Source organism: Toxotes jaculatrix, chromosome 14 (assembly GCF_017976425.1).
Source record: "Toxotes jaculatrix isolate fToxJac2 chromosome 14, fToxJac2.pri, whole genome shotgun sequence".
In the NCBI taxonomy this organism is placed as follows: Eukaryota; Metazoa; Chordata; class Actinopteri; family Toxotidae; genus Toxotes; species Toxotes jaculatrix.
Genome location: NC_054407.1, coordinates 13067442 through 13328468, shown reverse-complemented (window position 1 = coordinate 13328468; position 261027 = coordinate 13067442). Strand labels below are relative to the sequence as shown.

Genomic DNA, 261027 nt, shown 5'->3' with positions numbered 1-261027 from the left:
TTCAACAAAGGTTATACAAGACATAACACAACAGATGCACTTGTGGAGATCAACAGTCCCTCATCATTACTGTATTATTGCACCAGCAAAGAGATTTAAATCATTCATCATTACCAAAAGATGAACCCTGTCCATTTTGGGCGCACTACTTGGGTTGTGTCATATGAAAAATTTGTTTCATAGACATGAAGATTGCTCAAGACACATTCATTATAGATAATTTAGATAGACAACTCATTGTCTTTTATTATTTCTTTTTGCCTGAGGTGAGTGTTTTCATATTGTGCAAGCACAATATTAGATTGCGCTCTGCTTCCTGTCAGTCACCTGACACCCACTGAGAGACCCACAAGCCTGGGTTAGGAAATAATCCTTCAAAAAGTGTTGCCCTACAAACTTAACTATCACATCAATGCCTGTTAGCACTCTTTTTTTTTTATATCAGTGCACATGTGGTTGCATGTGTTTTCCTACTGTATGGGGCTATTTAAAACATCTCCACTTCAGGAACAATGACTCAGCATTGAGAAGCACTGAACTGGAGCAGTGAACCACCTGGAGAGTGTCTGGGATCAGTGGCTTCCTGGATCATTGTTGTGACTCATCTGTCTAAATCTCTGCCATTGCACACACACACACACACACACACACACACACACACACACACACACACACACACACACACACACACACACACACACACACACACACACACACACACACACACACACACACACACACACACACACACACACGCACGCACGCACGCACGCACGCACGCAAATATCATCATATGCTTATGAGCACTGCACATTCTTAGGAACCCAAACACAAAACAGACTACATACTCACACATATATATACACCCGCTTGCCTCCTCATACACAAATACACAAACATGCACACACACACCACACACACACCACACACACACACAGGCCCACCTGTGTAGATGAAAGGTAGATGCTGTAAATTCCTTCGCTTCCCACACAACAGCTCCTCGTTTGTCAGCCCAAGCAAAGCAGTCCATGTCTGAATCTGATACCTCAGTCTTTTGAAGTTACTGTCATGCTAGTCCACCTCTAAACCAAACCTTGTACACACTCGCACACACGCATGTAGCAGCAGACAGTACGACACAATGGCTATGTAGTTCAACACAAGCTATGCTTAATTTTCATTTATTTAATGTGTAGTCTCTCTGTCTCACACAAGCACACCCACACCCACACACACGCACACACACACGCAAAAGCAGTAAACAATGCTGACCAGATTGACTTTGTTTAAAAGTTGTAGGTCAATGAGATCAAGTCTGCCCCCAAAATGATACCATCCTGGGAGCACATGTTGTATTTAATGTTACAGCTCAGTGACAAGATAATGAAAACATGCTGTCCACTTATGGGTCATTGCAGGGATAGAGCCTATCCCAGCATGCACCAGCATGGTGGAAATCAGGTAAACAACTGTTCAGGCTAATATTTGCAGCTATGAGCACAGTAGTGTTTCAGAAGTTACTGAGGAGCAGATTTTTGCCATATTAGAAACCCAGGGGAAGAAAAGCTGAGCTCAAAAAAGTCAGCTTTGCTAAGGACTCTCTAAGGCAGAGGTGTCGAAACTGTTCCACAAAGGACCGTGTGGCTGCAGGTTTTTGTTCCAACCAAGCAGCAGCACACCAGACTTGACTCATTTAATCAACTGATCCCAGTCTTCAGACAGCTGCTTGGTCAAACTGTGTGCTCTTGATTGGTTGGAACAAAAACCTGCAGCCACCTGCAGGTTTGGACACTTCTGCTCTAAGGTGTGTCTTGCTAATCACCAAACCACTGTACCGCATCTTTATAGTCAAAATACTCATTGTATTTTATGTGTTTTGTAATACAAAACATTTTAATTGAAGAGTACACTGAGGTTAGGCCATAAAAAACTCTGAAGCACCCATTCATTTTCTTCTAAGTGTCCCAGAAAGAAATTAATGAAATAATCAAGTTCAAATGTGATGACACAGGCTGGTTTCAATAGACTTAACCCACACTAACGCACACACGCAACTTTGGGATCGCTGAGTTTCCCACCAGCACAAGACATTGTGCAGGGGTATATCAGCTGAGAAGAGAGATAACTTTGCAGTTTCATGGGCCTAAACCTTTTTCTGTGTTTTGGGTTAGGAAGAGGATTTTTAGGTTTTAGACAGGTTTGCCACTTTAACCAAAAAACACTGCCGCCGAGCATCTTTGTGTACTCCTACTAACTGACACACTAGGAAATGAAAATATTCTGCCATTACATGGTTCCTGGTGTATGTGTGTGTGTGTCTTATGAGTGTTTGGTCATGTTGGGAAGCTGTCAAGATGTGTGTAATGCAGATGTAATACCCCATCTGCATTCTCACACTTAATCAGTTGTGTGTGAAACAGTTTTGATCCCATCATTACTGAAATCTTTCTTGTCTATTTCATGTTGTGACTGAGCAGCACAAAAACAATCTGATGTCAGAGAGAAGGGGTCCAAAGGGTGAACAAAGGACACTGTAAACTCTTTCAAATTGCAGTAAATCTGTCAACTTTATCACTGGCACAATAGTTGCGAAAACACTTCAGCCCTTAAATACAAGTGACGCGGTTTGATTTTGACACTTTATGATTGTGATGATTGTCTTTTGACAACTGGTCAAAAGATACATGCCACTGTTGAGAGGTGGAGTTGCTTAGTCTGTTTGACCGTGTTGTTGCACAGTCTCAGTCCCAAGCACATCTTTTTTATGCTGCTTTTCCTCTGTGCTGAAAGCAAAGTTTTATATTTGCACATTTTTGTGAAGATGTAGGGACATGAGCAATGATGAGGTGACAGGAACGTTGATGTCAGGTGCTGAAATGGTGGTTAAAAGAGCTGCCTTCCTCCTCTCCTGTGTGGGAGTGCAGTGTGTGGCTGATAGTCCAGATAGCACAATCTCCTAGTGCCAACTCCTGACCTGTGTGTGAAGGTGAGATCAATGGAGGAAAAGAAAACAGAATGAAGGAACAAAAGACTGAACTCGTGATATGGTGACGCTGGTGTTAGTGTGTATGAATGTGTGTGTGTGTGTGTGTGACTGTGTGCACTGCTTGGGTGGCCTGAGGATGAGCTCCCATTGTTGCTGGAATTCAATAGGGCTGATTAGTAAAGAAAAGTGTGTGTGTATGTGTGTGTGTGCGTGCGTGTGTGTGTGTGCACGCTCACGCAAAAACATGCACTGGCATGCATGTCTGCGTGAAGCAGGGGGTGGTGGTGTATGTGTTTGTACTTTTGCACTAAGCGCAGCAGAGAAGAATGGGGGAATTAGTTTTAAAGCCAGCGAGAAAGCAGACTTCAGGGTGACATACCACACAGATCTGGGGAATAGGGATTGTTTCTGTTCACATCCACATTAATGCTTTCTTCCTTCTAGAATAACTCTCTTGCAGCCACAAATACAGAGCTAGATATTTTTTAAAAAAGTATAGATATGTTTATTAAGAGGCAACACAACTCGTTCAGATATTACAATGATTCAGATATCTGTTGAAGAGTTCTTGTTAGTTCTTGTTGGATTTGAAAAGTAAACCGGCAATAATCCAGAAGTCGGTCCCTAGATTGAAACTCAAACCATTACTGGAATTTTAATTAACTCTTAAAAATATCATGTGATCCCATTTCCTAGTTTCATGGCACTAAGTTGATTTTTGTCTCCTAACTTACCCTCAGTAGGGGACGGCTCAGATATAAGACCATACTTTTCTTTCTTCTATCAATATTCAACAAAACATGGGACAGTTACCCTTTACACGTTTGAATATTCCAATCAAAGAACTTATCCAAAAGCAGGGACTGGGAGGTGCCATAAAAAAAAAAACTGAACCTGTCAAAGCCCCTGAAAAACTCTGAATTTGAAAAATTGATGAATTGCACATGAGAGTGGTATCAATCAGCTTATCTGCCTCTTAGAAAGAAAGGAGAGTATCACAAAATATGAAACTATTCCAACTCATGGCCATCTCTCACTTTAACCCATCTTTTTTTTATCGTTGTTGCCAAAATCTTTCCATCAAATCTTCTTTAACCAATCCATGAACATATCAATTTACTTATTCACTCACTTAATCATACAATCATTTGGTTTTCTCATCATTCTGAGTCTGTTTTCTAAAATAGGAAGTTCCGTCGAGAGTTGAGTCTCTCTGCTGCTGCATGTATTTATATGTGTTCCTGCACTGTGATTGCACACTGCAGCAGATTATTGCTCCGACTCCGAGTTTGTCTAATCATCTCTCGGAGAAACAGAGGAAGAACGAGATCAATATTTACTGAAAACGCTTCTCAACCTAACAAATGTGTTTGTAATCTATGCCCCGAGTGTGTGTGTGTGTGTGTTTGATATACCTTGGCCGTGACCGGGTCCATTGAGGGATGGCAGGAGAAGGAGGAGGAATACGAAGTTCCAGGCAATCATGCAGACAGGCGGGAGGGCCTGTATAGTGTAAACATGTTTTAAATAAACAGGAACCAGCGTAATGCCCTTTTAATTGATTCATTCTGTGCTTTGCTGTTTACAGAAGGGCCTAAATATGAGCTCGTAAGGCAGAGGCCTTGTGTTTATAAGTGGTTTGTTTAGTTCAAACAATAACAGTTTGAACACCAGACGTAGCTATGGATCAGCCGTGATGCGCTGCGCTGTAGTGCTCTGTGGTATTGAATTTTTTTGTTGTGTTTTTTGTGTTTCATGCATGTCTCTCTTTCTCTACATCACTCTCTTTGTGTACATGTGTGTTTCCATCCGAGAGCCCCATTTTAGCAGAGAATAAATGAGCTAAAGCAGCTCTCTACAGTACCCCGCTGTCTCCTCTTTACAATTTGCAGGCCAGCCAGGGTATGTTGGTGTGTGTATGTGTGACTGAAGTTTAAATTGCAGCCACAGTGTAATGATATGGTGGCATGGCATTGAGGGGTGCTCCAAAGGGAGGGCGGGGGTTGGTAATTAAACATATGCAGACACAGACACTTACAGAGCTTGACACACACACACACAGTCAGACACACAGAGAGCGAGAGAAAGAGAGCAAAGCTAAACACATCCAAGTGGGGTAGTAAAAGCTAATGAAGGTTCAGCACTAGGCTGGCACAGACAGCCATTTCATGTGGTGAAGAGGAGAGAAGGAGGAGGACTGGGGCAGGCTGGGGAGCAATATGCCAGAGCCTTACTCCACTGCAAGTTAGGCAAACCAGAGGATAAACTATAATTGACACCATCCATGAGTGTGGTTTTTCAATATCGTTTGTCTCGGGGTCTGTCAAATCATTGTCTATGCAATGGAAAATGCAAACAATGGCATTAACACATTTGGGGAGCACTGACAATAAAACTAACACTACAGTGTTGTTAGTTTATTACAGTACTGTGAGATTTAAGTACAAAATCGGACCAGCACAGGTCCATCTGAAAAAATCAGGCACTCACAAGAGTATTTGACAGTGTTAATGTTTGGATAAACTGTAAATTTGGGAATAACATAGGGAAGTTAGTCACTAGGTCAGTCTATAGAGCATGTGGCTTTACATACAAGCAATACAAATATATGTCAATAGATGCACAGTGTCTTACACCAAAATAACTGTGGCAATCTTTTGTTTTTAATGGTGGTGACATATTTGATGATAAACCAAAGTTTGCTGTGGTGTTTCTTAACCACACTTCAGAACTCACAGTGTGGCCAGTGCTGTGGTTTCTTTATAAAATTTGAATTTATAAGTCTTTTTTTTCTTTTTTCTTTTCAAGCTATCTTGGTCATTCTAACTACTAATTTTCTATTTGTCTCACACAGAGGCTGTTGCCGCTTTTCTTAACAAACAACACATTACTTATCATGAGCCAAAGAAATGTTGCCAGAAAATATGTAACTAAAATTTGCTGTTCTGTTCTAATCATCGATGCTGGGCAAAAGTAATCCAAGCTGAGTGAGTCAGAGGTTCACAACCTTTTATAGAGAGGTGAGTCTAAGTTTTAATTCCACAACATTAAAATATTATCGTGATGTGTCAGCTCATTTCTTAGCACTGAAAAGAAAGTCTTTATCCTATTACATAACTGTTGCATTTTGATGAATCTTCTTCTCTGCAGTCTGCTGTTACAGTAAGATTACTGCATCCTCTCTGCTTCTTTCAAGACTTTTGTTGAAATTTGAGTAGAATAATATAGAATATTCCTTATAGAATAAGGAAAAATGATACACAAGAGTAAAGGTAAATTACATTAACTCTAAAAAAAAAGTTGATTTGTGATGAAAACATTTTGCAATTATTGCACAGCACTGCCAGGTTTTTTTTCTCTTAACATAAGAAAATAACTGAGAAAAATAATAACTTTGAGACTCAATAACAGACAAATAACAGACAAAAATGACTTGATAAGATGGAACTTTCTGCAGTGCATCCCATCGCTGTGGTTTCAGGGAAGGCTGTAAAACTCTGGGTGTAGGTGTAGTTGTTCTTTGAGCTCTTGGGGTCCACATGTTGTACCCTGCACTATGCAAGCAAACATATGACTTCTCTGGTGAGTCCCATAAAAAAGAAAAAAAGAAACACTGGTGGGTTTAAAGGATTAATTTCAAAAGCACACTGACACATTTCTGTGCTATTCATGGTTTGTGGTTTCGACTGGTGTTCCCTTAAAGAGGCTGTATGCAGGCCTGCTGTATCTCAATCTTTATGGTTCATGAAAAGAAACTGATTGAATTCAAGAATAGAATTTACGGGCTAATTTTACACTCGTGGACTGAACTTTGTTTCAGATGCATTTTGTGCCGTCAGTTAACTTTCAATGGAAAAATTTAAATTAAGTTTTAAGATGAAAACCTTATTTTGCTGTCTTAATTTTTGCAGTTTGGTAGCTTTCTCTGCTCTCTGTAGCATGAAGTGGAAAACTAATGAGGACCAACAGGGAAATTATGAGTGACAGAGTGGCCCAGTGGACTAGTTACTGACCGAATGGAGAAACAGAGAAACCAAGTGCTACACTCTGTTGCTGAACATGCATGTGTGGCTGTGGGTGTAAAGCTATAACACTAATGGTAATCTGACACTGTAGCAGACAAGACCATAATGTCTTAAAATGTCTTAAAAGTGACCTAGAAATGTCCTATGCGTCTTTTATTTCTTGCATCAAAAGTGCTGTACTTGTTATTTAAGCAAAGTTTGAAAATGCTGCTTTACTCTAGATAATGAATTACAGTCCGTGTGCAAAAAAAGTAAGTAAAGCATGAACATATTTTATGGTGACTGAAGCACCAGCATTGGACATACACAGTGCTGAATGAATGTAACCACTGTGTCCTTCAACATCTGCAACTTGCTCTGACCAACAGAGGGCGTGGTGACAACAAAACTAAAATTAAATATGATTAGTGTTGTTAAAAAAGAACATGTTCAATTACAAAACAGATTACATATTAATGGTCACTCAAGAATGCATTCTTGCATCAGATGAACACGGAGGCCAAAGACAGAAGAACTGATCATATTGAAATGGGCCATAACCTCACCAGCCTTGATTCATCCAACCAGAGTCAGTTACAGGAACTTATCAGTGGGTCTGAGTGAGATCTCCACAGAGTCAAGGAACAGTCACCCTAACTATGCGACCACTGACATTCATGTGTTTTGAGTCATTCGGTGTGATGTTCACAGATTTCTCGTTACTTTGTTACACACACACACACACACACACACACACACATAATTTGTGCACAAAGGACCACACACAGGCATCTGAATATTCACAGACACCATCATGAGTTCAACACCCTACTGAGTCGATGAAGTAGAAACACAAAAGGTCTTACACACACATGACTGTATAGTATTTCATGACAACCAGCATGTTTAAGCAGCAAGAAGAAGATTCTTTCATATCTGTCACTCCTGACACAGAACAAATTGCTGAGAGTGTGAGCTAGCAGGCCAACTCCTGGTAGCAAAATATAGGTTACTGAAACCCCAATCCACTACACTGTGATATTTAACATGGCAGTAACAGCGTAGTGTCTCTAAAATGCAGATGAGGTGAGTGGAGAAAGGGCTTGTTGCAGGATGGATCTATTTATTCTGCATAAAGCCTCACTTTTGTTCAAATCCAAATTAAACATTTAACTCATTGAATGTGCTGAGCAGTTTCTGTCTCATACTGTAACGTTGCCTGATTTGTGAGATGTGTTGCTAGCAAACCACTTACTAAGCAAAGTAAGGTGATTCTGTTAATCTATATTAATTACATATTGGTGCAAAACTGTTCCAGTGAACTGCTATCAGTGGAGGGATGTTGTGGTACTGTAGATGTAACCAGCCTGTGGACAGACAAGCCGTTCCCGTAGTGTAACTGCAGCTGTGTGTACCTCTCTGACCGCTCTTTACTGCAGAGGCCAAATAAATAAACAAAATTATAGCTGAAGAAACAAATAAAATTTGCCAGCTGGGCAAACTTAGGTGGCTGTTGGCACAGGGCTGGGTCAGTGTGGCAGAGCTCAAAGGTGAATAAACTGCTTACTGAACTATTTCACTTGCTTGTGTTTGAAAAGTAAGCTTAGTCTATATGGAAGCTTTTCTTAAATGATGGGCCGGGAACCAAAATGGGTCACTGGCATGTTTCAGTGGATCCCCACATGCCAAGAATACTAATATGCATTAATGAGTGAATGTTCCAGGCGCATTGAGAATTTGCTCAGTTTGGCTCCTTGGCTGGAGAAGTTTTAAATCCCTGCTGTAGCTTTGCTGGACACACACTAAGTTCAGTATTGAAATGATAAATCAAACCAGACCGTTGGTTGGTTGACACTACAGAAAAATACACTTTGAGGAGAAAAGTTTTATTCTCATTTTGGCTCACTTGACAAGTTGTCTTGTTAGTGCTTTTATTTCCAAGTCCACAGTTTGCTGTAACTGGCTGGTTTCTGTTTGCAGCCATATTGCTCTCTGCTGGTCATATCGTATAATGCAACACAACCATCACACATTGGGGTAAGCCTAAAAGCCCTCCTAATCTCACAGCACTAAGAGGTTTTCCTTTAAATAAGAGCTGAAAATTAATGATTAATTTTTATTTTTTTAATTAAAACTCTACAACATGTGTTGCTTTAATCTCTCTTTATGATCTTATTGATCTCTATTTCCTTATCACTGAGAGTTGTGGCAATCAAAAATCAAAAGTCTATTGCATTTAAGAGTTGCTCCTTGAGGCACAATGATTAATTTTGACCTAATAATAACATATTTCTTCCCTTTTTGAGACCCCAAATATTAAAGTCTTCTAACGACTTAAAGTGTGGACAGCAAATTCAGTGTTTGTCAAGGCATTACATAATTAAAACTGTTAATTCTAATGAAAACCACAAGAATGTCGAAGGAGAGAAGATGAACCAATAGTTCAATACTCTTCTTCAATCTCCCGTTTTCTTCTTCTTTGTTCTTCTCTCTGCTCCTCTCCGAGTCTGTCAACCTTCCTGGGTGGTTTGTAAGTGTGCTCAGCTCACGCACTGTATGCATGTGTGTTTATTTAGTCTGTATAGGGGAACAGAGCCATGGCCTCTGCCAATTTTCTTTACACTGAGAAAATATGCTTTTGGACAGATGGAAAAGGGGGGAGCTGTTAAACAGACTCAGGGCCAACAGATACAAGACCCCTCCTTTCTCAAATCAACCACCACCATAACAAAATCTCCAGACTGAGAAACCAGCACATCAAGATGCTGCTGCTTCATTAACATGACTGCAATATCCACACAGACAAATGGTGACTGGGGAGACCACTGTTTAAAAGGGAATGTCTCGACTCAAAATAACAAACTTCAAATCTGCTCAAGGGTTTTTCTGTGGACTATTAAACCCTTGTTATCAGCATGAACAAACAAATGAATAACAGAGCTGTCTGCATGTTGACATGCCCAGAGTTTGTGTCAGAGAAAGAGCCTCAGCAACATGCAAGTAACATTCTCCAATAATTCCCTCTGCCTCAGTAATGATCGCAAACTCCTAAGAAATAATCAGTGAATGAACGCAAGAAATGAAACAAAACAGACAAAACACTCACTGCTATATAAGTTAGATTATACTACGGCACAATATGTTGCACAATGTGCACACGAGATGAACTGAATAATCGATTGAACATTCATTAGCAAGATGAAATAAAAATATTCTGCGCCCTTCTGACCTACTCTTCATATAAGAGGCTCTAATAAGATAAAGAAAACCAGAACACAGACAGACATACACATAGAAACACTTCAGGGATTTTCTTGAAACCAATAAAGCTATCGTGATTGATTAAAAATTTCAAATTCCATAGAGGTTCAAAGTGTCTTAACAGCATCTAAGGATGCACATTCATTGACAGCTGCTTCACCCCTCGCTTTGTAGTCTGTAATTTAAAACAGGAAATTTAATTAAAGTCTCAGATTTCACTAGATGATGTTTCAAAGAGAGATATAAAAGTGAAGAAAAACATATATTAAAAGCTTTGGTAAGTACAGTACATAAGGTATTTTGACGACACCTCAGTGACTTACATGTGTTGTTTGTAGTAATCACAAGTTTTCTGTGAATGTAATCAGGCGAAGGTCAGTCTTTCATTACAGTCTTTAATAACTAAGGTAAATGATGAGAGTATACTGAACTCTGAAAAATGTGATGACAGCTGATGGCACCAGAGAGCAGACACACATGCACAAAAACATACAGCCAAGTAAACGCATGAACAAGAAACATTTCTTTTTAAAATACAGCACATGGAAGTTTAAAGATTTGTTTAGGCTATTCTGTCCACTCAAGGCCACTGGTAAAGGCTGTGAGAATGGATGAACTGACTGACTGGAGGGGAGGAAAAGGGTGGGGGTGCTTGAAGTAGAGAGCATTGAAGGGAAGAGGAGGGTTTGAGGGTGAGACGAGAGTGTAGGAGTTTGGGGGATGAGAGGAAAAGAAGGAGGAGGGGAATACCACCCACTAAGCCAGTTGTGGAGAGGTTCTGGGGGTTGGGCTGCTCACAGGAAACAGTTGTGGCTCCATCCCAGGCCTCACACCGAGCAGCCCTGGGCCACCCAGTCATCGACAGACAGACCTACCAAATGGCCTGGCTGGGCCAACCGACAGGGATTTGTTTATTTTTCATCCTTTGGTGATGGGGGGAAAATTGTTCAGCACAAGCTGTTTATTAGACCTTTGATTTGTCATGTGTCAGCGTTCACTTGTGGGGAATGTGTATACATAAGTCCAGCTTGTGTGTAGTTAGGAGGTTTGGATACTGAGAGGGTGTGGGCATGCAGGAGTGGGGAGGCTGGGGGGCAAAAAAAGAAAAGAGGGAAAATGGGAAGCCTCCCACGCTGAAGGCAAGGCTGAACTGCATTATGGGTCATTCTCCAGCTGTCCCTGATTGTTGATGTCATGGGGGACTGAACTGCTGTGCCTGGTTTGCAGTGGGTGCGGGGAAAGAGGGAGCATGTGGACAAACACGGGATTCCTGCGGTCACATGGATGAAATGCAGTAGGCTAAACGGATCAGCATTTAGCAGAATTTCGGCCCAACTGTAGACTGAACAGGATACAGCGCTCCCATTGTTTGGAGTTAGAAGTGTCAAGTCATGGACACACATGTGTGTGATGTTGTGCAAATACTCTTAAACAGCTAATTTAAAAGTGAACACAATAGTACAAGAATACACAATATGAAGAACAATGTTAGAGAAATGATGTAATACATTAGGAAAAGCCCTTGTGATGCAGGACACAAACCGACAAACTTCATGTTATAAATATTTGATTTGACAACTTATTCATCATGACTTAGAACAGACTACTGTACAACTTTAGAGATTTTCCGTTACTTTGTCAACTTTCATCTTCAGTCTGCATGCCAGCTTTTCCTGCTGGACTGACAGCAAGACAAAGGTCAGCTTTCTTACAAGTTAGTCAGACTCATTTGCAAACTCTAGCTTTAGCTAAAGTTATTTATTTTAACTCGTCCCCTATCTAAAACATCATCAATTCGTGACTGGGAGTGGAAAGAGGGAAAAAGTCAAGAGGAGATGGTTAGTGTTTAACCAGACAAAATCCTTTGGCAGGCTAAATTCATAGCTGATACCATGCCTGCTACATCCATGGTCCGGACACACATTTGAGTACCAAGGCACCTTGTTTGAAGCGGGGCGGAGCCATTTTGAAGCAAATGAGCCACTGGAAACACATGCCACTATACTTATCCATATGATCATTGTATAATCATATGATTACTGCATATTTTATTTTATTTTATTTTATTTTATTTTATTTTATTTTATTTTATTTTATTTTATTTTTTTAGGTGTTCCAAATCTCGCATTTTGCTTTCTTTTAACACTACGAATAAAACCAGGTAGGTTACATTTAGCTGTTTTTACCTGAGGGTTCATTTTCATTGCAGGGGCAGTTCCTAAGTAATCCAGGCAGCGGCGGTATAACGCCAGTGTGAATTTTCCCTGATAAAGCCATAGAAGAAGAAGGGCGCACACGATGCTTGACGACGACCAATCAGGTTCTTAAACACCCGGAAATAACACCAGTTTAAATCTTGGGCGGCGTTTGAGTTGGTTTTGGTAGGTAAGTTTGATTGTGTCGTTAGTCATTCAGAGATAAATAAATACAATAAAAAAAAGAATAGCTTTCTTATATGTTAGATTTAAATTTATTGATGAGAGTAAGATTTAGTTTAATAGCGACTGCAGCGCACGAGCTGGAGCGAGAGTTAGCTCGTTAAGCTTAACTGAATTCCCATTTCTCCGTGACAGCAGCGAGAAGAAGCCAAAATGGAGACCAGCCTGTCCAGGCTTCTTGTTGGGCTCTCTGTACAAATCAGCCGCAGTGATGGTGAGCTGAAAATTTTTAATGGTGACATAATGGAGGCGGACTAATAACTGTCTGTTGTTAACAAATTATGACTTGCCTTTTGTTTGTATGTGTGTGAACCAGGTCGAGTGCATCTGGCAACCGTGAAATCCGTTGACACCGTCAAGTCCACGGTTATGGTAGAGTGGCAAGAGAGGAACATTTGCCGAGGGAAGGAGGTCAGTAAGTCCATAAACACAGAAAATAGTTATTATATAACATGAGTGAGAATATGAACCAGTCACCTCTTAAAACTTCCATTGTGAAAGCCAGTTGAAATATCGCGTATATTTCGGGTTTTAATCAAGTTGACGTCTAAGTTACTGCATTTCTCCTGTTGACTGTGTGTGCTTATGCTTTAGGTTGAAGTAAGCGAGTTGTGTACGCTCAATCCAGAGCTTCTGAACCACATAAACGCTCTCACCAACAAAGCTGCTGAGGCACCACCTCCTGCCCCTGACAAGGTACCTTACCTCTGCACATAACAAGGACAGAGAGCAGCTTGTTGTCAATGTTAACAGGTTGAGCCATATTTTATTTGGAGAAAAAAAAAAAAAACATAAACAGTTTTTTAAAATTTACCTCAGTTATAATCAGATAATCCTATCTGAGCTGCTCTCTTAGTTTGTGTCTCCTGTAACACTGTTAACTGTCCCCTTTTCTCAATAAATGTCAATTAAAGATGAATGTTATAGGTAATTTGATTTTGATGAGGATTAGTACAACCTGGGCTATATCAAGCATGCATGAAAATTTTAAATTTACTTTACATTTTGGTTGAGAGATAGGGGTTGATCATGAATGAATGGAAAAGGTTTAAAGGTGTATACTGGTTTGCTTTAAATGACGGATATATGCAGCATGAGGCTGTTATAACATGATGCACTGAGCAACTTCTCCTTCTGTTTCTCTTTAACAGAAGTATGAGGGTCGACTGCGTTCATCCAGGATTCCTGCCCCTTCATCCTGTACGTAAATTAATTGGACTGTTTTGTGTGTTAGGCCCAGGTCACACTGCTTACCTCGCCTGTGTGTGATGGATATAGGAGCGTCTTGGTTTTCATTTTTGAGTGGGACGCGCAGCTCGAGCCTTGCTGCAGAGGCAAATCATGGAGTTTTGGTGTCTCGTCTATACAAGATCTGTTTCACTGTAGTTTCAGTGTTTAGGCTATATCTGAATTTATTTTTTTTTTTGTTATTGAAGGAGAAGGTGGAGGCTATATGTGTACTAAATAGTCATAACAGAGAACCAGTGTAGTCTATAATTGCATATATTATGTCAGTAAGTAAACAGAACATTAGTTGCAGTAGTTTTCTGATGTGCTTTCTGTCTCTCTCTCTCTCCTTCTGTTTCTCTTGCTCTGAACAAGGGTAAACAAAAATCACGACTGTTTTCTGGATACAGCTCTTCACATTTCGGACCACTCATCAACAATGGATGATTATTATTGATGGCCATAATTATTGGAAAACTTTAGAAAGGAAAGTTTAGAAATATAGGGCCAGTGGCAGCAGTTCAACAAGTTAGCTGTCACGCACAGGTGAGATTGGCGGTGTGGCCCAGGTGTTAGGCTATCATGTTCAGTATTCTGTCACTTAACGGCTTGTTTCCTTCCAAAAGCCTCTGCTCCAGCTGTCACCAAGGCTGAAGAGTCAGGTCGGAAAGGCATGCATGCTCCTCTCTAAAGCAAATGAATCATATTTTCTAGTCATTCCTTTGTTAAAGGGATCAGGGTGTAAGTACAAAACCCCACAATCCTGGGACAGCTGAACTCTGCACAGACCACTGGTTATAAATGATCTTTATATTCGTGATTGGTGGCACAGGGATGCAGACTAATTCTGACTAATTTTGGACACGTGGCACAATCTGCTTTTATTTATGATTTTGCTCTAAATTTCGGGCGGGGGTGCTCTGTATCATGACTGAAAACAAGGGCACTACATTTGTAATCATGGGCTGTGATGATACGATGCACTATTTTTTTTTTTTTTTTTTTAACAAAACTGACTGACAGGCATTTTCACATATGAACTCCGGAAAACGTCCGGAGAATCAGGTCTGGACATTGTCCAAAGCTGCCCTTTCACACATGCATTACACAACCAGAGAAAGTCCGTGTGAGATACGTTCGCACCCCCTGGAACTATTCCACTTGGGTTTAGGTGAAGGGTGGCACATGAGTAAAGCATCACCTCATCATCAACACACCCACTCCCTTCCTGTAAATTCTCGGCTGCCTGCTCTATTCTCTCACATTCTCACATCGGCTCAATCCAACATTACACGGACTTTGTACTGGCAAGTTAGAGCCTAGAGATCAGCCTCTGGTTCAGCTGATCCGGACATTTGCGTTCACACATACAGCTCCTCTGGGTAAAGTCTAGAAAAGCTCAAGGTCTCAGTGCATGTGTGAAAGTAGCTTAACAATATTAAACTTCAGTCAGTAATCTTTTTATGTGCAAATGAGCTTGAAACTTAGAAGCTGTTATTATTTAATCACCTGCACTGATTTAGCTTCCACTTTCCTGTTGCTGTTTTTATCACGCTCGCTTCACTTGCCACTCTGGGTCTTTGAAGAATCTTGTTTCTTTTAGAATGACAAACTTGTTGCTGTGGTCACTTGTGATTTCGTAGGCTACAGCAATGTACAGTTTATCTTTCTACTGTGCTGGGGTTTGGGGTGAAACCCCAGTGCTAGTAAAACTTAATGACACTGACACTTGTATTGCAGCTGTTTGACTTGGATTTGTCTTACTTTCAGTTGCCAGTCGGACTCAGGCCAGGCAAACGTGCATGTTCCAAGCCCCGGCCCCTGTTCCAGCACCAGTAACAACCTCTGAGTCTTCGCAGGGAAGACCAGAGACAGTCCATCCTGATCTCACCCCATCATCAGTCCTCACAAATTCTGGTTGGTTGTAATCATCAAAAAACATAATTGAAAAATAAATTCACAAGTTAGATCTTTTATGTGTAAACTATATATTTGTTATATTTAACATTTGAGTATTGTTGTTGTAGATGTGTATATTTTGGACATCTGCAGTGTAGAAGGTCTCATCACACTCTGTTAATCACATGTCACAAGATGTGAAGCATGTTGTTGAATGCATTACTGTAGATTTTCGGGTATTGTGCAACTTAATGTGCTTTCTAGTTCTTTCTTTGTTAGTTAGTAATTAAGTCAAGTGCATTCTTCTGCCTTATTTAGTGATTCCTAATCAGCAGCGTAGAAAGAATGAGACCAAGCCAGGGCAGTCACTGCCTCTTTCCCGAGAGGCCATAAAGGAAAACGATGAACCTGAGAGAATGCCTCCTCCACCTGCAGCCAAAGGTCAGTAACAAACTTTACACCAACATGACATCATGTGCATCCACTGGATTACATAGATATGTATAGATTACATAGATATGTATAGACCAATCTTACACACAGGGAGAGAGCTTTACACATTAATGTCACAAGTTCAATCCTTCTGTAAAGGATTGGGTTTTTGTTTTATTTCAGACAAAATCATTTGGAGATTATGCACACACTGGTCATATCAACAAGGGCTGCATGAAATGAGGCACATTCTTTGTCCTGCTCTTAAATTTGTTGGTTGTTATAATGGTGTCAATGAAACGTGAGGTCATTAAAACAAAACAAACAGAAAAAGAGGAAAGGTGGTCATTATGTTTATCCACTCCAGGCAGGAGAAAATCTGTGGCTCCCCAAGAGTTAAACAAAGGCAGCAAAAGGCTGTCTTGTGTTATAAAGCCCCCTGAAATGCAGACCAAGAGGGGAAAGGTGAGATTTTTTTCTTGCTCATTCTGCTATTTATATCTTGTTTTAATTGGAAAAGTGACTCTGTTGTGACTATTATACACAAGAGAAGCTCCTTCTTAGCTTTTATTCATATTCCTTTTATTCATTTTGATTTAAGTTTGGTGAAGTTTCTCGACCCAACCAAAAGTTCTACGAGATGATTCAAGACTTCAGAGAAACCTTGGAGATAACCCCCATGTCAGCTGCAGACCTGGTAAGTTTGGACTCATCAGCTGTGTGCCAAGTATGAAGCTGTATGCTAGCACTGTACTAGCTCATACTTCACGCACATCTTGTGTTTTTACAGATTGAATCTCACAGGATTTGTGTGTGTGTTCGCAAGCGGCCTCTTAACAAGCAAGGTACGTTGGGAGTGACGTATAATAGTGTGTCTACACAGAATGCATATCAGCCATATTTTTCATTTGTCCCTCTCACCTGCATATGGCAGAACACATACAGTTCAGTTTCAGTCAATCCAGCTGTCTACACAGGCCTTCCAAAATGCAGGTGATCTACAACTCCGTATTGTGCCTGAAAGTATCCTGTGTAGATGCACACAGAGAACTGAAGCTGCTGCTTGGCTAACATACTGCTCATGCTACGCCTTCTGTGTAGACACGATGTAACCTCCTGTATGCACGATCATCGGGAGATAAAGGATTAATCAATGGCACGGTCTTTGGCCTCCTATGGTTATTTTTTAATATTGACTTGATACTCCTGTGTATTCCAGAGATCAATAAGAAGGAGATTGATGTGGTGTCTGTACCTGGGAAAGGTGCACTGCTGGTCCATGAGCCAAAACAGAAGGTGGACCTCACCAAGTACTTGGACAACCAGATCTTTCAGTTTGACTACTCCTTTGATGAGACCTCCACCAACGACCTGGTCTACAAGTAATGACCTTGTCTGTCTTTTTATATTTTGGATTTGCAATAATTAGGATCTGAATCAGTTTGGAGGTTTAGTGAGATGCCAAATGTTTTCAGCAGCTAGTTTTCTTACTAGGAATTTCCTCCTGGGGGATGTTATTTAAGGCTCACATTGTGCCATCAGTCTAGTGTTTAGCCTTAACGGAAAATTGTAAATATCTGTATTTTTAAGTCAACGCAGCTGAATTTATCTAATACATTGTACATTGTTTAATACATTGTTGGTCAGCAGTATTTCTTTCAGCACATTTTTTTAACTTCAAGACTTCAGCTTCTGATAGATTTTGACTTTTTTTTTTTTTTTTTTTTTCCCAGATTCACAGCCAAACCTTTGGTACAGTCCATTTTTGAAGGCTGCATGGCGACATGTTTTGCGTATGGCCAGACAGGAAGTGGAAAGACTCATGTAAGTCTCTGTGTGCTTTGTGGGCTTGAGTTTTCTGGAATAAGTGTTTAAAATACCTTTGTTTAGATTAGTTTTTCTATGTAAGTTTCCCACTATGCACACTGTTTCATTTGTTCCTCCTGATCTGTTATCTTCTTTCTAGACTATGGGAGGTGATTTTGCAGGGAGGCAGCAGAACAGTGCTAAAGGGATCTACGCCTTGGCAGGTAGGATCCCACAGAACTGGTATTAAACTTGTTTGGGGACTCTTGTTTCGTGACTATTTTGTCCATCCAATTGTCAGAGGTTAAAAAAAAAATTGGTCATCTGGGTTTTCACATTTGGGACACATAAAAGGATGTAATTACAAACAATTTTCCACCTTGTTTCATCTACATAATATTTTTCTTTAAGTGCCCCTTAGATGAGAACTTAGGTTTGAATAATTGTTTGCTCTCTCTTTTTAGCCCAGGATGTTTTCACCTATCTCAACCACAGGAGATATGCTAACCTGGATCTCTCTGCCTACGTCAGCTTCTTTGAGATTTACAATGGCAAAGTAAGAAAACCCTCTTCTCCTACTTCCATGAGCACATTCACTGAGAATATTTAACTGAAAAATTAGCTTGTTCAAGTTATTCTTGAAGCTAAATAGACGTTTTGACTTAGGTGTATGACCTGCTGAACAAGAAGTCCAAGCTCCGCGTTCTGGAGGATGACCGACAGCAGGTTCAAGTGGTGGGCCTCGAGGAGGTCTATGTGACCACGGCAGAAGAGGTCATCAAGATGATACAGATGGGCAGTGCTTGCAGGTACTAATGTGAGAAGAGCATTTATGTGTTTGCGTTCAAAAAAATGTATGGCACTAATGTGACTGCCTTCGCTTTCCTTCTGTTCTGCTTTCTTTCCAGAACATCGGGCCAGACCTCGGCCAACGCCAACTCCTCCCGCTCTCACGCGGTCCTCCAGATTGTGCTACGACGCAATGACCGTGCTACCACGCTGCATGGCAAATTCTCATTGGTCGATTTGGCCGGCAACGAGCGTGGCACAGACGTCAGCAGCAATGACCGCAGCACTTTGGTTGAGACTGCAGAGATCAACCGCAGCCTGTTGGCTCTTAAGGTAGACTATGGCTAATGTGGAGGCATGCACACACCAGAAAACAAAGTAGCTGTGAAGAGTGTGTTTTCTTTCTCGCACCTCAGCTACGATGCAGACAAAGCAACCCCGGCTCTCTGAAATTGAGACTGTAAAGAGGAATAAAAAAATACTCCTAATGTTTAATTCTACCTAGCACCTAAAAGGATGTCTGTGTGTCCACCTATGTGTCTTGTAGGAATGCATTCGCTCACTGGGAAAAAACAGTGATCACATTCCTTTCCGGATGAGCACTTTGACCAAGGTCCTCAGGGATTCCTTCATTGGAGAGAAGTCCAGGACCTGCATGGTATGTTAAAACACCAAACTCTGTTAACTTACAGGTCGGCATATAGTGTATTGTTCTTTAATTATGTTATAGTGGATGTCACCAAACAAGCACAAACTCTGATGTGACTATGTATGTGTGCATGAATGTATGTAGACATATCTTCCCTTCTCTTATTCTGTAGATTGCTATGGTGTCTCCAGGAATGGCTTCATGTGAATACACAATGAACACACTACGTTATGCTGACAGGTACATATTTGGCTAATGAAGTTTAACTTGACTTGATTCCATATAGTTATAGTATCTAAATATATTTATTTTGAAATGGATATCATGCCTGGGAAGATAAAGCTTGAAACATTTTCTCCTCTTCTGCAGAGTGAAGGAACTGAATGGCAATTCCAAAGCCAGCGAAGCAGCTAAGGTTGAAGAGCCTATAAATAGCTCGTCAGATGAGGTCAGCTTACACAAGATGAGTCAAAAAATCATAATTACTATTGATTATATTGTATATATGTTTTGCAAAACATTTTCTTTATTTGTATGTTGTAGGAATCTGTTGTGCATCCTGGCGTCTATGATGCCATATCCCAGGTGGCAGATCTGGAGGAGAAAGTCTATGTGGAGCTCCAGGTAGTTTTCTTAAATCTGCCTTGCAGCATACAAGCCATAAAGCCACTTTAAAAATGTCTTTGTAAGTTCTCACATTTTTATCACTTTTATTTCATAGAGGGCAAATGAACTCGTCAGGGCAATGGAGCAAACCTCGTACAACATCGAGGCAGGACTTCCCGACCTGCTGGATCATTCACAGAAGTTACTGGGTTCGTGCAAATTGCAGCTTAATTTTTGGTTCAATTTTGGAGTTGTTAAACACTAAACTGAAACTGTTGTTGAATATTACACATCCAATGCCACTGTTATTCTCACTGACATTCCAGATTTAGTTTAAATCATCCTTACCAGAAGATGGAGCTTTTGCATTTGTGAAAAACCTGGAAGTTTACCAAAAAATATGCTGACCACATCAAACCACAGTCTTACCTGATATTTACTTACTGTAGTAGTGTGGAGGGCAATGAAACAGCCTGCATGACATTTTCAAATAGTTCATTTAGCAAACCTGTGAACTGCATGCTCACTCAGGGCAAATGAAAATGACAAAACTGCATTTTTTTAACCAAAATCAGGGTGAATTCATGTGTTTTCACTTTTATTTGCTGAGTCTTCTCTGTCATTCACAGACACGGTGCTTGCTTTGCAGTCTGCTGTGGATCAGGAGAGAATGGCGAGGTTGAACCACTGAGATCACCCCAAAAACTCATCAGTTTGTTTATTGTCTGTTTTGAAGCAGTTCTTTTTGATTTTATTGTTGTAATGACTGTATTAAATAAAATGTATCCAAACACTAATTCATTAAATATGTTAAGTCTTGTAAGAAGCACCTTTGGGAATTAATGGTGTATATTGTTGTATGCACTTATCAATGCGGATGCTTTCATTTGTATTACCGTGACTGCTTCCAGTTTTAGATACTTGATTGTTTGAGCTTATCCAAATGCTCAAAAGCATAAGCACAGTGAGATGCTAATGTGATAGCAGCAACAGAAATTCTTTTAAAAATAATAAACTGTTAATGTGTTTTTTGAATTATAAAAAAATTACTTAAGGCTTGTATCAGTGGCATTTATTTGATCAGACATTTGATATGACAGTAGACAGCATACACCACCCATAACCCCCTATGAAAGTGATACATGTGTGTAGTTAGGCATAGTCTTAGTGGAAAGTGCTCATTAGTGCTGAATATAGAGTTGATGGATTTGTACCTGTACCACAGCAGAAAATGCAAGATGATCTCCTGTGTGTACTAAAGGTGGAAGTAGGACACGGCTGTTAACGAAGTATTCAGTTAACAAACATACAAACATCAGGTGGAAAATCAAATCAGATTAATCCAAAATTGTTCTAAACATGATGGTCCAAAAAATTCTGATTTAAACCGGCTGCAGGACACATTTGCAACAGACAGGTCCAGTAATATAATGCATGACTGTACCAAAGGTTAACGTGTGCTTGATGGAACTGATAAGAAAATAGTTTTGATTTGTGGTTTATTAGGGTTGAGACTTAGGAAATAAAACAATCAAACTATTGTTGTGCTTAGATTTTAAATGTCTGTTGATGAGTTCAACGTTTTTCAAGACAAAATTATTCTTGTTGCTATCGTTTTTCTACCACTTTAACTTTTCAATACTGGTCTTGAGAGATCAGTATTGAAAATTGCTACTAAAATGCAGTTGAGCAGCCAGAGCAGTAGGTGGTGCTAAACGTGGGTCCCAGTTGTGTTTAAAATCCACGGTTGGAGCAAGAGGAAAACGAGGGGCCAACCAGAAGCAACATGTACAGATTAACCTGCCTCTCTCCATCTGACCGAGTGTGAGGAAACAAACCCCGGAACGGATGGCGATGAAGTGGTTGCGTTTTTCGCTCCTCGTCTTGGGGGTTTTCTCGCTGTGCTGCGCCACGTCTGGTGACAGCAGCGGCGTGAAGAAGATGAAGATGCAATTTGCAACGGGACCCCTCCTCAAGTTTCAGATTTGGTAAGGCAAATGAGCGAAAATCTGGCGAGTCATTGCAAGCTAGCTAAATTCCCCGGCTAACAACACCGTAGGCCGAAAATCGATGGGAGCTAGCTAACAGGAGGTTAGCTTATGTTAACGTGTTAGAAACAGGCGAAGGAGCCTTTCCCAGTTATTTATTATCGAAATGACTGTACCGCTGTTGTAACACACGGGGATAATATATTTCCGGGAAGTCCCTCGTTTTAACCTGTTCTTGTGAACATTTCGTCGAGAACATCGACCCGCTTCCGCTGTCAAACCCGCGAGACATCCAGTTACAGTCGTCTCTCGTCCGCAGGTTGGATAAACGTGTTTTTTGTACTGCATGGACTTTGGGAATATTTCAGATCCCGGTCCAGTGCTCGGTGTGTCTAGGGTTGTTTCCTATAGCTAACTTAAACATTTTGTTTATGGTTTTCTAGATAGTTCCTGGAAGTTACAGCTCATTTAAACCACCCTAAATCCCTATAACGCAAGGTGACTGCTTAACTCTGCGTGCAGGAAGCTGAACCCAAATCTACTGAAGCAAACACAAACATTAAAAAAATGATTAACAATGATACGTATTCATCGTAAAAGTTATGGTAATAATGTCACATGATTTTAAGGCATTTATCTGCAAGGAAGTAGGTTATGGCTAAAGCAAACTAGACCAGACAGAAAGAAATTTGCATTGTACATTTGTGGTTTACCCTGAAGTAGACGGGCCACAAACAGGTGCAGAAGCGTTGAATTTAAAGAAAGCTAACATGCTGCTAAATGGAATTTCACAACAACTTTACAAGAGAAATAAATGCCAACAAAAGGTCCACAGATAACGTTGGAATTAAGATCTCAATGCTAAGTTCACAATCTAGCCTTTAGATCACTGTGCTGTTGTTGCTGCCTTTGTCTCTGTTTGTTCTTGCAACTGCACACTGTGTATGCCTTCCTTAACAGTGTGTTTGTCTTCACGCAGCATTTCCTGAGGGTACAAGCGGGTGTTTGAGGAGTACACGCAGGCCTTGTACCAGCGGTACCCAGACATCCGCATTGAAGGGGAGAACTATCTTCCTATGCCCATCTATCGGTAAGCGAGCAAGAGAGAGATTGTCTACCTTGTTACAAGTGGATTATATCCGGCTTTATTAAAGCAGGCTGAAAGCCGCTCGGGATTAGCTGTGATTTGACTGAGGAAATGGAATTCTCATGCAGCCAGGCTAATCTGACCGTGCATTTGTCTTTGATGGTTTTATGGATGTAGACAAAACTATGTCTTAAACAAAGTTGGGGTCAAAGGTGCATGTAGTGTGGCCATCTAGTGTGGGTTATTAGAGATCACACACCGTATTAGTTGAGCTACCGCCTTGTTAAAATGAATGCAGTCTAATACAACAGCCATGGAATAAATTTTACCTTCAGGCAAAAATGCCCAAAACGCTACAACTTTCATGAATTGCATCTATTGCAGGACTGTTGTATTAGACTGCAGTAGTTTTAGGTAGGTGTAACTAAATAATAAATAATAAAAAACGAAAATGTATCAAATTTGCTCCTTTCATATCCTCTGATGTAAAGATTGTCCACTTTTTGTTTGTCTATAAACTGATGTTTTGGTTTCACACTGTTAGTTGAACAAAATAATTTTACTAAAGATATCACATGTTGTAAATTTCTCAGCTGTCTGACATGAACTGATGAAATTTTAATCATCTAGTCTTAATGTGTTGAAGTCAGAGGGTTTGGGAAGTATCTGGCTGGGAAGCAGGCCATATTTGGATCAGAGGCTAAGTCTCGATGCGAGACTGGTTTGTACAGCAGTCCCATGTGTTGTAGTTAAAGGTGTGGTGCCACTGAGACCCTCAGGTCCTCATCAGTTGAACTCTTAATAAACACTCCAGAGATTAGCTCCCTCAAAGAAAGGAGACAGTATCACACCTTGCGCATTCCAGTTCTCCAGCCAGTGTTTTTCCTGAATTTTTGTCATGTCATGTTTCTGTCTCAGCCTGGAAGAATACGCCTGTGTTCACTGTCAGGTTGTAGTTCAACCAGTAACACGTGTTAAAGTTTAAAGGTAGAAAAACTGGAATGAACAGGCTGCAGGCTCTGTTCTTCAGGTTGATAAACATGATAGAGTTAAAGCTGTATCCTAGTTCATTATTTTACATTTCCCTGTGCAGAATTGGAATTACCGTTAAAACATAACCTCTGTTACATATAAAGCCAGTGTTATGTGCTGACTCCCTGTCCTTTTTGTTTATTCTACACATTGAAGCTTAATTTGTGCAAATTGAGGCCACGCCTTTCTCTCCTGGCACAGTGCTCAACTAATGCGGTTACGATCGCCTCTGAAGTGAAACCATATTTTTTTAAATAATTAGTTTGACGTTAAGATGACTTATTGGATATGCTACTCTGTCCATCATAATTTCTTTTGGCCAATGTTAAATGCGCCTGTATTTTTTTTTAACTTAAGATGAATATGCCTATGTCCTTCCTTAAGACAGACTATTTAAAGGCTCACTCCTATCTGGATAACCGAAATATATCCTGAACGATTTGGGTCTCTAACAAACCCTGCCTGCTTTAGGTTGCCATGTCTAATGTCTCATGTATTAAAAGCCAGTTTCTTGTTTTATTTCCTCAGACACATTGCTTCCTTCCTGTCTATGTTCAAACTGCTGGTGATTGGGCTGATTATTATCGGCAGGGACCCTTTTGCCCTCTTTGGTATGCAAGCCCCAGGCATCTGGGAGTGGGGCCAGGGAAATAAGGTAAGGTTTCTATGTGAGTTATTATATGAGTTATTACTATATGACTATATGAGTTATTAAAGCTCTGAAGCTATAGAGCAGCACTGTAATTTTCATGTGTAATGGTGTGGTAGAGGGTGGAGTCAGTGTGATGCAGCTGAGCACTTTGTTTTGCAGGCAGTCCCCACGGGTATCACTCAGGAGCATGGCTTGGATATAGAAATAAAGGGCAGTGGGCTTTGATTTGGCTGCGTTTCTGATGCAGTTGTGTACATACACACTGTCAAGTACATCTCAGCCCATGGGATTTCATTAACTGTTCATTCAGGGTCTTCAGGCTGTGTTGTTAAGTATTGTTTGACTTGGATCTGTTATCCCCAGAGTTGCAGACATGCCAAAGGCTTGTGAATGGCCATTGACTGACATATATTTGCAAATAAAACAGTCTCTATCAGCACTTAATGTGTTTTAACAGAACACTGGGGCTGATACAGTGTTGTTGTTTAGGGAGCTAACCAGATAACTGCCAGAAAAACTTGTAATATAAAATATATAAGCATTTGTCCTGGACTTGATTTGCCAATAATTTTTTTTTTGATAAGAGTTAGTCTGAGGATCTCCAGGTTTGTGTACGTATTTAAAGCTGCTGTAGATTTATTTTCAGTATATTTTTAATAATGCTTGGTAAAACTTTATTTATATCCTGACTTGAGAAAAGAAATCCGGTCTCATTGACTGTTCCAGGCCCTGTAATTTGCTTCTTCGTAATCTCACTGCGCCCTAATCTCATCAGCCAATAAGTAGAGCTCTGTGTGCGAAGGTTTGCCTAAACGGTGTATAAAGAAACAAATCACCTGCTGATCTATCACCAGAGCTCCAGTAATCGCTAAATTGTGGTAGCTGTGCCTTGCATAAAAAACATGATATTTATAAAGTTCGCCTAATGCCAACATATTGCAAGGTGTTTGTTGTTGTGTAACTGAATGCAATTACCTGATTTATGTTTTTACAAAAAGAAAAAAAGCCTAAGCCTAAACCTCAAATGGAGTTAGCAGCTTCACGTTTACCTGTCAGATGAGCACCGTGTTCACCCTGTGGGTCTTCGTCCTCATGTCTTTTCAGTGCACTGTTCTTGTGTGACAAACATAACAGCCAGTAACAAAAAAAAAATGTGGAAAACTATTTTTTGTGTGGGACTTTCTAGCTCAGATTTCTTTCATGCTTCTTTCAGATATATGCCTGCATGATGGTGTTCTTCTTCAGCAATATGATTGAAAACCAGTTAATGTCTACAGGCGCTTTTGAAATCACATTAAATGGTGAGTGTGATTCACAGCATGTGGCTTATTGACTGAATCCAGAGCTTTCTGCTGTTTGAATAAAATGCAGTGCTGTGTTATATAATTATTGTTCAGATGGCTGGAAACAAGTTTAAAGAAAAAATTCTTTGTAATATTATAATATTAATACAGTTGTGGGGTAATGGGATAAAAATGCAGTGAATTACAGTGAAGTGAGTGCTGCCTTTCCACAGATGTGCCAGTATGGTCAAAACTGGAGTCAGGTCACCTGCCCTCCATGCAGCAGCTTGTGCAAATCCTGGACAACGAGATGAAGATGAACGTTCACATGAACACAAGACCACATCACCACTCCTAACCCTACTCTTCCGTTCCTGGCTGGAGCTAAAAGCCCCTCCATGTAAGTACGGTAGTGTTCATATAACTGTTTTCACCAAAGTTTTTTTTTTTTTTTTTAAACAATTGCCCTTTCTCTCTGCCCGTAAAGGTTTGAGGTGGGTTTCTCACTGGGCTGTGAAGTGATGTTTATGAAGGTCTGCGCTGAAGGCAGGAAGACTGCTAGCACAGACTGGATGCCCCCATCACTCTTCACTATGCCCCTTCGAGACATCCCGCCCCTGACGCCAGAGTGGGATCCATGGCAACAGTGCCGGCCATTCTGTCATTTTCTTGTACGATTCATATGACTGCAGATTTCATCCAGATGACACCAGTGGTCCCATAAGGAGAGATTTAACCTTGATTCTTATAGTCTTTAACTTGTTGCATATAATTGATCTATGTGAATTAAAAAAAAATGTGTTATTTGTAACACTGAGCCATATGTAGAATTTTAAGTTTATTGTTCTAAAGGTAGCTTAGCCATGTAGAAAATGCAACACTTAAAATCTGTCATTGCTGTTGTGAAAATAACATTGGGGAATTGTGTCTTGGTATGATTTCTGAATAATTTTTATATTTACATAACTTGGAGGAAGCTAAGAAGATTAATAAAACATATTGTAACTATTTAAGTGTGAAGTTGTGGTGTGGTGTTTGGTTTTGCTGATTGATGTGGTAGGAAAAAAAGGTGTTAATAAATGATAACCTCCGTGAGACAAAATCATTTTACTGTTGGAATACAGTGCATTGAAGTGGATAATATGACAGCTCCCATCAGTTGTCTCATCAAGATTTAAGTCAGTTTAGAAAAAGTCAAGAAGAAGAAGAAGAAAATCTGCTGAAACACACACAACCCGCTTGTTCAAGTCAGTTCATGAGTGCACATCTTTTAGCCATCTGCTCAACCTAATGTTATTAGGAAGACCTTAGGCTCTACACTGATTTGATTAAATGAGACCAAATAGACTTGACATGAGTACAATGTAAGACCAAAAGATACAGTGAGGTTACAGTGGCACAGTGTAGCCAAGCTGTTGAGTTTTAGGATTTTCCTGATGCTGAATAAGGTTGAATCCTTTTGTGAGCTCTAGCTGTAATTAAATTTGGCAGTTTAAATTAAGCATTTAATTGTCATTATGCGCCAAAGAAAACAGATTATCTTTGAGAGCAGTCCCTGTGGGCTCAAAGGAAATGTAAATCACTTCTTCATCACTAGTAATACTGTAAGTGCAGAAAGAGCAAACGGTGATCCAGACACTTTACGGGAAAAGATTTCATGGAAAGATTGAATCTCACAACTTTTGCGCTTTCACATGTAGCTATGAAGAGGTGAGGTTTCTGTATTTTCTATGAAATCTATTCCATGGAACCATCTGAAATGCATTGCTACTAAGTTGTATAGAGGGACCCAATAGCATATCAACACATAGCATATGTTAACACAAGCACTAGTGTATTGATATCATTTTGTTCCAATTCCCTTTAGTTACTGTGAAACTAAAGGAAAATTCTGAACTTCCATTTGTGAAGAACAACTCTGATTCCTCTGTGACTTCATTATGAGAACAGAGCTGCTGTTGCTGTGCCGTGCCATACCATACTATTAGCAGGAAGATATCAGATACAGTCCTGAAGACACTTAAGGATGAAGGCTCTCTCACTGTCACTCATCATCGTATGAGCACTGACTTCCAGAATCCTTTGAGCAGCACCATGGAGGTGAGGGGCTTGTGCGGTCTTGGGCAGCAGGGGACGGGAGGGCGTCATCAAGTACTGGTGAAGATGCCGAATGGCCACATGGATCCGAAGCCTGGCTGCCAACACTAAGAGCTCCTCCTTTATTACTGATGGTCCAGAAGCAGGCCCATCAGCTTTAGATCCACCCTAAAAATTGCCATATGCCATTGTTTAAAAAGCTACAAAATGAATCAATGCAAATGCTCTGAGCATAGCTTGTATTGCAGAACTGGAGGTTCAAGATCAATATGTGGTCAGAAAAAAAAAACCACAATTGTCTGCACCACCACAAACATTTGTGCTTTATTTTTCTGTTTGCAGAAAAAAAAATGGTTAAAAATAGGTAACAATGCTTCACCTCTACCTGAGAAGAGCAGGCGCCCACGCTGAACTTTGCTTGTTGGCCTTGTGCAAGGAAGGAAACAAACACTTGTTCCTTCCCAAGGACTCGGACGCCAACGGTTTTGTTGAGGGACAAAAAGACAGGGTGCAGGGGTGTGGGAGTGAGGCTCAGGCCCCAGTTCCACCGACGAACTCTGGCACCTGCCTCGTCCAAGCGCTGACCGCCGGATCTGTTTAAGGACAGCCTGCAACATGAGTGCAGACAAAAAGCTAATTATATTTACACCTTGATCATTTTATTCTATATAATCGTCACCAATACAATTTAAAATCATTTAATGATAAATATAAACACTTTGTGCTGTACCATATGTTTCCATTGCTGTGGTAACATGTCGCCCTGCCATCAGACTGGAACACGGCTCTAATCGGTTGACTGGGGGCATTGCTGTCATCGTACACAACACAGACCCTTCCATTTTCTTCAGTGACCACAACAATGAGAGCCAAGAGGCCTGAGGGATAACTGTTACCATGACGATAAGGATGAGAATGCCCACTGTCGAGTGCTTGTTGCATTGCATTTACAATCTAACACACGTGATTTGCTCTAGCTTAAATTTCCACATTGCTCTTTTTTATTTTTTATTTTTATTATTTATTGAAATCTGAATTTTGCATTGTTTTCTGGTCTTTGTTTCAAAACCAGCTGAAAATCTCACCACATGATAAAATCTTCAAACTTTAAATCTTGGAGTGGATACAAGACCTGAGCAGAGCCATCAGGGAACAAGGTAAGAAATTTCATGCCACTGGAATAATATTTGTGTAGAAATTCTGCCACATCCTGCAAATACATAGTAAGATTAAACAAGGTTAAAAGATATGAATAAAACAAAAAATGGGCCATAAAAGAAAACAAGATAGTAATTTGTAGGTACCTGATGATGACATATGCCAAACTGAAGGGCCTTGTGGTCACAAAAAGGGACCTCTTCTCCTTCAGTTTTAAAACACTTCTCAGTTGCACTACTAGGACGCACTATCCAGCATCCTTTTCCTTCCGTGCAAGAGAGCCGGAAGCTGAGGACCTTTGATGTTGGGGCAACTAAACAATAGCACAGAACAAGCTGCTATTTTAAGTCACAGTTGTTTAGTTTCTCACCAATGGTCTGAACAAATTACAAAAACACACTTTTTGTGTGCACACTTTTTGCCAGCTCATGTTTGTATATCATGACTGGATGGACAGATTTTAAGCTGCCGTTGTGGATGTTGCTCACTGAGAAGTTACTCACAGGTTTCTGCCACAGGTAGCTGCATTGAGTAATCCTCATGGACTCTCAGTTCTGACTGCGTTCTATGAAAAGGACCAAATACATTATTCCTGACATTAACGTGAAGCATTATAATCAAGAGCACTATTGATTGTGGGTCTATGTGACATTTTAAAATACAAATTCGTACCCAAGTCCACTCGGTAAATCTACAATAAACTTGTTGTAATCCTCCATCTCCCTGCCCTGGAAAAGCAGCTCCTCGGCCTCTGTGGCTGGTTTGTCTTCCAGTGATGTTGGAGAACCAGTTTTCAGGTCAAGTCTACCCTCAAACAAACATCTCTGCTTCACCAGCATCTCACACAGCCGCTGCCGCTGGGCACAGCAGAAGAGAGGAGCTGTCTAGGATGGACACAAAAGAGGATGCGAGGGGGGGTTAGTAGTGCATCAGGTAAATTTGGTGAACATGGTTTTGTACATTTATTGTCTGTCTCACCTCAGATTCCTGTAGCCATGTTAGATCAAGTGAAGGTCTGGCCTTTTCTCCACAGTACTCACATTTCACTGCATTTTCTGACAGAGGTGGGGGCTAGAAGAAATAGTTTTAAAGTGGGCTGATCAGTAACATAAAGCCGTGTTGCTCTTAAAGGTAATTTACAACAGTAGGTAGAAATCTGATCTTAGTACCACTGGAAGAATGGTTGTTAAGTTTATTCCGTGGTTGTCAGACTCCCGATTGTACCTCAGAACTCCTGCGGTTCGGATACAATAGGTGGGTGGATCGCTAACTGACTGTGGACGGCCCTCTCGTGTCTTCTTACCAAACAACAAGAAAAATAGAAATTAAATAAAGTAAACAACTCATTAATAAGTGATATGGTTCCTGATTAAAAACATGTGTGGAAAGGAAAGAAGATTGCTTATGATTTGTCTTACTTGGTCATTCAGGACCCAAGGCGGCTCATGCTCTAATATAGCAGTAGTAGCATCTAAAGGCAAAACAAAGGTCACTGTGGCACCACTGAAGTAGGTCCCAGAGAAATAAAAATAAACCTGAATACAGCTACTTAATGATTCTCCTTTTCACCAGATGATCTGATGATCCTATATTACTTTGATAATTTTATTTTAATCATCATTGGAACAGACTTACGGGAAAGGCTGGACCTCATCTTTGTCTCTGTTTGTCTGACTGTAGTGAAGTTACTGATTTAAGTGTCTTTTTCCCAGGATGAAATAACAGCATTCACTACATGTGGAAAGTTGCTCTTCTGTTGAAGGAAAAGACACAATAGAAAGAAAATGAAGATGAAAAGGTAACTAAAACATCACATAAAATCAAATTATATATAAGATCAATTATCATATCGACAAGAAAACAGATAAAGACAAGGCAGTACACCCATTAAATGTATCTGCTTGAGAGTTAAACTTGAGCAGAATATATCATTAAAATAACACACCTGGAAAAAAAAAAAGCAAACACAGGGTAATGCACTCACCTCAGTGGCTGTCAAATATTCTTCAATGCTTCCCACTTGTTGATGTTGTCAGTAGCCTTGGAGATGAAATAGCTGTCTATAGCAATGCATAAACGTAATAGCAGACCTAATTTTGGCTGCCTGCTGACTGGTTTTAATACCAACAAATAGTATGAAACACAGTGTACAATACTGAAACAAAACAAAACAAGTGTCCAGTGTTTGTTTAAGTGAATGAATGTTTGCAATGATCTAAAAGCCAGAAAGGTTGTGAGACATAAAATGCAAAATAATCTCACTTCAAGGTCTATAGCTGTTCTGGAGCTTCATCAGCAGATGAAGTGTGCCTAGTTGTCATGGAGCTGTTGATTTTCAAATTTAGTGCATTATTGTTACTATTATTATTATTATTATTATTATTATTATTATTATTATTTTTAATTATTTTATTCCTGAGCTCGTGTCCATTGTACATTCATTTACACAATAATTTAACCTCAAGGTCAATCATTTTGCAGCTGTCTTTGAGTTTACTTTCCAATGACAATACCATAAAACATCACAGGTCAAGTATAAACCCCGAAACTCCACCAGCTAATTATTATTTAATCTGCTTTTTCACTCCCTGTTTCAAACCCTCCACTCCCCCTCCACTTTTTCCACCCGGTGAACATGTTTTAACACAATTTCTCCAAAAGATGGCAGGGCTCTTGTGCTTATGGAGACACTTAAATCTTACCCAGGTGTGACCAATTCCATATGATTAGACAGCAAGTGATCAGCCTACCATCCCCAGAACTCCGATTGGCTGTTGCAGCACCAGCAGTACCTGCTGGGAAGGAAACATTACAACACAAATACCCGCGGGGAGGCAGCACCTCCTAGCTCTTAAAATTTCCAGGAGTCACGCACGACAGAATGATGCGTAAAGGAAAAAGGAAAAGTGCTACTACTTACTTGGCTGCGGGTGTCCTTCTGACATGTTTTTTAGCGCAAACGATAGACTGTTATCGACTGAAGAAATCAGAAAGACAAAGAGAAGGGCGAAACGACGCCGATACAGCCAAAACGATAGGTCTCCAAGAGGGGAAAATTGTGTTCGGGAGAGTTTTTGAGAAAGATTCAGGCCTAGAGTCACAAGGGACCAGAAAAAGTTCTGCAAACGCTTCTGCGGAGGATGAAACGGCTTATCAAGCGGACTTCGCGGGTAGAAATCTGATATATTTGTGTTTAATTGCAGGTGTTGCTCAGTTAGGCATCTGCTGAATGGAAAAAAGTCAAAAAAAAAAAAAAAAGAAGCTGTGATTATATGCTTACGTTTTGAATATATCCTGTCAGGCTGGTCAAAAGGACAAGCACATGATACCGGTTCCAGAGAAGCATCATGGAAGCGCATGGCACCTTCCCTGCAGTGTGGTTGGGACCAGATGAAGTTCAGAGCGGTGGGACCTGGAGCTTCACAGTTTGCAGTGGAACAAGGTAAAGTGATGAGGTTCATTAATCTCTAAATTTCTGGGTATTTGCACCTATTTGCTTAGTTACATTTTATTTATTTATTTTTTTTTTTACCCTCTCCCCCCTCAGGAAATGTGTCTCCAATGCCTCTGTCCCAGGTCCCTGCCACCTGTGGCTACAGCATGCAGAGGAACTCCCTTGCACTAGTTATGTTGGTTCCATATGATGGCTGCAGTGTTTTTCAGGAGGTGATTTTTATTTCATGAAACAAAATGAGAGATGTTCTTGCTTCAGAATGGTGGAAAGTTACGTTTGAAGATAGATGGAGATTAAATTCTTATGGCATTGCTAAAATGATCAGAATTGATTTTGATATATTTTGATTGTTTTAATTAATGCATACAAAAATGACAAACAGATGGGTTTAGCTTCTCAAATGTGAGCATTCAAATTACTGTAAACTGTTTATTTTGGGTTTTGGAGTCTTTGGCCGATGACACTTAAATGTAACTTGAGTGAAATTTTGAGTGTTTTGTAATATGCTACATGATGCTGTGGATTAATCTACAGAAACAGTTTAAGCCTCAGTGTAATATTTAACTGGATTGTGTAACAGTTCTGTTTTCTTCTTCCAAGGGCGGAAGTTATGTTCTGCCAATGCGTTGGCAGGGTATCCCAGTTTCACTCTGGTGCCCTAAACCTGCAGCACCTGCTCCTACGACTGCTGACCCACATCCTGTACCTCAGACACCCAGCTACCTTCCATCATACCCCCAGATGCAAGAACCCAAGAACCCAGGCATTTCAAATCCCAAAATCCCCCCATCCTATTTCTTTCCACCTTATCTGCCTTATCCTCAGTACCCTTCAGTGGTTGTACCAACAACTACGACAACCACAACCACAAAGAAACCAGAAATGCCTAAGCTTCCGCAATACCCCTCTTTCCCCTTCCCTCCTTTTTATCCCTACTTTCCTCCCCCTCTTCCTGTCACAACAGCAGCGCCAACCACAACGGCTGCTACCACTACAACCACCACTGCAAAGCCTGCTGCCACAGCTCCTCCCCCAGTATTTCCTCCACCTTTCTACCCACCTTTCTTTCCTCCCTTTCCTTGGCCCTTCCCTGGACCTCTGCCAACAACTGCATCGACCACAACTACTCAAACAACCACAACTAAACCAACTACTCAACCACAGTTTCCGCCATATGTCTTTCCACCTTTCTTTCCTCCATATCCTCCTTTTTTCCCTCCAATTATCCCTCCCTATCCTCAATATACAACCTCTAAGCCTGAGACGACGACGACAACCACTAGCACGACAACAGAGAAAACGGACTCCATAGTGACCCCAGCACCGTCACACCATCACCCACATTTTCATCCACATGTCCACCTTCCATTTCCTTATCCCCCTCCTTATCCCCCTCCTTATCCCCCCCCTTATCCCCCTCCTTCACCCTAGCCTGCTGAAAAATGTACAATAAATGGTTTGAATAACTTAAGTGGCTGTGTCAGTCTCCAGTATTTAGTATTTATTGAAAGTCTCTGGTGCAGTTTATGTGGAAAGGTTGGTGCTCTTGATTTCAGGGGTTTCTAGGGAGTGTCAGAGGTAACTAGGCCATATTGAAAATGGTCTTTACTCCTAACAAAACCAATAGTCTCCTCAAATGTCAAAGAGGGCTCTATTGAAAATCCAGAAACTCAGTGTGGAGGAAAAAAACTGAAGCAATTTGTACAGCAACATTGTCTATACAACTATTCCCTTTGACTGGCATGCTTCCAAAATGTTTCATCCATTATAAGGTAATGGAGGATATGAAATGGTGACCACTAAATTAGGATTTATGAAACTTCATGTATAAATTGTGCTGTATGTGTCAATATATAAAATAATAGATCTATCTATCTCTATCTCTCTATATATACTTAGTCTCCTAAATTTAATTTTATAACTTTAAACTGAAGTAGTTTTGATTGAGCTTTTTTTATACTAATCATCAGAGAAAATCTTTTAATTAAAAAAAAAAAAAACAATCTCCGTAACTAACACACATCAAAGCAGCTCCCTAGCATGGCATCTGTAGGCTTGTGACTTGTAAACAGGATGTAAACAGTTTAAAAACAAAGTGACTTTCAGTGGGTACATGGGTTATGTCTATGATTTCTTCATTGTGAGAATATAGGTACAATCTCAGGGCGACATTTAAGAGAGTGAAATCATTTTCAAAGGTGACCTGTTTTAGCATTGGCAGATTTGTACACACTCTGGGGACTTTCAAGTTGTATGTATCCACTGATTTTATGTTAAATACATTTTCAAATAAGCCATTAAATTCTCTCATAAAACACCTCATAAAAACACTGGACAAGGGATATCACTACAAATTTCAAGTATCACAAAAAGTATGTACTATCTTTATGAAATACACTGCCAAAGATAAATATTCGCATAACTAAAAAATTAAATAGCGTGTCTCCTATTTCATGCCATATGATAAAGAGGTGACTTTTGACTTGACGCAACACTGAAATTAGTCATCAAGAGTCTAAGGCCCACCTGTTGTGACCTAAATCAACACAGGTGCAAGCAGCTGCAGTCGAATCTGATTGGTTGATTACCTGCTGCCAGTATGTACCTGTATAAAAAGCTGTCATTTGTTTGTTCTGTTTCTTAATGAAGTGCTTTCCATGTGATCCAGGCGTGCAGCTCCAGTATGGCAGGAGAAGATGGAAGGAGATCACGTCAAACTGTAGCAGTCATATTGGTGCTGTGCTCTTTGGCCTCGAGTTTAACTTGCTTTATCTTGCGGGGGCCGAGAAATAAAGTTCAGCAGGACAAGGTAGTTAGTGAGGCTGCAGTGATGGAAGAAAAGACAGGAAGCATAATCTTTGATGAGAAAGTGCTTAACTCTGAGTCAGGATCTGCCTCTGCTGCAGGTAACGATGGATTCCCACATGTTGATTTGGATCAATCAGGAGACACAGGTAAGATTTTGCTATCCAGTTATTTGTTATTTTGATGGAGGCATGCAAATGTCCATGGAAAATAAATTGCATGCTAGTCAAAAACCAAAGGACATAGCCAATATTAATATTGTATCTGAACTTCTAAAGAGATGTTTGAGCAGGCATTACAGCTGAAAGATGTCATGGCCAAAGAAGCAGCATGGAGGCGCTTGAACCCTACTCTGCACTGTGGTCAAACTAAGATGAAGTTGAAAGTCATGGGACCCGAGGCTGCTGCTTTACAGTTAGACATGGGTATTGTAACAACTAAGCTTATGTGGAGATGTTAAAGCTGTAAATGTTGGCATAGAATAATGACTCTTTCCTCCCTCTTAGGCAACACACATCCCCTTCCTCTGAGCCAGGTGCCTGAAACCTGTGGATACTCAGTGCAGCAGAATGCACTGGGACTTGTTTTGGTTGTTCCCTATGATGGCTGCAATGTGATGCAAGAGGTATACCTCTGCCCCTAATGACTTGACAAGCTAAAGATTTATATGGTGGTAAAAGGGAACACCAATGCTGAAGATATTTAAGTAAAAGTTTTGGTATCATTCAACAAATGTTATACATGCAGCTTCAATTTATTGTTACTTGTATTGATTTTTTTTTTTATAGTCAAAAGTAGAAATGAATTGTGGGGTTTAACAGGATGAATCTGGCAGAGCTAGTTGAAACTAACTCTTACAAATGTTAAACTATGTATCAAGTGCATTATCAGCTAAGTTGCTTGTATATCCCTGTTTTCAGAATGGAAACTATGTGGTGCCAATGAGTTGGCTGGAGACTCCAATTAAAGTCACCTGCCCCATGTTGCCAGGTCCTAATGCAACAGCTGCTTCAACTGCCCCCAAGCCTGCTCCTCATCCCTGGAAACGGCCTTTCCCTCACAGGCCCTGGAGCCTGTATCGTCACAAACGTCAGGCGCCTCAGCCCCCATTCATCTACCATCCTAGCAGTCTATATTATCCCTATTTGTACCAGTACTATTACATGTATATGAGACCAGCCCCAACCACTGCTCCTCCTACAACTACTGTGAAGCCTGACACCACCACAACTACCAAGCCAACAACAGAGAAACCACCTCAAATGAAGCCTCCTGCATATCCTTATCTGTACTACCCATTTTACCCTTATTATCCTTACTACTACCCTTTCCCAAATTTCCCAGTGAGGACCACTGTGCCACCAGCTACTACCACTGGACCTAGCACTACTTTGACTACTACAGCCAAGACAACTACTCCTGCCTCAACTACCCCTCCCGCAACTACCAAGACTCCTCAAAAGCCGTCATACCCCTACTTTCCATATTTTCCTTACTATCCCTACTACCCACCACCAGGACAACAGTTGCCAGAAAACCCTGATAACTCAGATATTTATTACTACCCAATCATCCAGCATTTCTATGGAAAACCTCCATACCAAGTGACTCCAAGTCAACCAACGCAAACAACTACTCAGCCTCCTATTACCACAGCTAAGCCAGGAGACACAGCTAAACCGACTGACTCGAGCCCTACGACGAAGCCAACAACTGCCTCTGCTCCCACAACAACTTCTGCTCCCACTGCACAAACAACGCCCAGCAGTAGCAACTATCCAGGCCCAATGAGTCCATATGTTTCTTACTACAATCTCCCCTTCACTCCGTACGTTTCATACAAATACAGTAAGGATGGCAAACTCCCAGATTACCAGAAACACATGCCTCAAGCTGGTTACAAATCTGGACTCCAGGCTCGAGCATACCCACATCCAGGCTTCCACTACTGGCAACCTGTGCCATGGTTTTCCAACTCAGCAGAGGAGGGCATTCCTCAATTTGACAGGAAAAAATCCACAGCCTAAACACATCTGAACTCCAAATGGTGAGGCTCACTTGTAAGTGTTTGCAATAATAAGAATTTAAGTTAAGAGTTAAGTCTCTCAACCACAACTGTCTGTCTTTCAGGGGCTGGTGTCCTGCAACACTGAGCATTCAATAAACATGTTTTACTTAGAACTTGGTCTCATTCAGGCTTCATCTGTTGTTTTTCCCTCTTGTGCCATGGTGGTGAACTTCTTGGCATGCCCCAGGGATGGGTGTGTCTGTATGTATACAATGGAAGGATAAGTATTTCCGCATTAGGACTCTGTAAATCAAATACTACTCAAGCTGATGGGAATTCTTAAACTCTAGTAACATCTTACATTTATTTTCCGAGCAGGTGACTGTTCCAGTGATGTTCTGCATAGATTGTGGTTGTGGTCCTTGACAAAGGGCTAAATATTTAAATCAGTTATCTTAATTAAGTTGTTTCTGTGATCAGGACATTAAAAACCTGATAATATACATGTACTTGTGCCTCACCTTATTGCTCCAGTGAGGCTGCCAGAGAGACCAGGCTATACCTGACGAAAGCAAATTTATGAATATGAGTGTAGAAAACATCTTAATTTTTTTTTTTTTTTTTTTTTTTTTTAATGCCATAAAATTGTCTTTTTCAAGTCTTTGCAGTCCCTAAAATTTTGTTTCTAATGATATTGTGAGACCTACTGCTCCCATAAATGCTCATGCAGTGCACACACACCCCATTCTGTCTGTTCCTATATATTTCCACATGGCGGTATCTCCTCTGGCCACCCCGTGACCACACACGCACACAGATCTACACACAGATCTACACACATCACTGAAACTAATCCACACGTGACAACAGAGAGATGTGAAACGGTGGATGATCGACTGTATCTTTTCCTTTTCATTTACTACAGCTCTTGAGTGTTAGTTGGCTAGAAATACGGAACACTGACCACGGGAACAAGAACTGTTCTGCGGAGGAGCAAGAAATTCTGAAATCTGTCCTCGATTGGTCATCATATAGTCTCTGTCCAGCATGGGCAAAGCAGTTGTCCTTTTTTTTTCAACACTGACCATCTCGGTAATTGCTGCTTCTTCATTTAAACTTGGAGCATCCAAAGGAGTGGTTGCATGTCTATGATGTCGGTGAGTGCTATGATTTTTACCTTTTTGATTTTAAAGGGGAAAAGAATTTAGGATGGTAAAGAATGTCATTTATAAATTTGTGGTTGTAATTTTTGTTAGTTTGTGACTTCTACTTAAATAGAAAAAAGTAAAAAGTACAGTGATGGAAAGAATAAGAACATAGTGCCTGTTTAAGAAATGCTCTAACAGTTTGATGTTTAAGCCCATGTTGCAATTTTATTAATCACTTTATCTGCACTATCACAGGAAAATTAAAGACACCATGGAAATGAGAAAAAGACAGTGATATTGCCAGCATCCAGGTGGTTGATTTCAGTCAGAGACCTGTCAGTCTATCTCTGGACATAGACATGTTCGCAGCCAGTGCACTTAGCCCCTCCCCCAAACGTGACATTTGCCCCACCCGCTCCGAACAGTTTGTCTTCATGGAGGATTATGATGTGGACTTGGATGAGGAAGAGGAGGGAGAGGTATTCATGAGAAAGGCCACAACAGGCCACTGGTGGGAGGACTGTGGAGATAATGGAAACTGTGACATACCAGACCAGAGAGGAGGAAGAGGCCGCATGGTAAACAGCCGTAGCTGGGCTGAGGAGCTCCAGGAAATCTTTGCACCACAGGCAGAAGACTGTTTCACCGGAGGCCGGGCCAGACTCTCCAGCATCTCTGTGAGTGATTGGTTTCATGTCTCCCTGTTTGAAATTCCACTACATCTGTTCACCAGAAGAAAACAGAGCGAGACAAGATCAAGAAAGGGATTTAGTCCAGGTTTCTCCAAATGACAGACTTAAGATTAAGTAATAAGACTAAGTGTTATAAAAACACAAATTATCTCAGGTAAAAACTCAACATTAAATGGAAATTAAATGTGCAAAAGTGGATGATTTTCAATATACAACACTGTGTACACAACAGCATTTACAGTCCCAGTATCTGGTTTTTGTATATATGCAGATACAGTGTATGATTATAATGGCCTGAGAGAAAAGTGTTGCATGGAGAGCCTGAGGATATTTGGCCCCTGATGCTGATGAGGGATGAAAGATGATTCAAAATGTTGTGTTACTTAATCATCCCACTGCCGCATTGTGACACAGCACTGTGGGAATTAACTGCGAGTATGTGTGCGTGTATTTAAATGTATGTGTATTTGTGTTTCTGTATGCATGTGCGGGCTTCCTTGTTTCTCTCACGGCTCATCAAGCTTGAATCTGTGATGTGGAATGGGGCTGGAGGAGATTCCTTCAGGAGACAAAACAAACAGATAATGTTTAATTAACAATCCACCATTCTGCTTTGGGCCAAGAGGCAGACGCCATGTCAGTGTGGCTAAAAAAAAGTGCTGACATTTATCAGAGGAGCATTCATTGATCAGCTGTGGCCTCTTTAAATGTTTTGTTTTCCAGTGGTGCAGTCTCATTTATCAGACTATGTTTAGCCTGGCCTTTTAGCCCACCATATCACTCTGCCCTTATATCTGTAAATCTATAATATCTGTCTCTTCTTATCAGGACAAATATTTCTAGCATCTGCTGTTTATCCCTTTCATTCCAATAAAGAAATATATAGATTAGTCAACCAAGAGAGAGAAAGCATGTAAGAAAGATGGAGGAACAGATAACAGATCAGGAGAACCGTGGCAGCACTGAGCAGCTCTGTCTCTCCCCTCCCTCCTCCATTTCTCTCTCCTCCTCCGCTTCCGTCTCTTCCCACTCTTTCCTCTCCTGCTCCCCCTCCTCTCTCTCTCTCTCTCTCTCCCCTGCCCCCCCCCCCCCGCTCCCTCCCTCCCTCCCTTTCCTCTCCTCTCCTGCACGGAGCTGCAGTATATGAGAGGGTCTCCTGGGTCTAGCTTCACTGCAGTGTAGAGAAGGGCACGGCGGCTGTTTTAGTACGATGCGCTGAAAGGATGGTGCACCAGGAGAAACACATTTACCAGGTGTGTGGATTTGTGTTTGTGTGTGGTGGCGTGTAATTCAGAGAGTGTAGCATATGTGGCATAATATTTACAGGTATACATGATAGGTATCCATCATGGGCGTGCTGCTGTGGATGAATCAGCCATACTGGAAGAGTGGATGTGTGATTGTGAAGCGAGTGGGTGTGTTCATCCGTGATATTTACCTGCTTATCTCTGTTTTTTTTTTACATATCTTCTGTAAAATTACAAATAATTCCATCTTAATGTGATTGATGTCTCTATAAATCATATAACATGATTTGTTCAGTTTTTCATAAATGAAATCCTTCTACATCATTTACAACGACCACAAGGTGCTTTTGCCATGCCACATACTTCTCCTGGAAGGGTAAAATAGGTTGTGTGTGAATCTGTGAGTGTGTGTGTGTGTAACTGTGTGTAGACAGTCTGCTGGTTAGGAGAGCATCCGGTTGTCTGAAGTGGATGAGCAGGAGGCAGAGCGTTGGCCGGGAGAGTGAAGGCGATCATCTGTGATTTATGCTCTTACACCACATCCTTCATTTAATGATGCGTCACAAAAAAAGAGGGCGTGTGTGTGTGTGCGTTAGGCCAGCTTTCCAGGTTATTTTTGAGAGAGAAACCTGACACATAAGAGGAAACAGCTCTAATTTTGGCAGTGTTATTCAATGGCAGTTGGTGATGAGAGTCTATGTGTCACAGGCACACACACACACACACAAGAAGGCAGCCTTAGGACATGTGGGCATTTGGCACAGTCCCATAATATAAAAATACTTTCTCCATGGTGCCAGAACAGAAAATTATGCTGTGATGAAGCATCTCATTTGGTATTTCTCTGCATCAAATATGAAAACTATGAGACTTTGAATCCTATGCGGCTCAGATGACCTAAAAATGTTTGTAGGTGACAAAAGGAAATGAGATCTTAGGGAAGCTACAGAGTGGAAGCTGAGATGAAATTTCAGAAAAGAGGAAAGATGTAAACCGAAGAAATGAAAGAAGAGGAGGAGGAGGAAAGGTGTTAAAATTAAACCAGGACAGTAAAACTTCTGGGTGCTGTGAGACACAATTCCTGGAAATAAATAGGAGGAGGAGAGGAAAAATGTCAGTCTAGTCACATATGAGAAGTTGTGAAATGCCAGTTTTTGCTTTTCTACCTTTTACATGTACTCCTATGGGGGCTGTAGTCTGTGCTGGTGTGCGTTGGGTGAGGGGCAAGATACTTCCTGGACAGGTTCTCAGCAGGTTGTCAGCCCATAACTAACACATGGAAAGAATAAACACATTCAAATCTGCAAGTAAACACAGAGTTCCCACTTCACCTGACCTGTATGTCTTTGAACTGTGTCTCAGAGCACATGGATCTGCCAGAAGTGCTTTTCAATCAGCATACAAATGCAGTCCAGTGTTCTTTGCAATGCCTGTATGACAATAACAGCCTGGGAACGGTATATTCCTGTTTTCTGTCTATGGTTGGCTGTAAATTTTTACACAAATGTGATATTTTGGGTTAAAATGATTATTTAGAGACAGAATAGGAAAAGGGAGGAAGAGTGTTATGTAAGTAGTGATGTCTGCATCTATTATTTAAGCTTTAGTAGAGTAGAAGAGAAGGCACAGAACCAGTTTTTATAAATATATTAGCTATGATGTGATAGAGTATTTAACGTATTTGTGTAGTCATAATGACTGTTATATGTGAGCCCACTGCTGGATTAACTTCATGTGTGAAAGGCAGGAAATTGGATTGCATGACTTTGCTCCATTCTTTCCATCTACACCTTTACCTGCATAATCCATATTTTTCCCTCCTCCATGGCTTCTTTTCCTCATTTTTTTCCCCTTTTATCTTCCTTTCAACCAGAAAGTGCTTTGGTCCCATGCAAGTATTTATAGCTCAAATTTAAATAGTAATTTACACAATCAGCTTAATAATTCTTCCCACAAGTATGTCCCACTTGATCAGTCAAGCAGAGATATATGTACAGCCACTGCATTTTTATTGATATTCTTTGTATTTGTGTATTTTTATGGGTTTCTGGCAGGCCCAGAGGAATGAAAGAGAGTCCATCAGGCAGAAACTTGCCCTTGGCAGTTTCTATGACGACGAGCCAGTCATCTACACCAGCTGCAGCAAGAACGGCCCGTCCTCCCGGTGGGTTTGAATCAAGTGTGTGTGTACAAGTGTGTTACGGTTTGATCAATGTAGCTTTTTGAAGGTTGGCACCAGTATTTTTATGTTTCAGCTGCTGTCAGCTGACACTTTAACTCCATAGATCTTTTGCATATTTAATTCTGAGAGTAATGGCATGAAAACAGTGGTATATTCCCTTGATTCAATTAATTATTGAATAGCAGAAAACATTATTAATCTATTTTAAAGCCCAAATATAAAATGTAATTGTAAGTTTTGTAGACTGTATATGAGTCCTTATTTAGACCACAACTGGCCTATGCATTTAATTAAATTCTTGCTCAGTGACAAACCAATATATCAGTATCAGTCTAACCGTGCTCGTAGCAACTTTGCTGTCCAATGAAAACCATGTGTCTCCAAATTTGGTGGTGATAAATTCTTCTGATAAAGTGAAAGATTATGTGTTCATTTGTTCATTTATGTGTTCAGTGAATAGAGCAAATTCTCTTATTTCTTAAATGGATTGTCACAAAGCAAAAAAAAAAAACCAACCAAACAAAAAAGGACAATTCTTCTCAGATATTAAAAAGCTTGCATTCTTGACATAAATGTTTTTTACAGGACAGAGACATAACATTCTCCATTTACCTCAGTGGCCTGTTTTGTAGCATCTGTTATAGCTTGGTCTGCATGACACATATCAGCAGTCATTTAACAACCAGGAGGGGGAGCTGTTCAGTAGCTCACTACATCTATTAACTAAGAACCATACCCTAAAAACCCACAAATCCAAAAGATAAAGCTGACTGGAATGCTTTTTTGGCTCATATGTGTAAAGATCAAATGACAGTAAATGACAGAGGGTCCTTTGTGGAATCAGTGAATCATAGTGTAAAGTGCATTGCAGCGGGCGGGGCTGAGCAAATGAGACAGATTATCATGTGCTTGTGTCTGTTATATTTGGTAACTAACAGGGGAAGAGAGTGAGTGATTTACTTAACTGATCTTGCAAAAGAAAATGAAAGGTTTCCCGGACAGCCACCGTCTTGTTTACAGTCAGTCCAAGGGAAGTGATATTTGACTGAACAATAATTAATTTAAACTCAGCAGCAGAACAAAGAAGAATGAGAATGGAAAGAGTAGGCACAAAGGAGGTAGCACAGTGGTTAACGTGTTTTGTTTTTTAAGTTGCTGAGACAGAAACTTAGCGATGCCCCAGCTTCATAAGTCAGATTTGGAAGAAATTGTCACAGTGGGATGTAGACATTAAATGTCTGATGCCAAAATTAGATGTGTCCCACAGAAAAATACATCATCAAGTGCTACAAAAAATATCGACTGTAAAACAGATTATAACATATATATATATATATATATATATATATATATATATATATATATATATATATATATATATATTTTTTTTTTTTTTTTTTTCTCACTTGTAAGTCATAGTGACACAGACTAACCTATATGAAAATACAATAGAGATAATGATTAATTAACAGATTATTTTTAAAAGAATATTTTGTGTCTAAAAGTTCATTCCAAAAATGATTATAAATACAGATGGAATGTGATGTACGGATTTGACATATGAAATAAAATAAAAGCAAATCATTTTCCCATGAGATTGATATTTCAGTTTGTAACTGAGGTTTCAGACGTTCACAAACACATGTACACCAACACACACAGTGAGAGAAGTTGCATTACATCAGACACAAGTTTGTTAACCAGAGTGACTACATCTATGACGTGGCTGCTTTCTTTTCATGACAAGTTCGACCTATAGTACACTTTCTGCCACTTTGACTTTTTCATTTGAGGGGGTGTTTATATTAAGCGATGGGGATCACCCCCTCCCAACCACAGTACTGGCTACTGTTTGAGGAAGTGCAATTGTGTCTGTGGTCCAAATGCTCCTGAAAGAAGAAGTGATGCCTGATATGAGTCCAGGGCTGTGATTAGTCTGTAAGGAGTCATGTGACCTCCAGTGGAGGTAAAAGTGCACCCTCTGGGATTTAGTTTGGGGTGGAAATTCCAACACTACCCTGTCCCTGTCCAGTTTGTGAGATGTTGTGTATGTTATTGTTCTCATCCTAGTATGGGGGGGAGGTTGCTTTGGGTTTTAGGTTCTTTCGGTCAGAGTATGATGAGCTGGAATTTAGTGGATTGTGTTTCGAGCTCTTGTTAAAGCTGAGGTTTTAGTGGCTTCTGTGTAACTGCTGTGGAGGACCCGATATTATGTTTGTGACTTTAATTCTGTCATTGAAGTTTTCAGTTGCTATTCTTCCCACCTGATTAGGTCATACTTTGTGATGTTACTGACATCAGTGCACTTAATGTCCAAAAGTATCTGGACACTTGAACATATAATTGTTGTATGTAGCATGTCATTCCAGATCTATGGGCATTAATCTGCTACTATAACAGCCTCCACTCCTCTTGGATCGCTTTCCATAAGATTTTGGAACCTGGCTGCAGAGACGAAGCGCATTAGTGAGGGCACTTACGTCCAGGGTACCAGTTGATGTTCAAATTTATCCTAAAGATGTGTGTGCAGGACAGTCAAATTCTTCCATAACAACTCTTAGTCCGATGATAATTTCTTAATGGACCTCACTTATGTTGAAACAGGAAAGGGTCTTCCAAAAACCACAAAGATGAAAGCGCAGCATTGTATCATAACATATAATCATATACAGCAGGATTAAGATTTCCCTTATACCTGACCCAAACCATGAAAAACAGATTTAGACCCAGTGTTTTACCAAAACACAAGAGTAAGTTTTGCCACTGGTCAGCAATCTTTGCCATTATTCCCATGAGCATCTTCAAAAAAAAAAAAAAAGGCCATTCTTTTTAGGAATATTTAAAATTCTTAGAGTGAGTATATGTCACTGTTTACCATTTCCAAAAATAAAAACAAATGCTTCTGCCTATTGCAGTGCAAAACAGCAGTGCTCTTCCTGTCTGACACTGGCCCAAAAAAATCCAGCCGAGTTCCCATGGAATCGTGCATAATGTACAGTGCAGTACAGAGAGATACAAAACTTTTTGATACTCTTTTTGCTTTTCTTTGTGGAAATTACAAAAATCAACTAAATTAAATCTGTTTCAGGATTCTACAAATGCGTAAACATTTTCTTCAAATATTTCCTGGCCTTCCCCTTTCCACTCTTCTTCTTCTTGAATATGCACAATTTTGTATAATATCTTTTAGGATCATCTTGTTGAGGATAAATATAAAGACCTAAATTTCTGCCAAGTCCTATGTGCTGTGGCTTCTTTTGTTGGAATGTTTGTTTTGTGTGTGTAAACAAACTCAGTAAAATCAATCAGTAATTTCCCATTTCTCCCTCTAGGTTTCATTATGACTAGAAGACATTTGGAGTGTGTCTGACTGAACACCACCATTTCCCCTCTCATGTTCTTCACCCTTTGTGTTTTTCTTCTCAGGCTGCAGAGTGGGGTGAACCTGCAGGTGTGTTTTGTTAATGACAGCAGCAGTGACAAGGACAGTGATGCTGAGGACAGCAGGACAGAGACCAGTCTGGACACACCGCTGTCACCTGTGGTATGCACAGCTTAGACATCATCTCTGTGGTTTTGTGTGTGAGACGTATGTGTGTTTCTGTCTCATCCCTCTACTCTTGTTTCTCTTTGTAATAACCTCTGAGAACCGCATAAGCAGCTACATCATGACATCACTTACACTGCTTCCTCTCCAGAGCAAGCAGAGCTCTTCGTTGTCGGATCGGGACACGGCAGAGGAGGACTCAGACCCGCTAGATGACTGCAGCGGGTTCTGGCGGGTGCAGCGGAGACTGCAGGAAGAGGCCCGGGTAGCGTTGGCTCTAGCTCGACCCATGGCTCGCATGCAGGTGGAGGTGGAGAGGCAAATCCAACTGCACAGACGTTCACCTGTGGCTGACTTGGTTAGTCAGTGAGAGAGACATAGATCAGGGATTTGTGTGTGTGTGTGTGTTTGTGGAGCTCTTTACTCCTGCCATGACAAAATGCATTTTAGGAGATGATTCAGGGCAATAAAATATCCAAAAGTAAAAGCAGAATGACTGACTGTAAGTTGCTATTACAGTAAACACAACCCAATAAATATTACACAAGGGACTTTGCATGGCCTGACTAGAAGGTCAGTCAGGGTTTAAAAGTGGATGTGTGTGCATGACCAAGAGAAAAACCCCTGATACTGGTAAACAAAGTAGCAGAAAATTTGTCCTACTGTTGATGGATAAAGGACATTTGTAAACCCAGATCGACAATTAGATCCAGTAGACCAATGCTGAATAACACAGTTTCAGTCCTAATTCATATTCTGGGCTGTTTGGCACATTTTAGTACGTGGTAACTTCCTGTCTCTGTGTGTGTTTTTACACATGCAGCTTCCCCATTTGCCTCACATCAGCGAGGGCTTGATGAAGAGGAATTTGAGGCGAGGGGACATGAGGGACATGAGTCTTGGACAGCTGCAAGTCATCACAAACGACTTACACTCACAGATTCAGAGTGAGTAGAACAGACACACATACATGATAGAGATACACATACATGTGACGTGTGAGGTCATCAGATACTGCTAGACATATCTGATGACCTCACACATGTCACATGTATGTGTATCTCTCAACAACTCAACAAATCCCCCGTTCTTGTCTTCCCATTTTGGTGGCATTTTATTGTTCAACATTTATCTTTACCTGGTCAGATTTTAAGAACTAAGAAACACGGCACTAGTTTTAAATTATCCAGAGAAGTTTTGAAGCATTGCTACTAAAAAGTCATTCTATTATGTGTCCTCATAATATCAAACTGAGTCAAGGGACTAAATGAATCAGCCTTAAAAAAAAAGAGAAACTTAAAATCTATAGTTCACCATTTTCACAAATCAAGTGAAATTCTCCTCCTCCTCCTCCTACCCTGCATTAGTCTTACGTGAATTGTATCTATAATCTGACACAGGTTTAAATGAGGAGCTGGTGCAGCTGCTGCTGATGAGGGATGAGCTGCATGTGGAGCAGGACGCTATGTTGGTGGACATAGAGGACCTCACCAGGTGAATCTCACCTCACTGTCTTTTCAATGTCTTTTTAACATCTGTCAAATTCTCCCTCTCGATTTCAAATATATTCAGAGATGAGTGGTCCGTTATAAGCTGTATTTGGATAATTACTGGACGTCCTGTGCTCACTCTACTGTACTTCTTGTCTTTGGTGTGACAGGCACGCTCACAGCCATCACCGGCACCAGGCAGAGAAAGCTCTCTCTAAATAAAACACCCCGTCTTCACGGGTGTACGTCTGTACGTCATCCAACCTACCGCTTCATGGACTGTCACCAGTGTTACTAGTGAAACTCCATCTGTGCTGACTGTTTCTGGAGAGTTGAATACAGTGTATAGTACACATAGTATGTTGCACCACAGGGTGTCCGACGAAGGACAGAGGCGATCGCTGCTTTCAGTGAGGACACAGCTGAGTTTGTGCAGGCTTTTCACTTCCACTCAGCATGATTAATCATAGCATATTTCACCGAGTTAGAGGAATCCTCTTTGACTTAATTCCCACCCTAATACTGAGTTCCCTCTTCATGATTTTGCACAGTTACACTCACGTATGTTAATGCTGGCTGGGAGCACCTGCACACCTTGTTTCTCACTTGTCTCAAGAAGAATGATGACTTTCAGGGGCCGTACCTGACTGAAATGAAGATCAGCTAACTTAGTCTTTTGGTTTGTCTCTATAGTGTTCAAGAAGATTTATCCATTCTTCTGTAGATATGCCAAATTCACACGGTTTAATTCCTTTCTTTTACTGACGGCACTTGTGTCATCACTGACGCTGGAATTCACTGTTAAACATCTACTGTCTGAGCTGTTGCAACCGAAAATGATAAACACTTTGCATCTGTGCTGATTTGTAGCTTAGTCTCACAGGTTGTCTTATTGCTTCACAGAGCTCCTGGAAAAGATCATTCAGACACAAAATTGGATTTAACAGCTTCCACCTGCTTTAAATATGTATTAAGAGCTACACAGGACGCTGAGCTTTATTTAGACAAATTTGTATTTGTCAAAATGTGGTGATACTTGATACAATAGACGACAATAAACGACAAGATGAGGATTTAAAAATTATTTTGTTTAAGATAGAGGAAGCAAAAATGGAGGCATGTTGTCTAGTGGGCCTCTTACTAAAAATATGCAATGTGATTTTTGTTAAGCTCAATTCACCAATGGTAAAAAAAAAAAAAAAAAGTTTAACATAAAAAAATGTAAAACAGATCTATAAATAAATCACAGCCTAAACATATATCTATTTTATCTGTTTAAAATGTTTATGGACATACTGTATGTAAATGTTAAAAGACACTTTATTAAAAGGATGAAGGACATGCCTTGTTGTCTGGCTGTGTTTAGGTGTTGTCAATCTCAGCTTTTTCAGAATGTCATTTAACAGAAAGTTAAACTTTCTTTTTCTATTGTTTGCGTCGTTGATTAATGTACTGTATAATGATTGTAAAAAAAAAAAAAAAAAAAAAAAAAGCCAGTAATAAATGTTTCAGTGGTGTGAACTTTGTTTATATTTGGCTGGTGGTTTTCATGACATTTCATTTGCATTACGTGTTCCAACGAAATCTGCACGGGCAAATATATGTAAAACTTGTTTCATCGAGTGCAGTGTGGGAAAGTGAGCATGTTCTCATTCACATATTCCGTTTTCGAGTTGTACAAACGAGTACAGTTGGGCTTCTCTGTTCATTCACACATTCGCACTGAAGTTAACACATATGTAACTGAGTTTTGTGAAGGATAACCTAAAAAAGGTCTGAGCGTGGGGACAAAAGAATGATTCTCAGTTACATTCATCGGTTGATTTAAATAAACTGCTATTATATTATCATTTTTTGTATCATTAAAAAAAAGTAAATGAGCCAAAGGAAAGCAAAGGTAATGATTCGTACATTTTACACATATTGTAACTTCAATATGTGAACATATGAAAATTAATAAATAATCTCCACCTCTGAATGCTGATCAGTTTTAAAATGAATTATAAATTATTTGGCTCTGAAAAGTATAAATGACATTTGTTTCACTGATTTAAAAATTGTTATGTAAGAAATTTATGATGAAAATCCTCATTATCTAATATAAAGTCAACTTCTACCAGATTTTTCAGATCCTTTACAAGCTGTTGCAAATAACCCCGTCTTGTTTTTGTTTTTTTTCCTAACTGGTATATCCTCTAAATAAAATTCATTTTGGGTTAGTGCTAACTGATACATTGGACATGTGCTGGACCAATTTTAGACATGACTATAGACAGTTAAAAAATAATATACAACAGAATGCTTTCACTCTGCTTTTCCCCTCTTTGGAAATGACAACAATGAACAGTCATCACTGTGAAGCTCCATGGTAAGTGTAGGCCTTTTTACTCATCATTGTGTGTGTTAATTCCAGTTTCACCAAAGCATTTAGTGACTATAGGGTGGGAAAAGGAAATTACACTGCCTTGACTCTGCACTTTCAATTTACAGTTAGGTGTCAACACACGCTCTTACATGAGGGAAATCCCTGCATCACTTAGGGTATAAAACACTTAAGAATGTCTGAGTTCAGCCAGACATCTGAATCAACCGTCTTATCCAAGATGCCACTCATCAAGCTCTGTGAGTATAATACACACTCACTGACAAATTTCTCCTCTCTGCAGAAAAATAGTTGAAATTCAAGATTTACTGATGGAACTCTATTTTTTTTTTCACAGGCATCACTCCTGCACTCCTGCTCTTAGTGCTCAGCTGTCCTCTGTGGCAGGTCAGCCAATCTCTGCCGGTGATTAAAGGACCCATGACAGACTCCTGTGTCATATATGCAGGAACACTTCTGAGGAACATCTCTGACGCTCTCAAACAGGTACGCCAAGAAAACTGAATGAAGAGGAATTTCTACACTGTCATCTTTAATCTTAGTCTTTCATTAACAGATTTTTAAAAAAAAATCTCTTTTCTTGTCATAGGATCAACTGTTCATGGGAATCAACTGCACAAAGCAAAGCATGGAGCTGAACATGGAGACTAACACACCATCTGCGTGTGCACCAAAGGTACATGATGGCAGCTCACATTTTTCATATAGATGTGTATTCTTTTGTAAGTGTGCTTCTTTGTTATTATACAATACTAAATAAATAAATATAATAACTGTGTTTGTCCCACAGGAAGCAACATGCACTGGAACTGCTAAATCAGAATTCGATCAGGTGTGTTAAGTTCTGACTTTGTGAAGAAATGGGGCTACTCTGAGAATACCTTTTTTTCTATTGTTTTTGTTTATCTTCATCTTATAAATTTTAGATTTTTGACAGAAATGTCAAGTCAAATAAGGTGTACACATCAAGTATAACTAACTAACTAGCTTTTTTTCTGTCTAGGAGTCATGTCTGACAAACATTGGGGAGGATCTGCATCACTACTACAAATTTCTCACAGCTCAGCCAGATCCTGACAATTTACTTGGAACTGTTCTGTCCAGCCTCAGAGAATTCATGGAGGTAACTCATTTTATACAATATGTGGTATTTTAGCACAATTTGAACCAACACTGATAAAATTAACAGCAGTTGTCTAATGAATTGCTTTATCTGTTTTAGATATAATATACTCGAATGATAAAAGTTAAATTCTAAAAGCAAAAAAAAAACAAAAAACAAAAGCAGGATTTTGTAAGAGACACTACAAAAGAAAAGTCTCTTGTGAAAGCCCCAAGCTGTTAATGTTTACATCAGAAGCTCTTGTAGAAGTGAACAGTTAATTTAACACACAGTTATGTGTTAAACATCAACCCTTTGCTTTCAACAGAACTGCTTCACATCTGCGTCCACAGACTTGGCCTCAGAGCAGGTAAGTGATGTATGTCACAATGACAAATTAAAAATACATGATATATTTATTTATTATTATTATTATTCTTATTATTATTATTTCTTGAACACTGTGTGCTTTCAAACTAAGAAATATTATGCTAAAAAGAAAAAGAAAAAAAAGCCTGAACAAAGTATGCTTCTTTTGGAAGACTGGTTGTTGTATTAATGCATTAAAATCCTTAATCGTGACTGTCTCTCGTCCTTAAGGATGCTGCAGACCGTCAAAGCACCTTCAATGACAGACTGAGCCTGTGCAAAGTGCTGAAGGGCTTCCAGGTCCGCACCATCACAATCAACAGAGTTCTTGCATACATGAACTCTGGTGAACACACTAAATAACTGAATGAAGATTAATTTCAGAAAGCTATACAGAACCACTTTACATGGAAATTACATAAACTACAGTTGGTGTTTCAATCAAATAATGTTGTAACAGAAAACACTTAAGTCAACTTTATAAGTTTTTATAAGTACATATTTATTATTTTGTGTAGTCATGTAATTCTCAATTAACATCAAGATGATGTGTCAAAGTACTTTTTTATAAAGTGTGTTTACAAACTATATGCTATTTATTTATTTTATTTTTTTTTTCATTCAATTCTGGACTATTTATTTTGACCTATTTATTGTTGTTGTTCACTTGTTTGTCAGAATCATCAAATAAATATCTTTCCTGCATAAATCCTGCTGATGTATCATTCATTTATTCACTGTTGTTTACACTTTTCGCTTTAATTTCAGAAAATATGTTACAGTAAATGATATAGTCCCTGATTAAAAGAATGTACAGTAACACAACATAATCACAGCATGTCCATATATATGAAATTTAGTCATCGGACTTTCCTTCTGCCAAAAAAGAGCTCGACAACAGTAGGTGGCAGCTACTAAACAACAACATATGTTATTTACAGGAAAAACTGCATCTGCAAAAAAATTCTCACCTAATGGTCTTGAATTCCTAAAAAAGTGGTGATTTTTCTCATTTTGCCACTGGACTATTAACACAACTGACTGTATTTTCCTGTAACCAGCTCAGTTAATTTGAGAATTAACAAGTACTAACTGAACGGTGTAGAATGTGTTGTCACACTTCATTTGGAAAGTCCAGTGTTAATAATCAACGTACTATCAGGTGACCCTTATAATGTCAGTAAAAAGTCTTTTGATATTCACAAGGATGTGAAAGTCAGTCAACAGATATTTAGCTTCTGGAGTAGCTTTTATATTAAAGTAATATTCAAAATGTAGTCTGAATTAGGATTTGGCCTGTACAGGAAGATCAAATTTAGGGTTAGAGTCAATAGAAATACAGTAGATAGTCAAGTGTCACTCTGTTTAGCACCTACTATATTATAAGGATACAAATTGCAAAGAATTAACAGCGGAATATCCAGATAAAGTTTCCTTAGTCAGATGAAGACTCTGTGATGTTTTCATAATCTCTCTCACGGAACTCATTTGTGTTAACTTATTCAGCTCAGTGCCCAACTACGCCAACTGAAAGTGACACATTTTCCTCGTGGGAGTAACATTCTGAAAGTGCAGGTAAGCTGTGTTTGTTATTCATAAAACCATACTGAAAGTGACATACGGCTTTTTGTTTCAGTTTTTATTTTCATCCTTTCCGTGTTCAGTGGAAATAGCACAACTGAGATTTGTGGCGAGATTTGTGAGAGAGACCTATGACGTTCTTACCGCCGAAAAACATGTGAGGCAATTTACTGAAGAGGTGGATCAGAGTCAGACACAGGAGAGACAGAATGAGCAGGTTATCGGAATATATGTGATAAAAATAACTGAGAAATACCACCATACTGGATGTCTCTGGGCAAAATTAAAAAAAAAAAAAAAAGATGTCACACTGCTATTCCTGTTTCAGATATCCTACCACACATAAGCAGAAACTGTGTTAAAATAATCAATACCTTGTTAATTTATTTAACTAATACTTAATGACAGATGCTGTGTTACATTCTTTCTACAAAGAGCAAGCTCTGTTATTAATTGCCCCATCCCTTTCTGGTGCGCATTCCTCTTCTTTCTTTTTTTTAATCCTCACAAAAAAAATTGCAGAGGAAGAGGAAGTACTCAGGCTGCATGTGGTCCACTTACTTCCATATACACTCAGCTGCCAGTTTATTAGGCACACCTAGATGATCTGAATTGTACAGCATGATATTGACATCACGCTGTACAATTCACACAGGTGTATTTATTATTTTGTCCAGTCTATTTATTTCTGTGAGAGTAGGATGAATAACAGAAACATATCTATTTAATGCAGTTCAACAGCAGAACAAACTACATCCTCCAGAATGAGGTGCATTCATCAAGGCAAGGATGTGTGACGGCCTCTTTGTCACTGCACAAGGTTGGCACATGAAAGCTGACCTCTGCAAGCAGAAAGCATAGCAGTGGCTACACAGAGGCCAGACTTAGTCATGATGTCCGAAACATCATGGCAACTGTTCCTCCTGGAGCTGCCTGTTCCCTGGGAACACTGAATGGAGGAGGCCCAGGACAGGAAGAGGGCCAAGCATGAAGACCTGGTTGGTGAGTGCTAGAAGCAGGGATGGTAGGCACAATGTGCCCCTATCAAGGTGGGCTGCACATGCTTTCGTGGCCAGTCTTTCTACAAGGCCCTTAAGCTCCTTGGTATCACAGGACTGCAAAGTTGGAAAAAAAAAAAAAAGCCATCAAAAACACAACTGAGGCAGCAGAGAAGGCATCCAGATGGCTATGGATCAAGAGGGGAGTCCGTGGACTACAAAGGCCACCTGGACACAAGCTAGGGCCTTATCAACCCCAGCTGGGTTGCCCGGGCAAGGGTGTATGATTGCTGAAAGACCCGATCGGTTACAAATCTGATGATGTGTCCAAGTTTATCACAAGGTGTTAGGTATATGTAATAATCAAAACCTCTCTATAACTGAACATTACAACCTTCACAAAGGTAAGATTTATTGCAAAGTTGTAGTATTAGACTGCATGAGTTTTAGTTAAAGTGTGCAAGGATTTCTCTGCTGTTTTTGTAACTTCAGACTGTTGAATTAGAAAATTAGTATGATTGCCCTGTCATGTTGCACTTTTCTGTACCCTCTTTGCAAGAATGGTAGCCTACATTTGCCACACATCTTTTTTAAAATGTTATTAGCCTAAACCAAAGTCTGATACAGAGTCCTGTCTCAGTTTAATGATTACAGAGATACTAAAACGGTGATTCTGCCAAGGTCACGACAAACCTCAAAGTAACAACAGACATATAGTCTGAATACGTTGGAATACATTCTCAACGAGCGGGGGAATTATTTACTTCCTTGAATTCAGTTACATGAGGTCAGTGTGGATGGAAGGCAGTCTGCAGCTGAGACCGAACCTTTATGCGGTTGTAGTGCCACCTGTTGGAAAAGTTAGCTCATAGCACATGTAGCTTGGTTAAAGAACCACACTACCAATGTACACATTGGTGATGCATATAAGTTGTTTTTAATTAACAATACAGACTACAAATGCTAAATAACATTTTAAATGCTGACACGCTCGAGGTTGTGTGTGCCTCGTGAAAAAGGGCAACAATCAGGCAAACCAGGTGTGTCTGAGTTCAGTTCAAATCAACGAAAATGACTTACACCTGTGGCGATATTTTCAGCCGCTGTAGGACCCCGGCACTCCTTCCAAACCTGGATGTTCGAGCCCAAGAATGGACCGTAACCTGCAAAGAACCGTTTCTTGGTGGATTGTCGTCCTCATGTCAGTTTCTACCCTCGCAGACAGCCGGTTAGTGTACAAGCGAGGCTCCAGCGTGGTCCCGACCAGAACCCACGGTAACATCCAACCCAAAGTGTCAGCGGTCAAACAGCAGCAAAACGCCGTGCGGCCTCGGCCTGTCGTGGTTAAGTGCCACTCGGACTCGATGGAGGTTGTGGTGCAGGCAGACATGTTTGATATAGGTCTTCAAGTGGATGGCAAACATCTCCGCCTGGGCTCAGATCCAGTGCTTGAGGAGAGTGCATGCAGAGCATTTCCGTCAGGACAGGCCGAATTCACCATCCGGGCCCACCTGACGGATTGTGGCACAAAACTCTCAGTAAGTTTTGTGTTACTATCTGCAGCTCCCGTGTAGTTGCAGACATTTGTCTCTGAGGTTTCAGCTGTTGGTTCAGCGGGTGGTGCTGATTTCTCATAAGCTGTTAAAATGACTACCTCATTTAGTGTTCGGTAAATGAAACCGTGTTTTAGTGCAGTGTGGAATATGCTGAAAAACTGACAATATTCTTTTCCAGTCGACAAAAGAGAAGATTATCTATTCTAACGTTCTGGTCTACTCACCTGAAAGTTCATCTGATGGTTTGCTTAGATTGGATGGAGCAACAATTTCAGTTGAATGCCATTATGAAAAGTAAGTTGTGCACATTTTGACACAGCAGTTTGTGAGTGTACTGGAGGGTGCAGCATCTTTTACTTCTATGTATAAGCTTCTCTTATACAGTCAAACAGAGCTAAGAATTAAGATAAGAAAATCCTTTATTAGTAAAATCCTTTATTAACCTTGAAAATATTGCTTTGGCTAACTATTTTCAGGAAGTATGCTGTGGATAGTATTTCTCTACATCCCACCTGGGTTCCTTTTGTCTCCAGGACCTCAGCTGAAGACCAAATAGATTTCAAACTACAACTCATGACTGGTATTAAGAAGATGGCTTTGATGAAGCATCTTTTTTTTTTTCTTCTCTCATGCATCCTCAAAAGAGTTTTATGCAGCATTTGTTTGAGTAATACTTGTGTTTTTATTTTTTTTTATATCAGATGACTGGAAGTTTGAGAAAGGATCTTATTCATATTTCCTGGGTGACCCCATTAATTTTGAGGTCTCAGCCATCATTGGTAACCACATGCCCCTGCGCGTCTATGTTGACCACTGTGTTGCCACGGCAACTCCTGATGCAGATGCAACCTTAAGATATGACTTTATTGAGCATTATGGGTGAGCGGAACAAACCAAACGGTTCCATCTTGCTAATAAATTGAACATACATCATTCTGCTTTTTGTCATTTTTTTGAACTGCAGTCCTAACAGTTTGTCTCCCTTTGCTGCTATAACAGATGTCTCACTGATGCTTACCTGACAAACTCTAGTTCCCATTTCTTACCAAGAGCTGAGGAGCACAAGCTGAGATTTCGGCTAGATGCCTTCAGATTTTACCAGGAGTCCAGCAACGAGGTTGGTTGCCTTCAGTGTTTGTATTTTTCGATCAAAGGTTTACTGTAAAAAGTGCAAGCTAGTGTAAGACTTTTTGTTGTGTTGACTTTAAAGAGGAGTTTGATTGTATTTCACACAGATTTTTCTACCATAGGTCTACATAACCTGCTACGTGAAGGCTGTTCCAGTCATGTTAACTGTCAGCTCACAAAACAGGGCATGCTCTTTAATTGAGAACAGGTATTATACTAATGATGGAGCAGTTTTATAATCAGAATGGTCCGTTTTGCGTCACAGTGTTATGAATAAATGACTAAGATTGTCCCTCTTTGAATGCCACTTAATCTTAAAATGTTCTCCTCTCTTTAAAACATACTTTTTAAGGTACAATACAACTTTTTTGTTCCATTAATTAAAAAAAATTCCCTCCTTGTCCAGATGGCGGTCAGTTGATGGGAATGATCAGGCATGTAGAAGCTGCGATTTCTCCCATCGGGCTGAGGAGCCTCCATCCACAGAACCCCCCACAACTACCATTAGCACCAAAGCGTGGTCCGCCATTATTTCAAAGGAGAGTTCAGTCCAGAACAAACCCAAACAACATCCAACCAGTTATATCCGTTTCCGTCCAGACCAGAGCCTACACGACAAACCTCATCAATCCTCTGCTAGATTAATGAAGAGAAGAACAGACAGCAAAGCAGGTGAGTGAAACATATTACATTTACTGAATTCTTTTTTTTTCCCCCACACAAGATAGATCTACTGTGTGTGTGTGAAATGGGCATTACCTTTACAGACATATCTTACATTTTAGCAAGGTTAAAGGCACAATCTGTTTTCCTAAGCACCAAAAATTCTGATTTCCCAGATTTACTGAAGGGATCTTAATGCAGACAAAATAGTGAAATCTAAGTGATTCAGCACTAATTTTTGGTAACAATAGAGTGCATTCTATTTCAAGTTTATCATTAGTGGATAAACATAATAGATTGTTTGATTTGAAGGTTGAATTCCTGAATTATATTATTATATCCTGAATGTACCATTTTTCTTATGTGGTTCAATTATTTATTGAAACCTCACTGCTACTGAAAGAGGCCCTTGTAGGTTTTAATAAGACCCCATGTGATTTGTTTGTTTGTTTGTTTGTTTTTTACCAGAGAAAACTATGCAGCTGGGACCCCTTATTATTCTCCCATCCAGCAAAATTCTAACAAGGCCAAAAGATTCCAAAACGGTGGTTTCACCACAGAACAAGACCACCTGAGACTCAGGATAGCACACTGGAGACTGCTGACTGGGGGGAAAAAAACAAACAAACAATGATTTCACCGCTGTCATGAACAGGAGAAAGATTTTTGAAACAAATGACAAACCCTGCAAATGCTGAGATTAATCTCGTCATTCAATTGTCCTCCTGCTTGAAATAAATTTTTCCTGTGAACTTTACTGTCAACCATTTTCAGAGAAACAGTACTTATTTTCCATCTACTGTAAAGGGTGTTTTTGTTACAGTTCTTGTCTCTTCTGTTCAAATCTCAAACCTAGTTCCCAATAAATATTTTACCATATTAACTTGGTGCTTGTTGCATCTGCCTTATGCAAGAAGACATGAACATTACAATTTTCTCCATTATTCGATATCTGATCTTCACAAAATCCAACATCCTGTAGTTCTTGGCCAAGAACTCGATATGGCTTTAGCAAACAATTTAATTAGTATTGATTCTGAGTGCTTAAAGCCCATTAGGCCCAAGCAACAGAAGTGAATGTCAAAAGGATGCATTGTGTGTTGTATTTCAACACACAATGCATCCTTTTGACATCCACCATAAAGATTCATCAGACGTAATACTGGCTGTTTTCTACCAAGGAGAAAAGTAGACATGCTATTAGTGAGCACTTCCCTCCATTACTACCCACAACCTACTCATCTTGTAGTCAGATAATTGATTAATCACTGTGAGGGTATATAATGGAATATGAAATGCTAGCTTTGCCTGGCACATCCAGTAAAATGATTAGTCACTGTTCTCTGTAGTAAAGGCTATCTTTTGAAATCAAACTTGTATCCTCGGAAAGCATGTTTTGGTAATTTAACACAGTTGTAAGTTGTATATGTTTTGGAATAATTTCAAGCAAAAATGCTTATTGCTAGCTATTGCGAGTAAAGAAAGTTGCCCTGCTGTGTGTTGTTGTTGCAGTCTACCCAAGCCAATCATTGAGAGTTCTAGCAAAAGTCCTTGTTGACAGGGGCAGCACTTTGCACTTATAGCATCATACTAATCAACCGAATGGACTTAGGACAAGCCATTGCAACCTTTTAAGAGATGACCTGCCTTGACCCTTGAGTGTTCACGAAGCAGTATTAATATTGCAAATGGAAACAGATCGTTCTTGCCAGCTAGACCATTTAAGTTACTTGCGCTTAGTTGTGTCAGCACCTCGGACAGCGCCCCTCATTGTTTTCCCCAGAGAGGGCGTGTTGATCGCTGTCCATGGTCTTGACTCCCCCCCCCCAAAAAAAATCCCTGGCTTTGCGCTTAATTCCCCCTCCCGCCGTTATTATTAATCAGAGGTAATTTCTCAGTGCTTCCGACACAACTGGTCGATTTCCTGGGCGCCTGGTTACTTTCATATCAAATGAAAGAGCCAATGTATGCAAGGCTGTGTTTACGATTTGCTTGACTTGGCTGATGACGGCTCTACGTCAGCCTTTCAACCAACGCATCTTTCAGCGTATTATCCACAAGTGATTCGTCTCGCGTGCGTCTTGCTTTCCAAGCGTTTCCACCGAGGCACAGTGGATCATTTCTCACCTTCGAACAAAACAGCGATGCTTTTCTTCAAATGCCAAATGCTGGCAGTGATCACCGTTTTCTTTCTTGATCGCACAGTTGTTTATTCCATCCCAAAATGCGAACAGGACCTCTGTCGGGATGGCAGAGTCTGCTGCATACAGGGAAATAACACCACTTGTTGCAAGAAATTCCAGGACAAGACTTACTACAACATTGCCATGGTCACCCGGAAACTTTCTGGGGTTCTTATTATGCTTCTTCTCTTCGCTTTGGGATATTTTGTCCAAAGAGTCTTGTGTTCTAGATCCAGGCAGCTCACCTCGCCACACAACGGACAACCAACTGTTACCACATCACAGGAACCGCTCGTGGAGAACTACACACCGGACAACCTGATGGATCCGGTGCCAACTGCCCAGCTGCCCACATACGATGAGTGCAAACGTCTGCCGACATATGAGGAGACGGTGCGGGATGGGAGGAGAGGACGGCCGGAGTCTTCTATGGGACAAGCTACATGACAAGGGCGTCAGCTGGATAAAGTGGGGCTTTACCATAGAGCACTCTAGATTCGACATCTGAGATTGTATTTTATATCGTCATAGTGGATATTTCAGGGGGAAAAACCCCAAATACCAAGCGCCCAGGACCTTGTCAAGTATTTTCCTGAACTGGATGCATTGGTGCAAGAATATTTTTGACCCAGTGTTTTATCGTTAATTTCGTCATTTGTTCCAAGAACATGTGTCCAAGCCAGCGTCCAAGTTTAGTTGCATTTTCTAAGAAGGCGCGCTTTACTAATGCCTATGTTTGTGTCAATAGATCATCTATAACGTTTCTTAGGACAGTAGTAAACCATAAAAAAGACCAAACTTAAGAAGGGCTCTTTGGGTGGTGGGCATTGTGTTGCAGCACTTGTTCCCTCTTTCTGGGCTCCTGAATTCATTGACTTGAAATAAAAGCCATTTATTAACAACCTCTTAACATTTCCTGTAGCAGAGTGGATAGATGATTGTAAAACGCTTAATGGTTCACAAATATTTATAACTGCAGGCTTAATGGCTTGTTGGAAAGTAAAAAAAAAATAAAATAAAAGGAATGAAAAATGATGAATGTCAGCAAGAGAGATTTTTCACAACCAAAACCAAACCTGAAAATGTATCTTTATTTCTTATTTCTCCGATACTGATGCTGTATCAGTGAGATGCTCCTCTAAAGAGTTTAATGTACATGCCTATGCCTGCGTGAGATAATCGAATTCTGTTTAATAATTGAAGGACGATATGCATATACCAATGAAAATATCTCTACTGTTACTTATTGTGTGTCTGTGGTACTCTGCAATGGTTTTAATACACCATATACACTTCATGCTTGTAAGATTCAGGCAGCTATCCCAGCATTACTGTAAGTAATATGGGCTCTTGAAAGAAAGAGCGGAGGGATGGTTTGGGATGAGTTGGACCGCAGAGTGAAGGCAAAAAAAAAAAAGCCAACAAGTGCTCAGGACCTCTGGGAACTCCTTCAAGACTGTTGGAAAACCATTCCAGGTGACTACCTCATGAAACTGATTGAGAGAATGCCGAGAGTGTGCAAAGCTGTCATCAAAGCAAAAGGTGGCTACTTTGAAGAATCTCAATATAAAACATATTCTGGTTGGTTTAACACTTTTTTGTAAACTACATAATTCCATATGTGTTCCTTCAAAGTTTTGATGTCTTCAGTATGAATCTCCAATGTAGAAAGTAATAAAAATAAAGAAAAACCACTGAATGAGAAGGTGTGTCAAACTTTTGACTGGTACTGTATATCGACACATCCACATTTTCTTTTACATACCCATCTACGTACAGAGATACAGGTTCATAATTCACACATTTGCTGCAGCTGATACTACGATATAGTCTAGATGCTGACAAATACATAATCTGTCATTTAAAGTTAAACAGGAGATGGGGCTCCAGGATGTTCAGTGCTCAGGGTTGGCTCAAGGTATTGATGTGTGTCCCAATCAAAGAACACGCAGATGGACTTTCCCAGTTGCGTTGATTTATTTGTCACTGTGCGTATGTGGGTTTGTGTGTGCTACCTTCAGCCTCATGTGGAACCGTTTGGACACCTCTGACTTAGTGTGTGTGTCTCTGGACCTGTGGGAGGTGGAGAGATTGGCTCAGACACACTGTGCTCCCGCAGCGTGCATGAACACGAGACTCAACCTCTTGAGGTTGTCCTCCTCGAGAGGTTGGGGCCCTACTCACAGTTCGTGTTTGCGTATAGGGGGTGTTCAGCTCATTGTAATTCCTGAGGACATCATGCCCTTCTTTGTGACGTCATACCCGTGTGTGTGATGGTAAATTTACTTGCATTTAGCCAGGCTAGTAGTATCGTCAAACGCTAGTAGAATCGTGACCACAGTCAAAACCACAATCAAGGTCACAATGTCCAAACCAACGGGATCCCCACTTAACAGGCCGATTATCACTCAAGAGGATATTCGGCCTGTGGTAGAGAAATATATCAGCAAATTTTCTGAAATACAGTGCCACATGTTTGCTGAAGGACTAAAAGAACCAGGCACAATAGCTCTCGTGGGTGACTTTGTCACCGAATTAGTACAGATTGTTACCACAGCTGTTCTGAGACGACTCCAGGCATCAGCTGAAAAATGCTTTGCCAGAGTTTCTAAAGCAGATGTCACGAGGGCTCTGGAGGACTCGCATCTGGCAGACTCTCTCTCCATGAGTTTTGCAGATGATCTTCAGCTATCACATAAAGAATGTGAGAGTCCTGAAGAGCTCGTAGAGCTTATTTTTTTATAAGCTCTACGAGCTTATAAAAAAATAGCAGGAAGTGAGGAAGTGTCGCAGGAAGTGAGTTCTCTTATTGACGATTTTTCTAAAGCCGAGGAATTACCACCAGACGCTGCATGTTTTGGGGGGTACAGCGTGCCCATATCAACCCACTGTAAAATGGTAACGCAGTCTTTCAAATATCTGAAAAGATATTTTGGTAGGTTGAAATACCGTTGATTATGGACAAGGTGAAAGACTATTTCTCTGCACATGACAGGCCTACAAAAGACACTACCAACCAGAAAACACGCTTTAACGGATTTGTAAAAGAACACCTTCACAAAATGATGGCAGATCTGAGGAGCACATTTGCAAAAAAAGAATCTCTGAAAAAGGATTCAGGGTCCTGTCATGTTGAGACTGCTGCAGACTTGAAACTGGAATGTACATCAGTGGAAAATGTAGAAATCAGCCCAGATACTTCTGACAGCATTGTATCTATGGTTGGTGACTTGTTTGACAAAATGAAACAGAATCCTGAAGCACATCCCAGCAAATTTGTAGTACAAATCAAATCAAAGTTTTGTATGCTATCACAGAGAATGCAGTGGCAAAGTTCCTGATGCAGGTGGTCCTCTGGATGTTAGAAGAGCCATCAGTAACAGCAAGTCGTGGTGTGGAGGTGCTGCACAAACAGACATGCTGACCATGGCAGAGGAAAACACCCTCAGACCAGTCTCCTGAAGTCAGCCACATTCAGACTTCAGTACGTTCCATTGGTTCATCACATTCTGATGAAGATTCACAAAGTAAAAGCAGTCTTGTGATCACGATAGTGGGTGCTTCAGACGACAATATTCCTGAAACATCCTATGAGCCTAAACCAGTCCCCTACCAAAGTCAAGTGTCAATAGGTCAACAGCAAAATAAGGGATCAGTGCCAGTTAGTCGGTCCTCTTCTCCATCAGAGGAGGTGACCCACAGCCTCATCAGTGCTCTTCTCCTGAGGATGCTCGTCAAATCCCCGGGAAAGAGCAAAATGTTTGTTGATACAGTAAATATAAATAACATTATCAAGCGACTGTCAACTGAGACACTGGATGAGTCTGAGGTGTGAACATAATGTCAAAAAAAAACCCATGAAGAACATGAAGAAAATTAACAAAGCTGTTGAAAAGGAGTTTGGCTCTCCAGAGGGAATACTAGAGGCTGCAATGGCATCAAATGACACATCTTTTGAAGATGCTGTTGTTAAGCATCTAAAAATTCATCTGAGTGCCCTCCTTTGCTCACCCAAAAAAAAGAAGAGCTTAGCTTAGCTGGGTTTTGTTAAAGCTTAGCAGCTTTAACAAAACCCTTCAGCAGGTGCATCACAAGCTGCTATGAATCGGTCTTTCTAGTCCGGGTCAGACTAGTGCGGACTAGAAAGACCGATGCATACGAACTGTTGAAGCCCCTTGGATAAGAGGCGAAACGTCTTCCCAGACAAATACAAGTCCAGTTGCCTTCGATTCAATTTGAGAGAGATTGATTCCTTTCTAACAATTATTTATTTTATCTCTCCTCTCTCAGATCTAAGCACGATTGTACTTAGTGGTTGTGTGTGTGTGTGTGTGTGTGTGTGTGTGTGTGTGTGTGTGTGTGTGTGTGTGAAACACAAGCAGTTTTAATAATTTTCTCCAGAAGATAGCTTGTAAAAGAACATAATTTGACCCGGCTTTGAAGCAGTTAAGCTGAAATAAAAAATAAATTAAATAAAATCTGCACTCTTTTCCTGCTTTGTTTGGTATTCAGTGTCCTCAAAGGCTCTCTGAGGATGGTGTGTGGTGTCTATGGACTTTTCCTTCACACTGAGGTGTGGAAGCCTGCAGGGAGCACTGCGGTGTAGGGAGTTGGGACAGAAGAGAAGAAAACAAGTTCTTTGCCGCATGTGGGTCTTTCATCCCTCTGCTGTGGCTCCCTGTGACTTTGGAAAATAAATAATGAGTATTTAATTTAAATGTGTTTTGATTTTAGTTTGTTTGTTTTTTAAATACAATTCTAAATTTGAGGATTACAGTGATCTTGTAACATTAAAATAAAATTACATTTTTTATCGCTTAAAATATGTGTCACAAACGCCACTGTGAGACACCCGGTGGCAACATTTTCAGGTTGACAGCTGACTGCACGCTCAGGTACACGCGACAAAGTGGTGACAGAACACAGAAGGGTCATTCCAGAATTGGAGGACATTTTACATCCCACCCATCAAATTTTAAATAATCCACATATAAAATACTAAAACATGCAGTTTCTGAGTAAATTTACTTGTCCTGAGACCAAATCTAAAAAAAAACTAAGAGAAAAGAATGCTTGAAAATAGTTTTAAAAATACCAAATAAGTCTGGAGTACCCCCTAAAATGCCATTTTTCTCTTGTCCCACACCCCTAATTACCAAATTGAATCTCAAATAAAGCAGTTAAAATTAAATTTAAATTTCTTTTTTTTTTTGTATTATTTGTTTCATTGCTGTCTCCTGTAACTGTGGGAACATTTGTTTTAATAAACATAATATTTCAAATAATAATTATTATTCATGGAACGTGTGTCCCACAACATGCACGCAACCCTGTTACCATAACCTTTTTAACATGGTAGAAGAAGAAAGCAGTGAATCAAATGATACGTTGGACTTGACATCATCAAACGGTTTTCCAAAAGAATGGGTAGAGCAAAAGTATGTACTTCTATTTTTGATATTTTTATAATATAGTTAGCCTTGATTGAATGTCTCACTCTACCTCATGCAACCCTGTTACGCACATGATCAGAATAAGACAATTATTTTTTTTATTTTTTCTTTACTTATTTACATAAGTAAGTTTGTCCTCTTGGTCAGCAGTAACAGCTAGCTAAACAGCTAGCTTCTACTCCTGAGAAAAAGCTAACATTAGTACGGATTTGCAACCCTGTTACCCTGATTAGAGTATTGTATTGTAAACACCAAATAAATAATGTAATAAAAATTGTACCATTGATCTGTAAGCTGAGCTAATCAAGCCTTTAATAGTTTATTACCTATTATTGATGAATATGTAGCAGAAAATCAGAAAAGTGAAGGTTTATTTTTCAAGAATTTTGAAGCCAAAATGTCCTCCAATTCTAGAATGACCCAGAAGCAGACGGCATTTTTGGTTCGCTGCAGGTGGATAATTTAAGTTTGGGTTTTTACTTCATAAATACGAGGAGGACTCAACATGTTTAATGTTCCACTCTGCTACAGATACATTTTGGATTACTATTCTATGCAGACTGTAATGTAAATAATTACCAATCATGACAGCTTTTTGCTTCTGTGCTCTTTTTCCTATCATAACTGTAATCTGCTGAGCACACATTATCCACTAACTGTTCACTAACTGTAATCTAACCCCTAAGCCCTCTAACATTGTCCATTGCCAACCCTGTTTGTATCATGTTTTATATGCTGCATGTCCTTCTTCTCCTCTCCTCCATTCCTAGCTGTTCTATCTTCCTCCTTTTCCTCCTTTCACCCAGCCCGGCCATCGGCAGGAGGGTCCCCCATATAAGCCAGGTTCTGCTCAAGGTTTCTTCCTGTTAAAAGGGAGTTTTTCCTTGCCACTGTCGCCTTAAGTGCTTGCTCTGGGGTCAGGCCCTGGGTCTCTGTAAAGCGCTTTGAGAAAATTTGGATTGTGGAAGGCGCTGTATAAATAAAATTGAATTGAATTGAACTGAATTGAATTCAAATAGACTGAGTATTTTATTTGAAAGTAAGCATTAACCAAGCGTCTTTTTCCGGAGTTCAAAATGTTTTTGTTACATGCAGAAATAAAATTTCGTGTTCTCTGTAGCAGTTCACTGATTTCATAACTGCAACACACTATAGTTTTTATACATAGCATACAGGTAAAAAAAAACAAAAAACAAAAACCAAAAAAATGATATATGCAGCGTTATCCTCATTTTAGATTTCAAAAGGATTTTGTGGCTCCACGTGTTTTCTTTTCCGTGGGAGACGTTCCAAATGGCTCTTTAAGGTTGCCGATCCCTGGTTTAGGTACATTATTAGCTGCATTGCTTATTACTGTGCCCACGAACATTCTTATTCTCCACGTGTTATGTCCAAAAGATAAAGTCGAGGCAAGTATTTGTGTCAGTGCATGCATTGTTTTGGTCTGGCAGCACAGCCGTTAGCTTAGCCTGGCGTAGTCAGTGTGTGTGCCTGTCGGGCGCCATGCCAGACAGAGAGCAGAGAATTGTAAACGCGCGACCATGTACGGACAGAAATTGCATGCTATCGTGTGAATAAGATAAATAACATATGGGTGTTTAATTTGTTGAATAAAAGAACAAAGTATAGACCTATTCTATAAGAAAGGTAACCTTGAATGACTTCTCTTGTGTTCTGGCACTATGTACACTGTATTCCCCAACAGTTGTACTAGCTCATAATTAATAAGGTTGTCGCACTCGAATGTCGTTACGCAGTTGACCAAACTATAAAATATTGAGCTCTGTTAAGATTTATGCCACTTTAATTGAACGGGGCTCAATATTTTTTTTGTTCGTTTGTGTGGAAAGCTCAAAAAGTTTAGGAACCATGGACGTTAGACGTTCTGGTGAGTGGGTCTTATCTCTCCCTCAGGAAAGCTGAGTCAGCCATCTTCAATTTGCCTCGATGCGGAATTGCGAATTTGAAGTTTACACCAGCCGCTGTGGATGTGGAACACAGTTTAATTTTTTTATTTGTTTGCAATGCGCAGTGTTATCTCCCCGCTTCAAACCACCACCACCTCAGTTTTTTATCAGTCTTATTGCCCTCGTTTTCTTAAGCGCCGTCTTATCGCCAGTCCTGATTAGGTAAGTAATGTAACGGTAACGGTAACGTTTTGTTTTGAATTGACTTTCGATAAATAGTCTAATTTTGGAACTGGGAATGAACAATGTGCACAGTGAATATTTGTTGTAAACAGTTCCATGTAATGGTAACTTTAGAAGTTGTTGAATGTGACAAATGTACGTTACTTCGTCTTACAATGGCGTAACGTCGGTTAGTTACATTTCCTGGGTGAACTACATTTCCCATAATGCATGTTTGCCCGGGACATTGGCTGTTAGATCCATGAGTCAGGTCTCTCTGGTGGAGGCCGAAAGCATAACGTTATCCCGGCTTTCCGGTTTCTGCCGGTTATACACGTGCGTACTGTGAGTATACTTTGTTCGCGGTACACAGTCGATATTTTACGTTGTGTACTCGAGTAACCAATATGGCTAGCCTGCTGTGTGTATGTGTGTGCTAGCGTGAAAAAACAATGCTAAACAACATAATGTACCATGATTCTAACCAGACTTGTATTTCTTCTTAGGCTCAAGTGTGTGGTTGTGAGATCATCTCTAGGTCCTTTGAAATGAAATGGTATTATTAATAATTGGTTTTATTTTATGTGTTTCCACAGTCATTCTTTTGCAAATGACCATTTATTTAAATAAGATAAGAGAGAATCCTTTATTAGTCCCTCAGTGGGGAAATTGCATTTAGCAACAGCAGGGGTACAGTACAGTAAGTGACAGTAAAATATAAGTAAGAGACCAATATGGCCAGAACAAGATTAAATAAGCACTATTCCAACAGTAGAATAACTAAGAGACTAAACTAAGAAAATAGAAAATAGCTGCTGTAAAAAATAAAATATACATACATAAATAAATAAATATGAGATGGAGATTGTTGAGTTGAGTGACTATACTACACAATAAATATTGCACACTAATAATTGAGTTATTGCACATTGATATTACACCGATAGTTGCATGGAATTGTAATCAGTATGTGTGTTAACAGTTCTCATTATAGAGTCTGATAGCAGCAGGAAGGAAAGATCTTCTAAATCTCTCCTTCACGCACCGAGGGTGGAGCGGTCTGTCACTGAAGCTGCTCTGCAGAGCTGACAGGACACCCTGCAGGGGGTGGGACTCATGGTCCAGCATAGATGACAGTTTTGCTAGGACCCTTCTGTCTCCGACCTCTCGCACTGAGTCCAGAGGACAGCCCAGGACAGAGCTGGACTTCCTGATGACTTTGTCCAGCTTCTTCCTCTCCTTCTCAGTTATGCCAGCAGACTACACCATACAGGATGGCTGAAGCCACCACAGAGTCATAAAAGGTCTTTAGGAGTGTCCCCTGCACACCAAAAGTAAAGCTTAATTAGCATGTAGCACTTAATTAGCATGATTTGTATCCTTGTGGGGCTTAACTCATTGTATTATTTGTGTTTTTTAGTCAGCAGATGGTCCAGACCTCACAGACACTCCGGTGGCTCTCCTGACAGTCGTCTCGGATGACACCGCTGATGCAGCCCTCTTCAGACCTGAGAGAATCTGTATTGTCGTGGAGGGTGAAATACCTGTGAGTGGTCCCACAAACCTGGCTGACTCATTTCTCCTGCTCTTTGGGTACATCTATGCACTAGACCTACAGTACCCAAAGAATCTCGAGCTTACATTCACATTTATCCAAAAAGTTGTGATGTGTCTTGAGGACAGCAAACCATTGAAAGGGCATCTACTGACGCTGAAGAATGATTTGTTCAATGAGTGACTCACTTTGTGACTCTGTTTGTTCCACAAGGCACAACTTACCTTGATGAACTGAAAAAAGCAGCAGTAGCATTAAATCCTGGATGTCACTGGAAATGTGCCACGTGTTGTGGTGGCTTGTCTTTAACACCTCAGTGTTGCATCAGCGTCACACTCAACTGGTTGTTGCCGCACAGAATAAATGATGCATAATGAAAGAAAATGTGAAGAAGTCATCTCAGAATTGTAGTTTATCCTTGAATTTTGTTATCATTATTTGCACTTAATGGCATCCTATGTTCATGGTAACATTTTTTTTTTTCCACTTTGCTGTTATGAGTAAATCATAACACTGTTAGTTACTGGCCTTATCCAGCCTTCCTTTTATGCCGTTGGATGCAATAATTGTTTCACTGTCTAACATCTGAGTAAGAATACTGAACAGTTATTCTAAGTATGCTTCTTCACTTGGTAGAGTTGAGCATAATTTAATCTATAGAATGGTTTATATTGTACAATAATGTTAAATAAAATAATCTGTAGATACTTGGATATGTTTTTATTTTAAAATTTCCATCATAAACAGGAAGTTTGTTAGAAGTTTCTATAATGGATTGTATGCTGAGTTTGTTAACAACCTACTCTCACATCATGACTGAAAATGTTGTGAAAATGGAAACAGACTTTCTATTTGACTTGTTTAGTCACTTCACATCAAAGAATGAGTTGCACACTGAAACTTAAAGTATACATTGCTGATATATACTTCTGCAAAGTACCTGGAGAAGTGGCCTACTGCTTACAAGCAGAAAGTCCTGGAACAAAGCCGTGGTCATCATCCTCGGCCCCTCATCCCACTTCTATCAGAGACTGAAGATGAACACTTCTCGTCGTGAGGCGGAAAGATGATCACCATCTTAATGTCATGTGAAGTTTGCTGATGACAAGAGATGAACAGAGGAAGAAAGGTGAGACAGGGAAAGAGACGTATTTTGAGAAGCTGAGCCAGAGGGTGAAATGAGTCACCCCACCCTCCCAAATGCACTGGGCTCAATGGGGTCTTGCACAGCCTGCAGACACACATGCTACGTGGGAGAGGTCACCCTCTCCCACACACTGTCCATATGCACAGACACTCAACCTGTCAACTGCACAAAGTCTGTGTGTGCACTCATTGTACTCAGTCTCTTAATGACTCTGACTTAGCGTGTCTCTGGACCCGTGGGAGGTGGAGAGATTGGCTCAGACACTGTGCGTCCCGCAGCGTTTGCAGCTGAACATTCCTCCGTCAATCAGTTTGTAGAGCACAAGATTCAACCTCTCGAGGTCGTCCTCCGCACGCACAGTGCGTGTTCGCGTACACGCGCACAGTGCGTGTTCGCGTATAAGGGAGGGGCGGGGGCTGATAGCTCATTGTAATTCCTGAGGACATCATGCCCGTGTGTGTCTTTGATCTTTGTGACGCACTTATACAACGTGACGTCATGCCCGTGTGTGTCTTTGATGGTCCTTCTTTGTGACGCATACAACGTGGCGTCATACCCGTGTGTGTGTCTATATATAGATGGTAAAACCTGCATTTGGCATTTAGCCAGGCTAGTAGAATCGTAAACGCTAGTAGAATCGCCAATACCAGTAGAATCTTCAAAAGCTAGTAGAATCGTGACCACAGTCAAAACCACAATCAAGGTCACAATGTCCAAACCAACGGGATCCCCACTTAACAGGTCGATTATCACTCAAGAGGATATTCGGCCTGTGGTAGAGAAATATATCAGCAAATTTTCTGATATACAGTGCCACATGTTTGCTGAAGGACTAAAAGAACCAGGCACAATAGCTCTCGTGGGTGACTTTGTCACCGAATTAGTACAGATTGTTGCCACAACTGTACTGAGACGACTCCAGGCATCGGCTGAAGAAGGCTTTGCCGGACTTTCTCAAGCAGATGTCACAAGGGCACTGGAGGACTCACATCTGGCAGACTCTCTCTCCATGAGTTTTGCTGATGCTCTTCAGCTATCACATAAAGAATGTGAGAGTCCTGAAGAGCTCGTAGAGCTTATAAAAAAGGGAGTGTCGCAGAAAGTGAATTCTCTCATTGGTGATTTTTCTAAAGCCGAGGAATTACCACCCGACGCTGCGTGTTTTGTGGGGTACAGTGTGCCCATATCAACCCACTGTAAAATGGTAACGCAGTCTTTCAAATATCTGAAAAGATGTTTTGGTAGGTTGAAATACCGTTGTCTGGGACTGTGGCAAGCAACACGTATGGACTCACATCAAGAATCAGAGATATCTGTTGCCACTGATATCTGTTCAGTGGGAACAGAGATATCTGTTCCCAGTGAAGCTGTGGTAGATATTCTTGTCAAATGGTCCAATGGGGCATTAGACTTAGCAGACGAGGGTGGAACTACCAGCCTACCCCCCCAACCATCTTACCCACACCCCACACCCTACCGTCCCCTATCTCTCCCAAGTTACCCAACCTCCCAACCCAACCCATCTGTCCGACGTTCCCTACCTACCTCATTTTATCGAAATGTCGTTGATACTGCGTTGGACATCAAAAGCTCCATTGAGTGTGAGCTACGTCGTTCTTCCTCTGGCGGTAAGGAAAATGTTACACCACCAAGACCTCGTTTTTACATGTTGATTATGGACATGGTGAAAGAATATTTTTCTGCACATGACAGGCCTACAAAAGACACTACCAACCAGAAAACACGCTTTAACAGATTTGTAAAAGAACAACTTCACAAAATGATGGCAGATCTGAGGAGCACATTTGCAAAAAAACAATCAAAGTTTCTGGTGACTCTGAAAAAGGATTCAGGGTCCTGTCATGTTGAGACTGCTGCAGACTTGAAACTGGAATGTACATCAGTGGAAAATGTAGAAATCAGCCCAGATACTTCTGACAGCATCGTATCTATGGTTGGTGACTTGTTTGACAAAATGAAACAGAATCCTGAAGCACATCCCAGCAAATTTGTAGCACAAATCAGATCAAATGGCGAGCTCAAAAAGTTTTCTGAGAGACTCGCCAATGACATATACAGTCTGATGGTTACTCAGATGTGTCAGAGGCCCCTGGCTCCAGCGGACAGATGTCTCTCAGACTCTGTAATCTCAGCATACACGAGTAAGGTGGATGCCACTGAGCGACACCTTTCTCATGACGTTTTGTATGCTATCACAGAGAATGCAGTGGCAAAGTTCCTGATGCAGGTGGTCCTCTGGATGTTAGAAGAGCCATCAGTAACAGCAAGTCGTGGTGTGGAGGTATATGGTGCGCTAGTTGAAATCAAACACCTGATCACAGACTTGGTGACCACGGCAGAGGAAAACACCCTCAGGACAGAGTCCACTGAAGCCAGCGACAGTCAGACTTCAGCACGCTCAGTTTGTGCATCACTTGATGCTGCACAAACAGACATGCTGACCATGGAAGAGGAAAACACCCTCAGGCCAGAGTCTACTGAAGCCAGCGACAGTCAGACTTCAGCACGCTCAGTTTGTGCTTCACTTGATGCTGCACAAACAGACATGCTGACCGTGGCAGAAGAAAACACCCTCAGGCCAGAGCCTACTGAAGCCAGCGACAGTCAGACGTCAGCACGCTCAGTTTGTGCATCACTTGATGCTGCACAAACAGACATGCTGACCGTGGAAGAGGAAAACACCCTCAGGCCAGAGCCTACTGAAGCCAGCGACAGTCAGACTTCAGCATGCTCAGTTTGTGCATCACTTGATGCTGCACAAACAGACATGCTGACCGTGGAAGAGGAAAACACCCTCAGGCCAGAGTCTACTGAAGCCAGCGACAGTCAGACTTCAGCACGCTCAGTTTGTGCTTCACTTGATGCTGCACAAACAGACATGCTGACCATGGCAGAGGAAAACACCCTCAGGCCAGAGTCTACTGAAGCCAGCCCCAGTCAGACGTCAGCATGCTCAGTTTGTGCATCACTTGATGCTGCACAAACAGACATGCTGACCATGGAAGAGGAAAAGCCTAGACCAGTCCCCTACCAAAGTCAAGAGTCAATAGGTCAACAGCAAAATGAGGGATCAGTGCCAGTTAGTCGGTCCTCTTCTCCATCAGAGGAGGTTACTCACAGCCTCATCAGTGCTCTTCTCCTGAGGATGCTCGTCAAATCCCCGGGAAAGAACAAAATGTTTGTTGACATAGTAAATATAAATAACATTATCATGCGACTGTCAACCGAGACTGAGATTGACATGTGTCAAGATAATGTCAAAAAAACCACGAAGAGCATGACGAAAATTAACAAAGCTGTTTTCAAGGACCTTCAAAAGGAGTTTGGCTCTCCAGAGGGAATACTAGAGGCTGCAATGGCATCAAATGACACATCTTTTGAAGATGCTGTTGTTAAGCATCTAAAAATTCATCTGAGTGCCCTCCTTTGCTCACCCAAAAAAAAGAAGAGTTTAGCTGCCAGGTTCTTCTCAGCTTTAACAAAACCCTTCAGGATGTGCATCACAAGCTGCTATGAAGAATAATCACCCCTCCATTAACCCTAGCATTTAAATTACACCCCCCCATTACTGTGGGTTTACTCCGGGTGCTCCGGTTTCCCCACACCACCCCCCCAAAAAAAGAAACACAACCCATACCCTATACCCCGCCCCACCATTCCCTTCCCCTTTTCTGTGGGTTTACTCCGGGTGCTCCGGTTTCCCCACATTTCCCCTTCAATTAAAATCTCTAAATAAAAGCAAAAAAAAAAAACATTTTTATTTTAGTTGTTTTTTTCTCTCTGGACTCAGGTTGATTGTGATTAAAAGTTGTCATGTATTAAGTGCATGTTTAATTTTCAGCATAGTACAAGAAGATGGACAACGTATACTGTGTTCCAATAAAGTTTCTGAAAAATATTGAGAAAGTGTTAATGGATAAAATCACCAGGCAAATATATGTTTTTTTAGCTAATCTTGTGAGTTACACATGACAATGATAAATGACATAATTAGAACTTAGAGACAGGCTGTGAACTGCAGCACAGAGGCCTAATTGTCATGACATGAGCTCCCACCACATAGGCAGTGTGGAGTGGAGACCACCTTCTACTCTGAGTCTCTATCAATTAGCAGAAAATGCCACTAAATGAACACAGTCAGGTTTACAATACAAGCAATCACACCTGCCCTTGTCAGTGAGTTCATCCAAACTTCATAATCTGATTAAATTGAGGTTGAAAAAACAAGGTTGATGCTTTATCTCCCCTGATAGGATTAATGTACTGATTCCTTTCTAACAATTATTTATTTTATCTCTCCTCTCTCAGATCTAAGCACGATTGTACTTAGTGGTTTTGTGTGTGTGTGTGTGTGTGTGTGTGTGTGTGTGTGTGTGTGTGTGTGTGTGTGTGTGTGTGTGTGTGTGTGAAACACAAGCATTTTTAATAATTTCCTCCAGAAGATAGCTTGTAAAAGAACATAATTTGACCCGGCTTTGAAGCAGTTAAGCTGAAATAAAAAATAAATTAAATAAAATCTGCACTCTTTTCCTGCTTTGTTTGGTATTTAGTGTCCTCAAAGGCTCTCTGAGGATGGTGTGTGGTGTCTATGGACTTTTCCTTCACACTGAGGTGTGGAAGTGGCCTGCAGGGAGCACTGCTGTGTAGGGAGCTGAAGAAGAACACAAGAGAAGAAAACAAGTTCTTTGCCGCATGTGGCTCTTTCATTCATCTGTTATGGCTCCCTGTGACTTTGGAAAATAAAAAATGAGTATTTAATTTAAATGTATTTTTATTTTAGTTCATTCGCTTTTTAAATGCAATTCTAAATTTGAGGATTACGGTGATCTTGTAACATTAAAATAAAATTATTGTTTTTGTCGCTTAAAATATGCGTCACAAACGCCGCTGTGAGACACCCGGTGGCAACATTTTCAGGTTGACAGCTGACTGCACGCTCAGGTACACGCGACAAAGTGGTGACGGAACACAGAAGCAGGCGGCATTTTTGGTTCGCTGCAGGTGGATAATTTAAGTTGGGGTTTTTATTTCATAAATACGAGGAGGACTCAAATAGACAGTGAGTATTTTATTTGAAAGTAAGCATTAACCAAGCGTCTTTTTTCGGAGTTCAAAATGTTTTTGTTACATGCAGAAATAAAATTTCGTGTTCTCTGTAGCAGTTCACTGATTTCATAACTGCAACACACTATAGTTTTTATACATAGCATACAGGTACAAACAAACAAACAGAAAAAAAACATAAGTGTTATCCTCATGTCAAAAGGATTTTGTGGCTCCAGGTGTTTTCTTTTCCGTGGGAGACGATCCAAATGGCTCTTTAAGGTTGCCGACCCCTGGTTTAGGTACATTATCAGCTGCATTGCTTATTACTGTGCCCACGAACATTCTTATTCTCCACGTGTTATGTCCAAAAGATAAAGTCGAGGCAAGTATTTGTGTCAGTGCATGCATTGGTTTGGTCTGGCAGCACAGCCGTTAGCTTAGCCTGGCGTAGTCAGTGTGTGTGCCTGTCGGGCGCCATGCCAGACAGAGAGCAGAGAATTGTAAACGCGCGACCATGTACGGACAGAAATTGCATGCTGTCGTGTGAATAAGATAAATAACATATGGGTGTTTAATTTGTTGACTAAAAGAACAAGGTATAGACCTGTTCTATAAGAAAGGTAACCTTAAATGACTTCTGTTGTGATCTGGCACCTTGTAGAACATTAACTCGACCTCTAAGGGGGCGGGCGCCCCCCTAATTTTATAATGGTAGGGGTATTTTTGTCCAGGTGCAGTGGATGGTAAAATGTACTATTCTTGCATAAATTTAATAGGGTTTTAATTATATAATTTTAATATGTTTTCTTTTGTTTTTAGGTTCCTGGGTTGGGTTGCAGCCCCTAATATGACTTGGCACTGTAAGTTGTGTTCTGCTTCTTTCACCACTAGAGCACATTTATTGAAACATTGTAGACTGCAGCACAGCCACTTTTCTAGAGTTAGCCCTCTACCATGCCTCCATGATGATTGCATGTGTACATTTCAGACATTTAGTGCACTGGGAACAAGATCAAGATACCATACCATACTCCAAAACATGGCAGCAGTGCAAAAAAGAGCCAGGCACCTGTGGCATTTAAGTGCCCTTTATGCTCACTTCAGGAACCCTTTTCTGAACATCTAGTCCTGTCACTTAAGGACATATTTAAAAAAACATGAGACTGTGCTGTGCCCATACAAAGATTGCGATTGCAGCATAAATGTGTACTCTTCATTTAATTCCCATTAAAGCACCAGGCGAGTCTCACGTCTGACTTTTGCAATGACATTGTCTCTGAGGATACTGGGAAAATCCAGGCTACCAGCTCTGAGAGCACCAGTGATTTGTCTGAAGAGTGTCCTGGTCAGAGCACTGAAACTGAGGATGAAAAGCAATGCGATACTGTACAGCTAAAACACCAGCTCAAGCTGAATATGGCATCTTTGGTTAAGGAAACAGTTGCTGATGTATTGCAGAGACATGGCCACAGTGTCTCAGATTTCACTCTTACAGATATTGTCAGTGCTGTAATGGACTCTAACATGGTATTGACAGATGGTGTGACTAGTTGTTATGTGTCATATCGCGATGGCTCTCATCTCTGTTAAAATGAGTTGCTCTCTACAGACAATCTAAACCTAGCAATCCAGCTATAAATTGATGAGCTTGAAATTGCTAACTCTCTTGGCACATCATGCAAAGTTTACAAACTTTGTTCAGTGTATTGGGTCATTGCAAATCTGCCCCCAAATTCAGATCAGCAGTGCACACTATTCAACTAGTTGTGCTAGCCAAGGTGACAGACCTCCAGAAATATGTATATCCAGCTGTACTTGAGCCATTTATCCATGATATCCATACTCTTGAACAGGATGGAGTGTTCATTGAATTTGTTGGTCAGAATGTAAAAGGCACAATCTTGTGTTAAATGAAAGTTCAAGCAGCTGTTTTGGTGTTAAAGGTGACTGTGTCTTTCATGTGAAGTACTTCAGTTTGGAGCATTTCAACCAAAAGATCACATCATTCCCATATCAGCACACTGATAAAGTAAACAAACCTAAACCAATTACCAAAAAATTCATGATAGAATACGATCGATGGCAATGGACATGAAAATGCCACTCTCCTCAGACTACTTCCATTACTTGTTGGGAGTAATGTACCAGAGGGTGAAGTTGTCTGGGAAGTTTTCATGGAATTAAAAGAGGTGGTGGACTTAACATTGTGTCCATTGTTTACTGAAGAAACCATGGACTGTTTTTGGTGTAAAATCAGTGACCACAGACAGATACTGAAAAACACTTTCCCTGACTTTAGGCTTCGTCGAAACATAATTTTGTGGTGCATTATCCCAACTTGATCAAGTGTTTTGGGCCCCTGGTACATGTTTGGACCATGCGATTTGAGGCCAAACATCGCTTTTTCAAAAGAGTAGCTCACAACGCTCAAAGCTTCAAGAATATTTTAAAGGCACTGGCAATCAGACATCAACACATGTCTGCCTGCATTTTGCAAAGTAGCAAATATCTACCTTGTGAATCACAATGTCTCTTTTCTCTGTTGTGATTATGATTCCTGGTATGTGGAGCATCTTCGGTCCTACAAGCGGTCAGTCATACAAGGAAGCCTGTCTATCCACCAAGTAGCTTTTTCGCATGCTGACAGCAATCTTCCTTATGTAACACATTTAATAACGACCCATACTACATACAAGCCACTATAGGAAATATGAACTATTACTGACTACAAATTTGACATATTTGTATTATTTGTATATTGTAGTATTTCTATTTTATGCAATACTTCACTTCATGTACTTTTTACTCCACATTTGTCTGACTTTGTTTGTTGTCCTGCTCACTAGCATAGAGTTCACCCCCCAGGTGGTGGAAACAATACACTAAATTGCAGCGTCTCTATCAGTTTAACAGATGAGCGTACATATTAAGGGCTGTATCGAAAGTCATACTCAAGATTTTTTCAATTACCCAATTTTTCAATTATTAAGTGTCATTGTGGATCTGGTGGTGTGTTTTAGCCAGTGAACAACACCAGTGTCAGTGTGGAGCGTTAGGCTAAACTGCCTTTGCACTCGTTTATGCATTGTTAATTATATGTAACAATTGTTGCTGCTCTATGGTACAGATTTTATGCTTCACTGACTGTAAAAGTTATGTTGCAAGTCATAAAACACTTTACACTGCTGAGGTGCTGAAGGCACAGTTTTAAAGATGCCCAGTGTAATTCTTATTATTTTGATATATTACTATTTCAAATAATAATTCAAAATAATTGTTAGAAACAGTAAGAAAGGGACTGTGCGGGTACAACAATTTAATATTTTCAAATGTTAAATAAAAAATAAAAATGAACATTGACATGTCTTGTTTTTTTAAGTCAGTACTACTTAATGTAAGTAAGGCAATCATTTTTTAAGTTTTGAGGAAATCCTTTTGAGTTTTATTAAGTCAACATTTTTGAGTTGTTAAAGATCCTTAATTTTAGAGTTTACTGAACATGAAATGATGGTATTTTTTATACTTAAGATAATTAAGTTCACTCTACTTATTATAAACAAAGACATGAATCATTATTTTTGAGTTGCATTTACTATAAATATTTGAGTTGACTTAATCAGTTATTTCAATTTAGGTGTAATTGTTGACTACATATAACACAAACTATACATGTTTAGGCTTTGCTCACAGTAATTTTTGAGTTAATTAACTCAAAAAAAATTGTGGCAAATGATTGCCTACGTTTTTTTGAGAATTGCTAACTTATTCGGGTTTACAGTGTGGTATCTTATGTTTTCTGTGGTGTCCATAATGGTATCATAAGAACTTGCCTGATATTTTAACTCACTCAGAGCCACTGCATAATGATTCTTAAGACTCCGAAAGGTCAGACCTCTTTAAATATGATTCATTGTTGGTATAAAGAAGTTTAGATGTGGAGCAGCTTATTTCAAAATCCATCTGTAATATTGTCAATAGCCTGGAAATGACACATAAAACTTAATGTCTGCTACTCCCTCTTAGGTAATTCACTGTTTCCTTGATATTGTCTTTCATCGCCCCAGAGTCTGATGTAAGTTTGACCATTTGGACCACTCGTCTGAAGGCCTCTTCAATTCCAAATCCTGTCGATGCGGAGCAAGGCTGAACGAACCAATCACGACCAGAGCAGCTCTTTCTCAGGATAAACCTGTCCTTGATTTCAGTGGCAGTCAGGGCGCCGTTCACGTCCTGTTTGTTGGCAAGAAGAATCAACGGACGACCCTGCAGCTGATCGCTCCTCAGTGTGTCTTCCAGCTCCCTCCGCGCCTCCTCCAGACGCTCCAAGTCAGAGCTGTCCACAACAAACACAACGGCTGCCGTGTCCTGGTGGAAACTCTTCCAGTACTCTCGCATCTTCCTCTGACCACCGATATCCCACATGGTTAAGGTAATGTTCTTCCCATTCTTTCTTGCCTCGAGCATTTCTACGTTGAAGCCGATGGTAGGAACTGTGCTGACACACGCGTTGTGTTTCATTTTGTAGAGGAGAGTAGATTTTCCTGCGTTGTCCAGGCCCAGAAGGAGAACTCGGGCTTCTGGTTGTTTAGATCCTCGAAGGCCCATGGCGAATGTGGAGAGATAATCTAACTCAAGTGGGACTGTCACATCTTCCCTTTACAGTTCTCCTTTGACGCAATATTTGCTTAGTGCGTTGCCCAGAGTTTAATAGATAAGCCATTAGCTCCATGCTGACTAAAGTTTAGGGCTCACCGATAAGGTGCTATACACCAGGGTGCAAAGTTTGCACCTTAGGATATCCCTTGTTTATATGCGCTGTGTAAGTAGAGTTATGCTCTGTTATTGCCACTGTAAAACCAACATTATTCATCTGTGTTTTATGCAGTGTGATCATCTTGTCATGCAGGGGTTGTAAAATGTTATCCTAGGACATTAAACTGAAATAACCTATATTTTGTTGCTTATGTTATGGCTGTAAATCTCAAAGGCACATTGAAAGGATAATAATGTACTTACTCAAAACACTGATGGGATTTTGACAGACGGGATATGAAAAGGTAGCATTATTTGCTGTAAACCAGTTATTAGTCTGAAAATCAAAAATACTTATGAGTTCAAATAGTTTTTTCACATACAGGACCATGGTGCACAGTGCCTTGGTAACATAAAATGAGACACAGAGATCAGTTCTGCAGTTTTAATATTCACTTAAAAGGATCACACTCCTTCCACAACACAATTGTTGTAACAGTGTAAGTGACAATCAATAGGTAAAAATTATTCACAGTAATAAATATGAAAGAACAATATCCAGACTTCGCCAGGCAAAAGAAAGGCAGTTACTCATCGAGTTAGCGTTTGTCTAAAAATCTAATAATGTGAGGTTTAAAGTGCCCCCCATCCCCCGAGAGAAATATTAAATGCCAGGTGAATGTTGCAATCTCCAGATGCACCAAACTTCCATAAAGTTTCTAGAGCTTCTCAAAAAGGAGCTCGGAATAACTTATGATGCTGTGACAAACTAGCGTTATCTTCTGGGCAAACAATAAGTGTTAATTGCCTGGGTGGGTCTTCACTGACCTCCAGTCTATCATATTCAAACTACCATCATTATTTTAAAAGATCTGTTTCATTTAAAAACGTTTAGTATGCTGCCATTGATCAAAAAAGTAATTCTAAAAAGGAAGATAGATGTAAATAAAAAGTAAGGAAAAATAAATCAAGGTTGGTCAGCCATTGGAAGGGTGCAGTTTCCACTTTGACCTAGTCGGCCCAAGTCCACTGTGTTTACAAGCCACACAGGGTTCATTTAAATAGAATGCTTGATGTTAGCGATTCTTAAAATGCATCTAGACCAATGTGATGACTAATACCAAGCTCCTGTCTTTTATTTGATCTACTCCACATTATTTTGAAACTATGTATTATGAAAAAAAAGGTGTTCTCATTCTTATTATTCACCAGTATCTCACAATCGAATTGGATACATGACCTGCGCATGACGCATGTTACTGTTTAGCTCCTCTCTTCATTTCCCAGTCCCACAATGTCTTATATAGACTAAATAAATAAATGTCAGTGATCAGTCCAGCCAGCTCTTCCACGTCGCCGAGACGACTTAAATGCACCTTGACTCGTGGAGGCGCAACTCAGCGCTGGTACTCAAGTCACCGGTATCCTCGGAAGACGCCGAAGCTGGATGACACACAAAGTGCATCCAATCACGAGGCGCTCGACTTAATTCCATCGATGAATTCGTTTGCGTTTCACTTCGAGATCTTTGTCTTTCTATCAAGACCTAGTCCAGTTCTCTCCTGGCTTCACCCACACGCCGCCGGTTGGATTATCCATCACGTACACCAGCCCCCCAGTGGAACAGCGGCTTTGGGGCCAAGAATGGGTTGTTGACTTCTCCATTGGCCGGGCAGAGGAGCGAAGACTTGGGGACTGGCTGGCCACCTTCTTCTGAATGTGGACCACGGGGGCTGGAGTAGAACATGCGTCGGTTCTCTGATACATGTCCACTGCGCCAACGCGATGGAAAACCACCCTCGCTTCTATGGAGGATTTGGAGCCCTGCTGTCCCATATTGAAACTTAACTTGAAATTTTTCCTTTAAAGGACGTAAGGGAATTCTAAAAGCAGATTTCTTTTTTTTTTTTTTTTTTTTGCTTATTTCTGAGTTGGCTAACTGACAAGCTTCTTCCACTGCTTTCTGCGCGCATTCGCCTCACTTATAAAGTGCCAAATCCGTATGAAATGGGGTAAAGTGTTCCCGTAAAGCTGTAGTGTGACGCACTTGACTTTATGGTTATTAGACGCACGAATGTTTCACGGGTCTTGAGGACTGGATCACTGGATCATTTCATGTCCGGGCTATTCTGAGAAGCTCCACCTGGTTCAGACCGTCACTAAACTTGGCATCATCGAGCGTTTCCGATCTGTCTGCGCCCCTCCTGAAGGCTCCAGTGGGGTTGAGTTGCCCTGCAGACGCAGCGCGGAGTTGTGGCATAGCAGAGCTATTTGTGGTCCAGCACAGGCATCCCAGAAACACTCGGAAGACGTCACGTGTTTTTCCCCCAACCTCATTCTGATCTCACCACCTCATTTTGTGTGTGTGGGGGATTGTTGATCGCTCCATGATTTACAACAAGCAGGTTCTTGAGACCGATGGTTGGTGACAAGAACATAGTGGGTTCAAATTCCTGGAGAGGCGTTAAAAAGCGGAAGAAGATCAGCAGTCATTCCTTACCCCAGTCCTCCGTATCTATTCTTCAGACTCAACCACTCCAGGGGAGATGTCCAATAATAGGACCAGCAGCAGGTGTGAGTGTGTGAAACTGCACCCTGAAACTACCTTTCAGATGAAAGAGTTTGTTTAATACTGATTTACACTTTTTTTTATTACACTGAGCATCTGCTCAACGTGTGAATCACGGACTGCATCTCCAATTAAAGTGATGGGTATTTATTTTATTGTAAACTCCTGCTCATGTACAGAAGAATAAAAAAAAAAGAATGAATATACAGAATACTGGTTTGGCAATCTGCCAGACACATCCAAAAACTCTACAATAAATAAGGCATTAGGTAAACTTATAAATAAAAAAGGCTTCTTTCAACTGATGTAAAGGTTATGGTACACAGTGGCAAAAAAAAAAAATAATAATAATAAAATAACTGTAATAAATCAAGTATGGTTTACTGTAACTGTCCTTGACAGGTTGTGGCTGTCGATGACACCGGTTGTATTGCTTCAGGAGTATATCATATTTCTAGCTACTAGCATTCCAGCTGTGGCTGCACAGTTCGTGATGTGTCATCTTTTAGTCAGTTTCTCATGGCGGCAGAGGCGTGGAAGTCTGTTGTGCCTCCTGTTTCGTGTGCTTCCCAGGCCAAAGGCACCCACCAAATGTCCATAGATGCATACTCTATGTACTTTGTTCATGATCATGGATACGCCAAAGCACATGCCCTGATACAGATGGTGTAAAATCACTTTGATGCAACATTAGCTCCATAAAATTGCGTTACCAAGAGGTGAAGGTCAGGAACTAAATCAGGCTCTACACACATTAAAACCGTCTCGTATTACTGAGGATATACAGTGTTTACATTTTTTGATATGTAATAAGAATTCACCATTCCAAAAAAATAAACATCTGAAAAGTGCATTTTTTTTCAGAATTCTGTGTGTCTGTGTGCATGTGTGTGTGTTGCATGTGTAAGTGGCCTTCCACCCAAAATGTTTTGCTTTTAAGTGCCAGTCATTTCCCGCAGACTTGAAAGGTGATGTAAAAATGAGAACCGAAGCATTCAAAGACAAGAGTGGCTGTGTCACTTTGGTTGACGGTGACAAGCATTTCAATGGCAATCAATTCTCCAGAGTGGAGAAAAAAGTAGACAATATCCACAGAAACGCCTCAGATCACTCTGTTGCAGCTCGTTCACTGAAAAACCAACCTAATGCTCACTCACACACTGGTTTAAATTCCATATATAGTTTACTGGTTGGCAGCCAGGAACATAAAACCAAAGTTACTTTTGAGGCTGTTAAATGTAACTTTTTGTTTTTCTAGTTATTTATGTCAGTCTTTCATATTTCATCTCACAATTCCTTAGACCTCTGTGTCAGTGTTTACAGTTTCCATTTCATGATTCCCTCAATTTAAAAGGTATCTTTAATTAAAACATGCATAAGCAGTGTGGTGCATGAAACCCAACCCACAGAGCAGTAGTAGGAGCTGTAATTGCTTAGACTCCTGCCACACATTACAGCTGACCAATCAGAGCTCCTGCTGTTACACTAACTACATATTTATGCTACTTTTTTCCACTGTGTTGACTTGCTGGCTTTTAGAGTCCATTGTAACCAGCATGAATTGAGTCTGAATGTAGCACGAGGACGACACTACAAATAATAAACAGCCACCCCTCACTTCTACGGGGGATGAGTGTCTGATACTCAAAATTTAGATTTTGGGTGTTGGATCACTTCTAGTTAAATAAAGGTATGGATCCACTGGAGTCTTTTATGATTTTGACTAATTTTTCCAGGTCAACAATGTGATGCATTACATACATTATTATTCATCAAAATGCAGCAAGCAGGGTGATTCTTCGCAAATGCATTTTCAGTAGCTTCCTGTAGTTGCACAGTAACTCTTGAATAGGCACTAGTTGAAGCTTCCTCTGAAGAAGCCTCCAGTGGAGCTGTACCATTCATGTGCATGTACAGTAAACAGTAGTAAATCAATCACAGTCTAAAGTGTGCTGGTTAAGAGAAATCCCCTGTTTGGTGTCTGTTTGTCCCCCTTTTTATGCATCTCCACTGTTGAACTGAGAACTAATGTCTTTTAATGCATTTGTTATTAAGTTGGCAGATGGTCATTGGGTCTACATTGTGTTTACATGCTCTTAATCAGTACCGTACAAACAAATCAAAACCTCATTTTTAAATGTTTGCATGTATGTGTTTGTCTGTATATGTGTGTACACTTGTCAAAAGTACAGTTCTCAGTGTCTGCACTTTATATTCTCTCAGTTCCAGACCTACTCCCCTGCCGCCTTGCTGCTACCCCCAACTCCACTTTTGAACTTTACCACCATTACAGTAATGTTGTCGGGGCAGCCGCGGTAGAAGGACTGGAGGACGATGCTCTTGGCACCGAAATGAGGCTCGTCCAGACGCTCGCGGACAAACCGGACGGCTTCCTCGTTACTGAAGGCATCCCACAGGCCGTCAGAAGCCAGGATCATGAACTCCGGCTGCAGTTTGTCCAGGTCAAAGGTCATGATATCAGGGTCGGGGATGACTACGTTGAGGTTTTTCAGTGGGTAGTCTCCCAGAGAGCGGGACATCGCCAGGATTCCCTGCACTCTCCAGGAGCCATTGAAACTGATGAAACCTCCTAGAAATTAAGATAAAAATTCAAAATTTATTTATTAATTTGAGCTTAAGTAGAATCTGATGATCTGATAATGAGAAAGAAAATGCATCATGGCTCCTGGTGAGTTTACTGTGCATCAGTCCAAATCACAGGCTACTTTGAGTCTTTGTTTAACCCACAAATGTACTTATATTTGTCTATTGTGTGAGTGTGACAAAAAACAAAACAAGCTAAGCCTGAAGGAGCTACTCTCAATTAATTTGAGATAATGTGATGATGTGATAAATGCTAACCTGGGAAAATCCTTTAATCACACTGCTTAGGTATTTATTTATGACTCTGCAGTCTGTTTAACACAATGCTGTTCCTTAACAGGCCAACCGGTGGCAGCCAAGGACCTGAAATTCAACCACAGGGAAGTGTAGTGCAGGTAAGCTGTATATTCTAGTGTTGTTGCTCTCTCATGTACCTGCCCTCTTGATCCTCTTGCGTTCTTTGAGCTGATATGGTTTGTGATCATGTGACAGTGCAACAGCATTCCCGTCTTTGTCACAGAGCACGCCACGGGAGTCTCCTACGTTGGCCACAGTGAGTTCTCTGTCTGAGAGCAGCGCTACGAGACATGTTGTCCCTGCAAGGCAGACAGAGAGACAAAAATGAATGGGAACAGTTGAGGATGCTGACTTATTTAAAAGTTTAGTAAATGTCCCAAAAAAAAATCTGACCCAAATCTGGTTGTGAGTTTATTTTAAACAGATGGGAGTAACAGAAGCTTGAGGTTTACCACAGTGTGACATTTCAGTAGCCTGTGATGATTCACAAAACACTGTGATAAATTGTTTTCCTGTGCACAAACATTTTTTTGCTATCACATTATCACATCAATGTCTGACACTATTATATAAGTATTGACGTTCCACACTATAATAAATAAATTAGACTTTACCGGATTCTCAGGGCTCAGAGTATCAGTACAGTAATCTGTCATGATATATAGAAATGTGTGACCTTTAAAATGCAATCTACAGATCTGTGGAAGACAAAGGTCTTAATGTAATGGTAGAAAGTGCACATGAGGCAAAGAGGCCAGTTTTCCTTAATAATATGACTGACCCATGGGTCAGTAGTAGGTCAAACACAATGAATACTAAATGATAAAAAAAAATCAGTCCTATGTAGGGAGAGTCTTACAGTAAGTACATCTCAGCTGCCAATTTTCTTTTCCCAAAACCAACTTTCCCACAAAAGTTTAAAGTCTGATTTTCCAACTTATCCTCTCTCTGTCATATATATATATATATATGTATATATGTATATGTTGTATATTCACTTTCCACCGCTCTCCTCCACCCTCCTGACCTGCTTCATCGTGGTTGGCAGAGAGCTTGTCCAGCATCTCACGATCCACAGCCAGGATGCGCTGCTCGAGGATGCTGGTGTACGAGAGAGAGCTCTCTCTCTTCTCTCTCTCAAAGGCCTGCAGCTGCTGCTTCAGGGACTCTGGCAGGTGAGCCTTCACATAGTCAGCTGCAGCCTGGGTAAACGAGGAGGTCAGGAGGTTAGGAAAGACAGAGGGAGGACACAGAATGTGTACAGGTGGAGCACAGAGCTGTGTTTGCTGTCAATGGCAGATACAAGTTCAGAAATATCAAGCTAGACTCTATGTCAGTAATACATACTTAGACAACATCAAGAGGACTGACTGTTTGCATGTGGTCAGATTATTATGCCATATTTAAAGGAGTTTAAAGGTGCACTGATAAATATTTTTTTTATTAAATAATTAAATGACTGTAATTTGAAAGGCATTGCTCATATAGATGAAGCCACAGCTCTGCAATTCCACTTGGCTCTAAATATACAACACCTTTACCAACATGTTCGTCATAGCAACTTTGTAAGGAGTATATATGTGTATGTATATGTATATGTATATATGTACAGTATATGTTACAATGTTGTGTTTACCTACTTGTTCTGCTGCTGCTTTACAGAAACAAAATCATTTTTCCAATTATATTTTTTACTAAACAAGTTGAGGGAAAACCTTATTCATAAAATCAGCTGTGCCGTATTACGCATGTACATTTCATCACGTTTATATTAATTATCCTCAGCTTGATGGGTCACCATAATTGTGAATATGGTAAACCATGGTAAACCATATTGTGAATTTGTTACTTATTAGATCTTTCCCCCTGTGCTTGCCAGGTAACGTGGTCCAATACAACTCTAATTTAGAGGAGTGCTTTTTTTCATTACATAAAGTAGGTGCTCTGTGCTGAATTATTGAACAACCTCCTCATCCTCCAGCCCACTTGCCCTCCTCCTCCTGCCCTTACTTATCTGCTTCTTCTCTCATTTTCTCTGCCAAGATTTTCATTATGCTAATGCTATCGAATGAAATGCAAAATTTTATACCATCTTAATGTCTTGGTAGATACAGCGTACATATTTCATATTCACACTTCCAATGGAAATTAGGACATTCAATCTACATGCTTCACTGTATCCCTGTAGTGATGTGATTTAGCTGTTCTACAGCACAAGTATGTGCTTATGCGAATTTTCAATCAGTTTTCAAGTTTTATTACCCTTCAGTGCTTTTTTTCTGTACTTCACTTTTCATGTATATGATCATGCATTTCAGTTTCAATTTATATCTGAGCAAAGATAAACTAAAACTCCCTGTGGTCCATCGATGCAGAAATGAAGGTTATCAACTGTCTCAAATGATATCTGAATCAATTTTCCTCAAAATGTTTATCATGAATTAAATGGAACTGGAAGTAAATTACAACAAAGAAACCTGGGCATGAAATATTATGAGATATTAAAGCATTCCTAATGATCACTGGAATAAAATCATCTGTTCCTGCTCCACCCCCATCTCTCATTCGCTTTTGTTCGACGAGTGTGCTCATTCATTTATTTAATGAATGAGCACACAGAGAGCCGTCAGGAAGAAGGCATCAAGTATAAATTTCCATTTGCAGCAAACAGCATAAAATACCAGGATCTGTGCAGTTACAGACTTTAAATAATATTCAGTCTGAGGATTTAATGAGTGGATGTCATATATTGGGCCAACTTTGTAAAAGGTCAATCAATTAGTATTCTGGATCTCTTATTGAATCTGCTGCTTTATTAAATCCTATTTCCCCCTTGAGTCAGTGTGTAACTATAAATTCAGTTTTATACTGAAAATCAGTGTGAAAGACTATTTAAGTTGTAAACTACTCACAGTTCCACAGTTCCTCAAAAATAGTGTCGGTAAATCAAGTTAAAAGAAGAGCAGCAGCTTTTGCTGACTTTTAGAATTCAGGGCCATAACTCACTGCTTGACTCGATAAAATAACGAAACAAACAAAAAAAACACGCAGACGTGTTTGAGAAATTTCCTGCATGTTTTCAGTGCCAGAACACACTGCACTACCAGACACAGCCTGTTTTATCTACCCATATATTTGGCTTGGCGACATTGCTTCATTTAATAAAGTCAATGCGTGTGTGTGTGTGCATGCTTACAGTTGCGCACTATCAAATAAATGTTGAGGGATATTCACATATGCAGTAATTTTTCCCATCAACATCATTAGCATTAAGAGTCCCGGAGGGTAAACACAACTTTCTCAAATGAACCTTAACATTAGACTCATCTCCAATTTATTTACTTTGCATTTAGTGTTAGTGCTTAGTTTTTAGACTGGGATCTGTGTTTATGGTCGAGTGTGTTTCCATATATCAGGATGAGGTCTGTGTATTGATGCTAATGATCCTATAATAGCTGAGGTCAATGTCAAAGTGACCCGTTCTTTTCCAAAAATCCTATTTGACTGTGACTACTGAAAGATAAAAGGATAATAATAAAGCATAAAAAAGATAAAGGAATAGACCAAACAAGAAAACATGTTCGAATCTAGACAATGCACAGAGATAGAGAAAGGGAAGAAAGGGACAAAAACAGACAGCAGAAGAGAAAGAGTGAAGAAGGGGCAGAAAGAGTCAGAGACGTGACAGGAAGGACAAATATTTGTTTATGGGACAGGAATAGACATAGCGGCCCACTCTCTGTCCCTCGCTCCTTCATTGAATACAAGCCAATGGCAATTCTTGCAACTAATCTTTTTTAAAAAACGAATGGGCAGCGGTTCCTGGAGTAATTTTCTGTGTAAAAATCAACGAATATTACTAATTGGTTATACAACACTTTATCCACCGAGCTTTCGAGGTGCTTTTTCCTAAAAATAAAAACAGCTTTCCTTCTTATAGTTTAACTACAGCAACTGCAACTCTAAGTAACAATAAATAAATCTCCTGTAATCAATGAAATAAAGACTTTTGTTTGACCCTCCTTAGGTCTGCATGAAATCAAATATTGGTTAAATACAAATAAGAATTAAAACAAGAAGACTGAAGACAACTTAATCATTTGGTGACATGTGTCCTATACAGGAACCTCTGGGGGACAGGGGTGATGGTGTGACAGATGGCGTCCATGGACACGTGGTCTGAAGGCAACCATGAGAAACCACTGACCCTTGACAAAACAGGGAGTGGAGGAGAGATAGACAAAACCCACACTAACCCTAGTGTGTGCACACACACACACACACAAAAGCTCTTTGTGGTGAATCCCAAGTCAAACTCCCTGACTGGCAGAGGGTTGGAGGAGGTTTTCACACAATAGAACACAATGCTGGAGTGGGGAGGGGAACTGCTGTATTTAAACATGGGGGGAGTGTGAAGTAACACATGTTATGTATGCCTGTGCCTCAATTCAAATAATTGTGTTCCTATAGAAACCTGCATCTCTATGGAAAGAGAAAGAGATGATATTGTCTTATCACACTAATTAATGTTCCTAGAATATTTTTTATAATGTTATGTAGTGTATAATTTAGTCATGTTGAAAGGGGGCTCTTATCCCACATGAGTAACAGGAATGCTCATATAATCTCTCCACTAAACTACCTGTCTGTCTGTCTGTCTGTCTGTCTCTACCTGTGATGCTGGAAGTGATGCTGAGAACTCGTGCAGCAGCAGGTCTCTGGGTCTGACGAGTCTAAACAAATGCAGTGTGCTGTGATGGGCCTGTGTAACCTCTCCCCCCCCAGCCTACCTCTCCACCGTGACCGTCAAATATCCCGAAAATGGACGGGTGACTCTTGTTAGTGATGTCGGTGAGCACCTCGAAGCGATCCTCCATGTGATCTCTCCTCCCCTGTATGGAGTATACGGCTACGTTGTTATTCTTGAACTCCCAGGTTTTGGAGAACTCTGCGTCCAGGACACTGAGGCCTCCCAGCCGGTCATTCTGCATCATCTCCGCCACTTTCCCCTTCACCATCTTCACGGCATCCCGGCTGGACTTGACGATGGTTTTCACCTCGTCCGTGTGGAAGAAATAACTCCACAGCGCCAGGCTTATGCACAACAGAAACAATGTCTCCGGCCTGAGGAGAAAATAGCGCATGATCCGACCCAGAAGAGACAAGAGCGTCATTGTGTCTCCTATCATCACACGCAACCAAACTGTGGTCTGTCTCTCTCCCCTTTTGCACAATTCACTCCATCCGCTCAGCGGAACAATGAAGAAATAGACTCACTAACACGATGTCCGACAAGGTTTGAATCTCAACATTTAAAGTGTTCCTCGGAGGCCTGTCTTCACTACTCCGAGCGCATTTACGCACTGTGCGCGGCTGTCTGTCAGACTCCGGGGCCGAGAAGAGCAGGACGAAAGCGGACGAGAAACCCTCATTGACTTGGTGTGATGTCTTGGTCCTATCCTCGGCTCTGTGAACAGCTACAAGAGGAATCTCCGAGTTGAGCCGATCTCCCACAGCCCATTGTAGGATGACGGATTTTTTGGGGTTAGACCCACCCCGGAGAGAGACATGGGAGTCACCGAGGGGTAATAATCGACGATGGGACTTGGAGGTGTCCTCCTTTTCCGCCGCTGACCCCGTTTCTTCTCTCGGTTATGTGTCTGCTCTGTCTCCGCATCAACATAACATTTTTTTCACACACACCTCCATTCTTCAGCTGTGTCAAACCACCGAGATAGCGGCGGAATTAAACGGGAAGTCCAGCTGAGGCTGTCTTAATAAAGCGCCGCAAAAGCAAGCGCCTTACACGGGTGCACAATGGCAGTTAAAAACACAAGGGCTTTATTTTGAAAGTGCCTAAAGGAAGTGGATTATTGTCATAGTGGCGAACTTGACACTGGCCATTCGTGAAATGTAGTCGGCGCTGACAGGAGTGCGCAGCTGCAAACCCATACGACGCACAGGCAAAACACTGGAGCCAATGGCGTTGGCTGCGGAACCAAATGATGATGTCATCTTGTATAACATTACATATCATGGTCGTATTAAATTCAGACACATTTTTACTCCACAGCTCACTTCTGTGTGACAGGTGAACACACTGCTGCACTACAATCTGCAATAGTATATCAGACTGTTGCTGCAGTTATTGGACATTGCCATATTACACAGTTCTTAATGAACTCCAGCCTTTCTGAAACTGCCCACAATTAATACTGTTCCTGATGTATATATTGTATATTTTATAGGTTTGATTGATTGTTTTTGTCTGCTTGTTAGTTTGTTTTTTATCCCCAGTCTGCTGTAACATCATCATTTCCTTCACAAGGTCAATAAAGTCTCTCAATAATTTTAGATGAACAACTGAATGTTAATCAATACAATATCAAAAATACGTATACAGCAAACTCTGAATAAAAAGGTACAATAATAACTAATCATTGATTATACTATGGGGCTAGTATTGCAATAATTAATGAGAGACCAGGCCTTAGATGTTGGTTAGTGGTGATTGCACTTAACAAACACTGCCTCCTCCTGACTCTCTGGAGTAATACACCTCTGGTAGTCCTCATCATTCACAGAAAGCTGTTCTCATTAAGCTTTATTTTCATTCAGGAAGTTTCACTGGGATCAAATCTCTTTTCAAGAGAGACCAGAGAACAAATTACACACGACAAGACAATTCAGTTACACAAAGCAGTCAGCACACTCACACAGTTATATAATCAGTCAACAATAATAAAAATATCAGGCCCAAACAAGTGTGAGGAACGATGATCTGGTGTCATGGCTGTTCACTTTGAATTCAGTTAAAGATGTTAAATGTTCTGGCAACTTAGACAGCAAGTCCATAAAAACAAAAACACAAGGATGTTGGTGCCTTCTGGATTTGTGTCGTTCATCTTCGATTTTCCCATAGCTGCATATTTTGTGTGAAATCTTGGCAACAAACCAGAATCATTCAGAGTTAATGTCAGAGGTCGAAAGAACACCCAACACATACTCACATGAGACATGTGAAGCTTGGTTCAGTGGGGCAGGTTTCCATGAGGTTTACTGGGTTTACTGGGCTTATTGGGTTTGTTAGATCAAGGGGGTGAAGGTTTGGATCAATGCTGCCACGCCACCTGTTTTGGGACATTGATCCCTCTCCCACCGGATGCATGGTGATCCGTTTTCTGCTTTGAGGTACTGCCAAATGGTGTGATCACTACAAGGTGCAGCACTTCGGTAATTCTCATATGTGATGTTATTCATTACCAACAATGTGTGTGTTTGTGCGTATAAACAATATGTGTATGCACATGTGTTCTGTGAATGTGTGTCTGTGTTTGTAACTTTATAGTTTCTCCTGTTTGTGTACAAAGCAAGCATGTGTGTGAACACCACCTTAGCAGTGTATGTACTCTTGGGCCCTTGAATCATATCCCATATCACAAAGAATAAAGTCGTTGTATACAACCTGCTTTATTTCATATCCCTCAGGAGTCACGTAATCTGTTCTTGCCAGCCCACCGACCTCCTAATAATCCCCAGTGTTTTCTGTCCTTGTTCTCTCATTGGCTTGATGGTGCAGGAGTTGAGGTACTGAGGGCAATATAAGGAAGGAGCTGCATCAATCATTAGTCGTGGGGGATGGAGTGAAAAGCCAGCACCATCAACATCAGCAGGTAAGGTGCACTTGTTGTTTTAATATACATTGTAAATGCACCCTGTTGAAATGGAGTAGACCTTTTCCAAAGTTCTGCACCTGTTTTGTCTGTAGGCTTCTAACTTCCAGTTCACTTTCCTTTGTTCGCGTCATTGTGGCAATCCCTCAGTATGCCATCCATTCGCCTTATCTTTCTCACCACTCTCCTTGTGGTTCTGATGGCCATGCTGACCTCCGCTGCCAGAACCACACGCTGGCCCAAACCTCAGACCACCAAGAAGCCCCCTCGAGCTGGGAGCGGTGGCGGAGGTGCTGGTGGAGGATTTGGAAGAACCACCACCACGACCGCGCCCCCTTCCAGCAGCCTGCACACAGATGAGACAACTGAGGTTATGATGGATGCTTACTCCTTGTCCCCAACAGACAGCACTACCTACTCCAGCGACACTTACCCCACTGAGTTCCACACCGATGCCATTGCGGCCCCTGGGAACACCCATGGAAACTATACCCTTGACTACAATGAATGCTTCTTTAACTTTTGTGAATGCTGTCCGCCAGAAAGAGGCCCCATTGGGCCCAAGGGAGAGAGAGGGCCACAGGGGCCGCAAGGAGAGAGGGGCCCTCCAGGTAAGGATTTTTATTTTCAAGAAAATCACCTTTTTGATATCAAAACTTGCCATTCTTCCTAGTCTTCTCTTTTCCAGGGTTGCCAGGAGAGAAGGGAGAAACAGGGCCTAGAGGACCTCCAGGACCAGCAGGACTACCTGGAGCCAATGGACTCAATGGCGACATAGGTACAACGGGGCTTAAGAGCAAGAGAGTTCTTGAATGTCTCTCTGTTTCTCTCTCTCTGTCTCTCTCTCCTTTTTTGCAAAACGCTTTTTTGTACAAGTACTTTGTGGATGTCATTTTCTACGCTTTATTTATCAAAACTACCACAGGTGAAAAAGGTGATCAAGGACCTGTGGGTCTTCCTGGTATCCCTGGGACCCCAGGAAAACCAGGAGAAAAAGGTGTGTAGTTTTCGCTGAGAACTTCAGTAGAAATTATATGGTGTATTTTGGTATATTTTACCAAATCTGTTTTAGCCATACTGTTAGATGAGATTAAAATAGGTATAAATACACCCTTTGCAAATTTACATCACAATTTGAAAATTAAAGCATTTAAATTAAAACATGCCTTCTCATGTGAATATAACCTTTACATAACATAGGTGACCCAGGTCCCAAAGGAGAAAAGGGTGAACGTGGCTTCAGTGGTTTGAAAGGGGACCCGGGAGAAAGAGGAGAGCCTGGCCTGAATGGGACTAAGGGCAGCACTGGGCGAGAGGGGCCTATGGGTCCCCCAGGGATAACTGGGACAAAGGGTCAGAAAGGTGAACAAGGGCTTACAGGCGAGTGTTTACCAGGTGAGAAAGGAGAGAAAGGAGATGTGGGTGAACGTGGGCCCCTTGGTCTAAGAGGTGAGGTGGGCCCCCCAGGAGTGAATGGAACTGACGGCGCAAAGGGAGAGAGAGGGGAGCCAGGGCCTCCAGGAGGGAAGGGGGATACTGGGGCGAGAGGGCCCCCAGGATCTCCAGGTGGGAGGGGAATGACAGGGCTGAGGGGAGAGAGGGGGCTTAAAGGTGGGCGTGGGCCTCGGGGCCCTAAAGGCCCACCTGGTGAGAGTGTGGAGCAGGTTCGCTCTGCCTTCAGTGTGGGCTTGTTCCCCAGTAGATCCTTCCCTCCGCCCGGTGTACCTGTGAAGTTCGATAAAGTATTTTACAACGGGGAAGGGCACTGGGATCCAGCACTCAACAAGTTCAATGTCACACACCCAGGCGTCTACTTATTCACTTACCATATCACTGTGCGCAACCGGCCTGTGCGGGCTGCCCTGGTGGTTAACGGGATACGGAAGCTGCGGACTCGGGATTCTCTCTACGGCCAAGACATCGATCAGGCATCCAACCTTGCACTGCTGCAGCTGAGTGAAGGTGACCAGGTCTGGCTGGAGACGTTGAGAGACTGGAATGGAATTTACTCCAGCAGTGAGGATGACAGCACTTTCTCCGGCTTCTTGTTGTACCCAGACTCAAAGACCAAACCTACTGCTGTAGAAAACCTGTAACTGCACCCTTTTACCTTGAATGAGCTCTGATTTTAACTTCTTGTAGACTCTGCACAACCTTCAGCCTATTGCACCACTCTGTCAAATTAATGCAATTCAGCTGAACACTGCTGCTTCAGTATCTTCTCACTGCTGTAATCAAACCAAATGCTTTGCTTGTCTTGCTGTATTTGGAGATGGATGATGCTTGATTATACTGCTGTATGCAACACTTCAGTTCTTTTTTTTTTTTTAATGCATTAAAAATGACTGCTTGAAATGAATGGCCCTTGAGTTTTATTTACTGAGAAACAGAACTGGAAGCTAATTTATAAGTCATTATTCACTGCAGTAAGAATAGATAAGCTCTGTGTCAATGAGGCCAATACAAATTTAGGAATAATTGAAGTTAATGATATATAGTTGCACTTGTTTCCCACTAGAGGGTGTAAGGTGCCCAAGTTCTGCAAATAAACACTGGAGAAAATGTTGTATGCAGGCATTAGACTGAATATTGGTAATAAAAAGGTGGCAAACAAAGAATAAGAAAGCTTATGTTTTCATCATCAAGCTAGTGAACAAATGGGATATCTATATTTTTGTTGTGTGTTTGGTGTTGGTAAATTGTAAGGATGAGAAACTGCACAAGAAGGTAGTTACACTTCACTTAGCCTTTATTATGACATTTTGCTCTGATGTTTGATGTTGTGCATTTTACCTCTGAAATCAATAATGTTTCCATCACTGTATCTCTTCAGCTGTGTAGCAGGGTCTCTAAGGTTTGGACTATTATATCAAAATGCTTTCAGTTCAACAATATCTTTCGAAATATTTACCAATACACTATACTAAAGAGTTATCATAACGTGTGGATGTCTCATTGTTTTTATACAAATTTATAGATGACTTGCAGCTTTCAATTTGATCTACTGAACTTATACTTCCTCTGTGGAAGACTTCCCCTGAGGGAGACATATTGTTAGTGGCTGAGTTAGTGGTTGAGTATAAACTCAACCACGATTGTTGCCTGTGGCAGATGAGAGGACAAACAGTTACTATAACATGAAATATTGTGACAAAACAAACATTAAATTAACATCATCATCAAAAGACAGCCTGTAATTTTCTTCCTTTGTGTCTTTTATGAGAGAATCATTAAAGAACAGGTGATGCTTTTTTCCTCTGAATCCAACATCTGGGCCCAAGTCAAAAGAAGAGAAATTAACCATGACCAAGAATGTATTTAAATATATTTGGAAACAAATATATAGTGACTAAATGTGACTTGTTGCACTGAATTTATCATTTTGTATGACTTATAACAAGACAAGAAAAATTACTATTTTTTTCAGCTGGGTATTTTAAAGATGCGTCTTAGTTGCCATTCTGCTTAAATTGAAAGTTACTTTAATTAAGGGCATGTGTCATTTTATGAAGAATACTGAGACAGAACACTGAAACCTGTTAAAGAAGAAAACCTAGAATGACATCTCCATCTACTGGCAAAGGACATAAATTTACCACAGATTTCCACCTTATTTATGCTGCTGTTGGTGGTGATGGTGGTGTGTGTGTGTGTGTATGTTCAAATGTTGTTTTGCTTGTTTGTTTATAGGCCTATCTGTGGATGTGTGTGCGTGTGTGTGTGTGTGCATTTCTGTATTTTCTACTACTCTGTGTGAAAATATAAATAACTACCTTGGCCGTGTGTGCAGTGTAATCTGCTCCCAGCAGGCTGGATTCCCACTGTGAGAAAGACAGTATATTGTTCCTGCAGCACCACAGATAACAACTCATTAGCATACTGAATCATTTGGCTGCAAGAGCCACTCTGCCACCCATCTGCACTGAGCTGATAAACACACACACACACGCCAGCTCTCTCTCTCTCATTCACACACACACATACAGATCTATGCAGAGCACATACATACGCACAAGCCTAGTCTCACAAATACACAAACATGCACACTCATTCACACACACACACACACACACACACACACACACACACACACACACACACACACACACACACATACACACACACATACACACACACACACACACACAGGCACACACAGGCACAGGCACAAGCCTCCTCTCATTCCCTCCCTTTCAATCCCTCATATACACTCTCTGTATCCTTCTCTTTTTGTGAGTCTGTGTCTTTTTGAGAGTCAGGAACACTGAAGCAGGTAAATGTTTGGCAGGCATTAACCTAGAGAGGCCCTCAGAGGAGTCCCAGCACAGCCAGAGCAGAGCACAAGAGAGGTCTCCAAACACCTGGATGTCTCTGATGCACTCTGGAAGCAATTATAGTTTTTAGAAACGTCCAAGAGCTGATGCTGCTGTAGCAGTGTGTACTGGTGGAAAAGTCTGCTGTGTAAACTTTTTGAATAGGAAGCAGACTCCAGAAAATATAGCATATGTGTGGCAAAACTACAAACACTCCGCTAATTTCTTAATAAGGATCACAGGATGGCGAACATAACTTTTCGATTGCGTAAGGGGAGGACTTGAGGGGCGGTGGGAGTCTTGATCAGTATGGCGGTCTCACAGTGTGTAGAGACACAACACACACACACAACACGAGTGCAGCGGAGGCTGTCAAAACCACTTTCACAATGGCAGGATATCCTGCAGGTCACAGAGCCACGTTAACCTCCAAGGGAAGTTGTCATTTTTTGGTAGGAAGTGAGGATTCCAGCGCCTACTGGGGGAGTTTCATGAGGAGGTTGTGGTTTTAACTATACACTCTATACAGATAAGTTGGGAAACAGCTGCGTGGTATGCCTTTATCTTCCTCTTGGGATTAGTCAGTTAGGTTTTGAAATTATGGATAAGTGTGTAAAAGGGGGAAAGTTTGTTGTGTGTGATGCAATGTGGGACAGAAGTACATGTTCAGTTTGTAGTAAGAGAAATGAATTAAATTGATTTGAACTGAATTACACCACAGCAAACAGATCTGAAATATATTTAATTGAACTAAACTAAACTTTTATGAGCTGAATTGAATCAATAAGGCCCACAACATGCTTGAGTGAGATCAAATACAAGGCTTTTCCTCTGCGTGTTTTATTCAGGGGTTTTGTATAAAATTCATTGATTTAACATTGGATATATTTATAGATACAACTATCTTACAACAAATATGTCATTACCAAACGTACAATGTCCCTTTACTGCAATTCATAAAATACCATAGTTACCAAAGGTACCAATAGAGGCTACTAAGTCCTGCTGAAAAAGCAGAATAACCAACAACAGTGAGCAATACTTTAATGTCTTTTTCAGAAAACTGCTGGTGTTGTTATGATATTAACACTGTGCATGGTGTGTGTGTGTTTGCCTGTATGCCTCTGTCTGTGTGTCTGTATACGTATATGTGAAATGCGGCAATGAAGGGATTTATTTGTGTACCTTACTAAACTACAACTGCATTACAGTTAAAAAAAAAAATACACTGAAAGAGACATTCATATCAAAAGGACTCCATGGGTCATGTCATGATTTCATATGACCCATATTTTGTACACTTAAAGAAACACACTGCATGTCTTGTACCTCCACAGCAATTTCAAATAGATATATTCATTCCAGGCAGTGAGATTTGTTGTTGTCTGTTGCCATATTTGGTGTAATTTTCTCATCACCAAGGTGTAAAAGAAGCAAATGGTACCACATTTGATGTACTAGGTTCAGTTGTTTGATTTACATTTTGAATTTTTCTCATATCCTCTCATTTATCCTCAATTTCCTGTCTCCTAAAAGACCATTTTGCTAGTAAATCCATTGACAAACACACTACGGTACATCTTGAACCACATGACTTGAACTCGAGTCACTGTTATTACATTGTGCAGTGGAAATATAATGCTATTTACAATACATACGCGACTGCATGGGTACAGTTAGAGTCCAGTCCATTCATTTATGGCCTCCAACTGAGGCAAACTTACTTTTGTGTCATTATTGTAACACATTAAAGTTGTTGGGCAGAAATCTCTGGGTTTATTCAGTAACACTTTGGAACAATTTACTTGCAGCACTCTGCAAGCAAGTTTGCTCTGTTCTGGCTGCACCATAATGTAATCGATAATATCATTAGTGAATATCAAAAAGCTTTGCTAATGTCTCTTTGATTCTTTTGTTTGGTTTTGTCCTGTTTTATTTTGTTTTCTTGTTGTTTCTTTCTTTGTATGTTTTTTGTTTTTAGAATATTCGGTCTTTGGACTTTCAAAACATGGAAAGTTATAAGCCGCAGGTCAGTCAAAGACATGAGACATGCAGAATTTACAAGTCTTTTGTTGAATTAATTCAATCGATTACCAATCAAACCAAGCTATTCATCAGTGCTGCCTCAGGTACACTGTGAAGACAGGAATGTACTCATGATCCATTTTGGACACCACTATCTCATCACATGGTGCTTGATTCTCCTTCCTACTCTGACAACTCAAAGCTAACAGGTCCTGAGCATATCCATCTCTCATTTAGTCTCTCATTGTTCTCTTTCAGACTCAGGTTTTGTGTCCGTGGTCTGTTGGCATGAGCATCATCGGCGACTGGAGCCATCCAACGGGCGTCCATTACGCCTCAGATCCCTAGAAGCTAGATGCAGCGCTGTCCCACGAGAAGCCGTTAGAGTCCTTGGAGCTGGAGGTGAGTCCTGGTCCTCCATAAAGCTCTCAGGACTTCCTTCGGCATCTCCATCTGGCAGGCTTCCACAGCTGGAGCCTGGTGACATTGTCTCCAGAAGGTCATCCCTGGCCAAGCCCACCACTGTGTCTTGATGTGGTCCACCCTGAGGGCCCCCATCATGGGCCCCAACCCCAACCAGCAGCTGCGTTTCCCCATCAGTTGTGCTGCCAACATTCCTCCCTCCGTCCTGGTCCTCCAGGAGGTTTGAGAGGAAGCTGATGTACTTCATAGCAAGCCGAAGGATTTCGTTTTTGCTCAGCTTCTTGTCTGGAGGGTGAGTGGGGATGAGTTTGCGAAGCTCCGCAAATGCTCCGTTTACATTCTGCTGCCGCCAACGTTCACGACTATTGGTGAAGATACGACGAACAATCTTTGGCTGGCCAGCTAGCAGAGGAACAGGGAGAGAAAGAGACAGACATCGAGACAGTAAGGAGATGGGGCATCAGTAGATGCTATAACACAAACAACATGAAATGCTGAGCTGAAACAGATAATGCAGTCGGTAAAAGGGTAAAGCAAGTCAAGTGCAAAAATAAGAATGTAACAGCGGAAAAACAAATGCACACCGGTTTTGAGAAAAAAAACTTGCTTGTAGGAAAAGCTGGTTAAGTTTAATAATAATAAAGAATTATGTTACAAAATTGTCCTCCGTACAACCTTGGATTTTTAGATGATGGTACAGAAGCTTGCAAAAATATGTTGTGTGCCAAGGACGATGGAAATGCGATACAAGAGAAATTGGTTTAGCATGCCAAACCCCAGGAAAGGGTGTTAGAGAGACTGTGCGCTCCCTCTTTCATGTTTTATTCATTTTTTTATTTATTGAGGTGTGATTTTTTTAAAAATGCCCAACTGCAGGTAGTCACATCCTCCCACCTCCAACAATGGTGTCTTCCAGGCTATTGTCGCCCTTGGAACACACCCAGTCTATCTTAATCCTTCAGCCCACTCTGCAGTAAAACCTTGGCATGGAGGCAGCAGCACCCCCATCCTCCACCCCTGCATATGGCAGTGAGTGGGCCGCGGTGGAAAGATGTTTCAAATGAAATAAACCCCCAATCCGCTTGAAAAGACATTACGTTAATGGCATGCAGGTATACTTATTTGACATCCAGATTCTCTGCAGTAATTTATGCCGTGAGTTATGATGCATTTACTCCTCTTGGGTTTAACACTTAAGCTGAATGTTCTTTTTGCAAGGCATCTTCTGCAGCACTCAGATTAGGTACAGTATAGATCCATGTCAGTGGATGAATGACAATGGAGATGAGGAGGGGACGTTTAAAGGACTATATTGGCAGAAGGAGGACACAGCAGAAGCGCGTCTTACCATACTTATAAAGATCTAAAATGCGCCTACCCTCGTCGAGTTCAACCTCATAAGGCGCCGGGCGGCGCTTTACCCTGTTGCTGGGGTACATGCTGTACTGCTCTGACTCCCCTCCGAGACTATAGCAACAGAAAGCAGACAAAAGGTACACAGGTGTATGAGAAAATATCATTTCATGTATTGCATTTAAACCCAGAGCACCCTCCACTCCTTGCACCAGGAACACACACACTCAGAAACACACACACACACACACACACACATACACACAAGGCTAAACAGCTCTCTGTCACACATGCACATTCATGCTTGTCAACATAATGTAAACTCCTAAATAACATTTCAAGCATCTTTTCACACTACTGTGGCCTATTCCTACATAGAGCAACATCTATCAGCCATAAAACTTATAACTTTCTATAGTGAACAGTTACATTGATCAAATGAAACGTGCATTCATGAAAACTCTTTAATTTTTCTTTTCCTGTCTCCACCTTTACCTGTTGATGGCGGCGAGAGGCTGCGCCAGGTTGTAGAGCATCGCCCGGGCCGGGACAGGAAACGCGTTTGGGCTCAGTTGGACCATTCGAGCGTCGTCTCGGTGCGGCGGCGGCAGCGGCAGCGGTGGAGGTCTGCGAAGTTCCGTGATCGGCACCAAATGGCTTTCAGTCCTCTGCTCCACCGCTTTTATAGCGTCCCTCCTGGAGAGCTCGATCACCGGCACTTCCCTTTTCAGGTCAAGGGCGTTGTGAGAGGCAGTTTCCTTGGCAACGCCGTTGATGATGATGCTGATGCTGGTCCCGTTGCTCGAGTTCTGCAGAGGAACGTCATCCGTCTCTTCAACCCCCTTGAAGCTCCCTCCCCTCACCTCCCCCCCCTCCTCTCTCCCCGGCTCCTCGTCCTCCTTGCATCCGTTCTGTCTGGAGATGATGGAGGAGTCCTCCCGCTTTCCAGGACTGGATTCTGCATCGGGACTTCCATGACACAGCTCCGGCTGCCGTTTTTCCATCATTTTTATACCGTCACCACTCGCTCGAGCCCACTACTCCTAAATCAGATTTCTTTCTATTAATTTACAGCTCAGAACATTATTTGTTACAGTCTCAATACACCACATAACCACATAACAGTTGCTTTCCATGCAAGAATACGGGGAATTAACAAACTATTACTGTACTATATTACTGTAATCAAACTTAACATCAAATCACAAATCTTTCTTTTTCTAATTATCATTATCATGATTAGAATTATTATTGCCAATTGCAGACTTTATATTTACAAAACAAAGAGTATAAAAATACAATTGGCAAGCTATTAATTACTGGCTTGGTAAATTCTTTAAACAAATTAATGCATTTTATTCGATATTTTAAAATGATAAATTAAAAAAAACCTTCAGTACAGATATTTTCCCATAAAAGATTACACTTATGCTATAGGCTATGACAACCAAATTTAAAAACGAAAAAGGTTTAATTGTAAGTTATTCTATTATTATTGAGCTGCTGAAGGTTTGAGAGCTTTTTTAAAGCTGGGATGTGAAAGCTAAATGTGCAATTATGAATTTGCCTCAACCGAACATTTTTATAATAAATTTAGAGCTGGGGACATTTTTCAATCGTTAACTTGTCCTTCACAAAGACTTTTATCTTATGGTTTCTGCATACATGTGTTTTGGGGTTTTTTTTTCTATGAATCTCTTATCTACATTTGGCCTTCAGCACGGTGTACGCCGTTAAGCTAACATCTTATGTTAAACTATGTTTTAGCTTTGTATTAATTTACATTCATTTTTAAAAAGAAGACTATTTCGGTTGCTTAAGAGTAAAATTGTCGTGTTGTAGGGAGATTGTGCCAGGACCACGAAGAGAGCTTGGTAATATCCATTCCTCGTCGGAATAAAATCCCTCCTTTTTTTCTGTCCTCAGCCAAGCCATAAATAACCCGGTGAAGCTTCAAAAACATTGGGACCAGGTCAGTTTCATAACCACAGATGTCTGAGTGGGTCGTGTAATTTTTGTTTTATCGCTATGAAGGCCATAGTGCTGCTGTTGTTGAAGCCGAACATCAAAGGCTTGACACACTGAATGCACCACATACCACTGTTAAGTATTTTAGTCCGTAATGAATTCGATAAAAAAAATATCCTCAGAATATTATTATAAACCAACAACAGACCGCCAATTATATAATATAAAAAAGCGCACTTTTATTTCTGGGAATTCTCCAATAGGCCTCGCATCCGTTATTACATCCCGTACAGTCTCAACCACCCGATCGGACAATAGCAGAAAATATAGGCTAAATATTTCGCACGTAACACCAATAAAATGTAGACGATAGCAATCCAATTACAGCCTTTTGGAAGAACGAATATGGCGGTTTAAACAAAGAGATGTATTTTTTATTTTTTTATTTTTTGCACTTACCGTTCCAGCCGTGTTGATGTTACTGTGTAAGTGGAGCCATTTTGTGAGTGGGTCATCCATGTCTGAGGTTTTTCTTTTTTTCCCCTGCCAGTTGTGGAGCAGTGTGTGTGTGTGTGTGTGTGTGTGTGGTGTGTATGTGTGTGTGTGTGTGTGTGTGTGTGTGTGTAGCTGAGTTATTTCTCGCCGCATCCAGTGCGCTCCCTCAGTATGGGGAGCGGAACACAGGCCGCAATGTGGCCGAGTGAGATAAGCGCACGGTAGCGGCCTCTTCATTCCCGATAAGCCCCTAAACCCATTATTTATGAAATGATTCATTATTATTTGGCTGTCGTGGGTTATATAGACTTGTGGAGGGCAAAGCATTAAAAAAAGCAAACAGGCACAGCGCAAAGGCCTGTAACAACGTGTGGTGGTATACTGTAGCCTGAGCTCTAGTTGAGGTGTTTTAATTTTTTTTTTTTTTTTTTTTTTGATGAAAGAAACAAAAGCTCAGGTTAAGCTTTTGACCTATTTCTATTTTCAACAAAAGGTTTTTTTCCCCGCTAAGCCCATTTAAAATAAGATAACTGATTGTAGCAGAGGGTCGTCTACCTGTTTCAAAATGATTTATTTAATTATTATTTTATTCTATTAAAAAAAATAAAAAAAATAAAATCCATATCTATTTCTGCGCCTTGAGGCTTGATGTGCCACTGATACAATAGATTACAAAGGACGGGGGTCTAATTATGATAACGTTACCTTAATTGGATGTGACACAATTCTTCATAGATGGATAAATAAATAAATAAATAAATAAACAAATGGGCTTTTTCTTGTCATTATTTGTGTCGGGGGGGGCTTTGGACGGCGGTTCCCCGGGGTCCATGGGGAGTCATGGCTGGAGGAGATAAAAGCGCATCGGCTTCTGGTCCATCAGATAAAACAGCAGCAACATCAACGGTGACGCGCTATCAGAGCACATCCAGGACAGCCTAAATGGTAGCAGGTACATCCTAATAACGGATTTCCCACACAGTTTTTCCCCTTTTGTAGTTAAATGAATGCATACATTTAAACAATTAAAAATGCTCTAATTCAGCCAAACAAACCCGTGATATATCAAATTAAAGAACGCATGCGTTATTACATAAAGCGATAGATAGATTGATATCCAGATAGATGTAAAGTGTGGAAGATCCTACACGTTACACATTTTAAACATCGATCCCAACAATCAGTCACGATCTTTAAACAGCAGTCACGACCATCATCCTACATCCTGTGCTTATAACATCATCGTCTGACCTTACTTTTTTTTTTAAACATCTTCCAATGACACCACGAAGATTTTTGTTAGTGGGAAGCACTAAGATGAAATGCTTTAAAATTTCCACATTCAATAAGCCTAATTGTCCATAGCCACGAGGAACCCTTGACTGACTGGATATTTCATTTTCATGAGTTATACTGTCAGATCATGGCAGAAACTTTATAAATTCAGGGTTGGGAATCATACTCCAAGTTTAAATATTAATAACGTGCTTCTGCATCCAAAGACTGGATACCATGTGACAAAATTCTGTTGTTGTTGTGTCCATTTTTGTGACATGAATGCGCATAATTAATTAATGCCTTGCATTCAAGAATAAAACGTTTGACAAAATAGAACATTTTATTTAGAAGCAAATCAGCATCAGTTTCATGAAGCAATAGGTGATACAGCACAAGTAAAATTAAATGACCATGCAGTGCCACTGGGGAAATGTGATCTATTGAAAAAAGTAATTATTAACTACTCTTTTAGAGGTATGCAGTTGCATTACAGTGGAGCGGACTAATGCATTCCAATGTATGAGACAGCTCTTTAGTTTGAGGGTCTCATGGGCTAAGATCAATCAGTATAAAATAATCAACAAGATTAATGGGAACAGAACTGTACAAAATCTTAAACGTCACAAAATGTGGTTCTGCTCTCTCAGTATTTAGGGTGTCATATTCTGTCTGCTGTAAAGGAAAAAAAATCACATGAGAAAAAGTCTAACCATATCTATCCAAACCTATGCACAGAAACAAGTTGTGCTGGGTTTTAGTTAGTAATTCTAGTTTGGATTAGAATCACAATAAATATACTCTAAAATCAGTTTCTAAGTAGCATAGTCCTCTCCACTATTGGATTTGTTTGGTTTTAGATGTATTATTTGGTTATTTTATTGATTTTGCCATGTTAATCCAAGTCCGTTGCAAAATCACATTGAACATGTGTTTGCACTAATAGGAGATTAACCTCTAACCCTGTTATCCCATGTAGTCATTCTGCTATGTGAAACTGCACTGAGACATACACTGACTATCTTACGTCTACCAACAGGACACGGTCCATTGGCAGTCTTCGCAGTGTTGAATTATAAACCATGGCTCCGGGAGAAATGGCTCTGTGCCATGTCTATCTTTCCAGTCAGCGCTGGTTGCGTCGCGCTGGCATGATCCGGAGAGACGTGGTGCTTTCCCGGGTCATGAGCCGCGTCACTTGGTCCAGACTGAGTCCAGCCACTGCTTCTCCATTCACCTGCAGAATTTCATCACCGATACTGAGGAGACCCGTATAGGGGCCTTCACCACTACCGTCGCCCACTTTCTCTATGTATACACCTGGAGGAGGAAGACAACAAAAGGGGAAGAGCAAGACAAATGAAAACAACACACACACACACACACAAAACTCTCTATCTCTCTATCACTATGATTCATACAAAACAGGTATATCATAGCAATTATTGTAAAGATTATTATTATTGTAAAAGCAATATTCTAATTTCAATTCTTTTCTTTTTTTTCAGGGTAGAATACTATAACTGTTGACTAAGACAATAAAGTTACCCCCCAAATTAATAAATAACTGCAAAACCAAACTCCAGACTACTGGAAATATTGATTTGAAAATATGAAAAGTTACCTGTGTCTGGTCGACCTTTGCCTCTCGAGATGACAAAACCAAAAGGGCCATTTGAAGGTCTGATGAGCTCCAGGAGGAGGGTCCCATCAGGGAAAGCTTGGGTGACCCGGCCCACCGGACGCACTATTCTAGAGGCAAGTACGTCTTCAACGCTCAGGGCCCTGTGAAGCTCGAGCTGTGGGCTATCAGGGCTGTAGAAGTAGAATTACTTTAGTGAACTAATGAAGTAAAACAATGTAGAATGTGCTTTAATGCCACATATTTTTTTCTTCTTCTCTATCTTTCTCTCCATTTTATTTTTCTTTGACACCTACCTGGGCGCCAGGCCATATGGTATCTGCACCTCTCCCAGTATTGTTGAACGCTCTGTTCTTCTCTCTAAACTCTGCACTGAGGAGGCTTTGCGGAGTTGGGCCAGTGGCAGCACCTAGTGGCAAATAAATGGAACTGAAACAAATTGTGTGTTCTAATTGGCAAAATGCACCAGATCAGCTTTTGGAACTTTTTGGCTCCAACATCGCTCTAAAACTAACAAAACACAAACACACATTATGCTAATAGAGGCTGTGATTGGCTGGAGCAGAAAGTTGTTTACATCCATTTAGTATACTCCTGTAGCTGCCAAGAGGACAGCAAGGATGGTTACTGCAAACAGTGGAAGGAAGCATGAATGCATTATTTGTGCTGCCAGTGTCAGGCAGTGATACTTCAAAGCCTTGGTTGGTCCACTGTGGCAAATAAGTAGTGAAATATACTTCAAAGCGGAACTGGAAGTTTTAAAGACATGCAAATAAAATGTTTTCTCCCTACGGCTTAGCTTTTTGAGGTAAAAAAATCACATCTATTTTGATGTGGTGAAATAAAACAAAAATTAAGAGAATACGTAGACAATCACAGAGCAACACAGCAGTCCAGAATGAAAAATAACATGGTATAAAAAATGTACTCACTGTGTGCAGGGTCTGCAGTGAGGGTGTCCTCTGTATGCGGATAGTAGGCTGTGGTCTGCGTGTGGGGCTCGGGGAAGCAGAGCTGGCGCGGGGGGCAGTGGGAATACTGAGCTGTTCCATGCTGCTGGAGCGGCCTCCTTTAACAAGTCTACCAACACTATTCAGACCAATGGAGGAAAAGAAGCGACGCAGGAAGAGCTTTGGCCGTCCATCCAGCTTTCTGTAAAATAAAGGTTGAGAGTATTTTTTTAGTTGGTGGTAATGTAGAGTCAGATATTGTTTGTAATATCAGCACAACTACATGACCTAAACTGTCAATAACATCACTGGGATGGAGATTTTTTAAGAACTGTTAAAATGATTATTGTGCTAATAGTTTCATACAAACTGCAGGTGCTTTTAATTTCCAGAAGAGGGCGGTATTGCCTTGATGGCCACACAGTTGTTTTAACAGTAATATCCCAGGGACTGTAGGTCAGAGTTTTAAGCACCTAGCTGTTACCACTGGCACGGTCAAGTCATTTTGGGAACGGCATGAGTAGGGCGAGGGATTTATTGTCTAAGCTATGACAAGAGCATTGTTATCTTGGCTCACCTGGACCCGTCAGAGTTTTCCTCCCATATGGCCTCAGCTTTCAGATGTTCAGCTCTCAGCAGCTCTGCTCTGAGGTCCTCGGCCCGAGACATACCCAGGCCTCGCAGAGCTGGGCGACACTCAGGACCAGAACCAGGGTCTCCACTTAAACCTGCTGGTAGAAAAGGATGTAATTAGTTGATGTCCAAAAAAAAATCTTTTATTCTATTCTATTATGTTTTGTTGGGTTTTATTCTGCAAGTTTTTAAATATGATGATAGAAATTCAACAGAACAGATTTCAGCTATGATATTCTGTTTTCTCTCTTTCTTTTTTTTTTTTTTTGCATAAAGTTCTACCTCCACTGTTCCACAATGTAATTAAGTCATTTTACCCAAATACTGTATTGTATTGATGTAGAGTTAGAGGTGCTAATAAAGTCACATAAAGTGGTACTTAATACTTGCACTTCACTACATTTCATAGTGAAATATTGTTCTTTTTACGCAATATTAATACAATACAATATTTACTACTACCACAGTACTTTTACTGTTGATACATTTGCTGATGGCGTTTCAGTACTTTTACTTACAAGTACAAATGTGGAGCTTACTTGGAGCAGAATATTTTTACACTGTGGAATTACTACATTTACATAAGCAAAGAATCTAAGTCGTTTTTCCACCATTACTTTTCCAGAATAGTTAATCCTCTCATAATAAAATACATTATCAATCCATGATTCCTCCCATAAAATGACAAACGTTACAGGTCCTCTACTCTCTACTTTATCTGCTGGAACTGTAATCTATTTATGGCTCTGCTCATCCCTAGTAACCCCTCACCTGTTCCATCTGGAGTGACATCCCAGAATTCAGCAACTGGCAGGTCTGTGGTGAGTCGGGCTGGGGAGTACCGCAGAGTGGAGGGCCTGATACAGGGAGCTGGGTTGTTAGTTGCAGGTGTCCCTTGGGTTAAAGACACTGGGGACTCTCTTCTTGATTCTGGAGAGTCCAGGAGGCCTGAATGCTGAGGCCCGCCCTCTCCTCCCTGATTTGAGGTAATCTGGAACTGAACTGTGGACTGACCGGCTGCAGTGCGATTCCTTGAGCTTGACTTTAGGGCTGACTTTATAGGAAGTGATGGAGGTGGTGATTCCCTGAGTCCACCGGATGCCTCCAGCAAACATGGCTCAGGGGTGACTGGGCTGCCAGAGGCAAACATAACAGCTCTGCTCAAGTTGACCCTGTTCCTGGGATTTGAGTTACGGCGTTGAGCCCATGATGGACCATAGGGGCCATGGCCAGACTCCAGTCGACTTTCTCCTTTCCTGCTCCTTCTCCTAAGCTTCCCAAACCCTGATGACTTCCACCCTGTGCTACTCTCTTTATTTTCCCCCAGCACATATGCTCCAGCAAAAGTGACAGTTAGAGGAGCTTTAGGACGAGTACTTGCTTCTGGCTTGTTCGGAGGCACCCAGCGAGGAACGGGTTTTCCCCTTGGGTCCTCTGGGTTGCCAGGCTGCTGTGGCTCAGTGTTCTGTGGATCTGATGGTGATAAGACTGGCTGCTGTTCCCTGACTACAGAACCACATGACTCACATTTCTTCACCAGCACTATTATCTCTTTGATCACTGTTGTGGTTTCACCAATGACACCTACATCTTCTTGCTTCTGTAAAGGAGGCATGGAGACACTTCTATGGCTTCTGCTTCTCTCTGAACCACTACTGCTAGAATCTGTATTACTTTCCTTATTCTTGGACTTAGGTACAGCAGGCCTGCCACGCTGTCTGACTCTGTCCAAGTAGCGAGATTCTGCTTCTTTCTCAGATTCATCCTCAAAGCGTACCCGCGTGGGTGAACAACCATACCGTCTAGATCGACCTCCCTGGTCACCAGGGGAAGTGTCTCTTTGAGTGGGGACAAGGAGGGGACCAGATACAGTCTGAGTTGTAAGATCTTCTTTGGTTTGAACAGCTTTCTGCTCAGGTGTTGGGCTGGGAGATTCGGCTTGCTGCCTCTTCCTGCAAGAAATAACAGAGCAGTGCGTATTACAGACATTTTAAAGCAACAAACATTTGATCTGTAAGAGAGTTTAATTCAACCTGTATCTTACAACCAGTAGCTTATGAAAATGGGGCAAAACAAAAGCAAAAATGAACATCAAATAAAAATTTAATATCAGTCATCTCTCTGCAACAGACTGAGTTGATGAAAGACTCTTCTGAGCATGTCCAGCATGTGGTACCCATTTTCAAAACAATGGGTGATAAAATAATCAAATGACATGATAATTTGTAATAAGAAATACTATACATAGTGGTGAAAGGTATGTCTCAGCCACCACAGAACAGGTTTGCTGTCTAGTTACAAATGTAGGATCATTTCAACTTCTGCTAATTGTAAATTAAGTGAATGCTTCCTGCTGATATGAGGGGGTTTCAGGAACAAATCTGCACAATATACACACTATTACATAAACATAATGATAACCAACATTACACAACAATTACAAAGCACACGCAGGTTCCAAAGCTTTAACCTATTTTCAAATGTACAACATTATCTTTGCCAAAACAGGACAAGGGCAAGAGAAGGACAAACAGGACACTTAAGGATTGAGCTAAGGAAACACAGGAAACATGAAAACAGTCAAAATAACAAAGCAATTTGCAGAAAGACTGATAACTGATCAGCAAATGGAGCTTTTTTATTAAACCACTGATTCATACCAATGCACCCAAATGCACAACTGCATGAATGCAGGCGAGGCATTCACGGTCTCATTTAACTTAACATCTAACTTGTGAAAGAAGTTACTGCCCGCTCAGGCATTCGTAGCCAGCTTACACAGTGGGTCTCTGATCAGAATAGGAGCGTCTGCAGGGGCGATCGCCTTTGATGTGACTGGAGCGAGCCTTGAGTCGTGCTCGCTCCAGGAGACGCTTGGCTTGCTCATGTCTTGGGCTCAGAGGAAGCTCATCACTGATTACAAGAAGTGACCTGGTGATTAAGAGACAGGCAGAGAAAGATGCCTCAGTACAGAAATGAATCATTTAGGTGACGAAAATAGCTGGGGAAAGGGGGGAGTTGGATGCATGATGAGACTAGGTTATACCACCATCTGTCTGAATGAAACTGAATATTTGTATTCAAGTCTTCAAGTGTACAAAGCTCATTGTATGTTGTGACATATCCAGCGACATCATATTCCCCACAGACTGACTTAACCTACAGTGAATGAAGCTGTGTCTTCCTAAGCTTTCTTATGTAATATCAGATAGATAGACTGGGGCGTGGCGCTGGTGGTGAGCAGCAGAGAGAAACGTCATCCATCCATCTATCCTTATACCCAGCAGCTAAGCTGCTCTGCATTGTGCTTCATCGTCTGTACTTGTCTTTATCCCCTGGCCCAGTGATAAAGATAGCATGATACACCAGCCATGTGGATTATCCTTGCAATGGACTGAGTGTGATTCATTCTCTCCTGTGTTTCAAGAGGAGAACATGTTGTCTTTCAATAGATTACAGTTTGTCGTGTCAATTTTTTATCCTAACACTGACAAACATGGTATAATTAGCAGCCTGTTTTGGTATCTTATGCAGCCGTTTTATTTTGCAGTTTATAATGGCGATGATCACAGTGCACTCTGTAATAATAATGACCTCTAAAATTTTGTCACCATTGCTGAAGCTGAAAACTGAAAAGGGTGGATCAGCTGAATAATTTAAGAAATGAGCCAAACTCTATGTTGAAAAAATGAGAAACTGTTGTTGTTGTTGCTGGGCTGCATAAATCATGTTCAGTTCATTTATCTATTTATCTACCGTTTCACTTACTATGACACCTTCAAGTATGACTTGCAGTTTTTGTCCAGTAACTTATCAGCGATAATTACAAGGTTTGACGACAAATCTCTTGCAAATAAGGACTCTGTCATAATTTAATTTGGGTAAAAATATAACCTTCATCAATATATAATTATTTGATATTTATATTTCTTTATGCATTTCTTGTATTTCATGCCTGTATCTCCTCTTTAAAATGATTAAACCCTGTAGTCACAATGTTTGTTTTGATTGTGCAGGAGGCAGCTTGTTTGGTGCCCTATTTTCTTAAACACAGGAAAAAAAGTAGACTCTAAATTCCCACAAGTGAAGCTGTAAGAGTGTAATTTATGAGGACAGGATATAAATAGTGTATAGGAGTTGTGTGTCACCACTGCTGCCAAGTGAATGAAGAAGCACAGCATTGCTCACCTCAAATAGGGTTCAAGTTCCTGAGCAAGAATGACTGAGTCTGAGCTGTCCAAAACCCCATGGGCACCTGCGGCTGGCATCAAACAGAGAGGAAAAGTACAAATCTTAGCAGATGTGCGGATGCAGTGGACTGGAATTAAACCGTCAGCTGGTGTTATTGTGACAGTGTTGAGGTTAAATTCTGTGATTGAACAATGTTCAGACATAAAAGCTTTAAAAGTTCCAGTTTCTGTTTTCCCTGTACTTTTTTTTCTAATCTGTAGTTTAGTCTATTCAGTTTTTATTCAGTGTCTTGATGTTTGCCTGGTGCAAAGACCACTGCCTAAAGAGCCATCAGCCATAATGTGACCTACACGGACATGTGGGTATTAAAAAAATTGGATCTTTGTATGATCATAAGGATTTTCATAAACCTTCATACCATTAGTTTCAGTGACAGGTTATCCCTGACTGATCCTTAATGTCAGTCACAAAAACATAGGTTACGCAATCACTGAGAAAGAGATAACGGCAGATTTCCAAGAGACAAGAGGGGGAGAAAAAAAATCACCTGATCATTATGGATTTACCGTTATGTTTTGCGCTGACCCTCTGTCTGGTATTAATACACTTAAACACACACACAACCAGCAGACATAAACAATATTACGAATACAAAGAATGGGAAAATACATATCTTGTCACCCTGGATGCATACAAAGACATCTATTTGCACACAGAGATACAAAAGCAGGGACACTTCCCCCACGGCTCCAGCTGCTAATAATAGCAACACCCTCATGCACATCTGCACATCTGACATCTGTTCAACACTGGGAATCAGCCAGGTTACATACTTCATTTCTATACAACATCATACGTAGATAAACAAAGGCTTGTACACGGCACTCGGAATGACCGCAACAGCTGGAACGCATTCAAAACAGACAATGTTGACAAAGTGCTAACATTTTTTAAAAGCTTTACAAAGTTACTGGGGAAATTATGCAACTGCCAAAGCACTACTCTGAATTTTCTGTCTCCACACAAAATGCCCTGTAAGCTTTTGAATTGTTCATAATACTGTAGTATGGAACAGCTTACTGCACAGCATGTTAAAGGAGTTTCTGCTTGTTTCTTGATAATTTTTCGACAGACACAGAACTGTATTATTTAATATATACATAATAGAATCAGCGATTGTGAAAAACCAAAGTTAGGAGTTTCATTTCATGGTCAGATGCTCTGACACCTTCTATGTAATACAATTAATTCATCAACAAACTAAAAATAAAACCAACTCAAGATGGTTTAAGATCAAGATCTTGTCTTTTCCTTGGCTCCAAGCTGATTTCCCAAAACCCTTAAGACAACTTTTGCCTTTTTGACATTACATGAAATTACATTTGACATTAAATACATACTTTTTCTCTCAGAAGACCTACCTTTATCATCTACTTTGTATGGTGTCTCTCCATAACAGCTGTCACTCTCTCCTCCACTCTGTTCTCTCTCCTCCCTGCAGTTTTGTTTTCTTTCCCTTAACTTTGCATAAGCCCTCTGCTTCGCCTTCTGCTTCTCATCAGCCAAGGGTACTCCACTTTGTGAAGACATGCTCTCCCAGCTGTCTGAACTGCACAGTCCTTTGGCAGGGTCACCAGCCTCTGTCTCCCTCTGCTCACACCTGTCCAAGTAGCGCTCCATACTGTCGGAGTTCTTGAATTCTAAGGATGCATCGCTGTCATCCACCACACCTCCTACATTGCTCCTGGTGCCTATTTCAGCTGGTTTAGACTTCCTCTGAGGCTCTGCCAGCGCAGCTGTCTCAGTATAGTCCTTCAGAGGTAATGTGGTGGGTATGTTGTGAGGCCCAACACCATTTAGAAGCAATGTTTCTGGACGTGCCACTCTCCAGAAGCCCTTCGGTGGTGCCCAGTGTCTAGTTGACGTGGAAGGTGTGGAAGAAGAAGAGGAAGATGTCGCAGTGAAGGTGGCGGCAGAACGGGAAGAGAGCACAGGTGGTGGAGGAGGAGGGGAGGGATCATCCTTACTACTGCTTGAGTTATCAGACAAAAGACTCTCCAGACTGGTACCCTCCCCGAGCCCACAAGACTGGTCTGTCAGAAAACTGACCTGGCCTTCATTTCTTTCTGACCTCTCTTCTTCAGTTTCCTCTCCCCCTTGGAGCACCTGCTCCACCTGTGCTTCAGCTGGAGGGCTGTGGATCTCCAACTTGACTTGCACCTCTACCTCCTCTTCCTCATCGCTACTGCTCAAGTTCTTTGCAGCGCCTGATCTCCAGGAGGGAGCAGGCAGAGATACCTGACCCTTTCCTCTGGGTCTTTGCCTGAGAAAGACTTCGGATGAAATCTGTCCTGCAGGACTGCTCACCAGTACCTCTGTGTCCAGCCTTTCTCTTTCTTTCTCTCTGTCTCTCCCTCTTGTCCTTCTCTGTGTGAGTGACTTCACCTTGGTCTGTAGTGCATGCACAGCTGAACTCTGAGGAGGAGGAAGTTGGGTGTTTAAAGAGGGTGCAGGGAAAACAGGCTCAGGGACAGGGACAGGGCCAGTGATGAGCCCCCAGTTAATGGGAAGCCCAGGGGGTAAAGGGGAACTGGATTTTGCTTGGTTATTATCAACCACCTTCTCTTCCTCCATTGGTTGGTCATGGACAGAAAGGTCCAGGAAGCTCCTATAGATAAAAAGAACAACAACAAACAACATATGTTCTTTTTTTACATACAGGACAGATAAAAACATGTCTCTCACATTTGTTCTACATCTCTGTTACCGGCTACTTTCCATCTGATCTGCCGAGTGCAGAGATATGTAATGTGGTTTCAGTCACGTTGCCTTATCCACTGATTACTTTGCAGTGCACAGGATAATCCTTTAGAATGAGAATAAGCAACTGCTGCCTGCAACTGAGCCCCTACTTGAATAAACAATATTATACAAGCAAAATCAACAATATACAATGAAACAAGACTTTCTCTGCTAATCAGTCACCTATTACTATTCAACTTCGAGAAATCGAAATATTTTAGTCACATGCTGAAGATATGCACAGCACCTTGCTAAAGACCAGTTAACAAATATAATTGACATTATGAACTCTGTAAGCTTCACGGCGCATTTTATTTAATCTAAGAAAATTAGGCAAACACACGCAATGAATAGTGTACCTGGACAGGCTGTTTGGTGAAGATTGTGTCCTTTAAAACACAATTCCAGCGATGACCATCATGAGAAAGTTACCACAAATTCTAGTGCAACTGCACAAGTTACCATCCACTCTAAACCCAACCGTGCAGATATTTCAGCGTGCATCCCCAGGTTGGTTGTCAGCATAAGCGGAATGCAAAAAAAAAAAAAATGTTGTCACTGTTCTCCAGGTCCTAATGTTGTGCTTCCACTTCCACTCACTGTCTACACAGATCCCGGCTCCCTCGGAGGCAGTGTCAGGCGAGCCAGCGGTCTCTCAATCATGATTGGTCCTGTAATCCCTTCAGAAATCAGTGGGATTAGACAAAAATGGAATACAAAAAATGCCTGCTTTAATTTCGTCCTTGCCTCGCGAACCCGCTGCCGAGCGAAGCTCCCTGTTGCGTAAGTACAGAGCACACACACACCGACTCCCCGCGCACAGTAATGGGCCAATGAAAAAGAGGGGGAAAAAAATAAAATTGAAATATATTAATTGGACTTCAATTAGTTATCCAAAATTTCTGGTCCATCCTGGGATATTATGATGTTTCCGGTGTAACGATAATATGCTGTGGTGTGTTTAAGAGAATACAGGCCTAATTTTGCATCGTAAAAACTGCTAAATGTCGGATGATTCTTATTTGATAATACAGCTGATCCCTCCCTCTATCTCTGTTCATCCCAGCTCTCTCTCTCTCTCTCTCTCTCTCTCTTTCTCTCTCTCTCTCTCTCTCTCTCTCTCTCTGTTTTCATAGACGCGCGTGCACACACGTGTACACGCCAGTGCACAATCAGCCTAATTGGGACAATGTTCTGCCTGCCAGTTGTCACAATCCCCAGATGTGATCAGGCTGCCTCTGGCAGAGGCTGCTCAGTTCTGTGCTGTGGCTGTGCATACGAAACAGTGTCAGTAGAGGGCGCCATTAGTATACACATACACACACACACACACACACACACACACGCACATACACATCTTGCCCAGCTAGCTGTAACCGGCTAGCGAGTGTGTTGTCGAGTTGACACCCACCCCAAACCTCGGCAGCAGCTAAGCTGCACAGTCGACATGGCAAGGAAATATCGCAACAGTTTTCTGAAAAAGGATGAAAATCTTCCAAGTCTTTTGGAATGAGTGAGTAGTATCGACACTAATGATATATTTATTCTTACGGAAACTAACAGTATAAGTTGCACAATTTGTAGTAGTCACATTAATGACGCATAGCTGTGGTTGTTGCTAACACTAGAGGCAGCTAGCTAATAAGCTAACTGCTGCTACAAGGAGGAGTACGGGTTCGCTAGCCTGTTAGCTTTCTGCGCTCAGTCTGACGAGAAGCGTCTTTGTGTTAGCTGATTCTCACAATGTGACCATAACACCATCCTACTATGAATCAGAGCATTTGGTCAGTACAGTGCTGAAACTAGTGTGTCTGGGAAAAAGAAAAACATTTTCAAGGCAGTTGGACTGGTAGGTAGTTTCGAATGCTAGCGTTACATAATCTCGCCGTTGCAAGTCAAATGGCTCCACTTTCCAGTGTCACTGTGGTTCGTTTCAAGCTATCGTTTCCTTGACCAGTACCCAAAGATATGAGCTAATATGTGATGGATTCACAATCACAGCCTCATTCAGAATAATTATGGTGTCGCGACCAACCAACAATAGGTTTAAGATTAATGATTAATGACTTTATTTAATCAAACGACGTTTGCTCGTTAGCTTGTCTAGCAAACTAGCCACCCATAGCTTAGCTTGCTAAATGTAAGCTAACATTATCTACAATTAGCGAGCCAGGCATATATCAAATACATCGTTATTCGATGCATAACCAGACGCCAGGATGATTACAACCACATCCACCCTCCGTGTTGAGCCAAACAAAAGTAATGTTTGTAGCTTTATATTATAATATTCCTCAACTCGATTAGCAAACGTTAGCTTCACAACAAGTTAGCGCTGTGAGACTTGGTTGTTAGCCTCTTCAGTACCCTTTGTCCATAGTCATAGTGGTAACCAGGTCTACTAAGTAGGCCACACAGCAGTTGTTTTGATTCTTCTCCGTCGTTTGTTTCAGTCGTTATTTTAGTAATATGTGCTATGTCACATATGATTTCCTTTTAATTTGCATTTTTGTTACGGCTGTATAGCGGCGAGGGATCAAACCTAAAGAAACTTTCGATTAGAAATGTTCGATTTTTTTTAATGTTGTGAAGTATTAGCAATTTCAGAAGAAACCTGCTTTTCCATTCCCTGCATTTAATGCATTCCGCAAGTAGAGATTCACTCATTCACATCCATGTTTTGTTAATGCACTGTTGGAATTTAAGATAGAGGGTTATGTAGCTACATTTTGACTTGTATGCAAATATGTTCAAATTGGTGAATGTGGAGTGCACTGTGTTAATCAACTTTGTCTTTCTCTTTTACAGTATTCATCACGCGATGTGATCTAAAATCCACAATGTGTGAGGACATTTAAGAACGATTGAGTTCGGAAGAAAAAATTCTTGATTCCAGTGGAATCTTCCATATATATATATTATTATTATATTTTTTTCTTTGTGTAAAAGCTTACATATATTTACACTCACTCGTCCCATCAACATATAACCATGCCAGTGCAAGCACCACAATGGACAGAGTTCCTGCTGTGCCCAATCTGCACACAGACATTTGAGGAGACTGTTCGTCGGCCCATCAGCTTGGGCTGTGGACATACTGTCTGCAAGATGTGCCTGAACAAGTTGCACCGTAAGGCCTGTCCCTTTGACCAGACAGCCATCAGCACAGACATTGAGCAGCTACCTGTCAACACAGCCCTGTTGCAGCTGGTGGGAGGCCAGGTAAGATGCGTCTCTCTTTGAACTTTTACTAATGCTTCAAAGTTTATGACAGAGATTTAAGTTGACACGTGTATGTGTTTTGTGTTTGAGTAGTGGAAGATACGATTCCCGTCTTGGCGATGTTTTCTGTAATTACTGGTTATGGATAGTATTAGGGCATTATACAGAGGCTATAACATGATGTGGACATAGCTTGGATATTCCTTGTATGAGTCACATACCAGTGATTGAGCAATAACCTAAACTCTGCTGGTTTACTAAGAGCAGTGAGTAAAGCTATATTTCTCTGAGCCAGTGTTGACCGATAGGGTGAGGCACAGCTAATGTGTTTTGGAATTGCTGGCCAAGTTTCCAAAGATATCCACATTATAATGGATAACGTCAGTGCATCAATCATGACTCAGTAATGTGTTTCATATAGTCATGGTTCTGCCATCTTGTCTCTTAGCAGAATGTCTTGCATATTTGTGCTTAGACAGGTTAGTAGGCTACAATGTCCATTCAAATTAATATGCCCAGATAGAAATGGAAATTGTTATGATACTTCTGTACCACTGTTTGAAGCACTGTATGTTGTCTTTCGTGAAAATAACCTCATTTATCATGTGTCATGCCCCAGAGCCACAGGTTTGTTTCCATTAGTGCTAAATCTAAATGTTTAAAGTGAAGACGGTAGAGTTATTTTGATAGTTTTTTTTTTGGATGCCTGTTTTTAAATTAGTCACGGCAAAGTTTGGGAAGTATTTCTGCTACAAAATGTGATAGAGCATGATATGAAATGCTTTTTGTAGTGTCTTTGCTCTGTTTTAAATTGTTTGTTATAACTTGAAACCAGGTTTCAACCACCATGACAGCATGCAGACAATGGAACAAAAGCTTTCAGTATAATGCAATGGTTCTCAGAATGTCTAATCTAAATTTTCTCATCACTCATATTTTCTTGCTCTGAGTATAGTGTAAGAATGGCCCAGGGAAAACAAATCAATTAGTGGAGCATACTCTAGTAATTATCACAGAAACATTACCAAATAGTAACTTAGTAATACAATAGTGAAGCTCTAAAAAAAGAGCTTGTGAGGACACTGGACAGTTGTATTGCATGTTACACTGGCAGAACAATATAAATGAAGATTGCTTTTTATTCCAAAATTATTGTTTTGTTTTAGATCAAAGTATGAGAGAGTTTGTAGATGTTTGCAGCTCAGACAAATTCTTGTGCAAGTTTAATACATTTTACCATTTTACACTCACTGTGTTGAGTTACTTTAGGAAAAGTTGATGAGACATAATTGCACTAAAAGGTTTGAGATATTGCCATGGGTTGTTCTGATGTTTTCCTATTGTGATCGGTTGTAGGTTCCTAAGGCTCAGCCAGTTGCCTTGATTACCAGTCCAGAGGACTCGCAGCATTATGAGGAGGCCAGACAGTGTGTGGAGGAGCTGGCCCTCTACCTCAAACCCCTCAGCAACACCCGAGGTACTTATACACAATCACATGCTTGTTGCCTTTATAGTTTGTTCTTCCTTTATTATGATCCTTTGACACTCTGTAGGCCGTTTTCAACATGGGAAGTCCACAAGTTTGCAGTGGTGTTGGTGTTCAGGTGGTTTAAGATGTGAGAATACTGTTGCTAGGTGGCTGGTCGTGGACATGACCTTGTTCCTGTTTCATAAATGATGTATGAGTTAGTTTATTTTTTGCATGTTAATGTCATAATGGGTAAAAGAAAAGGGTAGGAAACAACAGTCATGAAAAAGTAATCAGTGATTTAAATGGGGACCAACATTTTAAAAAACAACAGTAAGCATTACAACTCATGAACTCGGAGCTGTCTAAAAATTTCCACTTATGAAGTTGTGAATATGATGTCACACGTTGTTAAATGGAGTTCACCTCATAAACACAGTTAAACACAACACCTCTGAAAGACATCATAAATTACACATTGCACATAGTGGTGTTTTATTATACTGGATTCTGTTATTCATGTAATGTGTGACATGATAATGTGAAGGATTAAAAAAAGACATTACAAGGTCAGGTCAGGATTTGAGAGGTCTTGTGGTTAATGCTTAAATCAGTTGGTTTGATGTGAAGTCTTGCCGTTATTGTTTCTGTTAAATGTAGAATGTTATTAAAAACAGAAAAGCATAACTTGTTTTTCTGTAAGTATAGTATAAACACACACACATTTTACTGTGGCTTTTCTTTGCAGTGCTGTTGTAATATGTTGCTCTACACTGATGGTGTACCTCTAATAATTCTGAGACTAATGATTGAAGTTTTTCTGCAGTGATATAAATGTGATCTGATGGCATGTAACAATACAAGCCTATGATTGTGGAATATTTATTCTCATGGTTTACCAGTGGTCCTGTTTAATTTCTCATTAGGTGTGGGTCTGAGCAGCACGGCCCAGAGCATGCTGAGTCGACCCATGCAGAGGAAACTGGTAACTCTGGTCCACTGTCAGCTGGTGGAGGAAGAGGGCCGTGTTAGAGCCATGAGAGCGGCTCGCTCTCTGGGCGAACGGACTGTCACCGAACTCATCTTGCAGCACCAGAATCCACAGCAGCTCTCCTCCAATCTGTGGGCTGCTGTCCGTGCACGAGGATGTCAGTTTCTCGGCCCAGGTAAAGCCCAGAAGCAGTTCATTTGTCGTCAGTAAAAGTTGGCCTCTGGGGATTTTTGAGGTTCAACTGTAACTCGTGATATTTGTGTTTGTCTTTTTCCTCCCCCAGCAATGCAGGAGGAAGCTCTAAAGTTGGTTCTTCTTGCTCTAGAGGATGGTTCTGCTCTGTCCAGGAAGGTGTTAGTTCTTTTTGTAGTCCAGAGGCTTGAGCCACGCTTCCCACAGGCCTCTAAAACTAGCATAGGTCACGTGGTACAGCTACTTTACAGGGCCTCCTGCTTCAAGGTATGTATCCAGAAACCAGAAGAAATTTCACAAATTTTCTTGTTTGAGAAATAGTGTTTGTTGTATGGCTAAATTTTCGTTTTTTTTTTTTTTTTTAATCATTGTTAATTAATACTATAAGGAGTGTAAAACATAAAAATAACAAAGTAACTTACTTCTTACTTACTTACTACTTCCTCTGTGACTGCCTAGGTGACCAAACGTGATGAAGATTCATCCCTGATGCAGCTGAAAGAGGAGTTTCGTACATACGAGGCGCTGCGGCGTGAGCACGACTCTCAGATTGTTCAGATTGCCATGGAGGGAGGGCTGCGCATTGCACCTGACCAGTGGTCTTCTCTGTTATATGGAGATCAGTCTCACAAGTCACACATGCAGTCTATCATAGATAAGGTGTGCAAGTAAACACTTGTTTTTGTTTGTATCCCATGTTTCATAGAGAATGTTCCCATATAATATATTTGAAGCCTATCAGCCGTCAACCTATCGAAGATGTTAACTCTCTATCTCTCTGCTTCTGGCACAGCTGCAGACCCCGGCATCTTTTGCCCAGAGTGTCCAGGAGCTGACAATTGCGCTGCAGAGGACCGGCGACCCCGCCAACCTCAACAGGCTGCGGCCCCACCTGGAACTACTGGCCAACATTGATCCCAGCCCTGGTAAGAAGCAAACTAATCTTGGTTTTTGAAGTGATGTAAGGACTAGGTAAAAGATGTACAGTGTCACATCGTTTAGAATCCAAACTATGACCTCTGTATTATCTTAAACCTGTCTCTGCCATACATTCCCACATACCTTATCTGATAAACAAGCAGGGTAGATGATTTATATGTTGCGTAGGATTTTTTTTGTTTTTATGTCTGCAAAAAAGTCTCTAGTTACAAGTGTATTTTTAACATAAACATGTGCAGTGAGTTTGAATATTCAAATAATGTCTGTTTGTCCTCCTGTCTCATTTTATTTCCCCAGATGCCCCTCCTCCTACATGGGAGCAGCTTGAGAAGGGGTTAGTAGCAGTGAAGACAGTGGTGCATGGCCTGGTGGACTTCATCCAGAACCACAGCAAGAAAGGAGCTGATCCTCAACAGGTTAGTTTTTCCTTTTGAATTTGAAAAGAGCTGGGAATAGGAATGATGTTCATTCCTTCAGAAGTTCCGGGGACTTGTAGAAACATGACAGCTCATGGTGGCCCAACACTTTACTAAGATGTTGGTTTTTCCTTTATTGTGTAACACGGCAATTGATTCAGAGGTATTAAATAATAATAATACCTCAGTTGAGTATTACTTTGACAATTTTGTTATATTTTTCTGTTTATTATCAACATTATTGATTGTTAGCTCAGCTTGCATTCTGTCACGCCAGGCAACTTCTATAAATGGGGTTTTACTGTAATGCCACGAAAAGTTGTGTTGTGTATTTTATTAATGCCTAACATCTCTCTTTAGCCTCCTCAGCACAGCAAGTATAAGACATACATGTGTCGTGACATGAAGCAGAAAGGGGGTTGTCCTCGTGGAGCCAGCTGCACCTTCGCTCACTCTCAGGAAGAACTGGAGAAGTGAGTGTGACAAATATCAACATGAAGCCTTGTTTACATTTTTAAATTAGATTTTGCAGTTGCCTCACTCTCCTTTGTCCAGAGGCATCATGGCATTTCTTATACACTTTGTTTTTTTTTGCTAGGTATCGAAAGATGAATAAGCGTCTGGCAGCTCGCCTCCCTGGCACAGGAGGGCTCATGTCGGATGAGGGCCTTTCTCTTGATGTAGCAGTGCCCCGGAAGCCTTCTCCCCTCCCCAATGGCAGTGTTGCACCCACTTTGCCCCAGCTCATTGCCCGTGGCACCGACACAGTCCAATATGAACAGTTCCGTAAACCCGTCAAGATGGATGTAGGGAGTCACAGTGCTCCAGGATCACCACCTGATGTGTGAGTATAGCATTCTCTATATTAATGTAGTTGATTGCAGATTTTTTGTCTATTTGTCACAAGCTGATTGTACTGTATTTCTTTGTTTTAATGGTCCAGACTATTGAATAAAATTAGCTGGAAGGTATTTATCAGGGTTTGATACATCCTGAAACTGTGTTTTGGCCTTGAAATATTTTGATTATGAACCAAAACTCTTCATACCTATAGCCTGGACCCTGTGTCCAAACCTGGCATGCCTATGGCACCTCATACCATGGCCCACCCAAGGATGCCAGCGGACCACCTCTCTGGGGTGAAGCACGTGCCTGTGGTACCTAGAAGTTCTCCAGTGTACCCTCAGCCGCAGCTCTCTGAAATGTGCTATGACACTCGCCCACCACCCTCTGCTTCTCAGTATGATCCCACGCAATACCCCACAGGTAAGGGTCAAGTAAACTGAATAAATCAATATAAGAATATAATAAAGCGAATAAGAATAAAGCGTGCTCCTCTATGCTCCTTTACTAATTAAAAAATTCTGTCTTTTATGCTTAGAAATCATTTGGAAAAGTGATGTTAATAATAGTCTTCCATTTGTTTTTTTAGGGTACCCCTACCAGCAGCCACCACAGTATGTTCCTCGGGATTACATCCGTAACCCTCCTCCCCCCAGTGAGTCAGGGCCCCCTTACCAAGATCCCTACACTGGCTATGGCCCTCCTGAACGCCCCTACCAGGCCCCTCACTCTGGCCCAACCTTCTCTTACCCTCACCCTTCACACTATGACCGAGGTCGCCATGGGAACTACACTGGTCCACCACCTCCCCCACAACCTTACCCATCTCAGAGGGATAACCTGGTCAGAATGAGTCCCGCGCCTCTGGATGTTGCCCCGCCATCAGCTGGACAGGCTAACTCACTTTACCACCAGGAGCCCAGTGCCCGGGATAGATACCCACCAGATGGCTACTATCCCCCAAGTGCCCAGGCTCCACCCATGAGGGCATATGTCAGGGTGAGTTTGTTCAGATTATGTTTTTTTTTAATTTGCCTTTATCTCTTTGTGTCATTATGCTAGTTACAGAATATTGAAGGTGTGTTCAGACCAAACAAAAAGCACATTTTTGCTGTGTGTTACTCACAAATATGGCCGCTGGACTATTTTTGGGAGTATTTCACGATCTGCCGCCTTATACCGGAAAGCCAGCTGTGCTAATGCTTGCGCTAACTGGGAAAGGCAGCTAACGCTAGTCCTAACTTTGCACGTTGAAAACTACAACCAGTTTTGCATGTACTGAGGCCATGGGAAAATTTTGTTGCATGTTTGGTCACACACACTTTAAGATAACTGCCAGGAATTCAGCAACAATGTTTCTGTGTGTTTTAGGGACCGTCATATACTGGTTCATCGCCCAGCTTGGACTATCTGCACCGGCGTCGTCAGGAGCTGTTATCCCAGCTGGAGGAAAGGAAGGTCATCTCCCCTCCACCATTTGCTGCCTCTCCCACTCTTCCTCATCCCTTCCCCAACGACTATCCCCCTGAGGTTAGCACTGAATGTCATGTGTCTTTGTGACTGGTTCAGATTGTAACACAGGCATTACACTGTAAGATCCGATTCAAGAAGTGTACTTGACGTGGTGGGGTCAAAGTAAGAAGTAAAGAAGTGTTAGCTGACTGTGAATGTATGTATGTATTACTGACAGGATTTTCTCTCTGAATGTTTTGTGTCTGCAGTATGGTGAAGAGAACTCCAAAACCATTATGAAATGCAGAGAGCCTGATTATGCAGGGCAATACTCTCCCTGGTCTTGTGATACCATTGGCTCCTACATTGGCACAAAGGATGCCAAACCCAAAGATGTTATGGTTCCTGGTACCATGGAGATGATGGTGAGTTCAGATGGATAACTTCACGACCAAATCAGTATTTCTTGTGTTAGATGTATAGTAACTGACTGAATGATTGAGGTAATGTTAAATAAACACAAGCTTTTTTGTTGGTTTATCTTGTTTTTGTTCTACCAAGTTTAATCACCCAGAACTGGCAAGTGTGCTTGTTGTTCATCTTTACACTTTATTCTACTGACAGAAACAGTGTTTGTGTGGCCACAGTGTATCAAGTGAGAAAAGAACATGTCATCCACATCATAACCTCTCTTTACTTTCCCTCGCTCTGTCTGTTAGAACGTGGAGGCTAAAGGTCTAAGGGAATCATCGCTGGAGGCTCCTCGGAGGGGTGCGGAAGTCAAGGACGATGACCCCATTATCCCGTTTGGCCCCCAGCCCACTGTATCACGTTTTGGTGCCATCTCCCGCACCTCAAAAACAGGCTACCAGACCACCGGCCCAGTGCAGGCTATGGCCTCCACTCCCCAGAACCCAAATTCTAAACATATGGCCATGCCAGGTAAGAAACCGTGTGTAATTTACCTACAGATTATCTACTTTTGTCCACACAGACCACTCTTACTTACTTTTTGCTGCATGGTCATTTCACAGATATGTGGTGTTTAATCATTCCAGTTTGTCACAAAAACATTTCTGACCCCCATTTTTACCTCCCCCGTCCCCGCCCTTCTCGCCAACAGCAGAATACACATATGGAAGCCATGGAGGATGGGGTGGAGCTTCGTACCCCTCCCACACGACTGCCTCCTCTCAGGGACACTTTAGTGAGCGGTGAGACCTGTGTTTGTTTTTCCTGTCATCTTTTTAATATTCACTTGATGATAATGCTGACCACGGTTTTAAGAAAATAACAAATGTATAAAAATGAAAGTTTGTGCTCTAAGATGATTGTAAAGAAGTTATGTAAATTTGTCACTGTGTGTCACCCTTACAGCCTACCTATGGCAGCCCAAGACAGAGAACAGTTAAAAATTGAGCTGCAGCAGGTCAACCAGCAGATCACCCAACAGACCCAGATGCACAGTATGGAGGTGTGTATGCTCTCTAACTAAAAACAGGACCTACGGATGTCTGGAAAGTACAAAGATTGATTGGATAAGTTCTGCATTTTCAAAAACTTTCAAATGCCTCTAAATTTTTTTTTTTCCCAGAGGAGGTGATTTTATATTTAATGTATTTATAACTCATTTCATCATTTCACATAATTGTGGTGACCAGTAAAAGCAGATGGCAGTCATTCTGCTTAGTCACTATTAAAATATAGTCAATACTGAACTATCCAGTCTCAAAAAACATATTTTCAATTTTATGCTGTATTTCCTCTGATTCTCACCAGAAATTACTAAATTGCACACTCATCCCCTTCGCTTCCTGTTTCACTATTACAGGCTGCCAGTAACTCTTTACTGCTGCAGAGGGAGGCCAGCGCATTGGCAGGTCAACCTGTGCCGCCAAGCCAGGGCCAGGCTGCAGGAGCAGCAGTCCAGCAACAACAACAGCCCAAGTGGCCAGCAGGGGGAGCCGGTGCAACAGCTGTCTCCAGTGAACAGCTGAGCCTGGAGCTCCACCAGGTGGAGAGAGAGATCGGCAAGAGGACCCGCGAGATGGCTATGGTAAGCAGGAGGGTGGGGGGTGAGCTGTTGAGCAATAATAAAGTTTAACCAATAACAGTTTAACCATGTGTGCTGAAAGAAGTTGTTGATAAACAGGTCTTATGATGACTAGTGGAGGGGGACAGTTACAAACATCCCATTCTGACCCCAACAAAATGGATATTTAGTCATGATTATATCATCATCTCTGGTACAATATAAATGGAAAATGCTGTTTTCTTTAAGAATACCCTCAGCCTGTCCGTGTGTCAAATCACCAGGTGACCCATTTGAGCACACTTTTTTTTTTTTACCGCAATGACAAGTGAAAATAACGTAATGTTTTGTCCCTGTCCATACCAGGAGAACCAAGTCGCTCATGATGCTCAGCAGTACAAGATGAAGCCTGCAGAGAATGGACAACCAGAGCATAAGACTCAGCTGGAAGAAATCTCCCTGGCTCTTGGGTGAGTATACACATACTTGAACATAAACGCGTGTAAATTTCTTGAATATGCGCGTGTTCCCTTAAATAGCCTGTCCTCCCAGTTCTCACTTGGGTCCTCTGTCCCCCTTTTCAGCGAGGTGTCAAACGGCTCCAGCAGTCTGCAAGAAAGTGCAGTGGGCGGGTCCATGCTGTCACTGACCAATAAGACGTCTGCATTGAGCCTGTGTTCTGATCCAGGTGCCACTGGTTCAGAGATGCAGAAGAATGGCGTCGTCCATTCCTGCTCTTAGGCAGTACACACTGACACACACACACACACACACCACACATACACGCACACACTCAAGATGCTCGATTGAAAAGCATGCACAGGCACACATACACCCATTCTATTTAGAAGATGAGCAGTATCTGCCGTGATATGAATTTTCTTTCTTTTTGTTCTGTGAATGAGCTTTTTTTAATGACTTTCCTTGCCTGGAAACCAGGGCATATGATAACATTTCTTGTGTGCGTTTCTTTTTTCTTTTATTTTTTTCTTTCTTCTTTTTTTTGTACTGGGATAATAGATTAACAAGGCTCGCTACTGATATACCAGGAGGAGGAAGCGGTGGTGATGTTGGCAGTATTATTGTAACTTCATTCAGAAAGTATAGGCCTATTCCATCCTTAACAAACACAAAAACATGAGGAAGTACTTGACTGATTCTCCCCATGTAAGATTTTTGGTTTACTTGTCTCAGCATACATGTAAATGAACGGTTAGATATAGAGGAGCAGATTAACAGGCGCTATCACATCACATGCTCACTGAGGAACTTCTCTTGTTATAATCTGATGACGTGTGAAGGTGTTAGGAGAAACAGCAGGGGTGTGTCGCTTGGTACTCACCCCCAGAATCGTAAAAAACAAAGTGGTTGCCCGGATCTAGATGGTCTGAGGAGGGAAAAGTAGTACAATGTTCCACCAGTATTCAGCTGAAATGGAGATGCAAGGTGTTTTTAGACATCACTTTTGCACCACATGCATCTCCTCACCTGCCACGTGAAGTTTGTTTTTTATCAGTGCATTTTACGAACTCATCATGTCTGTTTCATACTTGAAAGCAGTATATTCTATATTTAATCGAAGCATTCTGTTTTAAAGATTGCAACACGTCTTTTTGATAATGAGCTTTCCGCGAGTTTTCTATAAGGGAATCTACTAGTGCTTCTCTTGGTTTATGGTGTGACCTGATGGGGTTTGGTTTCAATGCCTTTTGCCTGCGCTCCAAAGGGCTGCATTCAGTCAAGTCCTTGGCGATTAGGTTGTGAAATTTTTCACAGCGTGATCGGAAATAGGTTTTTTTTTTCTTACTTTTTGGGTGATTGCACATGATCTGACTTTGAGAGTACATCTTTCTGCTTCAGGAGTCAGGTGAATGATTGTAAACTTGACTTTATATCGTCAGGGTTAATAAATAAGAAATTCCCTCCTCAGAGCTTCTCATCTGGCCACACAAAAGGCCTCCCCATTGGGATTATCTTGTCATTTGTTCTCCTAACTTCTATGAAGTTGCCTTCCCTTGTGTCTTTTTTTTTTTTGTTGAATTTTGTTTTATTTTTTTCATGCTTTACGTTGTTACGATTTTGGAGGGGAGGGTGACACTTACCTAGCAAAGGCACCTGGAACTTAACTGGCTGCACGTCCTTCTCTCTGTCATGAAATGGTTGAATTTGGAGCAAAACCCAGACTTATCATTTGTACTCTTAGAAAAGTAACTGTTGTAGTGTTTTTATCTACACAGCACATTTGAAATCATGTTTACAGCTGAGGATAATTGTGTTGGTTACTTGGGGGGTAAACAAAATAAACTTCAGATTTGATCCTTTATATTGTATTGAGTATATTTAAGCATCTTTATTGTTGAGCAGTGCAACATTCTTTTCACTTTATCACACCTTTTTCTTCATAACTTGCTGCCATCATCACCACTACTGCCACTGTTATTGCTCTTTCTCCATCATGTAAATTGTTTACTGCTGATGCTCGGGATGGAGCTCTTTGCCTTTTGTAAACAATTAGCGTGATTGACAACAGTTTTACACCTCTGTTGAGAGCGAGTGAGCCCTTGTGCTTGAACGGTTGAAGGATAGAGGAGACGCTCTGGGTCAAGTTGTTCTAGTTAAACGTTGAGTCTCTGTTGTGGTCAGACGAGGGGTACTGAGAAACTGACAGAGTTTGACAAATCCTGATAACTGATGAGTTAATTAAATAAAGACACAGGGTTTTTGTGTCATCCTCATCTGTGTTGCTTGATGGGCATCTCTTCCAATTTGTCAGCGCCTTGATAGCAGATGTTTAGGGTTTTCTGTTTTTCTTCTTCTTTTTTTTTTTTTTAGTTTTTCCAACTACACTTCAAGCCTCTGGTTTTTCTTGCTACATTTATTGTTTAGGGTACACAGCTCACTTATACATATGAGTATGTATACATACATTAATATACTAAAGCACTATTAACGTGCCACCTCTTATTCTACTCGCTCAGCATTTATATTAAATGATCTCTACTTAGAATCAGCAAAATGTTTTGTTTTTTTTTTGTTTTTTTGGATTTGTTTTCTGTCCACTGGTTGCCAACACAGACTTTATCCTTTCCCAGACGAAGGACTTCTGTGCGCATTGATGTGTTCACTTAATCGTTTGTGTTCAAACAAAGATGTTCTTTATAGACTATGCTTCCAAAGAAGACAAAATTCTGTAACTTTGGAAAATTTATGGAGAAATTTTGTGTGTGCTAGATTGTATTGTAGAAAATGTACCCTGACTAAGTTTTTTTCCTCCCCTCAAAGTGTGCTGTACCGGGTGATAGCGTTGAGGTATTAGAAAAGTGTTGGGGGGGTTTTTTCCCCACCCTCCCCACCCCCAAGGATATTCAGGAAGTCTCTAATGAAAGGTTGGCCTTAAGTCCTCTTGCAATGCTCCTTTACCTTGTTTGCTTTAGGAGCATGAGAACACAGAATTGGCATCATTTAGAGTCACAGATGGACTCTAGCAGACCCTCTCCCCCTTTTTGAAAATTTCATACAAAACAGAAATGAGGCAATAGTGGAAATCTCTCAAGGTTTGAAGCAAAATGTGTAATTTTACTGTTTTTTTTTTTCTTCTATTTTGTGAAAATGTTTTCCACCTAGCTGGGACTGTAGTTTTAGTCATTTTTGTTCATTTCTGCAGTAGTTAAGAGAATTTACTGACCTGCAAGTCTTACAGTCTTGAACGCACCATCTGACCTAATGTGTAGTCAGCAGCGAATGAAATACAAAAGCATCCGATTGACTGTCACGCAATAGTTTTGTTCCACTTTGACAACTATTGACTAGCTTAACTCTGCTTTCATAAACTCAGTCTAATGACTTAGAAAAAGAGGAAAGGGGTTTGGCCATGAATTGGCAACGTTCAGTGATGTTCATTCAATATGTTGTTTCTCAGTCTCTCTTTTAAGTGCAAGTCAACCAAAACTATCACAAAGCTGATTCTGCCTGTTAGGTTAATGCAGGTCTGAATGAGCCTAAAACGCCTTTAGCTTAGCAGAACTGACGTACAACGACTTAAGAGGTGGTTTATTATATATTAAGTAGCAGAAATGTTCATTTCAGTCTCCTGTGTGTTTTTGTTTCTGAGTGGAACTGCTGCCTCTAGCCCTCGTTTACAGAACCAGTTAACCCCTCCACTCCCGCCCCTGACCACTGAACTCTGTTACTGCTGTTTGAGGCTCACATTTTATTCCCTGACTTTCTGGGGAAATTCGCAAAAGGCTTTTTTATATGATTACTCCCTTGTAAAATATCTCTTAAATTAAGGTACAGGTTTGATTTCAGCAAGAAAAAAGAAGTTTTTATATGTATATTATACTCCATTAAGGAATGTCTAGAATTATCTTCCTCCAATGTGGATGTAGCCATTATTACGCCATTTTATGACTTTGTAAGAGAATTCACTGTGTGAAAATTGGTTTGCATTTTTGTATAATACAATCTGCTTTTTTTTTGTTTGATACGAGAGGGAGGTCAAACTGGAAGTTTGAAGAGGAAAAAAAATGAACCTGTGAAATTGAGAAAACAAAATGTAACTTATGTACAACAGTGATTCTAAGCTGAGGGGGAAAGATTAAATGATATTGCTAACTCTGAGTGTTTGTGTCTTTGTTTTATTTTTTTAACAGAGTTCGAATTAAAGAGCAACTTTGCAGTAGCTGAAAATCTTTTCTCTGACCTCCATAGGTGAAGTTCTCTCTGTCACTGTTCGCTCTGTCTTAAGTATATAAGCATTATTCATTAAACAGTCACTTAACACTTAAATTATTACAGAGTTGAATGAGCAACTCTTTATCCAATTCAATATCCAAAGAAATTTCTTCTCTGATCATGTGGTCTGTCTTGATTTTTATTTTTTTAAAAAGTAAGACGTTTCTATAAAGCAAGGCACTTGAGATTTCCAGCACTCGTGTTTATCTTTTCCAGAAGAAGTAGTTGAAATGAAAAGTTCACATCATAGCGGCCTCTCCTTTCAGGCAAACATCTAAAGATAATGAACAGAGAACTAATTTGTTTTCCCACACATTGTTACTCCACATTTGTTGGATCCCAAGTAACGTGTCTTCCATCATGCAGTCTTCCTAACGCAGCCATGTCCCCCTGCTCCAACTGGAACCCAAACACCTGTGTGTGCAGAGGCAGAGGAGCAGGAAGAGATAATGGGTGAAATGTGAAAATGAACTGTGCCATTGCAAACTATAGGTCTGATGAGAGCTGGGTCCTTACTGCCATGTCTTCTGAGAGAGACCTAGACCTCGTTACTGCCACTAATTTTCACAAAAATGGTATTTTAATTTTTTAAATTTAAAAGGTAATTAAATTCTTACTACAATTAATAAAAATCATAAAACATTTTGCCCCCATTATAATAGCTCTCTTTACAGTCTACTGGATTCTCAGTCATCTGTAAAGTAGATTATCTTACTGTGAACTTGTAGTAGAACTTAATTATTTAGGTGATTTCTACAGAATGAGACAACTGGATTTAAAGTGAATTACAGATGCAGTTTAAACCAAAGCTTCCAATGAAACAGTAACAAAGTCTGAGAGACCACAAGTAAGCCCAGATTTAAAACCCATCTCAAACCTCAAGTTTAAGTTTTCCAGCTTTTGAACCCACAGTAGGTGCATGTATTTTTATTTGTATTCTTTTGCATTGTCCTTGAATTAAGCTTTTTATTATTTAGATGTATTCTATGGCATCAATGTGTGCTTCCTTGTTCCATCACAACATAATAAATCTTTCGTTTGAAAAAGCCTGTGCGACAGACTTTTAACTCACTTGACAGTTTTCTTGCATCCTCTCCTTTTTGGTGGATTTTGGTATTGTGACAACTCCATTCTGAGGAAAGGTAACAATAAAATCACAGTTGAATGGTATTCACAGAAGCACATTGTATGTTAGGCCAACTGAGCTTACGGCAGGAAATATCTGAACAGTTTGACAACCTGAATACTCCAGCGAATGCAGATCTGGGCAGGTGTGCGTCTGTGCTTTTCTGCTATCTGGAGAACAGTGGGATTGCCGAGGACTTGACCCTTGGCCAGTGGACTGTACCCTTCAAACACAATCCCCTCCTGACGACAGTACTCTATCAGGTGATTGGGCTGCTGGAAAGGGTGGTACTCCACCTGGTTTGTCATATAATTTTTAAGATACATCATAGGCAAGTAACTATATGTAGGAGGAGTACATTAATTACATTATTCACATTTCTTATTCTACTATTGAATCACTTATTGTTTTATGTCGTCAAAATTGCAGTTGAAAAGATTCAGGTACTGTATGAAAGCCATTAGGGCAGGGAATGGGAATAATCTCAGAATACAGTAAATCTCATCAGGGAAGAATGATGAAAAAAATTAATCTGGGAGGAGACAATGTTAAAAGAACTTCTATTGCTCTCCCAAGGGTGATTTAGACAATCCATCTTTCTGCAAAAACAAAAAAATACCTAATCCTCCTCCGTTTCAGGCTCTGTAGAAAAATAGACATTTAACATAACTGAAGAGTTTCTGGAAAAAAACCCTACCTGATTAACATGTGGAATCACACTACAATCTTCCTTTAACTGCTCCAGGTGGTGGACCATGAAGTTACTCACTCCAATAGCACGACACACCCCTATAGTAACAGAGAGCTATGAAATACCCAACTCTTTCAATGCTATATCACAGTGGCACTTGCTGTATTCACGTTTTGCATACTTTCCAACTGTTCTCTGTCATGTTCTTCCTTGTTATGTACCTTCTTTATAAAGCTCTTCCAAAGCTCTCCAGGTCTCAGCTCTCATCTCCCTGTTAGAATTACCTGGTGGGAATGACTCTGGCCAGTGCATCAGGTACAGATCTGAAAATAAGCACATATGATCTTGTGAGAGACTTCAGTGAAAGACTACAAGGGACAGGAAGACAAGAAACCGCATACTATCTAGGGGAACGAAGACTACCATGATAATAAAGACACCGCATAACAGTAGTTTCTCTTATGTTTCACAATTCTTTATCAATCGCAGCCCATACCAAAATATTCCACCCCCATCAGCGAGCAGGAGTCAAGACAGGCCTTCTTTGCATCTCTGTAGTCTCCAGGCCACAGTTTATTGGTGAGCCACAGATCACTCCGTGCTAGCCCACTTTCTTGGATAGCTTTGCCCAGTTTTTCTTCACAGCTGTAGCGCTTTGCTGTGTCAATGTGGCGCACGCCACACTCAGTGAGTGCATACACAATGGCATCATGAGAGTATCCGCCGTCATGTGATGTGCCTGACATAAAGAAAAACATAGGCTTTCAAAAGCAGTGTCAGTTCAGTTTCAGTTCTTTTTGGTCTTTCTTTCTTTCTTTGGTATTGCTGGTATTTTCATAAACTGTATAGCCAAAGCATTTTATGAATATTGACATAATTTTGTAGTATATTCAGAATTTTGCAAAGAGAGAGAATAAAAGAAATAAATACATGTATGTAATATTCAACAGTTTAGACAAGAAAGTAAGGAATGTGCTTGTAATCCTACCAAAGCAGATTTAACCTTTTTTTTTTTTTTTTTAAATCACTATCAAAATTTGCAATCCTGAAAGAAAAAGACATAATTTAGTTTGTGTGTGTTACTGTTTGTGAGTTATCAAAGGACACTAATCATCATCCTTATCATTATTTTTTAGTCTGAGGCCTGATGTAATTCGGGTTTGTTCATGTGGATTACATCCTGACTGAAAGCTATAAAAAGCTATAAAAACGTTTCTGTAAACATACAAAGTCTGTAATTGAGGGTTACATAAACATTTCATCTTTTTTTCATTAGGCTTCCCTCCCCCATTTTATATTTGCATTAGTTACGTAATTAGAAAAGCAGGATTTATCAAAGTAATACGCACCTAAACCAAATATCGGTATCTGCAAGCCATTGGAAAGTGGGACTGTAGGACAACTCAGCTCTGGTGCCAAGGACATGTTCCTTTTATTACGCAGTGGTGTCCAACCTGAATTGCACGAAGGTTTAGTTCTTAGTTTTTATGTCCTGTGTTCATGGTTTAGTTATTAAGGAAAGTGTGTCCGTACCACTAACGACACATACCTGAGGTTTGCTGTGAGTAGTGTGAACTTTTAAGTTAAAGGCTTTGATTTTGAAGTTATCAAAGTGTGTTTTTCCTTCTTTCCAACCCACAAGGGTTAGCATCTCTGGAGACTGCGGAGATATACCCTCACAGGAAAATCAAATGACATGATATTCAAGCCTATGACCAGTGTGCTAGTTTACCCCAACAAAGATGGTGTCGGTTTCTGTAGGATACGGAATATGCTCAAGTAGATGAAAACTAACGCACAACAAAGTAATGAAGAAAATGTAAGCGCGTTTTTTTTTTTTTTTTTGGAGTGTGGGGGGTATTTTGGCAATTTTCCGGTTTTCTAACGATACGTATGTTAATTTTCGAGCTGTGACCTCCATTCATACTGCGTTGCGGCTACTGATAGCTCGGCACAGTTCTTTCCTTTCAGGCTCTCTGGTTGGAGTTAGCCAACATGGCGGCCGTGTAAAGTAAACGGTTTGTCTGCAGTGCCAAAGAAATGAGGTGAGTTCTGAGTTTTGGAAACGAATACAGAATAGTTCTACTTTTTAGTCAATGTACAGAAATAGCTCTATCATGAGGGAGTTCGGTAAACTCAAAGTATGGCGTATTTTTAAAGAGATAACACTGGCACAAGGTTGGTGTATGTTAAACATAAAATTATGTTTGTTTGTTTTTTAACAATGAGGTAGTGTTTGTCTAAGCTAACACTTAATAGGATTTGCTTGCAGAATAAATTCAGTACGTGCAGGGATGTAACCAGGGATTCTGGATCATTTGAGGAAAACTATCCTGGGTCTCACCTTATTAATGAAATAAATCTACTGAATTTCTGGGACCTCTCCAGCTGTTTATTCCCATAACCAGCAACACTTTTCATCTTACGTGCAACACTTGTTTTTGTGCACCAGGATATTGTCATTTAATTATTTTCTGATAGACCCAGTGTGTCCAGAAAGCCTCACATGGATTGCATTTGCGACATAGTTGAGTGTAAAGACATGCCTCTCTGTTTCATAGCATTTGTTCAGTGTAGCCAGTTTAAATGCTGGTGTTCTGGGAAATCTTGAACTGAAGAGAGGGCTGAAGGGCTGAAGCACATTGTAATGGGATGTGCTGCATATCTGTGTGCCTCCTCTGATGCAGGGTCTCCCGCTCTTGCATGGGGCTCCGGCGAACCTATTTGGTTTGGCCAATCTTGCTGATCCTCCTGGTTGGTGCTGGCTTGACAGCTCTGCTACCCCCTGCAGAGGAGCAAGGAGGCCTTGATGTTCTGGGAGTGCTACGCCGGGCAACGTCACAAAAGGAGAATCCCGCAAAGGGCCACCATGGTGACAGCACAGAGGGGGAGCATAAGTTTACTATCATCATCCAAACATACAATCGCACAGACGTTCTGCTCAAACTACTTAACCATTACCAGGCAGTGCCTCATCTTCAGCGAATTATCATAGTCTGGAACAATGTTGGGGAGCAGACACCCTTAAAGTTATGGAACTCCTTGGGGCCGCATCCGGTCCCTGTGGTCTTCAAGGAACAGACCAGCAATCGAATGCGCAACAGGCTACAGCCATTCCCTGAGATTGACACAGATGGTCCGTATATCTTTCATCTTGCAAAATGCACAATTTGATTCATTCTAAGATATTTTTATAGAACTAAATGTTTTGTCTGTTTCTAAACCTTTCTTCAGTGGAGTTATTTTATTATTATTTTTTTTTTTGTCTGACATTTAGCTGTGCTCATGCTGGATGATGACACTCTGGTCAGCGTTCCTGACATTTGTTTTGCTTTCTCAGTCTGGAAGGTAAGACACAATCTAGATGAGACTGTTTAACATTTTGTGCCTACGTTAGTTTTGGTTTAACTTGATTTTAAATGATGTAAAGTAAAAACGATGATTAGAATTATAAGGTACTTTTAACTGCATCATACACACATTCTATCTTGGGCTCCACAGCAATTTCCAGACCAGATTGTTGGCTTTGTACCCCGAAAACACGTCTCCACACCAGGAGGAGTGTACAGTTATGGCAGCTTTGAACTGCAGGATCCAGAAACAGCGGGAGGTGACAAGTAAGTTGTGCTTTTTAGTTCTTATTATCTTGTAAATCTTATCGTACACAGTATCATACAATGTACCACCATGTTTTGTACCAGCCAGGCCTCTTGTTTTTTCTTCCTGTTTTGATGTGAAAGGCCATTTTATAACTTCTACCTCAATCCGTTCACTGCAGATACTCCATGGTGTTAATTGGTGCTGCCTTTTTCCACCACCGCTACCTGCAGCTCTTCCAGGACCAGCCGCAAGCAGTACATGCGCTGGTGGACGAAACACAGAATTGTGATGATATTGCCATGAACTTTGCTGTAGCACAGTATTTGAAGAAACACTTTAAGTCTATTGGCAGCATTAAGAAACCCTCAGGGGTCTTTGTCAAACCCGTGGACCTTCGTAACCTGGAAAAGGATGCCAGCAGTGGGTACCAGGGTATGTGGCATCGTCCTGAACACCTTCTCCAGAGGTCCTACTGTCTCAACAGGCTGACACAGATTTATGGCTTCATGCCACTCTGCTTCTCCAACCTGATGGTCTCCCAGTTTGGCTTCCCTAGCTACGCCAACCATAAGAGCAGAGGCTGAAGAAGTGCCACATTGCTGAATGTTGGATTGAAAGAAGACAAACTAGTAACAGTCTGGTAAGTCTGTGTGGTTAATAACACATCACCTGTCTGAGCTGCGGATTTGGCAAATCACCTGGTGTAGGATTGACGTTTTGTGGCTAGAAACCATAATTGACCAAATTTACCTTTTTGTGTTATGTCATGTTAATGGCTTGAGCCTTGAATAGGGTTTGGATAAGAATATTTAGCTTGTCTGCTTAGTGTTTTTCAGAAGTGTTTTGCTTTTTTTGTATCTCAGGATACTGGGCAGTTTCACCATGGCATCAGCAGGACAATGATGGACTTTCCTCCTTTGACCAGAGCAAGGATTGTGCAAGAATCTTCTACACATGGCTCAGTCTGACGATGTGTCCATTTTTGATAAGGTAATCTGTATTGTTACCAAAGCTGCCTTTCCTTCAGCATGTACAGCACTCACAGGGGACTGTAGTGGAGTTACTTAATAGCCGGCAGGTGTCAGGCTTAGATCTGCTTTGTCATTTTTGTAACTGTGATTTAAACAACTGCTGCTTTTGGTTTCACTACTTTTCACATTTTGATGGAATGTGTCGTTTTTCTCTTGAGCTTGTGTAAAGTCCCTGCAAATTTAGAATAAATGTTAGAAGACACATATTCTTAAGTAATTTTGGACAAAAAAACTCCTAACCAAAGTGTGAATCTATGATGAAAATAGAATTGAAAAAGTATTATGGACATCTAAACCTAATCAGGATTTACAATACCGTGCCTGCATGGACAATCTTTTTTTTTTTTTTTTTTAATGTGTGCACATTGTCATATTTGAAGGGCTGTATTAGGTGATTCAGTTAAATAAAGCCAACACTATATATTTTACTGAACAGAATTTGTGGATGAATTCGTGATTATATCAGTTAGAGTCAGAGTTAAGTCTGAGATGAACACAGGTAAAGATCCTGAGATGAACTGAATGACTGATTGAGGATTCAAACTAACCCTGACCAGTAGGACCAGTTTGTAGCAGGTGCATTAAGTTTGTGACTGAATTGGAATTGGACTGAAATGAAATGCAAGTTTTAATAGCAACATAAGACCAGCTCACAGGATTGTAATTCAACAACTGATTTTAAACTTGAATTGGATCACTACTTTGATTTTTCTGTCCAGTGTAATACAATTTATTTCAATAAAATGACCGTAAAAAAACTAACATGAAGGCTGAAGGTGAAACTGATTATTAAGAGGTAGGAGAGTGATAATATTTTCATTTTGTAGCTTGCAGGGGTTACTTGTAGAGCAGCAGGTGTTCAGATGCTAGCAGTCCATACAGTGAACATTGTGATGGCAACACCAGGTGTGAAGTCCGACCTGCTTTTCAAATTTCAGGTCTCAACACACCATTTAACCAGCTTATGTTCATTGCTAAACTTGATTGAAAAACTATTTTTATTGACAAAAAATAACATCCCACTACATCAGAGGATAAAAGTGTCCTTGCATATTCTGAGGTAACTGTGGACTCCAGTCTTTTTTTTTCCTCCCAAGAGAATCCCAGGGACCGTGCAAAGTTTTATTGTGGTCTGGGTCCTCCGCCATCACCACCACCAACCCCAGAGCCACCACCTCCAGGGCTGGATCCACCTGCACCTGGAGAACGTATGTCATGCCACAGCTTCACAAGGGGCTCCCTCTTTCTCCAAATGAGTTTGTGACCGTATGCCACGTACCATCTGTCGGACAAGATACACGGAGACAGTTAAAATATAATGACAGCAGAGCAACATACTTCTGCCAAACCAAATATTTAAAGCCCAACAGCATCCATATCAGACCTCTTGCAGGATTTAGACAGTTGGAGCTCAGGTTTCACCCTACTTACAACTACAATAAGTGTAACACATCTCCTGTCAGAAGTTCCATATATAGGTTGTGTGATGAATACTGAGCCATCACATTGTTTGAGGAAAAACACAAAAATCTGAAGAACACCAGGTGAATTTATTGTTGGTGTAAAATGAATGAACAATGAGACACTCACACTCCGAACAGGGCTCCGCCAAGGTGAGCCGCGTGGTCGAAGAACCGCCATCCCAGTAGAAGCCCTGCTGCATCTAAGGCAATGAGCGCTTTCAGAACCTAAACACAGACCATTAACAGGAACCTGAGATTATATACAATGTACTGAACTCCATCAACAACAGCTGTCTCTCTGTAATGCATTCATACATGCATACTTACACATTCACTCATTCATACATGGTACTTAGTCCGTTTTGTTCAGACTTACACCTCTTGCCTGCTGTGAAAACACAACATGGGAATGTCAGCACCCTGAATGTGTTTATGAATTACCACAAAACGTTTTCAGATTACGCTTGGGAAGTTGTGTATCTACATAACAAGAGAATGTTTTTCCAAGCCCAGAATAGCACACAGCCAAGGCCATGAGTGCACACAAACACAAACACACACGAACTTAGATACATACTGCGCCTCACTTACATTTCCTGCTGTGAAAGTCATCATGGGGAGGAAGATTATGCCTAGTTTGGCCTCTGGCACCTTTGCGCAGACTGCGGCCAGGACCGCCATAACAGCACCTGACTACATATTCAAACAAAAAGACAGATTAAAGACACAGATCGCTAGAATTATTGTATTTACTTGGTGTTAAGCTGTATGAAGGTTTTAGCAAATATCTTACTGCTCCTAATGATGGATAGAGACGTCCAGAGGCTGTTTTACACATGTAGCTAATCATAGTGGAGATCACACCTGAAAATACACACAAGATGTGAGAATGAGGTATCACTTTTTCTCCCTCCCCAAAAAAGTATTTGATCACTGTCTTTATTTTCCTATCCCTTGTTTTCTCAAGTACCCTCCCAACCATGCAGCCTACCAGCTGTTTCTAAGTTGGTAAAATACCCATACCCGTCATGTAACTAAATAGCAAATTTAATTTTGGACTAAGATCTGATAAACTGTTCATCTAACCCCAGTCCTGTACTGCACTCACCAGCAGACAGGTAGACAGCAAGAAACTGCTCCTTTCCTAAGAGCGAGACGATTCCTGATGAGAATGTCCACAGGACATACATGTTGGCCACCATGTGGATGATGGAGTAGTGGCTGAAAGAGGACAGGACCATAGGAAGGCAGCGTGTTTCTGGAAGAAGAGAGAGAAACAAACACACAAACATTAAACGTGCTTGACTCCAGCTGTAAATTTGACACTTGCAAGAACATGAATGCCCTTATTGTCGTTGTGTAAGCACTTTGTATTATTTATTTAAGGTTAAAAAAACAAAAACAAAACAGTTGAACAAGCATACTCACTGGAGGCTGGATTGGATGTGAAGTACTTAATCATGCTTCTCTGCATTGAAGGGATCCGCCACAAACACAAAACCACAGCATTTACTGCAATAATACCTGGAACACATTCACAAGAAAACATTTTTTTAGCTGTCTCCATATATCTTGTCCTACAGATGGTATATGGCATATGTCACAAACTCAGTCAATGAATCTGTGTTTGCAAACTAAGCAACCTGTGACAGTCCTCTGTCCCTCTGTGAGGCTGCTCCAGAAGTCATCTACCATGGACATCACAAGGATGAGCTGTCGCTGGAAAGCTGACAGCTGGTTCCACCAGTCATGCCAGTACGCCATGTCCTGGGATCCCTGGTAATATGTGAATGGTAAGCCGAATTATTGTCAGCAGCCAGTTTTGTTACACAGGTAATATAAGCTAACAGCACTGGAGGACAGAGACAGCAGTTTGCGACATTAAAAACATCACCTGTAAGATTTTTTCTGACTGCTCTTCATCTTTCGCAGTCTGAACTCTTGACTTCAGGGTCTCATATTGCAGAATGGCAGCCGCACCAAAGGAGCAGCCTGTAAACTGGCATGGAGTCAGACAACATCCAGAGCCATCATACCGTCCCACACCTCAGTACGACATGCATCTATTTCCTCACTTTCATTTAAACATCAGAATAAAAGAAAGTAAATTATTCTAGTAGAAAATTTTGAGACATACCCCTACTGTGAACATCAGCGGTTTGAAGAGTGTCGGCCTGGGGACTCTGGGAGGAGGTGGGGGCCCTGCTGTGCCAGCTTCAGGGGGTGAAGGGTTTGTTTCTTGGCTGACATTGCCTTTCTTTGTATCCGGCCTTTTGGCTTCCCGACGAAAACCACACTTCTGCTGATTGTAGAGACTGAATCTGTCAAATAATTTGCAGAGGAAGTGTTAAAACTGTTCTTAGAGGCAGCTTTGATAAATACACAGAAAAACATGAACAATTATTGGAGAATAAGACATTAGAACATAAGGAGTAGTAGGAACCTGTGAATATTTGGCTTTAATAGATTAATTGATTATTGTTGTGTTACTGTTTCTATGACCAACCCCCCTTATATATTTATTATACTAAAGGTTCAAACTGTGGATAATCTGTGGGCGGTAATAAAAGAGGGACCTGCTGTTTGATCAGCACGGCCCTTTTTTAAAAACCGTAACAGAAATAACACTAACAGTGCCGTTCTTGCAGAGTTTTCTAGTAAACAGATGGAACCATAGACTGTTTACATAAAGCTGTCTTCCGCCCCGTGGATCTCTTTACAATGACAGTGGGAACGGTTAGGTAATAACACAGAGACACACACACACACTGCGGGTCCACAGGCAAACACACACATCTTGTCGGTGATACTCTTGTTTGGACACACGCTGTGAGCTGAACCGCTTTGTATTTTCTCACCTGGAGCTTGGTGAAGTAGTGTTTTGGCATCTGATGAACTCTGTTTTGGCCCATTTCGTTACGCATCCTCTCCACGCCATGTTTGTGACGACCTCCTGTTTAGGCCCGGCCCACTGCCTGAGTGGGGCTGATGTTGCGTTCACTGACTCGTCTAAAATCTCCGACTTCTTACATCCTCCCAGAAGTTTTTAGGGTTTTCTGGATTGGAGGGAGGGAGGGGAGTTATTTATTTTTATCTTATAATAATTATATATTGTCATCTATTTATTTGTTTAGTCTTTAGTGAAAATGCAGACAACATAACATACAAAGTTCCTAAAAACTAAAACGGCGAGAAATTGCATTAGTGCATTAGTTATTGATGGAGTATATTCAGCTAATAACCCCATAATACAGTGCTTCAGTGCATGTGGGGAAAAAAATACTGATTTAGTATTTCATGCGAGAAGCTGATGATTTTTCAGTTGGAGCCAGTGATTTTTAGGAGCCAGCCCCTAGTAGTATTGCACTTTAAGGCACTTCCGCAAAAATATTTTTTTATAGGTAGCACTTCACTCCCCTCTAGTGGCGTTTTAAAGTACAGAATTGTATGGTCACAGAAATAAAATGATGCAAAGTAACAAAGTACATTCACTCAAGTAATGAACTTTAATTTAATACAACTTTAAGTGTACTTCTTTCAGTTATTTTTTCATTATTAAAAGTGTCACAGTGACAGAACATACTGGGACACTTAAATAGAACAGAGACATCATTGTCTTTTTCCTACTAGGTCAAGTGTATGGTATGAAAAAACACTTCTTGCTATAGATAACCAAACTGAAAGCAGCTGAAAATTCATGATTAATAATTAATAATAATAATGTATCATTTCTCTTACTTTGACACTTTTGTGCTTTTACTTCAGAGTCAAATTTAAATGCAGTACATTTATTTGTGACTGTTTTTTTTCCATTGTTGTATTACTAATTCTGCTTAAGTATCCAGATAATTTTCCTACCATTGCAGATCAATTTCCAAAATGAGAGAAAAAAAAATAATGATTGAATGCAAAAGCTTTTAGCATAGAGGGGAATTAGAAGGTGGACAATGTGAGAATGGTGTAAAACAACATATGCCTTCATACATAATATATTCAACAGGAAATCAAAATTTAATAAATAGTTCTTTTTATTTTTTGTCTTATTACTAAAACACTTAGTAAGCACTCTGGAGTTTGTTTGTTTTTTTCGTGAAAACAAGAGAGAAAGTGGTGGAGGCCTTGGACAGTATGGCTGAGCAGTATTAATGGCACTAGGTGTTGCTATTGGCATCTGGACAAGTTCCACAAACTTCTCACAAGCCTGCCAGCGACTCCAGAAATAGGTGAAGAAGGTAGAATTTACCATGAGAAGGCTGCACTGCAGTGTCTGCAGAGTAACTAGGGCTCTCCTCCGATGCAATAACTGCGCTTGACTTCCTGGGCTACTTTAGCTGTGGACAATATTGCACTGAGAAATGCTTTAATAGAGCTGGAACAAAATAAAAGAAGCGTAGCAGTAGCTACATAGGTAATTAATCTTAACTGAAGCAGACAATGCATCGTGAGGGGGATGCAATCTCACTTTAGTGAGAAAATTACACAGTCATACAGTGAAGTGGGGGTGTTGGTGTTTCAGGGTAAAGATACAGTGTAGGAAAAAAGGGGAGCAATATGCCTTTGTCACTGTAGGGACCCAAGGACACACTGCCAAGTTAGATGATATTCTATGGGTGCAGGTCTGGGGCAGGGGAGGACAGGGAGATGTGGGAGAGGAAGAGGAGGAGGAGGAGGAGGGAAGGGGGGGATGATAGTGATAGGACAGGTGGGGAGGCCAAAGAGAGGAACAGAAGGAGGGAGGGGAGTGGATAAAAAGAGGGTAAGAATAATAAATATTTGAGTGGCAGCCGGAGTTAACTTAGGTAAAATCTGTTCATGATTTGGATTTTGGTTAAAGAGTTGTACTATGCTGCAACCCTGCTATGCTACAACACAACCCTCACACACACACACATTCATTCACTCTCTGAATCTGTAGAGGACTTTAGGTTCCTTTCTGATCAATGCAGTGCATTTTTTCCCAGCAGAGGTGTCCTCTTTCAGGTCCTCTCATCGATTTGCTGTGAACCGACGCCAGCCAGGATTCGCCTGTGTCGGCAACAGGGCATGCAGGGCCTCGGTCATGTGACAGGAAGTGTGATATCTGAAATTAGAACAACTTGTCATTCATTTAGGTCCACCGTTCATCTTACTGCAACTATGTACAGGTAGTGTGAATAATAAAACAACCCTGATGTTCGAATCTTGGATCTGTGCTGTGATTTGGATCCACAGGCAGATGCATGATGCTGAACGTCATTTGGCCTTGAGGCTTCTATTTCAGCCCAAAGGCTAGAAACATTGTATACCAGCAGCACAGTCTTTTTATACCATCAGAGGAAACTCTAGCTGTTATCATAGCGTCCCGACAGAGTGCTGACGAGGAGCTTTCTAAGACGCTGATCAATGGGCCAGTTAGATAATACCACACTGTCACTTGTTTTCTGTTTCTTTTCTTGCATAGATTTTGAGGCGCGATGGTCGGTGTGCAATTGTGGTATTCAGCAGTCAGGAGCTGATTTACAGGATCATGCTATATGAAGTGGACAATGAGTGGGATTTCACTGCAAAGTCCTGATGTTTATTTTACCCAAAATACCAGAGGACAGAGTATCACAAAAAAGGTGTTTATATAAAGTTTTTTTTTTTTTTTTAATTTGGGGTAAAAAGAATAATTACAGAACGAGAGGGGCACTTGAATAAAATGTGAGAGTGACACACTCTTATGCACACACTGTACCTCTGCGTACATATCTGCCCTGGCAGTTCTCACCGACATGATTTGATTACACAACACTAGCAAATTCCTCAAGAGCTTTTTGCACAAACCCATTATACTGGAACAGCCAGTTCATTATGAACGCACAGTCTTTGTATATCCTGTATACAAGTCAGAATCAGAAAGTGGTGCAGTATAATCAAATAACAGGCACAATAAAGAGTCAGATGCTCAGGACACGATGATTGATCTGTGATTCACTCATTAAATATTGATGTCTCTCAGCAGAATATCACCTGCCTTTGCCATCACTAAAGCAACATGGTACAGTATGTGGTCAGCATTGACGGAGCTCATCCACGGCAGGCTGGAAGAGGATATTGTTTTTTGTTAATTGAGCTGAAAATAGTTAACAATAAGAAGGTTTACATGAAAAACGTGTAAGCATACACTCATTGACATTACTGAGGCATGCGCTTAAGCATTACACATATTAATTCCCATCAAATGGCTCAACAAAACCCTGAGTGTTCAATTTTTTGTGTATCTAAAGCTTGTAAAGGAAGGAATGGTGGATTATTTATTTTGTATTTATTCAGACTTGTCCAGGGTTACATGGTGCATGTTTTATGAGACACTAGTGAATGCTTTTGTAGACATGGAGGACTGAAAAATCTGAAATGCTTTCACAACTTTCTGGTGGTGTGGTGTAATGTAAGTCCCTACAGGCTGGGCAAAGTATGCATGATGGCAGAATGATAATAACTTTTTCAGTCATTCACATAGTGAATTTATGAACGTAAATATTTTCTTATTTTTTTTTTTTTATCAGATCTTCAGTTTTTAATGATACTTACAGGCCCTGAGAAACAGAATAAACAAGAAATGCCACAAATTGCAGCACCTCCCTAGAGACAAATTTAACATGAGGAAACAGAACTGATCAGAGTTTTATCTGCACAAAATAGAACAATTTTGTAGAGCACAGCCATTAATATAAACTGTGAGCATAAGGTCACACTGCCAGTTTGAAAGGAAATAAAAATCTCTTCTGTTTTCTGTTCAGCTCAGCCTCAGCCTGTACTCCTGCATCAAAGCACAATGCACACCCTGCATCCGCTCACCCCTGCAAACAAACACACACACACACACACACACACACACACACACACACACACACACACACACACACACACACACACACACACACACACACACACACACACACAGCACAGTCACATCCTCCCTCATTCTTTACCTGAGTCCTCAGTCCACCTTACTCAGAAACTCTTGCAAACAGTAAGGGAGCACAAGCACGAGCTCACTAAAGAGCTCTGCATCCAGTGTCTCTCCCACGCGCTCCGGCGGGGTCCCAGAAGGAGCTCTTGTTTTTTTCTTTTCTTTTTCTTTTTTAGTATTTATTACTCGAAACAAGCACAATCAGCCTCCCTGTTGTCGCTGCCTCGCTGTCCCAGCCGAAGAAGCGAGCGCACACCATCTCCACGCGCATTCCCTCAGCCCACGTCGTCAGTATATTCAACTTCTGCACCGCAAGGGGACATGGGTGATAAAAACGCCGGTAAGGAACTTCCACGTGCATGAGTAAGTTCTGAGCTCGTTTTGTTTTTATGTTTACTTATTTTTCTCGGGCGTAGCATTGGTTATTATTGGGTGATCGCTTTTTTAAAGCACACACTGCGGAACACTAGAAGAAGCTCTAACTTTATTGCGGTTTTCTGAACTGCATGCTGCAGAATGCTGCACGCAGTAAAGGGGGATTCATAGCCTGGGCCAGAACTTGAGTCTTGGGGATGCTGATGATAGTGTATGAGTGCGATAAACCACCACAGATCAGCACATGCTTCAGTGCTGCAGCGCGATACTGCTGCTGTATCCCGTCTTCATAGCTCAGTCCACAGCCTCGAATAGTTTGCTCTGACCCTTAAGCACCTTAAGCCTACCAACATCACGGGGTGTAATTAAGATTTATCAACATTAGTGTTGAAAAGCAACGCATATCTAATATGAAACACAACTTGTGTTAATATTAGGTCCGCATTACACTGTTTTCACCCCCAGTGTTGCGCATGGTAAACGGCTACAGTCTCCCCTGACGGAGCCTTGCTTTACTCTATCAGTGCTGTCAGCTGATTTAGACAAAAAACTGCTGGCTCTCCACTTTTTTTTCCCCGGTGAGATGAATGTGCTGCTGTTCCCCTTACAGCGGCGGCGATGTGGCCTCAACGATCAGCAAGCGTGTTGTTGACAAAGCTTTTCAACTCTGCCAGTAATGGGCTATAGAGGCTGTTATTTAGGGCTATTGGATACAGAGTCTCCTGTATGGAAAACTAGATGTTGCTTTATGGTTACACACAGCTTGAAATATGGAATAACTCACTCCACAACGTCATGGGTCTTCCTCTGTTTGTGTTTGCAGCGTTTTGCAGGGCAGTTTACAGATGCATGGGGTTAAAGCACAAAACAAGCACAATTTGAGCTTGAAATATATTTGGGTAAGGGACAGAATGCCCTTGTTAAAGTAGGGTAACCTTTCTCCCTCATTGTCCCTATGTCCTGTTTCTCCAAGGGTTTACGATAAAGCAAAAATACAAAAGCCATGGGGTGTACAGTACATGTCAAGGTAGCTGGGCAGGGAGCTTCTGTCTTCTGTACAGTTTACATTTCACCTACATCCTCTAGGGTGTAAACCTGACTTTCACCTTTCTTAAACCCACAGCGGGATCTGCTGAGTGTACAGCCTCATTCACTGATCCCATTCAAGGAAAAATGAGTGTTCACTACCACAAATATGAAATGCTTTATGCTTCACTGTCGCACACAATATCTATCCTCTGTTGTTGTTAATACTTCTTACCACAACAGTGTTTGCATCCTTGTATTGTTTTTCAAGGGAGGTGGAGTGCACAGTAGCTTTATGATTAACGTTATGTAACTGGACCTTGTGGGTCTTTCATTTCTGTTCATTTGAACTTTTTTTATGCCACATGTGCACTTAAACTGTGGAAACATTAATAACGCGATGGCAGTTAAAATCATCTGAATCAGTTCTACTGGTCAGATATGTTATATCCACAACAAAAAGCCAATACTATCTTGATACAGTTTTTTAAATTGATGTTGTGAGGTATTTTCGTTTTTGCACTGTTTCCGGTCCTTTGCTGTGACTCTGACTCACTGTTTGTGTCTCTCTGGCTCTTGTATGATGACAGTAATGCTTATTTATTTGTTTGTTTGTTTGTTTAATATTTGTTTCCTGTTTTATTCATCTGGTTTCTTGGTGCATCACTCCTGGTCAGCTTTTAATTCGTTATTCCACAGATTAATCGATAGATAAATATTATTAGTTTGTGTGTTGTTGTTGTGATAGTGGCAGCTCTGAACTGTCGGACTAGCCTCTATTGTTATTTGTCACTGTGCATGGGTGACAAATCTAGTTTCTTCTCTGGGAATTGATAAAATTTTCTTATCTAATCCGAGGCAGAATTATAAACTGGCAAAACTGGCAGCTGCTCTGGGATCCCGAAAGCCCCGGATTCACTGTGTAACAATTGGTGTGTAATAATTTGATTGCTTCTAATTTTGCTGGGGAATATGAACCACCAAAGCACAACATCAGCTGCCACTATAAGGGCCTTATGGGTTGTGCTTTATCGCCTGATCTTGAGGCCCTGTCTTGGAGCTTGTTTTAAGCTGATGCTGATACTGTGTTTACGTGGTGCATATTCCTAAATTACTTTGTGTTGTAATTAAGCACAAATCAAATCTGGGCTTGTGTAATATTCCAGTATAGGAACACTGCACACAATGCAGTGCAAGAATGAGGAATGGGAAGGTTAATAGGGGCCCAGTAGCTAATTTTTGCCCTGGAGCCCTCAAGCACACTAATCCAGCCATTAGAGACATAATATACATTTGTACATTATAGTTGATTAAGCACTGGCATTTATCTGTTAAAAAAACATTCTGTAAATACACCATAGGTGAAGATAAATGCCACTCAATGTGTCTGCATTCCAGTGGATGTGGTGTTTCTCATTGACCCAGGTGTCTCTTGGGTCACTGAAGAACAGTTTAGTGATCCTGCTGATTCATTTTTCACCCCCCCCCCCCCCCCCCCCCACCCCACCCCATTTGTTAAATCCCCTCTTTCTGTTATGCACACGACACCAATCTTAATGCATGATCGCATGATTTTTCTTACCCTCTCTCTTTGTCTTTCTCTCGCTCCCTCTTTCACAATGCTGAGAGCTGCAATGTCAATATTTTGGAATTTGTCCGAAGCTTTATTAGTGATTTCCACACACATGACCCATGAAAACACACACACTATAATATGCATGTAGCATCCCTTTTTGAGCCAGACAACTACACAGCAGGTCCACTTACAAAGCAAACAATATAATCCTCCTGTTCCTTCATGAGAAGTTAAAAATCTAGTTTTACGTTATCTGTGACAAGTATCTTGTTGCTCTCTTGTTATTCCTAACCTCAAGTTTGCATACTTGTCATTTTGCACAAGATTGTTGGCAGCTTCATTGAATGCAACCATTAACAGTTTTGCACTGCAACACAGACCTTGCTTTTGCTTTGCAGAATATGAGAATGCATTCTGGCCTTTCAGCAAATGGCAGTTACCATCAGCAGTGACTCAGTGCTGTTGTAAACATGTTTTTGTCGCTTCGACTGATTTAAGGGTTGTTGTTTGCTCTGCATAGGCTGCTGTGGCTGCACATTAAAACCAGATGCCAGTTAATTTTTGTGTGTTTAAATGGTCACTCAGAGCGGAAGTGTTGTCAAAGCAGTATAAAGGTTCTTACATGTTTTTGCTCCAAGTAAATGACATATATTTTGCATCTCTGCTAACTGTTGTACAACACACTGGTGATGTTTTAGATTTTTAGATGGGTTTTGGCTAACTTTGAGGTCGATCAATGTTTTTGTCAAATATGTTGGTGCAAGGCAGCGTAGTTGTACCTACAGACTGTTTTGGAAAGTGTACACTGCATTAACATGCAACAATAATGTCTCTGACAAAAACAGAAGCGGTCATGTTTACTGTGATAGATTATTTATCACAAGCATGTTTAGAGATGATGAGTTTATTTTTGTGTGTGTGTACAGAAAGAAACTGAAACAACCAATAGCCACATTGTCTAAGCAGTAATGTTAATACTATATTTAGTTAAAAGAGTATAGTTAAATGAATTTTGGTAAATGAACTAAAACATGCAATAACACTAGTTACTTTAAAGAATGTTGATAGAGAAACAGTATAATACTTGTGAAAATGTAAAATTAAGTACTGCAAACCAGTGCTGCTCTCAGAATATTCTGCATAACATGAATCTCACATGCCAGGTTTTAAACGAATAAGTGGCTTTTTCATATGTTTTGTAATGATCTGTTTTTGTCATCCTGTGTGCCCCGCTGTGGGCAGCTCTGTTGTAAACACTTACTAATAACTGACTCATCCTGACAGTAATTTTACACTTGGATTAGTTTGTTAAAAATATGTTCTGAACTTAAATTTTTTTCCCCACAGTGTTGTCTGAAATATCAGATCTGTTAAAATGTCTTTGCACTGTTTTGTACATGCTTCTGTGTAGTGACATTTGACGTTTGTTAGGCCAAATAGCTTGAAGTCAAATATTCTTGAAATGCAGCAGTTTTGCCTCCTACTGCAGAAACAAACAACTGACTGCCTTATTGAGAAAAAATAAAATAAAAATGAACAAATTAAACTAAAAGCACCCAACTTTTTTCTTTCAATTGCAATGATGTAGAAGAAAAGGACATCTAAATATATCAATTTGTAGCTGCTTTTCTAAATTCGCCATATGTTTTTCTAATTATTGCAACACATTTCTACATGATACATTGTGATTGCAGCTGCATTCAAAGCTGGTATCATCTTACAAGGTTAACATTTTAACCTCGCTTCTGTTGACATATATAGGAAGGTGAAATGAAAGCTGGCTTGTCCAGCATCTTTCCACAGTGTCATCACAGTAAGTTCTGAGTTTGCTCAAATACAGATAGGACACATCTTTTTTTGGACAAGGTACAGTTAGCACACATGTGGTGTGAATGACGGGGGAGTTTTACCTTTGAGATTAGTACTTCACGTGGTTCAAATGTAGATGTAAAAGATGATGGTGATGATTTAGCATAGTGAGTATATAACAGCTGTGTGTGTGTGTTATAATATCTGCTTATATCAGAGAAGGATTTTGTTTATGTTGAAAATCTGTGCTGCATAGTTATGCACTGTAAGTCTGTCAGATCACATGAGTGATTTTTACCGTGGCACTGGAATGAAATGTATTTTTTATGTTCATGTTTCATGTTTTTTTTGTCCACCAAACCATTTTACACAATTTAGGTAGTTTTGTTGTTCCATTTCGTGTGGCAATGATGGATTGGAAATGGGGTACCTGAGAGGATAATAGTAATCCAATGCTAATAATCTTTGGTAACCATCTCATTTGACTCTGAGGAAACTAGACAAATAGCATGGCATTTGGTTGTATTTAGCGCTGACCAGTATCTGTGTCTGAAGCTTACCTGGCTTTGTGTTTACCTCAACTGCTGGCCTTTTCTCCATGTGTAATTGTGTTTTTCTGTCTCTCTGTGATTGTGAAACACTTTATTTTAAGTTTCTTTAATTTTAGGCCAATGACAGTGAATATACATTCACAAAAAGGTGCTGCACATAAATACTCAAATGAGAAGTTGTTTGGCAGGCTTTGTGTTCTTTGGCACTAATTGGTTAAAACCAATAAACATTTCTTGATGAGCTATGATGGTGCAGTTGTGCTGGCTGCAGGAGCCACCCTTCACTGATGTTTTCCTTTAATGCCAGAACATCTCGAGGAGGTGGGGCAGTGGTAGGGAAGCGACCCTCTTCAGCCAGATTTTCTCTTCATTGACTGAAATGGAGATGTTCTCATTCCTGACTCCTTTATGCAGTGTCCTGGACTTCTTCTCCTCCAGCAGGCCTCCGGTGTATTTTAAAGGGTTTGAGAAAAAGCTCATGATTGCTTTCTCTTTGGTGCTTCTGCGTTTCCTGATCCTTTCAGTCTCAGGTGTGTGTCTTACCTTGATGTGGTTTCTCAAACTCTTCAAGCTCTCCTTTTCCTTGTCTTTGGCTCTCCTCCTTGATTTCCACAAAAGGTGTCACTCCTTTACTGGAGGATCTCCCTCTCCCCATCACACACCAAGTCTTGTACCCTCTGTGCTATAGCCCTCTTTTCGTCTCCTTTCCTTCTCCTATTCTCTCTATCTGGCTCCCCCTGCATATAGTGGTGATTGGCTCTGCAGTGGGACAGTACAGCAGGAGCTGAATATACAGCACCATCCCTATATCTGTGACTCTGGGTCTAATGCCAGCTCCCTCCCGCCCACCATCCGTTCACTCTTTACTCCTCTCTGACCTTTCTTATTTGCATGGATGCTGTTGTTGAGGCATTTTGCTGACCTAAAACGTCCCTTTATGTACATTGTATATATTTTACATAGTGAGGGCAAGTTTTCAAGGTAGTTGATGCCATATAATGTGTTGTCCTTATGGTGCAAGGTTGTGTGAGAGCAAGTAAAGAAGAATGTTTGAAAAAAGTGTTATGATATAATGAGTCCTTAGTTTAGCAGCAGTGTGTAAAATGAATGCTCGGGCAAAGGTTGTCCAGGATGTCTTTGTTCACTACAAAGCCTCAAGAATAATGGTGTCTTTGTGCAATGCAAAGACAAACATTTGTGTTTTGTCATTAGTGAATCTGAATACTTAAAATTGGAGATGGTACTTCCTACCTTCCTCTCCTTTACATGGTCAGCTCTCAGTCTCTCTCCTGCTGAGTTTTAACTCAGTCTTTTATGTTATGGCTCCCCCTAGAGTAAAAAGTGGCACATTGTCTTGCCTTGAGTCTTGCAACTTGGGACAGTGCTAGTCATCCTGGGCCAAGATGTACAGCTTAATGAGAGCTTGAGTCTTGGCTTTTGGATCCTGATTCATAACCAATAATAATAATAGTAATAATAAAAATAACATTTAGAACAAGTTGAAAGATAATTAGATGATCAATAACTCACAGTTAGTGCTATTTCTAATTCATATGTATAGCCATTTGTGAATTACTAAATCTCAATGGTGGCATTATTCCAAGTGTCTTATTTAGTTTAGCACAACATATTTGACTGTTACAAGTGTTGTCTGTGAATGTCCAGCAGTTCCTAGTCCTAATGTGCCCTAAATGTGATGAACCACACCGTACATAAAACAAATTTGAAAGGGCAGCTAGTGTTGTGAGATCTAGCTGACTCGTGACTTTCACATGATAACCAAGCATACTTGTCATAGTGGGACAAAGCTGGTTATTTCTGTTTTAGTTCTATGTTGTCGTTCCTCTTCATGTTGCTACCCTGCCTGTTCAACATTTTGTGTTTCCTTGCTTTTATCATTAAGCAGTTTTTTCTTTTATTTATGAAAAGTGCTATTCAAATTATTAATTGTCTACTTACTTCTTTAATTACTTATTCAGAAATGTCTGTAATGTAGAATCATAGCAAAGTACGACCAAGAGTGATGTAATGTTACTACCTACAATTGTCAGAACAATTTTTAAGTACTTGTACTGGACTGTTTAAATTTTCTACTTATCCCCCTGCAATTAAGATGAAAAATCTGTACTTTATAATCCACTATATCCATTAGACAACTTTAGGACTTTGGGCACTTAGCAAATTAAGATTTTACGTGCAAAACATATGATATTTTAAAATTTATTGTATTAATAGGCCCTACAGGATAAACAACTCAACAAGATATGACAATTAAAGTTAGTTCCACCTCAACGAGCAAAAATAAAATGCTACTTTTACTCTCAGACATCAACAAGTGACAACTACGGCTCTGCCTCGTGCCACAGGACAACATCCTGATCAAGTTTATTCGCTTAAATTCATTACAGAATCACGCGACAGCCTTATGTAAGTCAGTGCACGTTCACTGGTATTATGCATGCGCGTATGAAGCTGTAGTTTTCTCTGTGGCTGCGCTTCTGGTGAACGCACAGCTGCTGCACCGGTCGGACCCTGAGGTGATCACTGTTGACACCTGGGTTTTCATAGCGCAATGACAGAGCCATAAACTTCCCGGTAAGACCACGCGCTGAGAAAGCGCCGTCGTCCTTAAAGGGGTGAGGTTGCAGCTGACGAAGGCTCTGCGTTGTCCGCGTGTTCTCAGTGAACCTGGAAAAAAAACCTGAGAGAGAGAGAGAGAAAAGAAAAACTATTTGCTCTTGAGTTCCAACATCTGTGCAGCCAGTGTCGGATCGTGCAGCTCTTGTCGCCTTAACTGTCAGCTCCGCATTACCTCACTCATGGCCGGCCTGCCACTTACCCCTGCAGTTCAACTTTGGCGTGCATGCTCCCTCCCCTCTCTCACAACCCCCCCCCCCTCTCTTTCTCCCTTCCCTTCCCCTCTCCTTTCCTGCTATCACGTCCGCTGCTGGTAAAGACGCGGAGACAGGAGGGGTGGGGGGGATGTACAATTAAGAGCACATTGTAACGTCCTTGCGTTGCCTGCCGTGGCGGAAGAGGAATGTGCCGTGAACGCGAATGACCGACGGTGGACAAGAAGAGGATAGACAGTGAGAGACGGGGCTATAGAAAGAAAGAGAGAGAGAGGGAGAGAGGGGGAATCACTCAAGATGCCTCGTTTTAGCGTAATTTGTCCTGCAGACTGTGCCCTTCCGGCGTTTTGAGGGCTGCTGTGAGCCTGTAGAGAGAGGCTGGCTGGCTACGCTATGCTGCCTGACCCTGCTGTGTTGTGATAGCGCTGTCCGATTGTTTGGATTGAGGAAGGCTCCCATCAACCCAAATCAATGAGGATTCTGAGGCCATTCCTTCAGAAAGGAGCGCATATGCTGCAGTGTTTCTGTGGACAACGATCGAAGTCGACCACTATCACCAACGGTGAGAGACAAACATAGCACCATAGCTTTATAGCTGCCTTTGCTTTGCATGCTTTCTCTCTTGAGTGATTAAAAAAAAAAAAAAGAAAGGGGGGAGATCTAGAGAGAGGGGAGGAGGAGGTGAGGGGGGGTGAGTGGTTTCATTGGCCACTCGAGTGTGTGAGTAACATCTTCCGAGTCTGCAGTGGAGAGAGCCTCTCCTTGTGCTCCTTGCATCTGTCCCGAGTTTTGTGTGCAGTCTTCGGCTGCCGCGGATAGCTGCTGGCAGTCAGCATCAAGCCGCACTACTCCGAAGAGGAGAGGAGAGGAGAGGAGAGGAGAGGAGAGGAGAGTGCTCCTGATACTTTACCGGACCGAGCTATATTTGTAGACGAGCGCGTTCCAGTGCTGCATCTGAAGCGGGCCAAAAATGGACAATGCAGGGATCAAGTCATTAAACTTCAGGGGGGCCTGGAGCGGCAGCCTTGTTTTAGGGCCCCAGACGAGCAGCTCGGTTCAGCACCACGGATAGCGCCATAGCTGAAGTACCCCAGGGCACAGGCTCCCAAAACTTTTCATGTCATGATTTCGCTGAGTGTACCTCTATAAAACCCAATTTACACCCTCACTTTGATGAAATTTCGCCCATGGGACTCTACGTGACAGCACAGAGTTAAATCTAAATGTGAAACTACATAACATTCTTTACTCTCACTGCATTCTTGTAATTGGAAATCAGTTGAAACGTGAATAGTTTCTCTTTTCTTTGCTGATTCCTGTTAGTATAATTAAACTGCTCCTTATTTTGGCAGCCCCTTTCATACCTCTCTAGGACCCCTGGAAGTCCCCAAACTCCACTTTGGCATGAACTGCATCAGTGTACGCTGTAATCCATGCACAGCTGCAGGGAAGCTGCATTTCCCCTCGCCTGTAAATTAAACATCACTTCTAAAAAGTGACTTACTTTGCAATTTGTCCTCTACAAAACAACGCTACTTGTGGTGATGTGAAGTCTCTGTGACACATGCTTGCATGGCCACACAGACGCTCATACGCAACCACCACTCAACAGTCTTTGGAAGTAAGCCTAAGAAGTCTGCCATGTCCTCTAGTCATGTCTCAGCAGTTCACTGCATTGCTATAACATAACTACATCTCGTGACACATTAAAAACACACACTCCTTCCAATATTTCCAGAGCGAGACAGAATGCTGTTTTTAATGCAACACCTTTCTCCTGCCTCCTCCCGTCACTTGCAGTACATAGGATCACCAGTAGTTTCAGCTGGAGCAGCTCTCAAATTCAGGGCAGACAATTAGAAACTCCATTAAGCACAGTTGATTCCTCTGAGGTAGTTGGACCAAAAGAAGCACGCACACTGGGATCCGTAGGACTCGGATATAAAACACTATCAGTCCTTATCCTGCATCTCTGCTCACTGTTCACTGCTCACTGTATGAACCTCATGACCTCAATCAGAACTTAATGAGTCAGCTCATTTGTGTTGACACAACAGGATGCCGAACATGAATGCATGAATCCAGTCGAAGCTGTCTGATATGAAGCTGTGTCTGGATAAGACTTTGTTTGTACTTTGTTTCATGTTTACCAACGTGCTCCTTCATTTGCAAGTTTAATGTTGCTTCCAGTTGATTCCCTGTTTTTGAATTGTTTTGGTTCTTTTGCAAGAGCTCCTAAAGAGGAGTTCCACTGTGTCTTTGTCACTCATCCAAGATTATAAAATTTCAAAATAGAGACAAAATAGGTTGACGGCATATTTTTTTGGTTCTTGAACAGATGCTATCCTGCTTATGGATGATGAAACAGCCAATTTTAACTCATATCTGAGCTGCTTTTTCCATTATATGCCTGCGTTCACGTCATTGCCTCTCCAATACTTAAAGATAACTCAAGAGTATTCCACATACACAGCTCCGCAAATCACCGGTCAAACAAAGAAGGATGACACGCTTAACTTTCTAAAAGAAGAGGCCAAAACCTTGGCTTCCTGTGTGGCAGTCTCACTGCATCATTCACTGCTCCAGTACACTTTGGTCTGCACAGGATCATGTAAAGCAGGAGGAGTCGAAAGTGTTATACTCTGCAGATTCAGGCACGGTGCCAAAATTACCTCTGAGGGATTTTCGGTGAAAGATGTTTCTGAGTAGGCTTAAATGTTTGCACCTGCATTCCTTTTGTAGTGTCAAGTTTGCACCTGGCTTTTCCTGTATTCAAGTTAAATACAGTAGTTGGGATGTCTGGATTGCAGGACACTTGTACGGTGGGAGGCATAACAGAGAAACAATCAGTGGCAAAACCTTGTCCTCATGAGTGGCTCATTCTTGTAATGGCATCGTAATGCATTGTAGATGTCATATTGCTAGTTTTCATATGACTGTTTAATTAATATAATAGATTATATATATATTGTGTTTTGTTAAAATTACATTTGGTATTACTCTGTATTTCTTATAAGGTGTCTCTTTTTTGTAAAATGAACTTTGACACACATGGTAAAAGCTGTCGTGATCTGTGGCCCCTAGATCATGATACCCAACACATGTTGTGTCCATGTGTTGGGTATCATTTTCGTGTATATGGTCTCTACCTTACACTTATTGTCCTGTTTACAGGAGGCTGTGGTTGTGTTAGAAGTGTGGTCGTGAGTATTTTGAGCCACAGCATCACCCCTATTCTCTCACATCTCTGCTCTTTGCCTCCTGTTGAGTTGGCACGCTAGTTTAGCAGACAGTGCACAGTGAAAACTAGTTCCAGCTATTGTGAGTCAACAAATCTGAGAGGTGTCTCAAGGACACACTGAAGTGTCCAACTTCAGTGAATGGAAACATCCACTAGTTTCTCTCTGAACACCTGTGGTTAATTTTTTCTCCGCAAGGGGGCAGCAGTTATAAAGAAATCACTCTTCAACAAGCTACTTCTGTAGTGGTGGCACCAAAGGAAGAGACACAGGGGCTTTGGTTCATTTCTTTCAGCTTTCAGACACATTTAGTTGCTAGTGGTTCTATTTTTAATGATAAAATCTGGTACACAACAGCAACTAGCACAGTCTGATGAAATAAAAACACACCCACTGAACACATTGATTTAAATTTTACACAATACTAAGAAATTATATGCTATAAAGACAAATTAACACAGGTGATACACTGAGGATCAATAATGTTTTGAAAATGTTTAGATAAAACAGTTTCTTTAAAGGAACCAGCTAAACTTCTCAGAATCCAAATCATTTTAAGTGACAATTTAAATGATTGTAAAATACTATCTGCTGTGCATTTCACAGCAGCAGTGTTTTATCGCTTGTAGACGTATCTCTTCTGGAATGAAGTGAACAGCAATTGTCCCTGGTAGAGGGAGGAAGCCTAGCAGATCCTCATTAGGGAATACTTTATCTTTTCTTGACAGAGATATATGTCCTATGTCTCTATATCGCTCTACACCAGAGAGTCCCTCCCATCTCTGAGAAAGCTCACTTCACTTTGCAAACCACCACCAGCTGATTTTTTTTTTCTTTTTCCAGGAAGTGTATATCACACTCCAGCATATGCACTAGAATGATGAATGCTATATTGGAGTTGTTATTGATATTTCTTTAGGCTGCAGTGGCATATTCATTTCTACCACTCACTGGCAACTCAATGGGAATACAAAGTTGGATTAAGGGTTATGATTCAGACTCTGAGTGACTCAAGCCATCAGTTTCTAACTTTTCTTTTGCTGTCTTTCTCAGCCCATCTGTCTGTCTTACTCTGGGAAAAAGATTGTATCTGCCCTCCATCTCTCCCTTTCTCTCTCTCTCTTTCTCACACACAGACACACAAGGCCAAACATGTAGAGGCACACAAAGGGCTAGCCAGAGTAACAGCGCTTCATAATCATAGACTTTCATCCATTATATCAAAATCTTACGTAACGGGGATGGGGTGGGGGGGGGGGGGGGGGGGGGGGGGGGCGTGGTAGTCAAAAGAAATTCCCTTTTCTCTCAATCTCTCTGGATACAGTTTGGAGGGAGAATGTCAAACCGAGTCCCAGAAAAAGCTTCTAAATGTTTCATGCTGTTTCATCACGGGGAAGAGAGAGGTTTGCTGTGCTGCTGCTGAAGACTCACGTGTTCTTCCTCCCACAGTGTGTGTGTGTGTATGTTTGAATGTGCTCTCCTGCCCATGCAATAATAGAAAGGCATGTGGTCCCATAAACTCTGACACATTGTTGCACACACATTCGTTTGCTGATCACTTTTCTGGGGGACTTTTCTTTGACTGACCTGTTACTCTGGTGGTTTATCCTGAAGTGATAGTCATCCCCTTATGTAATGAAGACAGCACTATTTAAGGCTGTGATGAAAACAGCTGCAGCTGAAAACAAGCAACTGGTTTGCATTTGTCCTCAAATGTGGTCTACGACAGAAACACGTGCTTTAATCAGGGACCAATGAAGGGCCGTTTTCTCAGCTTTAGTGTTACAATATTTCTTATTTCTATACTATTGTACTGTTGTTGGTGTTATGATCTGTAGTGTTTTTGTTGTTCATTTTGTTTTCACAAGTCCTAAATCATATTTGTTGTGTCCATGTGTTGGGTATCATTTGGTGTACCATTGGTGATTTGTGTTCATCCTCTGTGTGCTGAAACCTGTTGCAGGTAATCTCTTTATTCAGATTTAATATGTTCTTCATGGCATGCGTGGCCGAGGGGGCTTTAGAAAAAGAAATGCGCGCTTATGTCCCTTAAGTATAACGATATGAGGAGAAGAATACTGTGTGGTATCAGCCAAAGCTGATTAAGCTTTACTCTATTTATGCACTTCTTCGGGAACACTTTAATCTAGCCTTCCTTGCTGACCGAAGTGTCCCATTTGAAAACTGGTTTGCAGTTTAGGATTCAAAGTGTAATTCAAAGAGACATTCCTGAGATCACCCGCTCCCTTTTAGATGTGCACACTATCCCAAAGGAGTATAAAATCGGGTGCGCGCGCACATACCCCCCACCCCCCCAAACACCCACTCACCATTTACCCCTTTCCCCTTTTTTGTGTTACATATTTTATAGGCTATTCACATAATTTCTTCGTAGAGATCATCTATCTTTCCCTGTACAACCCCTGAGAATTCCTAATACGAACCTCAATCACGTATGATTGCGTTAAAAGAGTTGGAGAGGGAGTGAGGGAGGGAGGGAGGGAGGGAGGGAGAGAGAGAGAGAGAGAGAGAGAGCGCTATGGACAGCCACCGTTCACTCTCGCTGTCGGCGATGTAACACACCGACAGCAACCATTCGGGACGCACTGGAAATAATGCTTAGGCTACTTTATTATTTGTGCGCTACAACAAAAAGCACTCTGGCGTGTGTCAACTAATTGTTGCTTTTCAGACGACAATCCCTCCCTGAAGGCTTACATTACATCTCTGCAGCATCCTTGCAGAGTAGCCTCTGCTGTCGATTCTATTTTTTTTTTTCCTCCCCGGCTGCATTTTAGAGGTGCCATCGACGGAACCACCGGATACTGGGCTCCGATATCTGGGCTCCGATATCTGGGCTCCTGCACAGCATCCTGGACCAGACCAGCCAGCGGACGGTCTCATTCATCGGAGTGGAGAATTAATTAGAAAAATTAAAAAAAAAAAGTTGGGATAATTTCAAGAACGTCTTATGCATGGATTTAGGTTGATGCAAAAAATATTAAAAAGGCGCCAGGAAGCCAGAGGCTGGCGTGCAGATGAGGATTACGAAGTCGTGCTCGTCAGACGCGGTGCTGTTCACCTGGAATAGGCTACCTGAAGCTCCCCAATGACGCGCAGCTGCATCAACTTATCAACACTGTTGCATGTCTTCACGGCTGACATGTCGGCCCCTGTGGCCTAGTCCGTAGGTTTATGTTTCAAATAGGCTAAGATCGGTTTCTGTTGATTCGGAGCCCGGAGTGCCATAAACTCGAAATACACGCCACGGTCCCCTCAAGAAGATGCTACTTGAAGCGCAATGATGCACGGAACTCGGAGGATTTCGTGATCAGGATGACATTTGGTTGAGACTCTCGTGGGCCGAAACACAGAACAAACTCTCTAATTTTTCTTGCGGCAAGAAGCTGCATCAAGATCCGACCTCAGCCGAACTAGACTCTCGGTTTTCAGTCTCGGTTCAGGGAGGATGGCCGCGATCGCCAGCTCCCTGATCCGGCAGAAACGCCAGGCGAGGGAGTCGAACAGCGACCGGGTCTCTACTTCGAAACGTCGCCCCAGCCCCAGCAAAGACCCCCGCTCTCTCTGCGAGAGGCATTTCTTGGGGGTCTTCAGCAAAGTCCGTTTCTGCAGTGGCAAGAAAAGACCCGTTCGGCGGCGACCAGGTCAGTGCTGTAGATTCTTTTTACTGAGGTGTGTTATGTGTGCGTATGGAAGCGGTCTCCCCCCACCCCCCACCGCACCCCGCCCCTCTTTGGAGCAGCAGAGGCATTATACTGCAGTCAAGGGCTCCAATCCGAACCGGAGGAGAAGGTAGATTTTCTCCGCGGTGCGAAAAAAGAAAAAATCCACCTGTTCCATTAGGTCTTCTTGTTGTCTGTCGATCCACCACGACACAACCTTCCCCCATAAACCGAAGAGGTTGCAGCCTGGCTGTATAGGAAATGATCTATATGCTGTGACGTTAGCCCCCCGTTTTTAATTTATTGTGATGCTGCTCCGATCAGAATAATCAATTCACCCTGGAACAAAACTGATGCCACTGTATCCCTAGTCAGAGCTTCAGCAGGTTTTGTTCCGCTATATTGTATACTCCCCCCCCCTCCCAACACATCTTTACTCACAACTTGAATACACTCTAAAAGGCTGCTTTAAATTGCCTAATTCAGTATTAATGCAGATTGGGGTACAGAGGGGAGATAAGTTGCACCGCAGTGCACCAAGGCTCTTTTGAGATTAAATGTTTTAATGGTAAATGTTTATTGCAGAGAAGGGGCTTTACTGCAGTGAAGGGAGGTATAGCTTTAGTGATTAACAGCTACTCTGGCTGTATTGATAGACATAGGCTCCGTGCCTACTACAATCCATGGTATAGCATGGATTTTTTTTTTTTATTCTCCTGGTTCTGTCCTGGTGCACAGATAACAAGCCAGCGGTGCAAGTCACCCCTCCCCGTATCCAGATAGTTCTGTCGTGTGATGAACGACAGTCAGGTCGTCTCAGAGTCCTGCAGACAGACAGATGAGGAATGAGGCAGGCGGACAGACAGATATCAATTTTTAAGGCAGAGAAGGGAGGACAACAGAGACAGACACAGAGCCAGCCGGCCAGCCAGACAGACTAAATCAAAACCCTGTCGTCAGCCCCAGCCTCATCAGACAGACAGACAAACAAACTCAGTGCACAAACTGCCACAAAATGTTTGTATAGAAACATAAGCAGACAGACAGACAGCCAGTCAGGCTTCCAGACACCGTTGGGCAGGTAGGTAACCCCTGTCAACTGACATACATGGCCAGACTGAAAGGCAGACATCTGTAAAGGTCGCAGCAGAGACAGACAGATGCTGTATGTCCTCTAATTGATCATCCTTATATTTCCACTGATGCCTTGCCATATATTTGCATATAAACAGACGGTACACTGGAGAATTTATGAATTCTGCCTGTTTAAAAGACTGTTGTTTTTCCTTCTATTCCCCCCCTTCGTAAGATGCACCCTCGAAACCTCCACAGGTGTCCCATAAGGGCTGCAGGCTAGGTCAGTAGCTCAGCCTCCATCCGTGTGTGATGTGTTTCTTCTCGTCTCCACCCCATCTCGCGCCCATGTTGACTCCCCCTCGGCCAGGGAGGGGGGGAAGTGGGGAAGGGGTGGGAGGTTGGGTTGGGGAGGGAGGGAGGGAGGGAGGGTGGGCTGGGGGCTTCAACACCTGTCTGACAGCCGACGACCCTCTCCCTTGCTGATTTCTTCTTTTTCTTTCATTCCTCCTTCTTTGTGGCTTTCTTGGATTTTTTAAGCTTAATTTCTTACCTGTCTTTTTTCTTTTTTTCCTTGTAGCTAAAGCTCTCCTATAGCCAGTCGTTTGTTGCTCCTTTGGCTCTTTTCTCTCTCTTTGTATTTGGCTCTGCCTCTTCTCATTTTGTTCCTGCCTCATTCTCTTTGTCAGTCAATGTCGGATCAGTCTTTATCCTCGCTCCTCGTTCTATGTGTGTAAATATGTGTCAAGTAGTATTGTGTAAGTGTAGTAGTAAAGGTTCTTATTGTAGTGTATAGTGGTGTATATGGATATAATGTGTTCCTCCGTGTCAAACACTGTATCAGAACAGGTGATCATTCACCATTTCATGGTCATGACGCCATTTGTCGACGTACCTAAATGTTTTTGTCCTTCTGTATTTGTATGAAGTAAATTTATTGACGTTTTAATGGCCCATACACACGCACAGGATTTTCTGTTGCCACGGAAAGACATTTTTCATGCACAAACACATGTTGTGAGCTCTGGAATTTATCTACAAGTCTGAATTTTATACCTGCACACACATGGACACACACATGAGCACACAGCCTCTGCTAAATGATTGGAACTGATGAGCCGTCAGTGATTGCTCAGGCCCACGTTGAAGCCTTAATTTACGGAAGTGTAGTTATCACATGTGATTTACTGATGTGTGCAACCCCATGTGCTTTGACTAACACACACACACACACACACACACTTACATAAATGCACACACGCAGGCACATGCACTTTCGCCTCACCCTGCCTGTGATGGATGATGAAGGGCCTGTCCCAGGAATTGATGGCCCCACCCCAGGGGTAGGTGAGTTGGGGATTGATGGTCAGGATGATGTACAGTTGAGTAGACGTGAGCCCACTTTAGCTTGGGGTCACTACTGAGCTAAGTCTTTCAATGGGCCGTCGTCTCCCACTTGTCTTCTGTATAATGTAAATAGAACTTATGCACCGGTAATTCAAGCAAAGACTTAACATCTGTTGTTGCTATTGAAGACACATCTGGATTTGGATATTTTCTGTCTCTCCTGATACCAAGTTTGAGAATGTTTCTCTCTGCCAGATCGTTTGGGGATTTTATGTGCCTGGGTGGACTGCAGTGAATTGCGTGACCTCCATGTCTGGTTATGACCTTGGAGGACAGTCAAGCTCGCTCACATTCCTTTATTTCAATCACATATTGCATATCATTTGTCAGAGCGTGTTGTGTGGCTGCGGAGCAAGCATTTCCAGGTATTTAATGTCTATTTGGGCACATAAAATGAAACTGAGCACCACTTCAAGTGTGACAAAATGCCCAGTTAGTTTCTTTTGTCAGGTAGAGAATAAACAAAGGATTTTAGTGCTATCCAGCGTCTGAGTTGCTGTCTGATTTTTGTGGAGCTTGCCTCAAAATCTCCACCACTGCAAAAACCGCAAATCACTGTTCAGCTGTAGAGTTTCATGATTCACACTAAACCTTAAGAAAAATACAACTATTAGTCCAGTCACATACATATAGTTAAAATTAATCTCCAGTATTTTCTTGTCAAAAGCCAAAACCCAGGCCTGGTTTATGTTAATGGTGTCATCTGACTCTGAGTACTGCTTTTGCACAAATTCTGAAGAACTGCTGAACATGAGACAGACCATCACAAAAACCCCCAAACATTTTATTTACATACCTATTTTTTTCCCTGGCCTTTTCGCCTGAGGCCAAGGGGCTTTCTTTGCCCTGAGCTAATCCTCGTTTCCACCTGCTCCCCTGAAGTGTTGACCACTTAAAGCAGCTCCCTGGCCAGATGCCAGATGTCACAGCCTGGAGTTGGAGGTTGGTTCAGGGTTATTGTAGAAATGAATGAAAAAATCTCCAGAAACTTCAGGCCAGTTTCCTTTCGGTCAAGAATCCCTCCTATACTAGAATCCTTCTGTGTGAACATGTTGCCAGTGAAAACTCAGTATCTCTTCGTTGGAACATCAGTCATAACAGCCCCAAAATGCACAGTTGCTTCGTACCAAATAAAGAAACCGCTGGCATGTCAGAGTACATTAAAATGTGATTTTCTAAAGACTTTCCAAATGATGCAAAATCATTTTTCTGTACCAGATTCAGGAAGACATTATGAGAACGTAACAACATTCTCATTGATTTCCTGTCATGGTGTTCCCATCATAAAGGCCTTCCGGTCAAACAGCCGTTTACCCTTGTGATTTTGTGGTGTAACAGGTGACTCATGACAAACTTGTCCATCATAGTCGCATTAATGTTCTCCAGTTGGTAAGAATTAAGGACTGAAGTGTTTCTAGTGCCGTGACTTTGTTTATTTGCAGGCAGCTTTGGAGGCCAGATTGTGCCACAAGAATAATAAGAATTTTTTGTTTTTTTGGAAATGGTTAATAGTAATTGAGCATTTGATTATATATTAATAGATACATTTAAGAAATTAATTTTGTACTTAAATTATGCAACTAAAATAATAATTAAATACGTTTAATATATGACACAAATACACACCAGTGAATGTTGTTAAATATATAAATGAAAAGAGAAAAAATCTTTAATTACAACATAATCATTTTTATTGTTTTGGTGGTGCACTCCATCTTCCACAGCCAACTTGTCTTATTTTAATTAACTGAACATTGTGCATTTTCTCTTTGTGAACCATTTCTCTGTGAGAATTTCAGCATTTCAAATAACTTGATATAAACATGTGAGTGTGCACTTAACTGAAAACGAAGGTATTTACTCATTTGTGTGTTTTTGTCATAATTACGAGGCTGTTATTCTGACATATTCTTGGTGGGGATGGGGCTGTGGCTTGGCCGACGATTTGTGTGTATGCGTGTCTGTGTCTGTGCGTGTGTGTGTGTGTGTGTGTGTGTTCAGAGCCGCAGCTGAAAGGCATCGTGACACGACTGTTCAGCCAGCAGGGCTTCTACCTGCAGATGCAGCCGGATGGAACCATCGACGGCAGCAAGGACGAGAACAGCGACAACAGTGAGTGGAGCATTATGGAAGCCACAGCTTCCAGCATTAAACATTTAATGGCAAGGAGTCTGTTATATAATGTATTATCACATTTTATATGCTGTGCTTTATCATTTTTAATTCTTATATAACTGATGCCATTTGGGGAGCCTAAAGCACTCCAAAATTAGTTTAAGAAGCCCTCACTGATTTGGATTATATATACAAAAAAAAATCTACAATTTTAAAGGGAACTATTCAACAAATTCCACAAGGCAGTGTGCCCTCTTTTCTGCATCCGGTTATGCAATAGTGTGCATGAATACAAATGTATTAAAACCTGCTCAAATGGTTTATGTATTCTTAGTCTGTCTTCTCAACAGTGTACCTTTCACAGTGAGTAAATATTTATGAGGTATCTTGTATCAAAATTTCTTTTCCTAAGTAAAATTAATTCCGATATCCCTGTCCTGGCCTTACTAAATAAACCATTTCTACTGTGTACACTGCATGATTGCAAGTGTCACATTGTTTTGATTGATTTGGCTGTGAAGAGTGTGTGATTATCACAGCAGAATTTCCTTCCTGGAAAAACCCATCACCTGACACAACTGTAGCTCCACAGCTTCACTCCTTGCCACAAAGATCCCCGCCTGAGCGACTTCTTTGCAATATTTCACCACCAATCGACTTTCCATAGTGGACTACCAGTGGATAAATAGTCTCCAGGGTATAGTCCCCTAAAGCGCTCACACGCTTTCCACCCCCATAGGAACAGAAAAGAAGAAAATCGGTGAAGTTTGTAGAGAGTCTCCTGTGTTATACATATAGGCTTTTGTAATAGTTCCCTATTGGAAGTGAAGGTATCAAGCAAGTGATATATGTCAGCAGAGAATCGTCATTTTCAAAGCGATAATGACGACACTCCCAGTCTGGAGTGAAGCCAGACAGGAAACCAATCATGACCTTTCTTTTCTAAAACATCCTGCCAATCTTGAAGGAAACCGGAGCCAAAGCTGCTGGAACGTAACAGTCATGCGGGGAAAAGAATGGCCTCCCCCCGTCACTTGTCGTTTTATATTCCTTGAGGAGATAGATCTTCTGTGAAAACTAAATGAAGGGTTTTCAGAACAAAAAGATTAATGCACAAAGGGGAAAAAAATGCATTTTACTTTTGTACTGTGAACACTGCTGTTTCTTGGGTCTCCATTGTGTCCTAAGGTTTTTGGCTGATGAGGTTTTTGTTGTGTGTGAGGGTTTCCCCTCCTTGAAGTAGTCTTCTTCTTAAGCAGTCCTGCTGGCCCAGGGATGGAGGAATGCAGTGAATAATTCAGCCACAGGAAACTAAAAATACCACCTTCTCCGTTTGTACCCAATGAATAATTCTCTATATGAGATGCCTCAAGCTCAGAGACAGTCCAAAGGAGAAGGCTGAAAGAGAACAGAGGAGAAGAAGAGGTGCAGCGAGAAGAATTTGAAGTGTTTTTAGGAGAAAGATGGAGGCCAAAAGAATAAAAGAAAAAGAGTGATAAAGAGAGTTAGAGGTGGATGAAGAAGATTTGGTATTCAGGTCTTGCACTGAACTATTGATTGCCCGGCTGGATTATTAGAATAATAGATTACCCCCACCCTTGAACCACACCACCCTCTGACCTGCAGTATCCTCAGCAGTGGCAGATGGAATACAGTCATTTATTTTCAGGGGGAGGTTCAGTGGAACCGATGGGATTGAAGAGCGAGATGCCGCCTGCATACTAGGTGCGACCTGAGCCCAGAGTGCGTTTCAATTTCATTTTTTATTATTTGCCATATTTCTGCACTGAATGACAAGAAGAGCTGAGACAAGGACACAGCTGAACTGAAAATGGTTTTGGAGAAATGCATAAAAAATAAACTTCATTCTGCTTTGAATAAATCACAGCTTTTAGTAAAACTCTTGACGCAAAATATTCAGTAAAAGAAACGATAGAACAGAATAGGTTGTTGCAAAGTATGTAAAACTGATTTAGGGGGAACCATGGCTGACTGGCAGAGATACACTGAACTAAGTGCGAGGGCTGCGAAACACCATTCAATTAATTAACACCCATGTTCAAATTTGAACTGTTATTAAATTGATTGTCATCAGTTGATCGCCTGCAGTAATTACCTGCACACTCCGGGGCTCATGAAAGATATTGCTGGTTATGAGACACCTGCAGTAACAGGCATTCACACTCCAGCTGTCTGTGATACTCTGGGTTTGATAGATGGGATTAAGCAAGACGTTTTTTTTTTTTGTTTGTTTTTTAGACCCGGTCACTAATGTCAAACTAATTTCAAGTACTTGATCAACTCTGGCATGATGAAGGAGAAATGAGAGAAAAAGTAATGTAACACTGTATATAAGCACACATGCTACACCTATACTGTATATACTCACTCTCCCATCATTTAATTTGTGTTTTTCTCTGGATTTGGAGACGTGCCGTTGGCATTAGAAGCTCGGTTCAGTGTTTCTCTAAACCTTTCCTGCGAGGTTTATTTCCTGCTGCGCCAGTCTTCCTCACATCAAATGCACTTCCTTTAGCCTACCTGCAGGATTTGCTTGCAGCCGATTACCGCTCCACTGGAAGACTTGCCGTTTCAAGGATTTGGCTTTATTGGGTTGTTTGAACCTTTTTTGTGTGGCCCGTTGACGATAGAAGATCCCTGGAAATCTCTTAAGTCTGTCCCTGCACCGGCCCCGCCGCTCTCTTTTCTCTGTGAAAGATAGGATTGAGGTTATTAAGGAAGAGGAATCGCCTTCAGAATAGTCATCAGGTACTCTAACAGCAGTCAGTGCAGCTGTAATTATGGAATCCATCATCTCCTGGAGCTGCAAATAGAAAAGCTGGACATTTAGAAGGTAGCTGAGTGACAGCTCCTGTCAGCTGTTTAATTTTTTGCAGTAGCAGGGATGGCAGATTGTAATTATAGCAAAATAGTGTACTGGCTCATTGTATTTTCTCTTTTCCTCCCACTTTTCAAGCCAGGGCAATATGGGGAGTCTTTTTGTGGGACCTGCTGCAAGTATGACTTCTCCGAAAAAGCTAGAATATGTTTTGATAGGTGGAGGTGCTCTGGGGTGGAACGCTCCTGGCTTTTAGTGATACGTGACAGAGCTGTGCTCGCTGTGAGAGACACCGCCAGTCATCGGAGCGACAAAGGCAGCAGCCATAAAAGGCAAAGAGAAGAAAGATTGAGGGAATGGGCCGAGGGATAGGAGAAAGTTACGAAAGGAAAAAGAGATAGAGGAGAAATCCGAGACTGAGAAGAAAACGAGATTTAAGGTGCTAATGGACTAACTTTCTGCCTCCACACCTCAAAATATCCAGCCCTCAAGGGTATACCTAACTGCGAAAGTGGTCATTGTGTATCACCTGCACCAGTGGCCTGAAGGCAGATTGAAACCATTGGCAGGCGAAAGCAGCACGTCGATATTTATTGAGTGAAATTGAATCTGCTCGGAGGACAGACCCGTGTTGGCACGTCTCCTCCTGTGCCTGCCAGCTTTATCTGATAGTCCCCATCGCCACTTGCAGAACAATCATCCCAACAATACACGGAGTCTGCAGTACGTGAAGAGTGTCCTCACACCCTCACCAAACCAAGGCCCATGAAAGTCACTATACAGTCCTCAGATGAAGTAGAACTCATGCACAGAGATGGCACTTGGGTCATTGGCCAAACATCGGTGAGAACAAACATGTCTAGATTTTCTGGTTATACTCAGTTCAACATGTTAAGGAGAAATATTTAAGATTTAAAGCCAGTTTAGGGAGTTTAAGACATTTGCCACTGTTGCACTCTGAACTGCTATTCAGCCTCATATATCTTGATATAGTGGTTTACTCCAGTGTGGATGTTTTGCCATCTTTTTAGTATTGCAAACATCTTTTCAGTTACCTCTCACCAGAAAGTTTTGGATTTCTGTTCTAACGTTAATGCTTCACTGTTAGACTCAGGTGCCTCAGTGCCGCCATTGTCCATGTCCTGTCCTGTTTGCTGCAGACAAAGAACAGAGATCAGAGGCTGCCGTGTCTACAGGAGTTAAGTGAAAACTCAATTGTCCTATTCTGTCCTTTCTGTCTGATGTCTCTCTTTTGTCTCTGTCTCTTTGCATCGGTCTGTCCCTCCCTCCCCGCCTCTCCCTCACCCTGTCTGCTCTGCAGCCCTGTTTAATCTTATTCCTGTGGGTCTGAGAGTGGTGGCCATCCAGGGGGTGAAGAGTGGCTTCTACATTGCTATGAATGGCGAGGGCATGCTCTACAGCTCGGTAAGATACAACCCTTACAACCCCAGTCTCAGGTTGCGCATATGTGTTTTGGTGTGTGTGTGTTACCAGCATGTGTATTTGTTCATTTACACGTGTTGTGTTTTGTTCTGTTTATTGTCTCTTTTAGTATCCCACTGCAGCAAAGACTCAGCCCTTCCAAACCCTTTCATCTTCACTCTATTTGAGAGCTCTTCAGATGTGCCTTTGTGTTGCTGTGCAGCACTTATTCCCCCTCTTTGTTGTTGAAGCAGCACCGCGCATGTTTTACATTTAGTTTGACATCAAGTTCAGTGCTCAGCCCTTTTTAAAATTGCTTCTTCTTCTTTTACTGGCTACTAAAGGAGGCTCATTATGTAGTAACTACAAACAGAAATTCCTGTGAATTTCATGGTCTTTTGATGTGAATGATTGTGGTTTGTTCAACTTTCATACTGATTTCTATCCAGGATTCCTGCTGTCACGAAGAGATACTAAACACTCAAACTATGCTTTTTATATTGATGCAGCCTGAGCTATGAAATGCTTTTACTTGTTTCTGATGCAAATCTTTGTTCAGGAATTAATTAGAATTAATTAGAAGTCGCTTTTCACGTTAGCAAAATGTTCATCAAAGTACATGCCTTTGAAAAAGTGGGAGTATCTCACCACGTTAGCGGACATGCTCCTTCAGGTTAAAAAAAAAAAAAAAAGAGAAAGAAATTCAAGATTCAGTGGAGGAGTAAATATGGTGAAGATGGATATTTTATTTGCAGTGTAAGATATGAGAAGCATATAGGCTAGTGTGGGTAGCAGATGTACGGGCGGGGGTGGACACAGTCACGGATGTCAGTTGGAGAAAACATTAAGCCGTAGCTTTTGCACTGAGGATGAAGACATGCTTCTGGAGCATGTTTGTGGAAATGAGCTGCAGAGCGAGGGAGAGTGTGTGTTTGTGTGCGTGCTAGTGTGTGTGTGTGTGTGTGTGTGTGTGTGTGTGTGTGTGTGTGTGTGTGTGTGTGTGTGAGAGAGAGAGAGAGAGAGAGAAAGAGAGAGAGAGAAAGAGAGAGAGAGAGAGAGAGAGAGAGAGAGAGAGAGAGACAGCAAGTTGGAGAAATGGGGTGGGGGCTTAGACAAAGATATGGAGACAGGAGGATATCCCTAGTTGGCATGGTTATATAACCTCCAGTCTCACAGTTCCTAATCCAGTTGAAGATAGTGTTACTTAAGAAAGAAGAGAATGGGAGGGCTGCGTTACCCACAAACCTCTGCTGAGAAACTTGGTGATGGCAGTCTGATCGGCAGACAGCCACGATGAATGACGGGCAAGGGCTGGAATTCACAAACTGCCCATCAAACTTTTTGGTTCTCAAAATACTCATAAAATGAAGGACACAGTAAAGCCAGTGTCTGCTGCATCGCAGCTTACATTTATTAATGAGGGAGCCGCTTTGCTGCGACAGGAGACAGGAGAACATTTTGAAGCAGACCAGATAAATGGTGCACATGATGTATTTTTTAAAACGCACGCTTGAGTAATTGCAGAGTCTTGTAAATTTGGTACTGTTATTTCAGAAGAACGAGCATTCTCGCTCAGTACAACCTGAGCACAACTCAGCGCCTCGACAGATGTATGAGCAATCACAAGTTCAGAGAAGGACATACAATAAATGCGCAGGCCGTTGTGACTCATCCAGGTAGACAGATTCATTCATAACTAAAGGCTCATAAACAAGCTCACAATTCACAGCCCTACTATGAGGCTTATAATAACCCTCCACCCACCTATCTATGTCTAATTAAAGTCTAATCACACCCAAACAGCAATCAGCAATTTGTTAAACTGATTCCAAGTGGGGGGCTCTGTAAGACCGTCCCACACACACATGAACACACACACCCATCCTTGATGAAATAATTTGCGTCAGAGTATATGATTATTATTAATTACAAGTGATTCAGTACCTCAGTGTCAAACGGCAGCTTTCATCTTGACAAACGTGACTCTCCCTGCATCATTTTAATCATCATTTTCATGTGCCTGGGACCAAATTTTTGACCTTTCTTTAATGGGGCCGGGAGGTGGCTGTCAAAAGATAAGACATTTTTGCGGTAACAGTTGAAAGGCCATTTTAATTTTAAAGCCATGAATTGGATGCACTCTTTGGCCGTATGGTGGAGGTCCGGTTTCTCAGATGTGAAGCATGGGAAATTAGCATGCATTGGTAAGCATAATGCGGGTGGTGGGCTGGATCACAGGGAGACTCCTAAGCCTCTGAGAGCCACAGAGTGCTCATAAGGAGGCTAAATTAACATGAAAAGCATTGGATAAAAGCACAGATAGCCTCGGTTGCTCTCTCTAATTCCCACTATTTACCTGTTTAATTCACCAATACAGATTATGCGTGTGATAGAAAGTGTGAGAACTCCTAATGTGTTTCAGGAGGACAGTAAAGGAGAACATTTCTGATCTTTATTCACACTTTTATGAGAGCTCTCGTGGTGCAATCACAGCTATAAAATAAGTCCTTCACTTTCATTCCTCATACTTATTCACATTTACTTTTATTCTTATTTGTCCTGGTCTTTATCTTTTTTCTCCACCTCCCTCTCTCATTTGCTCTTGCCCCGCTCTCTCTCCCTCAAGGCCTCCATTACCCTCTTTTGCCCCCTCCAAACTATAAAGTTTCTTACCGCTTGTTTGGTCGTCTTGTCTTCCTAACATCTGAGAGCGGAGATGCACACTTCTCTCCTTCTCCTCCCCCTGGGAGATAATTACTGAGGGATATCCTCCTACCTCTCTAACACTCCCTCCCTTTTCTTTCTCTCTCCCTGCTCCTTTGCTCTGTCTTGTTAGTGAAGGAATGCGACAAGCCTTATCCTGTGATGCCTTTCTCTCAGTCTTTTATCTTGGTGTCAGGTACACAGCCAATTTTTGGATAGTCAGTTTAATATTACTGTTGATCAATTAAGTGGTGAGGATGTGGAAGGGGTTACGTATGAGCTGGTTGCTGGTTGCTGGCTTTTCGTGCCTGGAGTGCAGAGCTCACAGCTGAGCCTGTTGCTGATTGGAAGCTGATGGTAGCCATGGGTGAGCAGGGTGATAATGCTTGTGTGGAGTGTTTAGCGATGAAGTGCGTGGGGGCTGAGCATCTACAATGAAGAGTTCCCTTCCATTATTTATAACACTTCTCAATATGACCTAGTTTACTGCACAGCAGTAACCACTGTTCCCTCTCTCTCTGTTTCTCCCTGTCTCTCTTTTTGCTATCTATCTATCTATCTATCTATCTATCTATCTATCTATCTATCTATCTATCTATCTATCTATCTCTATTCTCAGAACACATGTGGGTGCATTGCATGAAAATCATCCTTGCGTATCTGTGATCAGGCATCTTCTTTCAATCGGCTACTAATTTTACTGCTTTTTATTTATGTCACAGAAAAAAAATAGTGTCGCAGTAAAAGCTACAGCGAGGGCCCTGAGGGAAGAGTGAGAGAAAGGTGGCGTAGAAGGTCATGGAGAGTTTCAGATTTTATTTGAGTGACAAATGATAATGGGCGTTTGTGAGAACTCTCTCTGCCCCCCCATCGCCCCTCTCATGTCTTGATCTTTTTTCTGTCCATGGAGCAAAAAAAAAGATGGTTATGAGCAGTTATTGTTGCACTGAGTCAGAATCTGACACACTGTGCAGTGGTTTGGGTGCACCGGGGCTGCAAACTAATCTGTAGATAATTTCTTCAGTTTATCACTTAATAATTTAGTCTGTGAAATGTCAGAAGATGGTAAAAATGCCCATTTACAAAGTCCAAGATGACATCTTAACAGCCAATCTTCAGTAGTTTTGCTTTATTGTTGTATTTTTGCTTGATGAATGAGCTCAACAAAATTGTTGGTGAATAAATTTCTGTCAGTATAGTAATAGAATATTTGACCAACTGCCTCGCACTTGTGTGCATGCCCATAATACAGATGTACATATGTGCTGACAGTCCTAATGACAGATAGTGACAGTGCTCTCTTCAGGGAAAGAACAAAAGGAATAAATCAAAGAGAGGCAGGAAATGAGTGGAATGAATAGAGAAAGAGTGTTTGGGTGTTTGGGAATTAGTATGTGTTTGTGATTTGATTTTAGTCACTGGACATCAATGTCCTCTCTGAAGAAAGTTTTAGAAGGACAGAACAGAACTTCGTTTCAAAGTGATTCAAAGATTCAGAGTGAGACAGAGAAAAAGATAAATGGGAAGGACAGGGATAGAAAAAGTGAGAACAAGAATTTTTCAGTTTAAGTAATGTCTAGACAATCCCCGACCTGAATCTCTCCCAGAATAATAATGAGCTCCACGGGAGTTCCATGGCAGGGCTGGGATTCTCACCGAGGCCAAATCTCTCAGATACACCAGTGGCTCAGGCCCGTATTTAAATGGAGGTCCTCCCCAAATCTTTATCCAAAGTCAAAGGACGCCTGTCGGCAGCAGCAGGGCTCCTTAATGCAGGGCTGGAGAGCTGCCTCCCTTCTCGGACGGAGCCAGTAACTGATTTGGATTCAGGATGTGTTCAACCCAGTTCTGTTGGCAACTCAGTTCTATATCCATTACATCTTGCTCTCCTGCTTCATGTTTCATTTAACATTTCCTACACCCCCCACCCCCCTCACGCCCCAACCCCCCCACCGCATCTCCCCCCAGCTTCCACAAGTCCGCAACACACAAACACGCATAATCACCTCACTCATATCCGTCTGAATGTTCAGTATCATCTGGTATTTTTGTTAGTGTTGTTTGACATTGTGTGGCGACAGGCTCCAGGATTAAGATATCTTGTAATCCAGAGAAACAGATGGCACGCATTATTACAAATAATGGCTGACAGGAAAATAAGGCTCATAATAGCTCATGGTAAAACAGCATTTCATTGACCCCCACTGTGAACCATGACTCCTGGTGGCCGACAGGTTAATACTATACAACACCGTCCCCTGATCAATGACTTTTTTTTTTGCAAACAAACACTGTTTACATTCAGTGTTTCTCACCAAACTTTGTTGCCTGTCTGTCTGTTGCTGGAATGTGTTAAATGCGTTTTCATCATTGTAAAGTGTTTGTTAAGCCAGTTCTTAGACAACATTGCGTAGCGTTATTTACATCCGTGTTTACATTGGCTGTCATAGCTGTTGTTCTCTAGCTTTAACTGATGTATTGCTTTGTTTCTTCAGGCACTGACGCTGGCAACTATTCATCAGTGGAATAGCCTTCCTTTAATGAAAATTAAAACTGCCAGTTGGTTTGATGTACAGGTTTAGCTAGCAAATGATGTCCCTAAAATTGCTGGCTACACTTCTCTACATGTTGTTTCACCTGTTTGTCTTGTTGCCTTCATGTTTTATGATCTACATATTTGCATTTCTGAAACAGTGCATATTGCATTACCTGTGTGCCCTGTCTGAGCTTGTAGAGCAGGTGAATTAAAACAAAATGGGAAACAGGTCATCAAATTATTACCTTTCAGTACCTTTGTATTATTACTTGTGTAAGATCAATGCCTGTAGAATTACATCAACCTGTTTCAAAGTGGGAGTAAATTGTAAATTCATCTGGCAAATTTTTTATAATAATCTATGTAACTTTTGTTAAAAGAGCTAAATCATTTATATGCTGTCCTCACTTCCATGGCGTTTGTTTTGCAGGTCTCAGGTGCACCTCTGTGTTTATTAATGTTTAGCTCCCAACTGAGACCCCTAATGGTAGCGAATGAGCAGTGTCACGTGGCCACGTTCACCAACAAGTCCTTCGCTTTTCTCCTTCAGATAACCACAGAATATAAATAAGTGTCCTTGTAATCAGTTTACCATCACTAAGCACAGCCTGTTAGTCCTGAAATGTGGCACGTCTTTTTTTAATTTTCCTTGTTTTGCGACTTTAGTCGATTATGCATTCCTGACAGACAAAGTGGCAAAGATTTTTAATGTGTAGCAGCGTGTGTGTTGCGCTGAGTTTGTGTGTACATTTGTCCATTCGCCAGTATGTGCATTCCCTGTGTGGTTCTGTGTTTTGCACGTGTCCATTATGGAGATTCCATTAATCACAAGAGTCTCCGACCCTGTCTCTTCACCTCATATTTCCACTCAGTCATCCACAAACAAGGTACTTTGTCAAAGACTTCAAAGTCACTTACATTCCACCCCTATCATTCCCAAGCCACAGCCAGGGTGATTTCTAAACTGCCCCAAGCCTTTTCACAGACAGTAACAGAGTGTTGTCCTTGTGGACAAAGTTGGAGGGGATTCTACAGTGTGTCAGCATAGCAACATAGCTGATTGTGAAGGGTAGGATAGTAGAGAGCACTTATGTGTTTGTGTGGGTGTGTGCGTGTGCTCGGCCTGATTTGGGCTCCAAACAGATGAAGAGGGGACAAAGCCTGCTGGTGTGTAATGTATCACTGTCTCCCCCCTGCCCACTCAAACACATATGTTCACACACAAACACACACGCTGCCAGACAGGCTCGACGTGACCCCCAGTGCCCCAGCAGAGGGAGAGATGTCTGCTGTTTGACAGTGTGTGTGCTCGGGCTCAGATAAACTCCACCGCCAGCTCTCCACAAAGCTTGTCCTCTCTCCTGCTGACCAGCGAGACATTTCCACACTGCCAACCATGTGACCTCACCTTGTCTGAGTCCTTTACACAGCCTGCTATGCACTGCTGTGTCTTATAAATGAGCAGCCACACACGCTGTGACATATTTCTGAACTGTGGCATGGAGTGCAAGCAGAGACACATACTTTTAAAACAGCATTCATTTTGATAGGGGTGAGTTTAAAGCTGAAGTAATTAATATTTTTGCGTAAACAATGGATATAATGACTATGTGCAATGCGAAAGGTGCTGCTAGTAGTGACAAACCCCCAGAGAATTATGACCCGACTCTGCAGTTCCCCTTCCCAATGCATCGGAGTTTTACGGCCCACAACTGTGCTGTTTTGATTCGGTCTCAGCACTCTCATCAACCTTGTCTCCAGACACAGCAGGCAGCTGTCTTCAGTGTAAAAGCTCTGATAAATCCACTGTACACTTCCTGCCTGGCACCCCAATGGAAAATAGACAAGTGTGAACATACTAAAATGTCTAGCAGATACAAGGAGCGAGATATTTTTCTCAGTGGTGGTGGAGAACAAAGCAAGGCTTAAAGGAGAGTGTATATGGGATTTAAATTTAACAGATAACCAGAAACATGTCTCCAAATGATTGTGTTTGGTGGTTGTGCCGGGCTGTTTGCTAACAGGTTTGACATAGCAATTGTGTAAAGTGGTATAATGTTGTGCTTCCAGAGACCAAAACAATGCATAGAACATGTCACATATTTTAAAGATGTTTACTCCATGTTGCATGTCCTGCAAAGAGAACAGCTTTTAAAGGTCAGTTCACCCAGAAAAAGACGGATGTCCTCATATCCTCACTTACATGGCTAGGGAGCTAGAGCTACCTAGCCGTGTAAATAGATTAGGTTTAATTTACCCAGGTTTTTAAAGATATTTTCAATTTCGATTTCTTCCTACAAACAGATTCAATGGAAGTAAATGGAAATTTGTTTGAAGTGCTCACAGTTTTGAAAAACGACCATTAAATAAATCAGCAGCAACATTTTTTTTCAGAGTCAGTGTCTTTAGATACTTTAGATAATTCACAGATTTTTTTTTTTTTTAATGCTTTGAGGTTCACAAACAAAGATTGGTGGCAGAAAACCTAGAGGCTGATTTCTCAAATCCGGGTTAAATAAAATCAAAACTATCTACATAGCTTGATAGTACAACAGGTAACAAAGAATTTATTATTGTGGTTTGGGTGACCCAACCCTTGGACATATTTTAATCTCAGCCTCTTCTTTATCCCTCACTCTTTTAAAGGCCTCTCCCACTCTTTAGCTCTCACTCACACACACATGCATACACACACCCAAACACGTAAACAGTCACCTCCAGCGGGGAGCAGAATTGGGCTGTCAGTCAAATGGACAACCTTAAAAGGGCACAGAGCCCTACAGGAGATATTAATGAATGAAATACAGCACCAACACCCAAACACACACACACCCAGTACAAAGCCTGCCTAAACTGAGATGACCCAGCATCCAGCAAGCCAGCTGTTCCGCATCACCAACATCTATTTTGGACACACATGACTTCCCTGTCCTTCAGACTGACTGGCGTTAGTGTTTAACTTTGCCTCTTGCAGTCAGGAAGCATTCAGACGAGGAGGAGAGTAGGGCTGAGGGGTGAGGGTGATGAGGTTTGGCACCCACCTCATCACTGCACGTTAATCAGCTCACCTGCTTCATCAAGTGTAGATTTTGTTTTTGAAAAAAAAAGCAGACGCACATTTACTTGTCTATTTAGAAGTCGGTGGCACCATTATCTTTATTAAAATTTAACAAATTACCCAAAGTATTGCCGCTTATATCTGTAATGAGTTAGAGAGCCAAGAAAATTGTTTCGTCTCTGCATTGTCATGGCAATAATCTGGCACCCCACTCAGTCCCGACTGTATATCAGTATTTGGATCTTTCTATTTTTCCTGTCATTCCTCCCCACTTCCTGTGTGTCCCCCCTTGGCTTTCACCTTGACTTACTGCTTTGATAATGAAGCCGAGTGATAAAAATCTCCCATTGTTCACCATTATTCTAATAAGACTATCATTCTCATTACTTGGACTCTGTGTGTGTGTGTGGTTACAGTGTGTTTACTGACCTTGGAAATGTACACATGCTAGTGATGGAAGCCAATATTGGCAGAGTGAAACAGACAGCTTTTTTTTTTATTTCAATTTTTAACACAAGAATTCATAAAAAATCATCCATCTGTTTTGCTTTTGCTGGTTATTTCTGCATGTGTCTGCGAAATCTTTGTGGATGCCAATTAATTTTCTGTGTGCACTCATTTATATCTACTGAATGTTTTTGCCTCTGTGTCCTCCACCCAATCTGTTTGCAGGAGATGTTCACACCGGAGTGTAAGTTCAAGGAGTCTGTTTTCGAGAACTACTATGTGATCTACTCGTCCACTGTGTACCGTCAGCAGGAGTCGGGCCGAGCCTGGTTCCTTGGCCTCACTAAGGAGGGGCAAGTCATGAAAGGCAATAGGGTCAAGAAGACTAAGCCCTCATCACACTTTGTGCCCAGGCCCATAGAAGGTACTTGCAGAAAAATGTTTTTTTTTTTTTTTTTTTTTAAACAGCTTTCAATTGATGTTTAGTACTCTACCTGTGGTGATGCATGTTTTATCCCATTAACTATAAATTGTGCATCTCTATGTGCATTTTAAGACACAAGAGAGATTAGGAATTTCAGAATACAATCACAAAGAATAAAGAAAAACTGCTTAATTCTTACATTTCTAATGTTGCAGTTTGGCACATGACTATCTAGTTTCATGTATAACAGTATTCTAAGCAGTTTTAGTATCTTTTAATGGAAAACATTGGTTGCTCTGAAGGTAGGAAGCAACAAAAATGTATAGTAGAGTTTGTAAAAGGGTTGACACGAATAATAAAGTATTCACATTTACAGTTTATAGGCCAATAACATCTGGTATATCTTTTTAAATTGAAATTCACGTGTTTAATATGTAAACCTGGACAGACATACAGGTTAATAGGATGTGATTACTTATTAAAAGAATAGTTTAGGAAATAAACTTATTCACTTTCTTAGTTAGTTGTAGTTTGATGACATTACTGATACCACTGTCATGTCTGAATGTTAAATTTTGCTACAACCAGCAGTTCATTACCTTAGCATTAGCATAATGGTGGGAAACTATATGGGAAAGAACCAGTCTGGCTCTGTCCAAAGGTAGAAACAAATCGACCAACCAGCGCATTAAATATCATATTATATCAGTTTTGTTTAATCAATGTCATATTTGAAATTACACTTTGATTTTGCCATGAATTAAACAAATATTACATAATGTGTCCATTTGTTAGCTACAGATGTGCGGATAGGCAGCCTGAAAGGAGCCAGGCCAGCTGTTTCCCCATGTGTCCAATTTAAGCTAAGCTAGCCATCTCCTGGCCATAGCCTTTCATTTACTACAGTGAGCGTGATAGCAATCTTCTTTTTTAATTATCAGCAAAAAAAGGCATGTAAATATGTGTCTCAAAATATCAAATGTAATAGACTATTTCTTTAAGCCTATTGTTCTGCTGGTTTCCCACGTGACAGGCTCAAGAATTTACTTTGAATATTTCTTCAGCTGTTGTGGGCACAGGTTTATTTCAAGAGCAGTGTTTGGTTCGATATTATCATGACTTGTCAAGCAATGTGATTACAAAAAAAAAAAGTGCTGACACGGCCCTAATTCCCTTTCTTATCCCTCCCAGCCTGGTATAATTGTCCCTCCAGCCTCACACCTGACCTTGTCTCTGTCTGCACATCCATCTCTTCAATCTGCTCTCCATTGTCCCCCTTTTTGAGCTCCTCCCTTCTTTGTCCCCCCTTCTCCTCTCCTCTCTTCTCCTTTCCCCTTCTGTCCTTCTTTCTCCTTTCCTCTCTCTACATCTCCACTACAGTTTGTATGTACAGGGAGCCGTCACTGCATGAGATAGAGGACAAGCACCGCTCCAGAAAGAGCTCAGGGACTCCCACCATGAACGGAGGGAAAGCTGTCAATCAGGACTCCACATAGCAGCAAAGGGAGGGGCTTCCAGCAGGGGGGGGAGTGGCCTCATCCTGACTCAGGGGGAGGGTCCATAGGAAAACTCACCGCCCCCCAAAATACATACCACCACCCCCTCTGAAAAAAAAGAGGGCGTTGCGAAGACAACGAGGAGCTATTACTGTACACCCAAGACAACAAAAACAAAAACTGAACTCTTGCCTGTGAAAACCTTTTAGATGAATTAATATGAAACCAGAGGATATCTATATATGAAAAAAAAATATTTTCAATCAGGACTTGACCAACATTTTATGCAAAAAAAAGAAAAAGCTGTGATAAACAAAGGAATGGTGGTCTCTCTTCACACAAATACAAATATCTATCATTTCCAATTTATGCTGTGAAAAACAAGCTTTAATACATGTTCAATTTTCATACATTGAGGGTTTTTTTTAATGCTATTGCACTCTCAACTGCTTTATTGTGTTATTGCTGTCAGTAATAACTATATCATTATCATCACTAATCAGTTGCTCTTATCATCCCAGTTACTATCATGGTTATTCTGGCTTTCTTTTGTTTTTGAAACGTAAGAAAGTATTTCTTTTCAATTACTCCTGTTTTTTCTCTCACAGTTTGAAATTGAATGCACTGTCACACTACCTGTTCTGGTGTGAGGGTAAGACTGAATGTATTTGATAGTTCTCTGTGTTGGACTCCAAATGTAACGGAGTGCTTAGGGTGGGATGTAATTTACTCAGGTGTGTAGCCTACTGCAAGTTAGACTAATGAGACTATTAGGATAGATAGGGCTGTTTGAAATACACTGACATGGCTTCCCTTATGTTATCCTGCTACAACAGGACAAGACTGATACAAGCAATATAGTAGAGAGGAGTCTAGTATGTCTCTAAATAATACTAATAACAAGCTGACAACACATCTCTGTGGTTGGTGTGTTTGCCAGTAGAGAAGACTGACAAAGAAAGTTGTATGAGCGGGTCAAAGTCTAAATCAAAGGAAAACTGTGCTGATATAGCTTCTGTATACTCTCAACATTTGCAAGGACTATTAGGTTTTAGGTAAGGAGATGTCCAAACTTGTCTAAAATGGCAATGAATAGTATTCTCTCCAAAAGCTGAGAGGAAAATATTGACCAGCATCAGCACTATGAGCCACGGCCAAAAGCGGTCACTTCACATTTGCACCTCAAGCAACACAGGCCCCTTTCTCTGCTGTTAGCTAGGCTATAACAACAACTCTCCAAATATAACTATATAACAGTATTCATGCTTTTGAACTATATGGACAAATCATGAAATAACTCTTGATAAAAGACTTCTGCTGTTGTCAAGACATTCTGTTACTTTTATTGTAAAAACATTACAGATTTCTCAGCACTGGTGGACAGGGTTCTTGACTGTTTAATAATCCACTGACTTGACCTATTGATAATTTCAATGTAAGGTAACAATCATTAAGACTTTCCCCATCATAATGGAAGCAGAGCCTCTTACTGAGAGAACCAGTTCATCTGGATTTAGCCAAGTTCGAGGAAGGATGTCCGACCATCCCAGTGAAAGCATGTCACTGTTTGTTTTCTCTGACATGGTAACCCATACGGTCTCCATCCCTCCTGGTTTTGTGGGCCAAATGAGCCATTTGATGCATTGTGGAGGAAAGCTTCTCTTTCATAAATCAACATGTTGACAGGGCTGTATAAATAAGGTGAATTGACTGGTACAACGTGCACGCTGTGTACACTGCATAGCTCATTCCTAATCCCCAAGTAGTTTGTCTAACTCAGGAAGTCCTACAGTTGTTCTGTGAATGGGGCCAGACGTAAAGGCTGACCGCTTGTTGTCCAGCACCCGTTGCACAAAGCCTGGCCACCGGTGTGGTGTTTAAGAAGGTCGGGATGGGGTCTATGGTGTTTTTATCATTAAAGACTATGTACAGCTAAGCCTAGTCAGGTTAGGAATGTTGAAAAGGGGATTAGAGGAGGCAAGAGAAAGCATGAACATCGCATGACTGTAAAAGTTGATGTAAGCTTGGTTTGATTTTGGGGTGAGAGCAACTAAAAGATTGTTTCAAATTTGGGGAGAATAGGTCCAAGACTTTTTTATGCAACATTATGATCAGTATTTCAGCGAGAGTTTATACAGCTCTCCTGTATCTGGTTGGAAATCGTATGCTAGGTTGGTGGTATGTACAGTAAATAGCACACATTCAGTTGCACAGAGCAAATCGCAGTGATATTTCATCATGGATCTGGGAGGTTCTTCCACCTGGGGCCCTGATCCATCGCTGGTGCAAGTTACCTGCAAGAGCTAACAGTAGATTAGTTCAACTTCCACAGCACCTACAGCATAACAGTGATACTTACAGTATATTAGATGTGACGCTGAAAGTCAACAGGCAAGACCAGCATATATATCTTTTTTATAGAGGTTTATATTGGTGCAAATGAGATACATGTGGACTTAAAGCAATGCATGAAATTGGATGTACTCGATGTCAGCCGTTGACAGCAGAATGAGAGGATTTGAGAAAGAGATGAATAAAAGCAAGGACGTAAAAATAGCTGATGTGAGAAAGCAGTAAAGGAGAGCACTTTTGGTGGGTTTGCCGATGTATGAAAGGGTGAGCAAAGGCTTTGGTTGTATGTGGTATCAAGTATAATTTATTACTTTTATGTTTGCAGATGATTTCACTGCATTGGAACACACTCATATATGCATTATGAATTGTGAGATGAAATTAAAAATATGCATTGATAATAAAAATCAGAATGAAGTTAGTGATTGTTTAAGAATAAAGACTATGTTATCAAAAACTTTCACCTACGCAGTGATGGATTCAATGTCTGATGTCTGATCATGACTAACAGCTGTTCTGTCTTTTTTTTCCCAAATATTAATTTCACTTTTTGCATCTACAAGAGAAGCAGCAGGGTAAGCCGACAAACTACACCCATCAACGCGGGTTTTTAATACGGTTCGGATTCAGGAAATCCAATCCGTTTCCTCCATCAATTCACCGGGGGTGATTTATCTTCTCAGTGGCCCCTAAATCCGATGTGTCATTTTGGGATGGCGCTCCTTCGCCCTTAATTCTCCCGTTGTCATGGAAACAGACCTTCCGTGCCGTCTGCAAGGAGAATGAGGAGGAAGAGGAGGAGGAGGAGGAGGATGAAGGCTCCCCTGACTTTCAGGACGTGGCTTGTCTTCTCTCCTGCGTGATGGCTGCAGCACAGAGAACAGCAGAGTTGGAGGAGGGGGAGGGGGGGTGGAGGGTAGTTTGCTCTCCTTTTTTTCTATTTTAGTGTTTTTCCTTCTGTTACAACAAACAGTTGAGCTGAGAGCAGCCCTGCAACCTGGGGTTTAAAATGTATGTATACACACAGAGACAGACAAAGAGAGGGTGAAGGGGGTGGGGAGAACAGAAAGATAAAGAGGGAAAAAAGTTAAAGGCAAAGAAACTACTGCTACTTTCTCAATCTCCCCCATCTACTAGGAATGCTAGTTTTTCTTGTCATCTTCATTTAAATGTATATGTACACTCATTTTCTCATGTGCAGGCTTTTTGTCCTTCTAGTCTTGACTGTAATTTATTTAGTGCATTGTTGAATCATCTTTATGTCAGCGTTGTTTTTGCCTCAAAGAAGGTTCCAGTCCATACAGTTAATGAAAGTAAGACTAAAGAGTCTATGAGGCTTTTCTCAGGCACAGTGGTGCTTTGGGCTTGATGCTGATGTTTAGCTGAAACGTTTACCAGGTTCACCACCCTAATTTACTATCTTAGCATGTTAATCAGCATCAAATACAAAGTGCAGCTCAGGCTGATTGAAATGCCAAATTTTGCAAGTGTTGGACATATTGTAATTTTGACCATCTGATGGGGCACTAAATTTTGTTTAGTTGTCAGGAAATGTCATTAAAAACCAAAAATGTCAGCCTGCTGGAGGTGCTAGTCAGGCAGTAAGATGCATCCTCTGGGGACCATGAATGTCTCTGAAAATTTTCATGGCAATCTTTCCAAAAGGTGATGGACCAACAGACCAACATTGCCACCCCTACAGCCATTCTGCTTGTGTATCTAAAACAATGTCTGCAGAATCTGTGATCACGTGTCCTGACACAGAATATATCACAAATACACATCACGAATTCTATTGCTATCCAAATGTGTGGAATCCCAAAACCACTGAGCAAAAACAGCTCATGTTTTATCACGATCAATATGCCGCCTTGTTCACTGCATCCACCTCTGTAATTAATTTTCACTAAGAGCAAAAACAAGTCAAGGTCAGCTATTAAGACACCCATTGGGAGTCGGGAGTCTAAACAGGGTCGTGTGTTTATTTACACGTAGGCAGGACGAAGCCTGCAAACAGCTTGAAGGCCACTCTCTTCTCTCTTCCTCTCCTCTCCAGCTACAGCTCTGCCTGTGGTCTCTCACATCCTCTCACATCCACCTGTCTTCCCCCACCTTCCCTCTTCTCCTCCTGTAGAGAAAAGGCAACCTTGTACTCAATGGCAGTATTCAAATCTCTCCAGGTGTGCGGATGTACTTGTCACAATAACCATAATAAAACTGCCTTGAAGTATCACTTTACTTATTCAAAATAGTGAATCTACCACAATCAGAACTTTCCAGAAGTTTACCTTTTTCGGATCTTTTCTTTATCAAAATTATGTTCTTCCGTTTCGCTGTGTGGTAAGTTACATGGCAGTAAGTTGATGTATTAAATGCATCACACTGTGAAACACACATTTGTCAAATATTACAGACAAGGATAAGAACATTGCAGCTCTAAAGACAAAAATGACAAATGATTTGGTGTCAGATTTATCTCAATTTCAACCAACCTTTCTCAAAATAAGGCCCTAGCAACCTCCAAATACTCTTTCGGAGGTTGAGCTTGACAATGCAATTTTTGCATAGGATTTATGGCTAAATCAAAAATAACCTTGGTTTCAAAGACAGATATCTGATCACACAGCCAGGAATCATTTTAACTGACAAACTGGCCACTGCCCAAAACTTCACAGCAAACTGGACACACAGGACGCACAGATTATGACATTCAAAAAGTCTTAAATCATTTCAGTAAATAAATTGTAGGTTGGACTTGGATGCAGGGAAATTGTATTGGAATCTTATAAACTGATTACAAACCATTAAATTTTCTGTGTGTGGTTGGGTTTGACCTCCCTCCTCCACCCATGTTTCTGCCCAACTCACCATTACTTCTAAAGTTATCCAGCAGTAAACAGCCATGCTGGACGCACTGACTTAGGCACTGTGGTGCTTTGAGCTACATGCCAATGTTAGCATGCTACCTGTCTTCACAATGACAATGCCAACATGCTGATGTTCGGCAGGTAATGTTTATCATGTCCGTCACCTTAGGACAAACAGAACAACATTCGCAGCTGATGCGAATGCCATTAGTTTTTCCAGGTATTTGGTCATTAAACCAAAGTGCTGGACAAACTGATATGTATACCTGACAATGGCACTAGATGAAAAGTCCTAGAATCACAAGTCATAGTCCATCCTGAGGAGAACATGAGTGTCTGTGCCAAATTTTGTGCCAGTCCAACATGTAGATGTAGAGATATTTCACACAATAAGTAAAAACCACAGAGCCACATTGCTAGCACGGCTAAAAAACTTCATCACGGGGCCAAAATCTCTACTTGTACAGGAGAAATATAAGAAACTAAGATTGCCATGAGATTTACTGAGCACATTCATGCTCCCTATAAATCATATGTCATATCTCAGCGGCTGATACAATAACTGTGAAATTTGATTATCCTGACAGGTTGCCTGCAAATACTGTGAACACTCTGTGCACCTGATATGCATCGGTGTGGTACTTTAATCTCTTATAAGAGTCATTTAACTGTCAAAACAGGTGGTGGTTTTAAAACTAGATTAAATTCGTTCTGACTGGTTAAATACCATACTGCGTGTTTTCCAAAATTCTCATGCCATAGTACCTAATAATATCATTCTCTCCTCTTTTCTCTCAAACCATCTGGGTTAACATGTGGCAGATTTGTGGCAGAAGAGTGAATGGCTTTTGTTGCAGTCTAAAGGTCACAGCCGGCACAGTTTACAACCTCTCCGCAAAAATCCCTTTGCCAGGATTGTGTCAAATTAAATTTTGTGTTGTGAGTGTCATTAATCATATTTTCTGTGTTACAGGTATCTGCTGTCAAATAAATGTAAATGTTCTTTTGGCTGTGTACAACATCATAATGCCTGCAATAAGTATTGAATGAAGTATGTGACTATAACAGAGGCATAGGTTTTGCAATTAGCTGGGTCAACAACACAGTCAGCTATTTATGGCCTGTACAGTTATTTATACAGGCCTGTACATGACTTTTGTTTGTCTTTTGCAGACTCATGAGCACACAGAGCAAAACTGTTCTCGATCTTTTATCCCAGGCATCTTCCCTCCCTCTCTGTCTACCTCTTTCTGTCCTGTTGTTTTGATATGGGCCTGCGCCACTGGGAATCCACTTGTTTCTCTTCTCTCGTCCTCCCAGGGAGAGAATGAGGGAACTCCTACTCAGAAGTGGGGCGATGAGTTCTACTCATTAAAAATAATTGGTCTCTGTTCAATTAAGGCTCAGTGATGCTCCTTTGATCCAGGCGGCTCAGTGGTTTTTTTTTTTCTTCTTTTTTTTTTATCTGCGTCTTTTACATCCAAATCAACTGCTCAGAGTTGGCACAAGTATTGGATAATTGGTTCTAATGTGTTTACTTCCTCAAGAAGGAAGGGGGAGGTAGAGGAGCTACTCGGGAATGATTAAAAATGTTTGAATGAAATGAGATCTGATGGTTGAAGAAGCTCAATTCAAATCTTCAAGTCTCCGCTGCGGACACCCTGTGAGACAGTCCACTGTCTCCAGACGACAAAAACAGATCACTTTTCCTTCTCTTTGCTTCTCTGTGATTTGCTGCTTTTGGCTTCTCCTGTTTGCAGATGAATACCGTGAGGGATACAAGCAAGCAAACACACTGATACTTAAGAGACATACGACACATGAAAGTTCATGCACAGTGCACACATGCACCCACACTGTAAACCCACTCAGCCGCCCACCCACACATCCACTCGCACACTTTGTATTTCTTACTCTCACACACGCTATCACTTTATTGAAGAAGCTCTGCAGTATGAGCGTGTTAATGTGCTGGCAGTGGTTCACGTTACAGAGGGAAGCTGTTCTGTTGAATCCCAATAGCCCAGGGACAGAAAGGATACTAAGCCAAGCTTTGACTGCGGTTATGCTCCAACACTGCTTCTTTAATAATTTTCTCTCTCATCCCTTTGCTTATCCTCTTTGCTCCTCTCTTTCCCTACGTTCTTCCACTTTCTCACTTTCCTAATCTCTATTCCCTCTCCATGCTTCTATCCAATTTGATACATTTCTCTTCAATCTAGCCTTCCTTTCCAGCGCACTGCATCTCGTCTATTATTGCCTTTTCTCTTTGTGGTCCACCTCTTCTCCACCTGTTTGAGGTTAATGAGTTCAGGTAATTCTCACCAAAATCACCTCTCAGTTCTACATGCATGCATAATGCTGTACATACAAAATGGAGATCAGTGCATTTTTTAACAGAAATGCCTCTAGGATCTGCATTGCTGCTGAGCTATCTAAACGCATGATCATCAGTGCAATAATACATGATGTTGCAAGATGTGTTCTGCACATTAGCACACATAGGCATGTATCTGGGAATATGCAAAAGCAATATATGAATTGTATACTCACGCAGATGCGTGCACAAATGCTATACATGCCTTTTGTCTCAATGAAGATTGCATGGCAAAGTCACTCTTAAATAGGGAAAGATATGCTCACCATATGCTCATCATTGGTATTACAATTGAAGAAACATCAAAGACAGAAGCGACAAATAGATGTCTGTAAAGCTTTTGGTTTATTGCTTTTAGTTTACTGGAGTGAAAATACTGTGGCAGAAAAGAAAACTAGTACTAAAGAGGGGCCATAAGGAAATAAATAATTTGATGTGTTTGATATATGAATATGAGTGTGAGTGATCTTGATTGATTTAGAAGAAAACAGATGTAAACTCAAATACAACACTAATTTCTACAGGTGGAGCACAGCTGGTTGTAAAGGAAACCTGCTGAGTTTTTCAGTTCTCTGCAGGGCTCATTTAACCACGTCTCTTTGACAAGCAGGGCAAGTGGGGTTCTGCAGCGGCTTTTCCACCGTGACTGTTCATTTACCAATCATTAAATATTCAGGGCTCACTTCATTGTGTACACCTCCTCCAGACCATCAGGGTACTTTAAATAATGCAGGCATTCAGGATCAGGAGGGTCACCTATTGTTCAACTAACTGCAAGAATGTAAAGTGGCTGAGGTGCTTTTAAACAGATACGAATGCTGGTACAGTTCCAGGTAGTTCCAGAGCCTCAGAAACAGCCAATATGTTGAGATTCATTGCACTTAACTGTGTCAATGTACTTTGAAGAGAGAAATAAAATGTGACTGTCAAGCCTTTTATTTAAAGTGAGACCATGTCTCTTTTGCTGTGGCATTTATGGGATAAAGATAAATGCTAAAACACAATGTAACAGCAGTAGCACAAGTAGAGCAGAGTCATAAAGTCATTGTAGAGACTGCAGCGTAATACTGCTGCAGAAGTTTGTGATAGTGTTGCATTATTTTTATATTCTCAGGCAGTTGCTTTTAATTTGAAGGAGGAAGCTGATGTTCTCTGAAGTTTTTAAAATTAATTTAATCTTTTATCATATTTAATAAGAATATATGTATGAACATTAACAGCATGGAATGCATATTTTCTTTTATCTTACAACACAACTGATTTGAGAATGATTGTATGATATTGGATCTTAAATCATCAATCAATTAAAATCTGAGCTTGAGAGTATATCGAGAGCTGAACTACATCTTAACTATAAAAAGAGACTTGAGATATTCCTTTCATGGCTTAGCAGTCTGGCACTTGAGTGAGAACAAAGTTAGCAGGCAGTCCATGATTTCCAGAAGAAGACTCTGCAGCCGGCTCTGCGACTCTGAGTTGTATTGCCACTGCTGAGTCCACGTCGATTCTTCTCCTGTTTCTCTGCATCTCTGGGTCCTTGGGGTATAATTCCATTTTCGGGTTTGAAAAGTTTATAAAGTAAGTCTACAAAGTTCTGTGTCTTCATCGAATCCTATGGAAGAAAATATTAACATGATGTAAAGGATTCTGAACATACAGAGACTTGTATTAGTAAAGGTGAAAATTTGGTCTCTCTATGTCTGTATCCTATTCCTAGCAAACTATAAATCAGTTTATCTCATATTTTCATAACTTGCATTTGCTGATCATAGCCAGAAAGGGAAATGCAAGGTTGTGCTGGCACTCTATCTCTAATCTGCAGTTTCATGGAGGTGCAGTTCTGAGGATAATCAAATGACAGAAATCTGGCAGGTTGCTCTGCCTATATCCAGAATGTTCTCTGAAACTAAATTTACTAAAATTACACTTTTAACAGATCAAGATAAATGAAATGTGACTGCACAAGTATGGACAAACTTTACAAATTGAATATCTGTAGACATTCCTGATGCCTGCAGTGTAATCATGACTGGGAATCAGGCCTGGTTTAAGCCGTTGGGAGGAAGGATGGGATTTTGTGTTACACTAAGAGTCAGGAACATATGGAGTAACGCATTAAGGAAAATAAAGACATCTTACCTGTTTGTCTTGTAATTTGTTGAGCCATGACAATGGGTCTTGCTGAAGTTGCAGGTCTTTAAATCCCTGCTCAGCCTCTGTATTTTCTGCAACACATGATGCAAAACACAAAAGTGCCAAAATGCAGAAGACGTGGGCCATCCTTAGTTGGAAGATCTTGCTTGTGTGCTTCTTGTTGAGAGAATTTTTTTCTTGGTAAGACACCAACATCTACTGATGTGCACCTTAACAGTACAATACTGCTAGAGGTCTATTTTATAAGCAGTACCCAGGGCCCAAAAAAGGGAGGAGAATCCAGGTTGTCTGCGTAAAGACCATCCTCAATTTTCTGTTTGCTCCCATCAGTGCACTGAAGCATGTACCATGTAATTTACAACAGTCATTAGGACTGAGACAAAAGGTCTAAATAAGGACGTTTTCACCATCTTGATCTTTCCTGGTGTCACCATTTACATAAACACACTGTAATCTGGCTGTGTAAGCGAAGGTCATCCTCATGCCGTCACTGGCGTAACTTGTAAATGTGAAAGATCGTTTCTGCCTCCTTGTTTAAAAGCAAATCCCTGTAAGTGGAGTGCTATGTGCACTCATGTAAAATAAAACATTAATGACGCTGACATGGGGGAAACAATGATTTCATTAACCCTGCTGTGCCATAAAGTTGAATCAACGGGTAACATGGCGACTCTGGGAGGTCCATATCCAGAGGCCATAAAGGTCAACTTATCATTTGTTACACCCTTGTGAGTTTAGTTCATGCATCTCTTTAATGAGATTTCTGCTCTGTTTAACTTAACAGTTCTGCTGCATCTAAATTAAGGAGTATTTGTCACAGGCTGTAATGATTTTCTAATGGTACATGCTGTAAATGTACAATTGCATTACATGGACTGAAGATTTTGCAAGCAGTTTAGTTATCAGGCAGATCCAAGGGTTTTTTACATTACAATAGTTTTTGTTCAGATAAATGTAAAGGCAAATTGGGTCGATAAACTTCTTAAAACTGTAAACTGTAAATTTAAATCAGTTGAAAGGGAAAGGGGAAAACTAATGCACAGATGCTGCATTTCTCCTTCTTTTGCCACCAGTAAGTGTTACTCAGCAAAGTTTATCTCAAATGATCAGATGCACAAGTCAAAGACAGCAAAAATGGTTGTATAATGATTATATTGGAAGTGAGTATTGATGATTGTATTGAAAGTGATCAAACAGATCAAGTCTTATCCCATTATACCTTGTGTCATCTACAGTAAGTGACCTGAAGTGATTAGTAATACCAGTTTTTCTTAAGTAAGAATTTATCTACATACAGTAAAATTGAACTGTATATTCAAGTTTCTCTGCAGTTTGCATGAAAATTGCTTCATAGTGGGATGTTTCAAAAAATGGTGATGGACTTCACCTGTTGTCATTCAGGATTGAGATCTGACCGGGGGAAAAAAAATCGACGTGTATCTGTTTGAGAATTTTTTCAGATGTACTGTTGTGAAGCTAATCTTTAAACGAATCAGTAGAAATGTCTTTCTAGCCCATGTAAGACTTTTGTGTGGAGAAAACCAAAAGGACGTGTCCTTCGAAAATAGGAGACAACCTTGATGCACCTCAACCTCTCAACAAATCACCATCCTAACCCAATTAGGGAGGTGTAGAAACCGAATATAGCTGCCTAAACAATTAGTAAGTGAACTGTCGGGAGCAGAATAATCCTGTTAAGAAGGCTATGGAGAGCACTTTACAGAAAGAGTGTTTCTGACAACTGTCTGCACCAGGCCACGTAAGACTTATTTAATTCAAGGTGGCATTCAAGGAGTGACTGTTTGTTATATCAGGACTTTCAGATGAGCTGAGATTCTGCTCCAAATATGTCAAAAAATTAATTAGATAATCAGTGTGATGCTTCATCACAGGTTTTTTAATTCACACAAGAGGGTTCAGCTCTTCTTCAGCTGTTACTTGTGAAAGCTGCCTTCCTTACATAAGCATATGAGGCTGTTTGTTATTTCTGACTCTGAGCAATCGATATCTGGGAATATCTGCGTGCCAACAAGAAACAGAACACAGTGTTGTTTGTGGACGTTACTGTGCCTTTTTGCATCTAGCTACACTCAGAGTTTTCATCTATTGATCACAGTGACAGATATAGATGATTGAGCTTGAATGACTGTTCCTTTGGGACGTATTGCTCCAGTGATAAATCTCTGAGTGAATAGTGTGGAGAAATAATATGTAGAAATCACAAGAGGAACAAGTTGGGTTACATTTGGAATCACTGGCCAGATTAATATATCATAAAACAACCATTATTTCTCTTCATTTGCATTTTATGTTAATGACCTTTCCTCCAATTGACAAACAAAAAATAAGAAAACAAATGGAATGTTAAAAACATCATTCCATATCTTCTAGATAATATCTTCTTCAGGGTCTTAATGTGCATTTTTTTGTCCCAAAGCCAAGGAGACAGCAGCAATGTGATTGCAGTGTTGCCTCCCAACAGTTCATTTAGAAATGGGCTGGGAAAAAAAGTTGCAGGCAGTATGAGTCATAAAGTTTAATCTTTTCCATGCACCATTTAACATGCTGAAATTTAAAGAAATGCTTTTAGAGTGAGGGCACAAGTGACTCGATGTTTGCATGTGGAAACACAACCTTACCATTCTGAAGCAAGAGCAAGTCACATTTACAATGTGCTTCCTCTCCAGGTGTCATAGGAACCTGTGTGTCATTTGTTGTGACTTAATATACATTTGACATCATTCATTGACCGGACTGCACCAGTCTGCTCGAGTCGGTTGGAAAAAAGCAGCACACACGTCAATGACATCACTGTACTACTTGGTTAATTATTTCTAAGTAGTCTGGCACAGTCATGTGCGCAAATCAGATGTCACAAAAACAGTGTTTGTTTTCTTTTAATCCAAAAGATCTTTTGGTGTTACATGATATTTTGTCAATTAAGTTAGTCACGGTCACAATCTCAGTTTGACAGGGTCACAGATGGCTTGTTTTTGATATGTCCCTGAGTTATTTAAACTATTAATACCAATAAAATCAGAGGAAAGTTGCAAAAAAAAAGGATCTAGGTGAAGCATAAACATTCTGTGTAAAAGTTGAAACGTTTACAATTCAGAAAAGACTGTATGTAAAAGCAAAACTGGACATAGTACTGCTGTTGCGGCTAGTACCTTTATCAGTACTATTATTAGCTGTTATTGAGGCTCAAGAACAATTACACTCCGGTGGCACACTACAGCATCCATAAGATATAATGGAACACTAAATGTTTCATTGATTTTAATGTTCATATTAAAATCAGAGCTTATATAACTACCATCAAAGATGGCTGGCAATTTGGCTGAAATGTGTTGAAGTGTGTTATATTTAGTGCTAAGACACACCAGCTCCCCAAGCAGATATGCACACTACACACTAACAAGACTGTTTCCTCTCCCATTTATTATATGTTCAAATTTCAAATGACAGATAAAAATGAAATATTCAGTGTTAATTGTCCCCACGTCTGTCACCTGAGTCGGGCTGCCATGGTTTCCTACAGACACGACAACGGCTGACAACACTTTGTAGATGAGGTCCCTTCACTGTTTGAGAAACCGGTTTACTGTAGAGGAGAACAAAACACAAGCAGACACAATGTTAGACACTTGGTTATAAAATCCTAATGACATTATGTAGGGGACTTGTGGATTTCAGCTGTGTGATGGCTTACTTTAAAGTTGTCTGTTAAAAGCATTCATTAACAGTTATTGCTAAGATGAAATTGAAATTATTCCTGTGGGGGAAACTGGGCTGTTGCAAGAGCAAATATCAGTAGTCTTCAGTTTTCTCTTTGGAATTTGATTCTTAGCAGGGTGGATAAGGATCTGAAACCGCACTGATATCATAAATGTGACAAATCAAATGCTTGTGGAAATTTTTTTTTTAGGCTCTGCCGTTCATGTAGGAAATGATAACATACCCTAATCTGAAAGTCATTATCATCCAAACCATGCTTGAAGGCATACCTTATGGCATGCATCCACCACTGCTTAAACAGAAAAGTGAACAGTTTACCTGAACATGTTTCTGGGGTCAAGGGAGGCCAGCCAGTAGCTATAGGAATCAGGGTAGTAGTTACATGTTCCCTTGTCGTGACATTCGATGAAGGGCACTTGACGGAAATTTTCCAGACATGAGCCAGGAGAAACCAGAGGCTGGGAGGAGCCCTCTGCGCCAGCACCTGTTTGCTAGAATGGAAGGAGGTCAAAGGAAGAAAATTACTTGGAAAATGACATATGACAGCATCCAGGGATTCAGAGGAAAGAAACTCTGGCTTCTTTACCATGACAAATGAGTATCCAGACCACAGGGACTCCCAGCCTTGGGGACACTGAGGTATCAGAGTTGTCTGGCTGTGGATGGCTATGACATTGGAGGTGGTTTCACACACTGAGCACCTAAACCACACATGCATACAGACACCCACGTTAATGTTGTACTAAATCATGTTACATAACAAGACATTTTCAGTTAATGAGAATCAACAGAATCAAATTTACTTTTCAACTGACAGAAAATGTATTGTATTTTGTATTTACTTGGGAAATGTACAGTAATATAGATGAGTCTATGTATTTGTGTGTATGCACTCCTCCACCTGCTGATGTAGGAGGCCAGTTTATCCCCTGTGATGACAGCCATGTCTTTGGGCATAGGAGTGTCAGTGGACAACCAGTATGAGTAGTCATTACGAGAAGCATAGCGACAGTTAGTTTCTGTGTCACAGAACAGGAAGGGCATGGTGGAGAAACGAGGGAGACAGCTTCCCATGGTGCCTGTGAGACAATTTGAAGTGTTAGAACAATGTCATGACTCCAGCAAAGACACAAGTTTTCATGAGGCAGAGTCAACACAGTATTTCTGTTCATGGTTCCATGATCTTACCAAGGTCCTGACCATGAGCTCTCTCATTTCCATTGACGAAGAGAAAGGAATAACCAGAGTAGATGAAGGTTGAGCCACGAGGGCAGTCAGGGACATGGATGCCCTGACTGTGTCTAGCTATCAGGAAACTGTCAACAAATCCAGGAGAACTTTTACCGGGTAACCCTGTGGGACCCTTGCGGCCTGGGTCTCCAGGTCTGCCTTCTGGACCTGCAGAATAGATATATCAGTAATGCAGAACAAACTGTACAATGAAGTATAAAGTGACAACATGAGGACACATGAGGACACGTCATGTAGCCAAGATGTGGCTACATGATGTAGGAAGGCATTAGATCAAATTCCTATTAAACTAGTATCCACATTTGCACATCTGCACACACAAACACATCTTTCAGCCCACACACATGCACAAACCTGGCAACCCTGCTCTTCCTTTGTTTCCTCTGTGGCCAGTAAATCCAGGCTGGCCAGGTGGGCTGGAGCCACGCACTCCTTTGATGCCTGGCGGGCCTGGGACAGAAAGATCCACTGTCACATAATGCACATAAAGACTGGCTTTATGGAAGTAGCTGAATTTGCAAATAATGTATATCACACATCTCTGCAGCTTTTCATTTCTATGATTTATGATTTTTAAAAGCAAGAGATGGATAATCCATTTAGCAAACGGACATCAGAATACATGTCAACAGCTCTGAGTGTCATTTTTTTTGTTACTTGCAAGGTATTCAACTGAAAACAATTTTAAGATGTGCAACTGCAAACACAGTACCACATCTTAAAATGACAGTGCATGGACTGAACTGAGATGAAATTTTGAACCTGGGCGGCCTGGTGGTCCGGATGGTCCAGTGCTCCCTGGGAATCCTCGATTGCCAGAGGGACCAGGCAAGCCAGGAGGTCCTGGTTCATATGTAGCCCTGCCAAATGCTGGTTTACCTTTGAGACCTGTAGGGAATAGGCAAGGCAAGAGCAAATTAAATCTGAAAATGTATAACATTTTGTGGTTTTCTGGAATATCTAGACACTGTAAATCTGTCTGTAGTACTAGATGAGTTATCTAATGGGCTGTTAGTCATATCTGATTGATGAGTAAGATTGAGAAGCGGTTTGAATTTGGAAGATTTTATCAGAGCTCACTGATATTCCTGAATATTGTGAGCAACAGTAAGACAGACTTGTGCCTCACCAGGTGGTCCAGGAAAACCTCTGGTTCCAGGTGGACCAGGCGGGCCTGGGATGTATCCAGGGTCTCCCTTGTCACCTAAAATACACAGGTCATGAATAGATTGCAAATAAATTAGTTTCTCTTCACGCCCTATTTCATAAATTACAGCTACTGTATGACATAAAAAAGTGAAATGAATCCTCATAAATCTTGTTTTTCTCTGTCCCATTTGTACTTCATCTCAGTTGTAGGAACATAAATCAATCGTGGACTATTACTCTTCCGTGGTGACAGATCTGCCTTTGTCTGGGGAAGAATTCTAAGAGAGCACCTAATCTATACGCTGAAGTTGAAATGATAGATTACCAGGAGGCCCTGGGATTCCAGGAGGACCAGCATCACCTCTTGGCCCTGGGCCTCCAGGTCTGCCTCTTGTACCCTGGGGAAGCAAATGAAACAATGAAAGGTCAAAGATTAGACTTTTAGTATTACAGTGAGATTTTGAAGACTCAGCATTAAAGTTATTGGTATCAGATGTGATGTAACTGCAGGTGATGCTCGAAAATAATCTCATCTGGGATAATCTGCTAAGAGAAAAGATATGTTTTATCATATACTGTAAAAAAAAACTTTGTTTGAAAAGAAAATTACACATTTGTTATTACAAATAAACCAATATGAATGCAGAACACTAGAGCTGAATTTTCATTCTCCCTTGTAAATACTTTTTTATTGGGCATTTTTCAAGTAATCTTCAAGAAATGAGGTCACGTACAGGTGGTCCTTGAAGGCCTGGATCTCCTGGGGGTCCACTATAGCCTGGCCCTCCTGTAAGACCCAGGTTCCCTCTGTCTCCTTTATACCCAGGCACAGTGGGACCTGGAGGGCCTAGTGAGCCAGGATAGCCTACATGCGCAGTAGTGAGGATAGAGAGTGATGATTGCTGAGCATCATTATAATGAGCATACATATGTGACAACTGAGAGGTAAGCAAAGCAAATATGGATCCAATATATCAAAGAATCTTATAGACAGAAAACACCTTTAAAAATATTGATTTTTGCATATTATGCATAAAAAAGACACATGAGATCCTGAAGTCCTCCAATAGGATATCCTCACCTGGTCTACCAGGAATGCCTGGATAGCCGCGGTCTCCCTTTAACCCAGGAATACATTCCCCATCTCTTCCTGGTGGCCCCCTCAGACCAGAGACCCCATGTAGACCTGGAAATCCTCTGTCCCCTGTCGGTCCAGGGCCACCTGCAACAGACAAGCCAGGGGGACCAGGGTTCCCAGGGGGGCCTATAATACAGAAAGACCAGTCCACTGATGTCAACAAAAAGTACAAATCAGTAGTAAAAAATACAGTTTTGTGCAGTGGATTTTGAAAAGTGGATCAAAGCAAACAACTTCAAACATTTTCAAAAAATTGTCTAAATGGGCCAAGTGAAAACAAAAATGTGTCTTCAAAACAAGGGAAACTGACATAAGTGGGATGCACAGAAGTGTTGAAATGCACAGTGTAATTTACCTGTGACTCACCTGGTTGACCTGTGTCACCACGTCTCCCAGGTGTCCCTCCAATTATGACTGCAGAGAAAAGATGGAAGGGTAGGTGAGCTTTGACCAGCCATGACTGTGAAGGTAGTATGAGCTCATAAAGAGATACAACTGTTCAAAAACAAAGTACAACAGTACTTATAGGTTTATAATGTAGGGGATATGCATGAGCTCACTGAGCCATACAGGACTTTCAATGCAGGATTTCTCTTACTGGTGTCCCCCTTCTGCCCTGGTGGTCCAGGGATCCCATCCCGGCCCTGGTTGCCTTTAGGACCTGGATGACCAGAGATACCCCGCAGTCCAGGGTTACCTGAGGCAAACAGATATGAAAAAGTAAGGCTGAGCTCAAACATAAAATAAAGTACAAATAAAGTATAACAGTGAAAAGTACAATACAGTTGGAGTATTTTCTACAGTAAAGTCTAAACAGTAGGTTTCACTTTTAAAATATGTTTATTGATTTAGTGAATTTTTATGGTATTTATGTACAGTAAAAAATAATTATTCCAAAGGACATTGCCTGGTGCTCCATGAGGTCCTGGGTGTCCTTTGCTTCCTGGAGGCCCATCTGAACCTTTAGGCCCTTGATAGCCTGGTGGACCTGAAACAGTGGTTGGGGATAGGACGTAGGGTGGTGAGTGAAATAAAATGTGAGTAAAAAAATGCAACCAATCACAAACCTAATTTTCAAGCCTAATTTTCTTGATCAGAGGTAGTAACCGTTTCCTCCAGAGGGTCCTGAGTTTCCTTTGGCTCCAAAGCTTCCTGGTGGACCTAGTAGTCCACCTAAACCAGGTTCTCCTTTCTGACCCTTCATTATGTTAGTATTGCCTGATCCTGGTTCACCCTGAGGACAGGAAGAAGAGTAAAGAGAAAAAGAGAGAAATCAGCGTTGATTATAATTCACATATATATTTTATTAATCCATTCACAATTAAGTATTAGATTGGACTCTGCTCTTCTGCTTTCAGTCACAAAGACGTTTTAGATCAATCATCACTACCTTTTGTCCCACTGGTCCAGGCGGCCCATATCCATCGTAGTTTGGTTCTCCTGTAACTCCTTTGTAACCAGTTGGACCTGGTGCACCATCTGGACCTGGTCTCCCAGTAATTCCTTGATCTCCCTTTATTCCTTTGAGTCCTGTGAGGGTTAAGCCAAACTATTATGTTAGATAAGATATTTTCATGATCAGCCCCTTCAGTGACTCTGTTGTGGACTCTTGTTTGGTTTTCTTTTTAGTATTTCCTGTTTTATTTTGAAGTTATGTTCCTTGTGTATCTGTTCTGGTGTTACTTCCTGTCTTTGTGTGTGTTTTCCCTCCTCAGTGATTATCTGCCCTGCCCTGATGTGCTTCACCTGTTTCCAATTACCTCTTGTGTATTTAAGTCCCTGTGTTCTCCTTCCTCCTTGTCATTTTGTCTGTGTTAGCTTCCGTATTCGCTCCCATGTTCACTCTCCTGTTGTCTTGTGGATTTTCCTCCTCTGCTGTTTTTGTTCACGTAAAAGTTTTTTAGTTTCCTTTGAGTTTTTGTTTCTGTTGTTTTTTTTCTGAATGAGTTCCTTAGTTTTCCTTCAAGTTTACATCCTGAGTTGTTTGTCTCTACGTGGATTTTCCTGGTTTTTGTTTTTGGGTGCATGGGCTCTGTTTTTTCACTCATTGGCTTATAAGCCTACTTTTTCTTTAAACACTGAATTGGTCTGCCTGAGCATTTGCATTTGGGTCCTTTCCTTGCACTCCATAACAGATACATAGAAGAGTCCTTTATATCAACTGCACAACTCCTGCTTGTGTATTTCAGGGAAGCTAGGGCATTAAAAACATTACCAAATTTTCTACCCAAACATCACATATTAAAATTATGTTGGTGTGACCCTTATTGAGCACGAAATTAGAATAGTTTGCAAAAGAGAAAAGAGTGAATTGGTTGTAAAGAGCAATTTAAGCAATTTAATTGTGAATTTGTGTTGAAGCAGTAAGTGTTTGCAGTAAGGTTTTACCTGGAGGCCCTCTGACTCCTGGGTCTCCTGGTGGTCCAGTGGGTCCTGGACTCCCTTGTGAGAACACTGGTCCATCAATGCCTGGATCACCTGGAGGACCTGGACACAGGTAAGCACACAGCACAAATACTATCAATGTAGAAGCAAAATAGAGTTTCTATCGTTATGAATTACTGTTCATAACAAAATACTGTTTTTATTGTTATGAATTTATTCTTATGAATGTGAAACTTATTTCAAACCTCTTTGTCCAGGACCCCCCGGTGCTCCCTCTCTCCCTCTCTGCCCTTCTGGTCCAGTAATTCCAGTGTCTCCAGGGGGACCAGCTAGACCAGGTTGACCTTTCAAAGTGCACTTAAAGTTAGAATATTATCACCATCACATCAGTTCTGTTTTACAGTAACTGGTAGTGGATAGATATTCTTGCAAGAAGAGTTCACTGTAAAGCTTACCCGAATTACCAGGGTCTCCAGGGGGCCCAACAATGTCTATTGGTATTGGTGATGAAGTGCCTGGAGGACCTATGAAACCTGGCTCTCCATTCAAGCCTGGGGGACCCCGGAGACCTTTGGCTCCATCTCGGCCAGGGGAACCTGTATGGGAATCATGGGGGCATTAACTCCATCATAACTGTGAACCATGTATAAAATCACAAATAACAGGTAGAGGCAGAAAGTTCCATATTGATAAGACTTTGTGACTTTATTAATTCATGTGTTTGATGAATATTTAATAGATGCACAGTGCTTTACTTATCTGTGAAGGTGTGTGTTACCTATATGGCCTGGTGATCCTATAATTCCAGGCAGTCCTTCTGGTCCATATCCTGGTAACCCATCTGGTCCAGGGTCTCCTCTCAGTCCTGAAGTAATCCAAGCGGAACATTTAAAGGCAAGATCTGAATACAGTTCTATGAATATATTCTCCAAGTTTTTGAAATGCACTTTGACTGGACATAATGTTTTGTTATACAGTACATGGTTAAGACAGTGGATAATAAGTGGTATACAAAATTGTTTAAAAAGTTGAAAACTGACTTCAAATCTATCACGTCTTGAAGAATTAAGAGTCATCAAATGAGTATAGTGGCCTGTCAGAGAAATGATGCCATACCTGGTTGACCAGGCAGGCCATTTTGTCCTTTGATCCCTTTTCGTCCAGGAAGTCCAGGAGAACCTGGCACTGATGCTCCAGGAGGACCAGGCTCACCAGGTGCGCCAGGATGACCAAACCCTGGCAAACCTGGATTGCCCTTCTCACCAGGCAAGCCATTTTGTCCTAGGGGAAGGGAGACAGAGGGACAGAACAAAATGGGAGTGGGGAGTGGCGGAAAATATAGAGGGAAAAGCATTTATTCCTTACAAGAATAAACTGTTTAAATTTGTTAAATTTGTTTTGTTTTTTTTTTGTTTGTTTTTTAACAGAGAACAGTTTATTTAATCTACTAATCTAAAAGAGTTATTTAATCTACTTTTATCTTTCACCTTTCAACTTTCAGTGTCCTTCTGGAATTTACATTAAAGTACATCACTTGACTCCAGTACACACTGACCTGGATGTCCTGGATAACCATCTGGTCCTGGGGGTCCCACTGGTCCAGGTAAACCTCTACATAAATCCTTGCTACCAGGTAGCCCAGGGGGCCCTACAGAGCCTTTATTTCCTGTATTTAGAATAGAGTTGTGCGGTAAAAAGATGAACATGTTTGTTTGAATATGTATGAATGCAGTCATCTTTTTGGATGAACCGTACATTATTACCTAATTATGTCTTTGTGTTTGTCTGTGAGCTAGTTTTCCATTTGGTGTATGAGTACCTTTTTCTCCTGGAAAGCCAGGGCTGCCGATCAGCCCTGGGTTCCCAGGTGGACCTGGGGTCCCAGGATCTCCTATAGGCCCATGTGCTCCATCTTCTCCTGGAAGCCCTGGGAGACCTGGGAGGCCAGGGTTTCCAGGGCCACCATCCCCCTGATAATTAAATGTACATGGTGCATTATTTATACATATGTGCTTGCAATATGGCATTGTTCTAGTGTGATATACCAGTACTGTGACAGTTATCAATCCAGAGTTAAACCCAGACACCTTCAGTTTTATCTTTTATTTTGTAGATGTTTAATACTGCATAGGATTTTGTTGGTGTCTCTGACCTTCAGTCCTGGAGGACCAGGAGGACCTTGTAAACCAGGCTGACCAGGCAAGCCCCTTCCTGGTAAACCTGGGTCACCTGGTCGTCCTTTGTCACCTGAACAATACAGAGACACACACACACGTTGGTAAAACAAAAAGTTGAAAAGTGACTTAAACAGGAAACAATTTTACATATATATATATATTTTTTTTTGCTTGACCTGCACATGGATTACCTTTTGGTCCTGGGAGCCCTGGCCTTCCAGGAAATGGCAAATCACCTCTTTCTCCTTTCTGTCCTGGCAAACCTGGTGTTCCTGGGGAACCTGACACTCCTTGATAACCTGGATGTTTGTTGGGAATTATGAGAGATGCTTCCATCATCTATTGTATGACATAGCAGCGTTCCCCTTTTTGTTCAGCCCACATACAGCCCATCCATCCATCCAACACCTTGCCATCCATAGCCATGCTTACCTGGGCTGCCAGGTGAACCTGGCAGACCTTTAAATCCAGGTGGTCCAGGTGGTCCTTTGCCGTGGATGTGGCTTGGTTCCCCCTTCTGGCCTACCAATGAATGAGAGAATGACAAAAGAACATACAATGGCTATTGGTCTTTTTCAAAGTCTTGTGTGTTGATGCAAAATGTCTTCGTCAAATTTTATGTGTGTCTCTACCTGGAGCTCCAGGCTGTCCTGGCAAGCCAGGTACCCCAACATCTCCCTTACTTCCTGGAAGTCCAGGAGGACCATATCCCACTGGCCCAGGAAAGCCAACTGGTCCCGGACTGCCTAAAGACCCTGGTGGACCTGTAAAACCACGATCTCCCTCCACACCAGAGAATGGATACTAGAGAGGGGATGGAAAACTGTGATGAACAAAATGTGATGCCAAATGGCAAAGATTTGATTGTTACTGTACATTCAAGTCAATAAAAACCTTCTCACCAAATCCCCTGGGGGACCTTGATTGCCTTTGCGACCTGGTAACCCAGGAAATCCGGGGAGGCCATCTGCACCAGGCCCGCCAGGCTGTCCTGGGTCTCCTATTTCTCCTTTTACCCCTTGCCTGTTGTAGGGATATGAGTCTCCCTTTTCTCCTGGAAGGCCTGGAAATCCTGTTTCACCAATAGGACCCTTCAGAGAATAATGATTGTTTACAAGCATTTGTAAACAAATACACAACAAACAAACTACTTTTTTAAGACATGCTTTCTTACTGGCACTCCAAGTAAACCTCTAGGACCTGGGAAGCCAGGATCACCTTTGGCACCTGGTCCTTGATTGTAGCCTGAGCAACAGAAACATAGGGAATACCTGTTTCAGATTAAAATTTCTTTTACTTTCCATTGTTACCAATACAACGTAAAACATGTCTTTGAATAGGGAAGGATAGAGTTGGTAGAAAATGTTTTTTTTTTTCATGTAGTGAATAGTTTTACCAGGGATTCCAGGTGGACCAGGGGGACCCGGTGGTCCTTGGGGTCCTGATCCGATACACTCATAGCAGTATTCCCCTTTTTGTCCTTTACAGAGCATAGGAATGGGGATATTTTTTGTGAGTCCCATTATCATTACACAGTATTATATTCTCCACATCATAACTTTTTCTTTTTAACTCTTTCCATTTCAGACTGTACAAAGGACAAAAACTTTGACTAAAAAGTAATAAATGATTAAAGATCTCCATAAACTCACACCTTTCATTCCAAACACCCCTTCATATCCCGGAGGTCCAGGGACACCCTTTACTCCCTTCATTCCAGGAAGACCTTTGGTGATCCTGTTAGCTACAAACAACAAAGCCCATCAGTTTACTGTTTCCAAATGATGCCACAATTACACAAAAAAAATATTTCTTTTTATTTTTGGTGCACTTGTTAGAACATGAGGAATCCAAATGATCAAGTCAGGCCTGACTGATGAAAAACGTGTCTCCCATACACCATAACTGTAACAGTTCGGGTTTGAGTCCAACCTCGAACAATGATGTTTGTGCATCACCTTTTTTCTTTTTGATTTTTTTTTCCACCATGTAGTCTCTGATAAATGTTGGCTCATTTGCTAAACACAAACAAACAGAACAGTTCATCCTGCAACTCCACAGGTCACAGAAGTCTTGGATAATTAAGGAGGAGAGGAGTTATGTGGCTGAATAGGCTTATCCTGATTGACTGAACAGAAGCTTGCAAATTTCAGTGTCTTAAAATGTTAAAATGAGTCGCCAAGCCACAACAGTTTTGTAACCACAGGCCCAATCCATTGTTTTCCTGTCCCAAAAGGTTTTCATGCATGTCAAAAATGCACTCTGTAAATATTACTGTGACAAGTATGACACTTTTTTCCATTGCATAAAGTTAATGTTTGCAAGCATTACTGTAAAGGAACTGCAGACATTTTGTGTCTGAACAACAGAAAAGAGATGACAAGTGAGCTTTGAGAATAGATAGAAATGCTTTTAGTGCTTTTTGAATGTAAGAAAAAAGGTCCACCAGTTGGTATTAGTAGCAGAAGTAGTAGTAGTTGAACTGTTAAGAGAAAATAACTTTTTAGAAGGAAGACATTTACACATACTTCTGTCTTCCGGAGGTCCAGGTGGGCCCTGATCACCTGGAAGCCCTTGATCACCAGGATCCCCATCTAGACCTGGGAGTCCAATATAAATATCCCCAGGCTCCCCAGGGTCCCCTTTGGGGCCTGGAAAGCCACTGGGACCTTGTGGGCCTGGTGCATGAATCCCAGATGCATGGCCTGTGTAATGTAATGTGAAAGACTGTGACCAATATATGTAGAAGAAACAAAAGTCATACCTCTTCATTTCAAACCTTTTAAATACAACTTAATTTTAAAAACTATAGATATCTATCAATAGATAGGATAGATAGGATAAGAATAGTCTCTTTTCTGCACACCTGGAGGTCCATCAGGTCCAGGAAATCCAACAACACCTGAAGGAAGAACAGAATCTTGTGTTATTGTTGTATGTGCAAGTGTGATCACTTTATAGAATTACAACTACCACTGTTACAGTAATTGAATTTGATACAACCTAACCATGGCAGATACTGACTTTAGCCTTTGTTGTATTGATCTGTTTGTATTGTATCACCTTACTTACGTTTGTATTTTACCTTACTACTTTACTTTGTTTATCATGCAGCTGTTGATTTACCTTGACGCCCAGGAAGCCCAGGTGGACCAATAGGACCAGGATCTCCGTGGTATCCTTTGAGTGGTTGAGACACAGGCCCATATATCTGCAAAAAAAAAAAAAAACCCACAGGTGTCATGTAGTGAAACTGTGGTGGGACAACACATTGGTCTCATTGGTTTATGTTTCAAAATAAATTTCAAAGGCCAACATATCAGTTTGGCTTACTCGGCCTCCCCCATTAGCTTGCATTACAATGAAAATAGCACTGAAAATACAGACATCAAAATACATCCCCCCTGCCCCCCAAGGGGGAAAAAAAATTAGGTTTACTAAGTAGAAAATGATAAGAATCTCACCTCTCCAGGTGGACCAGGTGGACCTCTATTTCCCTTTTCACCCTAAAACAGGAGTTTTAAAAATAAAGTACAAAACATAAAATATCAATTCACTAAAAGATTGAATATTGTTTTTGCCAGTAGCGTGTCACTGACCATCTCTCCTTGTGTCCCTGGATACCCTGGATCACCTCTGGGACCAGGCCTTCCCTATAGAAAACTACATTGTTATCAAATGTCACACCAACAAGAATACAATGACTCTGCACACTACTGACACACTCGTAAAACAGTAGACCATTACCCTAAATCCAAGTTGTCCAAGATCACCATCCTTCCCTGGCTTTCCCTGTAAGGACAGCCATTAAAAAGTTGTTTATTATCAACTGTAGGGGATGAGAGGGGGCCCACAGATGTGCCCCTCAAAAGTATTAACTTAAAATTGTAACAATAATAATAATAGCAATAATGAAAATTGATCAAGAGTCTTGAGTTATTGCTATAATAATAATAATAATAATAATAATAATAATAATAATAATAATAATAATAGCAATAATGAAAATCAATCAAGAGTTTTGAGTTTCCAGTTGAATCTTTTTGTCTTCATGTTAAATGAAGTGTCTGTTTAAAAGCAAGGCACATGGCGCACAACTACATTGTCTTTCCAAGATTAAACATCAAGCTCAGATTTCAAATTCTTGCCACGTTAAAGTAATATTGGGTGGCTCTGATGCACTGATTACTAAAAAACACACACTTGGATCCAAGAAAGCCAGACTGACCACAGCTATGGATGACATTGGCGCCTTTGAGGCCTTCTGAATGTTGTAACATGTTTCTGTATCCACCCAAGTGTGGAATTAGAATAAGATTTTGTCCTTGTACTTGGGCTCAACCCTTTCCCCTCATCTCAGAGCAGGGTTTATTGTTACTCTTATTTTTTGGGGTGGCTCTTCCAAAAGGGGTGGTGGTAAAAGTGTGCACTTCACATTAGAAACGATTCTCTAGGCACCGAATTTTGATGGAGTGATATACATAAATAACAGTAAGGATCTTTTTGCTTCTCTGTGCTTTCCTTGTCCTGTTCAGTGGCTGTTTAATGTTGCATCAGTGCCATCTGCTGTTCAGTAGAGGTCAGTGAGGAGGCTCAATCGGATTCAGGCTCAAAGCTGAGGGTTGATGCAAGAAATGGGAGGTAGTATCTTACTTCTGGGCCTTGCTGTCCTTTGTCTCCCTTTGTTCCTTTGATGTACAAGCCATAGCCAGGGTCCCCCTGAGAACAGATTGAAATGAGCACAGGGATCAGAGAGAGGAATACACAACACTAAAAAGGCAGAATACACATTGAATAGTGGCAGCTTTGGAGATTTTAAAAATCAAAAAAGGGCATTAAATTTGAAATGTGTATAGTGTAATGCCAGGTCAGGACCAGGCCAGGAGTGTCACTGGTGTGAATTTTAAAGAGAAACTTACTGGTTCGCCCTTGCAGCCTTTTTCTCCCACATCTCCTCTATCTCCTTTTAGACCCTGAATAAGGAATAAGCCTCATGTTACAGTATGGCTCAGCAGTTGTTTCTCCAACACTTTGGTCCCAACTTGTGCAAGATATTTTAATAGCTGCCAGCCATACTGCCACAAATACATTCACAGTCCCCAGAGATGAATCCCAACATTTTTGGTGACCCTGTGTCCTTTCCTTTGATGCCACATTCAAGCAGTGATTTCCATTTCTGCACAGGAAATTATAATGAGCTGTAATGGTCATTAAAGGTGCCGATACAGAGCATCATTATTTTGAAATTTCCCTCTTTCCTGATCTTTACTTGCTTCTCCTTTTACTTTTTCCATTTACAAAGAGAAAGTGCAGTTTTTCACCATCCTAGATTTTGAACTTTGTGTGAAACCCAGCTGTTCTGCAAAATGTGGAAACTGTTCCAGTTATCAAAGTGTGACACGACTGGGCTATTGTTTAATTTTGATGTGTGAAACTACAAGCATGGTGTGAAAGTGTTGCCTCAGGTGCTCTGGCTATGCCTCAAATGGACTTTTTTTGGCACTGTTTGAGGAAGTTGCAACCCCCCCAAAAACAATGAGCCACAATAAATACTTGCACTTACATTTTACAATACTGTACCACAAAGATAGATATTAAAGATGAAATAATTTATAAAAAATCAACTTAAATTGTAATTTTGATTGCTTCAATACAGTTATGATATTGCACTACAGTTGTCTTTATATACACACACTGATACAAACATTATACACATACAAACAACACTGTAGAGTATGTAATTGTCACAGCGATCTAACCTCAATCTGTGACATGAAATCCTCAGTGAAATACTCCTTAATCCGACCCGGTGGCCCCGGTGGTCCCGGTGGTCCTTGTCTCCCCTACATCAAACAAATTGAGATCATCCTCAGTCACATGTAAGACATGATGCACACAGATCATTTTATGATCATTTAACAGAAATGGTCAGAAAAAAATTTCTGCTTTTCAGTGAAGTGTAACATTATTCATGACAGTGACAGTGTGTTAGAAATAGAAAGTACCTTTGGTCCACGAGGTCCTGGGATACTACCTATGCCTTCTTGACCCTGTAAGGATGGGAAAGCATTTGTAACTTGTTTGTGTAAATTACCTCTCAAAAACTCCTTTATTTTGCTTTTTTTTCCAACTCAGTTTTCTCACAGTTTCATCAAGGTCATTTCACTTGTTTACCATTCTTGTTGATGCAACCCCAACCAACCGGAACAGGCTGTCCCTTCTCTGATACTAATCATGTTATCGCTGTCTACAACTGTCTCAGGAATTTCATAGAAAGCTGGGAACCCATGTAAACATTCAGACAACATTCTAAAATACTGCCCTGCTGATAAACAACCGCTCATCGGTAGCAAAAGCCGGGAAATGTTTACTCTTTCCCAGGTGGTGTGAACATAGAAAATTATGATAATTGGGCAAAGGGCCAAAATATCCTGCAGCTGTGGTTTTCAAATAATTTTACTCTGAGCCAGTAAATACTCACACTCGTCATCACAGTTAGGCATAAGCTGTCAAATACTGTACACACACATGTACAAAGAAATCTCCATTAGCATTACCTTAGATCCTGGAGTCCCTGGGCGGCCAGGAAGTCCCTGTTCATGAAGAGGGCAAGCATAAAGCATCATGTAATATTTTTCTAAAGTGTCAATTGTGCTCTGTCCAAAGCGTCAAAAAACGACTTCACTCACAACAGATCCTGCTGGTCCAGGGTCCCCTGATGGTCCAGTCACTCCACGGGTACCTGGAAGTCCCTGAAATACAAAGCAAGCCAATTCATGGTAAGTGTCACTAACTATCATGAGGAATGTTGGACAAAAAAAATGTATTATTTCTGATGCAGTCTAAATAGTTACAGGCTGTCCGTCCCTCCCAGATGGCCCAGGTGGTCCTGGTGTTGAATTTGCTGATACCCATGATTCACCCTGTGAAATGAAGGAAGTAAGTTTATTTAACATCCGAGTTGATAAAAATGCTGAAAATAATGTTGAAAAAGCTGGTAATCACCAGTATGCAGTAATATTGCATGGACGCTGCCATAATGCTCAACAGTTACATTTACTAATCTATTTCTCAGTTGGGCTCTGTGGGCTTCATCATTCATCTTTATGTATCTGCGCACTTGACATGCATGCATGTGCTCAGAATTACAATGACCACATTCAGTGTCTTGTGGGCTGTCTCAATGAATCCACCACATAAATCCTACTTCTCATTTGCTATGTCTTCAGCAACTAGTGGAAGAGCAGAATCAACCCTCATTTAAAGGGTTTTAGCTATGTTCATGGGACATGGGTTACAAATATAGTTCACACAGGCTACTCCTTCCAAAGGGTTAAAAACAAGGGGCAAAGCTAGTTAAAAGCATCCACCATCATGACACAGACATGACGACAACAACAGCATTAGAAATGTAAGTGGCCACAAGTGGACTCTCACGCAGTGATCACTCACACTCACAAGTCTTTTCAAAGTGTTGAGGAGAGACTCAAGCACATTGCCAGTGAATGTCTGAGTCCTGATTCTCATGCTGGCCTCATTGCGGAAGTTCTACTTACATACTGTCAGGGATGTTGTCCATGAACGCTTCCTTATTCTAAGTATTTATTCTGGGGGAGAGGGGATTAGGGAGAACCAGACAGTAACCTGCTGTACTTAGCTAGTCCCAGTAAACAGAGAAATTTCATACTAGCTTTTTACCCAGGAAATCGTGGACATATTGAGGCGACTCTTAGGTCTATCGTGGTGATGAATATCTTCCGCTAGTTTCTTTAGAATAAACATGTGGAGTAGTTTCTGCCTATGTATATAGTATGCACAAGCTTGGGAGATGTTTCGGGTGCCCATTTTGCCACCGTCACATGAAATGTACATAAGGGCAGATACATGCAAATTATCAGTCCACGGATACACAAAGATGATCGACCCTATAGAGGCTTTAGATCCACACCTGAGGTCAAAGCCTGTGATGCAAATTCATTATGTTGACAACAGTGATAATGCTCACAAACAACCTAGTTTGTGATGCTGTTAGGAGGTCTGTGTTGAATACTCTAGTAACACTTAATGCTAGTATTCTTGTTACTACTGTCAGTAGTTTTTTGTACTGAAAATTAGCTTTAAAAATTAGTCCACTTTTGTTGCAGATGAAAGCGTAAGGACAAGTTCGACAGAAGGATAAAAAGAAAGAAAATCTTTAAAGAAGTTACTGGTCTCTCATGAACGCAGTACAAAATTAGCTTTGGGAGCTTAGGGAGGCATAGAGGGCACCTGATACTGCAGTGTCATGTTATTTCTTTTCCTGCTGATAAGCAGTCTCATCCTTCCTATATACAACACCCTGGGTGGCACAGCATTCATTTCATTACCTTAGGTCCAGGCAGACCTGGTGGACCCTGTAAAGTAAAGACAAAGCTGAGGCAAGTTTTGGACAGTGAACATATTCTTTGATGGTTAACTTTTTTAGCACTGTAAAGCAAAATATTGAAGCTGATGACAGGTGTTGTAAGCCAGAATTTTGTATTAGAGTGCAATGCAATGATGAATTTTGATTTTGTTTCTTACTGGATCTCCATCAATGCCATTGGGCCCAGGGATACCAGGAGGTCCATCCTCTCCCTAAAAGAAGGTAATGTGTTCAAAATGATCAAGTACCACAAACACTTTTAAGCATGAATACATTTGTTTTAGAGTAGAAACAGTGTGATTGAAAAGCTCTTTTCTCTCTTTGTGATATAATTTCTGGTAAAGCTCTATTTACCAAGTCACAAATGAACAAAAAATGTTACTGATACCAGTGTTAGTGTGTAATATTTTCTTACATCAGTTCCATTGCATCCATGGAACCCTGGGGGGCCTGGAGGTCCTTGTAAACCCGGGATACCCTGTGAGAGAATACCAGCAGAAGGAACATTCATTTACACAATACATATATCAGACGATAAACTGAGTAACACATAGGTATGAGAGGATAAGACACCTCACCGGTAAACCATGAGACCCAGCAAATCCTTCTTTGCCTTCGGGTCCCTGTGATGACAGTAACAAAATCAGTACACTTTTGAAAAGGCAGACAGGTTCAGCAGAACGGATACCTGGTCTACCACCATGTTTGCATTTTGTCTATACACACACATAGGTTTAAGCATAACTCAAGTTAAGCACGACCAAACAGACACAAGCCTGTATAGAAAATAAATGTTACCAGGTCGCCTTTTGGTCCCACAAGTCCATCAGGTCCTGTGTTGCCCTGTCAAAGACAGCAACCTGTAATTAATCTTAGTGATCCAATGTGATGCATTGTGACAGTCTGTACACAATTTGAGTTAATGTTGCTTTCTGACAACAGTGTGGGATTTGGAGATATCCAGAATATAAGAACCGGGCTGAAATTTTACCTTTGGTCCCATAGGCCCAGCATGGCCATCTGGTCCTGGACGGCCCTCTGGTCCTGGGGGACCTGGAACTCCTGGAAAACCTTTGTCTCCCTGTGTGTGTGAGTATATGTGTGAGAGAGAGAGACAAAAAGACAAGGCGACACACAGACCTCAAATGACAATAAAAGAAGAGATGTAATTTGAACATTTTTAAATTTTCATTTGTCAGTGAGTTGTTAGACTTTTGAGATTCCTAATGTTCCTACTGACAACTGAACAAACCTATAATATCAAGAGAAAACCTTAATAGTATCGTTCAAGTTGGTATCAAGTTTTAGTCCCCCATATAAAAAAAAAAAAAACTTTGGTGAGTGATAGCTGGTTCTTTTTGGTGTCCGGTTGACATTTTTGAGACTGATGTTTAGCAAAGTGCAAATAAAACCTATTCGCTTCTCAGTTACAGTTGAAGGTTAATAAAGAAACTGAATGGTTACAATGAATGTGTTTAATTACATGTGTTCAAGTATAACTAGACACATGCAAACAGACACATTCACTTCATTTGCTTTGACATACATTTTGAATGGGGTGGATTTCATTACATTTTGTATGTTTTACTGAGTAGTTTATGTTAGCTTGAAACATTCAGCACTGCAGTCCATGGAATGTATACAGTCAGACATTTTTGGTCTACCATTGCAGAGTCTGATTTATATGACACTAAAGAGGTTTAATGCGGTTTTTCTCTGCATGGAGTTCACAGCAAATTGATCTAAAATGAAACAGCTGGTCCATCTAAAATAATTATGGAGGATGTTCACACAAACTTGAAGCTATTTATGCTTTTTCAGCTAAGATCTTCTCAGGCTCTGCACCTGATCTGACTGGCACTGGACAACTGTACCTGGAAATTGCTGAATGTTAATACAGCAATTTCTATTTTGCAGTAACATTTTGTTCCTGATGTGGAGTCTGTTTTGAAGAACTTTTTAAAGAAGAATAGTAGTTTCAAAATAGCAAAAGGGAAAAGTCATTCATATTAAACCCCAGCACTGAAGAATTGATTGATTGCTTTGCACAAACAATAGATGATCCACTCACCCTGCTGCCTTTCACTCCTTTACAGTGGCACCTTGATTTTCCACTGCACACACACTGAAAAGAAATTGTAACAGTGTTCAACACGTATTGTGTAAATGCAAAACATTGCCCAGTGAATTTTATACTATTTTTGATTGAGACTGCAATGATTTTTAATGTTTTCTGTCATTTCACCTGAATCTTGATAGCTGCCCCCTGGCATTAAAGCACTTTTATTTCCTCTCCTGTTGAATTAGATTTGTTCAGCTTCAGTTCCTTTCATCATTTTTCCGCCCATGGTCATGTGCACACGCCCTGAATGGCTTCTTGCTCACCCAACAGCTTGGAAACCACTGCAGTTACTGAAGGGAGTTGACTGATTTGAGTGACTCAAATTGTTGCATGATTAAGTGTAACTTTTATAGACATTATTTTGATCAATAATTTGTCATCTGCAACGTGAAGAGAGTTTACTTCGGGAAGATTTATGGAAGCAATTTGCCGAATTACAGATGCATTACATTTCTAATTCACATTAGTCTTATGGAGATGCAGCCATTAACCAAAGTGCACTACTCTTGAATATAAAGGGGGAGTACTAGGTCTGATGTAATTTCTCTTATACCTTAAAAATGTCTCATTTAATAGAAGCCTCTTTGCTGTGATGAATTAAACCTCCCTGTGCACATAAAAGGATGATTAAACATGAAATCAATTGGACTTTATTATCTTGGTGTCATAAGGCTGGAGATGCATTTTATTGGCATGGCTATAACAGCAACTGGGCCACAACAGCAAGAAAACGTAGATTTAGTCATCATTTGTGACCTTCAGGCTTAATAACTGATGCTCAGTCCTTTATTTATAATTAGTTTCCTCTATTGAATCTAGTGATGTGCAGAGAAAATTTTTATATATGACTAATGCTTTTACTGCCTGTTTTTATTATAAGTATTATGGTAGGAGGAAACTTTATAAAGTTCTTTGTCCGTTAAATTGCCAATCTCTCATATTCTTTTTGTCTAATTTCAAATCACATATTTGTTTACGTGCAAAATCCATAACTTCTACACAGCACCATATTTAACTAATATATTAGAGTAACATTTTCCTCTACTGCTTAATGCATGCTTTGCTTAGTTTCAGTTATCTTTCAACTTTTTTTCTCCCATATCCTGTTCTTTTTCTATGACCTCCCGTTGAAACGCCCACCAACATGGCCAAGTGAAGAATACTGTACACACTTAACTAAATGTGCAAATAGACCTCAGAAAAACCCATCTCTCCAAGATGTTTGCAGATAAGCACGGACAACACAGTTCCAAACACATCACAGTTGTATATGAAACTTAAGGCAGTGAAGAATGAACCATGCTCACATAATATACAACAGGAAATACACGAGGAACACAGTGCTACTCTCCCATAAATGGAGATTTAGTGCAATTTTTGTATGGGATCTGTGAGACTGGGTTATAGCAAGAGAAAGGTACTGAAGTTACTGAATACTGAACAGAGTAAATAATTATCTAAAAAGACTTTAAAATATTACTGACATTATGTTTAAAAGACCAAAAGGAAAACATTTACAGAGAATGTGAGTGTTGAATCTGCTCTGAAAAAAGATCAGTGGAAAAGAAGCATTCACACCAGTCAACTGCTGCGGCTCAGAAACTATCCCAGTCTGCTAAGTCTAAATTTAAAGAAATAACAGGCAAAGGTATGACCCTTAAAGGATGAAAGTAAGACTGCCCCATGTGTGCACAACGTGAACTAAAAACATAACAGAAAAAAAGATAGTCAGTACATTTGCTTTTCAATACCTGCACAGATGGGAGTCGATGCTGTTGGCTAAATGAAATCAGAATCTTCTACAATGTTCAGTCAGTAATGAAATAAATAAATAAATAAACAAAACAGAAACGTCTTACATTTTTGGCCCCAGTCCCCATCAGCATCAGAGCAAACAGGATCAGAGGAACTATGAACACTGGCCTTCCCATGGCTTTTCTTGATCCAGTTACATCACAAGTTCAGGATTAACCACAGACACACCAGAGGTAATGAATGTCTGTTTGAGTATCCTCCTCAGCAACTAGCCTTCTCAGTACAGGATAGCCTTCCTATCCACTGCAGCACTACCGGTGATCTTAGGTCATTGCTTCAGTTTGATCAAAGTTCTCTATCTGGGATTCAGTGTTTAACTTGATCCTGAAGAGGGAGGCGGTCTGAACTTACTGATGCGTCCAACCCCAATCATCATCCCTCTCCTCATCTCACTCCCAGCACTAACAAACAGTGGCAGTTACTCAGTTTGGTTTTTACTGATACGGTGGCAGGAGATTAGCTTGAATCTTCTCAGAGATTATCCGACTTGGAGTGCACTGACGCCTTCATGAAGATTAATTTCAGCTTCTGAATTTGGGTGAGTAAAGTTTGTTTTCTGTGCATGGTGGACTGTTATATGTGTTACAGACTACAAGGGATGTAAATGTAATGTTATTTTAGTTATTTTCCTAAGTCAACTGGCCCATGGCTCACAGGTGTCTGTGGTGTTTCATGTTTGCTTTTATCCGCCACAAGGGGCAGCACTGAGGCCAGCACTCACCTGTTAAGCAGACTGATGAGATGAGAGATGAGATCCTCAGTTACTGTTGCAACTTTGTGGCCCCTCAGGTGAGTCCCACAGCAACAATATTAATAATAATTTATTAACAAAAAGAGCAATATGAAATGTGTATTATCACTTTGGTATGAGAAGAAGCACAGATATTTGATCATGATAACTAATGATACGTTTTTGCGACTGAACTGTTTTGTATCCTAATATACATGTCAGAAAATGTAGACTGAATGTTTTCACTGTTCAGAATTTTGATTTTGCCTTATGCTACTAATAATTTGGGAACATTTTATCAGAAAAATCAGTTTTGCCATAGAATAACAAGAGAGTTTATGTTACAAATAATGTTACCCTCAAAAATATGTAAGTAAGTATATGTCACTGAGCCCTGTTACACTGAAAATGTATTTACACTATTGTAAACATTTAAAAGGTATGTGTCATAAAGTCTGATGAAATTCACATCCCCTACTCAGTACATTTGTTTACCAGAAGACAAACACACTTCATGCCTTTTTACTCAGATATTCAACACATCTGCACACTTGCGTTCCAATGTGTATAAAAACTGACCTCTGCAGGCTTAAAGATACACTTGCACACAAGAGCAACAAATCACAAGATAGTGTACAACATTTTACCATAAGGAATTCTATATGGAATCCCTTTTTTCTTTTCTTGCCTCACATTCTGTGAGATTTTGTTTCATGTTGGCAGTAATCCAGAGTTATGGTAACCGGCAAGGTTGCACTATGGTCTCTTTTTGTCACATAGTGTATGTCACAGTCATTGAGGTTATTGTAAAGGGATCTAGTTGCTGAGGTTGAATAGACTACAGTTAATCTATTACCATTGTTATATTCACAGGTGGATCCTTGTACTGGGCATCTTTGTGCAGCAGCTCAATGCAGTGAGTCTTTCCTTCTAGATCTTCTAGATACACGAACCAATTAAAAACTTGTAATTGATGAGTTCAATTACTATTTAACTACAAATAAATTAATTATACAAACATGCTGTATTGTATGGCCACATTGCTGAGAGCATGTGCATTCCTTCATTCTAGATTTTGTTCTAGATAAACTGCAGATTATTCAAAATGAAAGATCTTTCCAACATTTTGTACACTGCACAGTCTCATGCAACACAATACATTAGTGCATTGTGAAGCATGTCACGTATCATCTTCAGTTTTCATTGAAAAATTCAACTCCATGCCCACCTCATTGGGGAATGCAGGTGGAAAACATTAGAACATAATGCAGGTCAATAAAATCTGAATTGCAGGTTATCATACAGCCTCAAAACTTACCACAGGGATGGGTTAATGCTTTTTATTGAATCTTGAATCTAGAATCTCGTGTGAAATGTTTTAGTTTAATCACAGCTACACATTTGCAAGCACTGCAGCTGCTGCTACTATAGCCAGGAATGTAGTTTAGGTCTGTCACAAACAGCAATTCATCAGTGTGAAGCCAAGATAGTCCTAAACTTGATGCTCTCAATGCACCCATAAGGTCACTGAGTGTATGCAGCTTTCCATATAAATGCATACTCCGGTTTGTGTATACATCTAGCTCTAAAGGTCTCCAAAAGCCCAATCTAAATTCTGAAGTATATCCTAGTAAGATTCCTCCATGCACTTGATGCACCTGGAAACTGTATGTGCTGCCTCCTATGAGTTTACATAATTTGTCAAGAGGAAAGTAAAATTTTCCTGTACAGTGAGTATACAGGGCACTTACTGTTTTTATAGCATACAAAAAACTAACGCCAGACTGTTGCATTGCAAACATCTGTACTGCTTAACATGTCAGCTGATTAAGTAAAGGGGCTCAAAACACTGTATTCATAGGAACCTTGAAAGAGTACCACCATTACAGAGTTTTCAGAGAGCAATGACATTACAATACATTCATCTGCTGGAAACACACACATTCTCTGTGAGCATTTGTGTTGGTGCAGACACATCTTTGTTATTGATCTTTTGCTACTTCCCTCCCCTAAACACCAACTGTTCAATCACAGCTTAGCAACAGTAACTAGTTGTGATGACAGGATGAGTGTTTTTTTTCCCTTAATATTCAGGTGCCAACTACTAAAGGTACAGAATATTTCAAGTAGTTTGAGCTTTCCAGTATTGGGTGTTGTGAACCTTTCAGGCCACAAGTGGGCATGACACACTAACATAATACACTGGTATAAAGTGGAAGTAAAACAATATGCTTCTTTATCCTCCCAAAATATGAATCAACAAGCTACAGAAAGCTGATAGCTTACAAGCTCAGTAAGTGTTTTTATTCAACTTACAGTGTTAATTGTGTTGATGCTAATGTGTGTATGTTTACAGCAAAATTAAATTCTAGCAACTGCTATATATGTTGTATCATGACAGTGGCAGGAGACGACAGAAGGCGGCAGGAATCACACTCTGTCACCCAGTACTCAAGAAAGTTTTTGACACTGTTTTGGGTGTTTGGGTTTGTTTTCATTTACATGGCTGGCAGGCAGTTTGGTAACATATTAAACTGGAGTAGGCAGGAACTGAACTCAAAAAAAACAAAACAAAACGACAGAAGGAAATATTACGCTGTTCATTTTAGACCGGCACTATTGTGATGCTGAAACAAAGTGAGACACTCGGAAAAGTGATATCAGCATCCACAGTTTCTAAGGGTTTACTATTTTTTTCTTTTATCCAAACCAAAAACACAAAGACAAACTGAAGGAATGGATCACGTTGTGTGTTTGTCTGTGATCTGACAGAAACCACATTAACAGCAAACAGGAAATTGTTTTTAGTAGTTAAGCTTATTTTTGACAAACACTAAGACATCACACACATCAGTACTCAGCTATCAGAACATGTTCTGAAAATAGTTTCACTTTCACTTAAACATTTCCTTTTCTACCCAATGTCACATTCTCTGAAAATAACATCAAAATAGTCAAGATAACCTTCACAGCTATTTTTAAAAAAAATTACTAACACTTTATGCAATTAGAATAGGTCTTACATTTAAATGTGAAGTGGTGTTGAAAATCACAAAGTATAGTTTAATGCTAACTGTTGTTTAGCTGCTTCAGTTTATGTAGCAATGGAGACTTACAGTGGTTTTCACGTAGCACTATGTGTTTTTTTTTTTTTTGACTGATGGAGAAATACCCATGAATGTTTGGACCAAAAGCAGAAAGCGGGACAGGTTTATCAACAGATGTGCGACAGAACCAGAATAAACTCATCCAAATATTTACTAAGCACTGAGAAAACATTGCTAAATGTTTGTGACACTGACATCTGAGTACTGCAAAACTCCCACACCCACACACACCCACCCACACACACACAAACTAACATCTGTGGGAACATTTGGCACCTGGAGGTGTTAACACAGATTGGTTCTTCAGCAGATGCATTATGGGAATGATGAAACTCTATTAGATTCTTTCTTATCAAGGTCAGAGTGCTCACTGTTTACAGAAGTCTGATCAGGACTGCCAAGTCTCCACAAGGAAATGTGTTCATTCTCAGGGCTGATTCTCAAAGCTGTTAAATATTCAGGAATGGCGGATATATCCAAAACCACAACGTTATCTGATGTGCCTGCTGATGTTCTCTGACCTCTTACTTTCATCTGCTCTGCTCAGGCAGACAGATTCCCACACAGCCTCAGCCAGACTCCTTCTCCTCCTCAAATGCAGTAATGCATACAGTAAATGCATTTAAGGCCTATCATCTGTCACTGTTTGTCATTCCAGGGGGGCATTGAGGGCCCATGTCAGGGTAGAGACTGCTCTGTATGTCAGTGTTTTCCTGCCAAAGGTGCAAGGGTATGAACTCTTTTTTCTCATGTTGTTATATTTTGCCAATAAGGTTGATATTTTGAAATGCTAAATATTAATATTAACATTAATATTAATATTAATATTAATATTAATATTAATATTAATATTAATATTAATATTAAATGACAAAGTAGAAGCCAGTTCCTGAGAGTATATGTTAAAGTGTTATACACATGACTTTTCTCTTCTTAGGGGACTCCCGGGAAGCCAGGGGAGCAAGGCCCCAGGGGACCAATGGGACCATGGGGACGTCAAGGGCCACTTGGAGAGAAAGGGAGGAGGGGAGCGGAGGGATCACCTGGCCCAGAGGGGCCCAAAGGAGGCCGCGTTAGTGCATGTTCATGTGCATGTTGTATTTGTGTGTTGTGTCTAAGGTAGAATATGCATGCAAACAGAACTGATGATCAAAATAATACTTAGTTAACCTATTAAGAATAAAGTAGTGGGTGGGTTTGAGAGTGAATAATGTAACCTTGCCCAGCAATGAATGAAATGAATCTATCTATCTATACACCTGTTTGTCTGTCTGTCATTTCAGGGCAAGACTGGTGCTCCTGGCTTTCCTGGTCATAGTGGCTCACTAGTGAGTACAGCACTGTAAATATATCTACAAATCAGAAATATTATTCCCAATCTCTCTGAAGGAATTTTGAATATACCTGTGATAACAATATCAGACACTCTTCCGTTTGCAAATATGCCATGTAGTGATCCTAATTGTATAACTTGCCAGATCATACATTTAAGATACAATACTGGAGCCTGCACAGTAGGTAGTGCAGTGATTTGATGCATGTGTCTGGTGTGCCCTCCAGTGGACAAATCAAGGTGTACTGTAATGTGGGCCTGGTTCTGTTCACGGTCTGAATGCAGTAGCCTCTTCACTACCCGAGTGTTTGGTTTAACAAAAGCTCAAGCTGTTCAATTTTACCACTGCATAATTATGAATATATAAAAGATCTAAAGCATTTTTAAAAAATCATTCTCAACTAGAGTCATACTTGTGAACTTCCTAACTCACACACACTTACACTTCACCACCATAACTGTACAATATTATTCAGGGTCACCCTGGAGCAGGTGGTGAACCTGGTTTGCCAGGAGAGGACGGCTGTAATGGGACAAGGGGTCAACCAGGAGTCCCTGGTGTTTCTGGTTTGAATGGTCTCCACGGGCCGCCAGTGAGTAGAGGTCTTGTTCTGATGTTTCTGTTAGCCATCATTCAGTCAGGTTCAGGTGGTGGTTGGACATGTAGACCAGAGGCTTGAGTTTGTCTCCTATAGCAGCAGTCAGCTTTGTTTGGTTTTTAATAAAATTCATTTTATTTTCCCTAAAAGGCCATATTTGTTCAAAATGGTAGATGCAATATTCAGATAATAATCAAATATTAATAATTAAACAATTTAACTGGATTAAATACTACACACATCACCACTGGACATTAATATTCCCACTGACACTAATTCAAGGTTTTGCCACATTGTTCAATACTGACTCTCTGCTGAAAAGTTTACATCCATTTATAATGTGTCTAATGTCAGCATTTACTACCTCTTCTTGTCAGGGATTACCTGGACCTAAAGGAATTAAAGGAGAACCTTTGTATGGCGCTACCCTTCCAGGACTTCCTGTACGTTCTCCCTCCATTAGAAAAACTCAGATTGTTATGCGTTGGCCTTTACCAAGTTCAGAATTTTCCATTTGTGAAGTTCCATAAATTTACCATGTACCAAAATTCTCATCTTTGTGTCTCATCTTCTGTTCATTTCATTTTACAGGGGGATCGTGGGATAGATGGAGACCCAGGTTTACCTGTATGTTCTTTAGAGCAGTTGTTCTCTCTGCTATTATTCTGATAAATAAAGCATGGTTTGAATGTTTTAAATCTTCTACTCTATTTAAGGTTAAGTTGACTCATCTTTATGTTTACTCTTTTTAATACATAACTGATTTTGTTTTTTTTTTCTTTTAAATTCAGGGAAGACAAGGAGACATTGGGCCTAAAGGCCACACTGGCGCTCCTGGTTTTCCTGGACCTGAGGTTAAATAAATAAATAATAAAAAGACTATATTATTGTTCATTCCTGCACATGCATGGTGTTCAGTAATATGTTTGACCACTAATATTTATTATGTATGTGCGATTCCATTTAGGGCTTGGAAGGACCTAAAGGTGCTCAAGGACCACCAGTGAGTCACCTGCTTCATAATCTTTGGCAGTGCATGCTGTAACAAAAAATCCTTGCATGCATACAGACGGATGTGTACACAAAATCACAAAATTAAGCTTTGTGTTGTTGTGTAGGGCAGCCCTGGGAGATCCCTGGCAGGCGATAAAGGTGACAATGTAAGAAGCTATTTTGGCTTTTGACAGTTATGGACTAAGGTTTTGCAGTGTGTGTGTGTGCACGTAAGTGTGTATATGTGTGAGACATATGTGTTCTTATGGATGCATCCAACTTAGAATGCCTGAAAACATCTTAACCTCTTTAATGCAATATTCCAGGGTGAGCAAGGGCCACCCGGCCCCCCAGGACCAGAAGAAGTCATAGAATTTCCTCCAGACTTTCTTCCGCCCAAAGGTTACAAGGTGAAGGCAAATCCCTCATTTGTATTTATAAAAGACAGTATAAACAAATCCAGCTTTAATTCATGACTTTAGTGGTTTTAGGGTAACCCATTCATTTGGTTTGTCCAAACAGCATCATCATGATATAGAAAAATTTAAAAACTGCAAATCAAACTCTACGTACTGTATTTTTTTCCCCTTATTTCTCTTCTCTGCTTCCCAGGGAGAGAAAGGTCATCCTGGACCATGTGGACCAAAGGGCATAATGGTCAGTTTTATCCCATATGTTAGAATAGAGTCACATCAGAGAGAGAGAGAGAGAGAGAGAGAGACAGAGAGAGAGAGAGAGAGAGAGAGAGAGAGAGAGAGAGAGAGAGAGAGAGAATCTGTTTTATTTATTTATTTATTTATTATTTATTTATTTTGTAATCAGAGTGATATAGGAGACTACCACATACATATAAAAGGGGAACAAGGAATCCTTGGATTTCCGGGACTTCGGGTAGGTGATTTAAATCAGACTGTCCCATGATTTTAGACAAACACATCCATACATATACAGATTAATTTAGATTTTTATACAGATTTTTAAACCCACTGTTTCTGTACTAGGGTCCTCCAGGATTTCCTGGAAGAGATGGACAAACAGGACCTGAGGTACACCTGTCATATGATTAAGCCTGCCCTTGTGTTATTAGGACTTTTTTTTTCAGGTTAAATACAATGATATATTTTCAGGGTGTCCGTGGAGAGAAAGGACTTCCAGGTCTATTAGGAAGAACTGGACCAAAGGTGAGGGTTTTTTTTTTTTTTTTTTTTGCAGAAACTTCTAAGCAATCCACTTAACAATTTGAACAAAACTTGTGTTGGTTACTAACAGAAACCTCATTTCTTTAAAAAAAGAAAAAAGCCGTGGAAATATAGGAGTCTACTAGGGGGTGAAATAGAAAGGATACAGTCTTTATCTTTATCCTCCAGCAGGATAGATGTTTGTCAGCACTTTTGTTCCTGTAAACCTGAGAAATGTTCTGTCAATATAGAAATAAAGTGAGGAAAATATTTTTTCCCTTTTCTGCTGCCCTCCTGTGGTTGTTCTGTGGCACAATCACATTTCTTGGGCCAAATCAGTGATTCCTGATCACTCTTATCTTTAGAAAAATTAGTGGCATTTTTAGTTTAAGACTATGGTTTTTCGTCTGTGTCTTTGCATCCAACAGGGTTACCCAGGAGATCTAGGCCTCCCCGGTCCCCTGTACTTTCATAACGGAAGTGATGCCAGAGGTGAGACCACTGTGGTAACTACACTCTCCTCACTGGTCGACCTCATTGAGGCCACTGGTTGAACTATCCTATTCTAAATATTTTTTATTTTTAATATAATTTTGAAATATTTTCTTGAATTAAAGTACACTAGTTTACAGCCTGAGTCCTAGAGTTTTGACTAAAAAGCTCTAGTATCTTGATAAGACAATGTTTAGACATGCAGTTCACTGGAAGTTGCTCTGCTTGAAACATACGCTACGAAAAATCTAGAGCAGGGGTCGGCAACCCACGGCTCCAGAGCCGCATGTGGCTCTTTCATCCCTCTGCTGTGGCTCCCTGTGACTTTGGAAAATAAATAGAGTATTTAATTTAAATGTATTTTATTTTATTTTATTTATTTATTTTATTTTATTTTATTTTTTATTTTATTTTACTTGGTCCGTTTTTTAAATGCAATTCTAAATTTGAGGATTACGGTGATCTTGTAACATTAAAATAAAATTAAATTTTTTGTCGCCTAAAATATGCGTCACAAACGCCGCTGTGAGACACCCGGTGGCAACATTTTCAGGTTGACAGCTGACTGCACGCTCAGGTACACGCGACAAAGTGGTGACGGAACACAGAAGCAGACGGCATTTTTGGTTCGCTGCAGGTGGATAATTTAAGTTTGGGTTTTTATTTCATAAATACGAGGAGGACTCAAATAGACAGTGAGTATTTTATTTGAAAGTAAGCATTAACCAAGCGTCTTTTTTTTCGTTCAAAATTATTTTGTTACATGCAGAAATAAAATGTGCTCTCTGTAGCAGTTCACAGATTTTATAACTGCAACACACTATAGTTTTTATATATAGCATACAGGTAAAAAAACAAAAAAAAAAAACAAAAAAAAAAACAACCCCCCCAAAAAAACAAACAAAAACGATATATGCAGTATTATCCTCATTTTAGATGGCGTTAACTATAGAAAGTTGTCACATCACTCCTGCAGCATAATCTGCTACTTCACTGTTCACAACAGTCATATTTTCACGTGGCTTTGCTTTTAAATCCCTGGATCCTCCAGTTCAGTTAGAAAATGACCATAATTACTGTTTGGGGAAAAAGCAAAGCCTCTGACTTTTTCACAGCTCTGTCTGTATGTTTCAGGTGCTAAAGGTGAGCGTGGATATCCAGGAATGCCTGGACTCCCGGGTGACCCCGGGTACATGGGCATGCATGGACCTCCTGGACCACCAGGGTTAACAGTACCAGGTCAGAGTTCAGCCTTTGTCTTGGTTCTGTAACTTTCAGGTTACTCGTGTCTTTAAGTACTATATGTCACTGAGTGTATTATTCAGTCTGGACAGGATTTGATCTATTTCTCTGCTCATGCTCATTGCCACAAAGTCACTGACACAACTGAGGACCCAAGCAGATGTAATTTGAAATTGAGACATGGAAAATACATTCACTTCAGGGAGAAAAATAAAAGTCACACACAACCTCCAGGAGTTAGTTGTAATGCTCACCTACTATGAATTAAACTCTTGACTACAGTTTGTGGTTTTATGACCAGTAGGCCTTGACCCAAACTATATTGTTCTCTCTTTGTTTCACATTAGAAGTCTGTTTTCTCTCAGTTGGAAACTGTTGGAAAGTCTTTCTTGACCCTACCTAATAGCTTTGCATTGTCTCTCACACCTTTCTAGAGAGGCCAGGTCTGCCTGGTCCACGAGGGCCCCCCGGTCCAAAGGGCTACAAGGGAGAGCCAGGGAGGTATAACAACTTTGAAATCAATCCGTTACCAGGACCGAAAGGAACGAAAGGACTCCCTGGTCATAAAGGTGTCACAGGCCTCCCTGGTCCCCCGGGTATGTGTGTTCTCACTGCTCATTAAGCACAGATCTTTGTATGTGTTAGTTGATCTCATAAGTGTAATTTCAGTATTTGAACAGTAGTTAAATGTTTTTGTGCATGTCCATTTGAATCAGCACTTATCTTCTGATTTGTGTTTGTGTGTGTGTGTCTGTGTCTGTGTGTTTGCACATTTGTGTGTTTATGGAATGACATACTCGATGGGGTCTGATTAGGATGTGGAGGTAAGTTTTGGATTTGTTTGTTTTTTCAATTAAGCTTGCAAATAATTTTGCGGTCAGATTACCTGCAGATTTTTTTAACCTACATTGGTCAATGCTTGTGGCTGGTTGATCCCACAGATTACTACTGTGAGCCTGGTTACCCAGGTGACCCTGGTGACCCAGGATCCAGAGGATCTCCTGGAAACAAAGGGCTCAAAGGAATTAAAGGTGATCTGTTTATGTGCATTGTGTGACTGTTTGTGTGCATCATCTGATCCCAGAAGCAGAGTTGTTTTTTTATTCTCTGTGCCGACTGACCTCTGGTAGAATCTAAAAAGTTCCTGTGGGTATGTGTTGTACAGTACATGAATGTGCTGCATCATAGTCATTCATTTTTGCCATCTCTGTCTTGCAGGTTGTCCAGGGGAATGTGAATGTCGGTCTGGAGGGGGAAGCATAGGCCTCCCTGGTCCACCTGGCTATCCAGGACCTCCAGGTTTACCTGGAGCCCAGGGACTGCAGGGGGACCCAGGTCTGAAAGGAGATGAAGGCTCAAGAGGACCACAAGTAAGGATGGCTGGACTCAAACTATATAATAAATGCCATTTCCTGAAACGTGTTTTTTGTGACACAGCTGTAGACAGTTTTGTGTTTCACTTTATGTTTTCTTCCAGGGCCCTCAAGGAATTCCTGGTTCAAAAGGACAGAAGGGTCAGAAAGGTGACTCTTTTGTGGTAGGTGGTGAAGGTGAGCACCTGTTAAAGCCAAAGCTCTATTTTCCATGAAAACCACTCAGTAAAGCAATCACAGTGCACTGTATTCTTGTCATATAGACAAACAAAGACTTCTGTTCAAATGTTGTTGTTTCTTCTTCTTGTTGAAAGGTGCGAAGGGTGACAAAGGAGTGCCTGGGCATCCAGGCCCTCCTGGAGCAACAGGAAGGCCAGGACAGGATGGCCGCCCTGGCTCTCCAGGAGATCCTGGACCACCAGTGAGTGTGTACATTTTAAATACTGTAAATTTAATTTATGGAAGGGATGGTATGATTAATCTTTAAATTGTTCCAGGCTGTAAAATGTAAAAATGTTCCACTTTGCCTTACTAAATTCTTACAGGGTGCTGGATATGCAGGATTACCTGGTCCAAAAGGTGACCCTGGTGTTGCTGGACCCAAAGGGTTTCCAGGGTTTGTAGGCCCCGCAGGTCCTGGTTTTCCAGGCCCCAGGGGTACACCTGGACATAAAGGAAATCAGGGACAACCTGGCCCCCCTGGAATTCCTGGACGACCAGGCCCTCCAGGTCAGAGACTTGACCAAAGTCAAGATTTTCAGTTTGTTTTAACCCACCCCTTCCCTCAATAAACCAGGTACCAACTGTGGGCTCAAAAATCATGTATTTGTGTCACCAGGTGAAATTGAACAATGTTGTCATGAAGACGAGGTTGGATCGCCTGGTCCTAAGGGTGAGCGAGGTTCCCCAGGTAAGTCTTACAGATTTTAGACATGATAGCTTAAAAATCATCAAAATCACTAAATAATCATGATTGCTACATTGTTTGTTGGCCAGTCCAATGTCATGTCTATTGATCTGACTTAGAGTTTGCAGAAAAGTTGCATTTCCCCACTGTTTTACAGTGTTTTTAGAGTTACGTAGAATCGGCCTTGCAGTTATTACTACAAGTGATGTGTTTGGAAGCTATTGGCTCAAAAGTTGATGTCAGAATTGGTTTGCCATACTCCTGCCATATGTTGTGAAAGAAACATGGTTTATGACACTTGAAACGTTGTCGGTAAATGTTGCAATTTATTCGGCACATCATAGGGATTCCAGGTGCACCAGGAAGAGATGGTCTCCCGGGAGCTCCAGGACTCCCAGGGCCAAAAGGAATGAAAGGAGATGATGGTGATATTGTAGGAATTGGACTGCCAGGTAATGGCACTCTAAAATCTTGTCTTGTCCTCAACGGAGGGTCCATGTTCAAGCATGTGTATCATCAAGCATCTTGTTAGTGGTTAATTATACAAGTAGTAGAATTGTTTGTAAGCTTATAAGTTTCTCTTGGTCATAAAAGGGCCTCCAGGTTTAAATGGGGATCCAGGTGACCCGGGCCCTAGTGGGATTAGCCTGGATGGCCCTCCAGGCCCTCCTGGGTTTCCGGGTCTCCCAGGTAGGAAAGGTGCCCCAGGAGATGTGTACTCTGCTGGTCCAGGTGCTACTGGCCCACCTGGCCGCCCTGGGGCTCCAGGAAAGAAAGGACTGCATGGCTTTCCTGGAAACCCAGGATCTCCAGGTAAATTTTGTTTATATTTTCATTAACATAAACAAACCACTCAACATCTTAGGCTTTAGTTAATATGATAATATATGTATCACAGAAAAAATGTGCATGGGCTGTACTTCCCATTCTTTACTGTGCATTGGATTCGGTTGACCATTGGTGCTTTGGCATCACAGGCATACAAGGCCAACCTGGACGACCAGGTCATAAAGGAGAGCCAGGAGTCAATGGTGACCCTGGTGCCACTGGTTTCCCGGGCCCACCGTGTACTGTGTGTGACTTGCATGGACCTCTAGGTCCTCCAGGACCTCCAGGAAACTCTGGACAGAGGGGAATACCAGGTGATCACGTCAGCAGCAGGCAAAATAATGGATGTGATTCTGTCGCTCTGAGTGTCCCTTAAATTGTTGCCAAGACTTATTATCAGAGTACATAGTGCATATTATGTTGTATAGCAATCTAACCATCCATGAACATATTTGTCTTATTGACTTTTATGATGTTGCATAGGCTACCCTGGTCAGAAGGGTTTGAAGGGAGATATAGGTGCACCCGGTCATGGACACAGGGGTCCTCAAGGTTTCCCTGGCCCTCCTGGTGTCCCAGGTCCACCTGGACCAGGAAGCACCACTGGCCCTCCAGGAGATCCTGGGATTGATGGCTGGCCAGGACCAAAAGGTGAACCACTGTTCTGTCTCAGTTGAAAAATGTTTGTTAAAAGCTGTACCTCTTTACTTGATAATTTAGAATCAACTCTTTTTAGTGTAAAATCCAGAAAACTGATGCTTCTGTGTACACCATAAAGTCATTTAAGCCTAAAACTGCCTCTCATATTCACACTCAGGAGCAAGTTGCTAGTCAGTCCACTTTCACTAACCCAGTCAGCTGTACCAGTACCGCTGTACAGACTACCTCCAGACCCTGACAGTGATCACAGCATCTGATCATCAGTGATGTTTCCCATCACTACCAGCTCCACACTTCAACCTGGAGGTGTTACTGACCTACTATATAGTTCATCCCCAAATCCCGTCCCCATCAAAAAAAAATTCTACAATGAAATCTGGCCTACACATTATCAACAATTCTTAATATCTGTAAACTAGTCTGCCCTGACTGAAATGAGATTTTCACATAGGTGAAACAGGCTACCCTGGCAGGGCTGGGGCAAGTGGTTTACCAGGTCGTCCTGGACCTCCAGGACCCAGAGGCAAACAGGGAGAAAGAGGCTTTAATGGTCGACCAGGTGACACAGGAGACCCAGGACTGCCTGGCAATAAAGGTAAGTGTCTGTTGCAGTCCATTTGGCCTTAATCAGATTGTCCACTAGACAGCCGGTGTACAACTACGGTCAGGGCTTTATAGCTACAACACGAGGTAAGGATGATTGAGGAAGGCAAAAGGATGAATCATACAACACTGCTCTGTTTTTTTAGGTTACTAAATTGAACTTTCAGTGTACTTCATGAATCAGACTGACATGCATTTCATCTCAACTTTGTGATCCATCCAGGTTTACGTGGTCTCCCAGGGTTACCAGGCCCATCAAGGATTGTGAATATGACAAAAGGCCCAGCAGGACTTTCAGGAAGGAGGGGGCAATCAGGCCAATCAGGACTTCCAGGCAATGTCACTCAACTTAAACAGTCTTTTAAAACTAGATGATTTTTTGAATTCCTGCTAGTAGCATTTCACTTCACTAGATTGACATACAGATTGTGATAGACAGTTTAAGGACTGCAAATTGTCTGATTTATTTTGTCACTTACAGGCTCAAAGGGCGCAAGGGGAATTCCAGGTGACTCAGGACCTGATGGATGGCCTGGTCCCCCAGGGTTTAAGGGCAGCATTGGCAGGCCAGGCAGGGCAGGAATACCAGGGCCCCCGGGACCCTCTGGAATCAAAGGTTTCCCAGGTCCAAGGGGATATCCTGGGGAAGTTGGAAATCCGGTACACAATGAACCCAAATTTATTTTATTCATATTTCAGTAGCAGGTGCCTGTGTTCAGTTTTTAATATCTGTCCAGTCTATACCCAGAGGCACTAAAAATGCCACTTGAGTCACATTCAATAAAACTACAGATTATTTACTCAAACTACACAAAATTACATGACAAACATGAGACAATCTGCATATAATTTAATTATATATAATTTATATATCAGACTAAGAAGTGATGTCAAATAACTTGATTGTTTTCATGTCTGTCGTAGGGAGATCCAGGGCCTACAGGACATGTGGGTATACCAGGGCTACCAGGATTCCCTGGTGCCAAAGGTGAGTAATAAGACAGTGTAATGTGTTTTATTATATGGGTATGTATAGCTGATTTCATGTCAGGGGAAAAAAATAATATACATCAGGATGTGAACCCACAGCAAACCCACAGCATTATTGACAATTTTGTCAGTATGACATATTGTTATAACAAATTCAAAGAGAAGAACCTCCAGGTAAACAATAAAGTCAAATCTCTCTCAGGATAAATACGTTTCATTCAGCTGGGCTGAACTTGATAAAACCAGTCCAAATCTGTTCCAGGTGAGCCAGGAACATCTTATGGACATCCTGGTCCACCAGGACCCAAAGGATTGCCAGGGGAGAATGGATGCAGTGGTGAGTTAAGAAAAAGCCACACTGAACAGAATAGCTACTAAGAAGACAACACACAGTAAGTGGTTATATATAGTTGTTTGTTTATATGTGGTATGTTTATATCCACAAAATTATATCCTTCAGCACCTAGAGGGAGTCCGGGAGATCCAGGTGACCCAGGATCCAGAGGAAGGCCGGGACAGCCTGGACAACCAGGCTTTTCTGGGGAACCAGGAAGACAAGGAGGACCAGGTGATTTTCTGTGAATAATAATATTAACAACAACAACATCAACAACAACAAATTTTGTGCTTTGGGGACACATGTTGTTTTGACCTTTCACAAATGTGTGTGTTTCTACAGGCCTACCTGGGCCCCATGGCCCTCCGGGCAGTCCTGGTTTTCCAGGTATTCCGGGTGATCATGGAGGCCTGGGACCACCGGGTCCACCCGGCCCAAATGGGCATCCAGGTACTGACATAATATCCTTTGTTTCTCCCATTGTTGTATAGGCAAGGCACACCCACACAGTAAGTCTTTACCATGTCAACTGATTTGGCTTGTTATTGGCTACCACCTTACTTAGTCTGTGTCAATCGGGCTTTCAAATGTGGCCACCAGAAAAACCCAAAAGAAAGTCAGAAATCCAACTGTTAGATGTGGACAACTGTTAGAGAGTTACAGTGATAATGAAGGCTGTACTTGTACTAACATTTCTGAAGACGCATGGCAAATATAAACTGCAAATTCAAAGACAGAAATTTAGGTTTTTATGCCAGAGGGAAAACGTTTGTCAGTGCTGAAAACACCCAGCAAGATTATTCTTCTGTTCTATTGTGATTTCATGTCAGGACCCACTGGACCACCAGGCTTGGATGGATTGGATGGGCTTAGAGGTCCAAAAGGGATGAGAGGACCAAGCGGTAAGAGGAATTTAAAAAAAAAAGGTTTAGCAATAATTTCATTGTATGTATTTTATGGTGCTTGTACCATTGGTATTCATTTTATGTCATACAATGATAAGTAATTTGTCCATTATGAATACTGAAGATTAGTGTCAGCTAAACCCTGTCCATCAATATCTGTTAACTTCTGTTAACTCCTAAGAAGTGTAGTTATCGTCATTACATTTACATTATACATGAGTAAATGTGAGCACATGCTACAGTGTAATACTGTTTCTTAAATGTACTCATTTATCACTTTAAGGCACAGATATTCCTGGCCCTCCAGGACCAGATGGTTTTCCTGGAGCCAAAGGTCCGAGGGGCCCCCCAGGGCCACCAGGAGCCACTTTTCCCGGGCCCAAAGGCTTGAGGGGCCCACCCGGTGACACAGGTATCATATCTGCTATTATCAAGGATAACCAGTCTACAAGGATGTGGGTACAGTTTTAATTAAGTCAATTCATGTCCTGGATTTACTTTTACTTTTTATTTCTTACCATGCAACAGTCTGTAATTGTTTCTCAGATTGTGTTGTGTTTTTTAAAATCATTCCATGTGACTGTATTTACAGTTTGTCACTCTCAGTTTGTTGACTGTTTGCTTCGTTCCTTTATATATTCTGTGCTTTCTGCATTTCTTCCTTCAGGTCCTCCAGGTTTTCCAGGTGAACCTGGTTACCCAGGCAGAGCATGCCCCACACCTTTGACCGGACCCCATGGAGATACAGGATATGAAGGACCTTCAGGACTCCCAGGTGTGTGTTTGACTATTTATGTCCATGTTATGCCTCCATTTTTGTGTGGCCACATTTAGGAAAGAACTTTGTGTGGATTTTTTGTGTACATGTCCACATCTGGTATTTTATTTTGGGTTATTAGGTCGTCCTGGGGAGCCAGGCCCTCCAGGCAGCAGCATTTTATCCAAAGGAGACCCAGGACCCATTGGCCTCCCTGGGTTACCAGGCCGTAAGGGAGAAAGGGGCCTCCCAGGACCTCCTGGACCTCAGAACTATCTAGGCTTTGCTGGTCCAAAAGGTACTTTACAGTGCAAGACTGCTGCCATCATTCACCATCCACTTGAATACACTAAATGTTGCTACACATTGACAGGTGAGAGAGGTCACACTGGTGGCAGGGGTGCTGTAGGACCCAAAGGTCGGCAAGGTTTCCCTGGGCCCCCAGGCCGCAAGGGAGAAACAGGCCCAGCTGGAGCTATAGGTGAGTGGTACTGTACCTGAGAGCCAAGAATTTTTTTTTAAAGATTTTAGTTTTCTTTCTCCCTGCCTTTCATGGAAAGAGGAGGACAAGTGAAAGTATTTTTTTCAATGAGAAAAAATGACTTGAGATTCTTTATACATTATATTTATCTTGTTTCACTGCGATTAGTTTATAATTTCTTCTCACCGATTAAACATTACTGAAATGTTGGTGTAAATGTTACTACAGTTTATCTGGTCATCAGTGTATTATGTTTTTACCAGGTGTCAAAGGTGCTACTGGTGATTCCATCAGTGGACCTGGAGGGACAGCTCCCCCTGGACTTCCAGGACTAAGCGGTTCCCCAGGATCTATTGGATTCCCTGGCGATGTGGGTCCACCTGGGATTCCAGGACGTAAAGGCAAGATAGTCTAACAGATTCTCAGTGTATATAAATGTGTATGTATGTACTTTCTGCCCTGTGCCTGAACTGATTTGTGTCTGTGTGTATATTTATCCTTGTTTGTATCTCTGTATTCCAGGAGAGAAGGGTTCTGTAGGGTCTGTGGGCCTTCCTGGTCTACCAGGTCCTGCTGGCCTTCCTGGTCCTGTTGGAGAATCAGGAGAAAGTGGTCAGCCAGGATTTACTGGACCACAAGGTGAATAGTCAGACACACTCACGTAACAATCTCACCCTTTGTACCGTTTAATCGAGACACTGTGTTTATGTAGAAGGGTCTTAATCAAAATGTGGCCATTCACTCAAGGTCATAGATAAAATGACTAAATAGTCATCCTATAATAGTAATCCTCTGTCTCTATCTCGCCCTTTTCCTCCTTCCAAATTCCTCATTTGATACTTGTTCAACCCCTCCATCCTCCAGGTATCCCAGGCCCACCTGGTGATCCAGGTGAGCCAGGCCATAGGGGGACATCAAGATCGGGCTTCCTTTTGGTTATCCACAGCCAATCAGTTCAGGTGCCACAGTGCCCTGAAGGTAGCAGTCAGCTTTGGGTGGGGTACAGTCTGGTTTACCTGGAGGGGCAAGAGAAGGCTCACACACAAGACCTGGGTAAGGATCTGCATCAAGTGATCCTTTTGTTTGTGTCTTAAAAGGGGTTTATTTAAAAAAAATCCTTTCTTCCCGTTTCAAACTTCTCTGTCTTCTTTTACCTCCTCTCCCCGTAGGCCAGGCTGGCTCCTGCCTCCGTGTTTTCTCCACCATGCCTTTCTCCTACTGCAACAAAGCTGCCTGTCACTACTCCAGTCGTAACGACAAATCCTATTGGCTCTCCACTACTGCTCCCATACCCATGATGCCACTGTTTGGCCAGGAGATTAACTCTCACATCAGCCGCTGTGTTGTCTGTGAGACAGTTGCGCCCGCAGTGGCTTTTCACAGCCAGGATCACACACTTCCCGCGTGCCCACCTGGCTGGAGGAGTATGTGGACGGGGTACTCATTCCTCCTGGTGAGTCCAAATAAAAAGTTTGATTGTGTGAATTAAAGAAAAAAATTATATCAACTCCTCTGAATGTCTACTTGCTGCCTTCCTGTCTTCAGGAAACGGGGGCAGGTGATGAAGGCGGTGGCCAGTCTCTGACCTCTTCTGGTAGCTGCCTTAGAGATTTCAGAACTCATCCTGTCATAGAGTGCCAGGGTGCACGAGGCTCCTGTCACTACTTTGCCAACCTCTACAGTTTCTGGCTGACTACTGTGAGTCAGACAGAGCAGTTTATCACTCCGGTGCCCGGCATCATCAAAGCAGCAGACCCACAGCGACGCAAGACTAGTCAGTGTCATGTCTGCCTCAGAGAGAAATAAAGGTCCTCTTGTCCCTTTTAGCTGTAGCTTTAATCCATTTTTAAAACCTAATTCTGATCATCACTCAGGGCCATATTTAGATTGCATTTTGTGACAATTTCCACAGTGTTCCATTTATCTGAGCAACTTTTCTCTATGCAATATTGCTGTCACTGTATCTTTTCTGTCATTATTTTAATGAGGTGCTATTTCTAATGATAAAAAATGTTTTAATTATTGATTATATTGCTGCTGTTCCTTATCCTTTACAGTTACATTTTTACCCATTTTTTCAGTTTAATGTTGAAATCCTTAATCATCCTTTAGAAGAAATATTCAAAATACCTTTCATTCTTTATCTAAGTTGTGCTCCACAATTAAAATATTTTTAAAAAGTTTTAACATTCAGAGTCATTCAGAGTTCAGTAGCTATGACAGTTGAAAACACTATAACCTACAAGCAAAAATCCCAAGATAGGATAAAATGAATAATTACCACAGGATACAGTTTTTCCATAGCGGGTTTCAAGTTCATATTTATTTATTTCTCTCAACAGAACCCAAGTGACAATCAGAATACAGTACTTTTTTCCTCAAACATGTTTTTTCCTTTTCTTTTTTTTTTTTTTATTACGCAAAACAAGAGAACACTCAGTGCAATAGGACAGAGGACTCTGACAGTGCGGTGCTCTCTCTACCTTTTCACAGTGCACGTTTATACACACAAAAAGATTGTACATCATCAGTATTACATTTCCAAACTCCACCCACCAACATCATGGATAGGGCAAAGTGAATGTCTTAAAACAATCATTTTTAAAGATTCAGCTTGCATACAGTGTAGTTTGGCACACACACAAACATGCACAGCTCTCTCCCTCACACACGCACACACACAAGCACACACACAGACACACATATACAGGTATAACTCAGAGGGACCTCTGTAGCATTGATTCTCACCAGAAGAGGGGGGTACTGCACTTGCACTCAGAGGGTTAGCTCATTTGTCAAACCCATACTATTTTGGCAATGTTGACATTGCATTCTAATGTGCAAAGAGAACCAATTTAGATGATGTAAGCAGGAGGCTGAGGTAGAGGGAGAGAGCTGGGGGAGAAGGACATGTATGTAACCAGCCTGATTAAATGTGATGGAAGATGACGGGTAGTGCAGTTTGTTTTTTTGTTTTGTTTTTTTATTTTTTTATTATTGTTATTTTTTACAAAGCCTCAAATATTTGTAGGCCCTTGTGCAACCCCTGTCCTTTTGACTGGGTAGAGCTGTTGCCATGTGATAGGTCCTTAAACGGTTTTATCTCTAAAGTGGTTGCCAGCCAATTGAATTGGGAATATTGTCACAGACAACCAATCATAGACTGTGTCACACAGTCTCCTGAGGCTTTTACCTCCCAGCCAATAAATTAAAACTAACATGGCACAGCTCGCTACTCCTAACATTTTCAAAAATATATATATAAGCATAATCTTGAAAGTTATTTCTTAAGCAAGTGCATATGGCTATTATAATCTGCAGTAAAATTAAGAAATGTTCTAAAAGCTCCGGTGTTGATTGTACGGGCTGGTCGTTGGCATCAAGTATTTACACTGTGTCATGGTGCTCGCAGTGTGCATGGCAAAGTAAAGATGCTGGTAATCACCGGCTATTGCCACCAACCCCATTTCAAATAACCAAACGTCCCAAGTGCAACCACACCCATATCTCTCTTTTACAGGCTTTGGCTGGTTTTGGAAATTATACTGTTTATAATGTATGCTCTAATTTACTACCTCCCCATCCCACCCTCATAGTGTATATTAGAATACAGCAGAAACATTTCGCACTTTATCCGTCATCTACAACATGCCAGCCAACAGGTTTACCTATAGGACGATTCAACCGCTTCAAAAGGCTTTGACGTAGTGACTACACAGCTTCTTACTGTAATATACAAACTGAAGCACACAAAGTTTCCTGTCTCTGTTCTAGGACCGACTGTTGTACATTCTACAACATACTGGACCAGGCATGGAGGGCGCTGGAATCTAAAGCACGCTGACATTAACTCCTCAACTTACAATACAACAGTGAAAATGTAAAGTATATATAGACAGAATTGAATAGTCCATTCACTTTAGTGCTTTTGAGCACAACAAAAAAGTTGGGCATAAGAAAATTATGCTACTACAGTACAAGTATTGATAGATTATGCTTCCAAATGTAAAACAACCAAAACAAAAAATAACTTAAAAACAAACATTAGATTGCATCTACATCTACTATACATAATTTAAGCTGTTTTTTTTTACTCCGCATCTCATTTAGAAAATATCTATTCATCAAATATCTATTCTACTAATTATATTACAAGAATCCAGTCACAGGAAATAGAAAAATATCAAATATCACCAGTGATGATAAGAAAACATGACAACCTGAACAAGCAGAAATATTGCTATGGTAACCACCATTGTCCTTTGACATCAGCAAGTATCATCCCTCCAGTGCTCTTATTGGCTGTCCTGATGCCCCTGATGCTGCAGGGAGGATTCAGCACAACCCAGAGAAGAGAGGGAGTGGGTAATTGGGGGTTGTGTGGCAGGGAGGTGTAAGTGTGTTGTTACTTTCAGATGGCTGTGTCCCAGAATACGGTTGTCTGCGTGGGGTAAGGAGGAGGACGAATCTTTTTGGCCCCGCTGTTTTTCCCCCAACTTGGGAGGACAGACGCACTTTCTTGCTTGCACTGATTCCGCTCATGGTGCCTGTCCTCATTCCTGTCCAGAGGAGAAGGCCTCTCCAGAGATCTCTGCAGGTGCGGATGCTGTCTAGAGCGGATCTCCATGCAGAGAGTGCGTTTTCTCTCAATCTGTTCTAGCATAGTGGTGTCCCCACATATCCACGGCATCTGGGGCATCTGAGGGATACAGTCCATGCATTAAGTGAAGTGGATACAGCTTGACTTTAGAGTTAGTTGCACACTTAAAACCGCTGAGACTTGGTTTCAAATCTTAAGAGCTGTATTTCTCTAAAGCATTAAATATTCATCATTAAACAGTCAACAGGCAATGTTATTTAGTAAGGGTTTTAACAATGAAAAACTCATCTGCTGTATGATAATTGTGTGGGTGTGGTTTTAATATATTTGATTGACCGTAACCAAACAACTCACTACCTGTCACCAGATTTTGAAAAAAAATTTGGCTAAATCCTGATTGATGCATAATTAAAAATTAGTGAGAAGAATTACCAAAATGTCTCAAGTGAAATTGAGAACTATTCTAAATTGTGTTCATGTACTGTAGGACCCCAATGCTATATAAAATATGAGTAAAGAAAAACAATCAAATCTGCATACCTGACTTTGATGTGTCTCTGTTGCTCTCCTTTGTGGAGTTCCCATTGGTGAAGGGTTAGCAGGCATAGAAGGTGAGCGGCCATACTTGGGCACTGCTTTTAGATCTACAAAGCAAAAATCATATGTTTCATCATGTGTGATATAAATAGTTAAATGCATTTTATCCAGCTGGATACTTTATGTTGATCTTGATTTTTGATTCTGAATTTGAGGTTTGATTTAAACCCTCACCATTTCCTGTTCCCATAGTCATTGGTGGGCTACCAGATGATCTCCCATGGTGGGTAGGTGTGGTTGTGGATGAATGCTGCCCAGACATTGTGCTGCCATTTCTTTCTTGTGCTTTTGTTTGGTCCATCCTGTAGTTTGCTCTGTTATCTCGTCGGGGCGTGCCATCTGATCTGTATCCTCTGTCTTTGCTATCACACCGATACTCCATTGCAGTAGGGCTCTTGGTATTCTTCATTTCATAATGATGCTGCTCCGAGCCATTCAGACTTCTTTCTTTGCTGTCCCGTCTCACCTCGAGGCCGGTTTTGCTCAGATCTTTACTATCCTGCCTGGGTAGAGGAGGAGGAGGAAGATCTCCATTGTGGCAGCTCCGCTCTCTTCCCTCATGCTTGGATTCAGAGCTGTAGCCAACTCTGTCCTTGCTGTTGCTGCTTCTGGATGTTTCTTGTCGGGGCACGATCTCAGGTGGCTGGTCTATTCTACCTTCATGCCTATGCTCCATGTCATTCCTTACTCTCTCTTTGCTATCCTGTCGGGGTAACAAATCCGGACGATGGTCTTTGCTATCATGCCTATATTCTGCTCCAGTTCTAGCTCTGTCTTTGCTCTCCTGTCGTGGTAAAAGCTCAGGTGGCCTGTCTCTGCTTTCATGCTTTGAGTCCACACCATTCCTGGCTCTCTCTTTGCTATCCTGTCGGGGTAAGAGCTCAGGTGGCTGATCTAGCAGTCTCTCTCTGCTTTCATGTCTAGAGTCTACACCGTTTCTTGCCCTTTCCTTGCTGTCTTGTCTTGGTAACAGCTCAGGTGGCTGATCTAGCAGTCTCTCTCTGTCTTTGCTGTCCTGTCTCATTAATGACTCCACTCCATGTCCCCCGCTCCGATCTTTGCTGTCTCTCCTTGGCATCAAGTCACCATTGCTGATTCCTCTGTCCTTAGAGTCTCTTCTCATCAAAGAGATGGGTTCTAAGGAGCTGCAGCCCCTGTCTTTGGAGTCCCGTCTCACAAAGATGGGCTCTACACTACTGCAGCCCTGGTCCCTGCTATCCCTGCGAACAGATGATGCTTCCACGCTACTACAAGTACGGTCTTTACTGTTGCGTCTGTGAGGAAGTTGCTCTACATTACTGCTCCCTCTGTCTTTGTCTTTGTCTCTGTCTCTGTCTCTGTCTTTGTCTCGGTCTCTCCGGTGAGAGGACTCTTTGCTGTGGCGCTCCTTGGAGTCTCGCTTGGACTCCTTGCTGTGACTGTGGCCATGGCGTTCCTTGCCCTCACGCTTGGACTCACTGTGAGACTTACTTTTGGACTCAGCTGTAAAAGAACAGGACAAAAAAATCAGAAGACAAAAACTTAAATGATTCTAACATCCAGATTTACTCTGTTCTAGTTGATAATGCATGAAATTATTTTGGCTAATAAACAGAAAATCATGATTTAAATTATTCACAATGTAGTAGTAAACTGATAAACTGCTTAAATATAAATGGTCAATGGCATATCTACAAAAAATGATAATAAATTAATATCTGAGAAAATACTGATTTTCTGTTACAAGTGTCTGCAGTACCATCAAATATCCTCTAGGTGTCATTCAGTACTCATTGAAGCAGCTGCAGTAAACCACTGGAGTTAGATGGGTCAATATGAGGGCTCATAGACATCTGAATTTTATTAATTTCATTGCTCTCTAATGATAGTGTGTAATGATATACAACATCAGCGATACACACTATAAATAGGTGTTTTCATTTTTTTCAATTCACTTAAAATCTGTCATTCATATTGAATTTTGTCTAAGTGCCTCGTTCACCTTTCTCCTATTAAGTAATCATGGTTACCAAAACCAAAACCAAACCATTAACCACACCATTTTTTTCTGATTTCTCCATGCACAACTACATTGTGCAATCTTCTTTAACATGTATACATAAAATCAGCTTGTGTGTGCAGCAAATGCTAAAAGGGAAGCACATATATGTCACTGATTCAAGCATCAATAAAGACATTATAGATCATTGCTGCACAAGTGAAAAAAATGTATGTGCATGATTGATTTCCACGTTGCTGTACGTCTGTATGGTTTCTATATGGACTAGGAGTACCATACACAAGCATTCCCACATGTGTCATACATGGCTTTTTTATAGTATGCATACAGTATGCATGTGTGTGTGTGGATGAGTATGGCGATTAACTGGCTGGTAAGTGGGTCAGGCTAGCTGTTGCTGCCTCTATCGCCTCAGAGAGGGAGAGGGGAAAAAAAACTGAACCTCCATTCATTGTGTTAGGTTTTTGTGCTCATTACACCGTGTGTGCTTAGCCAGTCACAGAGCAACACACACAACCTGTCAGTGCTTTAGCCCCATGTGACACAGGTGTTAGGATAAAAAAAATAATAATTTAAAAAGGCCTGTCCACACAGCCCACTCTTGATGTATAGAGAATGATTACAATCCAAATGGGACTAGAAAACCAGATACTGTCAAAAGGCTCATTAATGAGACATCACTGGGAATTCCTGGCACCTGAATGCAACACTCGGCTATCTAACAATCACTTAATGTTAACAGATATAATTAAGACAATGCATAGAAATCACATGATCAAATGGCAAATGTGCACCAATTGTGTACACCAACTGCAAGTCGTATTCATCAGTGAAGTAAAATAGCAAGAACTCATAAATTGTCTCAGCTTCTACTATCCCCATATGCACAGCTGCCCCTGCTTCCTGATTGGCTTAATCATGAGTGGAGTATGTGCTGATTGGACAGAAAAGAGAATCTGAAATCCTCTGATCATGTGTAGATTTGAGTTCAGAGCCATAGCTATCCCCATCAGGAGCTCATTGCTCAGTTGTAGACTGGCATGCCCTGAGCTGTGATTGGCTGCATTACCCATGGGGAGGGAATCTGCAAATAAGAAACAGGGATTTCTCCTCCTTCCACTGTTGCTATGTTGTAGTTGCTAAGAGCAATGAGTAAGGATGGATGTGTGAACTCTCTGTAGTTCTTTTATGATTTATGTACAAAATGTACTTGAATAAATTTTTTGCAGCATTTAATTATCGTTCAATTTTTTAAAAATTTGTTTAGATTGTACAGCTCACCTCTGAGGAGGGACGTAGCCCTGGAGTTATATGCCAACTACTGGCTTAAATTTCATTTCAAACCTCACTCTACATTATTAGATATTCTATTTAAATTTATTAATGACCCAAATAGTAATACATGACATGCCTCCACATGAACTCCGCTGTCCTTCATGCATGTATAAAAACATACTCTTGCTTATTTAGTGTGGTTTAATGCCTGCAGTCATCATATTTTTTTTATTCATTTACATTAAGTACATTAGATTTCAAAATATTCAAGTTTAACATTTTAACACAAAAATAATGGCTGCATTTTGCATGAGAACGAGCATGTTAATTTGTGACTGATAATGCTGCTGGCACCAAACCTGCCCAGCACATGACTGTTTTTACATCCTTTTTCTGTAAACTTTTATGCAATTTGTGCACTTTATATCTTTACGAGCAGAAAATGTTTTCCTTCACAGTTGCATTGGTTTTTGGCAGTCTCTTGAGTGTGGCATGGCTATCTGTATTTAAACATGATGTTTACATATTTAAAAGTAATGCTGCCTGATGGCCTAATGCCATGAGTAGGTTTGAGGGACCTGCTGTCCGCTTTAGTCTCTAATCCCCTCAGATTAAATCATACGATCTGTATCAGACTTGGCAGGGCCTAGATTAAATAGATGGTAGGTTTGTAGACAGCATCGCAATGTAAAATACTGTAAAAGAAACTGCACAGCTTCCTAATTTAGCAAGGTTAAACTTGTTAACCCAAAGTAGGGATAAATTACACTTTCACTGATTTCAGAAACTGAAGACTACTTATTTGTCAAAGCATTTAGACACTGACACCTTCTACGTTGTCTATAGACACTTTGGGATTTTATTCCTACTCTGCAATTTGTTTGTCCAGTTTGCTTTGCAGCTCCTCTCTAGTGTTGTGTAGTAGTGTAGGGTTGCTTTCTGGTTGACTCTTAAGAAATGCAGCTTTAAACTGTCACATGCTGACACACTCATAATTAAGTATGAGGACACATGTCTGCACCCTTTGCTTTACTACAAATCAGAATAATAAGTCAAATGTGTAGAATGACTTACTCTCTCCGGGCTCTTTAGACTTTCTGCCACTGGTGTTTTTCTTCAGCATGTTCCTGCCAGTGGTGAACAGGTTGGTTAGTTCGTCCAGTGGGCTGGTGGGTGTTCGTGAACGCCCTGTTGACACATTCTGCATAGAGCCATGGAGTCGACCCACACCATCTTGAGGCGGTGAGCCTTTGCCATGAGGGGTGGCAGAGGCGCTACGCGGCAGACCCCCGGGAAATGGCATTGTTGCATCAAAGGGAGGTGTACGCATGAGGCTCAGAGGGGTGAGACAGCGGCCCATGCTGACGGGCGATGGGCAAGCAGAATGGCTGCGCTGATAGGAGGATGAGGAGGAGGATTTGTAGAGGGTGCAGGGTAGAGGAGGTGCAGAGGAGCGCCCAGACACAGTGAGGGTTGGGGTGGCAGTGAGTTCCCTGCGGATGTGTGCAGAGGAGGGTGGCTCAGTGGATGATGTTGGGGATTTGCTGTAGGATTGGTTCTCCAGCATGGGCAATTTGGTTACATCTAGAGGGGTGAGGGGAGACTCGTCTGAGTTGGGTGAACATTGGGCTGGTGCTGGTGGGAACACCAACAGTGGAGGCCGATGGGTGAGTAAGTTAGGAAAGGGTGCAGGAATGTCACACAGGGGAATGTTTCGAGGTGTGGAGCAGCGACTGAGAGGTTCAGGGTCATATGGTGCTGGGGTAGGGCACGCAGAGCGGCATCCCACTGGGTCAGTACGGTACTCCATATCATCTAGAACTGGGTACTTCATTTCCTCATACACAGACTCTCCTGGCTCCTCATCCTCACTCTTCAGGGGATCTCGTGCTCCAACGTCAATCCCCCCCATTTCTATGTAGACAGGTTCATCTTCGCAGTCATCTGTAGGGCTCTCATCACTCTGTGGAGGTGAAGGGTTACGTTCGCAAGGGGATGTGACATGGTGAAGGGGTTTGGAGGGGCAAACCCCGCCGCTCCCATGACTCTTGATGTAGGACTCATCAAAGGAAACGCTCAGTTGTGTGTTGGGGTTCCTCTTGGGTTTGGGTGGCGGCACCCTCCTGCAGTCCTCACTGCATCCTTGAACCGCTGAAGGATAGAGGAGAGAAATAAAGTCTTAACAAATCCAGTGGAGAAAGTCACTTTCACAGGCACTACCTGATAACAGAGAAATATAAATATATCCTTTTTCTGGTTTATTAATTTGGTGACTTGATCATGTTTAGTCATGAGACATCTCTGCTTTCACAACGCAGTACTTGATTTAACAAAAATGTATTTTGTGATTGTCATTTGTAATTAATCATTAAGAGAATTATTATCATTAATAAAATAAAACCTGCTGCTCTTCTGTGGGTCAGATGTAGGTCACTGTGTGTAGCTGAGAGCAATATCTTGAGTCAGATATGTGGGAATAGTTGAGGCATATGCATGTTTCTAGGTCACATATACGGCAGTGGAGCAGTATATGAGTATAGTATCTGGGTCACACACACACTGTGGAGCTTCTTTCTGATTGTGGTGACGTAGCATTGCAGTGTGAACCTCTTTGTGATGCATGGTGATGTGGTGCAGTGAGTCTATGTTACAGTGTTCATGTTAACTAGATTCGACCGTACGGTACGGTCCTAATGCTAGTTTACTCACAGTAGACAGTGCTCTATGCTACCGAGTTGCCCACAGTGTATTTCTAGGTCAGACACCGAGATGTTTGGATAGGAGTGTCCCTTTCTCTGATAGGCAGGGGAAGATAAGTGTAGTTAAGAGCCGGACCCTGTCTGAAATCTTCAAACTGCAGATTTTACACCTTTAATAATTCAGATGCCAGATGGCCCAGACACACGCATACTTCCCGTAACTTTGTGACTCACCACCATCATTGCATGCACGCATGCGCGCATACACACACACACACTGCACATGCCTACACTTTGAGAGAGGGAAATTAGGACAAGCATATATACATTTCATACCACACAGTCTCACACTATGTGTGTGAAGTCATTACAGAAAATGGGAGTCTAAACTGTGTAGGTGTTTGCCTTTGCCTTTGTTTTCTGTCACATCTGAATGTGTGGCTTTGAAGATTATGTTGATGAAAATTAAATAGATGTGTATTGATTGTTAACTGGAAAAAAAAGCACTGAATTCAAAGTTAAGAAAATGATCCAGTACGTGAAACAAAACATAAAATTACTGCGTGTACCATTCAGAAAGCCCTTTTTATTAATGACATCAGTGGCTGTTAAGTAAACTGCAGTCAGCACCTTGTTACTCACGTTCATATTATAGTTTGATCAAAAAATATTTTTGAGACTGTAGACAACATTTGAATCTCTAGTCCTAGCACAGTGCTAAAACTAAGTATGGAGAGAGGTGTGGCTATGCAAGACTAAAGTCTTAACAGTACTTTTAAAAAAATAATAGGAATGTTTGTCTAGCTTTCAGTGAGTGGCTCAACAATGCCAGCGGAGCTAAATTTGCTGGATGGTAACATTAATGGTTAGTGAACTACACAGATCATTATAAATAAGATGTGTTGTTTCATTATTGACAATGCCCTAATGTTTCAGCAGAACAAAACAGAACTTTTATATTGTCAAGTAACGTTACTGTAATGAATGATTCTGCTAGTGGGATGAGACATTAATAATAACTAACGTCAGTTATAAACAGATACTAGGAGTGGGAGGAGTACTGTTAGACTCAAAATAATGCACATAAAATCTTCGAAGTAAAAAGCTCTAAACGAAAAACCTTTGCACTGGGAGCAGAATGTGTTGTACTTTTGAGACTGAAAATCAAATCTGAACATTTCATGTTATTTTGCACTGGTATTTTACATGCCCTGCATTTATCCAGGTTGACGCTGATGTCAATGATGCTAATTTGAACTGAGGATTAAACAGGGCTTTTGTTTCCACATTTTCTTTTCATTACCACTAATTAATAGGGTGTTAATAGAAGATTTGGATTTATCCAGATGTGATCCTGGTATGTGTTTAATTGGACTCATGTGATGAGATACACATTCTTGTGTACTCTCTCTTCCTTTCTTTGTGTGAATATGTGCATACATGTTTGTGCATACAGTAATGTGCACATGATAGTATACCAGTGCCGCTTTATACACAATTGCCAAATACATTAGTATACTGACAGCTTTGCATGGTGGATCTTGAGATCTGTTTCAGAACTGATGATGAATCCACCCCTCCACACATCTCTTACTCCCTGTCCCTTCTCTTCTCTTCTCTCTGTTGCTCCCTCTTCTCCCCCTCCCCCTGTAGCGGATGTGTTTACCCGCAACCCCCTCTCCCTCCCTCTCCTCCTGGGGAAAACGAATCTAGGTCAATCGCTCCTCCTGAATGAATTCTACTTTGACATGCTCCTCCCCTTCCCGCTACAGCGCCAGCTACAGAACACGCAACCCTCCCATCAGCCAGGGACACCCCCACACACTGACTCTGATTGGCTCCAAAGCCTCAGACTTCAGCAACTCTGGAGCCCCATTGGCCCGAGCTGTTCAGTGATGCTGTGATTGGCTGAGCTGCAGGGGGTCTTGTTTCTGTGGGATGGTTGCCGTGGTGCCCAGGAAGATCTGTGTGCATAGAGAGATCCCCACCAATCTGAGCCAGGCTGGGCGACTCCCTAAACATCACGTCAGCAGCGAAGCATCCAAACTGAAATGGAGTCAAAGCTTCCTGCAACCTTAAAACCTCTCTGTCACACAGCCACCTGTCACATAGACTTTTATTATAACATCAGTTTAATTTTGCAGTGCTTGTTACTTTATGCTCAGCACATGTTGATGTGATGTTTTTTTCCTAAGACAGTTGTGCATGTTGTGCATTTGCTAAAGTAGTTATTGTATCTGTGGCTTGTTAAGGGAAACTTTGCTTTAGCTCAGTTAATTCTTGTGCTGTCCCTCAAAGCTTTTCATACACTAGAGTAGATGTACTGCTTTTATTATGGCCTGTTTTTCTTCCTCAGCCAAACAGAGCTATTGTGTTGTGTTGCTCCAGGAACCTGACAAAAAACAGCTGCAGGGTGCATCTTCTGGATCTTGATCAATGCATCTCTAAATGTGGACTATTCCAGTTTTAAGTGGGAAAGAAACTGTTTGGCCTTTATTGGTAATTTGCTTTGTAGTAATATAAAATGAAGTCAGTTTTAAACAAGGTTGTATAACTGTCTTCCACCTTCTTTATGTGCAATGAGATCAGCTTTGATAACTGACTGTGTTCTATAGCCAGCACTCTGATCCATCTGTGGGGTGAAGCCGCTGGAGCTTCAACTTAATACACAGACCTAGTTATTATATGCTATATCAAATATTACTCTCTGCACTTGAAATTGGGACAGCATTTAAAGGCTGGGAAATCCACTGGTTACTAAACTTTCTCCATGTTAGTAGATGATTCAGATTTATCTGTAGTCCAAGGGAAAATATGTGAATAACCTGTAATTTGTATGTCTGACAGGAACAGAAAGAAAAAGAGCTCTATGAAAACATATATGACTCAAACAAAGTTACAGCTGATGTACTGTAGATGTTGATGCATCATAAATTTCTCTTGCGTATTTAATACATCTGGAACATATATGCATTGGTGCTACAGAGAGGTATTGCATCACAAATCTTGTGAGAGTCTTTCTTATGTAGTTTATCGAATTACAAGTTATCACCTGTATTGTAGCCTCATTCACCCATGATGCTTTTAACCATAGTTTAGCCCTCTTGTACTTACAGCTCACCATTATTTCTAAATCAATATACCACTATAGTACTTCATTGAGGTATGCAGAGAATAACTAGATGTCATGTCATTATAGGAGAAACGGTGTTGAGGAGGTCACTGCAGAGAGCAGCTATATTTAGCGCAGCAGTTTGGTGTGAAGTGCCACCACCACTCACCGTCACATCTCTCCCCGCGGCAGGTGGACATGGGACTGTGGTCCACCGCCTCAGACGACATGCTCAGCTTAGTGGCCGGGTCCCTCCTGGGCTTGGGTGGGGGCTGCTTCCTAGAGGTCGGGCTTCCCACTTCCTCCTCTCCTCCACCCCCACTGTTCCCACCACCGACAGAGTGGAGGGACTGGGAGCGTACGGAGAAGCCCTGACCACAGGCAAGGGCATGCGGGTGGGGCATAGGCATGCGTTCCTGGGGATCAGGCATGGTAATAGAGCCCATACGCAAGTGCTTGCCTTCAGTTGCTATGTCTTCACCCGTCCTAAAACAGAAAGAGAGGAGAGGGAGAGTAAGTAAGAAACAGATACGTGTTTGCAAATATGAATCATAAAAACATGATAATTGATGTAAAAAGCTTGAGATATTTTAAAATGAAAAATATTGCTTTACATTAGGAGGAGGGGGAGAAAAAGTTCCTGCAAAAAGCTTTCCCTGACATCCCCTGAAGCACAGTCATCGTAACATTCTCCATTAATGTAAAGCATGTGTGTGTGTTTACGTACATTTCATTCTGTGCAAGAGGTTCTGCTGTTGAAAGCACTAACAATAACAGATGTGTTAGTGCCATTGAAAAAAGGGTCTCTTCCAGGGCAAAGCATTGATTTGAGTTTAACCCTGGCTATGACCGATGCTGCTCACACGTCCACACACAAAATGACACCATGGAAGTCCCCCAGCCTCAACACAATCAATCCCTATAAATGGATGATTGGCCTGAATGGAGCGTTAATGATGTCTGAGTGAAGTGTGGTAATGGGGGAAAGGAGGTCTCTCTCTCTCTCTCTCTCTCTCTCTCTCTCTCTCTCTCTCTCTTTCTCTCTCCTCCTGAGTGCGTTCATCTGTGTGTGTTGCGGAGTAAATGAGCTCAAGATCTGACAGTGTTTAGGGAATTGATTTGTGCAAAAGACATGATAAATTCACAGTGTATGCATGTTTGATCTCTGCAGTTTATTTATTTATTTATTCTCATATCAGAGACACAATTAAGCTAACATCAGAGATTTGAATGTTTAAACAAATAGGTGAATTTGCATGTGTGGTTTCACAAATCTGTATCTGGTGTGAGAGTGTGCACATGTATGTATTTATGTGTGCATGTATGTGCATGTGACCCCTCAGTGTGGGACTTGCTGACTCTGACTCCCTCCCGGCCAGCTGCTGAACAGAAGGTGCTTGGTAGGGTGGGTTCATTGGTCAGGGGCTTAACTTTGCCTAGCAACAGGGTACCCATAGAAACCAGACACAAAACCAGCTGCCGCCACACAACAATAATAAACTGCACGTGCACATCATAACACTTGGGCAAGTGTATATTATAACCACATCACATTTTGTTAACAGATGACAGAGCTCCTACAAGAGAACTTTTCCTGCAGCTACCTGTAGAGCCACACTGGCAATGCTATTAGAAAGAAAATTAGGCAAACATGAACATTGTATCACATTCTTAATTGGTGGTAATGCACATTCTGTATAAAAATATTCATCATCCATGTTTGGGCTAAAATGTCTTTGAAAAAAGAAAGAAATCTTCATCTACAGCAGTCAGCCACAGGTGTCAGTGGTACAGTGTTACAAATCTACCCCTTTTATATGTTTTGGTTATGCATCTGCTGTGACTATGTGCATACACACGCATACACATGGGCTGCATGTGTGTGTGTGTGTGTGGGTGGGTGGGTGTGACTGGAGTAGTGGTGACTGGGTTATTTATAGGATATTTGCCCAGTGATTGGCTAGAGGACAGACCACAGGTGCACTTGGACCAGTTGGAGTTGACTTGTCGTCGGGCAGCTCTGGTTTTCTCACTGTGACACCATGTGACAAGAAAAAAAAAAAAATCACAGAAACAAACAAAACACTGAAGTAAAGCTTGAGGAAAACAAGGTTGTAAAAGGATGACTGGGAGTGTGTGCATGTCTGCACAAAGGGTAAAGAAATAGGAAAGCATTCGTTTGGAATTTGCATGCATATGTAAATATAGGTAAATCTAAGTGTGTATGTGTTTTTGTGTGTCTGTGTGTTTTGAATACCCTTGCACGTTTAAGTAAATTTGTTGGCATCTGTGTGTGTGTGTGGGGGGGGGGGGGGGCTGTGTGAATAACTTCTTCTGATGAAATACAATAAAAGAAACCCAGAGTGAGATAGCAGCAGGCAGGAAGGCCCGCCTCACTCAAACCTAAAGTAGTGATCTGATTGGCCTATGGCTGTTCCAGCTGTCACCAGGCAGAACACATCTCCTGCAACTGAGCTCACACTTAAACTCTAACAGGTTTTTCTCTTCTTCTTTTCCCTCCATTCTTAAATATAGTTGCTATAACAAGCTCTTTCTCCCTCCCACAGTCACACAGGCCACTTGTTCTTTCCTCGCCTTTCTCACGCACGAATATATTCTATTTTCCTGTTGTTCATGTCCATGCAGGGACATGTACACAAGCATGCATGTACTTGTTTACAGACATGCAAATGCAAGCATGTACATATGAATCTTCACACTCTGTCTCACTCTCAGTCAGTTACTGTAAAAATGGGTCGTCTCATTGACCTACTTATAGGCCTCATGAAAAATCCAGTTATTTTTTAGACTCTTCCTCCAGTGACTGTGTATTAATATTTTAGCTTTGGCAACAGCTGAGAGCCAGTGGAAGGATAGCAGGACAGTAGATGCCACTCTCCTCAGGCATAGCCCATTCACCATGTTATTGTACAGGACTGCATCAGACTGCTAATAACAATAGAACAATGGAAATTTTGGCAGCAAGTTATAAAAGAGTCCAGGATAGATTTCTGAGTGTTTTTGTAACTTAGCTGGCTTTCTGATGTCTGATTTATAAGTCAGCTTTCATCATGCAAGTGATGTGCAGTCTAACAACAGACAATAACAATGGCAGCAGAGAAACAGCTCCTTTTGAATCACATGACCCTTTGACAGAAACGTGACAGGGTTCAAAGTGTTCCTGAATAAATCAGTTAAGAAGAACCACATCTGGTCACATGTAACTGCTCAGCCCCCAAAACCACATCAATATAATCATCTGATGCACAGCTAAAACTCCCAACAGCTGCTCAAATACCTTGTACCGTGTCTGACAGACTGACTGACAGACAGACGAACAAACACAAATGATTTGGATGTCACGACAGCATAGCACCGCATTTTCGTAAGCTTTTCCAGTGCAAACGGATGTTGATGTTTAGCCTGCTGCATCGTTAGAGTCCTTGTTTGACCACCAAAGTGAACAACAAGTTCTTCTCTAAAAGCTGATTTGCTGTTCTTTAAAATAATATGCATTCACGTAATTGATACTCTCTATAGTATGGTTGCAATTTCAAATGAAAACTGTGTGTGTCATATCTCTTGGCATAAAATATTTAACATTTTCAAACTGGTCACTCCACAGAAATGACTTATGTACATTGCTCTTGGAGCAAAGTGCAAATCAGTGTTAAACTGCTGAAAAATGTAAAAAATAATTAATTAGATAACTAAAAATTAGTCGACCCAGTGCTTCTGTTTTTTCGAGAGAACAGGAAAGAACGTCGCACAAACAAATTCCAAACCCGTTTGCAAATGTTCCATTATCATCCCCAATGACTGGGTGGCTTGGTGCTCGCTATTCTACCCCACAACACTAGCACGCCGTATCCACGTGCTAGTCACGTTCTGAGTTCATGCCTCTTATTCGCTTAAGTTTTGGGATGCCACACAGTGGTGTTGCCGCACACAGTGGCACTGCTGAAACTGCTTGCTCATCACAACATAGAAAACAAACAGCATTCAGCGGCACATGTGACTAAACTCCTGGTGAGGTCGACTGGGAAAAAAAAAAGCATTTTCTTAAACTTTTCTTGACAATGATGCAACTTTCTGCACAGCTGTAACATTTTCTTCCAGCAAACATAATGTTTAAATAAACTTAAATCAACACAGCATAACAAGAAGTCTCATTCCCACCCTCAAATCCTAACACACTTTCTGTCACATGCCCACACCACCCCCCCCTCCCCATTTTTAATTCTGAAAGCTATCTCAAAAATAGAGCAGCGATGACCTCCATGCAAGGACAAGTCCCAAATAAGTCTAAAAGTGAAAAATTAATTATCCTCTAAAGATCATGGGGTGCACCAGTCCACACTGGCAAACTCCAAAATATGGCAACCTGCCATTGCCACAGAGACCCTCTGGCCACTTGTCCCAATTCCTTACAACCTCTTCCTGAAGTGAACCCAGTGACATCCTTGCATTTACAGCAGACTCCCATTCATGCGCTGTAGTAACACTCACAAATCTACTTCATAAATTGCTAGGAAACCCACTACTCTCCGACTTATCCAAACCAGATTATATGTTTTTAATAGGATGTTTCTGTGCAAGGAGTCTGTTGTTTTTGTTTTTGTGCAACACTTTGTCTGTTTTTTTTTTTTACCTCCTTATGGCTTCCTCCTGTTTTCTCTTCTTGTCGTTTTTTTCCTGTAGGAATGCCCTGTTTCTCTCATTCCTGGCGTGGTCCAAGTTCTGGGCTACCAGGCCGTTGTAGGCTTTCAGCCCATTCTCCTCAACATACTGGAAAAAACGGAGAGTTTCCTCCTCTTTGGAGCTCATCATTCTTCAAGTGTTTCCACAGCATTCTGATGAGGAAATATAGGATCAGTTAGTCATGATTCGCCTAAAATAGTCACAAAATACTACCAACAACAAGGACCACCACAGCATGATATGAGTGAGTTCTGAATGCTAAACAAACATGGAGCTGGGTCAGTAATTATTGTTTCAACCTTTAATTTTCAAGGTCAGCCTTGGCGAGAGGAAAACAGATTGGAGCAAGATCGCATCAACGTCAAACACTGATTCGCGTTATGTTCCAGTTGTTTTTAAGGTTTCAGCTTGTTGCTGTGGAGTTCGTGGTCTATGGAAAGTCCATGCTGGTGGTGAGACTTGCATCAGGTCTGTGTTTGCAAGAGTTAGCATTTTCCCTGGAGGGTTGCAACATCTTTCTCCACCGTTCATTGTGTGCACACAGACACTCACATACAAACACCTACACAAAAGCTTACATGCACATGTAAATATGCAGCTGGTTCAGGGACTCACTATCTAGCTACAGTCACTCATAACCTTCAGTTTCAGTGCTTAAGTTTTCTTCTTGGATGTGGATCAGTAGTGGCTGCTCATTTTTTCAGTTGTGTTTTCACGTTTTCTGGCTGAAATTTACTGACTTGGAGTAACAGTGTCTGTATAAAACTCAAAAGGACCTTTCATCCTCTGCAGTTGTAATATGCGTTGGGCTTGGATGTGAAAATATAGTACTCCTGGGACAAACCGCACAGATGAAATGAACCAATCTTACTAGGCTGTGATGCGTGGTTTTGCATATACAGATATCATCATCTTATTTTTAGATCTAAGAATTATCTCGTCTTGAGTTTGAGTGTTTCTTGCTGCCTTTGATTCTGTAAAAAGACATTTACAGACAACATCACTGTCATAAGAAAGAGCATGGATGTTGCTGTGAGGAAAAGCCTATTCAATGAACATCCACATTGGTGCAATCATTCTGTGATTCACTCTTTCCAAATGGGAATCAGTTTTAAATAGCATTATTTGCAGCCACTTAAGACCCAAACCCAGCATGGAGCAGTTAATGATGTTATTCAGTGTGCATGCATGTATAGTATGCACTTTCCTGAAAAGCTGTGCAACTGCATGCAACATAGTATATACAATGTGAACAACAGAATGTGATTTTGGATAGGCCAGTGGTGGAAGAGAAGAAAACAGTGAATGCTTTTATGTAGGTCAATGTTTTCAGATCAGCCTAAGACTCATGCTTGTTTACGTGTGAGAGAAGCACTGAGTGTGAGTGTGCATAGGGAGGGGGAGGGGGCTTGTGATAACTGTATGTATGTTTGTGCGTGTATGTGTGTGTAGGAAGGCAAGGGCAGCGAGGGGAGGGCTTGGAGGGCAGCCAGATGGAGATTGCAGGGCAAGAGAGAGCGGCCATTGTCTGGCCATCCTCAGCATCCCTCTACCTCATGTCTGTCTATCAATAAGTCCAGCATGGGGCCTAGGTCAATGGGTTTATCTGCCAGTCCCACTCCGTACGACGCATCCTCAGCACTCTTTAGCATAGGTTTTTACTAGCATGAGGAGAGGACTGATAAGAGCCGACAGACAGAATCGCCATCTCCGAGAAGAGCTCAAACTAGGGCACAGAATCCTGGTGTCAAGTGGTGTAGAGATTTTTTTCCCCCCCGATTATCAGGTCTTATCACCGATGCACAGCCACAGTCGGAGATCTGAAGCTGTACAAAGGAAATAAATCTTGGTTTTTGAGGGGAAACGAGGTGCACCAGTTAGATGTGTTAAAGGTGCAGCAGTGGGAAGGCACAGTTCAAACAGTGTTTGAGCTGAATTAAGCTTGCCTGCCTAATCCCTGTAAGCCTGTAGCAGCACTCTGCACTGGAATCAGCTTGTTTATAACACTGTTTTTTACCAACCAGGCCTTTCACATTGGATTGTCTTCCCATAAGTCATTGATGTAAAATGCTATTATTATTTACTCATTTCTATAAAATCTGTCAATTCAGCAACCCATTTTTTTTTCAACAAAGCTTTGTTCTCATCGTTCCCTCTCTCCCTTTGCTTGACGCATTTTCTCTTTTGGTTTTTTTTATGTCTCATCTCTTCTCCCTCCCTTTGCCCCAGTTGACATGGGCCGCAACAGTTGGAACACAGAAGTGCACTTTGCTTTAAAAGTAAATTAAAGTGGCACACTGTTTCTGTTTCCAGGCAACCATGTCACAGGAGAAGGGCACCATGGATATTCTAGAGACACAATGTCAAAAAGATTGCAAGGCCAATAGTCTGGTGACAATCTGCGTGGGCGGTTGTGCACGCACACACACATACACTCCAGTGCAGTGCAGTGGACCAAGTAAAGGTTAACCTGTAAACCTACGCACACACAGGTTCAGCACTTGGCAGCTCTGCTTTTGTGGTTTTTATGGGGACTTGAGTAGAGAAAGAAATACTTTTGCTTACAGTATAATGTGTGTAGCATCAGCTCTTGCTGGTATAATTGTTTGTAGGTTTTTGGGTCATTGTTGTGTATAAGCAAGTGTTATAATTCATACTTACAATGGGGCTGTGTCCCTGCTGGTTTGTGCACAAATGTGTCTTCTGTCTTCCCCTGATGAGTCCAGTGCACGCTAGTGAACTCTGACCTATGCTGGAGCACCAGTGCACTATTCCACTTAAATCCACATAGACTTCCATCCATTGTATGGTCCAACTGATTGGCTTGCTAGAAGGAGTCCCTGTGACCCAGGATAAGGCTGGTGCTAGAGGGGAGCTGGGCCATTGGGTGCCCAGCCCAATGCTCCCTCCCCTGGGCAGAAAAGGGAGATGCGACCCCTCCAGTCCAGATGTTGTCAAACTCCAAGCCAGGTGCCAGCTTCACTGCTCCACACATCTGCACATTCTAGAGACAGAAGGAAGACGCAGCGTAGCAACAGACCGCACCCGCAACCGCAAGCATGACACAAATACACACTAACACACTCACACACTCTCACATCAGACTCCCCTTGCAGTTGAGAACCAAACACTCAGTCTTTTTAATGCTTCTTTCCCAGAATGTCTTTCCTTCTGCTTTAATATGTCCAAATGCAAAAAATGTCTCAACGTGTCGCACAGGTGAAAGGAATCCTCATTCACAGTGCCCTGAAGGTTGAGACCAAGGTAGAGCAGAGTGATGTGTGTTTCCAGATATGGCATTCCCTGCCGGCTCTCTCTGTCCTGCTCAGCCACACAGGTCGGTATAGTCAGTCTGTGCTTAAGCAGATGACACCGGGCTTCCCAACTATAGATCACAACAAGAAGAACACGCCCACTGCCAACTGTAGCCACCTTCCACTACAGCGTCATCCTCTCTCCCTCCCTCTCCCTCCTTTTCCCGGGCTGCTATTTCTCTTGCCGTGTGCCTCTCAACTTGTCTTCTCTAACACTCATATCTCAGTCTCTTTCTCCAGTTAGTCATTTTATGTTTCTGTCTCGTGTGTCTCGTCTGCTTTCCCTTCGTGGCTGCGCTGTAACTGGAGCCTGACTGTGTTTTTCTGCTTTCAGCACCACGGAGAGCTCTCTCTGTCGGGGGGGGGGGGGGGGGTGTTGAGTGGGTGGGCACACTCAGAGGGGGCCAAATGGAAAGATGGGGGAGGGGGAGCCAAGTGGGAGGAGTCACCGGGTTGCCAGGGTGTGACCTCATTAGACACAACCTCCTCTTCCCCCAGCAACTACTGCGCTCCCCCTCCCCGACACCCCTCCTCTGCCCCCCCCCACCCCCCTTACAGCTCGTAAACAAGACCACGACACAAAACACTTGCAGTGAACACACCGGGTTTCTCTCAAGTGCATTCATTACATGTACAGTAGCCAAAACAAAGCAGAATAAAACAAAGAGGAGCAAATGCATGAAAGCAAAAAAAACACACAAGAAGGGAAAAGAATACTTTGCAATTTCCAATACACACACACACTGACATGCTGATGCAAGATTAAAATATGTTTGCATAAACAAACAAAGCAAGCAATTCAGAGCAGAGACTTGTTCCCAGTGGCCACAAAGATGAACAGGATGAAAGCAGGGACAGAGTTGAGCCTGAGTTGCGTGTTTGTCAGGGGGCTACTGCAGCTGCTGTGTACTTCTGCTTGACTGTCTGGGGGATGAGTATTGGTTTCAGTAGTGCTCTCAGTTGTTTATGTGGTGGGAGCGCCTGGTATATGGTGCAGAAGCAGGGGTTGAGGGAGGGTGAGCAGAGTGGTTGGGGTGGTGGGACTGGGTTCGCTCGGCTGGATTAACACCGTCGACACAAAAGGATTAGGGAGCAGAGATCTGTTGTTTTCATCAACCCTTCCCTCCATTTCTCTTAACCCCCACCCTTCTCCCCCTCACTTTCCCCCTCCCTGCTTCTGTCTCGCACCACAGGGGAAAAAAAAGGTGCTGGACTAGGAGATCAGAGGCTCCAAAATCAGTTTCCACAAACATGTGGTGGTTAGTTTAGAGGAGAGAAGGGGATAATGGGATTGTTCAAAAATAAAGCAAAGGGCAGAGGAGTCAAAAAGAGCAACAGCACACTGGTGAGTTCAGCAGGTTATAAGGATGAACCACTGTGCTGGACTGCATATGATTATCAAAAGAGGCATCTGTTTTGGAGTGAGGGAAGGAGAGGTAAAATGAGGTGGCATTAAACAGTATTTCTCTGCACCCAGTTCAAGCACGCCTCTCATAACAGCATGCCACATGCCGTAAATAGCCAAATGCTATGATCTCACTGAGATAAAATGCTCTGTCAAAAGGTAGTCACCCCTTTTTCTGCCTATTGTGAGGGATGTGGTCGACTGGTCACACACAAAGCAAGTCACTCTATCCAGACCAATTCGGCACATGCACATGTACACAAAGACCCCAGTCTGACCTCAGCGTATGGCCCATGTGTACAATCTCAAAGGAAGTATTTAGATCCCATCAGTGTTCAATGAACACAGACAGAGAGGAAATCTCAGGGGTGAATGGGTTAAACTAATTTTTCCACCTATGTGCACAGCAGTACTTTGTTTTGTGAACAGTGGAGGACACTCCCTCAGGGACAGAAAAAGAGGGTGAAATAAGATACAATGCCTGTAACTTTGGAGTTCAAACAGGCTTCTAGACACACAAAGACCTGCATTGAGAGAGGCATCCAAACAATGTGAATACATTAGTAAAAGCATGTTTTACTGTATTCAAATTACTTCTTAGCTGGGTTTTTGATAATTAAATTATTTTTGTATTGTATATGTTTATCAAAGTTGATGAAAAAGATGGGAAGATATTATTCACTTCAAGACAGATGGTGTGCTCAACAATGACATATTTTAACTTGAGGCTGATTACAATACGCCTGATCAAGTTTATGGTTACATTACATCTCCCTCAATCGTTGACTAACAAGCCAATAATATGTAGTCAGCCGATCAGTCTTTTAAGTTACTGGTGAAGAAAACCGTGTCAGTTCATGTAAGTAGTGGAACATGGTGACATTAATGACTGTTTACAAATACAGACCAATGTGCCCTGGAGCAGATGCCTGGTACTCGGTTCAATCATGCATGTAATGATGTTGTATTGATCCACTGCTGTAACAGGCTAATGAAGAGTCTATAAAAGCCATTATACCAATCAATTAAATGCCAGTGAGGAAACGGAGGCATTAAAAATAGAGCGAGGACTCTGCTTTACAAGATTTGTTTGAGTGCCATTTCTTGCTGTCAGGAACTGGCACCTACACATGGTGCTACTGTAAATGGCATCTGCTTCTAAGTGGGGTGTGGGGTGGCATTCAGTTGCTTGTGTGGCTTAGTGGTAATCTCTGTTCTCCCTGTGAGTGCCATGCAGGTGAGGATGAAGAAGGCACTGGCAGGACAGAGAGTGAGACAGTGGCACTGAAGATGTCAGACTCTCATTAAAGATGCAGCAAGGCTTACTTCCACTCCTCACATCTCCCGAGAGAAATGGAGCATAAGGTTCTTGCTCTGACCAGCAATGTGCAGACATCTGGCCACTCCATGTTTCATGAATGCCTGTGTGTACTGAACATGCATGCTCCCTTTTCTTTCTCAATGCACAACACACCCTATGTTAGGAATTAAGATTAGTTAAATTTTTTTTTTTTCCCAAAATCTTATCCACACATTGCTTAGAGTCCAGGCACACAGCATGAGGTAATGTTCTACTTAATCAAGCCTCTCAAGACTCATTTATCACCACTTCCTCCCTCTAGAGATGTCAAGCTGAGGCATGTCTCTAATGACCGCCCTCCACACTTCCCGCTGTTCTACCAAGACAGAGAGGTGAAAATGGGAGACTGAAGAGCATAATCGCTCAAACAGGCGGTTGAGGGCTCCAATCTTGGGGGTTTAACCTCCTGTAAGCCCTTTAAATCCCCAGTTTAGAGGGCCAGAACTGATGGGCTAAAGCCCCCCACAGACTGTCTACTAACTACCGGGCCCAGACATAGCATGAGGACACAGAAGGAAGGATCCCCCAACACAACTACTGCAGCTACTTCATCCTTCTGTAGTCCTAGTCAAAGGACTGGGTGGGCTTAATTGGCAACAGAGGCACCACAGTAAGATTCATGACCACTGTTGTTTGGCTAAAAACAGAAGGTAAGCATGAGGTTATGGATTTGATGGTGGTGTACATACTGGAACATATTGTTCCAGTGCGCATTGATCACAACTTGTTACTGTGTTCGTCATGTTGCCAGAGGTGATTGATGACTTACTTAAGGTTTGGCTTCAAAAGAATATCCATATTGGCTGGAGTGAATGGATTACCTGTCACCTCAGACAGGGTAAAATGTTTAATGGTTTAATGCTGCATCATACAGAAAACTTCAACCTGCACAGATGAGCACCAGGGGTAAATGACTGAGGGCTCTGAAAATAAGGGTGCATGGCGCCATCTGCTGACCAACTTTACACTAACACTTGAAGGACATCAATCTGGGGAGAATCAGGTTAGGTATTGCTTGTGTTAAATCAGAATGGGCAGTAGCATCTTACTGCACACAGTATATTGACTATTTGACCAGAACAGTGAAGCTTTGTCTGAACAGAACCATTCTTAATTTAATTAATTCCACCGGTGCTTTTCCTGCTATGATTAGCCAAACTGACTGCTGTGAAAATGGTCTGTTTGCTTTAGGAACCTCTGAACAGACACATAGATCTGAGGAGTGTCTGAGACTAACAGACTGAATAAGCCTGTCCAACCAACTAAAGATCTTTATGATGAACCAACTTTATGATGAATTCTGTATCTGGGATATGAACTTATTCAAGTGTAAGAGCAGTATTTACAATACTTTGATTTCGTTTAGTGGGCACATGCTGCATACCACACCTTCCGTTAGGGGGCGTTCGCCCCGCCCACCTTCCTTGATTACGGATGCTCATCTAGGTAAATTGGTAACACCTGTAGCTTCAGCTGTGGAGGCTCACACGAAAACTGAAGCTAGCTACGCAGCTAGGATCTATAATGAGCGTTAAGCGCTAGTAACCGCGGTAAGTATCGGCTCAAGTCGCGGTGGATTCGTGCAGCAAATTTCGGATCTTTTCCAAATCTTCCAAGTCCAGAGTTTTATTTTTTTCAAGACTCATTCTTGTGTTAGCTATCCTGACCACGTAGGAGGGTGGTAATGTAGCTACAGAGAGCTGTATAGTCAGCATGGGCCGTATGAAAAGTCTCGTTTAAAGTCAATTTGAGTTGTAAATCCTTCTTTCTTGGTTGGGGTTAACTAAGCAGTGCTTCGTATCACACTTTACACCGTGTCACCCTTTACACCATGATATAATTGCATCTTTTTGCTTTGCTTCCTAAGTTCAAAAACCACATTTATTTCTACCCCCAGCTCCTGCAGGACTCTGGCAGTGGCATGATGTGGAAGGTTAGATGGCTGAAGGAAAAACGAAGAGCCAAATTTTGAGCGGATACAAATACCAGGTGAGAAACTTCACAGATCATTTTATTTAGTGTAATTTGAGGATCTGAGAGAACTGAACTGTTCCTTTCTTTCAAATTCAGTTCCTTGATTTCCACCAGTGACATGTGTGCATACTTTATACTCTTTGTGGGTATATGTCAAGCTATGTAGTCCTGCTAGAGAGATACATAACATAGAATCTGATACAGATAATTGCTATATAAATGCTATCTCCACATCCGTGCTGTGGGCTGATGGCAGAGAATTTGCTGATTGGACTCATATTGCACCAGTCAGATCTCTTTGGGGCTGTCTTGGCAAGAAAAGCAGAAGTCTTTCCCGAAACCTAAAACAACGTGTGTAATTTTATTCATCTATAAGTTAACAATACTCCTACAGACAAACTAAACCACAGCATGCTTTATACTACCATCTAAGTTCAAGCAGTGGTTATTCACAGATGACACATAATTGAATTCGGATGCTTGCCCCCAAGCTTCAGGTCCTGCTGAGACTGCTTGTATTTTGATAGTTCACTTGATTATTCACATAAGATATGCTGAGGTGTTAAGACTAATTAAGAACATATTTGCCCTCCAGGAATGGAAGGAACTCTAAGAGCATGGCGTTGTGCCTGCAACTCCAGCACTTCTGTGTCCTATAGCTTTTGCCGAGGGCCTCCCTAACATAAGTGCAGACTGAGCACAGTCTGCACTGGGAGAGTTACAGCAGGAGCACGACCCGTTTGTCTCAGAATAATTTAATAGACTGTGCCTTTTTAGGTTTACCGCTTTCAGACTGATCAGCTGTTGAGTCAAGAAGTGCTGGCATACAAGTGGTCAAACAGCCTTTGACTCTAGAGGATGCTACACAAAACAAGCAGGATGAGCCAGTGCTCCTGGTGCCCTCCTATGCGGGCAGGATATCTGTCACAGTTGTGAATCACATGGCTTCCCCACCCAGATTATTCACTGCTATGTTTCACCTTTGCAATAACAGAGTCCACAATTGTGGCCTTGGCTTACATTCTAGAAGATGTCAGAATTACAGCTATCATGTCCTTTTCTCTTTCTCGGCACACAGTTCAGGTCAGGATGTGCCAAAATTATGTTTAGTTTAAATGTATTGCACATTTAGACATGATCCCAGTAAGCACACACTGCTCTCATTGGTGAAGACACCAATTTCAGTAGCATTAGCAGTTCCCAGTAGATTTTTTTTCAGTAGACACATTTTTTTGTTAGACTATTATAAACCAGTTGGCAGCTGATCACTGATGTAGCACACTCTATGACCAGGAGAGGGCACTATTTAACAAGATAAAATGTTTAAAAGGAGATCAGAAAATGTGCACACCTAATATGGTCCTGCTTTTTGTAATGTTATGTATGAATTCTCACATGGACCATGCTCTCTCATGCCCTTTCATCTGGATGTTTACTAAATTTTAAATCTAATGTGTACTGTATATACTGTAGGTCACACATTAGGTGTATAGGTCTAAATTGTTACACATCAGATCTGGATGACTTATCGTCAA

General features: G+C 41.2%; 21 protein-coding genes and 1 long non-coding RNA gene across 34 annotated transcripts; 13 read left to right on the top strand and 9 right to left on the bottom strand.

The window, feature by feature from the left end:
* The first annotated feature begins 12582 nt into the window (after positions 1 to 12582).
* On the top strand, positions 12583 to 21138 carry kif2c (kinesin family member 2C). Of its 4 annotated transcripts, none has more exons than XM_041055157.1 (23): positions 12583 to 12636; positions 12825 to 12903; positions 13006 to 13100; positions 13284 to 13385; positions 13841 to 13889; positions 14543 to 14578; positions 15687 to 15833; positions 16134 to 16256; positions 16615 to 16712; positions 16849 to 16944; positions 17038 to 17092; positions 17467 to 17629; positions 17981 to 18071; positions 18214 to 18277; positions 18518 to 18609; positions 18720 to 18862; positions 18962 to 19175; positions 19390 to 19500; positions 19664 to 19731; positions 19861 to 19939; positions 20035 to 20115; positions 20213 to 20306; positions 20727 to 21138. In XM_041055157.1, the coding sequence occupies exons 2-23, from the start codon at positions 12843 to 12845 to the stop codon at positions 20786 to 20788; spliced, it is 2124 nt and encodes a 707-aa protein (XP_040911091.1). In that variant the 5' UTR covers positions 12583 to 12636; positions 12825 to 12842; the 3' UTR covers positions 20789 to 21138. The 4 variants fall into 4 exon arrangements, with proteins under 4 accessions (XP_040911091.1, XP_040911089.1, XP_040911092.1 ...); XM_041055155.1 differs by having other exon boundaries at positions 14543 to 14587; XM_041055156.1 differs by having other exon boundaries at positions 12619 to 12632; positions 14543 to 14587.
* A 736-nt stretch (positions 21139 to 21874) lies between these two features.
* selenot1a (selenoprotein T, 1a) lies at positions 21875 to 27147 on the top strand. The gene is made up of 6 exons (XM_041056218.1): positions 21875 to 22085; positions 23065 to 23175; positions 24733 to 24859; positions 26070 to 26157; positions 26373 to 26539; positions 26627 to 27147. Exons 1-5 carry the CDS (start codon positions 21946 to 21948, stop codon positions 26495 to 26497), a joined length of 591 nt encoding a protein of 196 aa, XP_040912152.1. The 5' UTR covers positions 21875 to 21945; the 3' UTR covers positions 26498 to 26539; positions 26627 to 27147.
* A 990-nt stretch (positions 27148 to 28137) lies between these two features.
* LOC121193069 (glutamate-rich protein 6) lies at positions 28138 to 32204 on the bottom strand. The gene is made up of 7 exons (XM_041055190.1): positions 32145 to 32204; positions 30067 to 30251; positions 29765 to 29771; positions 29364 to 29446; positions 28967 to 29125; positions 28622 to 28844; positions 28138 to 28404 (listed from the first exon to the last, which is right to left on the bottom strand). Exons 1-7 carry the CDS (start codon positions 32202 to 32204, stop codon positions 28138 to 28140), a joined length of 984 nt encoding a protein of 327 aa, XP_040911124.1.
* A 66-nt stretch (positions 32205 to 32270) lies between these two features.
* Positions 32271 to 34279, top strand: LOC121193068 (extensin-like). Its single transcript, XM_041055189.1, has 4 exons — positions 32271 to 32564; positions 32696 to 32836; positions 32942 to 33060; positions 33449 to 34279. The coding sequence occupies exons 1-4, from the start codon at positions 32276 to 32278 to the stop codon at positions 34277 to 34279; spliced, it is 1380 nt and encodes a 459-aa protein (XP_040911123.1). The 5' UTR covers positions 32271 to 32275.
* A 1240-nt stretch (positions 34280 to 35519) lies between these two features.
* On the top strand, positions 35520 to 37829 carry LOC121193370 (adhesive plaque matrix protein-like). The gene is made up of 5 exons (XM_041055615.1): positions 35520 to 35802; positions 35932 to 36078; positions 36160 to 36278; positions 36574 to 37700; positions 37784 to 37829. The coding sequence occupies exons 1-4, from the start codon at positions 35532 to 35534 to the stop codon at positions 37678 to 37680; spliced, it is 1644 nt and encodes a 547-aa protein (XP_040911549.1). The 5' UTR covers positions 35520 to 35531; the 3' UTR covers positions 37681 to 37700; positions 37784 to 37829.
* Positions 37830 to 40724: 2895 nt separating this feature from the next.
* Positions 40725 to 49343, top strand: zgc:153615 (uncharacterized protein LOC777747 homolog). Its single transcript, XM_041055546.1, has 7 exons — positions 40725 to 40754; positions 42803 to 42912; positions 46357 to 46474; positions 46629 to 46835; positions 47301 to 47424; positions 47878 to 47971; positions 48138 to 49343. Exons 1-7 carry the CDS (start codon positions 40725 to 40727, stop codon positions 48187 to 48189), a joined length of 735 nt encoding a protein of 244 aa, XP_040911480.1. The 3' UTR covers positions 48190 to 49343.
* Positions 49344 to 50570: 1227 nt separating this feature from the next.
* LOC121193521 (interleukin-12 subunit alpha) lies at positions 50571 to 52184 on the top strand. Its single transcript, XM_041055864.1, has 7 exons — positions 50571 to 50589; positions 50688 to 50836; positions 50940 to 51026; positions 51141 to 51182; positions 51354 to 51473; positions 51781 to 51822; positions 52053 to 52184. Exons 1-7 carry the CDS (start codon positions 50571 to 50573, stop codon positions 52182 to 52184), a joined length of 591 nt encoding a protein of 196 aa, XP_040911798.1.
* Positions 52185 to 55543: 3359 nt separating this feature from the next.
* On the top strand, positions 55544 to 58547 carry LOC121193297 (zona pellucida sperm-binding protein 3-like). Its single transcript, XM_041055537.1, has 8 exons — positions 55544 to 55938; positions 56135 to 56250; positions 56433 to 56536; positions 56658 to 56835; positions 56956 to 57073; positions 57207 to 57292; positions 57491 to 57756; positions 58216 to 58547. Exons 1-8 carry the CDS (start codon positions 55552 to 55554, stop codon positions 58320 to 58322), a joined length of 1362 nt encoding a protein of 453 aa, XP_040911471.1. The 5' UTR covers positions 55544 to 55551; the 3' UTR covers positions 58323 to 58547.
* A 15051-nt stretch (positions 58548 to 73598) lies between these two features.
* Positions 73599 to 79893, bottom strand: arl14 (ADP-ribosylation factor-like 14). The gene is made up of 3 exons (XM_041054544.1): positions 79272 to 79893; positions 78072 to 78079; positions 73599 to 73609 (listed from the first exon to the last, which is right to left on the bottom strand). Exon 1 carries the CDS (start codon positions 79884 to 79886, stop codon positions 79281 to 79283), a length of 606 nt encoding a protein of 201 aa, XP_040910478.1. The 5' UTR covers positions 79887 to 79893; the 3' UTR covers positions 73599 to 73609; positions 78072 to 78079; positions 79272 to 79280.
* A 2868-nt stretch (positions 79894 to 82761) lies between these two features.
* Positions 82762 to 91205, bottom strand: ppm1la (protein phosphatase, Mg2+/Mn2+ dependent, 1La). The gene is made up of 4 exons (XM_041054543.1): positions 90294 to 91205; positions 86531 to 86705; positions 85641 to 85802; positions 82762 to 85192 (listed from the first exon to the last, which is right to left on the bottom strand). Exons 1-4 carry the CDS (start codon positions 90690 to 90692, stop codon positions 84834 to 84836), a joined length of 1095 nt encoding a protein of 364 aa, XP_040910477.1. The 5' UTR covers positions 90693 to 91205; the 3' UTR covers positions 82762 to 84833.
* LOC121192721 lies at positions 85268 to 90347 on the top strand. Of its 2 annotated transcripts, XR_005895242.1 has the most exons (4): positions 85268 to 85601; positions 86552 to 86678; positions 89627 to 89763; positions 90191 to 90347. It is a non-coding gene; the product is annotated as an uncharacterized LOC121192721 (long non-coding RNA). The 2 variants fall into 2 exon arrangements; XR_005895241.1 differs by having other exon boundaries at positions 89627 to 90237.
* Positions 91206 to 93082: 1877 nt separating the features above from the next.
* otol1a (otolin 1a) lies at positions 93083 to 95367 on the top strand. Its single transcript, XM_041054518.1, has 5 exons — positions 93083 to 93176; positions 93272 to 93787; positions 93865 to 93954; positions 94102 to 94173; positions 94377 to 95367. Exons 2-5 carry the CDS (start codon positions 93328 to 93330, stop codon positions 95270 to 95272), a joined length of 1518 nt encoding a protein of 505 aa, XP_040910452.1. The 5' UTR covers positions 93083 to 93176; positions 93272 to 93327; the 3' UTR covers positions 95273 to 95367.
* A 2925-nt stretch (positions 95368 to 98292) lies between these two features.
* Positions 98293 to 103864, bottom strand: tal1 (T-cell acute lymphocytic leukemia 1). 3 transcript variants are annotated; one of them, XM_041054521.1, is made up of 4 exons: positions 103718 to 103864; positions 101786 to 102333; positions 101286 to 101404; positions 98293 to 100339 (listed from the first exon to the last, which is right to left on the bottom strand). In XM_041054521.1, exons 2-4 carry the CDS (start codon positions 102295 to 102297, stop codon positions 99810 to 99812), a joined length of 1161 nt encoding a protein of 386 aa, XP_040910455.1. In that variant the 5' UTR covers positions 102298 to 102333; positions 103718 to 103864; the 3' UTR covers positions 98293 to 99809. The 3 variants fall into 3 exon arrangements, with proteins under 3 accessions (XP_040910455.1, XP_040910456.1, XP_040910457.1); XM_041054522.1 differs by having other exon boundaries at positions 101316 to 101404; XM_041054523.1 differs by having other exon boundaries at positions 101316 to 101404; positions 101786 to 102313.
* Positions 103865 to 116657: 12793 nt separating this feature from the next.
* rc3h1b (ring finger and CCCH-type domains 1b) lies at positions 116658 to 131421 on the top strand. Of its 2 annotated transcripts, none has more exons than XM_041054517.1 (20): positions 116658 to 116759; positions 118055 to 118468; positions 119825 to 119945; positions 120863 to 121102; positions 121211 to 121386; positions 121579 to 121779; positions 121913 to 122045; positions 122356 to 122474; positions 122835 to 122947; positions 123073 to 123318; positions 123529 to 123740; positions 123907 to 124316; positions 124689 to 124847; positions 125039 to 125194; positions 125489 to 125711; positions 125896 to 125983; positions 126147 to 126243; positions 126601 to 126825; positions 127168 to 127271; positions 127386 to 131421. In XM_041054517.1, the coding sequence occupies exons 2-20, from the start codon at positions 118238 to 118240 to the stop codon at positions 127540 to 127542; spliced, it is 3411 nt and encodes a 1136-aa protein (XP_040910451.1). In that variant the 5' UTR covers positions 116658 to 116759; positions 118055 to 118237; the 3' UTR covers positions 127543 to 131421. The 2 variants fall into 2 exon arrangements, with proteins under 2 accessions (XP_040910451.1, XP_040910450.1); XM_041054516.1 differs by having other exon boundaries at positions 125893 to 125983.
* Positions 131422 to 131475: 54 nt separating this feature from the next.
* Positions 131476 to 135222, bottom strand: zgc:110366 (uncharacterized protein LOC550476 homolog). 2 transcript variants are annotated; one of them, XM_041054527.1, is made up of 8 exons: positions 134902 to 135222; positions 134702 to 134806; positions 133849 to 134091; positions 133574 to 133675; positions 133359 to 133450; positions 132775 to 132957; positions 132608 to 132667; positions 131476 to 131949 (listed from the first exon to the last, which is right to left on the bottom strand). In XM_041054527.1, the coding sequence occupies exons 2-8, from the start codon at positions 134775 to 134777 to the stop codon at positions 131854 to 131856; spliced, it is 852 nt and encodes a 283-aa protein (XP_040910461.1). In that variant the 5' UTR covers positions 134778 to 134806; positions 134902 to 135222; the 3' UTR covers positions 131476 to 131853. The 2 variants fall into 2 exon arrangements, with proteins under 2 accessions (XP_040910461.1, XP_040910460.1); XM_041054526.1 differs by lacking the exon at positions 134902 to 135222 and having other exon boundaries at positions 131476 to 131731; positions 131808 to 131949; positions 134702 to 134827.
* On the top strand, positions 134783 to 138204 carry extl2 (exostosin-like glycosyltransferase 2). 2 transcript variants are annotated; one of them, XM_041054525.1, is made up of 6 exons: positions 134783 to 134913; positions 136040 to 136488; positions 136630 to 136700; positions 136854 to 136969; positions 137131 to 137592; positions 137816 to 138204. In XM_041054525.1, exons 2-5 carry the CDS (start codon positions 136056 to 136058, stop codon positions 137534 to 137536), a joined length of 1026 nt encoding a protein of 341 aa, XP_040910459.1. In that variant the 5' UTR covers positions 134783 to 134913; positions 136040 to 136055; the 3' UTR covers positions 137537 to 137592; positions 137816 to 138204. The 2 variants fall into 2 exon arrangements, with proteins under 2 accessions (XP_040910459.1, XP_040910458.1); XM_041054524.1 differs by lacking the exon at positions 134783 to 134913 and adding an exon at positions 135237 to 135397.
* A 762-nt stretch (positions 138205 to 138966) lies between these two features.
* parla (presenilin associated, rhomboid-like a) lies at positions 138967 to 142408 on the bottom strand. The gene is made up of 10 exons (XM_041054520.1): positions 142305 to 142408; positions 141584 to 141767; positions 141341 to 141445; positions 141090 to 141222; positions 140875 to 140970; positions 140555 to 140704; positions 140240 to 140310; positions 140038 to 140139; positions 139574 to 139671; positions 138967 to 139265 (listed from the first exon to the last, which is right to left on the bottom strand). Exons 1-10 carry the CDS (start codon positions 142382 to 142384, stop codon positions 139106 to 139108), a joined length of 1179 nt encoding a protein of 392 aa, XP_040910454.1. The 5' UTR covers positions 142385 to 142408; the 3' UTR covers positions 138967 to 139105.
* Positions 142409 to 146411: 4003 nt separating this feature from the next.
* fgf12a (fibroblast growth factor 12a) lies at positions 146412 to 183827 on the top strand. 4 transcript variants are annotated; one of them, XM_041054530.1, is made up of 5 exons: positions 146412 to 146720; positions 165974 to 166084; positions 170248 to 170351; positions 179318 to 179516; positions 180897 to 183827. In XM_041054530.1, exons 1-5 carry the CDS (start codon positions 146702 to 146704, stop codon positions 181010 to 181012), a joined length of 549 nt encoding a protein of 182 aa, XP_040910464.1. In that variant the 5' UTR covers positions 146412 to 146701; the 3' UTR covers positions 181013 to 183827. The 4 variants fall into 4 exon arrangements, with proteins under 4 accessions (XP_040910464.1, XP_040910465.1, XP_040910463.1 ...); XM_041054531.1 differs by having other exon boundaries at positions 146412 to 146743; XM_041054529.1 differs by lacking the exon at positions 146412 to 146720 and adding an exon at positions 154794 to 155131.
* Positions 183828 to 190025: 6198 nt separating this feature from the next.
* Positions 190026 to 190888, bottom strand: LOC121193067 (somatostatin-1-like). The gene is made up of 2 exons (XM_041055188.1): positions 190748 to 190888; positions 190026 to 190220 (listed from the first exon to the last, which is right to left on the bottom strand). Exons 1-2 carry the CDS (start codon positions 190886 to 190888, stop codon positions 190026 to 190028), a joined length of 336 nt encoding a protein of 111 aa, XP_040911122.1.
* A 3363-nt stretch (positions 190889 to 194251) lies between these two features.
* Positions 194252 to 215057, bottom strand: LOC121192704 (collagen alpha-2(IV) chain-like). The gene is made up of 52 exons (XM_041054515.1): positions 214986 to 215057; positions 213076 to 213129; positions 211996 to 212085; positions 211803 to 211847; positions 211583 to 211627; positions 211420 to 211482; positions 211163 to 211216; positions 210967 to 210993; positions 209455 to 209523; positions 209290 to 209352; positions 209158 to 209193; positions 208606 to 208650; positions 208360 to 208443; positions 207520 to 207573; positions 207254 to 207319; positions 206348 to 206392; positions 206200 to 206253; positions 206065 to 206106; positions 205727 to 205811; positions 205467 to 205502; positions 205129 to 205305; positions 204255 to 204344; positions 203997 to 204080; positions 203775 to 203845; positions 203503 to 203691; positions 203233 to 203404; positions 203033 to 203122; positions 202792 to 202899; positions 202576 to 202670; positions 202243 to 202393; positions 201979 to 202089; positions 201540 to 201704; positions 201202 to 201288; positions 200879 to 201019; positions 200669 to 200767; positions 200427 to 200525; positions 199429 to 199568; positions 199146 to 199272; positions 198946 to 199026; positions 198637 to 198735; positions 198405 to 198452; positions 197982 to 198164; positions 197635 to 197765; positions 197226 to 197298; positions 196881 to 196955; positions 196514 to 196639; positions 196106 to 196201; positions 195689 to 195898; positions 195402 to 195579; positions 195087 to 195201; positions 194819 to 194991; positions 194252 to 194366 (listed from the first exon to the last, which is right to left on the bottom strand). Exons 1-52 carry the CDS (start codon positions 215055 to 215057, stop codon positions 194252 to 194254), a joined length of 5028 nt encoding a protein of 1675 aa, XP_040910449.1.
* A 1349-nt stretch (positions 215058 to 216406) lies between these two features.
* Positions 216407 to 234262, top strand: LOC121193066 (collagen alpha-4(IV) chain-like). The gene is made up of 47 exons (XM_041055187.1): positions 216407 to 216432; positions 216545 to 216587; positions 219437 to 219508; positions 219716 to 219850; positions 220062 to 220106; positions 220588 to 220704; positions 221088 to 221153; positions 221302 to 221337; positions 221502 to 221564; positions 221678 to 221713; positions 221829 to 221870; positions 222030 to 222113; positions 222316 to 222360; positions 222526 to 222594; positions 222705 to 222749; positions 222831 to 222884; positions 223310 to 223373; positions 224508 to 224612; positions 225050 to 225211; positions 225431 to 225439; positions 225557 to 225646; positions 225834 to 225985; positions 226093 to 226165; positions 226303 to 226409; positions 226534 to 226717; positions 226827 to 226898; positions 227240 to 227347; positions 227490 to 227708; positions 227873 to 228037; positions 228207 to 228374; positions 228835 to 228978; positions 229210 to 229320; positions 229468 to 229646; positions 229911 to 229974; positions 230239 to 230313; positions 230437 to 230544; positions 230656 to 230763; positions 231144 to 231215; positions 231502 to 231630; positions 231886 to 231993; positions 232118 to 232273; positions 232349 to 232456; positions 232720 to 232851; positions 232982 to 233095; positions 233321 to 233509; positions 233626 to 233909; positions 234002 to 234262. Exons 1-47 carry the CDS (start codon positions 216407 to 216409, stop codon positions 234260 to 234262), a joined length of 4998 nt encoding a protein of 1665 aa, XP_040911121.1.
* A 2437-nt stretch (positions 234263 to 236699) lies between these two features.
* On the bottom strand, positions 236700 to 254175 carry nyap2b (neuronal tyrosine-phosphorylated phosphoinositide-3-kinase adaptor 2b). The gene is made up of 10 exons (XM_041055600.1): positions 254101 to 254175; positions 251390 to 251591; positions 246904 to 247224; positions 243133 to 243143; positions 242002 to 243078; positions 239024 to 239135; positions 238370 to 238960; positions 237822 to 238249; positions 237597 to 237700; positions 236700 to 237155 (listed from the first exon to the last, which is right to left on the bottom strand). Exons 2-10 carry the CDS (start codon positions 251566 to 251568, stop codon positions 236868 to 236870), a joined length of 3111 nt encoding a protein of 1036 aa, XP_040911534.1. The 5' UTR covers positions 251569 to 251591; positions 254101 to 254175; the 3' UTR covers positions 236700 to 236867.
* Between the last annotated feature and the right edge of the window lie 6852 nt (positions 254176 to 261027).

Coding starts and splice junctions, on each gene's coding strand:
- kif2c (XM_041055155.1), top strand. CDS start 12,843: ATGGAGACCAGCCTGTCCAGGCTTCTTGTTGGGCTCTCTGTACAAATC. Junction 14,588..15,686: donor TGAAGAGTCAGGTCGGAAAG/GCATGCATGCTC, acceptor TCTTACTTTCAG/TTGCCAGTCGGACTCAGGCC. Junction 17,093..17,466: donor GCGGCCTCTTAACAAGCAAG/GTACGTTGGGAG, acceptor TGTGTATTCCAG/AGATCAATAAGAAGGAGATT.
- LOC121193069 (XM_041055190.1), bottom strand. CDS start 32,204: ATGTTTCCTTCCCAGCAGGTACTGCTGGTGCTGCAACAGCCAATCGGA. Junction 29,126..29,363: donor GATGGCTCTGCTCAGGTCTT/GTATCCACTCCA, acceptor TCATGGTAACAG/TTATCCCTCAGGCCTCTTGG. Junction 28,845..28,966: donor CACAGCAATGGAAACATATG/GTACAGCACAAA, acceptor CTCATGTTGCAG/GCTGTCCTTAAACAGATCCG.
- LOC121193068 (XM_041055189.1), top strand. CDS start 32,276: ATGATGCGTAAAGGAAAAAGGAAAAGTGCTACTACTTACTTGGCTGCG. Junction 32,565..32,695: donor TTATCAAGCGGACTTCGCGG/GTAGAAATCTGA, acceptor ATATCCTGTCAG/GCTGGTCAAAAGGACAAGCA. Junction 33,061..33,448: donor GCTGCAGTGTTTTTCAGGAG/GTGATTTTTATT, acceptor TCTTCTTCCAAG/GGCGGAAGTTATGTTCTGCC.
- LOC121193370 (XM_041055615.1), top strand. CDS start 35,532: ATGGCAGGAGAAGATGGAAGGAGATCACGTCAAACTGTAGCAGTCATA. Junction 36,079..36,159: donor TGCTTTACAGTTAGACATGG/GTATTGTAACAA, acceptor CCTCCCTCTTAG/GCAACACACATCCCCTTCCT. Junction 36,279..36,573: donor GCTGCAATGTGATGCAAGAG/GTATACCTCTGC, acceptor CCCTGTTTTCAG/AATGGAAACTATGTGGTGCC.
- zgc:153615 (XM_041055546.1), top strand. CDS start 40,725: ATGGTGCACCAGGAGAAACACATTTACCAG. Junction 46,475..46,628: donor ACACACCGCTGTCACCTGTG/GTATGCACAGCT, acceptor CTTCCTCTCCAG/AGCAAGCAGAGCTCTTCGTT. Junction 47,425..47,877: donor CTTACACTCACAGATTCAGA/GTGAGTAGAACA, acceptor AATCTGACACAG/GTTTAAATGAGGAGCTGGTG.
- LOC121193521 (XM_041055864.1), top strand. Junction 51,027..51,140: donor CATCTGCGTGTGCACCAAAG/GTACATGATGGC, acceptor TTTGTCCCACAG/GAAGCAACATGCACTGGAAC. Junction 51,823..52,052: donor CAGACTTGGCCTCAGAGCAG/GTAAGTGATGTA, acceptor CTCGTCCTTAAG/GATGCTGCAGACCGTCAAAG.
- LOC121193297 (XM_041055537.1), top strand. CDS start 55,552: ATGGACCGTAACCTGCAAAGAACCGTTTCTTGGTGGATTGTCGTCCTC. Junction 56,537..56,657: donor CAAACTACAACTCATGACTG/GTATTAAGAAGA, acceptor TTTTTATATCAG/ATGACTGGAAGTTTGAGAAA. Junction 57,074..57,206: donor ACCAGGAGTCCAGCAACGAG/GTTGGTTGCCTT, acceptor TTTCTACCATAG/GTCTACATAACCTGCTACGT.
- arl14 (XM_041054544.1), bottom strand. CDS start 79,886: ATGGGCCTTCGAGGATCTAAACAACCAGAAGCCCGAGTTCTCCTTCTG.
- ppm1la (XM_041054543.1), bottom strand. CDS start 90,692: ATGATAGGAGACACAATGACGCTCTTGTCTCTTCTGGGTCGGATCATG. Junction 86,706..90,293: donor TTGACGGTCACGGTGGAGAG/GTAGGCTGGGGG, acceptor TCGTTTACCCAG/GCTGCAGCTGACTATGTGAA. Junction 85,193..85,640: donor CAAGAGGATCAAGAGGGCAG/GTACATGAGAGA, acceptor CTTAATTTCTAG/GAGGTTTCATCAGTTTCAAT.
- otol1a (XM_041054518.1), top strand. CDS start 93,328: ATGCCATCCATTCGCCTTATCTTTCTCACCACTCTCCTTGTGGTTCTG. Junction 93,788..93,864: donor AGGAGAGAGGGGCCCTCCAG/GTAAGGATTTTT, acceptor TCTCTTTTCCAG/GGTTGCCAGGAGAGAAGGGA. Junction 93,955..94,101: donor TGGACTCAATGGCGACATAG/GTACAACGGGGC, acceptor AAACTACCACAG/GTGAAAAAGGTGATCAAGGA.
- tal1 (XM_041054523.1), bottom strand. CDS start 103,773: ATGACCCACTCACAAAATGGCTCCACTTACACAGTAACATCAACACGG. Junction 102,314..103,717: donor ACATCAACACGGCTGGAACG/GTAAGTGCAAAA, acceptor GGCTCGAGCGAG/TGGTGACGGTATAAAAATGA. Junction 100,340..101,315: donor TGAGGTTGAACTCGACGAGG/GTAGGCGCATTT, acceptor TTCCTCTGCTAG/CTGGCCAGCCAAAGATTGTT.
- rc3h1b (XM_041054516.1), top strand. CDS start 118,238: ATGCCAGTGCAAGCACCACAATGGACAGAGTTCCTGCTGTGCCCAATC. Junction 123,741..123,906: donor TCCCACGCAATACCCCACAG/GTAAGGGTCAAG, acceptor TTGTTTTTTTAG/GGTACCCCTACCAGCAGCCA. Junction 127,272..127,385: donor GAAATCTCCCTGGCTCTTGG/GTGAGTATACAC, acceptor CCCCCTTTTCAG/CGAGGTGTCAAACGGCTCCA.
- zgc:110366 (XM_041054527.1), bottom strand. CDS start 134,777: ATGTCCTTGGCACCAGAGCTGAGTTGTCCTACAGTCCCACTTTCCAAT. Junction 133,676..133,848: donor GATGGGGGTGGAATATTTTG/GTATGGGCTGCG, acceptor GCTTATTTTCAG/ATCTGTACCTGATGCACTGG. Junction 131,950..132,607: donor GGATGCAAGAAAACTGTCAA/GTGAGTTAAAAG, acceptor CTGCACACACAG/GTGTTTGGGTTCCAGTTGGA.
- extl2 (XM_041054524.1), top strand. Junction 136,701..136,853: donor TTGCTTTCTCAGTCTGGAAG/GTAAGACACAAT, acceptor TGGGCTCCACAG/CAATTTCCAGACCAGATTGT. Junction 136,970..137,130: donor GAAACAGCGGGAGGTGACAA/GTAAGTTGTGCT, acceptor CGTTCACTGCAG/ATACTCCATGGTGTTAATTG.
- parla (XM_041054520.1), bottom strand. CDS start 142,384: ATGGCGTGGAGAGGATGCGTAACGAAATGGGCCAAAACAGAGTTCATC. Junction 141,768..142,304: donor ACTACTTCACCAAGCTCCAG/GTGAGAAAATAC, acceptor ATTATTTGACAG/ATTCAGTCTCTACAATCAGC. Junction 141,223..141,340: donor AGTCAGAAAAAATCTTACAG/GTGATGTTTTTA, acceptor ACATATTACCAG/GGATCCCAGGACATGGCGTA.
- fgf12a (XM_041054528.1), top strand. CDS start 161,278: ATGGCCGCGATCGCCAGCTCCCTGATCCGGCAGAAACGCCAGGCGAGG. Junction 161,474..165,973: donor ACCCGTTCGGCGGCGACCAG/GTCAGTGCTGTA, acceptor GTGTGTGTTCAG/AGCCGCAGCTGAAAGGCATC. Junction 166,085..170,247: donor GGACGAGAACAGCGACAACA/GTGAGTGGAGCA, acceptor TCTGCTCTGCAG/CCCTGTTTAATCTTATTCCT.
- LOC121193067 (XM_041055188.1), bottom strand. CDS start 190,888: ATGGCCCACGTCTTCTGCATTTTGGCACTTTTGTGTTTTGCATCATGT. Junction 190,221..190,747: donor ACAAATTACAAGACAAACAG/GTAAGATGTCTT, acceptor TTTCTTCCATAG/GATTCGATGAAGACACAGAA.
- LOC121192704 (XM_041054515.1), bottom strand. CDS start 215,057: ATGGGAAGGCCAGTGTTCATAGTTCCTCTGATCCTGTTTGCTCTGATG. Junction 206,393..207,253: donor AAGGACAGCAAGGCCCAGAA/GTAAGATACTAC, acceptor CTGTCCTTACAG/GGAAAGCCAGGGAAGGATGG. Junction 198,165..198,404: donor TGGTGACACAGGTCAACCAG/GTGAGTCACAGG, acceptor TCTGTATTATAG/GCCCCCCTGGGAACCCTGGT.
- LOC121193066 (XM_041055187.1), top strand. CDS start 216,407: ATGGTAACCGGCAAGGTTGCACTATG. Junction 221,714..221,828: donor AAGGTGCTCAAGGACCACCA/GTGAGTCACCTG, acceptor GTTGTTGTGTAG/GGCAGCCCTGGGAGATCCCT. Junction 222,595..222,704: donor TTGGATTTCCGGGACTTCGG/GTAGGTGATTTA, acceptor TTTCTGTACTAG/GGTCCTCCAGGATTTCCTGG.
- nyap2b (XM_041055600.1), bottom strand. CDS start 251,568: ATGATGAGCTCCAAAGAGGAGGAAACTCTCCGTTTTTTCCAGTATGTT. Junction 238,961..239,023: donor AAGGAGCGCCACAGCAAAGA/GTCCTCTCACCG, acceptor AGACAAAGACAG/AGGGAGCAGTAATGTAGAGC. Junction 237,156..237,596: donor CAGAGACACATCAAAGTCAG/GTATGCAGATTT, acceptor TGTATCCCTCAG/ATGCCCCAGATGCCGTGGAT.